At 47.9% G+C, this 288,358-nt stretch overlaps 2 protein-coding genes across 7 annotated transcripts; both read right to left on the minus strand.

Moving 5' to 3' along the window:
- Positions 1-2,920: 2,920 nt before the first annotated feature.
- TBC1D20 (TBC1 domain family member 20) lies at positions 2,921-46,472 on the minus strand. 5 transcript variants are annotated; one of them, XM_029613274.1, is made up of 8 exons: positions 46,271-46,470; positions 39,409-39,594; positions 30,652-30,732; positions 23,846-24,032; positions 23,621-23,722; positions 23,387-23,528; positions 12,036-12,220; positions 2,921-5,073 (listed from the first exon to the last, which is right to left on the minus strand). In XM_029613274.1, the coding sequence occupies exons 2-8, from the start codon at positions 39,506-39,508 to the stop codon at positions 4,821-4,823; spliced, it is 1,050 nt and encodes a 349-aa protein (XP_029469134.1). In that variant the 5' UTR covers positions 39,509-39,594; positions 46,271-46,470; the 3' UTR covers positions 2,921-4,820. The 5 variants fall into 5 exon arrangements, with proteins under 5 accessions (XP_029469134.1, XP_029469132.1, XP_029469135.1 ...); XM_029613272.1 differs by having other exon boundaries at positions 46,266-46,470; XM_029613275.1 differs by having other exon boundaries at positions 39,409-39,608; positions 46,266-46,470.
- A 56,572-nt stretch (positions 46,473-103,044) lies between these two features.
- On the minus strand, positions 103,045-230,554 carry CSNK2A1 (casein kinase 2 alpha 1). Of its 2 annotated transcripts, none has more exons than XM_029611051.1 (13): positions 185,610-185,631; positions 180,967-181,172; positions 179,853-179,964; positions 179,524-179,625; positions 158,558-158,608; positions 157,111-157,170; positions 150,220-150,303; positions 129,401-129,511; positions 129,223-129,324; positions 121,926-122,026; positions 121,342-121,490; positions 105,589-105,675; positions 103,045-105,279 (listed from the first exon to the last, which is right to left on the minus strand). In XM_029611051.1, the coding sequence occupies exons 2-13, from the start codon at positions 181,065-181,067 to the stop codon at positions 105,164-105,166; spliced, it is 1,176 nt and encodes a 391-aa protein (XP_029466911.1). In that variant the 5' UTR covers positions 181,068-181,172; positions 185,610-185,631; the 3' UTR covers positions 103,045-105,163. The 2 variants fall into 2 exon arrangements, with proteins under 2 accessions (XP_029466911.1, XP_029466910.1); XM_029611050.1 differs by lacking the exon at positions 185,610-185,631 and adding an exon at positions 230,422-230,554 and having other exon boundaries at positions 103,046-105,279.
- Positions 230,555-288,358: the final 57,804 nt, after the last annotated feature.

The raw sequence follows: 288,358 nt of genomic DNA on the forward strand, positions 1-288,358 counted from the left end.
ATTTTCCAACTTTTTTTACGTTAAACTGTAAACCGACATGATGTGTATTTTAATGTCAGTATAGAAAAGCTGTTAAATAAAGAACCACCCTTGTTTATTCTGATTCACATCATTTCAGCAATACCTGTTCCTGACAATTCAGAAGAGCCTTAATCTTAGTAGCTGCTGAATCACATCATCACTTACAGCTAATGCTTCTTCGCTGTTACAGCATGTATCACCTCCGGAATGAACTCTGACCAACTACTGAACTGACTCACATCCTTGACTCAACTGAACGATGTTTCTAGTATAATCCAACTGAAACATCCTGACCTCATAAGAATACCTACCTGCAATGCCTTTATGCTTTTGAAGTTCACCCTAGTGAAAGCTTCACCTTTCTCCCTGGCTGAAAGAAAACTGCAACCAATGATTCTGGTGCCTCATCAGACATAAGAAAAATATAAGAAATGCCATACTTGATCAGACCAAGCCCAGCATCCTGTTTCCAACAGTGGCCAATCCAAGTCACATGTACCTGGCAAGTACCCAAACATTAGATAAATCACAAGCTCCTATTGCTTATTAATTACCATAATAGCAGTTTATGGATTTAACGTCTAGGAACTTATCCAAACCTTTTTTAAACCCAGTTACACTAACTGGTGAGACCACATCCCCTCGCAATGAATCCCAGAGCTTAACTATGCGCTGAGTGAAAAAGAATTTTCTTCGATTTGTTTTAAATGAGCTACTTGCTAACTTCATGGAGTGCCCCCTGGTCCTTCTATCATATGAGAGAGTAAATAACCGATTTACATTAACTTGTTCAAGCCCTTTCTTGATTTTCTAGACTTCTATCTTATCCCTCTCAGTCGTCTCCTCTCCAAAGTGAACAGCCCTAATTTCTTTAGCCTTTCCCTCACAGGGCATCCGTTTCATGCCCCATATCATGCCTCATGTTCTTCCAGCCTACAGTTGGCACTGTGGGCTGCCTGAACTATCTATTCTATCCTCTCAGCTTAGTACTTCTTGCTTCCCTTGGCAGCCATCTTGTTTCCTGCACAAACTTGTATTTATATGAGAGGCACTCTCGGCAATCAACAGCCAGAACTTTGGTCCTACCTCTGTTCTCTGGCTCCTGCATTTGGAAGACTTCTTTGTCTCCTAACTCTACAGCCTGCACTCCTGCTTGGTCTCCTCTCTGGCTTCTGGTTTCCTGGTGCATTCTAGTTCTTGCTCAGTTCAAGGCCGTTCACCTCTCATGCCTCATCCACAGGGAAGGTAGCTGGCAGAGACATAGCTGGCTTCCCATATCATAAGCCTGGATTCACCTCTACGGATACTAAGTCGCTCACTTCTAGGACAACTCATTGACAATAACCATCACAATGTTCTATCAATACCAACCCTGAAACTTTAACAAGACAAACTTTGAGACATATTCCTGTGGACTTCTCCTAACATTAATCATCCCTTGGTTCCAAGAATCATAATCCACCTCCAAACTTCCTGGCTTTGCTGAATGCTACTTTATCCAACTATGATTGCCAAGCCCCTGCTGATCTTGTTCTTGAACTTGATTCATCTTAACCCAGTCATATGATTCATATGGATGGCCCAAAAATCACAGAAATCCTCAAGAAAACCCTACTGTTCCCAACTACTATGTTAACTCCATTTGATTGTAAGATAATTGCATATGTTGGATGATAATTGCAGATTTGTAAACTGTTATGATGGCTCTACCGAATAACAGTATATAAAACCCCTACAAATAAATATGGATGGCCCAAAAATCACAGAAATCCTCAAGAAAGAAATGGCAAGTTTACACCCCCAATTCAGACACTGGACAGAGAAAGAGCTTTAAAAGTATGTTATATTTCATAACCTTTGAGTACATTGCACCCAACTTCTTTGTCCATTGTCAATACTTCCATGATTTTTATTGCTTCTGCTTTCAGTTATCATCCAGTTATCCATCATCATTAAGTGAAAAGAAGACAATGCCATTCAATTCATCCAGCTGGTACAAACTTATGCATTACTTAATTCCCAACTTCAGAATCTACGAACTAAAAATCTCTCCTTCACAAGTAAAGTGAATGGCCAATGAAACTAGATAAGATTGGTAAAGACTCAACAAGAAGTTTCCTTACTTGCTGGGGTGGTTATGGATAACAAAACAAAGATTGAAGGAGCTCTCCTTTCAGGAAGAGTCTGATTGATTATGGGCTTATTGTAAGGTATTTAAGGGTATGTGTAAGTGTATAGTGACTGTGTGTGGTAGCATGGTATGCGTAAGAAAGTCTTAAGTTTGGATTTACTCAGCTAGAACATTATATTATTGCCTTTGCGTTTACTCCGACCAATCGTGACCCTCAGAAAATTTAAATTCTGGAAAAACTTTCCCCTCCCACAAACATTTACATTAACTTTATTCACTGTTGATTATACTATGGACAAAAGACAACTGGCCATTTGCTGCCCCTCTCCTATCTATGGGGCACCATTTTAAATTCAAAGCTTCAAAAGTGCAAATGATTTTTAATGTTAATATTTCCTGACCCAAGACCTGAAACTTAATCCCTATGGACCTTCTTATACTCATCATTTACATCAAAATTATTAGTCATCATAGTAAATATGACAAAGGCGGGAATGTTAAAATGCTTTGAAAACGTTTTCCTATGAAGCTATTATTGGACTGAATTTACACTGATTAGACTTGTAGAATTATTCAAGGTTGCTGATATGATAAAATATACTGAAATGCTAGAATGTAGTCCAAAAGTCAAAAAGTATGTCAAGTTCAGCCTTAAGTTTTGTTCCTGCCCTCTAGGCTTAATTCACAATAAATCACATGACTTACAAGATTCCCAGTTTCATTAATATACACAATAAAATTATATCATCCTATTAATAGGATATTGTGTTAATGTCACTCAATTATTTATTTATTTATATTTTATTACATTTTTCAGGAAAATGTTATGAAAACAAACTAGCTCATTGATATGTAAACTGGAGTTAATCTATTGTGTGAACAATCTTCTCTGAGACTGCGAGATTATCAGCAAGGCAATTCAGAAGCACTCTCCTGGAATATTCCATATTTTAAATACAGATCTTTCTTCAAGCTGCTGGTATTTAAGCATTTATTTTGGTTACACCATAACATTTTCACAGCCAATTGGTTCTCTGTCCTGTCACTGATAAACAGAGCACCCAAAGGAGCTAAAACAATGGGACTGCTACTGATCACCTCACTGGAAGAGCGGGAGTAGCAGCAGCACTTCCTTCCCCTCTTGCAGCCTACTGGTTGACAGTTCTGTCCTTGATCAATGCACCAGAGGAAGCAGGAATAGCAATAGCACCTTCTACCTCCTCCTGCAGCCTACTGGCAGTGACACTGTCACTCATCATTGAGCTAGAAAAGGCAGAAGTAGCAGTAGCGCTTCCTGCTCCGGCATGAACTGACTCACCGACACCTACTGCTCTAGTACACCAAGCAGTGGCTGGCATGAAGCCATATCCACAGTAGCACACTTGGTCTCTTGTACTTTTTTTTAAATTTTAAAACTATAATAAAAATACTAATAAGCAATAAAGAAAAATGTACATAATAGTAATTTGGCTTCTCATACTCTTTGCATTTCCAGGCCAGAAGGGCTTAAACATTCCCTTAGGAATGGAGGCTACTGCATGTGCCATTCCCCCAACTTTCATAAAGTAATGATGAGAGAAGGGAGCAGTCCCTATCCCACAACAACCAAGATCAGCGAGCACAATAAAACAGTTCCACCACCAACTTGTGATAGTGTGGCAAGTACCCCCCATCTCCACCAGCTACCCAGGGTAACGAGGAAATGCATATCTGACCACCACTAATGAAGCGACCAAGCAGATATTCTAAAAGTGCTCATTTATATCCAGAGACTTGATTAAGTGGAAGAACCAAGGTCCATCTAGTCTAGCCTTCTGATTGCCTAACATCTCCAGGTAGTAATCTCAGAGAATATGAAAAGACACCAACCATTTCCGACATCTGTGCTACCATGTGGCCAATATGTGTCTGCAACTACAGCTAATATACAGGGACCACATCATAGTATCTCCGTCTCTGTCACGACTGGGGCATACAAATCAAAGCATACCACTAGAGCAGAACTTAAGACCCTAATAAAGACCACATCAGGTAGTCATTTGGTGGACATTTACTTTACACAATTAAAGGTGTCTGTACAGGTCCTTATTTACATTTATATTAATATTCTACACAGAACAAGCCCGTCACTGTAGGTAGAAATTACACATTATGAGTTTTTACTTATATCTGGAAGGAGATGGTGGAAGAATGAAGTACATATAGAGTGGTGTTCCACGCTTCTGTCAACCCCTCAGCTCGGTCGATACTAGCTTTGGGCAGTCCTACCCATCACTTTATTACAGGATACTAATCTCCAAAAGAAAGAAAACTTGACATTTACATCCTCTCGGGCTCCAATTCCAGTGGCAGGGACGCTCACCCTGGAAGCAGGTTCCAGATGCTGGATAACAGCTGCAGCTGGCACAGCACTGAAGTCTTTTGACACAAAGGCTACAAAAAATTGTGGCCTCTCCTGATCAGTATCCTCACATGGCCCAAAGCAAACTCGCCAAATTCACGGGTCTGTTCTTGCAATCAAGATGGAAATGTTTCAGAGACGCACAGCTTCAAGCCATGAAGGAGGTGTGCACCGGTCACAGACGGAAGACCCAAATAACCAAGAACAGCAGCGGTCTCCCATGAGACTGGGATATTTAAAGTGAGAACACACATTCACTTCTCCCCATTAGGGAAAAATCTGCAACTCAAATTTGGGGGCCCAATCCAGAGCACTCTTGACGACAGCGAGTGCTGCGGCTCCCAGTGCCACGGTCAGCCCCATCACAGCCAGCTTCATCAAACGACTGCTCCGTGGTCTTGCCAGGATGGACTCTGAGTGGCCACGTCTCCCATCGTTTCTAAAACGCTGGCGCAGCACACTATCTGGCCGCTGCTGACAGGAGGCCAGCTCAAAGTCTTTAAATGTTGAGGCGGCAGTCCTTGGAAAAGAGAAAAAGAGAGACCACAGAACATGAGAAGAAACACAGACCTCCAGCAGCAGCACAATGATACTGCTCCCTTTATCAGCAAGCAGAGCTGCTTACCTGTAACAGCTGTTCTCCTAGGACTGCAGCAGGTAAGTCCTCACAGATGGAGCCCAGCACGGAAAACTATCTGTGCGTCCACACGGGGTCCCTTCCTCAGTCTCGCAACATAGAACTCACAAGCGAAAAAATAAAACGCAGGAGAACCCAACTCCGTGGGGCGGCGGGGGGGGTTTCCCAAGGACTAACATCCTGCTGTCCTGGGAGAACACCTGTTACAGGTAAGCAACTCTGCTTTCTCCTGGGACAAGCAGGATGGTAGCCCCCCCAGATGGGTGAATACCAAGCTCTAGGCTGTTCCTGGAAAAATATGACTTAACCTGCACCAAAAAAACAACAGGTGCCAATGGGCACCAAAACAACTGCGGTGTGGTTGGGAAGACCGGGGACCAGCCTGGTCCCAACCTAAGGGCCTCAGGTAGGAAGAGTTGGGTTTAAGCCTGGAAGAGGTTGCGAAGGACAGACTGGCCGAAGCTACTATCTTGCTGACTACCTTTGTCCTAGTAGTAGTGGGCTCCACATCACAGCCCTGCAGATTTAGGGGATGGGAACCACCTGTAAGTGAGCCACCAACACCACCATAGCCCTCACAGAGTGAGCTTTGACCCGGCCTCCCAGCTGAAGGAGACAGAATCTGCTAGCTAATTGGACAGAGTCTGTTTCCCACTGCAACACCCAATCTATTCTTATCGAAAGAGACGAAGAGCTGAATGGATTGCCTGTGGCCTGCGGTGCGTTCTAAATAGAAGGATAAATCCCCTCTTGCATAGAAACATAGAAATGGTGGCAGAAGACGACCAAACGGCCCAGCAAGCTTTCACACTTTTTTTTCTCTCTCATACTTATCTGTTATTCTTGGCCCTTATTAGTAACTTTTTGGTTCTATTTACCTTCCACCCCCGCCACTGATGTAGAGAGCAGTGCTAGAGCTACATCTAAGTGAAGTATCTAGCTTAACTGGTTAGGGGTAGTAACTGCTGCAATAAGCAAGCTACTCCCACGCTTATTTGTTTACCCAGCCTGTGCCATTCAGTCCTTGTTGGTTATCATCTGAATATAATTCCTCTTTTCCTCTTTCCCCCCTGCCGTTGAAGAGTGAGTTGCGCTGGATATGTATTCCCAGTGAAGTATCAGGCTTAATTGATTCAGGGTAGTAACTGCCGTAACAAGCAAGCTACACCCATAATTATTTGTTTACCCAGACTATGTAATTCAGTCCTAGTTGGTTGTTGCCTGAATATAAATCCTCTTTTCCTCTTTCCTCCTTGCCGTTGAAGCAGAGAGCTGTGCTGGATATGCATGTATAGAGCCTGCTCGCCCTGGTGTGAATAAGGCCTCGGAAAGAAGGTGGGCAGAACAATGGACTGATTTAAGGTGGAAATCGGTCACCACCTTGGACAGGAACTTGTGATGCGTACGGAGGACCACCCGGTCATGAAAGAATTTCGTGTAGGGCGGGTTTGTAACCAAGGCCTGAAGCTTACTAACACTGCAAGCTGAGGTGATCACTCGCAGGAGCACATAGGCTGAAAGGGAGGGCGCGTGAGCCGTGCCAACACAACAGGAGTACAGAGGGGGGGCTTCAATTGAAGCAGGCCCTGCATAAAGCAATCTACTATGGGCTGAACACAGACGGGCATGCCAGCAACACCTTGATGGTAAGCACCGTCGGCACTCAGATGGACCCTGACCGAGGTGGTCTTAAGCCCAACCTCAGAGAGGTGCCACAAATAGTCCAAGAACTTCGGATTGGGGCAGGTGAATGGATCTAAGCCATGTCCCTAGCACCAGACGGAAAACCTTCTTCACTTCAATCGGTAAGATTTCCTTGTGGAAGGCTTCCCGGAAGCAACCAGCACCTAAGTCACGTTTGTCAGACAGGTCCAGGGACTAGGCGTTCAACCTCCAGGTCATTAAGGTTAACGCCTGGAGGTTAGGATGGTGCAGCCTGCCCCGATCCTGTATTATCAGATCGGGCGTAGTTCCCAGACTGACAAATTCTCTGACAGAGGAGTGGGAACCAGACTTGCCTGGGCCACGAGGATTCTTGCTGGAGCTTCAAGACAGGTCTCATGATTAGCGGAAGAGAATACGCATACTAGAGACCTGTGCCTCAATGACAGACAAAGGCGTCCGTCGCTGGAAGTCTGTCTGTCCTGAACAGGAAACTGACATTGCGCACCTTGCAGTTGCACAGGGAGGCAAAGAGATCCACATCCAGAGTTCCCCACTGGTGGAAAATCCGGACTGCCACAGCCGGATCCAGGGACCACTCGTGCGGTTGAAACGCACAGCTCAGGCAGTCCGCTACCACATTCAGTGATCCGGCTGGATACATCGCTCGCAGGGACATTCCCTGCACCAGAGCCCAGGATCAAATCTGCACCGCCTTTTGACAGAGGAGGAACGACCCTATTCCTCCCTGCTTGTTGATGTACCACGTTTTGCCTTGTGGGAAAAGTGGTCTCGAAATGCCCCAACAGCGAAACAAATCGCCCGAAGCTCCAGGAAGTTTATCTGGCATAGAGATTCCTGTGCTGTCCACCATCCCTGCGTTGGAGTCCACATGGGCCCACCAGCCATGGGTGGAGACATCGGTGGTAAGGGCAGCCTGAAATGGGATCCCCTGTTCCAGATTGGAGAGGTTCTCCCATCAGGACAGGGAGACCTGCAGAGGTGGCGTGATGGAGACACGTGCCTTGAGGTCCTGGGATGCCTGCTACCATTGCGACTGTAATGTCCATTGCGCTCTGTGCATGCAAAGGTGGGCCAATGGAGTGGCATGGACAGAGGCAGCCATGTGGCCCAACAAATGAAGCAGCAGGCAAGCAGAAACCTGCCAACTGCCGTACACTGTGCTCGCAGGTGAGGACAGGGCAAGAGCCCGATCATGGGGCAGGAACGCTTTGCCTGACTCGTGTTCAGTCTGGCTCCTATAAAGTCCAGATGGCGGGAGATGGGCAGAGGTGCGACTTCAGGTAATTGATGACAAACCCCAGAGATTGCAGCCCTCACATGGTCAGATTCGGGATGCGCAGTGCTCCCTGCTGGGAGGCGCTTTTGATCAGCCAGTCGTCCAAGCAGGAGAACACATGTACCCCGTGATGTCCGAGGTGTGTCGCTATCGCAGCCACGCACTTGGTAAAGACATGAGGGGCTGAGGCCAAGCCAGCACTCAATGTTGGTAATGAGCCTGCCCCACCACAAAGCAAAGATACTGCCTGTGTTTTGGGAAGACTGCAATGTGGGCGCAGGCATCCTTGAGATCGAGGGAGCAGAGCAGCCAGAATCTTCTTCTGAGGAGCAGGATCAGGGTTCCCTCTAAGTGAATTTGTTCAAGGCTCTGCGATCGAGAATGGGGCGTAATCCCCCAGGTCTCTTTGGTATGAGGAAATACCTTGAGTTGAACCCTCGGCCCTGTTGGCGGAGAGGAACGGGTTCCACCGCTCCTGCCATTGGAAGAGCGGAGAGCTCCGTTCGAAGGATTTCCAGCAGAGCGGACGAACCCCACGATGAACGTGAGGGAAAATCTGCAGGGACGTCCCTGAAATTCAGCCGATACCCCTGACGAATGATTGCAAGAATCCACCGGTCTGACGTGATGGTGCGGCCAGTGGTGGGCGAAGTGAAGCAGCCTGCCTCCTACGCGGGGGCACGTTACCAGGGGTATGGCAGACTGACTCAAGCTCCTTCACCCCCAGTCAAAACCCCGTGGCGGGGGTCTGCTGCGGGGCTGGCGAGAACGACCCCTGGAACCAGCTCGGGGGGGTCAGAGTCCGGGAGCTGGGAGGGTAATACGTCCTTTGCCCATAGAAGGATTTTCTCGAGCTTTGTCGAGGCCTTCCTGATGGAGGATGGCGGATCGGAAGCGCTAGCCAATAGCTGTTGAGGGGTCTCATGATGATCTTTCAATTGGGCTACCGCATCCCTGACCTCGTCTCCAGTACAGGGCAGATCATCTAGCTTCTCCTGGAGCTCCGGACGAAGGTCCAAAGCCCAGAGCCAGGCCATCCTACGGGCACCAATGCCCTCTGCAGCCACCCTAGCTGCTGTCTCAAACACATCGTAGCTGCAGCTTACCTCGGGTTTTCCTGCCTCTGCCAGTTCATGCACCTGTTTCCACAGGTTTCGACTGTATTGGGTCATATACAACTGGCACTCCTGGGGGAATTCTGCGCAAAAAAAGGTAAGATTCTGCAAACTTTATATTGGTCAAAATAACACAATTTACATGACAGTCTAAGTAATTACATTTTAAATTATTACAGAAAAACGTTATTAAAGATGCAGAATTTTAAATGTTTTGAGCAGAATTTACCTAGAAATTCACTGTAAGAGTGTCCCTTCCACTTGCTCTCCCCAGGCCCCAACTTCTCCACCTGCCAGTATCTCTCCCCTCCACCTCTAGGCTCATCCCCTTCCACTCTCGCCAGTCCCAGAGTTTGACCCTGTTCTCAGTACTGCCCCTCACACAGGCTCCCTCTGTCCCTCCCTCTCTCACACACATGCTCCCTCTCTCTAGTGCACTTACACACACCCTCATACAAGCCTCCTCACTCTCTCACACACACACACACATCCCCCTCATACAGGGCCCTCTCTCTTGCATACACATCCACCCAAGCTCCCTTTCTCTTTCACACATACATCCTCACACAGGCTTCCTATGTCTCTCACCAACCCCTTCACACAGGCTCTGTCTCACACATACACAATCCCTTCACAATCTCCTCATAGGCTTCCTCTCTCCGAAACCCACACTCAAGCATCCCCCCACCCACCCTCTCTTACCTCCCATGCTCTCTCACCCTCCCCTTCCCCACACCCATTCTCTCTCATCGGGACCTTTATCTTCACCATGAGCGGATCACACGGGGCCTTCGTCTGCGCGTGCTCTGTTCGTGGCACGTCGGGGTCTCCTTTGCTATTTTCTGCGCAGAATTCCCCCAGGACTAAACTGGGAGGCGGCGATGCAGGCGATGAGCGAAGCACCTTCCTACCGAGGGCATCCAGCTCCCTGTGATCTTGGCCCAGTGGGACAGAGGCATGGGTGCGGGAGTGCTTGGCTTTTTTGAGAGCGGACTCTACCACCGATTGGTGAAGGAGGTGGCGCCTCCCAAATCCCAATGCCTGTTGAACGAAATAGATGGCGTCCGCCTTCTATTGACTGGAGGGACTGACACCGGATGTTCCCAAATCCTCAGGAGAAGTTCCTTGAAGATCTCATGGACTGGGACAGCCACCACCTCCTTTGGCGCATCAACAAACTGGAGAACTTCCAGCATCGTGTTGAGCATCCTCCTCTGTGAGAGTTGGAAGGGAATGACTTCGGCCATGGCCCGGAAGAATCCCGCAAAGGAGAGGTGCTCTGGCAGAGACCTGCGTCTCTCCTCTAGTGGTGAAGGTCCCGAGAGGATGTCACTACCATCTCCCAGGGGTCATAGGGGCCCTCCTCCTTGCTGAGGTCCCTAGGTGGCCTGCTTAGGAAGGCTCCATCAAAGCCGCCCAAGCTTGTGCACTGAGAACATCGGGGGGCCTCGGGGGCAGCAAAGACACCAATGGTAGGGAAGTTCCCAATGACCCAGACACAGGCTCGGGGAAGCATGGATGGGACCAAAGGACCCGAAGGGGCCGGTGGCTGCAGCATGTCTTCCTCCTTGAAGACACGATAACAGGAATCGCCCCAGAAGAGGGCACTGGTGGCCGCTGGGGAACAGAAGGTCTCTCGGGCACCGGTTGCGTCGGAAGGTCACCGAGGACGATGTCCAGACAATCTATCTCGGGTGCCAACAGCGAAGGCGCAGGCTCCGGCACTGGTATGGGGGACGGTGCCAGGGCAGTTCAATGCCCTGTAGGGCTCAGAGCACTGCACTCTGCACCCTGCGGTCCAACTCCTCCTGGAAGTCCGGGGAAGCCAGGACTGATGGAGAGGGACAAGGCGTCACCGGAGCCTCCTCGGAGCCCGGCACCGATATCTGCGGGGAACGCCCAGGACTCCCGGATTTATCAGAGGATGGGGCCTCCGTACCACAGGGTCGCTTTGGTGGCAGCACAGCAGCTGCCGAAGCTGCACCGGATCCAGAGCCGTGAGCTGACGGCGACCGGTGACTGTGCTTTTGGGATTTCCCTCGATTCTCAGCCCGGTCCTTGCCCAAATCTTGAGATTGTTGGCGATGGAGAGGGCCTTTCACCAGCTCCTCTTTCTCGGGACGATCCTGCCGGGGGCGTAGAGAGGGACGAGGTATTTAAGGGCTCCCCTCGGCCCCCGATGTCAGTGTGGAGTAGACTTTTTAGAACCAAAAAGCTTCTTCTCCAGCCGAGCAAGACGGCCTTTGGGGATCATCTGATCGCACAGCTGACACTCTCGGACCTCGTGCAATGCCCCCAGTTGTGCAGATCAGTAATCAACATGGTCCGCAGGCACTGGGGGCACCACCGAAAACCAGACACCATGAAAAATAACTGGCGAGCGGTCGATGGCTGGCGGCCACAGAGAAGTGACAAGGAGGTAAAAAGCGAAAACCTACCACGCCACCGAGGAGCACCGACCATAAAAGGGGGACCTGACGCTGAAAAAGCAGGAAAAATTCTGAGAAGAAAAACCGCAAGGCAACTAACACCGCGGAAAAAAAAGACTGAAGAGGGACCCCGCACGGACGCACGGACAGCGGCAGGCTGGGCAAGCTCAGCGTGCTGAGTCAAAGCTTTCCGGATGCCGTCAGCCTCATGTGAGGACGAGCATCCTGCTGTCCTAGGAGAACATATACGACATGCTGGTAAAGTCCTGAGCAGAGGGCGAATCCAGAAAGCAAGAGCAGCCTCCTCAGCACAAGAGAACACCACACTTCAAGACTTACCGGGCCATGTGCTGCTGTGCAGCCTCTCTGGCAAGTTCAGAGGGTGGGAACTGGACAAAGAGGTCCCCTGCTCTGCTGATCAGGGTCTCGTAGGGCAGGTCTTGTGGAATCTGGGAGAGGAGGTGGTGAACAGAAGCCATGTCGCACTCACAATCCAACACCTCTTGCTCTCGGTACAGGACGATCTGCAAAAAAACACCACATCAAGGACGCAGAATCAGTCTAAGCTCAGAGAGGTGCCCTCACGACGCTGGCAAATGAGCTGCGGGGAACTGCAAGGAACCAGGAAACGGAATTCCTAGGACCATTAATTAAACTCAGGAGACTGTGTTCAGATCCCACCACCTAATACGCGTGCAGGCACTCAGGCCAATACAGAACGGAGCGCTCGGCCAAGCACACCATTAGCCCCCTTATACAGTAAGGGGTAATAGCGCGAGGAAAATGAGTGTCCAACACCCCCCCCCCCCCCCCCCCGAAACTAATAGTGCCCGCAACATGCAAATGCATGCTAATGAGCCTATTAGTTATTCCCACGCCATGGCTTGGCTGCACATTTTACTCTCAGAAATTAGCGCCTGCCCAAAGGTCGGCGTTAATTTCTGCCAGCGCCGGGGAAGTGCAGAGAAAAGCAGTAAAAACTGTTTTTTGTACACCCTCCGACTTAATATCATGGCGATATTAAGTCTGAGGCTCCCAAAAACCCCCCAAAATTGCAAAAATAAATAAATAAATAAATCAGCCCACGGTTCGCAGGTTGGAAGACAGACGGACGCTCAATTTTGCCGGCGTCTGTTTTCCGAACCCATGGCTGTCAGCGGATTCGACCACAGACGCCGGTAAAATTAAGCATCGGCTGTGAGATCCGCTGACAGCCACCGCTTCTGCCAATAAGGAGGCGCTGGGGACGCGCTGGTGTCTCTAGCGCCTCTTTTTACCGCGGGCCCTCATTTGCATATTAAGTCGCGCGCTCAGGAGAGGGGCCTGGGCACGCGTCGGGGGACCCCGCGCATTTTACTGTATCGGCCCGACTGACAAGGAAGCAGAGTCGCATTTTCCCAGTGGGCAAAGACATCGGTCAGTGCAGGCGCGTCACGGGCAAAACAGGCAGCAAGCGACACAACTGCCGCTTAAAGAATAATTCCACCGAAGCATCAGAAAGGAGGAGTCCCCCAGAAACCTTTCAGAGAGGACTGGGGCTGCTGCACCCAAGCTTCAAACTTTGGGGCTAAAAGCAGCAGAGAGAGACCGGTGCATCTTATATTATTAAAATAACATATAACACCCAACCACTTAATTATATCCTAGAAAACCACTTTGCCAATCTTCCCTGCATACAAATATCACGTTCCAGAACTAAGACACCACAAAAACAAATCCCAATACATCAGGAAAAGCTTTCAGTATCAGACAATATCTGTTTGAAGAGGCAACGCTACCTTTGCTGGTTACAAGGACAACGTCCCAGCTCTACAATCCCCACCACTGCCTCACAGATGCTCTGTTTATCCCAGGCTTTCCTTCAATTCAGACCCCGCCTGGGCAGGCAGCTCCACACAGCCCCCCCCCCCCCCCCCGGAAAGAAATATTCCCTAAGATTACTCCTCAGCCTTCCCCCTTCCTCCCTCGTTCCAGAGCCTTCCCTCCTGTGCATGGAAACCTCTGAGATATTTGAATGTCTCTATCCTATCTCACCTTTCCTCTAGGGTGCACACATTCAGATCTTTCAGTCTATCCCCATCTGCTTCAGAACAAAGACCATGTTAGTAGCCCCCTCTGGAGCGACTCCATCCTGTTTCTATCCTTTTGAAGGTGAGGTCTCCAGAACTGGACTCAGTATCCCAAGTGAGCTCTCACCAGGGACCTGTACAGGGGCAATATCCTCTCTCTTATTCTGCAGACCTTTGCTCTCCCTATGTGGCCAAGCATCCTCCTGGCTTTTACCACTGCCTTATCTACTTGGTTAGTTACCTTGTGATCATCCCGCTCTTGTTCTGGGCATTTTATAGCATTAAATCTTAGGTACCAAACCCCGGTCCATTCCTCAAGCTTCGCTACATCCCCTCTTCATTTCTGCCTGGGTATCTACCCTGTTGCAGAGTTTTTTATCATTGGCAAAAAGACATCTTTCCCGATAATCCTTCTGCGACGTAGCTCACGAAAATGTTGAAACCTACCAGTCCCAGGTTCAATTCCCGAGGCAGACCACTAGTAACCCCCACTCCTCCAAGTAACGGCACTTACCACGCCCTCTCACTCACTCACGGATCCATACCAGGGGTGCTACGTTTATCTCTGTCTTCTGTGCAGAACCAGGTGAAAGGCCTGGCGTGTGAAACCCAGCGCCCTCCCTTCATCCCTGTTCTCTGGTCACCCAGGCAAGAGCTTGATCAGATTCCCCTCTGGTAAAGCCCTGCTGCAGCCTGGGCTTCCACATGTTGCCCTCTCCTCTGTTTTAGCGCTGATGCCACACGGAGCAGACTAAGCGGCTGCTTCCTTCCAGGTTATGAGCAGGAACCACATCCTCTCCTCTCCAGTCCTCCATTGAAAAGGTCCTCAGCGGAGCTGCCAGGACTCCTCCTGGGATGTGTCCCATCTCCTTATCTGCTTTACGTTTACTCAGCTCCTGACAGACGCACGGCTCTGAAATCGATGGAGGTTTCCCTCACTTCCCATCTTCCTTGTGTCTGCTTTATGTGCTCCTGCTCCAGGCCCCTCCACAGGGAAGACCCAACAGAAAGATTTGTTAGGCAGTTTGGCTTTTCCTCATCAGGGGTCACATCTTCCTCCCCTTCACCTCTGAGTCTCACATTGCCACTTCCCCATGTCCTCCTGGCACTAACAGAGATAAAGTCATGGTTTCTCCCTGTGTTTTACTGTTATTGCGAGTTTTCATTCCATTTGCTCTTTACTTTCCTACTTTCCCAGATTCTCCAGATACCGTCAGCTCTCTTCCTCTTCCTGGGGTCTCTTACTTACGAGTGCAAACCTTTTCACCTCACCTTTATTTACTGTTCCCCTTACAATATCTGCTTTTAGTTTTGCCCACTGCTTCCTCCCCTAGAGCCACAAACAGGCCATGTTGTCAGGATATCCATAATGAATATGCAAGAGAGAGATTTGCATGGACGGCCTTTAATGTATACAAACCTCTCTCATTACGGATATCCTGAACCGTCTGTGGCTCTTGAGGATCGAGTTCGCCACCCCTGCCCTTGATTCTGCCATCCTTGAGATACTCTTCCCCATTTTAACTCCTTCACCACTACTGAAGCACAAACTCGTTTACCCTTTCTTTTCAGGATCAGTCTCTCTGCGTCACCAGGGAGCAAGAGGAGGATGAGGGGTGGGGGAGGATACTCCGACTGCACGGAGGGATTCCTTCCAATCATCCAGAGGGCAGGTGATGCTTTTGTCATCTTATTTCATTTATTTATTGATTAGTTTTTATATACCGGCGTTCAATTTATAATATCACACCGGTTTACACTGTAACTGTGATCAAGAAGAAGGGTCTTCTCGTTTTACATTATAACTTCTGTAGATCTTACTTAACATTGTATTTTTAAACTTTATTAATTCTTGTTGGGAGATTAAACCTGAAACAGTGTCGCCAGTATGTCCTAAGTGGTGTCTTATAATTGTGGCTTTAACATTAATTCTTGCAAATGACATTAACTGGATCATTTGTAAGAATGCGGCTTGTTGTATTAAAAGTGAATATTGGATTGTAACTTGCATGTCCTGAGATCGTGTCTTTTCCTATGGTGGCATTGGAAGGGACATTAGGTGGCTGCTGTGAAGGCTTTTTGGAAAAGCCACGTTTTTAGTTTTGTTTTGAAGGTTTGCGTTGTTGTTTCCAGCCTTAGACGTGATGGTAAGTTATTCCAGAGAGAGGGTCCGGCTACGGAAAGAGCGCCTTCTCTTATTGAGGTCGGGTGGAATATTTTTGGAGATGGGATTGGGATGAGTCCTGTGTTGTTGGAGCGGAGGTTTCTTTGTGAGTTGCAGAAGCAGAGGGATGTGTTCATCCAGTTGAAGTGGTCGGTGTAGAGAGCTTTGTGGACGAGGGTGAGGACTGTGTAATGAATTCTGAATTGAATGGGTAGCCAGTGTAGCTTTTGAGGACTGGTGAGATGTGGTCCGATCTGCTGCTGCATTCTGGAGTAGCTGCAGCGGTCTGAGAGTGGGAGGCCAAGCAGGAGGGCGTTACAATAGTCCAATTTGGAGAATAAAAGTGTTTGGAAGTCATGGGTGTATAGAAGAGGTTTGATTCTCTTTAGGATTTGCAGTTTGGAGAATCCTTCTCGTAGTATTTGTTAATATGTTTTTTGTAGTTTGGGTCGTCGTCGAGGATAATGCCAAGGTCTTTAGCAGTGGAAACTGTTTCTTTGTTTCAAGAGCTGTGCAGTTTTGCGTGTTCAATGTGGCCTGATTGTATCTTATACAGACAAGCTGGCTCTTAAGATCTTTTCAGAACAATAAAAATGAAATGTACATAGCACTTCTGTGGGGAAACATTCAGGCTAAATACTGGACAAACCTTGCCCTCCCTCCAGTAGTTTCTCAACCTACCACCCTGATAAACTGTGGTTGAGAAGGAATTAGAGAAAAATCAAAGCTATTCGGTGCTTGTCATCTTTTGGTGACACAGTAATGGATAAATATTTATTAAATTACAGAAAATGTTGCCACTTTGCAAACTGAGAATTTGACTGGAAAAGGATCTGAGCTCTAGGGCCTGCAATACGAACTCAGATAACACCGACTCTAATATCCTGAAAGAACACAAGTAAACACCTTATAGACAGATGTTAGTAAAGCTGCATACGGTCAAACGAAAGAGGCTGAGAGCGAGGGGTAGTCTGGATAAATGTTAACAGTGCAAATTCAAAGCAGGAACCTGGGATCCAGGACTAAAAAAGGATGGCAATTTTATTAGATGATAAGGAATGGAGAAATTACTTACCTGATAATTTCATTTTCCTTACTATAGACAGATGGACTCAGGACCAATGGGTTATGCTCCCCTGCCAGCAGATGGAGATGGAGTCAGATTTCAAAGCTGACGTCACCCTAGATTCACCCCTGCAGTGACCTCAGCATTTCAGTATTCTCTTCAAAAGCCATTGTGGACATAGTATTGAAAAAACTTGATAAAAACTGGATAACCATAACTGTACTCAACCAATCATAAACACTGAACCCCAGTAAGATTATAGATGCCCTGATCTAGGGACTGGATGAAGGTTTACCCACAATCTCTTGGATTCGATATCCACTCCACGGGCGAATCCTTGGCACCGATCTTAGGCAGCTGTGGGCGAGGTGCTGACTCCTTCTGTCTACACTAAGGAAAACAAAATTATCAAGTAAATAATTTCCCCATTTCCTAGCGTGTAGCCAGATGGACTCAGGACCAATGGGATGTACAAAAGGTACTCCTCAACGGGGTGGGAGGCTGCCTGTGATCCGGTTAGCACCGCCCTCGGGCCTGAATGTCCAGGCGATAGAACTTGGAGAAGGTGTGTGAGGAGGACCATGTCGCCACTCAGCAGATGTCGACGGGAAACAGTAGTCCAGCCCTCGCCCAGGATACTGCCTGAGCCCTAGTGTAATGAGCTTTAACCTGAAAGGATAAAGGCTTTCCTGCCTCTACATAGTGTTAAGAGAGGGGCTTCCCCTTTATCTAATTACAGAATGAATACCAGCTTCAGACAATAATAAAGAAAGAGGTTTACTGATAAAGGTAATTAATAGAGGAAGGCGGACTGTTCCTCTATGGAGCAGAGAAAGATACAGAGAAGGCAATACAAAAGCAAAGGTGTATACAGTCTGTTCAGAATCTGCTCAGTGTTCTTAACGTGTGCTTCAGCTTATAAAGGGGTCTTGGATCTGCTATTATCAGTCATCTACATAATCCACACCCATTACCTTTAATAGCCAATCAATATATATGTTAACATGTGTACAGCAGCTTGCTCTTACTTATAGGCCACAGGCCTCTCCTTATCAGTTAGAATAACAAACTTACTTCCATCCTTCCAGGAAAGATGTCATCCGTGCTGGATGATTCTCTGGTAAGTTCAGTGATCATAGTGCTTCACAGTGCTATAACTACATATGTGCAGGATATATGCAGTGCACTATTCTACAATAGGCTCCCGTGACCACCTCCTTGATCCAGCGAGCTATGGTAGTCTGCGAAGCTGGCTCGCCCTGTCTCCTTCCGCCATGAAGAACAAACACCGGTTCTGAAACTTCCAGATACTGCACTAAAAGACTACTGACATTTAAATGGTGCAGGAGGCAGTATTCTTCCATGTCTTTGTGCCTATCCAGGGATGGCAACGAAATGGACTGATTCAAATGAAACTGAGACTACCTTGGGCAAGAAGGATGGAACGGTATGAAGCGCTCCTGGAGTCATCCAGAGGAACGGTTCCCGACACGCCAATGCCTGTATTTCAGAGATTCGACGAACCGAGCATATCGCCAGCAGGAACACCATTTTCAGGGTTAATAAGCATGAGGAAAGACTGCACAGCAGCCGAAGCGAGGGCCCTGCCAAAACCTCCAACACTAGATTAAGATTCCACAAGGTAACTGACCACCGTAGGGGTGGCCAGAGGTGTTTTACCCCTTTCAGAAAACAGGTCATGTCCAGATGCGCTGACAGGTAGGTTCCGTTCACCTCGTCCCTGAAACAGAAGAGAGCCGCTACCTGGACCTTCAAGGAGATAAGGGCCAACCCTTTATTCAAGCCGTCCTGTAAAGATTCCAGAACCAGTAGGATTTTGACCGACCAAGGGGCAACACCGTGTTCCTCACACCAGGCCTCAAAAACTCTCCAGACCCGCACATACACTAAGGACGTAGAGAACTTCCACGTGCAGAGCAAGGTGGTAATTACTGCCGCCGAATATCCATGCTTCATCAGGCTAGCCCTTTCAAGGGCCAAACCGTAAGACAGAATTGAGTCAGATCCATGTCCCTATGTGGTGGGAGGTACAGGGGGTCTCCACCAGGAGTCTCTGCATGTCTGCATACCACGGACACCTAGGCCAATCCGGAGCTACTAGTAGGACTAATCCCCTGTGGCGCTCAGTCCTGCAAATGACCCTGCCCAGGAGGGGCCACAGAGGGAACATATATAGTAAGTCCTCTTCTGGCCAGGTCTGAACTAGGGTGTTGATCCCTAGGGAACTCTAATCTCTTCTGCAACTGAAAAAAAATAAATAAATCGGGAAACCTTCGCATTGTGAGATGCAGCCAGCAGGTCGATTGACAGGAGGCCCCAGTGATCTACCAGAGGATGAAAGGCTTTGGCCGATAACGCCCATTCTCCTGGATCCAGACTGTCCCTGCTTAGAAAGTCTGCTCTGATGTTGTCTTTTCCTTTGATGTGGGAAGCCAAGATCATCTGAGATATAATTCCGCCCATTCCATTAGGAGATCTATCTCCAGTGTCACTTGCTGGTTCTTGGTTCCCCCCCTGGCAGTTGATGTAGGCTACCGCTATTGTGTTGTCCAACATTACGCAGACTGCCTGACCTTGGAGTACGTGGCTGAACTATAGACACAGCAATCTGAATGCCTGGGCTCCCAAGTGGTTTATATTCCAGAGCACCTCTTCCTTGGCCCCTGTTCCGTCAGTTCTCGACAGTGAGCTCCTGAACCCAGGAGGCTTGCATCTGTCGTGAGGACCAGCCAATTGGTGGGGACAGGCTTACACCCTTGCCCAGGTGAACTTCTTGTAGCCAACACTGGAGCTGAGAACATAAATCCATCGGTAGGTGGAGGCGAATCAAATAGTCTTGAGAGAGTCATGACAGCAGGGAGTATTTAAGTGCTCGCATGTGTCCCTCGCCCACGATACTACCTCCAGGGTTGACATCAAACAGACGCATTTGGGACATCAACTTCCTTATCCGCAAGGGCAGAAGACGACCTTGCCCTGCCCAGATCAACCAGTCATTCAAGTACGGGTGCACTAGGATTCCCTCTTTCCTCAGTGCTGCTGCTACGACCACCATAATCTTGGAAAATGTTCTGGGGGCGGTGGCCAGGCCGAAGGGCAACACCTGGAACTGATAATGGTGGCCCAGTATCGTAAAAAGTAGGAAACGCAGATGTTCTTCTCAGATTGGAATAATTGGGATAATAGAAGGACTAGGGGGCACTCCATGAAGTTAGCATGGGGCACATTTAAAAATAATCGGAGAAAGTTCTTTTTCACTCAACGCACAATAAAGCTCTGGAATTTGTTGCCAGAAGATGTGGTTAGTGCAGTTAGTAGCTGTGTTTAAAAAAGGATTGGATAAGTTCTTGGAGGAGAAGTCCATTACCTGCTATTAATTAAGTTGACTTAGATAATAACCACCGCTATTACTAGCAACGGTAACATGGAATAGATTTAGTTTTGGGTAATTGCCAGGTTCTTGTGGCCTGGATTGGCCACTGTTGGAAACAGGATGCTGGGCTTGATGGACCCTTGGTCTGACCCAGCATGGCAATTTCTTATGTTCTTATGAAGGCAGGCCTCAAAAAGGTCCAGAGAGATTAAGAACTCTCCCGGTTGTACGGCCATTATGACGGAGCACAGAGTATCCATGTGGAAATGAATTACTCGTAGGTGTCAGTTGACACTCTTGAGAAGACCAGGATGGGACGAAAGGAACCTTCCTTCTTGGGTACAATTAAATAGACTGAATAACGCCCCATATTTTCCTGGGGCCTGGATTGGCCACTGTTGGAAACAGGATGCTGGGTTTGATGGACCCTTGGTCTGACCCAGCATGGCAATTTTATCAAGGTAGACTCCACTGCCTGCTTCTTGTGCTGGGAATGGCAAGGAAACATCATGAATATGTCCTGAGGAGTGTTGCAAAACTCCAATGCATATCCTTCTCACATGACATCCAGTACCTATTTCTCAGACATGATCTCGACCCACTACTGGTAGAAGAGGGATAGTTGACCCTCTATCTTCTCGTTCCGTGACTGAGTCGGCATTCATTGGGGAGTTCGGACCGAACCTGAACCAGCCCCTCTCTTAGGCTGTTAACTCTGAAAGAACTGAGACCTCCCCAAAGCTCGAGGCCTCTGAAATGTCGAGTTTCTGAAGAGCTGAAAGCACTGGGAGCACCAGGAATGACCCCTCATAGGCGAGGGGTGCTGTAACTGCTCTCTTAGAGAAGGGCAACCAAAATGATAAAGGGGATGGAACAGCTCCCCTATGAGGAAAGACTAAAGAGGTTAGGACTGTTCCAGCTTGGAGAAGAGACGGCTGAGGGGGGATATGATAGAGATGTTTAAAATCATGAGAGGTCTTGAATGAGCAGATGTGAATTGGTTATTTACTCTATCGGATAATAGAAGGACTAGGGGGCATTCCATGAAGTTAGCAAGTAGCACATTTAAGACTAATTGGAGAAAATTCTTTTTCACTCAATGCACAATAAAGCTCTGGAATTTGTTGCCAGAGGATGTGGTTAGTGCAGTTAGTGTAGCTGGGTTCAAAAAAGGTTTGGATAAGTTCTTGCAAGAGAAGTCCATTAACAGCTATTAATAAAGTTGACTTAGGGAATGGCCTCTGCTATTACTGGCATCAGTAGCATGGGATCTTCTTGGTGTTTGGGTACTTGCCAGGTTCTTGTGGCCTGGTTTGGCCAGTAAGTGGGGTGAATCTCCAGTGCCTCGGCTATTGAAAGATAACATAAGAAATTGCCATGCTGGGTCAGACCAAGGGTCCATCAAGCCCAGCATCCTGTTTCCAACAGAGGCCAATCCAGGCTTACAAGTACCTGGCAAGTACCCAAAAACTAAGTATATCCCATGCTACTGATGCCAGTAATAGTAGTGGTTATTTTCTTAGTCATCTTTATTAATAGCAGGTAATTGACTTCTCTTCCAAGAACTTATCCAAACCTTTTTTGAACCCAGCTACACTAACTGCACTAACCACATCCTCTGGCAACAAATTCCAGAGCTTTATTGTGCGTTGAGTAAAAAAGAACTTTCTCCGATTAGTCTTAAATGTGCCCCATGCTAACTTCATGGAGTGCCCCCTAGTCCTTCTATTATCCGAAAGAGTAAATAACCGATTCACATCTGCTCATTCAAGACCTCATATGATCTTAAAGACCTGTCTCTTCTCCAAGCTGTCTCTTCTCCAAGCTGAACAGCCCTAACCTCTTCAGCCTTTCCTCATAGGGGAGCTGTTCCATCCCCTTTATCATTTTGGTTGCCCTTCTCTGTACCTTCTCCATCGCAACTATATCTTTTTTGAGATGCGGCGACCAGAACTGTACACAGTATTCAAGGTGCAGTCTCACCATGGAGACCGCTCTATGGTGGCCAATAGAAGACACTCAAAAATGCACGCAAGATGGCGCTGCCATGACCTACCACTCAGGATGCCTACTGAGCCTAAAGCGGGGCCTAGCCCCCCTCAGAAACCCACTTCCCCTTACCCCAAAGGGATCGGTAACTACGTCGGTATGGCATGCTGAGCAAGGAGACCATAGGAAGTCTTACCGAAACCCCTCCATCTCTGAATAGGAAGGAATCCTCTTTTTAATTACCTGTGCTCGGCGCTTACCAGCCGAGTACAGGGACGGTTTCCAGCTGCAGGGGGAGAGGGCTTTGGCTGTCACCACCATGCTTGGCTTCCTGCACCCGCTGCATTTCAGCTGCTTTAGTAGCAAAGTCCATGCCGGGAACCGGCTATCGGACAAAGGCACAACTGTGAGGGATCTCTGAAATCACCTCAGGAATTCTCAACTGGGGAGGGATCTTTAGGTATCACCGCAGGAGAGCGGGGCTCAATCTTTCTCCAATTTAAAAGTAGAATTTCTTCTTCCAAAAGGTACAGCGATCCCCATAGGGAAAGCACATCCACATCTGTTGGAGACGGAGAAACACTGAATGGCTGAGGTCACTGCAGGGGTGAATCTAGGGTGACGTCAGCTTTGAAACCTGACTCCATCTCCATCTGCTGACAGGGGAGCATAACCCATAGGTCCTGAGTCCATCTGGCTACACGCTAGGAAATATGAAACTGACTCCCTCCCTTTCTCCTTCCTGAAAAGGGAGTTTGTTAGACAGATGCTGTCTAATGCTGAAGCTTGTTCCTCAGGAGGTGGAAAAGTTTCATTGCATTTTAAAGAGACTTATCTGTTGCGTGGAAGATATGAAATATAGTATTTTATACAAATAAGATGGGTGGAGGGGTGACTGTCTCCTTAAGAATGCAGGGTAAATGAGTCACCGGTGTTTCCCACCCCTTGGAAGAGCTTCTCCAGCCCTGCACACTTCTCTGCTTCTCTGCTGAGCTATAACCAACTTACCACAGCTGCAAAATAAATGGGCATCAGAGGGTGGCAGGCCAAGAAAAAGTCGTACAATCGCACAACGTGCCGAAAGTCAGACAGCACGTGCCCAAACCAAGTGATCAGCCAGCTCAGCGCAAAGATGGTGCCAACTTCTGCTCTGTGGAACAGAAGAGATAATCAGTTACACAGCGTCTGCCAAACACCCCCTCCTCCCACTGCGCGGGAAAGGAAACGAGATGGGGGCCTTACCTGTGCAGAAAGTCGTGCAGCTCTGGGTTCACCTGCTCTATGAGGGGCATCAGATAGTTTAACACGTGCTTAGTGTTGTCCATGGTTGGGTCCATGAAGTCCCTGCAGACAGACAGACAGACAGAGGAGCACTGACTGCCACTTCCCAATACCGCAGGCAGCTTCCCAAACCCACACAGCAGTGCTCGGGCTCTGCCAGCCCCACAGCCCCGTTCCTTCACGCACCTGAGGTGATGAGTGGAGAGCTTTTCCACAAGCGCGGTCGCCAGTCTGTCTCCGATGACCAGGAGAAAGGTCACCACAATGTCATGGTAGCCCTGGTAGTAGTGCAGCTGGGGATTGCGCTGCAGCACCTGCAGGATGACGTCGATCAGCTGCTCCTGGAGCCCTTCCCTCTGCTCATCTGGCATTCCTGAGAAACAGGAAGAGAAGAGGAGACACAGAGCTTATGGGTCCCAGGCCCTACTCAAGCCACAGCTCTGCAGCTCTTATGCCGAGGGCTTGACCTGTGCTTAATGCGAGGCCCAGCCCACCTACCCTTAACCCTGTCAGTTACTCTGGTCTCCTGCCTTTGGCTCACCCTGTTCTTATCCTTCACAAATTGACGCAAATTGTGCTCAGGCATTCCAGTCTAGGGCATGAGAGCAGGGCAAGAATGAGAGGGGCCTTGCACGCTGTCAGAAAGCAATGTAACCCACAACTCACCTCATAACCAACAGCACAGGCAGCCCTGGCAGTACCCAGCTCACCTCATAACCAACAGCACAGGCAGCCCTGGCATCCTCTGGTTCCCCACAGACAGGCCTGGCAGTACCCATAGCTCACCTCATAACCAGCAGCACAGGCAGCCCTGGCAACCTCTGGTTCCCCACAGACAGGCCTGGCAGTACCCATAGCTCACCTCATAACCAGCAGCACAGGCAGCCCTGGCAGCACCCATAGCTCACCTCATAACCAGCAGCACAGGCAGACAGACAGACAGAAAGACAATCTAAGGATCATCACAGAACTATAAGGAACATGAGCAGTGCTAGCAATGTACTTTCTAGCTCACAGATCACCGTACAGTCAGCTTTATAATGGGTGTTATTAGTGACAGCCATTGCTCAGTTTGGCAAAAAAATTCATAATTTTTTAAACCAAAAAGTACAACACATTTTAATTACTTGCTTAAAACAAAGTGTGCTTTTAATATAGATTATCTTAAGACCAAAGACACAAAAATCTATCAAAATTTGAAATAAAATGTGTTCAGACCTTGGGTGCATGAAAAGCTTTGAGTGAAGTTGCTGGCTGTATTTAGAGGGTAAATGCAAGTTTGGGGGACTGCTAGTGAATTTCAGATGGGGAAACAGTCACTTCAGACACAGGGTGTGGCCTCTGCTCTCATTCAGAGAAGCCAAATAAAGTCTTTGCTTTGGTCTCTGCTGAAGAAGTTTTTGGGGAGAGACCCAGACAGGAATTGTTCTTTGATGGTGATGAGTCAGAGGAACTGAGGATAGATTAGAGCAAAATGACAGACTAAATAGCAAGAAATCACCAGGACCAGATGGTATTTAACCAAGAGTTCTGAAAGAACACAAGTGTGAAATTGCAGGCCTCTGGTTAATTTGTAACACAGCATTAAAATCTCCCATTCTGCCTGAAAAGACTGAAGGGTAGCCCATGTAACAATTGTAAAGAAAAGGGCTCCAGGGCTTGGTGATCCAGGAACCTACAGACCAGTAAGGCCGACGTTAATGGAAAAAAGCAGACATGGTTTTGAGAAAAGGAAGTTGGGTTTAGCAAGCTATTAAGATTCTGAGAAGGTGTAAATAAACATGTGGCTAAGGGTGAGCCAGGCGATGTAGTGTACTTGGATTTTCAGGAGCCATTTATAAAGTCCCACATGAGAGTCCTCAAGAAATTAAAAAGTCATGAGCTAGGAGGTGCTGGCCCTGTGGATTGGTAACTGGTTAAAAGACAGGAAACCGAGATTACAACTATATGGACAATATTCCCTGTACGTACCAGGATCAGTCCAGACCGCTGGGCTGTGTCTCCCTTCCAGCAGAGGGAGTCAGAGAAAAAACTGAAAAGGCCCCCCTCTTATCCTGGTGCGCCCTCCTGTGATCCCTCAGTATTTCTCTGACTCTCAGCAGAAGGGTTGACAGAACCTGCGGTCCTCATCTTTCAATTTCTTTAAATTTAGTTACAGAGTTCTAAGGCTCTGGATAATTTAGTTAACACCTTTGGCTACAGCAAGTTGGTTTTATAAAAAAAAGAAAAAGCTCAGTGTGGTTTCTATTTTCCCAGGCTTTTCGCTCAGCAGGTAGAGGTAAGGCGGGGGCTGGCAGCTCTAAAAGCCTTGTTCCCGGAGGGGGATTAACCGGTGGGCCGGTCCCTCCCCTCGGCGCCCCGAGACGAGTTTCCTCGGGTGCTGCAGCGTTCCCAGAGCTCCGGAAGGCCGCGAGTCGGCAGGGTATTTTAAGTTCTTCCTTTTCTTTCCTACCGCGCTGTTTGGAACCCCCCCCCCCCCCCCCCCGGGATGCCACGAGGGCTATAGTGCTCAGCATGTGGGGAGGTGGGGTTGTGCCTCTAGCGGGACGGTGTTTGCGTCCGCTGCCTCCCCAGAAGGGAGGGCTCGTCCGGGGGTGATTTTGGGCCCATTTTGCCTTGAGGCACGGAACGGCAATCCGATTTCTCCTCCCAGTCTGAATCCAGTTCAACTGCATGATCCAGGGCCCACCCCCTCGGGGAGCCCGGTCCTCCCCCCTCCTCCTCCTCCCCCTCACCTATCGGATCCCTTAAAGGGCAAGTCAGTTTTTTCTTCAAAGTTTATTTTACTTATGCATAGGGCTTTTTTGGAGGTGGAAGCTCATCAGCAGGATGAGCAGCCCCCTCCGGCGAAGATTGCGCGGCGGGACATGTCTCTGGATGCCCTTTCGGCCCCTGGGGGAGTTCCAGATCCTGCTCCCTTGGGATATTTTCTGGATCCTCTCCTCCAAATCCTAGATGGGGGTGTTGATGAGTCCACTCCAATAGAGGGGGACGACCCCCGGGATTCTCGGCTGTTTCGCCGGGAGGAGTTGGATCCCTTCACTCCCTATGTCCTGGAGGAACTGGAAGTGGAGGCACCAGTCCCCAGCTCGACCTGATGGCAACTCGGACAAATGCAAAGGTGCCCTGGTTTTTCAGTCGTCGGATAGACCACGGGTCGGAAGGAGTGGATGCTCTTGTTCTTCCGTGGCCTCGCGGTGTACTACTGTATGTGTTTCCGCCTTGGCCACTAGTGGGCAAGATCGTGCATCGGATAGAGAATCACGTGGGGTCTGTCATTCTGGTAGCCCCAAAGTGGTCTCGTTGGCGATCGACGATCCGGTGCGTCTCACCCACCTTCCGAATCTTCTTTGGCAAGGTCCAGTATTTTTAGATCGAGTGGATCGCTTTTGTCTAGCGGCCTCGCTTATGAGAGGAGGCAATTGAGGAAGAGGGGATATTCGGATTCGGTTATTTCTACCCTCTTGCAAGCACAGAAATCAACCACGTCGTAGGCCTATATTCGTGTTTGGAGAGTTTTCGACTCTTGGTGCCAAGGTTTGAACGTCCCCCCGCATCTGGCTACGGTGGCACACATCCTATCCTTCCTGCAGGAGGGACTGAAGAAAGGTCTAGCTTGCAGTTCTCTCAGGGTGCAGGTCGCAGCACTGGTTTGCCTGCCGGGCAAGATTGATGACACTTCGCTGGCAGCTCATCCAGATGTGTTCCATTTTTTGAAGGGGGCCAAGCATTTGCGCCCGCTGGTACAACAAATTTGTCCTGCCTGGAGCTTGAATTTAGTTCTTAAGGGCTTATGTGGTCTTCCTTTTGAGCCCCTCCGGCAGGCTACGTTGAAAGATTTGACAGTCAAGACTGGTTTTTTTGGTAGCCATTACCTCCGCACGGCGAATTTCAGAGCTTCAACCTTTGTCGTGTCGGGATCCGTATCTTCGTATTCTGGAGTTTCGCTGCGGACCGTTCCCTCCTTCTTGCCCAAGGTGGTATCGGCTTTTCATGTCAATCAGACGGTAGAGTTACCGGCCTTCCCGAATTTGGATCAGACTTCTGCGACGGATAAGGATCTGCATAAGTTGGATGTGCGCCGGGTTCTCCTTCGCTATCTAGAGGTGACCAATGCTTTTCGATTATCGGATCATTTGTTTGTCTTATTGACTGGTCCTAGACGGGGACACAAGGCATCCAAAGCTACGGTTGCTCGGTGGTTGAAGGAGGCCATTTCCTCCACTTATCTTTGCGCTGGGCGGGCCATACCAGAAGGCTTGAAAGTGCACTCTACCAGGTCTCAAGCGGCCTCTTGGGCGGAGAGCCAGTCGGTCTCGCCGCAGGAGATTTGTAGAGCAGCCACTTGGAAATCATTGCATACTTTTGTGAATCATTATCGTGTGGACGTCCGGGATCTGGAGGTCGACTGTTTTGGCAGCAGTGTTCTTCGTGCGGGACTCTCCAGATCCCACCCCAATTAGGGCAGCTCTGGTACATCCCAGGTGTCCTGGACTGATCCTGGTACGTACAGGGAAAGGAAAATTGGTTTTTACCTGCTAATTTTCGTTCCTGTAGTACCAAGGATCAGTCTAGACGCCCGCCCTTGGGTTTTTTGGAGAGTCCGTTTTTTCTGTATGTTTTCTTCCTTCTTCTTACCTCGGCAGAGTTCTTTACAGGCATGGGAAGGAATCTTCTTGATTGATATGCTATGCGGCAGTACAGTTTGTTTCTTTTACCATGCATATTGTTGTAGCCACTGGTTGTTATGTTTGGGGATTTGTTCTCCTTTATTGGTTATTCTGCTTTGATATCCTATATACTGAGGGATCGCAGGAGGGCACACCAGGTTAAGAGGGGGGCCTTTTCAGTTTTTTTCTCCGACTCTCTCTGCTGGAAGGGAGACACAACCCGGTGGTCTGGACTGATCTGTGGTACTACAGGAACGAAAATTAGCAGGTAAGGAATAATTTCCTATATTCCCTTTGCCAGAGGGACTGGTACTGGGGCCCATGTTCTACGTATTCACGAATGATCTGGAAAGGGAGCAATGTGACAAAATTTTCAGACACAAAATTGTTCAAATTAGTAAAACAGGAGAAGACTGAGGAACTGCAGAAGGATTTTGCAAGGATGGGCAGCTGGGCATCTAAATGGCAGATGAAATTTTATGTGGCAAGCACAAAATGATGTAGATAAGAAAATAATCCCAGCGCTGGGCTCCGTGTTAGAGGTCACCACACAGGAAAAGGGTCTGGAATCCTTGTGAATAATACAAGGATATATAATACTGGGAATATAATACTGCTGCATGGTGCGACTGCACCTCGAGTATTGTGAGCAGCTCTGGCCTCCACATCTGAGAAAGGAGACCAGAGAGGATGGGAAAGCTCCCCTATGGAGAAAGAACTCGCTAGCTTGGAAGAGACACAGAGGGGATGTGACAGAGAAACATTTATTTATTTAAAAATACTCTGTCTGAAAATCGCTCAGAGCAATGTATAACATTAAAATAATACAAAGGTAAAAACAATAATACAAATAAATATTAATCACATACAGAGACCTCTATACAGTATTAACCAACTACTCAATAACAGGCACAACAGAGAGCAAAAGATGGAGACCTAAGGCAAGTTTTCAGCACTCTTCTGAATTCTTCCTCCCTTAATTCACTGTCAGACAGCACTGGCAAGGGGGACGGTCCACGAAACCAACAGGCAACAGCACTGGCATGGGGGACGGTCCACGAAACCAACAGGCAACAGCACTGGCAAGGGGGACGGTCCACGAAACCAACAGCACTGGCATGGGGGACGGTCCACGAAACCAACAGGCAACAGCACTGGCATGGGGGACGGTCCACGAAACCAACAGGCAACAGCACTGGCATGGGGGACGGTCCACGAAACCAACAGGCAACAGCACTGGCATGGGGGACGGTCCACGAAACCAACAGGCAACAGCACTGGCATGGGGGACGGTCCACGAAACCAACAGGCAACAGCACTGGCATGGGGGACGGTCCACGAAACCAACAGGTAACAGACAGTGTCTTTATGTCATCTCAGGATTGAGCTATGAAACCTGTGGCCAGAAAATGAGTTTCAAAAAGGTTGGGATGAGTTTGGAAATAATTCTCAGCCAAATGAGCTTTGGTTTCTCCACCTCTAAATTCCCGGGGAGAGCAATGTCAAACAGAGTTTCATAAATGGGATTTGCCAGGTACTTCCAAGGTGGCCCAGACTGGCCACGGTCAGAAAGGATGCTGGGCACGACGGACTTTATCCTCACCCTATTTGGCCTAATTGAAGAGTGAGGCCACCTGACTGGTGTCACACACGTAGATTATGCCTTCTCTCTAATGGAAGGCCACATGACTCCATGCTGAGATTAACAGAAGTTTTAACTATACTGCAGCTCAAAGAAAAACAGCTTGCTCGGTAACTACCAATCCTAATGTCCACTTCAAACATAAACCACCCGGCTTTGGCTAATCCCTCCCCCCTGCCCCAAAACAAGAACTGGGCTGCCCAATGGCAGTGCTCTGCAGAGGAGCTGGGCTCCATCCCCTGGGCAGCTGGGGCTGCAGCTGCCTTGCTCAGTGGGGACATTTAGTGGCAGCCTCTGAGCACAATGCTGGTGTTAGATGCAAGGTTAGGGGAGAGGGAAACTGCCGGGCACCGAAACCCAAAAGGAGCAGAACGAGAGTGCCAGGCCAAGAAAAACGTGACCACAATTCCACGACTCATCCCAAGGTAGCTGAAGATAGAGTTAATTATCCAAGAAATGCTATTTACAATTTTCTAAAATATGGCACAATTACATCTGAAAGTATTCAATTTTAAGGGATAAATTAACCAACGAAAACCTGATGAAAGTCAACCTCATGCCTGAATGAGTTCTGAGAAAGGATCTGCAGGGCAGCCCGCCACACCCCCCCAACTCTCCATACCAGTCCCAGCAGCAGACAGAAGCTGCGACACATCCTTGCCCCTTGATCGCATTGTTACCTGGAGGGAAGCGGCGCAGTGAACGCTGGACGTCCAGGAGCACCTGGTGGTAATCCTGACTGTTCTCGCGCAGCTCCTCTCCTGCAAGAGAAGGAATGGTGATAGAATCTGACGAGGGCAGGGAAACACCCCGTGAGGACTCTGGAGAGATCCATGCTCAGACCACTGCCCCTAACTAACCCCTTCCTGCTAGGAGCTGTCCATCTGAGTGTGAGCAGCCAAAACATGGCTAGTTCCCAACAGATAGACAGCTACCGACTAGAGCAAGCCTCTGCAAACCGGCAGACACTTCACAGTGCAGGACAGAGCAGTCAGCTGCCAGCCAAGCAACGTTAAATCCATTTTTCCTTACCTCGCAATACGCACGCCCTAAAATACCCAAAGAGTAAGACAGAGCTCATATTTCATCCATGGTGTGACCGCACCTCGAGTGCTGTGTGCACTTCTGGTCGCCTCTTATTTATTTTAAATCATTGATTTTCCACCTTGCTAATCGGATTACAACGAAGTGTAAAATATCCTGAGAAGGCACTCTCAAAGCATAAGCATGTACACAACACATGCCAATTAGTCAAGCCACCATGAACTCTTCCTGAAACAGCAATGGTTTTGGTTGCTTATGTCATAATCCCCATACCCATTCCACGGCCCAGCCACATTTCCAACTTATATCTTCTATCAATCATGAGTCCATGATAACAGAATAGAAGGGAACCCCTTCAAATACCACGAGGACTAGGGAGCTCGCTATGGAACTAACTGGTTGTAGGTTTGAAACATTTTAAAGGAAAATCAATTCTTACCTGCAAATGTTCATTCCTGTAGTACCCCAGATCAGTCCAGACAAGTGGGTTTTGCCTCCCTACCAGCAGATGGAGGCAACTAACCCCCCCAACTAGGGTAAGCAGAGAAAAACCAGCTGGAGCCCCTTACCCCCAACGGAAATTAAATCCTTCAACATGTATACAAAACATCTAAAGAACAGCAGCGGCAAAGGTCGTTTGTACTCTAAGGGGCCTGCCTTCTGGACTGATCTGTGGTATTACAGAAATGAAAATTAGCAGCTGAGAACCAATTTTCCTTTGCTGTTAATAACCCAGATCAGACCAGACAAGTCAAATGTATCAAAGCTCCCTTATGTGGAGGGGCACTCAAAAGATTCACGCGTAACACACTTTCCCCAAACGTGGCCTCCTCAGGCACCCAAACATCCAATCGGTATTGTTTAGCAAAAGTGTGCAGGGAAGACCATGTCGCCGCCTGACAGATTTCCTGCAGTAATACCAGCCGACACTCCACCCAGGAGGCTGTCTGCACCCTAGTAGAATGCGCACACAACCCCTCTGGAACCGTTCAACCCTTACAGAGAAGCCGAAAAGATTGTTTCCTTCAACCAGCGAGCAATGATGGTTTTAGAAGCCTTATTTCCCTTCTTTGCTCCATTGAACAAGACAAACAGATGATCTGACTGCTGTAAAACTGTTAGTGACCTTAAGATAACGTAACAGCGTCAGGTGAAATTCCAATAAGTGGAGCTCCTTGGCATGCAACATATTTACCCTCAGGTGAGGGAAGGCCGGAAGTTCCACATTCTGGTTGAGATGGAAAGAAGACACGACCGGCAAAAAGGAAGGGACCGTACGCAATGAAACCCCATTGTCCGGAATCTGCAGAAAAGGATTCCTACATGACAAGGCTTGAAGCTCCAGAATCCATCTAACTGAACAGATCGGTATCAAGAAGATGGTCTTCAGGGTAAGATTATTCAAAGACGCCTGCCTTGACGGCTCAAAAATGGAACCACATAGAACCCAAAGTACCAGATTAAGGTTCCATGAAGGACACAATCGAAGGACTGGCAGACACAAATGTTTTGCTCCCTTAAGAAAATGAGCGCCATCCGGATGGGAAGCCAAGGGCATCCCCTGTAACTTGTCTCGAAGATACCCTATGTCTGCTACCTGTACTTGGAGCGAATTATAAGCCAATCCATTTGCCAAGCCCCTCTGCAAAAAGGCCAAGACCTGAGAAATGACCACTTGTAAAGGATCTAGGCCTTCCTCCACACACGACGACTCACTTTCCACACATGGATATACACCAAAGAGGGAGCTGGTCTCCGAGCCTGAAGCAAAGTGGCAATTACTGACTTCGAGCAATCTTTTAAGCACAATTGGCACCTTTCAAAAGCCAAGCCACAAGACTAAAGCGATTCGCCCGATCCAAAAAGATGGGACCTTGTCGCAGCAACCCCTGGAGATAAGCCAATCGGATAGGACTATCTATTGCTAGATGAACCAGGTTCGCAAACCACGAACGGTGCGGCCACTCTGGCACCACGAGAATCACCTGACTGGGATGCTGCTCTATGCAATGCAACACTCATCCTACTAGGGGCCATGGGGAAACATGTACAGAAGAAGCCTTGTTGGCCAAGGCTGGACTAGAGCATCGATCTCCTGGGACCCGACCTCCCTTCTGTGGCTGAAGAACCGTTTTGCCTTGACATTCCCTCATGACATCATGAGATCTAGGAGGGGAATTCTCCCCCTGGACCGGAGGAGGGCAAAAGCCTCTGCTGACAACACCCACTCCCCCAGGATCTAGCTGCTGTCTGCTTAGATAATCCACCTAGATATTGTCCACTCTGGCCACGTGAAATGCCACTAAGCCCGCTAGATGTCTTACCGGCCAGACAACTAGTTCCTGGGCTTCCTGAGCCACCTGACTACTCTTCATCCCACCATGATGATTGATATAGGCCACTGTCGTCGAATTGTCAAAGAACATGCGCACAGTCCGCCCTAGAATCTGTGGTAGAAAGGCCAACAAGGCCCTATGAACTGCCCTCGTTGCAAACGGTTGATTAACCAGGATACCTCAATAATTGACCACTGACCTTGGGCTGCCCTTCTTGACAAACAGCCCCCCAAACCCCTGAGGCTGGCATCAGTGGTAACTGCCACCCAATCCGGAATCTCCAGTTCTACGTCTCTCTCCAAATTGGGTCTGCACAGCCAACATGAAAGATTGGACCTGGAACCCTCTTGAAAGGTAAATTAAGCTAAAACTCCTCCAACAGAGGATTCTAACGGGACAAAAGTACACTCTGAAGCGGCCGCATATGAGCAAACGCCAGGGCACCAAATCTAGAGTAGAAGCCATAGAACCCTGGACCTGCAAATAATCCTAGACCCTGGGCACCAACAGACGCAGAAGCAGATAAGTTTAAAAAAAAAAAAAAAAAAAAAAAAAAGAGGGTTTCTTCTGATTCAGAGACATTGGAGGGGTTTCAGAAAGACTTCCTCTGCTTTCCTTGCACCGCACCGTACCGACGTCATTCCCGATCCATTGCTGTAAAGGGAACTGGGCACCAAGAGGGTTGAATGGACCCCCAGTGGGCTAGGCCCCTCTTCAGGCTTAGTCGGCACACCGTGTTGTAGGCCGCATCGGCGCCATCTTGCATGTGGTTTTGTGCGCCTTGCATTGCTCTCCATACAGTGTCAGCATGCGCAGTGCGTGCTGGCTCTGTGCACGTGCCATGCACACAAGTGTGCGTACAATGGCGCAGGTAGGTGTACGAACAACTTCGCGCGCAGGCTACGTACACAACTTCTTAGGCTTGGATTCCCAAGTGCATGGGCTGTGTGTGCGCCTTGCCGTGGCCACTTAGGTGCCCGAAATCTGTGCGAGCTGGCTGAATTCGCAACTGCTGCCTCTAATGACTCCGGCAGCAAAGAAACATAAGCGCCATTCTCTCTGTGCTGCTTGCCATATTAGGACTACTCAGTCTGACCTGGATTCTTACTTACGTCAGCACTGTGAGGAGGCCCAGGGACAGTTGACCTCCCCATACTTTACCAAGCCCGGTTCTTCCCATTCGGAGGATGGGTCAGCCACAACCTTTACCGGAAGCACCCTGGATCTGAATAATCCCGGGGCTGGGTCTTCTGTAGGAGAGGGAAATTCAGCAGCACCTACTCTAGTTCTTCCTGGGCTAGGCATGGACCCGGCTGCCTTCTCTTGGATGAAATTTTTTCCAAGCCTTCAAGGCCTTCGTACAGGCAGAGTCTGGTTTAATTGCCCCTGTCCAGACGGAACCACAGCCGGTAAGGCCTCCCTCTCCCAGCCGTATCGGCAGACCTCAAGACATGCCTTGCCTCACCAAGGGTATCCCTGGCAGGGACCCGGACAGCATGGATGAAGAAGGGGATCCAGATTCCTTGGAAGATGGAGAAATCCCTCCAGGTTTAGAACCATAATCGGACCATGTTTCTTTTTTCCATAGAGACGAATTGCCGGCCCTGGTTTCCCAGACCCTGAAGATGCTGGGAGTTCCTGGGGCAGTTTCCAAGACAGAACCTAAGACGAATCCCAGCATGGTGTTTCTACGGAAAGCCTCTTGCTATTTCCCGATACTGGAAGCCATCCAGGAATTGATTGACCTGGAATGGGATGCCTCTGAAGTAAGTTTTAAAGGTGGTCGAGCATTAGAAGCTCTATACCCACTGGATCCAGCAGCGAGAGAATGCCAGTGCTTCCTTAAAGTGGATGCGCTGGTCTGCGCTGTTTCGAAGCAAACTATCCCAGTGGAGGAAAGAGTGGCCTTAAAGGATGCGTAAGATTAGTGGATGGAGTCGAGCCTTTGATGCGATACCAATGACCTTACAGATTGCTTCCTGCTGTGCCCTGGTGGCTCGCTCATGCCTATTCCTTTCTAGAGAGGTGGATGACTCAGGGTATATTCCAGAGAAGCTATGGAGCCTGCCACTGCCTTTTTACCGGACGCGGGCTCTGACCTAGTCCATACTTCGGCCAGAGGGGTGGCCTCAGTGACAGTGGCCAGAAGACAGCTATGGCTGTGAAATTGGTCAGCAGACGCAGAACTCACAAAGATGCCCTTAAAGAATCACTCCTCTTCGGAAGCGAATTGGAAAGTCTGGCCAGTAAGTGGGGTGAATCTCCAGTGCCCTGGCTACCAGAAGGTAAGAGAAAGCAGTCACAGTGTGCTCACCCATGAGGGATCGATCCAAGGGTGCCCAATACTATCGATCCTACACAAACTCAGCATTTCAAAGGCCTCGGTCCTCTGGGAGGTCTCAGTCCTTTCGAAGCAGACAGCCCAAGAGAGGGGCAGGTTCGGATTCAGGTTCAGCCTGAACTCCCCAATGAAGTTTTGCCCACCCATCCACGGAATGAGGAGATAAAGGGTCGACTATCTCTCCTACCAGCAGCGGGTCGAGATCACGTTGGACAAATGGATAATAGATGTCATACAAGAAGGATATGCACTGAAGTTTCGCAGAACTCCTTGGGGCAAAAGAAGCAGGCAGTGCAGTCTACCTTGATAAGGCTCCTCAAATTGAGGGCTATAATTCTAGTACCTGTGCCCCAGGAAAATATGGGGCATTATTCCATCTATTTCATCGTACCTAAGAAGGATGGTTACTTTCGCCCCATCATGGACCTCAAGAGTGTCAACCGACACCTATGGGCGATTCATTTCCACATGGAAACGCTGCACTTCGTGATAATCGCCGTACATCTGGGAGAGTTCCTAACCTCCCTGGACCTCTCTGAGGCCTACCTTCATATTCTAATCCAGCAAAAACATCAGCGTTTCCTATGCTTTACAATATTGGGCCGCCGTCATCAGTTCCGGGCTCTGCCCATCGGCTTGGCCACTGCCCTCAAAACATTTTCCAAGATTGTGATCACAGTGATGACACTGAGGACAGAGGGAATCCTGGTGCACCCGTACTTGGACGGCTGGTTGATCCAGGTGAAGTCATTGGAAGAGAGTCTCCAGGTGACCAGCAGGGTGACGTCCCTGCTTCAGGAGCTTGGCTGGGTCATAAATAAGGATAAAAGCAGCCTTAAGCCCTCCCTGTCCATAGAATATCTGGGAGTCCGATTCGACACAAAGCAGGGCAAGGTGTTCCTCCTGTCTTCGTGGATAAGGAAGCATCAGTTGACGAACATGATATGCCCCAAGGTGTGGAGCTATCTATAGGTCCTCTGTTTGATGACATCAACTCTGTAGGTAGTACCATGGACGAGGACATCCATGCGGCCACTTCAATGCACTCTGCTGACATGCTGGAACCTACTGTCTCAAGACTATTCGATTTGCCTCCACCTACCGATAGAAGTATGTTCTCGGCTCCAGTGGTGGCTTTAAGAAGCTCACCTGGCAAAGAGTGTAAGCCTGTCCTTGCCAAACTGGCTGGTCCTCACGACAGACGCAAGCCTCCGGGGGTGGGAAGCTCACTGTCAGGAACGGACAGCCCAGGGACGTTGGACCAAGGAAGCAGCACTCAGGAACATAAACCGCCTGAAAGCCTGGGCGGTCAGATTGGCGTGTCTATAGTTTAGCCACTCACTCCAGGGTCAGGCGGTCCACGTGATGTTGGACAACACAACAGTAGTAGCCTACATCAACCGCCAGAAAGTGTCTCTGGAGTCAGATCTCCTTATGAAATGGGCGGAATTGAATCTACAGATGATCTTGGCCTCCCATATTGCAGGAAAAGACAACATCAGAGCACACTTTCTAAGCAGGGATAATCTGGATCCAGGAGAATGGGTATTATCGGCCAGAGACTTTCAGCTGCTGGTAGATTGCTGGGACCTCCCATCCATCGACCTGCTGGCCGCATCTCATAACACAAAGGTTTCCCCATTCTTCAGTCGCCCAAGAGATTAGCGGTTCCTGGGGATCGATGCCCTGGTTCAGAATGGCCAAAAGAGGACTTATTATAAAGCCTTCCCCCCATGGCCATTGCTGGGCAGGGTCATTCGCAGGATCAAGCACCACAGGGTATTACTCCTTTTAGTGGCTCTGGATTGGCCCAGGTGCCCGAGATGTGCAGACATGCGGTGACTTCAGATGGAGAACCCCCGTGTCTCCTACCACATAGTGCCCTGCTCCAGCAAGGCCCGGTCCTTCACCAGGATCCAACTCGATTTTGTCTTACGGTTTTTGGGCCTTGAGAAGGCTCGCCTCATGAAGCAGAGATATTCGGCGGCAGTAATTACCTTCCCTGCTCTGCGCGCAGAAGTTCTTGACGTCCTTAGTGTATGCGCAGGTCTGGAGTGTATGTTTATGGAAAAATACACTGAGAGCTAAAAATCTGACTAAAAGAAACAGGCAGTCTCAGCCATAAGGGAACAAAAAAATCCCTGGACAGTCTGCAGCTGCCTGGGCGGCTTCATGAGGGAGGGATCTGGACAACCAGATGTACAACCCCACAAAAGGGAACAACCCCCAGCCCGTCTGCCTCTACCGGACAGGGTAGGACCCACCAGGAATCCAAAGGAAAAAACAAAACCCCCGGGAGGAAGGCTCAAAAGAAAAGCATTAAAGACAAAAACCCTACAGAACTGCAGGTGGAGCCCCCTGTGCCATCTGCTAGAGACAGAGAAATAGTGAGGAACTGCAGGTGGCACTAGGCTTTAGGTAGCAGGGTCAGGCAAGTTTTTTTCTCTGTCTCCACCTGCTGGCAGGGATGCGTGAGCCCAGGCGTCTGGACTGATCCAGGTGCGTACAGGGAAAGAGAAAATACTGAGGAACTGCAGGTGGCACTAGGCTTTAGGAAGCAGGGTCAGGCAAGTTTTTCTCTCTGTCTCCACCTGCTGGCAGGAATGCATGAGCCCAGGCGTCTGGACTGATCCGGGTATGTACAGGGAAAGAGAAAATACTGAGGAACTGCAGGTGGCACTAGGCTTTAGGAAGCAGGGTCAGGCAAGTTTTTCTCTCTGTCTCCACCTGCTGGCAGGAATGCATGAGCCCAGGCATCTGGACTGATCCGGGTGCGTACAGGGAAAGAGAAAATACTGAGGAACTGCAGGTGGCACTAGGCTTTAGGTAGCAGGGTCAGGCAAGTTTTTTTCTCTGTCTCCACCTGCTGGCAGGGATGCGTGAGCCTAGGCATCTGGACTGATCCAGGTGCGTACAGGGAAAGAGAAAATACTGAGGAACTGCAGGTGGCACTACGCTTTAGGAAGCAGGGTCAGGCAAGTTTTTCTCTCTGTCTCCACCTGCTGGCAGGAATGCATGAGCCCAGGCATCTGGACTGATCCGGGTATGTACAGGGAAAGAGAAAATACTGAGGAACTGCAGGTGGCACTAGGCTTTAGGAAGCAGGGTCAGGCAAGTTTTTCTCTCTGTCTCCACCTGCTGGCAGGGATGCATGAGCCCAGGCGTCTGGACTGATCCGGGTGCGTACAGGGAAAGAGAAAATACTGAGGAACTGCAGGTGGCACTAGGCTTTAGGTAGCAGGGTCAGGCAAGTTTTTCTCTCTGTCTCCACCTGCTGGCAGGAATGCATGAGCCCAGGCGTCTGGACTGATCCGGGTATGTACAGGGAAAGAGAAAATACTGAGGAACTGCAGGTGGCACTAGGCTTTAGGTAGCAGGGTCAGGCAAGTTTTTTCTCTGTCTCCACCTGCTGGCAGGGATGTATGAGCCCAGGCATCTGGACTGATCCGGGTGCGTACAGGGTACGCCAGAAAGATGTAGGGATTGCTCCTGTAACGTCAGGGAAAGATCTCCCTGTTAGAGTCTGCCAGGTACCTCCAAGAAACCTGGATTGGCCACTGTTGGAAACAGGATGCTGGGCTTGATGGACCTTGGTCTGACCCAGCTTTGCACTTTTTCAGTTCTTAAGCATCCCTGACCCAGGAATTCCATTTATTTATTTATTTAACAGTTTTTAGATAGCGACACTGAAATACCCATCCTATCGGTTTACATACCTGGCTTGGGAGGCAGCTCATCTGTGCTCACATTCAGGAGCTTTGGCCACACCTTACAGCGAATCTCGTTGGTCAGCAGTCCCCCCTCACTAATTGCCATGCGTCGAAGTGCAGCCACATCTGGTGGATTACTGTGTAGAGCCTGGCAAATCTCAGAGACCTTCCTTCCCTTCTTGGACTCGAAATCTAGAAGATAAAAGCTAAAAAATTAGGAAAAAAAATCACTATCAAAAGCAAAACACGAACATCATAAATGACAGCAGACAAAAACCAAACTGGCCACGCCAGGCTGCTGTAAACTCTGCTCCATGCTGCGTATCCGCAGATCCTCTTGGAAGCACAATGCAGTCATTCACTCCCTGCAGGTTTAGCCCAGGGCGTCATTACCTTCCTGCATACAAAATTCACCCAAAGCAGTTTACAGTACATTAGGGTGGCAGTAGATGAGTAAAGATCATTAAGAAATTGCCACACTGGGTCAGACCAAGGGTCCATCAAGCCCAGCATCCTGTTTCCAACAGTGGCCAATCCAGGCCACAAGAACCTGGCAAGTACCCAAAAACTAAGTCTATTCCATGTAACCATTGCTAATGGCAGTGGTTATTCTCTAAGTGAACTTAATAGCAGGTAATGGACTTCTCCTCCAAGAACTTATCCAATCCTTTTTTAAACACAGCTACACTAACTGCACTAACCACATCCTCTGGCAACAAATTCCAGAGTTTAATTGTGCGTTGAGTAAAAAAGAACTTTCTCCGATTAGTTTTAAATGTGCCCCATGCTAACTTCATGGAGTGCCCCCTATTCCTCCTATTATTCAAAAGTGTAAAGACAAACAAACCCCAAACTTAGTACCACCGAGAGACACTAGGCTTTGCACCTCCACCATCTGCTGGAGACAGAAGAATACTGAATCATACTGGCAGACACCGGGTGGCACCTCAGGGGTATAGGACAGAGTCCGCAAAGTCTTCTTCTGTCTCCATCTGCTGGTGGGGAGGCAAAACCCAGCTGTCCTGGACTGATCCGGGTACGTACAGGGAATTTCCGTTCTATTCACCATTCCCTTCCTAATAATTCCCAACATTCTGTTTGCTTTTTTGACTGCTGCAGCACACTGAGCCGACGATTTCAATGTGTTATCCACTATGATGCCTAGATCTTTTTCCTGGGTGGTAGCTCCTAATATGGAACCTAACATCGTGTAACTACAGCAAGGGTTATTTTTCCCTATATGCATCACCTTGCACTTGTCCACATTAAATTTCATCTGCCATTTGGATGCCCAATCTTCCAGTCTTGCAAGGTCCTCCTGTAATGTATCACAATCCGCTTGTGATTTAACTACTCTGAATAATTTTGTATCATCCGCAAATTTGATAACCTCACTCGTCGTATTCCTTTCCAGATCATTTATAAATATATTGAAAAGCACCGGTCCAAGTACAGATCTCTGAGGCACTCCACTGTTTACCCTTTTCCACTGAGAATATTGACCATTTAGTCCTACTCTCTGTTTCCTGTCTTTTAACCAGTTTGTAATCCATGAAAGGACATCACCTCCTATCCCATGACTTTTTACTTTTCCTAGAAGCCTCTCATGAGGAACTTTGTTAAACACCTTCTTGAATATTGAGATATTGGGTGGTCCAGAGCTTTGTATACCACTGTTTGTTAGAATTTATTATTGTTTAAAAAAAAAGAAGATGGAGAAAGTGAAGGTGACGCTGTCAGAGACGTCTGATTCAGACGTGGTTACACCTTTGTATTGGAACCTGGCAAAGACTGAGTATTGAAATTATATTTTAGACATCATGGTACAATGTTTTTGTAACAGAGTCATGATTTTCCCAGATGTCTCTAAACAGACACAAAAAAAGCATAAACAGTTTTTACTGTTTAGCCCAGTGCTGGCGAAGCACAGTCCCCGAAGGCCACAAACAGGCCAGGCTTTCAGGATCTCCCCAGGGAACATGCATGCAGCGCCTCCACTGGACGGAAATCTCTCATGCATGTTCCCTGGGGAGATCCTGAACAGCTGGAGCTCGCCAGCACTGCCTGCTTTAGACCTGCACTCCTTCATTTGGGGACATTTTGTTTTGTAAAGTTTCCATGTAAATGTTGTATTCATAAGGGGTTTCCTATGCTTTTTTTTATCCTACGCAGGCCGGCCCCTCCTCAGTACCTTTTGTTGCTGATACCTGAATGGCCATCTTATATTTTGTCTCTGTGGGAAACAGAATTTTCCCTGGAGTTAGATTATTCTCTCTCTCATGAGGGGGAAAAGAAGGGGCTGTTTTGGAGGAGCGAGGAAGTCTGTGCTCTTTTCAGCGACTGAAAGCGCAGTGGGACAGAGCAGAAAGCAAGGTTTTGCACACCTGCACGCACATCATTACAGCTTACAGACTGTGCAGGGGGATGGCAATACCAGGGCATTTATTCATGCAGAGGAAACATTTTTTTGAGGCTATGCCCCGGTTTAATAAGATTGGGATATGGGTAAGGCATTTAAAAAAAAAGAGTTACCTGTGCCCCATTTTGCAAAGCTGGCCAATTACTGGAATGCTGATTTAGGAATAGATACGACAGAAGCGTTTGCAGCTGTCTACAGATATCTACTCCCAGCCAATTTAGGGGAAATTCAATTTAAAATACTACATTGTGTACATATCACCAGGACTAAAAGAGTGAAGATGCATTTTAAGCACATGGGCAAATCCCACAAATGCAATATCCTGAGTGGAGATCTATCCGGAGAGAGCATATGGTCACAGAGGCTATAAGATGGATTTGTGTGCTTTTAGAACAGATATTAGAATAATCTGTTCAGTGGGACGGTTAAATGTTGTATTTGCATTTATTTCAGAGGGATATGGTTTTGCCTAGTGTTGGAAAAAACTTCATGGCAGTTTCCCTTGTGTCACACTGGCGTGATGATGTAGTGCCTCAGGTTGCTGACTGCGCAGCGTTGAGGCAGCGACATGCTACTTTAGAAATGCTTAGAAAGCAGGAATTATATGGAGAAAAGACCAGTATTTCAAAGGAGATCCTTTTAACACTTTTTCCCATAGCTTAAAGTATCTGGAACGGATCCCCGTTGGTAGGCTCGGCCAGTGGCTCTCATCCTTTTTCCTATTGGGACACACCTAGCAGATAATGCTTACCGGCATGACACACTGAACACTTGACCATCATGGGGTCAAATGTAAACATATATTCTGCATCCATAAGAACCCACTCCCGCCTCCCCTCCCCTATCCCCAAACAATGGATGCAAAGCAGAACCAGGATATTTCAAATGCAACTCACTATATAAAAAAGATATTCTGATTCTGCTGCTATCTCAGTAACAGAAACACAAACTCCCTTACTACCAGGCGCACTGTAAAATACAAAACCTGAAAAACAAACCACTCAGCACATATGCAGCAAATCTTCGATATCATTGCAACACTAACAGCAATAGCCCTTCCTATGAAAAGACAGCAGTGCAGCACCAATGCATGCCCTACTGAGAGTGAGGAAACGCAACAAAGAAGATTGATACAAATCCCTACCTACTAATAAAATACCTCACACCTTAGTCACACCTACAGATCTGACCTTTGACAAATACAGAATAAAAGATCACAAATTACAAATGTGGAGACAAAAACTGGAATGGAAACCTCAAAAAGCCCCTCTGCATGCAGTGCAAAACTGGAGAGCTAGAAACAGAAATACATTTCCTCCTACACTAAGCAAAGTACAAAGCTAGAAGAAATGCACATTCCCCAAACTGATGTATTATGGCTCACTCCCCTTCCATGCCTTCACTTTTCCCAATCATTCACTCATACTCATAGCCCTGCCCAGCATTCCTTATCCCCCCACATCATAAGAACATAAGAACGTGCCATGCTGGGTCAGACCAAGGGTCTATCAAGCCCAGCATCCTGCTTCCAACAGAGGCCAATCCAGGCCATAAGAACCTGGCAAGTATCCAAGTAACATCTCATCCTCTTCCCTGTGCTCCCTCCTCTCCCCTGCCTGACTCTCCCTACCCCCTCCCTGCCTGCCCAACTACCCCGACCCCGCTTCCCACCCCTTTCCTGCTCAGCAGCCCCTACCCTCCCCCTCTCCAGTCTACCTTCATCTTCCCAGCATCCCCAACCTCCCTTCCCCCACCCTCCACAGGGTGAAGAGATCATTTTAGTTTATATTGCTAGATAATATTGTTTTCACTTTAACCTTATTTCCCATTTTATTATTGCTAAATAGTATTGATGTCTCTTTAACTTTATCAGTTCACAGTTTATCATAGTTTTCTGTAAAGCAATTTTTTTCTGATGTTCTTGTTTCATGGAAACCGATATGATGTTACCCTACGAATGTCAGTATAAAAAAACAAAACTCTAAATCAATCAGTCATCAGCAGGGGAAGATAAAGTTTGAGTCTCATCAGGCCCAGAACAGCAGGAGCTGGCAAGGTCTCACTCTGATCTCGGTGAAGGAGGAAACAGCCTCCCACTGGGCCAGAAAGAGGAGAGGAAAGTGAGAGAAGCCTCCCATCAGGCCCCAATGTAAGAGAAGTCAACCAACTCCCTCCTGGGCTAATAAGGAGGCCGCCACCTGCTGGCGGTGCGACATCTCCCAGGACTTGAGACGCCTGTTGAGAACCACTGCACTCAGCAATAAGACTCCTCACTTGCACTCATATTCGAGACCACATCTCTCCACTGGCTCCCTATCTCCTTCTGAATACAATATAAGCTGGCTATGATCATCACTCCTCGATCCATAACAAACTCCTCAACAATACAAATCCATGCCCCCGCTCAGATCATCTAACCAGATGCTCCCACCTACAAAACTAACACATCTCAAGGAAGCCAGAGACTGCTCCAATGGAACAGCCTACCAAAGACATCTCGGAGAAAGACCTTTCCTCTTCAAGAGTGCATTCCCTAACCAAGATTGCAAAGGGCTACCCTCAACTTGTCCTTCTGCAGGGGATGCTACCTGGTCTTCTTCTCCCCCTGACACAACTGATCTCCCTCCCTCCCCACCCAAGACTTTGCATTGCCTTTCTTCCCTCTCTATTTCTGTATGTGTTTCATATTTATTTTTATTTATTTAATATCTTTTATATACCGACGAACGTTGGGAACATCTCGTCGGTTCCTTCATATGTAGGAAGGGCAGGTAATAAATGCTTTTAAATAAATACACTGCAAAAATTGTGCGTTGGTATGAATGGTGTATGCATGTGGTACACATGTTTATAAAAGGGTGAACTATAATTGCTGTATAGTTAAAGTTTAAACATGGATATCTTCTGAACTGATTATGTTATTGTCAAGATGGTTGGTATGAATAATTTCCTTGTTCACTTAATAAAAATTAAATATATATAAAAAAATAAATTTATAAAAGATACTCTTGATTATATGTATTTTGAAAAATCATAAAGATTTTAACAAAAGACGTTTGTAACACCAGCTACAGTTGAGTGCTGATGAATATGAGCAGCCATAGAGTACCAGTAGGGAATTCCAAAATCTCCCACATATAGTAACAAGCAGTTCTGGTTGAACCCCTGAAGAAAAGGATCTTCCAAACATTTGGGTTATTGTGAAAAGATCATACTCATGATAAGCACATGCTGTCACAGATAAGTATGAGAAAAAAGAAAAAAAAAGTGCGAAACTTGCTGGGCAGACTGGATGGGCCGTTTGGTCTTCTTCTGCCGTCATTTCATTTCTATGTTTCAATAACTTCAAAGTTTCCTGTGGATTTTATTGTAAATTAAAAACATTAGCAAGAAGAGTACACTATTAAGGGATGATGATTATAACTAAGATACCACAGTAGTGATAAGCATCATTTTGAGGAATACAGATATCTATGTATGAAGGCCCATTATATATAGCAGACCTATTTTCTCTCTCTCTGTTGGTGCATTACTGTACATTAACTGCTGGGTAAATTTTTTTGTGTATGTTTAATTTTTCCAGTCTTTATGGATTTTGGTTGGAGCGATAGTATCATCATCATCACACTAGAGTGCTGAAAGTGTGTTACAAGAGGTCAAATATTACATAGTTAATAAAGGCAGAAAATTATCAAATTAGCCCTGTCTGCCCACTTTGTGATGATGCACACAGAAATTGCCACACTCAATCCAATGCTGGATGCTGAACTTTGAACCATTTTTCTACCTCTGCCCCCCGTATCTGTCCCAAGGATGCCCAGAATCCCAAAGTGCCAGTCATCACCCCCTCCACTCGTGGGGCATTTCAAGCCTTATCGTCTTCCTCTAAGAATCTTACAGGACCCTTGGTGTGACCCAGCATGGCAATTTCTTATGTACTTGCCAGGTTCTTATGGCCTGGATTGGCCACTGTTGGCAACAGGATGCTGGGCTTGATGGACCCTTGGTGTGACCCAGGAAGGCAACTTCTCATGTTCTTCTGTCCAAAATATCCCGCCTTCCCGTGCTGATTTAACTTTGGATGTTATGCGGATGCAGCCATAACGCCACTCTGCAAGTTACTGCGGGCTGTCATCGCCACCCCGGCCAGGTTTTGAAGGCCACTGCAGGTTGCAATCGCTGCTGTGTGTGAGTTACCCCCACGGTCAGACTTCCGCTAGCCTTTCGCGGTTTGCAAGGAGGGATTCTCTGCCTCTCTCTGCTCATCCTATAACTTGTTGCAATCCGTGCGGGAGGGCATCCATCGCTCCTTGCGTGAAACCGTATTTCCTGACTCTGTTCCCGCGGTTACCCCATCGGCGCTTCGGCAATCCTGACCCCCAGGCTCTACTGAGAAATGTTTACTTCTTGTGCATTATTAATTGCCCCACCGGTCCCTCTTCACCTTGCCTCCTGCTGCTGCTGCTGCTCGGGGACTTCCTCATGGACATGTTTCCGGGCGCAGGGCGACACATTCCGGGCGCAAGAGAGGGCGAGCGCCGCGGGCCCAGAGCCCGAACTGGCACCGACGCCACTCTCCTCCCCGCAGCCCTTCCGCCCCGCTGGCACCTGACGTCAGCACGTCGCACACGCAGCGGCCCCTGCGCTGCCTCCCTAAGACAGGAAGATCCTCAGGCTCGTGCGTCCCCACGTACGATTGCACCGGAAGTAGAAATGGAGGGCGCGCAAGGCGACGTGGGAGAATGGGCGGGGCGGGAAGTGCTGCGGCTGTTTGCGCTTTCTCCTGCGACTCTTTTCCCGGTGCCAGGGCTTGGAAGGTGGATGCGACCGTCTGAGGGCCGCCTCGCCTCCCTCCCGTCGTCATTTATTCGCAGCCGGAATAAGTGGATCGGGAAAGCGCGCGCCGCGTGTGCTTTCTTAAGGCTCCGAGCCAGGCCAGCGCTGCACAGGGCTTAGCTAAGACGGTCGTAATTATTACCCGAAACGCCGAAGGGGGCTGCAGTGTAACTCACATTTTCTGTACGCGGACGGTAAAAATAAAAGTGTGAGGATGCAATGACGGGACGGGAATGCCTCAGACGTTAAAAAGGGGGTAGCACGCACACATGTTATAATCACATTTGACTTAGGAAGAAAGATCATTAAAAACCGCAATAGTATTCAAAAAGCGAGGCCACAATCAAATGTGAAACCCAGAAAACATACAAGTGGGCAGCTGTGATCGATTACACTGCCTAGAACCTGCTGTCATGGAGCGGGGTAAAAGCGATTAACGGCAGATAAGAGTAAAATGGGCCATCCAGTCAACCGGCAATGGGCCATCCAGTCAACCGGCAATGGGCCATCCGGTCAACCGGCAATGGGCCATCCGGTCAACCGGCAATGGGCCATCCGGTCAACCGGTAATGGGTCAACCGGCAATGGGCCATCCGGTCAACCGGCAATGGGCCATCCGGTCAACCGGCAAGGTTTTGGTTTTATGTTAGGGCAGTAACTGCCGCTGCGTGCAGGCCCCCCTCCAACAGAAATATAAGCGTCAGGGGTACTAGAAGTTACCTGGTGTCTGTACTTCCAGTCCCTATCCCGCAGGGAGCCTTGGTGTTTGTTCCACGCCTGCTCTGGTCTGGGCTTCACCGCCCTTTCCGTGAGGAAATATTTCTTGATTTTGGTCCTGAGTCTTCGCCTTTAGAGTTCATATCATAGAAACGACCGTTATTTTCTTGACCATTATTGTTACTGCGTCCCCATTGGAAAAGATTTGATTTTTGTGCATCGCTAAGGTCTACATCATAGCCGTCTTTTCCAGCATCGTATCTGGCCATCCATACTGACTCCACATCACTTTGGCCGCCTTTCTCCGGACTGCATCTATCTTGTCTTTCCTATTCATAGCCCAGATCAGTCCAGACAAGTGGAGTTTTGCATCACTACCAGGAGATGGAGGCAGAGAACAAAACCTTTTCAGTAGAGGTGCAAACCTGCAGGCTGGAGTCGTCTCTTCCTTTTTTTTTTCCCATCTAATAAACAGAGGAAAGAGATTGAAAGAAGAAGAAGATAGCACAAAGGCTTTTGTGGAGGCTCCCTGAGGTGTTAGGTTCCTTCGTGGACCATTCCTCAAAGCAAACAGGGTTGGAGATGATTGTATTAATTTAAGCCTCAGCATCTGGAGGGGGGCTGAGAGCCAGGGGTCATGGTTCCCTCACCCTCTCTGAGTCCTCTCTCCCCCAGCCAGAAGCAGGAAAGTATTCATTTTTTGTTGCAAGGCTCTTTCAAGCTTTAAAAAAAAATATCAAGGTGCAAAGCAGGGCCACATTCATTTGTCAGAACTGGAATCAGGGGTGAGAGAGGGAGCACACGGCTCGGCTGGAGCACCAGGAGGGAGTTTCCAATGTCGGGGGGGACTGTTTTGGGTGCCGGCAGCAGTAGGGCTGAAAGCAAGGCTATTCTGGCGCCTCCTGCGGCACACAGGAAAATTTGCCAAGCTTGCAAAAGGAGTCAATCATGCCTCAATGCAGCTTTTGTACATTGCCTGTGACTCCGGAGGCGAGGGCACCACCTTGGAGAGCCCAGGCATCCTATCCGTTACCTGATCGAAAAGGCCCGTTCTGGAGGCCTCAAGTGGGGCCTGAGGAGGCAGCAACCATGTTGGCTACACGTGGGAGGAGGCAGGTAAAGGCAAGAGAGCCTTGGGATTCCCCTCTGGGGTTATCTCCAATGCCCCAGAGGGGCAGCAGAACCTCATAAGGACACTAGTGAGATTTGGATGATGAATTTTCCACAGATTTTGTTCTGCTCCACAAGGCCTATCTGGTGATATGGGGAGCAGGAAGTAAGCATTCCTCTGCTCAGAAGTCCCAAAGTACAGCAAAGAAACCTAGAGTATCAGCGCAGACAAGGTCAAGAGGTCTTCGTCACCTCCTAGGGCTTGGACATTCATTGGGTCAGGGCGAGGACACCTTGGAGGAGTCGGATGATATACAGGAACATCTGGAAGAGGTTTCTAGAGATGATCTTGGAGAAGATCCCGTAAACAGACATGGATAGATTACCGGATGCAGATAAGGAATTCATAGACCATGAGGAGGGTCCGGTCACTGAGGGAGACAACCCTAGGGTAGACAGATTATTCTGTAAAGAGGAACTGCATCCTCTTATTCCCCACATGCTCAACGAGCTGGAGATCATGGTCAGACAGGAGGACTCAGACAATGCAGGAGTGGACCCTGTCGTGGATGTGCTGCGGGGCCCACCAAAGATGTTGCCTCTGCCAAAGATGGTAAAGAAGTTGGTTGTCTGGGAGGGTGATGCTCCGGCGGTGGGCCTTAAGGGAGCCAGGGTCATGACTAAATTTCTAGTGCTGGACATCCTTCAATGCGGCTGATCCTGGCATGGGGTTGGTAGTCTTTTTGGACATTGCCGACACTACCACAACCACCTTTGGAAGCCTCAAGAGCTCCAAGGTCTCCTTCTGCAAAGAGAGGTGCGCTGCATCAGGCTACCATTGACTGCCTCTCGAAGGCTCAAGGTCAAGACCTCAAATATCCTTCTCAACTGGACCTCCAATTTCCAGTGCTGGACATCCTTCAATGCGGCCAATCCTGGCATGGGGTTGGTCATCTTTTTGGACATTGCTGACACTACCACAACCACCTTTGGAAGCCTCAAGAGCTTCAAGGTCTCTTTGTGCAAAGAGGGGCTGGTCAGAGTAAAGCTTCCCAAGGAGGTCAGGTTGGTCCTTGGAAGCCATCAGGGGCGAGACTTAGTCCAAGATGTGATCTTGGAGTAAGTGGACCAAGATTATGTCGAACCAATGGGTTTTAGAGTTGATAAGAGACAGCAACGCTTTAGGAGTTTCTCGCTCGATCAGAGAAGCCTATGTGGTGTCCCACTGCACTTCCTGCACCAAACAAGAGGTGCTTTGGAGGACGTTACAGTGGGCTCAACACCTGGATACGATGGTCCCAGTCCCCCCAAACGAGCAAGGATGAGGAAGGTGCTCTGTTTGTTTCGTGGTTCCCAAGACGGAGGGCACCTGTTGGTCCATTCTCGATTTGCAGAAGGGCAATGTGTGCTGTGGGTGCCATAGTTTTGTAGGGAGATGCTGCAGATTGTGATAGTAGTGGTCTGCAAAGGGGAGTTTCTGGCCTCGCTGAATCTAATGGAGGCCTTTCTGCATAACACGATTCATTCAGACCATCCAGCGTTTCTGCGGTTCATGGTGTTAGGGGAGCATTTTCAATTTCAAGCCCTGCCTTTTGGCCTGGTGACACTGCCACAGACTTTCACAAAGGTGGCAGTGACACTCAGGAGGGAAGGGTTCCTTGTTCACCTATACCTGGACGACTGGCTTATCAGAGCAAAGTCGGAGTTGCACTGTCTGTCTCGATTCAATGGTTCTTGGAGTTTTTATGGGCCCTGGGCTGGGTGGTGAACCTGGTGAAGAGCCACTTGGAGCCATTCCAATCACTGGAATATCTGGGGGTGCAGTTTGCACCCGAATAGGCAAGGATCAGAGAGGGTGATCAAGCTGCAGTCACCAGTGCAGCAGGTGCTCCGGCTTTCGGTTCCCAGGGTCTGGGATTAGTTGCAGGTGCTGGGTTCTATGGCTTCTACGCTGGAGTTAGTTCAATGGGCGTTTTCTCGCATGTGGCCTCCACAGAGGGCACTTTTGTCCCACTGGAATCCGCTGTTGAAGGAGTCTTCAGCTTCCTTTGCTACTTCAGAGGGATTTCAGGCCCAGTCTCTCATGGTGGCTGTGATGTCCCATTTTGGAGAGAGGGGTGGAAATGGAAATCCTGGTCTGGGCGGAAGCGACCACGGATGCCAGCCTCAAAGGTTGGGAGGGGGGGGGGGGGGCTGTGTGTCAAGGATGTACGGCCCATAGGTCAGTGGTCAGTGAAGGAAGCATCCTGGTCATTCAGTCATTTGGTAGCCTTTTTCCTGCAAATTCAGGGTCAGACAGTGTGTTTTCTTGAACAGTGCAATGACAGTGACATATATCAATCGCCAGGGCAGAACATAGTCGTCTGGTGGCTCAAGAGGTCTAGAGCTTTTTGTCTGGGCAGAGAATCATCTAGCAGGCCTGGTGACATCTCACATGGCCGAAGTGGACAACGTGTAGGTGGATTATCTCAGGCAACAGCAGCAGCTGGATCCAGGGGAATGGGAGTTGGCAGTAGTGGCCTTTGCTATTATTCAAACCAGGTGGCGCAGTCCCTAGCTGGATCTCATGGCATCACAGTGCATTGTCAAGGCAGAGAGGTTCTTCAGTTGCAGGAGAAAGGTTGGTTCCGAAGGGATCGATGTGCTGGTACAACCTTGGCCATCAAGGCTTCCACTATAGGTACTTCCCCCAATACTTCTCTTAAGTCGTGTGTTGCATTGAACAGAACAGGAGCTAGGACCGGTTATTCTCGTAGCGTCAGAATGGCTATGCCATCTGTGGGCTGTAGGTCTGGTCCCATCCCCTTGCCTCATCTGCAGAAGTTGCTGCATCAGAGCCCATCTTTTTTGGATCGGGCAAATTGCTTTTGTCTCATGGCTTGGCTTTTGAGAGGTGTTATTTGCATTTGAAAGGGTACTCAGAGCAGTCATGCCTACTTTGCTGCAGGCTAGGAGGCCAGCCACTTCTCTTGCTTATATCCGGTTGGGGAAAGTTTTTGAGTTGTCATGTATGGAGGAAGGGCCTTGCTGTAAGGAGATGGAGATAGGAGAGAAGCCATTTAGGAGGTAAATTAATGGGTTGAGACCCACTGATGTACACTAGGAAGTGTTGCGCAACCACTTTGTCTGGAAATTGAGGCTAGTTGACAGTGTCTTTGATGTCAATTATATGTGTTGAAGGGCAGAAGAAATGTGTAAGCGCTGGTAGGCGATTCCTCCAAACTCCACACCGTGGGATGCAGGGAGGAGTGAAGAGGAGGTAGCAGTGTTCTCTTGTCCTGGGAAGAAGCTGTGGGCTGGCGGCTCGAGGAAGTGGGTTATGGATTTATAGGTGCAGTGGGTAAACTATACCATGGTTGTCGTGGCCATAAGGGCGGGATCAGGTGCAGAGCCGCTCGGTCTTGAATGCATCTCTGGATTGTGCGAGAGATGAGTGGTATTGGAGGGGATGCATAGAGTAGTTTGTGTGACCCATCGATGAGAGAGGCGTCTGGAGCGAGTTGAATGGGCTCGGAGAAACAGAGCAAAAGTTCCAGACTAAAATGGTCTATGCTTCCCTTTCTTTTTTTTTTTTTGTAAAGTCGTCCAGTGATTCATTATCGTCAGTCGTTGGTGTGGCTTGGATTTACGAGCCGTTACATTGCCAACTGAACCACTACGGAGCAATGGAAAGGAGAATCTTTCATTGTACTTCAAGTCGATGCTAGGAAATGTTGGAGAAAACCACCAAGGAGTTTCATAGGACCTTTACGTTAAGGCCATCAACTGGGTTTTTACAGTAGGGCTACTGGTTCAGTAGGCACAGTAACAAAGCCTTTGAATACTCAGTATTCCACTGGCGTGGAATTAGAATCAGTCCGGTGTCTGATTAGGATGTGACCGAGGTACACTGCCCGCTTTGGTGGTAAAAACGCAGCCGAGGAGGTAACGGGCTCCAGTATGCGAGACTCCGTGTTTTGATTTGTTTTTTTTGGTAGGGGCGATTTTGCTACTGCCCATTTGTAAGACCTAGCAGTGAGTAGGCGCACGTTCTTCCTTTTGATGGCCTCACGTGTAGCTGCGACGTAATCCGTCGCGTGGGCGCCGTGGCTTGTTCATGGCTGCATCTGCGTTTTGTTGGGTTTTTTTTGGCAAGGCGGGGAACGCCTTGATTGCATCAGGCGGTTGGTGCGCAGAATAGTATGTATGCCCCAGCGCCTTTGTAGATGTTTTTGCGAATCTGCACCTGTGTAACCGGCACCCGCATCGATGCTGCGGCGCGTCCGGCACCTCACCAATGGCGCACCTAACGTCTGTACTGTTATTCGGCGCGCCCTGTGTCCGTGCTGAGATTCGGCGTGCCTGTGCTGAGATTCAGCTCATCCGGCATGCGTGGCCATGTTCCGGTTTGTGCAAAGGGGTGGCCGAAGTTTGCAGGTAGGCCACAGCGCATCGGTATCGCTGATTCAGCGATTTGATCCCCTGGCGCTGGATTTATTCCTTATTTTGATCATAGGGTACTGTTGACGGTCCAGCGCGCATTGATGGGCCAGGGCGCGCATCGGGCTTGGTGCGCTCATGCCCGCATCGATGGCTCGGCCTGCATCGATGGGTCGGTGCATCCGGCGCCTGCGCTGGCAGTTGGGGCATCCGGCACCTGCGTTGTTACAGATGCTCCTTCGGCGTTGCGGAGCACTTCCTGCTCGCTTTCCTCGGAGCTCCAGGGGCTCAACTCTGTGCTGGACCCCTTGAAATGGGAGGCTACTGATGAGATAGATAAAGAAAAAGGGCAATGGCCCAATGGGTCCCTGAAGACCTGTTTTGGCGCGCCTGCTATGCCAGTGAGTTGTCTGATCGTCTATTTTTGCCCCTCTCCCGGGCTCCACTCAGTACTGGCCTGGGAAAAAACCGAGAGGCCGAGGAGACTGAAGTGCAGACATTGGATCAGCTGGGAGGGGGTTCCCCGGCGCGTTTAAAACGGTCCCATGAGGGCAGGTCATCTGAAGTAAAGTTTTGTTTTGTTTTTTTTATTTTGTCCTTTCTTCAATTTTTGTTTCCTTTTTTTTTGATCTGTTATTTTATATATTTGAAGTAAAGTGTGAGGAGAGAAGAGAGCTCCGTGCACTCTGTTCCGCAGAGCTCTGAGGTGATCCTGTCAGGATACAGGAGGGAGGGAGTACCTGGCTAAAAGACTTTGCTAGACTTTGAGAGCTCCGTCACCTAGTGGCACGGAGGACGTACCCAAAAAGCATGGCTAATTCAGCTGCTTATGCAGATACATTAAATAACACCTAATAATTAAAACTAATAAGGATTAATAAATCCCCCCACTTTCCATACCTAGGAACTTTTGATTTCTAGATGTCCTGAGATTGTTGTGGATTAGCGGGAAGAGGAGGTTTTTGCACACAAACGTTCTCTCTAACACAATCTTGCTCATTCTCTCACTCTTACTCATACATACACATGCTCATTCACTCTCTCATACTCAGTTGTACACATACTCATTTACTCTCACATGCTGAGTCAATCACAAACTCATTTGCTCTGTCTTATATGCTCCATTATACACATGCTCATTCGCTCTCACATGCGCAATCATGCACACAGAGATGTGCTCATTCACGCTCGCATACACATGCTTATGTGCTGTCTCACACACACATACTCATTCGCTCACATGCGCAATCATGCACACAGACGTGCTCATTCACGCTCGCATACATATGCTTATGTGCTATCTCACACACACATGCTCATTCGCTCACATGCGCAATCATGCACACAGACGTGCTCATTCACGCTCGCATACACATGTTTATGTGCTGTCACACACACATACTCATTCGCTCACATGCGCAATCATGCACACAGACGTGCTCATTCACGCTTGCATACATATGCTTATGTGCTATCTCACACACACATGCTCATTCGCTCACATGCGCAATCATGCACACAGACGTGCTCATTCACGCTCGCATACACATGCTTATGTGCTGTCACACACACATACTCATTCGCTCACATGCGCAATCATGCACACAGACGTGCTCATTCACGCTCGCATACACATGCTTATGTGCTGTCTCACACACTTGCTCATTTGCTCTCACATGCGCAATCATGCAGAGACGTGCTCATTCACGCTCGCATACACATGCTTATGTGCTGCCTCTCTCACACACACATGCTCATTCACTCTCACATGCGCAGTCATGCACACAGAGACGTGCTCATTCACGTTCGCATACACATGCTTATGTGCTGTCTCACACACATGCTCATTCACTCACATGCGCAATCATGCACACAGACGTGCTCATTCACGCTCGCATACACATGCTTATGTGCTGTCTCACACACACATGCTCATTCACTCTCACATGCGCAATCATGCACACAGAGACATGCTCATTCACGCTCGCATACACATGCTTATGTGCTGTCACACACACATGCTCATTCGCTCACATGCGCAATCATGCACACAGACGTGCTCATTCACGCTCGCATACACATGCTTATGTGCTATCTCTCTCACACACACATGCTCATTCGCTCACATGCGCAATCATGCACACAGACGTGCTCATTCACGCTCGCATACACATGCTTATGTGCTATCTCTCTCACACACATGTGCAATCATGCACACAGACGTGCTCATTCACACTCGCATACATATGCTTATGTGCTATCTCACACACACATGCTCATTCGCTCACATGCGCAATCATGCACACAGACCTGCTCATTCACGCTCGCATACACATGCTTATGTGCTATCTCTCACACACACATGCTCATTCGCTCACATGCACAATCATGCACACAGACGTGCTCATTCACGCTCGCATACACATGCTTATGTGCTATCTCTCACACACATGCTCATTCACTCTCACATGCGCAGTCATGCACAGAGACGTGCTCATTCACGTTCGCATACACATGTTTATGTGCTGTCTCTCACACACACATGCTCATTCACTCTCACATGCGCAATCATGCACACAGACGTGCTTATTCACGCTCGCATACACATGCTTATGTGCTGTCTCTCACACACACATGCTCATTCACTCTCACATGCGCAATCATGCACACAGACGTGCTCATTCACGCTCGCATACACATGCTTATGTGCTGTCTCACACACACACATGCTCATTCGCTCACATGCACAATCATGCACACAGACGTGCTCATTCACGCTCGCATACACATGCTTATGTGCTATCTCTCTCACACACACATGCTCATTCGCTCACATGCGCAATCATGCACACAGACGTGCTCATTCACGTTCGCATACACATGCTTATGTGCTGTCTCTCTCACACACACATGCTCATTCGCTCTCACATGCGCAATCATGCACACAGACGTGCTCATTCACGCTCGCATACACATGCTTATGTGCTATCTCTCTCACACACATGCTCATTCGCTCTCACATGCGCAATCATGCACACAGACGTGCTCATTCACGCTCGCATACACATGCTTTTGTGCCATCTCTCTCACACACACATGCTCATTCGCTCTCACATGCGCAATCATGCACACAGATGTGCTCATTCACGCTCGCATACACATGCTTATATGCTGCCTCACACACACACATGCTCATTCACTCTCACATGCGCAATCATGCACACAGAGACGTGCTCATTCACGCTCGCATACACATGCTTATGTGCTGTCTCACACACACACATGCTCATTCGCTCACATGCACAATCATGCACACAGACGTGCTCATTCATGCTCGCATACACATGCTTATGTGCTATCTCTCTCACACACACATGCTCATTCGCTCACATGCGCAATCATGCACACAGACGTGCTCATTCACGTTCGCATACACATGCTTATGTGCTGTCTCTCTCACACACACATGCTCATTCGCTCTCACATGCGCAATCATGCACACAGACGTGCTCATTCACGCTCGCATACACATGCTTATGTGCTATCTCTCTCACACACATGCTCATTCGCTCTCACATGCGCAATCATGCACACAGACGTGCTCATTCACGCTCGCATACACATGCTTAAGTGCCATCTCTCTCACACACACATGCTCATTCGCTCTCACATGCGCAATCATGCACACAGATGTGCTCATTCACGCTCGCATACACATGCTTATATGCTGCCTCTCACACACACACATGCTCATTCACTCTCACATGCGCAATCATGCACACAGAGACGTGCTCATTCACGTTCGCATACACATGCTTATGTGCTGTCTCTCTCACACACACATGCTCCTCCTTACTCTCTGCAGGCTTCTTCATGCTCTTTCTAAATGCAGGGGAGGTGGAGGAGGCTGGCGCCTCTTCGCGGGCTGGCTTCTCCTGACTTCCAGGGGTGAGACGTGGATGCTGCTTTTTGTGGCTTCGTGGGCTGCGCTCATTCCGACTGCCAGGGTGGAGTGGGAAGCCGATGCTGCTCCACAGCATCGGCTTCCCACTCCACCCTGGCAGTCCACCCTGGCTCCACAAAAGCCGATGCTGCTCCACAGCATCGGCTCCACAAAAAAAAAAAAAAAAAAAAAATTTTTGTATGTGGTTTAATATTTATATGTATGTGTTTTAATTGTTTGTATGTCCATTTTTAGTTGCCCCTGAGGCAGCTCTGTGCAAGGGAGCGAAACTCGGCCAGAGTCGGGCGTTTTAATAAAGGGCTTGTTATCATCCGATTCCTATTGTCGTCACTGTTACACAGCTCACTGGATCGGCTACCGCTTTGTTTTTTGGGTCTGTACTTTCTGCAGGGGCAGGGTGGAAGGCCAATATTTGTTTTTTCGGCTCACGATCTCTCTAAATGCAGTGGAGGCAGCTGACGCTGCTTGGCCGGTGTGCTCCTCTGACTTCTGGGTGGAAGAGGCCAATACTGCTTCTTGCAGCTCAGTGGGCCACTTTGCTCCTGACTGTGCACGGGTGGGGAGCAGTGTTGGTGATTTTATATTTTTGTCCCCGTTTGGGGTGCTATCACTGCTGCTTTCTTCTTCCCCTCCCAGACTCCAGAAGCTGAAGCTGGTGCAGCAGCGTTTGTCCTTCTGGCAGCTGAGCTCTTGAGGTGCCAAGCCTCTATTGGTGGAGGGGAGGCTGGCGGATTGTCTTATCAAATTTTGAAAGTGATGGCGCCCCCTCGTGGATGGCACCTAAGGCCGAGGTCATACCGGCCCTAGGCTAGCTACAGCTCTGGTCTAATCCATTCCACTACTTTGGGACCCACTCCCAAGCTTCTCATTTTATTCACCAGCCTCCTATGTGGGACCGTATCAAAAGCTTTGCTGAAATCCGAGTAAATCACGGCAAGTGCTCGTCCCTAATCCAAGTCTCTAGTCACTCAATCCAAAAAATAGATTAATTTGACAGGCCCTTCCCTCTTGTAAAATGATGTGGTCACAGATCCTGTAGCCCTTTGTATTATAGATAAATATCTTTTCTTTTAGCAGTCTCTCAACTAATTTTCCCACCGCTGAGATAAAACTAATGGGTCTGTAGGTTTCCATGCTCCTCCCTGCTACAACGTATGTGACGTGGTAGCACCACTGCCTCCAGTCCTGTGGTACCATTCCAGGGCCCTCAGGGGACCCGCCAGCACTTCATGGAGCTCCCTTAGTATCCTGGGATCTAGTTCATCCAGCCCCATGGCTTCATTTACTGTTTTCCTAGTTGCACCCACTCTCTTCCGTAAACGGGGATGCATCTATCCCACTCTCTACTGTACTCCTGCTAGCCAACAACGGTGCTTCTCCAATGTCTGCCTTAGTGAAAACCAAACTGAAGAATTTAATATTTCTCCTATTGTCTCCTCTTTCTCCACATCTTACTGCTTGAACTCTTAGTTTCACCCACCTCTGGCCTTCCTCCTTTCTCTGATAGAGCTGAAAAATGTTTCATCACATGTTACCTCTATGGCAATCATTTTTCCTCTTGAGCGTTTGTAATCCGGATTTTTTTTCTTGTTTCCAGCAGCAGATATTCTTCCCTGTGTGCCTTGTTTTGAGTTCCTTTGTGAACGCTGACTTTTTTCCTTTATTTACTCAGCCATCACTTTGGAGAACTATTTCAGTTTTCCTTTTCTTTCCTTTTTTTTTTTAATATAAAGGTTTGTTGCCTTTGTACAGCTCCTTTTAATTTGGCCACTGTTTCACTTTACCCATCTGCTCCCAGTCTTCTAAGCTCCTCTTCGAGTTACCTTGCCATTTTCCCCAGAGTCTATGTTTTTTAAATCCACTCACAGCCTGGGCATTAGAGATACTATCTCCATGTGTGAGTACCAGATCCAGTAGTGTTCCAGCACCATTTGTCTGAGCAGAGCATTGATAATTTCTCTACTTCCTGCACATTTTGCAGCAGGGATGCTCCAATCCACAGTGGGGAGATTAAAATCTCCAGTGAGCAATAGTTCTCCCTCTATCTTTAAGCTGCCTTCAGCCAGATGTCGATCCAGTTCTTCTGTCTGATTTGGAGGCCTGTAGATTACATCAGTGTAAATGAAAGTGGCCTTTTTTTTAGCCATCTAGTGGTTAGAAAGCCAGGGTTCAAATCCCACTGCTGCTCCTTGGGCAAGTCACTTCATCCTTCACTGCCTCAGGTACAGACATAGGGGCTTAAACAGAAAGCTATGTTAGCCTGTTTATCACATGATAAATGACCTAACCTTGGGATAATGCGAGGCATTCTGCTGCCAGCACCACGTGTATTGTATTAAAACAAGCTAATTAGCATGCACATGCATACTGATCAGCTCATTAGTAGCCTAAACATTCCACATAATGTGGCTTGCTGCAGAAGTCACAAGCCGCATTATTTGATTTGAAGTTAGCTACAACTCAAGGCAGTCATCGCACTTTTTTTTGGGGGGGGGGGCCTTTATCACTGTGATGTTTCCTGCATGTATCTTACTGCCAGGTGAAATACCACAGGATTCACAAAGCAGCAGTGCCAAGTACCACAGCTTTGTGAATTCTCTCTGGCTTAGTAAACAAAGCCCTTAGATTGTAATCCCTCTGGGGACAGAAATACGAGTATTACTTACCTTGGACTAGTCATAAGGGGTGAGCTGAGTAAAATAAATGTTTCTGTATTTTAGGAGTGATTACAATGGTTACAAGTTTACACAAGGCATGGACATTTAAAAATATCATTTTGGAAGTCAAAATAAAATGCATTAAAAAAGGTCAAAAGGAGGGGAGATTGGCTCTGCATTCCATTTTCTGAATGCCTAAGGAGGAAAACTGGGAAGGGCATCCGTCCTGGCACCTTAGATATGCAACAGGATAAGAAAGGCCAACAGAGAGTTTGAAAAGAAGCTTGCCATAGAAGAAAAAACTAACAACTTTTTCAAAAGAAGAAGATGATGTAGTCAGTTAAGTCATTAAAGGACGAGGCCATAGCAGAAAAGCTACATTTTTTCTTATTTTATTTAAAGATTTTACATACCATTGTTCAATGTATAGATCCCAACGGTTTACAAATTGACATTCATAATTGTAACTCAACAGACAAACAATGATTGGTTACATAATGCAAAGGGGACATAAAATTAAGACAAAGTGGTAGTTTTTCATCTTAATCTGTGGGTTGTTTTTAGAATCTTACATTCTCTCATTTGGTTTATTCTTCATGATTCTGTTATCTCTTATCCTTCTTGTCTTTACAGCTCAATGTCTTCAAATGTTTTTAAGTTAGATCATATGCATTTTTCAATAGCCATGTTTTTAGTTAACATTTAAATCTCTATTTGGTAAAATATGTAGTGTCTCAGGCAGAGAATTCCAGATTGTTGGACCTGCTATGGTCTTACTTGCATTAGATGTGTGCTCTGTATTGTGGGGATAGTCAATAAGCCTTTATTTTGAGATCTTAGTGTTCGTTTAGGATTGTAAGGTTATAGTGTCACTCCTAACAAGCTGGTGTTATTGGAATAAATGATGTTTAATATTATCATTAATACTTTATAGTATTTTCTGGATTGTAGCGGTAACCAATGCAATGACATCAGCGAGGGTGTTGTGTGTTATTTCCTGGATCCTAATAGGAGCCATTTTGTAATAGTTGTAGTGGTTTTAAGTGACATGCTGGAAGACCTAGTAGTAGGGAGTTACAATAGTCTAGGTTTGAGAAGATTAGAATTTACAATATGGATCGGAAGTCCACAAAAATTAATAATAGTTTCACCTGATGTAGTATTTGCAACTTGGCATAACTTGTCTTCATTAATTTATTTGTGCATTTTCATTGTAAGATTCTCACCTAGCTGTATACCTAGGTCCCATACTTGATTTAAGGGATTCATTTGAAAATTACCTAGGTTTAAGGCAGGTGGTTTAACTATCATCGAGTTTCTACTCAGCCAAATGATTTCAGTGTTTTTAGGGTTTAATGAGTTTAAGTTGCGTTAGTTCTGGGTGTATTGCTTTCATATAGGTAGAAAGTATCGAAGCTGTGTTTTCATAGGATTTGGAGAGTGGTATGTAAAACTGTATGTCATCAGCATACAAGAAGAAGGTTATTCCTAGATTCATCCGTAATTTACCTAGTGAAAGCATGTAAATATTGAATAGTGTTGCTGAGGGGGCAGCCTTGAGGGACACCTGTATTGCACTGGGAAGTGTCAGATATATGGTTGCCAAGTTTGACATGGAATGCTCTGTTTATTTATTTATTTTATTTAGGTGTTTTATATACTATCATTCCAAAAGAAGATCACAATGGTTTATAATATCCGCATTCATATTCATAGTTAGATAGAAATGAAGAGAACCATCTTAGGATCCCGCTGTCAATCCCAATGTTACTCATCTGATGACATAAAAGATTATGGTCCACAGTGTCAAAGGTGGCTGTGAAGTCAATTAGCACAAGAGAGTAAGTTTGCCTGCATCAAGCCCTCATAAAACAGAGTCCATTAGTGAGATGAGTAATATATCTGTGAGTGATGTTTCCTAAATACAAACTAATTTAGGAAGGTAAGATTTTGATCTTCCAAGTGATTTACAAGCTGGGATAACACTGCTTTCTCAAGAACTTTTGCGAGAAAAGCCAGGTTGGATATTGGACATTTGTCCCAGTCATCCCTTCTACCAGACTTGTTTTTTATGAATGGCTTTATCACAGCTTGTTTTAATCTATTTGGAACTGTTATTTCCACGAGGGTCAAGTTAATTAATGTTGTGATTGTCTTGGTGATTATTCCGTGTACTTGTTTTAAGGAACTGGCTGGAATTGTGTCATTTGGATGAATGGCAAGATTAATTTTAGTAAAGATTTGACTAATTTCCAGTTTCGATACTTTGCTGAATGTGGACCAATTAACCAAGCTATTTGAGTCTTCAGGTGCTTTTGTTGTGGTACAGATAGAGAATTGTGTTTTCAACTTAATTGATTTTGTCTAAGAATGTGGTGGCATAATCATTGCAAGAGGTCTTTGTGAAGTTGTAGTTTCTTGAGACTGAAGATGTCGGGACTTTAATTACATTTTTAACAACCTCGAAGAGTTTAGAATGAAATATAATTCCGTGAATCTGTTTTGCATAGTACTCCTTTTTGGTTTTATTGGTTAGTGTACTGTATTTTGTGAGGAAAGATTTATATTTTCCTAGGGATTCAGCAGATGGGCATTTCCACCAATTTTCTCTATTTTTTTCAGGTTCTGTTTAGTGCTTCTTAATTCATCAATGTTTGCAGGTGTTACTTTCTTTGTTAATAGTTTTCGTCTGGACAGGAATAAGGTTTTCAGCTATGTCACTGACTATCGTATCCCAGGAATCAAATGCCAATGTTGAATTGGTTTGATTAATTTCAAGGAGCTTATTTTCTGTTGCTTCAGCAAGTACTTCCATCTCATTCTTTTTTTCCTGAAGGTAAAAGCTATTTCCGCCTTTATTAAATGGTGATCAGACCAGGGCAATATCGTGTGTGACGTACTGATTAAGCAATTGCTGGAATTAGCAAATATTAGGTCTAGAGCATGGCCCGCTTTATAAGTGGTTTTCAAGACAAATTGTGACCATCCCAGGGCTTCCATTGCTTCTAAAAACATTTCACAGTCTAAGGTTCTCAGTGTTTTGTGTACATGGAAGTTAAAGTCTTCTACAATTATTGTAGATTCTAGTGAAGGAAACATCTTAGTGAATAGTTCAATCAGCGGTGAGCAATCTTTTTGTAGTATGCCTGGGGACAGTAGACCAGACTTACGTTTATTTAAGGAGATTTTAGAATTGTACCCTCATATGGTGGGTTAATGTCTACCTTGTAAGGTACTAGCTTGAGTTCTTTTTTTACTATTTATTAATAATCCCCCACCTTTTCTTTTGGGTCTTGGAAAGTGATATATATCATAGTTTGATATTTGGTTTAATAGCACATTATCTTTGTCTTTTAGCCAGGATTCAGTTATGCAACAAATTGAGAGATTTAAGTCCTCTAGCAGATCATTAATTAGAGGGATTTTTCTTTGATAGAGATTGAGCATGCAATAGGAGCAGAGTAAACATAAAGCAGAAAGAGACTGAGGAAAATGCAGTTGCTTACCTGTAACAGGTGTTCTCCTGGGACAGCAGGATGTTAGTCCTCACATGTGGGTGACATCATCCAATAGAGCCCGGCCCGGAAAACTTTTGTCAAAGTTTCTAGAAGCTATGCCCAACCTGCTACTATCCACGCATGGTTCCCATTCAGTCTTATAATATAGAGGAAAAATATGAGCGGAAAAAAAAACCAGGAGGAGAACCCAACTCCATGGGGAGGCGGGCAGGATTCCTGAAGACTAACATCCTGCTGACCTAGGAGAACACTTGTTACAGGTAAGCAACTGTGCGTTCTCCTAAGTCAAGTAGGATTCTAGTCCTCACGTGTGGGTGAATACCAAGCTCCAGACTGACCCTGTGAACAGGAGACCAACAAGAACTGAACAAGGTGCCAACAGGCACAACACAACTGCGGCACTGTAGGTCAGCAGGGGACTGTCTGGTTCCCACAAAGGCACAAAGTGTTGGGTTCAGGCCTGGAACAGGTTGCACAGGACAGATTGACCAAAGTCACTGTCCTGATGCCCATCCTTATCCAAGCAATAATGAGCTGCAACCATGTGAAGAGAACTCTAGGTTGCAGCCCAGCAGATTTCGATGATGGGGACTGCACGTAAATGCGCTACTGACATTGCCATAGCTCGCACAGAGTGAGCCCTGTGCATAGCAGAAGGTGATGCAATCCGCCAGCCAGTTCGACAAAGTCTGTTTACCCATCGCCACTCCCAGTTTGTTGGAATCAAAGGACACGAAGAGCTCGGTAGACTATGGCCGACAATGCGATCCAGGTAGAAAGCCAAGGCCCTTTTACAGTCCAAGGTGTGAAGAGCCTGTTCCCCCGAGTGAGAATGAGGCCTCAGAAAGAAGGTCGGTAAAACGATGGACTGATTTAATATGAAAATCAGTTACAACCTTGGGCAGAAACTTCGGGTGCGTACGTAAGCACATGATCGTGAAAGAACTTAGTGTATGGTGCATATGTAACTAGAGCCTGAAGCTCACTGACCCTACAAGCCGAAGTAATCACCACCGGGAATATGACTTTCCAGGTGAGGAACTTCAGGTCGCAGAACTGTAACGGCTCAAAAGGAGGCCACATGAGCCGTGCCAGGATAAAGTTGAGGTCCCAGGACGCAACTGGAGGCCGAAGAGGGGGCTTCAGCTGGAGGATGCCCTGCATGAAACGGCCCACTAAGGGTTGGATCGAAACGGGTGTGCCAGCCACACCGCGATGATACACGCTAACAGCGCTGTGGTGCACCCTGACTGAGCTGGTCTGGAACCCAGACTCAGACAGATGCCACAGGTAGTCCAACAGCCAGGGAAGGGGGCTGGAGAAAGGATTTAAATCATGATCTGCACACCAGATGGAAAACCTTTTCCACTTCAAGCTGTAGGACGTCCTGATGGAGGGCTTTCGAGACGCCACCAGGACCTGGGAGACACAGTCCGAGAGCTCCAAGGCTGGAGGACTACACGCTCAACATCCAAGCTATGAGAGCCAGTGCTCGGAGGTTCGAATGGCGCAGAGTGCCCTGATTCTGCGAGATGAGATCAGGCGCTGTCCCCAACCAGATGGGTGCCCGCACAGACAGGTCCTGCAGAAGCAGGAACCAGACCTGTCGGGGCAAAGATGGTGCCACGAGTATCATGGTGCCCCTGTCCTGCTGAAGCTTCAGCAGAGTCCTCAAGAAGAGCGGCAGAGGGGGGTATGCATACATTTGGCCCTTCCCCCAGTGGAAGAAGGTATCGCAGGCTGGATGGCTGCCCCCGACACTAGGGAGCAGAACCTGCTCACTTTGTGGTTGTGTGAGGAAGTGAAGAGATCGACATCCAGTGTACCCCACTGGCGAAATAACTTGGCCGCTACCTCTGGGTTGAGGGACCACTCGTGGCTGGAAGGAACGGTTCAAGTGGTCTGCTTGCACATTGAAATGGCCTGGCAGGTAGGTCGCTCGCAGAGACATTCCCTGTGAAAGGGCCCAGGTCCACACTTGTACCGCCTCGTGGCAGAGGAACGAACCTGTGCTGCGCTGCTTGTTGATGTACCACATCGCAACTTGGTTGTCCGTCTGAATTAAGACTTCCCTGGACGTCAACTGGTCTCTGAACGCCCACAAAGCGTACCAAATTGCTTGAAGCTCCAGGAAGTTTATCTGAGAACTGGCTTCGGAGGCAGACCAGAGACCTTGCATGTGGAAACCGTTCACATGGGTTCACCAGTCTTGAAGGGAAGCATCGGTGGTGAAAATCACCCGAGGGCAGAGAAGGTTGGAAGGATCTTCACACCAGGATAGAGACACTCTTAGAAAGTCTGTAATAATGTCAAGAGTCTCAAAATCCTGGGAAGCCTGTCGCCACTGGGACCGTAGGATCCACTGGGCTCTCCTCAAGCAGAAGGGTCACATGGACGGATGCCACCATGAGGCGGAGCAGAAGGCAGGCTGGCACTCTCCGATTGTTGCAGATGAGGGTAACCAGTGAGGCAAGGGTGAACGCCCGGTCTTTGGGCAAAAAAGCTTTCGCCTGCACCGTGTCCAGCCTGGCGCCTATGAAGTCCAGCTGAGGAGATGGGCAGAGATGAGACTTGGGGAAATTTATAACAAACCCCACCCTTTGCAGCATCTGCATCGTCAGGGTGTTATGGTTATTGGTGTTTTGGGTGGATCCTTGGACACTGTGGCAGCTGACCACGCCCATGGGGGGCAGTCCCGTGAGGGACCACAGTGTCAGGCTAGACTCTGGACACACAAACACAGATTGAATCTTTATTTAAACAGTTTTGGAAACCACCAGAGGTGGCAGTAGTGAGTAGTAGATGTTGAGCCCTGCTGGGCAAGTATCCCACAGGACGCTGGAACAGCAGATCCTCTGCTTGGCTGTGCTGTAGTGGAAAGAGACAGAGTTATGAGTACACAGTGAGAAATATAGAGTCCCAGGTAGACTAGGTGAAGCTCTGAGATGGGGAGAGCAGGCCGTCGAGGAGAGAGTACCTGATCCCTTAGAGCAGGGAGACTCAGTAGCATTGTACTCACGTAGCAGTAACAGAGATCCCACTAGACACGAGGTCTGGCACTGGAACAGAGGGCAGGCCCTCGAGGAGCGAGTACCTGGTTCCAGGGAAGCAGAATTGTGGAATAGATGGTAGTTGTACTCGCAGATGGATACTGTTAGTGAAATCTTCCAAGTAGAAAATATTGTAGATGCAGGCAGCGACTCAGGGAACATGGGCCCTCGAGGAGCGAGTACTGGTTTCCTGATAGCACCTGAAAGAAGCAGAAGAGGCCCCCGAGGAGCGGGTACGCCGTTAGCAGTAAGATTTCCAGAGAATGCTGGAGTGGCAGAGTAGCTTTGGTATGGAGAGCGAATCCCATCCGTAGTAATCCGAGTTGTTGCTAACTCAATTAGCTAGTAAAAGAGGTAGGCTTAAATATCCAGGCAGCATGATGTCATCTCAGGGGGATGCCCCTGAGGTTCGCGCCGATGAGGAAATAAAGATGAGGGCGGCGCGTGCGCCCTATGGTACCTTGGAGGAGCATGGCGGGAAGCAGCACCAAAGCCAGTCCGGGGACGCTGGAGAGGTTGGCAGGCAGACAGACACCGCGGCAGCCAGTAGTCCGATGTGAGCGAGAGGAGCCCCAAGAAAAGTAAGGTAGGTGGGGCGAAGTCGTCGCTGACCGACGGTCGCAACACAGGGCTAGAGCATGCAAGGCTCCGGAGCGGCAGTCGCTCTTGACCAACCAGGTAGGGGAACACGTGCACTAAGCGACACCTGAGGTAGTGGCCACCACCACTAGGCATTTGGTAAAAACACAGGGGCCAATGCCAGCCCAAAGGGCAGCACTTTGTACTGGTAATGTGCTTTCCCCACCACGAAATGGAGGTACTTCCGGTGGCTGGAGATAATTGGAATATGTGTGTAAGTTTCTTTGAGATCGAGTCTCCTTCTCTGAGGAGTGGGATCAGCGTGTCCAGAGAGACCATCCTGAACTTTTCTCTTACGAGAAAGTTGTTCAACGCTCGTAGGTCGAGAATGGGAATTGCCATTCCTCTTCAGAATGAGGAAAATGCCTTGAATAGAACCCTCGACCCTGATGATGCCGAGGGACCAGTTCCACTGCACCCACTACAAGCAGAGCGGAGAGTTCTGTCTGAAGAATGACCACTTGGGTGGGCGAATCCCACGATGGACGTGGGAGAGAGGCCTCTGGGAGCCGGCTGAAATTTAGACAGTACTTCTGACCGATGATAGAGAGGACCCAGCAGTCCAATGTGATCTCTTCCCAGCGATGGGTGAATTTCATGAGCCTGCCTCTGACTGGGGGATCCGATGTCAGCGGGGATCCGATGCCAGCCTCTGACCGGCATTGGATCCTCTGACTGGCATCGGATCCCCATCGATGTCAGCGGGGATCCGATGCCAGCCTCTGACTGGGGGATCCGATGTCAGCGGCCCACTAAGGGTTGGATCGAAACGGGTGTGCCAGCCACACTGCGATGATACACGCTAACAGCGTGTATCATCACTCCCTTGCTCGCAATCAAAAGCCCAGGGCTTGCTGGGGTCTAGGCACTTACTGCTGGCAAGGATGGCCCCTGGAACCGGTGCATGGCGTGGGAGGTCGGAGGATAGTATTTCCTCTGCTGGTAAAAATGCTTCCGGGAACCTGGCCTAGAGGATTTTATGGCCAAGGCAGGCCTTCAGCGGTGCTAGCAGACAGCTGTTGAAAGGGTATCATGATGGTCCTTCAATTGTGTTACTGCATCCCAGACCTTGTCCCCAAAGAGGTTTTCACCTGTGCAGGGGAGATCAGATAGCCTATCTTGGACCTCCGGCCGGAGGTCAGAGGCCCTGAGCCAAGCTATTCTCCTGGTACCAATGCCCACCGCCACTATGTGGGCCGCTGTCTCAAATGTTATAGCTAGAACACACCTCATGCTTTCCTGCTTTGAGACCCAGCAGGGCAACGGCCATGAGGGCTGCCTGCTGTTGTTGAGGCAGGCCCTCGGCAAAGTCCTGGACCCATTTCCAGAGATTGCGGTTATATTGGGTCATATAAAGCTGGTAGGCAGTGATGTGAGCCACTAGCATGGTACCTTGGAAGACTTTTCTGTCCAGGGCATCGAGCTCCCTATGCTCACGCCCCAGAGGGGCAGAAGCATGGGTGCGGGAGCGCTGCGCCTTTTTCAAAGTGGACTCCATGACCACTGACTGGTGGGGGAGATGTCTCTTCTCAAACCACACGGCCTGCTGCACCAAGTAGGTGGCATCAGACTTTCTATTGATAGGGGAGATAGAAATGGGGTGTTCCCACATATGGAGGAGGTCCTTGAAAATATCGTGGATGGAGACTGCCACGATCTCCTTGGGAGCGTCAACAAATTGGAGTACTTCCAGCATCCTCCGTAAGCAGCTGAAAGGGAATGGCTTCAGCCATGGCCCGGACAACCCCACAAAGGACAAGTCCTCGGGGGGCGACCGGCATCACTTCTTCAGGGGAGAGGGCTCCGAGAGGGGGTCGTTTGAATAATCAGAGGATGACTGCGTGAAGTCATTATCCCAAGGGTCGTAAGGCCCTTCCTCCTCACTGGGACCAGCCTGTCGTGGGCGAGGTCAGTGAGGGGCATTGGCCCTAGGCTCTGAAGGCCTCAAGGGCACTGCGGGAATAGACTGGTCCCTTGGCAGCGAGGGGACTGGAAGCTGCGGGAGGGCAGAAGGGCCTGGGCAAGGGCTCGGGAAACTGTGGTCTGGGAAACACGGTACCAGTCATATCTTCCTCCTCAGATGACCCGAGAATCGGGATTGCTCCAGTGGAGGGCATCGGTGGCCGCTGGGGAACTGAAGGTCCCTCAGGCACCGCCTGCATTGGAAGGGCGCCCAGAAGGATGTCTGGATGCTCCAGCAGGGGTGCTAGCATCGAGGGCGGAGGCTCGGGCACCGGTATGGGGGCTGTTAGCACCAGCAACCCAGCGCTCTGTAGAGCCTTGATCACAGTGGACTGTATCCTGCGGTTCAACTCCTGAAAGTCTGAAGTGGCTAGGACTGAAGGATGGGGACGAGGCATCACCGCTTCTTCCTCAGATCTCCGAAGTGGCACTGTGCCCAGCACCGGAGTCAGTGGGGAATACAGAGGACTAGCAGGGGCATTGGAGGATGGAGCCTCCGATGGCTGGTGTTGCTTCGGAGGTGGCTCGGCTGCTGCCGCCACCTCGGGACCGGTGCCATGCGATGGCAACCAGTGGCAATTCTTGCGGGATCTTTTTCAGTGTTCGGCCTGGTCTTTCCTTGGCACCGAGGAAGCGGAAGATCCCGATGTCCGGGAGAGCGGTAAGACCATTGAGGATCTATCACCGTCCCCTCGATTCTTGGAGGTACTAGCGAGAGGAACAGCCAGGGGCAGGCATGTCAGAAGGTTCCCTGTGACCTCTCGGTGTCGATGGGACTGACGCAGGAATAGAAGGAGCAGACTTTGGGGCCCCGAAAAGTTTCTCCATCTTATTGAGGCATGCCCAACACCCTTTGGGGGTCATCTCATCACACAGACGGCACCCACGGATGTTGTGTGAGGCCCCAAGGCAGAGGATGCAAACCTCATGTGGATCCATGATGGAATGGTCCACGGGCACTGACTAAAACCAGTCGATGCCATTAAAAAAAGCTGGCATGCAGTCAATGAGCGGCAGTCACCAGGAGGCGAAAGTCGGGAATTGACCACAAAGTTGGGAAAAAAGGTAATGGAAAACCTACCAGACCGAGAAGGCACAGACAAGGGAAAATGGCAGGAACCTGAAACTTATTAGAGAAAACAAGAAAAATGTGGAGAGCTCCATGAGCGCACGGCAACTGCACCATGGAAAAGAACATAAGAAATTGCCGTGCTGGGTCAAACCAAGGGTCCATCAAGCCCAGCATCCTGTTTCCAACAGAGGCCAAACCAGGCCACAAGAACCTGGCAATTATCCAAACACCAAGAAGATCCCATGCTACTGATGCAATTAATAGCAGTGGCTATTCTCTAAGCTACAGAACTCTGCAGCCAGAATCCTTACCAATACGAATAAAAGAGATCACATCACCCCCATTCTCAAGCTCCTCCACTGGCTGCCTATAAAGCAAAGGATCCTATATAAAGTACTCATCGTAATTCATAAATCCATTCACAATATCTCTCCTCTTCAATTATGTAACCAACTACGCCCTCACTCCTCCTCTAGACCCATCAGAGGAGCATATAAAGGCACACTCTATGTACCTTCAACAAAATCCTCGCATCATAAACGTGCCATATCTACAGCAGGCCCCATTCAATGGAATGCGCTCCCACCAGACATTCGGCTTGAGTTCTGCCACTCTTCATTCAAAAAAAAACTTAAAACCTGGCTCTTTAGCCAAGCTTTTCCAGGACCATGATCATCATTTTTTCCCCTCCAACCAGCAAGAACATATCTTCTTCACAAACCCCCATTTTCCATACCACTACCTACTTCGGTATCTAATCTCTTGCTGCAGGACACTTGAGACTTTCTCACTTACCGGTATACGTTATAATTTTTATGCTCAATAAGACCTGTCAACTTAATTGTTTAAGTCTTTTTTTTTTTTTTTTTTTTCTCCTTTATCTTTTGGTCATCAATGTTACAACGTTATTGTTAAATTTTGAACTTATGTACACTGTTCCAAGTTTCATAACCTTGTTCTATGTAATGCCTTTTGGCAATTTTCATGTTCTGTTTCAATGTAAACCGATGTGATCTTTATTTCATATAGGAACACCGGTATATAAAAATCTAAAAATAAATAAAAATAAATAAGTAAACTTGATTAATAGCAGTTAATGGACTTCTCCAAGAACTTATCCAAACCTGTTTTGAACCCAGCTACCCTAACTGCACTAACCACATCCTCTGGCAACAAATTCCAGAGCTTTATTGTGCTTTGAGTGAAAAAGAATTTTCTCTGATTAGTCTTAAATGTGCTACTTGCTAACTTCATGGAATGCCCCCAGTCCTATTATTTGAAAGTGTAAATAACCAATTCACATCTACTCATTCAAGACCTCTCATGATCTTAAAGACCTCTATCATATCCCACCTCAGCTGTCTCTTCTCCAAGCTGAACAGCCCTAACCTCTTCAGTCTTCCTCATAGGGGAGCTGTTCCATGCCCCTTATCATTTTGGTTGCCCTTCTCTGTATCTTCTCCATCGCAACAATAGCTAACTCCATCACAACAATAGCTAACTCTAGGGAAGAAAGACAGTTATATGCTGTTTCAATTAGTTAGGGTTTTTAAATTTTTGTTTATGTTCTTCTATCACTTATTTGTAACATAGTAGTTAAAATTTGCCTTGATCTATTATAGTATAATTTAGTTGTTTATTTATTTATTTATTTAAACATTTTTATATACCGGCATTAGTTGTGTACATCATGCCAGTTTACAGCAAATGGGTTAAGCTAGGAAATTACATTTGTTATTCATTTGTTATATAGTTGTTATTGATCAATGTTAAATGTATTTTTTTTTTACTCTTTTTTACTTAATTTTTTTTTTATTTTATTTTAGTTTTTATCTTAAATTTTATTATTGTAAACTGCTTTGTTCAATCATGCATTGGTAAAACGGTATATAAATGTGTTAAATAAATAAATAAATAAACTATATCTTTTTTGAGATGCGGCAACCAGAATTGTACACAGAATTCAAGGTGCGGTCTCACCATGGAGCGATACAGAGGCATTATGACATTTTCCATTTTTATTAACCATTCCCTTCCTAATAATTCCTAACATTGTTTGCTTTTTTTGACTGCTGCAGCACACTGAGCTGACAATTTTAAAGTATTATCCACCATGATGCCTAGATCTTTTTCCTGGGTGGTAGCACCTAATATGGAACCTAACATCGTGTAATTACAGCAAGGGTTATTTTTCCCTATGTGCATCACCTTGCACTTGTCCACATTAAATTTCATCTGCCATTTGGATGCCCAATCTTCCAGTCTTGCGAGGTCCTCCTGTAATGTAGCACAATCTGCTTGTGATTTAACTACTCTGAATAATTTTGTATCATCCGCAAATTTGATAACCTCACTCGTCATATTCCTTTCCAGATCAGTTATATATTTATATATTGAAAAGCACCGGTCCAAGTACAGATCCCTGAGGCACTCCACTGTTTACCCTTTTCCACTGAGAAAATTGAACATTTAATCCTACTCTGTTTCATGTCTTTTAACCAGTTTGTAATCCACAAAAGGACATCGCCTCCTATCCCATGACTTTTTAGTTTTCTTAGAAGCCTCTCATGAGGGACTTTGTCAAAAGCCTTCTGAAAATCCAAATACACTACATCTACCGGTTCACCTTTATCCACATGTTTATTAACGCCTTCAAAAAAATGAAGATTTGTTAGGCAAGACTTCCCTTATTTATTTATTTAAGATGTTTATATACCGTTTTACCAATACAGGATTGACCAAAGCAGTTTACAATAATAATAAACTTAGAAATCAAAACAAAAATTCAAATTAAATAAAAATAAAATAATAAAACAAGTAAAACAAAGTTAGAGTAAAAATACAATCTGCATCTTGATCAATAAAACAAAACTTTTGGAGTAAATCAAAAGGTAGTAACATAGTTGACTAATATTTTACAAAAAAATAAAGGCAGAAAGAAAGATATAGCAACTAAACTAACAATTAAAATTAAAACCTCCTAGTGTTTGGGTATTGACTTTGACTGGCCTCTTGTATGGTTAAAATAACTGCTACTGAGAAAGCTCAGGCTTTCCAAACGCTTCCATGAAAAAGTATGTTTTTAATGCTTTCTTGAACTCATTTCTATTAGATATTTGTCTTAAGGGGTCCGGCGAAGCATTCCACAAAATGGGGCCAGCCAGTGAAAAAGCTCTTTGCCTTGTTATATTTAAAGCGGCCATTTTAACTGTGGGAACTTCTAATAAGTTACCCTTGGGTAAATCCATGTTGACTGTATACCATTAAACCATGTCTTTCTATATGCTCTACGATTTTGATCTTGAGAATAGTTTCCACTATTTTTCCTGGCACTGAAGTCAGACTCACTGGTCTATAGTTACCCGGATCGCTCCTGCAGCCCTTTTTAAATATTGGGGTTACATTGGCCACCCTCCAGTCTTCAGGTACAATGGATGATTTTAATGATAGGTTACAAATTTTAAATAATAGATCAGAAAATTCATTTTTGAGTTCCTTCAGTACCCTAGGATGCATACCATCAGGTCCAGGTGATTTGCTACTCTCTAGTTTGTCAATCTGGCCTACTACACCTTCCAGGTTCACAGTGATTTGGTTCAGTTCGTCTGACTCATCACCCCTGAAAACCATCTCTGGAACTGGTATCTCCCCAACATCCTCATTAGTAAACACGGAAGCAAAGAATTCATTTAGTCTTTCTGCAATGGCCTTATCTTCCCTAAAAGCCCCTTTAACCCCTCTGTCATCTAATGGTCCAACTGACTCCCTCATAGGTTTCTTGCTTCGGATATATTTTTTAAAGTTTTTCTTATGAGTTTTTGCCTCTATGGCCAACTTCATTTCAAATTCTCTCCTCACCTGTCTTATCAATGTTTTACACTTAACTTGGCAATGCTTGTTTTATCCTATTTTCTTCAGATGGATGCTTCTTCCAATTTTTGAAGGATTTTTTTTGGCTAAAATAGCCTCTTTTACCTCATCTTTTAACCATGACGGTAATCGTTTTGCCTTCCTTCCACCTTTCTTAATGTGTGGAATACATATGGACTGCACCTCTAGGATTGTATTTTTAAACAGTGTCCATGCCTGTTGAACACTTTTAACCTTTGCACCTGCACCTTTCAGTTTTTTTCTATTTTCCTCATTTTATCAAAGTTTCCCTTTTGAAAGTTTAGTGTTAGAGCTGTAGATTTACTTATTGTCCCCCTTCCAGTTATTAGTTTAAATTTGATCATGTTATGATCACTATTGCTAAGTGGCCCCACCACCGTTACCTCTCTCCCCAAATCCTGTGCTCCACTAAGAATTAAATCTAAAATTGCTCCCTCTCTCGTCGGTTCCTGAACCAATTGCTCCATGAAGCAGTCATTTATTACATCCAGGAACTTTATGTCTCTGGCAAGTCCTGATGATACATTTACCCAGTCAATATTGGATTTGGGACTTGGCTACTCTGTCCCTGAAGCTCTCATCATTGTACCTCTCTGTCTGCCTCAGCTCCTCCAAGTCTGCTACTCCACTGAAGGGGAAACTCGTGTGGACACGTGGACAGCAGCATGCTGGGCATGCTCAATCTGCTGGTCACAGCTTCTAGAAACTTTGACAAAGGTTTTGTGTGCTGGGCTCCATTGGATGTCACCCACATGTGAGGACTACCATTCTGCTTGTCCTAGGAGATTGGTTACTTATCTTGGGGAAGATCAGCTTTGTGTTTTGGTTTTTTTTTGTGCTTTCCTTCTAAGCTCTCCATCGATCCTGTCCAAGTATGGATTCAGTATTGCATGTTTGGGCCAGGAGACCAGTATTTAATTGTATAATCACCCTGGGCTTGCACATCATGCACACCTGCCTCACTGCCCAAGCACATTCGCTGTTGCTGCTGCCGTGTTCTGTTGTCAGTGAGCGGGTGGTGGTCCTCGCTGCCGGTGTCTCTCTCCTCAGCTTCCTTCCTCCTCTTGCTCTGGGAAGGGGGGGGGTTTGCACTCTTGCTGCCCCGCTGCTATTGCTGGAGTGATGGAAGGGGGGCAGGGTAGACCTGCCCTTGTCATTGCTTCAGTATTCATTGAGGAGGATGGTGGGATGATGGCTCACTCTCAAAGAACATTGCTGGTATGGGTTTTAGAGCAGGAAACCTCATATTACTGGCCACACAGCTTGGTTTTCCAATGACGATGTCGTTGGAGGGTTGAGGAATTTTTTTTCTTCCTCACATGTGTCAGCAACAGAAAAGCTGGTGGGGTTTTCTAGACTCCAGAAGCAGATGATGATGATGTGTGTGACAATAGAAAGGATAGCAGTGTTTGCCTGGCCCTGCCCATGAAAGAAAAGCCAGAAGACTGCAACACTGGAAATAGGATTAGCAGGTAACCCTGCCCTTGCTAGTGTAGGATTAAGACATGGCACAGTGTATGAGGGAAGGGAAGTACAAGGGAGCAAGAGTGAGCATGCATATCAGACCCCTCCCCCTCAGGGGTAGAGAGACAGGGCCCGTAGCACAGGGGCCCACCTCTAAGAAAGCTAGAACTATTGTTGTTATGCAGGGGAACCTTGTTTTCCCTTCATTTCAAATACATGACAGGGCCAGATATAATGCAGCAAAATGCAAGGTGGGGAATACCCTCACTCCTGGTGATTTTGAGAAAAGGTGACAGGGGATGTTTCAAAAGCTGGAGGACCCTTCCTTCAGCCGAGACTCCTGCCTGTAACTAAAAAGTCATGGGAGAGGAGGCAGCAATGTTAGACTGTGACTTGGTCACTGCTTAAGAAAGAAACAGCAGAAGTACAGTTTTTATTTGTGTGGTGAAAGGTACAGAGAGGAGTGGCACAAGGACCTGTACTAGAAGCTAAGATATGCAGTACCGAGTCAGTTCACAAGTACCTGGCTACCGTATTTTACGCTCCATAAGACGCACTTTTTTTCCCCCAAAAGTGGGGGGAAAATGTATGTGCGTCTTATGGAGCAAATATAAAAAAAACAAACAAAAATCTAACACCCCCCCCCCCCCCCTCCTGACTCCCCCAAGACCTGCCAAACGTCCCTGGTGGTCCAGCGGGGGTCCAGGAGCGGTCCGGGAACGATCTCCTGGGCGTGGGCCGTCGGCTGCCAGTAATCGATACCAATAGCAGCGGTCGGTCCCAGTGACATAGGGAGGGCATAGGGCCGTCGGCGCCATTTTGATTACTGGCAGCCGACGGCCCACGCCCAGGAGATCGTTCCCGGACCGCTCCTGGACCCCCGCTGGACCACCAGGGACGTTTGGCAGGTCTTGGGGGGGTCAGGAGGGTGGGGGTTGTTAATTTAAAGGGTTGGGATGGGGTTTTTTTTTTGGGGGGGGGAGGGGTTCCCAGAGAAAAAAAGTTTTCTGATCTGGGGAGTGGACCGAAATGGCCCTCCCCAGACCCGAAAACAAAATGGGGAGAAAAAAAAAAGCTATGCACTCCCCTAATTTGCTCCATAAGACGCCCAGACGCAGAGCCGGTTTAGCACAATTTTTTTTTTTTTTTAATTTTCCCCCTCTGAATCCTAGGTGCGTCTTATGGTCAGGTACGTCTTATGGAGCGAAAAATACGGGTAATTCCTCTCCCACGCATGCTTTCTGATAGCGTGGACGCTTAGAATTCCCTCTCAGCTAAACGCAGCAAGCAGGGGGCCGAATCCATGGCCCCCTCTGGCACTTTAGAAAGGTGGCCCCTGAGTATCAGTACAGTAGCCACTGTTGGCTCAGGTCTTCCAGCCAGCAACATGCAGCACTTGCTGCTTAGCCCTGGGCAATCATCATTGCAGTTACCAGAGTATCTACCTGAGCTTTGATTTAGCAAAGCAGCTGGAGCCCCAGCTGCGCCAGAGAAGCTAGGGAGAAAAAAAACAAGAGGAATGTGTTATACAATTGTAGATTCAAAAGGTTAGGGCCAGAGAGCAGCTCTAAAAAGGACAGACATCACTTTTCTGGGCAGCTATTCCTATTCTCCCCACGCTATTAGCAAGTATCCACCTACACAATGACAAATGTTCTCAGCTGTGGCCGACACTGGCTCGCACAAAAGGCCTTTCCTTCATCTGCATGGGTCCCAGCAGTGCTGGTCTAGGCCCTCTCTTCCTTCCATGCAACATCTGTGGAGGGCACAGCATGGACAAAAGGATTTAGGACCTCTGCGAGGACGCACCTGCACCAAGACTGCTGTCCAGGGGCAAGAACTGGAAAACTTAGCTGGATATTCCCCTCCTAGGCATTCTGGAAGAGAAAGCCCAACCCTGGGTTAGTCTGGGACCATTGCACAATGAGCTTCTGACAGCAGGCCACACTTTCCCTCTCTCTGAAAACAGAAGATAAAATGCCATTGCTTCTTATATTAAACATTCTGTACAGAAGCAGCACTAAGGCTTTTATTATAAAAAATACATTTACACCTCACACAATTTGTTTTCAGTACAGTCAGTCTAATGAGAAGAATTATGTTACAATTAGAGCCAAGATACCCCAAACAAATGTGAGAGAAAGGGCTTCTCTAAATAAGATTTATCTTCAATGAGAGTAATAAGAGTAGATCTAGCCAAGAACTCTTCCCACTGCTCAGGTTCATCACCATTGTGTTTGAGGAATTCTTCTATCAGCCTAATAAAAGGTGTCACAGCTTGTGGATAATGCGGTTTTCTGCAGCCCAGCTACTAGCACTCTCCATTCTGTGTCCACTGGATGTCCCCCTGCTGCACCTTCAGCTCACTAGCACCAAATCCCCTGCTGAGAACATCGAACACAGTAATATTTAAGCTTTGAGATGGCTTTATTAGGTATAAATCTGTATATTTCTAAGAGGCACCATTACATTCAAATGACGAACTCCAAATGCAATCATGCTATAACCACCACTAATAATCCTTTAGTTGTCAACACCGAGGCAGGAAACAGGAGAGGAACATGCAGAGATCCTTTTACTCCTATATGCGGGGAAATTACTTCTTACCTGACAATTTCCTTTCCTGGAAAACAGATCAGGTCAGACCAATAGGTTATACACGCCAGCCAGCAGATGGAGACAAATAAGAGGTTCGCTGTTGTCACGCCTTAGATAGCTCTCTACTGACACCAACCTGCCAGTATTCCTGAAATAAGCTAATTGTGGACAACTTTAATACAATCAACAATTGAACCATAGTAACAGTTCCTTTTTGTTTGTTTGTTTTTTAAACTCCAAATCAGTGGACTTATGAAGAGTTTCCAATAGGAAACAAGAAAACAGTCACCTGTAGCAAAGTATAGATATTCATCATGCTTCCCAACTGCCTGCAATGCATAGAGTGAAGAAATTAGCAGCATAGGGAGGGTCCTGAACTGATCTAACTGTATTTAAGGAAAATAAATCAACAGGTAAGAAGTAAATTTCACCTCTTCATCCATTCAGGCCAGTCCAGACCAATGGGATATAGCCAAGCTACTCCCTTATGGCGAGATGCTGCCCAAGCCCCTCACAAAACTGCCAAGGCAAAGGTCTCGCTATCCCTGACATCCAGTGTAGTGTTTAGACAAACTATGCAAAGGTACTGCAATATGGATCCCCAAGGGAGACACCAATAGCAACTCTGTCCATGAAGTAGCTTTCTCTCTCATGGAATGAGCCCAAACCTTCTTTAGCAATGGGATAAGAGTCCACAAACTCTAGTATTAATCTCTTAATTCAGCATGCTATTGTAGCCCTAGAAGCATGTCACTAGACAGATCTGGAAGTGCTAGTGACCTTGTGATTTCTGATAAGACATCTTCTCATGTCCATGGGACAAAAGTGTGTATTCTTCTATTTGCCTGCCAAACAAAGGCAAAATCTCAACTGGTTTAAATTAAATTCTGAAACTACTTTTGGTAGAAAGGAAGGAACTATATGCATTTGGACTCTGTCTTTTGTAATCAATAAGAAAGATTCTCTACAATAAGGTGCTTATAACTCATTCTCCAAGCTTAACAAATAGCAACTAGGAAGTCCATTTTTAAAGAAATACTCAAGAGCAGCAAACTGTGATCACACTAAGAAGATTAAAACTAAGTTCAGATTCCAAGGCAGAACCAGAATCCAGAGGGAAGGGGGTCTAATAAGTTTACCAACTATTTAAAAAAAAATAAAAAATCGAGACTTCTGGATGAGAAGAAATACACCCTCTATAGAGAAAGAACCTTTAGTGCATTCAGAGACAAGCCCTTAAAAAGGCCTTCCTGCAAAAAATCTAGAATCAATGGAACTGAAGCATTCCCAGAAGCAGACACGCTCAGAAAACTCTTCAAATGCACTCATAAGTCAAGGAAGTGGAGAATTTTCTAGCCTGTCTAGGGCTAAACTAGAAGACAAAATCAATTTGGTTCCTCATGAAACATCAGAGCATGGCATAGTAATTCCTTTTGAGATGATCTGTACTAAAAAGTCAACATCTGAGGCCTCCTGCCTCCTCCTTGATGTTGTACATACAGCCCTGCCATTGTGCTGTGACATTTTCCAGATTGCTTAACCCACTAAGAGGTGTGAATTCCAGAAGCCAAGTGAAGTACTCTGGCTTGCAATCAAATAACAGAACACTTGTCTTCTTGGGATTCCACTGTCTCTGAACCAGCAATCCCAGACAATGCACTCCTCTTCAGACCCTCACCCATTTGCAATCTAAACCCTTGCAGGCCTGCTTGACGAGGTCTGGTACCGGGAGCCCAGTGGAATAGAGTCCAGAGTGGGATTCCATCTGGCAAGCAAAGACCCCAAAAGAGGTCTCTTGCACACCTTAACCCGGGAAACCAGGATTAACGATCATGCTATTGAAATAAGGAGCTGAGATTAAGACCATGAAGGCATATGGCTGGCGGATAAGAACGCAAGGATTTGAGAAATAAGCATCAGAGCATTTTGTTCCATCATCTGAACACAGTCCACTATTGAGCGAAAATAGCTCACAGCTACACCAGAGTTTGAGAGGGTTATAGATCACCAAAGAGCTCTACTGATCAGATTTCACCCTTAGTTTTTCAGATAAGATGATCTTAATATCCTTTCCTTGCATAACGCTTCCATCTTGGTCACAATCACTTGTCAAAGGGTAGTCTGAGCTGCACAGCACCTGGCATTTTCAGGTGGTCTGTAAACATAATACAACAATGAAGGTACAATAAACATACAAATCCCAAAAATTGTGAACCAGAACCTTAACAATATGGAACAATATAGACGCTGCACCCTGAGCTTCTTCTGAGTCTTCATCCATTCTTGCTCCTCTCTAAACCAAAAATTGTTTCTTGAAAGGTTAGATCCATTAAATAGGCTTTAGATATGGAAACTGCCAAACAAATCCAGTGTTGGAAAGTCTTCAAATGACCACTAAGGAAGCTGTGCCCCAGGCTGCGGTCCCCCATCAAGTTAAACCAGGTATCTGTCAAAAATGCCACACCAAGAACCAACTGAGTGGAATCCTTCTCCACTTTCCCTTGAGCAGGTTGCACTAGATGCACTTATTTTGCTGCAAACTACTGTGCCACACCTACAACCTCAATGCTGGTTCCGTTTTAGCCGAGAACCATCCTTCTACCCTGATCTCCATCAGTGCAGGAAGAGGCATCTGTTGAACCAAACAAACCAACACCTCTAGCTTCAGGAAAAGAAGCCAAGGGGTACAACTGGTCTAGCGAGCAATCTTACTACTGAGTTCCAGGTAGCAAAAAGCATTGGCAGATTTCTAAAGCAGCCCAAAATGGGGCCTGCTGCAGAGGCTTCCTCTGAATCCTCAGTAATGTCACAGTGATTAAACAAGTAAGATGTTACATCTTACCTAAACAGACAAAACATGGCAGTAACATCCTCCTCCATGCCTGGAATTCCTGAGAATACAGGCAACAAAAAAATCTGAACCAAAGAGAATCTTATTTCCTTCTTCCTCCCTGGGCTTCTCTTTTTTTTTTTTTTTTAAACACTGTACCATTAGGAGATCAATAGTCGGCTCTGCCCGGCCAGAGACTTAAGCTTTGTAGAAGAGGCCACAAAATGTCCAGGCTGGATCTGGGAGCTGCACAGAATGCTGTCCCTATTTTACATCCTATCGATAGACAAAGGAATCATTCTCAGCCTGGATATATTGCAGGGGAAGAGCTCAGTAACTCAATCTAGTGGGAGCATTGAGAAAAGATCATCTTGCTGGTAGCTGAAGAGAATAGGTAAGTATTGCTTTGGGAAATCTTAGGATTTAAAGTTTGGGGAGATGTGAAATAGTGGCGTATATTTTTTAGTGTGTGTGTATGTTTGAAATAAATATGGGATTGTAAGCTTAGCCCCTGAAGGAGTATGTCAGGGGTTAACTCTAACTTCCCTTTTCCCGGGCCTGCACTGAAGGCAGCAGAATTGTGTAAACTCCAGCCTGCCACTAACTGAGACAGGAAGTCTGAAAAAAACACTTGCACTAGACATGCCCGCCCCAGGAATAGATCTCAAACTGTAGCAACCCGAAACTGCTCGTTGCTTACTTTCTCTTGCACTTAGTCAGCTAGTTCAACACATCTTAAACTGCTTCAATGTCCAGTCTTATAACTTTTCCCCTCCCGGCCTGCCAGCTTACACGTAGTCAGCATAAAGGCCAGGAAGGATGCTGTAACATCCTATGAATGATGTATGTATTTGCAAGGACCCAATGATGTTATGACAAATCTGCATGCATGCTATGCTATGGAATGATGGACAATAAAAGGAGCCCCGGGGAAGGAGGAGGAGAGGTGACCTTCCCGGGGACACGCTGCACCACGAATCCTGCCTGATGTGTCTTCATTACAACAATAAGCAAGCCAGAGGGAGTTAATACATAGAAACATAGAAATGACGGCAGAAGAAGACCGAATGGCCCATCCAGTCTGCCCAGCAAGCTTCACACACTTTTTTCTCTCATACTTATCTGTTTCTCTTAGCTCTTGGTTCTATTTCCCTTCCACCCCCACCATTAATGTAGAGAGCAGTGATGGAGCTGCATCCAAGTGAAATATCTAGCTTGATTACTGAAAGAACTAAAAAAATGAAATTTCAGACCTAACTTTATCATTAAAATCATCCATTGTACCTGAAGACTGGAGGGTGGACCAGTAAGTAACCCCAATATTTAAAAAGGGCTCCAGGGGCGATCCGGGAAACTACGGACTGGTTAGCCTGACTTCAGTGCCAGGAAAAATAGTGGAAATTATTCTAAAGATCAAAATCACAGAACATATAGAAAGACATGGTTTAATGGGACACAGTCAGAGAAATTTTGCCTCACAAATCTGCTACATTTTTATTGAAGGAGTTAATAAACATGTGAATAAAGGTGAACCGGTAGATGTAGTGTATAGGAAAATTAGTTTCCTACCTGATAATTTTCGTTCCTGTAGTACCAAGGATCAGTCCAGGACACCTGGATTGTGACTCCGCACCAGTAGATGGAGACAGAGCAAGATCTGTCGGACTTGGCTACATATAGCCACGTGCCTCACACAGCCCCTTAGTCTTACGTAATGTCAAAGTAGAATAAGCTAAATAACTAACCCCAACGGGGCCCGATTCAAAACCCCAACGGGAACAAGGCTCCTCAACCGGAGAAGCGAACCAAGGAAAACCAGAGAATATCTATTATATATCAGATTAGGTGAACAATCAAATAGCGAGCGGACTCTCCGTTACTTCAGAAACACGGGTGGGATCCTGGACTGATCCTTGGTACTACAGGAACGAAAATTATCAGGTAAGAAACTAATTTTCCTTTCCCTGTACGTACCAGGATCAGTCCAGGACACCTGGGATGTACCAGAGCCAAATTACCGAGGGTGGGAACCAGAGAGTCCCGCTCGGAGCACTCTCTCTCCAAAACCCCCAGAATCCATGGCCTGAACATCCAACCGATAATGCCTAGTGAAAGTGTGCAGCGACTTCCAGGTAGCTGCCCTGCAAATCTCTTGAGGCGAGACCTGCAAGGACTCTGCCCATGAAGTCGCGTGCGATCGGGTAGAGTGAGCCCTAAGACCCACGGGCACCGGCTTACCCCGTACCACATATGCCGAACCGATGGCCTCCTTGAGCCAACGTGCGATTGTAGTCCGGGAAGCTGCCCCACCTCTTCTCGGACCTGAAAATAGAACAAAGAGGTGATCGGAAATCCTGAAAGGATTAGTTGCTTCCAGGTAGCGAAGGAGGACCCTCCGCACATCAAGCTTCCGCAGTTCTCTGGATTTTGGATCCGACAAGTCGGTAACCGGGAAAGCAGGCAGATCAATTGATTGATTTAAATGAAACGCCGACACAACTTTTGGTAAGAAAGAAGGAACCGTCCGCAAAGAAACCAGACTCCGAGATTCTCAGGAACGGTTCCCTACAGGACAACGCCTGTAACTCCAATACTCGCCTGGCTGAGGCGATCGCGACGAGGAACACCGTCTTCAACGTGAGATCCTTGAGTGTCGACCGCTTGATGGGCTCAAAAGGCGACGAGCACAAGATGGAAAGTACCCAGTTGAGATTCCAAGACAGGCAAGGATGGCGCAAAGGAGGACGCAAATGCTTAGCCCCTCTAAGAAAATGCGCTATATCCGGGTGTAGTGCCAGAGACACCCCATGCACCTTGCCCCTCAGCATCCCAGTGCCGCCACCTGAACCAGTAACGTACTACACGAGAGACCCTTAACAAGGCCAGCCTGAAGAAACGCTAGGATATTGGAGACGGAAGCCGAGATAGGATCCAGGCTACGCTCTACACACCAGTCGTCAAAGACCGCCCAGACCCGGACATAAGCCAAGGACGTGGACTGCTTCCTGGCCCGCAGCAACGTGGAAACCAACGCATCCGAATACCCTTTTCTCTTCAGACGCTGCCTCTCAAAAGCCATGCTGCGAGACAAAAGTGATCCGCATCCTCCAAACAAACGGGGCCTTGACGGAGAAGCCCTGCAAACCCCTGAAGACGAAGGGGAGCATCCACCGAAAGTTGGATGAGATCCGCGAACCATGGGCGTCGCGGCCACTCCGGCGCCACTATGATCACAGTGGACGAGTGCAGCTCTATGCGCTGAAGCACCTTGCCTATCAGCGGCCACGGAGGGAACACATACAGCAACACATCCGGCGGCCAGGGCAGAACCAATGTGTCGACGCCCTTGGCTCCTCGTTCCCGCCTTCGGCGGTAAAACTGTGGGGCCTTCGTGTTCTGGAATGTGGCCATCAGGTCCATGTGGGGCGTCCCCCATCTTTCGCTGATGAAACGAAAGGCGTCCTCCGCCAGTTCCCATTTGCCGGGATCCAGGTGATGACGACTGAGGAAGTCCGCCTGAACATTGTCGACTCCGGCGATGTGAGACACCGCAATGCTGCTGAGATGTCACTCCGCCAGCTCATCAAGCGTTGCGCCTCCTCCGCCACCAGCGGACTTCTCGTCCCGCCCTGGTGATTGATGTAGGCCATGGTGGTAGCATTGTCCAACAACACTCGGACCGCCTGTCCCCGAATCAGCGGGAGAAAGGACTGCAGCGCCAGGCTTACCGCTCTGGTTTCCAGGTGATTGATGAACCATTGAGATTGAGCCAAGGACCACCGGCCCTGCACCGACCTGCCCAGGCAGACTGTTCCCCAGCCGGAGAGACTGGCATCCGTAGTGACCACCGTCCAGTCGGGCACTAACAGAGACACTCCACACGTTAAGTGATCCGCCTCTAGCCACCAGCGCAGACTGGCTTTCGCTTGAGCTGGGAGCAGCAGAGATAGATGGAACTCTTCAGACACTGGCTTCCAGCGGGAAAGCAATGCTGATTGCAACGGACGCAGATGGGCGAAGGCCCAGGGCACCAAAGCAAGTGTCGAGGCCATAGAACCCAAAACAGTCAGATAATCGCAAACCAGAGGAAGTCAAAGGGAAAATAACCGGCGTACCTGACTCTGAAGCTTGCACACCCGTTCCCTGGAAAGAAACACCTTGCCCTGCTTGGTGTCGAACCGGGCGCCCAGGTACTCCAAAGACTGGGTGGGAACCAGATGACTCTTGCTGAGATTGACCACCCAGCCCAGGGAGCGCAACAGATGGAGGACCCTGTCTATCGTTTGCCGACATCGACTCTCGGACTTGGCCCGAATCAGCCAATCGTCTAAGTAGGGGTGTACCAGAAACCTCTCCCATCGGAGCTGAGCCGCTACCACTACCATTATCTTCGTGAATGTGCGGGGAGCCGTGGCTAGACCGAAGGGAAGGGCCCTGAATTGGTAGTGCCTGCCCAGAATGCAAAACCTGAGGAATCGTTGATAAAACGGTTGAATGCAGATATGGAGGTACGCTTCCGTGAGGTCCAGGGACGCTAGGAACTCGCCCGGACGGACCGAGGCTATTACGGACCGAATCGTCTCCATTTTGAAATGGGGAATGCGAAGACATCTGTTTACCCCTTTTAGATCCAAGATTGGCCATGCTGTGCCGTCCTCCTTTGGTACAATGAAATAAATGGAGTAACGGCCCTCGCCTCGTTGGTCGTGAGGTACAGGAAGTACTGCCCCCAAGCTTACCAGGCGCCGCGGAGTACCCTCCACGGCTTCGCACTTCTGAGGATATTTGCAGGGGGACACCAGGAACTTGTCTGTAGGCGTCCTTGCAAAATCTAACGCGTAACCTCTTCTTATCACGCTGAGGACCCACTGATCCGATGTTATTTTGGCCCATTCCTCGTAGAACAATTCCAGCTGAGCCCCTACATTTGGGACAAGCGACTGGAGCTGATGCGAAGGATGGACCGGCAGCCTTTCATTGGGAGGGCTTGGACCCCGAGCCTCCCGGGCCCCCCCCTTGCCTCCCGAACCGTTTCCCTCGAAAGGACTGCGGCCAGGAAGAGGATCGGGAGGAACCCACACGGTAGGAGGGACCGGAGGACCTCTGGGGCCAAGATTTCCTGTTCCCCCGGAACCTAGACCTACTAGAAAAAGAAGATCGAGTCTGAAACCTATCTTCAGGTAGCTTAAAAGCCCTGTTTTCCCCGAGGGACAACATCAAATCATCTAACTCCTTGTCAAACAACAACTTGCCCTTGAACGGTAGCGCTCTGAGGTGAGCCTTGGACGACCCATCCGCCGCCCAGTTGCGGAGCCAAAGGAGACGCCGCGCTGAAACCGCCGAAACCATGGATCTAGCTGAAGTGCGAAGGAGGTCATGTAGGGCATCAGCGCTATAAGCTATCGCCGCCTCCAGACGGTCGGCTTGCGTGGCTTCTTCCTGTGATAGGTCAGCATTGGCCTGGAGAATCTGGGCCCAGCGCAGGCTCGCCCTCATGGCGAAGTTGCTACAGATGGCCGCTCGGACCCCTAAGGCCGAAACTTCGAAAATCTTCTTCAGCTGCAGCTCAAGCTTCCTGTCTTGTATGTCCCTGAGGGCCATGGCCCCTGTGACCGGAATTGTCGACCTCTTCGTCACCCACTGCCAGAGGATGCCCTGGAGCTCCAGGGCATCCTCTGGCAGTGGGTAAAGCTTATCCATGGCCATGCTGACCTTCAGACCCAGCTCTGGCGTATCCCACTCACGGAACAAGATATCGGACGTCGCAAAGTGGAACGGGAAAGCCATGGCTGGCCCGGTGAGACCCAGTAGCACCGGATCCATGTTTGCGTCAGGCCGAGATACCACCGGAGGTGCTTCCACCCCCAGCTCCTGGAGGATAGCCGGTATGAGAGGGGCCAGCTCATCCCTCCGAAATAGACGGACCACCTTAGGGTCATCGCCGTCGACGGCCTGCGCACCTTTGCCAGTACCGGGCTGAGAGGACCCCCCCCCCAGGGGCTCTTCAGCCAAATCTTCCTCGTCCTGCGACGAAGAATCCGAGTCAGTGTCCTGCAGCACACCTCTCAGGGGACGCTTTTCCCTAGGGGGCGCGAGGGTTCTTCTGGAAACTGCTCCGGATTTTCTCTTCCGGGATCCGGAGCCTCTTCCTGATCCCTTGGCACGAGATTTTCCCTTTCCGCGCGCTGAGGAAAAAGAGGAGTCTGACTCCGAAAAGTCACTTCCGCTGGCCTCCACCGGTGAGTCAGCCCCCCCCCCCAAGGGTGCCCGTTGCGGGGAAAGCGCGGGAGGCATGCCGCCATCTGCCGCGGCCTCCCGCGAAATTTCCCGGGCTGACCCTAAAATGGCCGCCACTCTCTCGCTGACAGGGAAGAGATCTGCAGGCCCATCTGCAGCCTTCCCTGCACACGGTGGCGATCGCGCCGACTGGGACCAGCCCTCCCGACCGGCCCCGGACGGTCCCTCACCGCCTGCCACACAAGCCGAGCAAACCCCGTCGCGCGAGAGACATGCGTGGCGGGACCGCGAGCGAAGAAACAAATTGAAATTAAACAATTAAACGATTAAAATAAAATAAACCCGCCATGCCGAAATAGGCCCCTCCCCCGCGAAGAGCCCGCGCAACAAAAATAAAGTAAACTTTTTTTTTTTTTTTTTGTACTGACTTGGTGCTGTCCTCGGTCCTGAGGCCTGTGCTCCTGCGGGGGTGAGTGAACCAGGCTCCCCGGTGTCACCCCCAATGCTGCTACTAGCAAGCCGGGTCCTCGACCCTAGCAGCGGCCTCTACCAGGGGGGAATGGTCCCCTCAGAACCTTCAGACCCCCCTGGGAGGCAGGACAGCCGGAGGATCTTCCTGCTGCTGTTTCCTAACAGCCAAAGCTTTCTTCCCTTTTTTTTTTTTTTTTTTTTAAACCTTTAAGAAAAAAACCAAAGAAAACTAAGCCTAACTACCTACCAGGCCTAGCCAGAGGCTGTGACTGTACCTGCACCATCTGATACTGGAGACAGAGTAAGACTGAGGGGCTGTGTGAGGCACGTGGCTATATGTAGCCAAGTCCGACAGATCTTGCTCTGTCTCCATCTACTGGTGCGGAGTCACAACCCAGGTGTCCTGGACTGATCCTGGTACGTACAGGGAATTGGATTTTCAGAAGGCGTTTGACAAAGTCCCTCATAAGAGGTTTCTAGGAAAAGTAAAAAGTCATGGGATAGGTGGCGATGTCCTTTCGTGGATTGCAAACTGGTTAAAAAAGACAGGAAACAGAGAGTAGGATTAAATGGACAATTTTCTCAGTGGAGGGGGGTGGGCAGTGGAGTGCCTCAGGGATCTGTACTGGCACCAGTGTTTTTCAATATATTGGAGAAATTACTTACCTGATAATTTCATTTTCCTTAGTGTAGACAGATGGACTCAGGACCAATGGGTATAGTGAACTCCTGATAGCAGTTGGGAGACGGAGTCAGATTTCAAGCTGATGTCAGCCTATATATACCTGTGCAGGAAGCTTAGCTCTTCAGTATTCTCAAAGCAAATGTATTTATTTATTTTATTTAAGAACTTTTCTATACCGATATTCGTGGGTACATTATATCTGTTTACAGATAACTTAATGTATTACAGAGAATAAGGGTAGGGGAAACAAGGGAACAATAGAGGAACCAAAGAATAAGGGAGGTGAGGAGGGGTAAAATGGAATAATAGAAGCTAATATGAACGAGGAAGCTAGAGGAAGGTAACACGGGAAAAAGGGTACTAAAATACATAGGGGAAGAGGATTCAGCTAAAAAGTGGCGTAACTAATAAATAACGGCTAGATGGTACAGGGGTAACAAGGCAAAGAAAATACTGGAAAACGGGGCAAAAATATACTGAGATACAAGGCATATGAAATACTGAAATATAAGACGTAAAATATACTGAAATACAGGGGGAATAAAGTACGGGTCTAAAAATGGATAATATAAAATAAGGTGAATCTAGTAAAAAAGGCAAAAGATAACCTGAAATACATGAAAATTTACAGGACTAAAACTGGATGATATAAGATGAATACAGTGAACTATATAAAATATGACAAATACAACTATATAAAATATGATGAATACAGTGAAATAATGGAGATGAGGATCAGAAATAAGGGGGGGGCCATGGGGGAGAGGAAGCAAGAAGAATAGAGGGAAGGAAGGGGGGGAAATAGACTCTATTCAGGGTATGCCTGAATTGTGGATAAATGTGTGTGGATAAATGTGTTTTTAAATAACTTGATTAACTTGGCTAACTTGATTACCTTGATTAACTAGGACTGGTTCAACTGATTTCCAAATTGGAGACTGCCAGTGCACTCAACCGAAAAACGTCAACACCCAGCAACTATGGGTGACTTGAACTAGGGGGTAATACCTGGCTTACCCATGCTTGTCTTGCTCTCGGGGATTGTCACCTGAGGTTTCCTGATTTTGGGGCAGCCATGGGCGGGATGCTGAGTCTATCTGTTTACATTAAGGAAAACGGAATTATCAGGTAAGTAATTTCTCCATTTCCTAGCATGTAGCAGATGGACTCAAGACCAATGGGATGTACAAGAGCTACTCCCGAACCGGGTGGGAGGCTGCCCGTGACCCACTTAGTACTGCCCTTACAAATGATGTGTTCTCCCGGGCCTGGACATCCAGGCAGTAGAACCTGGAGAAGGTATGTATGGAGGACCACATCACCGCCCGACAGATCTCAGCGGGTGACAGCATCTTGGTTTCTGCCTAGGACACTGCCTGGACTCTTGTAGAATGGGCCTTGACTTGTAGAGGCAGAGGCTTCCCTGCCTCTACGTATGCCGCCTTGATTACTACTTTGATCCAGCAGGCTATGGTTGCCCGCGAGGCCGCTTCCCCTTGTTTCTTCCCGCTGTGAAGGACAAACAGGTGGTCCGTCTTTCGTACGGATTCCGATCTTTCCAGGTATTGGACTAGGAGTCTGCCGATGTTTAGATGGCAAAGAGGGCGTGAGTCTTCAGAGTCCTTATGTTCGTCTGGAGATGGAGCGATATGGTTTGGTTTAGATGTAATTGAGAAACCACCTTTGGAAAAAAAGAGGGGACCGTGCGTAGTTGTACGGATCCTAGTGTGAACCTGAGGAATGGTTCTCAACAGGATAGGGCTTGAAGCTCAGAGATGCGACGGTCTGAACATATTGCCACTAGGAATGCAGTTTTCAAGGTCAGGAGCCATAATGACAGACCGCAAGTAGGTCTGAAGGAAGCTCCTGCTAGGAAGTCTAGTACTAGATTGAGATTCCATAGGGGTATCGGCCACTTTAATAGTGGTCGGATTTGTTTGACCCCTCTCAGGAAGCAGGAAACATCTGGATGGGTTGATAGACTGATGCCGTCCACTTTGGCTCTGAAGCAGGCCAGCGCGGCCACCTGAACCTCGAAGGAGTTGAGAGACAACTCCTTCAAGCTGTCCTGCAGAAATTCCAGGATCATGGGGATTTTGACCGTCCACAGAGGGGTCTCGTGGTGGTCATACTAGGCTTCGAATATTCTCCATATTCATATGTAAGTTAGAGACGTGGAGAACTTATGTGCTCGGAGCAAGGTGTCAATCACTGCCTTAGAGTATCTGCTCTTCTTCAGGCGAGTCCTCTCAATGGCCAGAACGTAAGAGAGAAACGAGTTGGGTCCTTGTGGAGGATTGGTTCTTGCCGGAGAAGGTCCCTGTGTGGAGGTAGGCACAGAGAGTTCCCTGCAAGAAGTCTTCGCATGTCTGTGTACCATGGCCTTCTTGGCCAATCCGGGGCCACTAGAAGTACTAGTCCCCTGTGGTGTTCTATCTTGCGGATTATCCCGCCCAGTAGTGGCCAGGGAGGAAAGGCATACAGGTCTTCCTGTGGCCAGGTCTGGACGAGGGCATAGATTCCCCGGGATTGCGGTTCTCATCTGCGGCTGAAGAACTTGGGAACCGCTGGGGAACCCCAGCCAAGATCCATGGCTATCAACTGGAAGGCTATGGTCGACAGCGTCCATTCCCCTGGGTCTAGACTCTCTCTGCTGAGGTAGTCTGCAGTGACATTGTCTTTTCCCACAATGTGGATGGCTGAGATTCCTTGCAGGTTTGCTTCTGCCCCCACCATTAGGGGGTCTATTTCCAGGGACACCTGTTGGCTTCTGGTTCCTCCCTGGCGGTTGATGTAGACAACTGTTGTGGCATTGTCCAACATGACTGACAGATTCGCCCCAGAGTCTGTTACTGAATTGTAGGAAGGCTAGTCTAACTGCTCGGGCTTCCAGTCAGTTTATGTTCCATTCCGACTCTTCCTTGTCCCATTGCCCCTGGGCCGTCAGTTCCTGGCAGTGGGTTCCCCACCCTCGCAGGCTCGCATCCGTGGTGAGCAAGACTCAGGTCGGTGGGGATAGTCTTACTCCCTTGCTCAGATGGTATTCCTGTAGCCACCATTGGAGTTGGGTCCAAACCTCTGCAAATAGCCGGAGGTGAATGGAGTAGTTCTGGGACATCGGGTTCCATCATGACAGTAGGGAACATAGTGGGCACATGTGGGCCCTTGCCCATGGGTCGACTTCTATGGTTGATGTCATGAGACCAAGAACTTTGAGGTAGTCCCATACCTTGGGTCGAGCGTAGTTCAACAGTTTTCGCAATTGATCCATCAGTTTCCTTCTCCTTGTAGGGGGAAGAACAACCCTGTCTTTGGTGTCGAACCGGACTCCCAGGTACTCTAGCGATTGGGAGGGCTGCAGGCAGCTCTTGGCTGTATTGACGACCCACCCGAGATTCTGCAATAGATTCTTGACTCTGGTGGTCGCCTGGTAACTTTCTTCTGGAGATTTTGCCCTGATCAGCCAATCATTCAGATACGGATGTACGAGGATTCCTTCTTTCCTCAACGTCGCCGCCACTACCACCATGATTTTCGTGAACGTCCGAGGAACAGCAGCTAGTCCAAAGGGTAGTGCCCGGAACTGGTAATGATGGTCCAGTATCGCAAAGCTTAGGAAGCGATAATGGTTGGATAGATTCAGTGAAGGCAGGAATTCTCCTGGTTGTACTGCCCTTATGACTGAGCATAAGGTTTCCATGCAGAAGTGCGGTACCCTCAGGTAGCGATTGACTGTCTTGAGGTCCAGGATCGGCTGGAACGTTCCCCTCCTTCTTGGGGATGATAGAATAGATGGAATAGTGACCAGTATTTTGTTGGTGCGTGGGCACCAAGATTATCGCCTTTAGGCTGAGTAGTTTTGTCAGTGTGGTTTTTACTGCCGTCCTCTTGGAGAGGGAATGGCACGGTGATCTCACAAACTTGTCTGGAGGGATGCTGTGGAAGTCCAGATAGTATCCCTCTTGAGGGTTGGTGCTGTGCCCAGGCGAATTGGTTCTCTGATTGAGAGATAAGAAATTGCCATACTGGGTCAGACCAAGGGTCCATCAAGCCAGCATCCTGTTTCTAACAGTGGCCAATCCAGGCCATAAGAACCTGGCAAGTACCCAAAAACTAAGTCTATTCCATGTTACTGTTGCTAGTAAGAGCAGTGGCTATTTTCTAAGTCAACTTAATTAATCGCAGGTAATGGACTTCTCCTCCAAGAACTTATCCAATCCTTTTTTTAAACACAGCTATACTAACTGCACTAACCACATCCTCTAGCAACAAATTCCAGAGTTTAATTGTGCGTTGAGTAAAAAAGAACTTTCTCCGATTAGTTTTAAATGTGCCACCTGCTAACTTCATGGAGTGCCCCCTAGTCTATTATCCGAAAGAGTAAATAACCGATTCATTTCTACCCATTCTAGACCTCTCATGATCTTAAAAACCTCGATCATATCCTCCCCTCAGCCGTCTCTTCTCCAAGCTGAAAAGTCCTAACCTCTTCAGTCTTTCCTCATAGGGGAGCTGTTCCATTCCCCTTATTTTGGTAGCCCTTCTCTGTACCTTCTCCATCGCAATTAGATCTTTTTTTAGATGCGACAACCAGTATTCAAGGTGCGGTCTCACCATGGAGCGATACAGAGGCATTATGACATTTTTCGTTTTATTCACCATTCCCTTTCTAATAATTCCCAACATTCTGTTTGCTTTTTTGACTGCCGCAGCACACTGAACAGATTTCAATGTGTTATCCACTATGATGCCTAGATCTCTTTCTTGGGTTGTAGCATCTAATATGGAACCTAACATTGTGTAACTATAGCATGGGTTATTTTTCCCTATATGCATCACCTTGCACTTATCCACATTAAATTTCATCTGTCATTTTGATGCCCAATTTTCCAGTCTCACAAGGTCTTCCTGCAATTTATCACAATCTGCTTGTGATTTAACTACTCTGAACAATTTTGTGTCATCTGCAAATTTGATTATCTCACTCGTCATATTTCTTTCCAGATCATTTATAAATATATTGAAAAGTAAGGGTCCCAATACAGATCCCTGAGGCACTCCACTGCCCACTCCCTTCCACTGAGAAAATTGTCCATTTAATCCTACTCTGTTTCCTGTTTTTTAGCCAGTTTGCAATCCACGAAAGGACATCGCCACCTATCCCATGACTTTTTACTTTTCCTAGAAACCTCTCATGAGGAACTTTGTCAAAACGCCTTTTGAAAATCCAAGTATACTACATCTACTGGTTCACCTTTATCCACATGTTTATTAACTCCTTCAAAAAAGTGAAGCAGATTTGTGAGGCAAGACTTGCCTTGGGAAAAGCCATGCTGACTTTGTTCCATTAAACCATGTCTTTCTATATGTTCTGTGATTTTGATGTTTAGAACACTTTCCACTGTTTTTCCTGGCACTGAAGTCAGGCTAACCGGTCTGTAGTTTCTCGGATCGCCCCTGGAGCCCTTTTTAAATATTGGGGTTACATTAGCTATCCTCCAGTCTTCAGGTAAAATGGATGATTTTAATGATAGGTTACAAATTTTTACTAATAGGTCTGAAATTTCATTTTTTAGTTCTTTCAGAACTCTGGGGTGTACACCATCCGGTCCAGGTGATTTACTACTCTTCAGTTTGTCAATCAGGTCTACCACATCTTCTAGGCTCACCATGATTTGATTCAGTCCATCTGAATCATTACCCATGAAAACCTTCTCCATTACGGGTACCTCCCCAACATCATCTTCAGTAAACACCGAAGCAAATAAATCATTTAATCTTTCCACGATGGCCTTATTTTCTCTAAGTGCCCCTTTAACCCCTTGATCATCTAACGGTCCAACTGACTCCCACACAGGCTTTCTGCTTCGAATATATTTTTTAAAGTTTTTACTGGGAGTTTTTGCCTCTACGGCCAACTTCTTTTCAAATTCTCTCTTAGCCTGTCTTATTAATGTCTTACATTTAACTTGCCAATGTTTATTCATTATTCTTCCCCTGGACCTCCAGGGGCAGAGGATCACAGCGCTTCAACCCATATAGAAACTCATATCAAGCGGCCCGCCTCGCAGGCCGGAGCCAGTCCTTTCGGAGCAAGCACAATAAAAGGGGAGCCAGCTCGGGCCCAGGCCCCAGCCGCACCCCACAATGAAAATCAGCCGACCCATCCAAAGGAAAAAGCCATAGGGGACAGACTGGACCTATTCTCCCAAAGATGGGTCACGATAACTTCGGACAAGTGGGTCCTATCCATCATTCGAGAGAGATATTACCTGGATTTCCACCACCTCCCTCCGGACAAGTTTGTGGAATCTCCCTGCCATGACCCTTCCAAGAGAATGGCAGTGGAAGCTACACTGACCAGATTACTAGCCTTAGAGGCTATAACACCGGTGCCTCCACAACAAATAAATACTGGCCATTATTCCATCTATTTTATCGTTCCCAAGAAAGAAGAAACGTTCAGACCTCAAGGCGGTCAACCGTCACCTGAAGATTCCTCGCTTCTGCATGGAAACCCTACGCTCAGTAATAAGGGCGATACAACCGGGAGAGTTTCTTACCTCCCTGGATCTGTTGGAAGCCTACCTTCACATTCCGATCCATTAAGAGCATCAGCATTTTCTACGCTTTTGGACCCTTGTTCTGACCCAGCATGGCAATTTCTTATGTTTTTATGCTCTGTAAAGGTCGCATGTGAGCAAAGACCCATGGAACCAAATCCAATGTGGATGCCATGGAACCCAGAACCTGCAAATAGTCCCAGACTTTGGGCACAGGCAGACGTAACAGGCGCATCACTTGCACCTGCAACTTCATTGCTCTACCTGAGGTCACGAAAACCCTGCCCTCTGAGTATCGAAAAGCGCCCCCAGATATTCCAGCAATTGGGTTGGCACCAAATGGCTCTGACAGGTTTATTAGTCAACCCAGTGACCGCAATCTGGCCATAACCCACTGCACTGAGCGATCGCACTCCACCTCTGTCTTCGCCCGGATAAGCCAGTCGTCCAGATATGGGTGAACCAGAATCCCTTCTCGCCTCAAGGCCACGGCACTACCCCATCACCTTTGTGAAGGTCCATGGTGCAGTGGCCAGCCTGAATGGAAGAGCTTGAACTGGAAATGCTGTCCCAACACTCAGATGGATTCAGTCGAATGGGAATATGCAGGTAGGCCTCCGTAACAATGCTAGGAACTCTCCTTTGCAGACCGCTGCTATCAATATGTGCAACGTTTCCATGTGAAAATGCGGAACCCACACGGCTACATTGATTCTCTGCAAATCCAGAAAGGATCGAAAGGTGCCCTCCTTTTTGGGAACCACGAAATAAATTAAGTACCTCCCACATCCTTGCTCCGACAGAGGCACCGGAACAATTGCGTCCAATTTTAGCAACCTCCACAGCATATCCTGTATTGCCTCCTGCTTGTTTCAAGATGAACAGTGGGACTCCAGGAAGGCCTCCCTGGAGGCGCAGCACCTCTTTCCTAAACAGACAGATAACTCTTGGGTAATCCCCCTCTGCCACCAGCATCTTGTCCGGATCAGGGTCATCCATGTCTGTATCTGGATCCACATCAGAGTCTACCTCGCTGGGATCAACCCCTGTAGGAGCACTTGCAGGATCTTCCTGAGGATTATCTGAGCTGTGTCCCAGGCCCAAATATCTAAGCAAATCTCCTGAACCTCTTGACAAAACCTCCCTAGATCTCTTGGAAGGACCTCAAAACTGTCGTTCCCTGGGATACCTCCCCTCCTACCCCCTTTTGAGCCAGAAAGGCCTTATATGCAGGAGGAGAACAAAATCTGGTGAAAACTTCTCCAGATTCTTGTCATTTTCATCGAGGTCACTCCCATCTGACTCTTCACCTGTACCAAGATCCTGTGCTGCTGACGGTCTCATGGGAGAAAGACCAAATTCCTGGGCAACTTGGAGCTCGCAGACTTCTGCCTGTGACTTCAAGTCCATGGCTGTTCCTTCCAGTCTCTCCAGGACCTCTGCTGTGTGTCCCGAAGTTCTGGTGGCCCTTCTGTCTGGGGCTGCATCTTTGGAGGCTCCCTCACCCCCTCCCCCCCCCCCCCCCCCCCCCGGCACAGCCAGAGCACAGGGACGCCATATTGAACTGCGCGGACCATAACATGCACACTTTACAAGCTGTCATGCGTGGTTTTGGTGTCATTAAACTACAGGAGAAAGCGGTGGCCTAGCAAAAGAAGAAACCTGCTCCGGCGCTTGCATGCAGGCCACACGCCTGCACAGTAGGATCAAAAATGTGCCTTAAAAAACCACCTGTCAGCCTTCCTCGATCCCCTGGAGAAACAGCGGCCAAGCAGGAGAAAAAACCCCTCAGGTGTTCATAGGTAGGCTGTGCACGTGGCCTGCCCCCAGAACTGTGCACCTGCAGCAGCCAGACTCATCGCATGGAGGAGAAAAACATGCCTGAGCCACCTGTCACCACCCCCCCCCCCCCAGCGGCCTCAGCAGCTTAAACTCTCCCTCCTTCCATTGCTGACAGCTCCCAACGAAGCGCAAACAGTCTCTGCTGCCAAGCCGCCCTGCCCGAAACTCCTGTTCCAAACACTAATTTTTTTCCCCCAAAAAACTTACTCAAGAAAAAGATTACTTCCCTTCCAGGAGGAAGGCAGCCTCAAGGAGGAAATGTCAGAGGGAACGAGTGAACCAGTCCCCCTGGCTGTCAGACCCTCCAGAAGTGGGCGAAAGCCAGACGGGGATAGCCAAACCCCCACTCGCCTGGCTCTACCTGAGGGATGGCCCTCAAAAGGTACCTAACACCTCAGGAAGCACTGCATTACATTTTTTTTTTTTAAACAGATTGCAGAATTGTACCTCTACCATCTACAGGAAAAAGAGAAATACTGAGGGACTGCAGGTGGCACTCTCGGATATGTAGCAAAGCCTCAAAGTTTTGTTCTCTGCCTCCATCTACTGGTAGGGATGCAAAACCCATTTGTCTGGACTGATCTGGGTATGAACAGGAACAACGAAGCTGTTGATCTCAGCCTCCACCTGCTAGTTGGCGTGGACTTGTCTGACTGGATGTCAAGGAAATTTGTGTTACACAAATTGATGAATTCATGCACAGATGTGTGTATATATATATATATATGTATATACACATACATACATTCACAAAGAATATTTCCCCTCTCAAACAATTCTTAAGGGCAGCCTGGAAAAGGGAGCAAAGTCTCTGGTGTCTAATCTAGACCCAAAAAGGCAAGCAGCCACCATGAAAACATTTTCCTGGCATGAAGAGAGTTTCTTGCTTTTCTTCAGACTTGTTATTAAATTTACACATGAATGGACTGCAAGGAATGTCTGATGAGCCAAGGATGGTATAAAGGAAAATTGGTTCTTACCTGCTAATTTTCGTTCCTGTAGTACCACGATCAGCCCAGATGCCTGGGCTCATACAACCCTGCTACATAAAGCCTAGTGCCACCTGCAGTTCCTCAATATAGATCTGTACCCAAGCAAAAATTGCAACTCTCAATCCAATGAATCAATAGAAAAAAAATAAAACCTGAAACTTCTTGTCAACATGGAAAACTATAAACAGGCTGCTATGAATCGGTATGCATAAGGCAAAACTACAGCTAAGCGAGCGACTCTCCACCTCCAGGAGAGTCAAGTCCTTCAGCGTCGCCCTCCGCAAAGGCTCGAACGGCACTGAACAAAGATCTTGTAGAACTAGATTCAAGTTCCAGGAAGGACACACTTTCCAAACTGGAGGCCTTAAATTCTTTGTTCCTCTGAGAAACCTTTTCACATCCAGATGAGCTGAAATAGCGGAATCACCAACTTTACCCCACAGACAGCCCAAGGCTGCCACTTGAACTCTAAGGGAAATCGGAGATAGACCTTTAGCAAAGCCTTCCTGCAGAAAAGACAAAATCTTGGGGATGGAGGACCGAAGGGTGTGAACACCATGAGCAATACACCAGGCCTCAAACACTCAGACTCTAATGTAAGCCAGATTAGTAGATTGCCTCCTGGCCTGCAACAAAGTGGTGACTACCGGATAACTACCGGATAACCTTTACTCTTTAACCTCTGCCTTTCAAAAGCCAAGCTGCTAGACAATAGTGATCGACCTGGTTGGACCCTGCCAAGGGCGGCCCTTGAGATGTCCCAAACGAATTGGACCATCCACTGCCATGTTGATGAGATCCGCAAACCACAGACACCGAGGCTACTCCAGCACAACCAGAATCACTTCCCCGTGATGTCTCTCAATGCGAGGCAACACCCTGCCCAACAGAGGCCAAGGAGGGAACACGTAAAGCAGAACCCCCTGCGGCCAAGGCAGAACCAGCGCATCGACACCTTCGGCCCCAGGCTGTCTCCTTCGACTGAAGAAGCGTACCGCTTTGGCATTCTGATGAGTCGCCATCAAATCTATGTGAGGAGACCCCCCAAGGTCTCTGGATGAGATGCATCACAGTCTCCAACTCCCACTCTCCTGGGTCTAGGTGAGTGCAACTGAGAAAATCCACTTGGACATTTTCGACACTGGCTATATGAGATGCCGCTATCCGCTCCAGATGCCCAATGCATCAAGAGCTGAGCCTCCTGATCTACTGCCCAACTCAAGGTACCGCCCTGCCAATTGATATATGTCACTGCCGGATTGTCCGACAGGATCCGGACCAAGCGACCTTTCACAACAAAAGAACATAAGAAAATGCCATACTGGGTCAGACCAAGGGTCCATCAAGCCCAGCATCCTGTTTCCAACAGTGGCCAATCCAGGCCATAAGAACCTAGCAAGCACCCAAAAACTAAGTCTATTCCATGTTACCATTGCTAATGGCAGTGGCTATTCTCTAAGTGAACTTAATAGCAGGTAATGGACTTCTCCTCCAAGAACTTATCCAATCCTTTTTTAAACACAGCTATACTAACTTCACTAACCACATCCTCTGGCAACAAATTCCAGAGTTTAATTGTGCGTTGAGTAAAAAAGAACTTTCTCCAATTAGTTTTAAATGTGCCCCATGCTAACTTCATGGAGTGCCCCCTAGTCTTTCTATTATCCGAAAGAGTAAATAACCGATTCACATCTACCCGTTCTAGACCTCTCATGATTTTAAACATCTCTATCATATCTCCCCCCCCCCCCCCAGCCGTCTCTTCTCCAAGCTGAAGAGTCCTAACCTCTTTAGTCTTTCCTCATAGGGGAGCTGTTCCATTCCCCTTATCATTTTGGTAGCCCTTCTCTGTACCTTCTCCATCACAATTATATCTTTGAGATGCGGCGACCAGAAATGTACACAGTATTCAAGGTGCGGTCTCACCATGGAGCGATACAGAGGCATTATGACATTTTCCGTTTTATTCACCATTCCCTTCCTAATAATTCCCAACATTTTGTTTGCTTTTTTGACTGCCACAGCACACTGAACCGACAATTTCAATGTGTTATCCACTATAATGCCTAGATTTCTTTCTTGGGTTGTAGCACCTAATATGGAACCCAACATTGTGTAATTATAGCATGGGTTATTTTTCCCTATATGCATCACCTTGCACTTATCCACATTAAATTTCATCTGCCATTTGGATGCCCAATTTTCCAGTCTCACAAGGTCCTCCTGCAATTCATCACAATCCTCTTGTGATTTAACTACTCTTAACAATTTTGTGTCATCTGCAAATTTGATTAACTCACTCGTCGTATTTCTTTCCAGATCATTTATAAATATATTGAAAAGTAAGGTTCCCAACACAGATCCCTGAGGCACTCCACTGTCCATTCCCTTCCACTGAGAAAACTGTCCATTTAATCCTACTCTGTTTCCTATCTTTTAGCCAGTTTGCAATCCACGAAAGGACATCGCCACCTATCCCATGACTTTTTATTTTTCCTAGAAACCTCTCATGGGAACTTTGTCAAACGCCTTCTGAAAATCCAAGTATACTACATCTACCGGTTCACCTTTATCCACATGTTTATTAACTCCTTCAAAAAAGTGAAGCAGATTTGTGAGGCAAGACTTGCCCTGGGTAAAGCCATGCTGACTTTGTTCCATTACACCATGTCTTTCAATATGTTCTGTGATTTTGATGTTTAGAACACTTTCCACTATTTTTCCTGGCACTGAAGTCAGGCTAACCGGTCTGTAGTTTCCCGGATCGCCCCTGGAGCCCTTTTTAAATATTGGGGTTACATTAGCTATCCTCCAGTCTTCAGGTACAATGGATGATTTTAATGACAGGTTACTAATAGGTCTGAAATTTCATTTTTTAGTTCCTTCAGAACTCTGGTGTGTATACCATCCGGTCCAGGTGATTTACTACTCTTCAGTTTGTCAATCAGGCCTACCACATCTTCTAGGTCACTGGCAGCAAGAGCTCCATCAACGCAAGCCGCACTGCCCTGGTCTTCAACCGGTTGATAGACCATGCAGACTCTTTTGTAGACCAAATTCCCTGGATGGAATGGCGCTGACAAACCGCCCCCCCAGTCAGAAAGGCTGGTGTCTGTCGTCACCACCACCCAATCTGGGACCTCGAGGTCCATTCCGCGGAGAATATTGACCGATTGAAGCCACCAAGATAGACACTCCCTGGCCTCCTTCTCCAGGGGCAGGGGCAGGTAAAACCCCTCTGAGCTCTGCTTCCAAATTGCCAAAAGCACCCTCTGCAATGGCCTCATTTGGAGAAAAGCCCAGGGAACCAACTCTAAAGTTGAAGTCATGGACCCTAAGACCTGCAAATAATCCCATACTCTGGGAATTCGTATTTGTAACAACTGAACTCTGTTCTGAAGAAATAGCAGCCTTTCTTCCGACAGAAACACTTTGCCTAACGGGGTGTCGAACCTCAGTCCCAGGTAGATTAGGGACTGTGTCAGGGTCAAATGACTCTTGACCACATTCACAACCCAGCCGAGAGAGTGGAGAACATCGCAAACTCTGCAAAGCGACTGTCGACATAGATCTGCCGACTTTGCTCTGATCAGCCAGTCGTCTAAGATAAGGATGCACCAGGAGACCTTCCTTCCGAAGTGCCGCCGCTACCACCACCATCACTTTGGTGAAAGTGCGTGGGGCCGTGGCCAGACCGAAAGGAAGTGCTCTGAACTGAAAATGTTGTCCCAGGATCATTAAGTGAAGAAAATGCTGGGACTCCGAATGAATTGGAATATGCAGATAGGTTTCCGTAAGATCCAGAGAAGCCAGGAACTCTCCCTTGCGCACCGCCATCACCGAATACAAAGTTTCCATCCAGAAGCAGGGAACTTTGAGGGCAGTATTTACTCTCTTCAAATTGAGGATGGGCCGAAATGTGCCCTCCTTCTTTGGAACCACAAAATAAATGGCGTAGCGTCCCTTTCGGAGCTCTGCTGCGGGCACTGGAATGACCGCCCCCAATTCCTGGAGGCGGCCTAAGGTCTCCTGTACCGCCTTTCGCTTGTATCCCAGACCGCAAGGTGAAATAAGAGATCTCGAATGGACCGAGCAAATTCTAACATGTAGCCATCTCTTATTATACTGAGAACCCAATGATCCTGCGTGATGTTGGCCCACTTGTAAAACTGCGTCAAGCGACCTCCTATTATAGGAACGACGGAGTGAACCGGCCTCGCTTCTTTGCGAGAACTTGCCACTGGCTGCAAATCCTCCAGCACCCCAAAACAGCCTACGGGCCCCCTGAAATAACTGCCCCCAAGTATGCCCCCTATGGGAAAACGACCTCTGAGGAGCAGAGGTAGCCCGCATCGGCCGAGATCTCCTGTTGGTATGGAGACACGAATGGATCTGAAAAAACCTCTTCGCCTTAGGTCTGTCCTCCGGTAACCGTAGCAATTTATTCTCCCCAAGCGACTGAATCAGATGCTCAAGGTCGTCCCCAAACAGACACCCCTTGAACAGCAAAGAGCCTAACTGCATCTTAGAGGAGACGTCTGCTGACCAATTACGCAACCACAACCACCATCTGGCCGAGACAGCCAAAGCCATAGCTCTGGAGGACGTATGCACCAAATCATAGAGGGCATCTGCCCCAAATGCAACAGACGCCTCTATACGCTCGACACTATCCACTTGCTCCCCCAACTTCGGGAGCAGATTCTGCAGCTGCTGCACCCAACAGAGACAAGCCCGCTGCATAAAGCTTGAGCAAATCGCTGCACACAAACCCAGAGCAGAGACCTCAAAGATCCGTTTGAGGTGAACCTCCAATTTGCGGTCTTGCATATTTTTCAATGCCACAGAACCCACCACGGGAATGGTGGTCTTCTTAGTCATTGCGGACACTACCGCATCGACCTTAGGAAGGACAAAACACTCCAAGGCCTCCTCTGGAAGGGGATAGAGTTTCCCCAAGGTCCTCCCCACCTTCAGTGAAGAATCAGGCATCCCCCACTCTGCATCCACTAACTTCTTAACCGCCTTATAGTACGGAAAGGAAGCCGGGGGACCTCTTACCCTGTCCAGGACTGGATCCTCTTCCTCCAAATCCGGGTCACTTTGGGGCATTTTAACGCCCAACACCTGAAAGGCTAAGGGCAGTAACACCTCCAATTCCTCCCTTTGGAATAGGCGGACCTCCTTAGTATCCTCGGACCTGAGACTAGGGACCCCTTGATCATCTCCCAGCAAAGTATCCCCAGACGCCAGCACCCCCTGACCTGCCGGTACCCCCGGGAGCATCACCGGAGTTCACCAAGGCCTCCTCTGACAGACTGCCCTGGTGCCAGTGACTGAAACCTCTGAGCAGAGGGCAATGATGGCCTGACCCCCAAAGTGGGTCCCGAGGCCGGTAACAAACTTCCCAGAGTCCGCTCAGCATTAAGGCCCATTCTGCATCCAGGCTGATTGCTGGCCAAAAAGGCCTCGTGCAGTAAAACAATTCTGGGGAAAAGCACTTTACAGCCCCAGCACCCTCAGAGCTAGCGGCAGCACCAGGCCCACTCATGATTTCCACCCCCCCCCCCTCGACCGACCCCAAAGTCAGAACGGGCCGGAGACAAAGGAAGCAGACCCTCCCCCACTCTCCCCAATGGCACGGGAACTGCTGCTGAAAAATCCAAGATGGCCACCGTTCCCATGCCCTCGGAGGAAGAATCAGTACCCCGGACAGTGCTGCAGCCGAAAACAGCCCCCGAATCGCCAGAATGCTGCTTCGCCGGTAGAGGAGCCCTCCCCGCCCTCCGAACACAAAGCACAAAGACCGGCCCTGTTTAGACGCGATCGTGCTGAGCCATAGGCCCAACACGCGGTACCTCGGGTCATGCTGAGGAAGGGAAATAAAAATACAGTCGAGAGGAAAAAAAACCCCCACAGGAAAAAGAAAGCCTCCCTCACCCCGGAGCTGATCTTACCGGGGGGAAGTCGCCGTCAGAGCTGTGCTGCCGTCTGCCAGAAAAACACAGCCTTTGATTTCTGTATTTTTTTAAACTTTATGGAAAAATACAGAGAGCTAAAAATCTGACTAAAAGAAACAGGTAGTCTCAGCCATAAGGGAACAAAAAAATCCCTGGACAGTCTGCAGCTGCCTGGGCGGCTTCATGAGGGAGGGATCTGGACAACCAGATGTACAACCCCACAAAAGGGAACAACCCCCAGCCCGTCTGCCTCTATCGGAGGGGGTGGGACCCACCAGGAATCCAAAGGAAAAAACAAAAACCCCCAGGAGGAAGGCTCAAAAGAAAAGCATTAAAGACAAAAACCCCACAGAACTGCAGGTGGAGCCCCCTGTGCCATCTGCTAGAGACAGAGAAATACTGAGGAACTGCAGGTGGCACTAGGCTTTAGGAAGCAGGGTCAGGCAAGTTTTTCTCTCTGTCTCCACCTGCTGGCAGGGATGCATGAGCCCAGGCATCTGGACTGATCCAGGTGCGTACAGGGAATCAGGGCTGCTTCTCTAGAGGCAGCCTCAGTAATAGTTGTATGTGAGGGTAAGCTTCCTGCAACTTCAAACCCTTCATCCATCATTACAGTAATCCAGGCTATGTGCTCAGCGTTCCCTGCATGAGGTGTATCTGAGGACATGCCCCATGCTCCCAAATGGTATACCTTCAGCAAGCCTTCTATACTCAGGGAGTGCCCACATAAGTGGTATACACAGAATTGAATGAAAAAACTAAGAGGAAGAAATGCAGTTACATGGACCCCTGAAGACAAAAAGGAGATAATGTACTGCTATTTTATGCCACAAACCCTCTATTTAAATGAAAAGGGTTCACCCAGAGAGCATCCCAGAAAGTGGAAGGAAGTTGAATAGTCTTGGAATGTACAAACCTTGTACATCATGGAGCCCAGGTACTTACAGTCGCCCCATGAGAACACTATATGCAAGCATCCTAGAGGAGAAAGGAAGGAATCAGCCAATGCCTCCAGGCTCAGCATGCTCAAACAGAAGGAAAGGGGGAGTCAGGACACCCCAAACCAGAAAGGGCCATATACAGGGAACTTGTGGCAAGGTTTTGATAAATAAAACAAAATGTTTATTTACAATACCGGATCTTTCACATGTGCAGGACAGAGTGTGGATATATACAGCACAGGTAGCACAACCGGAGCACCAATGCCAGGCGGGGCAGGCTACGGAGAAGGATGCCTGCATTCTCCTGCCATCACTGCCAGCTTACCGGAACCCCCACCTCATGGCACGTGAGGAAATCACTAGACAGGTCCTCCAACATCTGTATAAACACTATATATATATAACAATACCCTGCAACAAACTCATTTCAAGTCAAATCCTGCACAGGAGGCCGCCTGATCTAATGTCTGCTCTCAATGGCATTCACTATACAACACAGAGGCTGTGACGTCAGAACTCAGGGACGGGATGAGTGCTGGCTCTTCTCCTCAGTACACCAGCGCAGGTTCTTCCTTTCAGGGATTTACTGCTCTTTGCAAACACAAGTTCTCCGGCCAACTGAGGGCCCGTCGCTCTGGGGAGAGGAAGGGAAACCAACAGGAACATACAGATGTAGAGGGCGTCATTGAAGAACAAAGAATTTCCAATTAAAAAAAAGGGTCCAAAAAATGTTCCATTTGCAGGTAATTGTCAGAAATTTCTGCCAGTTAGGAAAACATACAGAAAAAAAGTTCAAGTTTAAAAAAAAATAAATCAGCCTATAATTTTTTTCTTTTATATAATGACAGAACTCTAAATTCACTCAGCCATGGCCTTGAACGAGTTCCTTCCTGTGCCCAGTGGAGCTGTAGTCAATAAGGACCATTACTGTGGTGCTCCTGCAGCAGCTGCCACCGGGGTCCCCAGGGCATTGGGGGCAGAGATGACAGGTGACCCCGCCAGAGGTCCAAGAGGTGATGGAGTTGGCACTGAAGAGATTCCTAAAAGAAACCAAATTAGACTCATAAATCATGACCCTTCGGCAAAGAAAGAGACCCAACCCGAACTGTGCCTCCCCCTCCCCCTCCCCTGATCTGCTTATATTGTGTTGGAGGTCGCTTTGGCGGTTGCTGAAGTATTTTTGTAGGTGGTCTGCGCTATGCTCATGGTTTGCATTTTTGTAACCTGCACTGGACAGACGTATGGATGTACCTGCAGCATACAAGATTCTTAAATTGCACTGCACCCCCCTCCCCTTTCACTACCGTCCCACTTTCCCTTCAGCACCCAGTCCTCTCTAGCCAACTGACCTGATATCATACTGGCACTGCTGACAGGGGTGCTACCACTGGGCATGTTGGAGGTGCCCATCCGAGACTGCTCCTTCACGATGGGGTCTGTGAAGATAAAAGGCAGCATGAGAATAAGCAAGCAGCCTGTTCTAAGGCCCCTTCTACAACCCCCAGCTCCTTTCTGCCGTGTGCATGAAGCTATTCTTCCTACCGACGAAAGCACCAGGCCCGTACTGCTCTGGAGTATGTAGGAAGTTAAAAAGCATTTACAAGAAAAACACTGCTGTCTCTGCCTCCCACATGCACCTCACAGCAAGAAGAGTCTGCTCCATTATACACATAAAGGCTTACAGCAAGAACATAAATGATGACAGCTTTGCAGTCAGGTAGTAAATTATCCACATGATCAGCAGCACTCTGGAGAAAACGGGTTACTTTATGAACTTACTGCTAAGGGAAACCTCCCTCACCCCTGCCCCAATCTGTAAAGCTAAGGCCCAGGTGCACATTCCAGCAAAGCAGATGTCTACATCTCCGAGCGTGAGGGGTGTGTACTTTCATAACATATATGCCACAAGGAACAGCTAGAGTGCTTTCCACTCCCTCTTCATCCAGCCAGACCAGTGCCGAGACGTGGGTTACATGGAGACCGAGACTAACAGGCTTCCCATACTGACCTGAGCTGGCGGGCGAGCATCCCATGCTGTGATCGGAGGCCTAGCTAGGCTGGCTGAAGAGCAATGTGCATGCACAGTTCCTGCGATGAAATGTGTGTACTCTCCCTCTCTCTCTCGACCAGCGGGCTTTCAGTTGTCTTTTCCTGCATTACAGCCATTAACTGTTCTAGACAGTTACCACCCCCTTCCCCCCATCCTCTGCTTAAGGGAGGCGCTGGAGTGATTTTTTATTTAAAAGCTCCTCCTGTGCTGGTTGTGCATTTTTGGCTCTCTGCATAAATTTTACCAAAAAAAAAAAAAAAAAGGAGGGATTTGGGAGCAATGATGGAAGGACCAGAGGGGTGGGCAAGAGCAGTGATAAGTTTGCATCTTTGTCCAGGTGAGGCAGAGCACAGGAGGGAGGGGAGGATTGTCATGTCAGGAACACTACATCAGTAGGGTCGATGGCGCCCACTGAGGACCAGCAGCCATTTTACAATCACAGCAGGTGGAGTCTAACCCGGGACCTCTGTCTTTGGGCCCCATACGCCAGGGAGCTGAGGCTTGGATGGAATGAGGATAAAAGTGGACAACCTCAAAAAGGCGGGTCTTTAGATGGAAGTGAAACAAGGCGAGAGAGGGAGCAGGACGCACCAGCTGAGGAGGTCCTTCCAAGCACTCGGTGCAGCCAGGTGGAAAGCAGGAAGGAGGTAAGAGAGAGGATATGTGCTTGGAAAGGAAGGGAAAGATTGTGTCCGTCTTTTAGAGGAAGAAACGGCACGTTTTAGCAGAGTTTTGGATATGTGTAGAGAAGGAGAGGCATTGAAGATACTCCTAGGTAATGAGAATGACTTATTCACAGAAATAGAGAAAGCAGGGAGAGGGGAGGGGCAATATAAGGAGCTCTGTCTTAGCCATGTTCTTTACTTCATTATCTGCTTTGCACATTTTGGGAAGAAGAAATGTTGGTAGTTTTGTTCTTACCCGACAGTAAGTTTTAATTAATATGTTTTAAAAAAACAAAAAGGGATTTGTAGTTCTGGTTATTCTACATACTCCCTATTGGAACATAAGAAGCTGCCATACTGGGTCAGACCAAGGGTCCATCAAGCCCAGCATCCTGTTTCCAACAGTGGCCAATCCAGGCCAAAAGAACCTGGCAAGTACCCAAAAACTAAGTCTATTCCATGTAACCATTGCTAATGGCAGTGGCTATTCTCTAAGTGAACTTAATAGCAGTTAATGGACTTCTCCTCCAAGAACTTATCCAATCCTTTTTTAAACACAGCTACACTAACTGCACTAACCACATCCTCTGGCAACAAATTCCAGAGTTTAATTGTGCGTTGAGTGGAAAAGAACTTTCTCCGATTAGTTTTAAATTTGCTACTTGCTAACTTCATGGAGTGCCCCCTAGTCTTTCTATTATCCAAAAGAGTAAATAACCGATTCACATCTACCCGTTCTAGACCTCTCATGATTTTAAACACCTCTATCATATCCCCCCTCAGTCGTCTCTTCTCCAAGCTGAAAAGTCCTAACCTCTTTAGTCTTTCCTCATAGGGGAGCTGTTCCATCCCCTTTATCATTTTGGTTGCCCTTCTCTGTACCTTCTCCATCACAACTATATCTTTTTTGAGATGCGGCGACTAGAATTTCACATAGAGTTGCTTACCTGTAACAGGTGTTCCACAAGGACAGCAGGATGTTAGTTCTCACACATGGGTGACATCATCAGATGGAGCCCAGCACGGAAAACTTTAGCAGACACACTGATCATGCCGCTAACCACGTGTCCACGTGGGGTCCCCTCTTCAGTCTTATAAGAGTTCACGGAAAGTAAATTAAAATGCAGGAGAATCCAACTCTGTGGGGTGGCGAGCAGGTTTCATGAGGACTGCTGCCTTGGAGAACACCTGTTAACAGGTAAGCAACTCTGCTTTCTCGAAGGACAAGCAGGATGGTAGTCCTCACACATGGGTGATTATATAGCTACAGGCTGTTCCCAACATAGGCAGCACAGAACAGGTGCCAACATGAACAACTAGAGCTGCTGGAACCGAGGGAGCAAGCCTGCACCTAAGGAAAGAGCCCAAGGGAGGAAGAGTTGGGTTATCATGGCTGAAAAAGATTATGGAAGACCAAATGACCAAAATGACTGTCACATCATCCATCCTTGTCCAGACAATAATGGGAGGTGAACATGTGGAGAGAACTCCAGGTCGCCGCCCTGCAAATCTTGTGAATGGGGACGGCACGCGAGTGAGCCACCAAAACAGACATGGCCTGAAGGGAATGAGCCTTGATGTGACTCAATTTGCAGGCCTGCTTGGGCGCAGCAAAAGGAAATACATCTGCTAGCCAATGGGATACGTTCTGCTTAGACACTGCAACTCCCAACCTGTTTTTGTCGAATGAGACAAAACACTGAGTGGACAGTGAGGTACCATCCATTCCAGGTAAAAAGGCCAGGGTCATTTTACAATCCAGGGTTCACCCTGCTGAGTGTGCGGCCTTGTAAAAAAGGAAAGCAACACAATGGACTGATTTAGATGGAAGTCCGTGACCACCTTCGGTGGGGTACAACACCAGAACCTGCAGCTCACTAACCCTGTACACTGAAGTAACCAACACCAAGAAGATGACCTTCCAGGACAGGTATTTCAGGTCGCAAGACCGCAGGGGCTCAAATGGAGCCTTCATGAGCTGGGACAGAACTACACTGAGGTCCCAGGAGACTGCTGGGGGCCGAGTAGGAGGCTTAAGTTGCAACAAGTCTCACACAAACCGTCCCACGAGCGGGTGGGTGGTAATGGAAGTACCATCCTTCCCCTGATGGTATGCTCCGATGACTCTAAGGTGAGCCCTCACCGAAGTTTGCAAGCCCAACTCGGAGAGGTGCAACAGGTAGTCCCAAAAGCTGTGGTGGGGAGCAAGAGAAGGGATCTAGACCAGTGATGGCCAACCTTTTGAGCTCAGTGTGTCAAAATTCATTAAAAAAACCCGAGCTTAACTCGGGTGGTGTGTCACTTCTAGAAAAATCCATAATTTTGTGATATTTGTAGCTCTAATTAATAACAAAGTTATAATTTTAATATATGTTCTGTATTTATTAATAAAGCAAAAGCAAATAATTCTTTACCTTACCTGCTTAGTGACTTTTTTGTTGCTGAATTTCATTGGCTAAATCTTCAATTGAAGGTTGGTATTTCGTACACTTCAAGTCCAAGCAAGCGTTACAAACTTCATCTGTCAGTTGGTTTCTTTTATTGGCTCCCATTCATTTTCACACCACTCCCTCCCCATCCCCCAGGCATGCACACATTCATTCTCACACACACAGACCCCCAGGCAGGCACCAATTTATTCTCTCACACACACACATACACCACACACAGGCAGGCACCTATTCTCACACATACAAACTCCAGGAAGACACCCATTCATTCTCACACACACAGACCCCCAGGCAGGCACCAATTCATTCTCTCACACACATACACCACACACAGGCAGGCACCTATTCTCACACATACAAACTCCAGGAAGACACTCATTCATTCTCACACACACAGACCCCCAGGCAGGCACCCATGCATTCACACACATACACCCCCAGGCAGAGTCCCATTCATTCACATGCACACACTAAAGGCAGACCCCCCTCTCTTTTGCCAGCAACCTCAGAGCCTCTCTCATTCCTCTGCTGCCACTGTCACTGATGCCGCATGACTATTGGGGAGGTGCCGATTGCTGCTACTGGCACTGAAGCCCATTCTGCTGCCTCCTCTGTGCAGGCCCCGTGGGCTTCCACTTCCTCCATGTTGATCTCGTACATTGTGAGATCCGCCATAGAGAAAGTGCTATTCTTGCACATTCCCAAAGATTACATGTGCCAATCAGTAAAAAGTAATTTTATTTTTTTTTTACCTTTGCTGGCTGATGTTAGTTTTCTAATTGGTTGGTCACAGGCTTTTTTTTTCCACCTTCCCTTTCTTATTTTTTTGCCAATTCCTTTTATATTATCTTTTTTTCTGTTTTTTTTCTCCATCTTCTTCCCTCAAACACACAGTCAGGTTCTCATTCTCACATGCATTTCTCTCTCACACACACACAGGCTCACTGTCACATGCTCTCTCTCATACAATCATTCATACACACAGGCTCTCACACAATCATTCATACACACAGGCTCTCACTGGCACATGCTCTCTCATACAATCATTCATACACACAGGCTCTCACTGGCACAGGCTCTCTCATATACAATCATTCATACACACAGGCTCTCACTGGCACATGCTCTCTCATACAATCATTCATACACACAGGCTCTCACTGGCACATGCTCTCTCTCATACAATCATTCATACACATAGGCTCTCACTGGCACATGCTCTCTCTCTCTCTCACAAACACACAGAGGCTCTCACATGCTGTCTCTGCAAACATTCAGGTCTTCAACTCCCACACACAGTCTCTCAGCTCATCTCAAACACGCACACATGCACACTCTACAGACCCTCAGCCTCTCTCTCACCTCTGGGCCTCCTCTTCGCGGGTCACCGCAGGATGGGCTCTGCAGCGGCCCTGATCTTCTCGGGCCGCGGCGGCCCTGCTACCGGGCCTCTTCCTCTTCTCGGGCCACTGCGACTTGGAATCTGCGGCGGCCCGTAAACGCAAATGCTGCTCCTCTTCTGCACGCGCTGATGCTTCACCTCCTTCCTGCCCGTGCGGCTCCAGCAACGTTTACTTCCGGGGACACACAGGCAGGAAGGAGGAGGAGCATCAGCGCGTTTAAATGCAATCTTTGTCTTAAGCCTCATCGCTGCGCCGCTTGAGCCTCCCTGCGCCCGGGGCATTGGTGGAGGGGTCCGGAGGGTAGGGGGATACTAAAAAAAACAAATTTTAAAGGGTCGGCGCAGCTGAAAAAGAAAAGGCTCGGCGCAGCCGATAAAAAAAAATAAATTCCCGATAGTCCTTGAAACGCTGTGCGTGTCAGCAAAAACGTCTCCTGCGCCTCTGCAAAACCCTGTTGTGGGATTTGGACTGGCAGCCAGGGGGTTTGAGCCAGCCAACCCTACCAATGGGGGGCTAACCTATGACATGCGTGTCATAGGTTAGCCATCACTGATCTAGACCATGCACAACACACCAAGCCGAAAACCTCTTCCACTTGAGATTGTAAGATCTTCTCGTGGAAGGTTTCCTGGACTCAAAGAGGACTCGAGACATGCCTTACGAAAGGCCCAGTGCCTTTATGGTCATCCGGTCAACATCAAGCCGTGAGGAACAAAGCTTGGAAGTTGGGATGGCGAAGCCTGCCCTAGTCCTGAGATATCAGGTCCAGAGCAGTCCACAGCCAGATCGGCGGGTGCGAGGCCGGCTGTCGTAGAAGAGGGAACAAGACCTGGCGAGGCCAAAAGGGTGCAACCAGAATCATGGTGCCTCGGTCCTGTTGGAGCTTTTGGCATGTTTTCAAGATTAGCGGAAGGGGAGGTTAAGCATACAGCAGACCGGTGCCCCAGTGACGTGAAAAGGCATCCGACACCGATCCCCTGTCTGCCCATCCTAGTGAGCAGAATCGATCCACCTTCTTGTTCTCTGGGGAAGCAAACAGTTCTATGTCTGGGGTCCCCCATAGGTGAAAGATGCGGTTCGCTACCACTCATGTGGTCAGAAGGCCAGACTCAAAGAGTCCACCAAGACGTTGTCCGTCCCAGGGAGATACACGGCCTGAAGGAAGATGCCGTTCGAGGGCCCATGACCAGATTTGGACTGCCTTTTGGCAGAGGAGGTACGACCCTGTCCCTCCCTGCTTGTTCAGAAACCACATCACCACCTGTCAAGTCTGAAACAGGACCACTTTGTTGTGTAGGTGCTCCCTGAACACCTTCAGGACCTAACAGATCGCCCCATAAGCTAGGAAATTTATCTGGGAATACCTGTCCTGCAGAGACAAAAGACCTTAAGTGTGGAGATCTGCAACCTGGGCCCCACAACCCGTGTGAGACGCATCTGTGGTGAGGACAATCTAGGGCTGCGAGCCCGAGAAGGGCATTCCTCACTCCAGACTGGATAGCGTTTCCCACCACACAAGGGACTGCCAGAGGGGAGTGGTGATCAGGACATGAGCCCAAAGATCCTGGGTGGCTTGACACCACTGGAATCGTAACGTCCACGCCACTCTACGCATGTGAAGCCGAGCAAATGGAGTGACATGCAACATATATGTCCTAGAACCTCAGAAAGTGGTGCTCCAAGACATGGGGGCACCTGGAGACTACTCGAGCAAGGGCAGCAAGGGTGTCTGCCCTGCCTAGAGGCAGAAAGGCCTTCTTTTGGACAATGTCCAGTCTGGCTCCGATGAACTCCAGTTGCAGTGATGGCTGGCAATGTGATTTTAGATAGTTGATCAGAAATCCTGATTTTCCAAGTCGCATATGGTGGACTGTAGGGAATGTAGCGCTCCCTGCCTGGAGTTGCTCTTGATAAGCCAATCGACAAGGTAAGGGAAGACATATACTCCTTGCTTCCAAAGATAGGCCCCCCCACTACCGCCAGGCATTTGGTGAAGATGCAGGGCCCAACGCAAGGCCAAAAGGCAATACGAGATACTGGTAGTGCTCTTTCTCTACCAAGAACCATAGATACCTTCGATCTGCCGGAGAAATGGGGATATGGGCGTATGCGTCTGATATCGAGGGAGCAGAACCAGTCCCCAGCTTTGGGGAGGGGGATCAAAGAGCCCAACACCACCATCTTGAACTCTTCTCTGACAAGAAACCAGTTTAATGCTCTCAGGTCCAGAATGGGGTGAAGGCCACCAGTTTTCTTGGGGGATCAGGAAATACCTGAAGTAGAACCTGTTTCCCCACCGTTGGCCTGACGGGACTGATTCGACCGCTCAAGCCATTAAGAGGGCAGAGAGCTCTACTCAGTATCTGCTGGTTCTCTACGCCTCTCCTCCAGGGGACAAGGGGGAAAACGAGGTGGAATTCATTGGAAATGCCATCTGTACCCCTGCCTCACGATAGATAGGTTACCTCGGACCGCTGGATCCTATGTCCGTTGTTCTGCGAATAGCTGTAGGCGGCCCCCCATTGGTAGGGTTGGCTGGCTCAAACCCCCTGGCTGCCAGTCCAAATCCCACAACAGGGTTTTGCAGAGGCGCAGGAGATGGACAGGGCGTACAAGGTTGCCATGCCCTCAGTCTTGATCTAGAGGCTGGCGGGTAGTACTTGCATGGCCGGTAAAAAGGCCATCTTGAATATTGCCTAGGAAGTTTTTTGCTGGAGGGCTGAGGGTCCTTCATGATAGTCTTTCAGCTGGGCAACCACCTCTTTAATCTTGTCCCCGAACATGTTCTCCCCTGTACAGGGCAGATCTGCCAGACGGTCCGGCACCTCGGGGCACAGGTCAGAAGTGCGTAACCAAGCCATGTGACAAGCCCCAATGCCTGCTGCGGCAACTCTCATACACGTCGTATGCAGAGTGGACTTTGTGTTTAATCACAGTCCAGGCCTCTGAACTATTTTCTGGAAGTCCTCCTGAAATTGTTGCAGGAGACATTCCTCCAACTTTTGGGCTTGTTTCCAGAGGTTTCTAGAGTACTGCCCCATATAGAGTTGATAGCAAGCAATCCTAGCTGTCAACACAGAGCCCTGGAACACCCGGTGTCCGAGAGCGTCCAGAGTTCTGTGTTCCTGGCCCGGAGTGGGTGGGGCGCAAGGCATGAGTCTGAAGTCTCTTTGCCCTTTTTAAGGTCAATTCCACTACCACTAACTGGTGAGGCAGCTGATGGTGCTCAAAGCCTGTGGAGGGCTGGATCAGATAGACTGCGTCTGTCTTCTGGTTCACGGGAGAAATGGAAATGGGGTGTTCCCAGTGTTGGACGACTAGCTCCTTAAAGATGTCATGTACTGGAACAGCCACCACTTCTTTAGGAGCATCAAGAAATTGCAGGATCTCCAACATCTTGTGACGAAAATCTTGTTCTATTAATAGCTAGAAAGGCATAGACTCCGCCTTGGCCTTAACAAAACCAGCAAAAGAAAGATCCTCTAGAGGGGATTTCCATCCCTCCTCCGGTGGAGAGGACTCTGAAGGCAAGTCCTCCAATTCTTCAGTGGAGGAAAAAGATGCCGCAGCTTCCCAGGGATCATAGGGGGCTTCTCCAGAGAAGCAGGGGGTGGAGCACCCATCTGTGCCCTGAGCCTCGAGACAGAGGGCCATGGGGGCAGCGGCAGAACTGAAGTCAGAGCAGAGGGCACCTATGGGATCCAGGGTCACATAGGCACCCACTAATCCATGGGTCTCAGGAGCACTGGGGACATCGATAGCACCAAGGGCATCAGTCCCGATGGGGCTGGAAGTACCAGAGGTTGCCGAGGTGCCGTGTGTGGCCGAGGCGCTGATGACCCGATGGACCTTCTTCATCTGAGGAGTTGCTCACCAGGATGGGGACCAGTGGCAAGAGCAGCGATGCTCCCTTCGACAGCGAAGGGTTTGGAGCATTGTAGCTGGCTGCATCGGTAAGACACTGAGCAGCAGGTCCAGCCATTTCAAGAGAGGCGCAAATACCAATGGAGCAGCAGAGGCGGTACCGGAGGAACCAAAGGCTCAATACCCTACAGGGCCCGGCCGACCGCCAACCGCAAGCACCTCTCTAACTCCTCCTCAAAAGCTGCCGAGGATAGAACAGTTTGAGGATGGGGAGGTAGCAGAATCGGATCAACCCTGGAGTCATGGGGAGAACCTGAACCTTCCACCGGTATCAGTGGGGACCATTGTGAGTCCTCGGTAGAACTGGAAGGTAGCACCTCCTCTGCCCGCGATCACTTTGGGGGAGGCACTGATGCAGTCAATGCCTTCCCAGGGTCTGATTTCAAAGAGGATGAGTGGTGTCTGTGTTCCCTCGACTTCTCTCGGTTCTCACCTCAGTCCTCCCCCAGGACCAACGGAGATGGGAAGGAACCGGACCTGGATCGAAAGGATGGAGGATTGGTAACGGAGGGGGGATCATTGTGGTGTAGAAGTCCCAGACGCTGACGATGGATCCGATTTCTTGGTGCCGAACTGCTTTTCCATTTTGTCTAAACGCGCCCAATTCCCTTATAGGTCATCTGGCACAAAGATCACAAACATGGACATCGTGCAATGCCCCAGGCAGAGGACAGACCTCGTGGGGGGTCTGTGATGGATAAGGTCCAGAGGCACTGGGGGCATTGGTGAAAGCCAGACGCCATATCGAAAAGAATGCGATGTGCGGTCAATGGCCAGCGGCCCTGGGAGGCGACACCATCGGTAACCAACCACGAAGTACCAGAAAACCTTACCAAAAGCAATGAGGAAAAAAAACCCCCAAACGCAGAGGGACCTCAAGGATCTTCACTTTCTGCTACGCTTTTTAATATTTATATGTTCCCACTATGCAAGCTTTTATCTGGTCTTAACCTTATTTATTTTATCTATGCTGACGATGTGCAGATTTTAATTCCTATTGAAAACTATTTCCACTTTAAAAATCTGGGATATTTATTTAGGCACGATTAAAAAAGTTTTATATGAAATGAATTTAACGCTTAATGACAAAAAAACTGGAATTTTATATATCTGCCCAAAATTAAGACCATTGAAAGAACTTGAAATTTTGGAAGCTACAAAAACACACTCTTTATGTTAGAGATCTGGGGATAACACTAGATTGTGAAGTAAGTCTTAAAAAATGGATTAATAACATAGTTAGAGAAGGATATTTTAAATTGAATATTTTAAAGCGAGTTAAACATCTTTTATACCCCAATGATTTTAGGACTGATTTACAAGCTCTGATTTTCACGAAATTAGACTATTGTAATACTCTTCTTCTGGGCCTTCCTGCTAGCACCACACAACTGTTAGCTCTTGCAGAACTCTGCCGCTAAGTTATTGACTAATACAAAGAAATTTGAGCACATCAATCCCGTGCTAAAGAGCTTCATTGGCTCCCTATTGGATATAGATCACAGCACAAAGCACTTGCATTAATACATAAATCTCTTTACAATGAGAAGGTTGTTTGGCTCAATGCAGCACTACATTTTCACGTACTAGCACGAGTAACCAGATCCGCTAATACTGGGTTACAACCGATCCAGACATTGAAATCTGCACATATGAACTCAGTTCGAGTGAGAGCATTATCCATTGCCAGACCCAATTTATGGAACACCTTACCACCGCACTAGAGGATGGAAACTAATCTCAAAGTTTTTAAGAAAGGATTCAAAGCATGGCTTTTTAACCAAGCTTTTAACAACATTGATTGACTCTGATTGTATTTATTTCTTTTATTGTATAGATTTACGATGTATTTTGAAATTTAGTTTTAGTCTTATTTTAGCTTTTAAATGAAATGGATATGTTTTAGATTTTATTTTTCTTGTTTTAAATGCAAATGTGTTAATTACCATTTGCCATATGATGTAAACCGACATCTGTTTTTACAGGAATGCCAATATATAAAAATCACTAAATAAAAATAAATAAAGAAATGTGGGAAGGAAGAAAAAACGATTTCTCACAGAAAAAGCACAAGCTCCACGGCTGCGAGACTTCAGCTTTGCAGAAAAAGACAGCCGGAGGGGCTGCCTTTGCCTGAAAGGACTGAGATCTCCCAAATGTCAGAGACCTCTGAGGAGCAAAAACACTAAGAGCTCTGAAATCGCCCCTTGGCTTGAGAAAAACCAGGGAGTCTACTTCTTATCCTCCGGCAACGGAGGAAATTTCAACTCTCCCCATCGATCCACCATCTTCTCTAACTCCTCCCCAACAACAAGCGCCCCTTAAAAGTAACTTTGTGAGGTTCGATTCTGAAATAGTATCAGCAGACCAGTTCCGAAGCCAGAGGAGCCTACAGGCTACAATCACCTACGCTACCCCTCGAGGCACCGTGCATGCTAAATCATAGCCAGCATCTGCCAGGAAGGCAGCTCCCGGCATGGGCCAGCTGCAAAGGACCCTCCAGGGTCAAGCGAATCAGATCCGTGAACCATGGGCGACGCGGCCACTCTGGAGCACTAGAACCACCCTGCCTGGATGGAGTTCTATGCGACGGAGAATCTGACCGATGAGAGGCCAGGGAGGGAAGGCATAGAGCAGAACCCCATTGGCCAGGGGCACACCAGAGCGTCGAGCCCCACAGAGCCTTGTTCTCTCCGACGGCTGAAGAAACTGTCTGTTTTCGTATTGTCCCGTGTTGCCATCAGGTCCAACTGTGGGACGCCCCACCTGGCGCAAATGAGGTTCCATGCTTCGGGAGACAGCTCCCACTCTCCCGGGTCGAGTTGTCTGCTGAGAAAATCTGCCTGCACGTTCTCCACTCCTGCAATATGAGATGCGGCAATTCCCTAGAGATGATGTTCCGCCCAGGCGAACAGGAGACACGCTTCGAGCGCTACAGCGGGACTTCTCGTCCCGCCCTGGTGGTTGATGTAAGCCATCATCGTCGCATTGTCTGAGAAAACGCGAACCATTCTGCCCTGAATCCAGAGAAGGAAAGCTTGCAGGGCCAGGCGGACAGCTCTCATCTCGAGCCGATTGATAGATCATGAGCCCTCCGTTGGAGACCAAAGACCTTGAGCAGATCTGTCGAACACTGCTCCCCAACCTGAAAGGCAGGCATCGGTGGAGACTATTAGCCAATTCGGCAGGTCCAAGTCCACCCCCCTTTCTAGATTGTTGCGCGAAAGCCACCATGACAGACTGAGCCTTGACTCGGGGAGCAGGGCCAACGGGAGGTGGAACTGTTCAGACACCGGGCTCCATCATGACAACAGAGCATGCTGCAACGGCCGCAAGTGAGCAAATGCCCACAGGACCAAGGCCAAGGTGGAAGCCATGGAGCCCAGTACTTGCAGATGATGCCATACAGTGGGACATTCCCTGAGCAGAAGCACCTGGATCTGGCTCTGCAACTTTGCCCGATCCGACGCCAGAAAGAAAAACGCCGTGTAAGGTATCAAACCGTGCATCCAAGTAAATCAGCTCCTGGGTGGGTTCCAGGTGACTCTTCTGCACATTGATGACCCACCCGAGGGACTGTAAGGTGAGCATTACCCTGCGAACTGATCTTTCGCAGTCCTCCTGTGACTTGGCGCAAATCAGCCAGTCGTCCAGGTATGGACAGACGAGAATCCCTTCCTTGCGAAGGAAGGCCGCTACCACCACCATGACTTTGGTGAATGTGCGGGGAGCCGTTGCGAGACCAAAGGGAAGGGCTCGAAACTGGAAGTGTTGCCCCAAAGCCTTGAAGCGTAGAAACCTCTGGTGACTCAGCCTGATGGAAATATGTAGATAAGCTTCCGTGAGATCCAGAGATGCTAGGAACTCCCCTGTTTGGACAGCTGCCATTACTGTTCGCAGGGTTTCCATGCGAAAACGAGGGATTCGAAGATAACTGTTCACCTTCTGGAGATCCAAGATGGGATGAAATGTGCCCTCCCTTCTTGGGAACCACAAAGTAAACAGAGTAATGTCCCCGGCCCTGTTCTACCTTCGGCATTGGGATAATAGCCCGGAGATCGATGATGCGCGCAGGGTCTCCCACACTGCGTCCCTGCCTGATGCGCGAGACCACGCGGGATTCCACAAACACCTCCCGCACAGGACGGGAGAACTCCAGAGCATATCCGTCTCTGATCACCTCCAAAACCCAGCGGTCTGAAGTGATCCTTGCCCATTCCGTGAAAAAGTTGGATAATCTGCCTCAAACAGCTTCATGATGGAATGGGGACTCGTGACTTCATTAGGAGGTCTTACTGCTTCCTGTCCTGAGGTGCCCGGAATCCCGACCGGGGCGACGACCACCTCGAAAGGACTGCTGGCAACCTGGAGTCTGCTTGGGCGTGGACGACGAGGAATATCTGCCGGATCGAAAACGGCATGCATCTCGAAAACGAGTCCTAGAAGGAAAAACCTTCCTGGTAGACCTATCTTCCGGCAACTTATTGCCCTTGGATTCTCCGAACAGTTCCACTAACTGATTCAGTTCCTCCCCGAACAGGAGTTTACCCTCGAATGGGAGGTTACACAGCTGAAATTTGGAGGACAAATCTGCTGACCAATTGCGCAGCCAAAGCAGGCGACGAGCCGCCACCACAGAAACCATGCTTTGCGCCGAGGTTCGCACCAGGTCGTAAAGCGCATCCGCCACATATGCGATGCCCGCCTCCAAGCGGGCGCCCTCCAGGGCGGCCATACCGCTGGCAGCTGCACTGGCATTAGAGTCTTGAATCGCACACAGACACGCCCTCTGCATAAGGCTAGCACAGATCGTGGCCAGAAGACTCAAAGCAGCCACTTCAAAAACCCACTTCAACTGGATCTCCAGTTTGCGGTCCTGCATGTCCTCAAAGCGGCAGCACCCGCCACTGGGAGTGGTCTTTTTTGTCACTGCAGAGACTGCCGCATCCACCTTCGAAACCTTTAGGAGATCCAAAACATCCGCCGAAAGAGGATACAGCTTGGCCATAGCTCTGCCCACTTTGAGACCAGCGTCCGGCGAGTCCCACTCGCGGGTCACTAACTTGCGGACCTTCTTAGGCAGTGGAAAAGCCAAGGAGGGCCCACGGATCCTGTCAAGCACCAGATTAACCCTTTCACTATCGGATTCTTTTTGTGAAACTTTAAGACCCAGGACGTCTAGGATCTGGGGAATAAGAGGTCGCAGTTCATCCCGCTTAAAAAGGCGAACAACGCTGGGATCGTCACCCTCCACGGTCGGTAAGTCATCCCCATTAGCATCATCCTGTTCAGGGTCCCCATCCTGAAGGTCCTCCTGGCAGGGATCGAAGGAGCAGCTTCGGGGAAGAGAAGTCAGGAGCCCCTGGCCTTCAGACCCCAAATGGTAACGGACAAAATCCAGGCAGGGGTATACAACCCCCCGTACGCCCGGCTTTGACTGAGGGATGGCCCACGAAGGTGCCTAACACCTCAGGAAGCAATCCTGACGAAAAAATCCGGAATTTAGAAAAAAATCTAATTAACTACACTGAAAAAATTAACTAAGACTGCAGGTGCTTCTCTTCCAGCTGCTGGAGTCAGAGAAATACTGAGGGACTGCAGGTGGCACTCTTGTATATATGGCAGTGCCCAAAGTTTTGCTCTCTGACTCCACCTGCTGGTAAGGAAACACAACCCACTTCTCTGGACTGATCCTGGTACGTACTGGGAACGACTATTAATCAAGTTTACTTAGGGAATAGCCACTGCTATTAATTGCATCAGTAGCATGGGATCTTCTTAGTATTTGGATAATTGCCAGGTTCTTGTGGCCTGGTTTTGGCCTCTGTTGGAAACAGGATGCTGGGCTTGATGGACCCTTGGTCTGACCCAGCATGGCAATTTCTTATGTTCTTAAGAACGGATGCATGTTCACCACCTCCTGGGGACGGAGCAAAACTGGCTGGCTAGGGTCCGAGCAGCGCTATATGAGGGTGACGTCAGCGAGTCTTTGTTCTACGTCTCCATCTGCTGTTTGGAGTGCACAACTCAATGGTGTGGACTGGCTTGCCTGGATGAAGAGGACTTGGTGAATATTCTTAGTTTGCTACAGAATATACTGATAGGCCAAGTTTGGCATGGGCACCTATAAGGTGTGACATCAGCAAGCCTGTTAGTGTCTGTTTCCATCTGCTGGTTGGGGAGCATAATCCATGTATCCGGATTGGTTTGGCTGGATTCAAAGAAAGGAAATTATCAGGTTAGAATAAGTTTCTCCTTTTTGATATGTAGGATTAATCAAAGGGCAATTAGGATGGAAACTCCTAGAGGAAAGACAGAACTGGAGCACTGCAGTATTATTTCAGAAGATTCATTATACTTGTGGCCCCCACCCCCTGCACACACTATTCCTTCAAATCACATTGAGAGCCTCTGAATTTCTTCTCTTCTGTAGATGTTCAGTGCTGCTGGCCTCCCTTCACAGGGGGAGATGTTCAGTGCCAGAGTGCCCCTCCCCTACCTCTATTTGGGGAAGGGAGGCAGGCAGCACTGCTCTCAGGTTTGACAGGTGGGAGAGAGATACTCAGCACTGCTGTCTTAGGGGAAGAGGAGGTAACTCAGTACTGCTCACAGAAGTAGGGATGCTCCATGGCCTCTCTTGCTGTCAGGCGTGTCTGATGATCGTATCGCAGTAGCTTGTCCAGGAAATCGAGTGCTTCGGGGCTCACCAGATGCTGGTTTTCACTGTGCACAAAGCGTTCCCATCGCTTACGGGAGTGCCTGTAGAGTTCCCAGAAAGAAACAGGTTACAAAGGATGTGGGCCTCCTCCCTTAACAGCACCCCCTCCTCGCCTGTACAGCCTTCCTGCTCCCACCCCCTCCTCCCCTAACTACACCCCCATGCACTGCCCTCTTTGGGAATGGGAGGGGCCTGTAGAGTCCGTTTCACCTACAATAGGGATGAGGAATTAGTCTTCAAGTACCACAAACCACACAGAAGTGCAGCTTGCAGGGTTTCTCTAAGAAATATTCATCTGCAGACATTTAATGTGCAGTTTGGCTGTCCTGTTCTTCATTCACTGAAATGCCACAGCTGCGCAGGTGGAAATGGGTCAGATCAAAAACTCAGCTTAGAAAATCTAAGCCAAGGTTATTCCTCCCCACCACGCAATGCTGGCAGGCTGCTGCTCCTGCTCTTCCAACTCTCACATTTACCGTCCCAAGATGTCATTGAAACGTGGATCCAGTTCGATGTTGTATTTATCAATGTAGTCATACAGGTCTTCTGTCCCCAGCACCTTTGCTATTCTCACCAGCTGGCACAAACAGAGAAAAGCAGAGAGTTACGAGCATGACCAGCACCGCAGATAGAAAATGGGAAACACACCACAGTGATTTATCACCTGGGAGAGCTGCCCACTCAAGAAAAACGCTTTCGGCAAGTAAATCAGAATTATTCTCTAACTAGGCCTCCAACTAAGGACTTCCACTGGCAGAGTGGGGCCTGCCATTCCCCGTCAGTCTATCACTCAGTGCTTCATCACGCGCATTACGTCCATTCCCCGTCAGTCTATCACTCAGCGCTTCATCACGCGCATTACGTCCATTCCCCGTCAGTCTATCACTCAGTGCTTCATCACGCGCATTACGTCCATTCCCCGTCAGTCTATCACTCAGTGCTTCATCACGCGCATTACGTCCATTCCCCGTCAGTCTATCACTCAGTGCTTCATCACGCGCATAAGAAAATTATTCCTTACCTGCTAATTTTCGTTCCTGTAGTACCATGGATCAGTCCAGACAGTGGGTTATGTCCCCAATCCAGCAGATGGAGTCAGTCAAAGCTTTGAGGGGGCGTCACCATGAGTGCTACTACCCCCTCTGCAGGAGTTCAGTATCGAGTATATCCAAGCCCGAGTAAACCAAGAACCCCCAAATTGGATCAAGTTTAAGGAACGGCAACAATCAGCCGTATGACCTAAGCAACCAAACCGTGCCCGCCCCACCAACGGGTGGGAGGACCAAAGGTCAGCGTGTCAACCCCAAAACGGAACTGTGACAAACAGTGAAAAACTGAGAAATCGTGAGAGACAGAAAATACTACCGTCCCGTAGAGGAAAAACCAGTCGAGCAGGAGAAGGACCCAAATGCGGTGGGCGTCTGGACTGATCCATGGTACTACAGGAACGAAAATTAGCAGGTAAGGAATAATTTTCTTTTCCCTGTACGTACCTGGATCAGTCCAGACAGTGGGATGTACCCAAGCGTCCCTAAACCGGGTGGGGTCCTGCGAGACCCGCTCGTAGAACCTGCTCACCAAAGTGTCCAAAGACCGAGGAAGCGAGGTGAAGAAGATAGTGTCTGGAGAACGTGTGTAACGACTTCCAGGTGGCCGCTCTACAGATTTCTTGAGAGGAGACCGAGCGGGTCTCCGCCCAAGAGCGTGTAGAATGCGCAACAATACCGGGCGGGGGAGTCCGCCCCACCCCAATGTAGGAAGCGGCAATGCCAGCCTTCAACCATCTGGCAATGGTCGTCTTCGAGGCCTGAGCTCCCTTCCGAGGGCCGGACCAGAGGACGAAGAGATGGTCAGAAGTCCGGAAATCATTCGTAGCCTCCAGATAGAGGCGCAGGGTGCGCTTGACGTCCAGAAGCCGGAGAGACCTTGGCTCCGAAGAGGAGAAGGAAGGAAGCTCCACCGTCTGATTCACATGGAACGCGGACACCACCTTCGGGAGAAAGGAGGGAACAGTGCGAATCGAAACCCCGGAATCCGAGAACCGGAGATAGGGTTCCCTGCACGACAGGGCCTGCAGCTCCGAGATGCGCCGAGTGGAGCAGATCGCCACCAGAAACACCGCCTTGAGAGTGAGATCCTTGATCGTCGCATTCCGCAGTGGTTCAAACGGAGGTCCCGACATGGCCCGTAGCACCAGGTTGAGACTCCAGGAGGGACAAGGATTCCGCACCGGCGGTCGCATGTGTTTGACACCCTTGAGAAAACGGAAAATATCCGGGTGTTGTAGCAGGGAACCCCCGTCCCGCAGGAGCGAGCCAAGGGCGGCCACCTGAACCCGGAGTGAGTTGTAGGCAAGCCCCTTGTCCACCCCTGCTTGCAGAAACTGAAGGATCTGAGGAACCGAAGCCTCAGAGGGACTCGTGTTCAGTCCGGCACACCACAGCTCGAACACCTTCCAGACTCGCACATAGGCTACCGACGTCGAAGTCTTTCGAGAACGCAGCAGCGTTGAGACTACCGCCTCCTGGTAGCCCCTGCGCCGGAGGCGGTGCCTCTCAAAAGCCAGGCCGCAAGACAGAAGAGTTCTGCCTGGTCGAAAAATACCGGGCCTTGGTGAAGGAGGCGGGGGAGATGTCCCAGACGGATGGGTCCGTCGATCACCAGTTGGAGCAGGTCCGCAAACCAAGGTCGTCTTGGCCACTCCGGAGCGACGAAGATCACCGGTCCCTGGTGGACCTCTACGCGGCGGAGTAGTCTTCCCACCAGTGGCCATGGCGGGAACGCGTAAAGAAGAAGGTTGGCCGGCCACGGGAGTACGAGAGCGTCCACGCCCTCCGCTCCTCGCTCTCTCCGGCGGCTGAAGAACCGGGGAGCCTTGGTGTTGCTTGCGGACGCCATGAGATCGAGGTGGGGGGATCCCCACCGCCGAACGAGCAGCTGCATCGCCTCGTCGGAGAGGGACCATTCCCCGGGGTCCAAGAGCTGACGGCTGAGGAAATCCGCCTGTACGTTGTCCACGCCCGCAATGTGCGAGGCCGCCAGGCGGGCCAGATGCCGCTCCGCCCACTGCATCAGCATCTCTGCTTCGAGCGCGACCTGCGGACTGCGGGTGCCGCCCTGTCGGTTGATATAGGCCACCGTCGTCGCATTGTCCGATAAGATCCTGACCTCCCGGTTCCGGAGGAGTGGCAGGAAGTGCTGGAGCGCTAATCTGACCGCTCTGGTCTCCAGTAGATTGATGGACCACTTCGATTCCTCCGCGGACCACGTCCCTTGCGTGGCGCTGCGGTCGCAGACCGCTCCCCATCCTACGAGACTGGCGTCGGTGGTTACCACGACCCAATTTGGCAGATCGAGAGACATGCCGCGGGCCAAATTTTCCGGATTCATCCACCAGGTCAGACTGTTCCTGGCAAACAGCGGCAGAGGAAGGAGCACCTGGTAGTCCTGCGAAAGCGGCTTCCAACGGGATAGAAGCGCTCTCTGTAGAGGCCTGAGGTGCGCAAATGCCCAAGGGACCATGTCGATGGTGGAACCCATCACCCCTAGGAGCTGCAGATAGTCCCAGGAGGTGGGAACCGATAACGCAGAAAACCGTTGTATGTGTTCCCGCAGGGCTTGCGCCTTGTCCTGACGTAGAAAAACCGCGCCCAGACGGGTGTCGAAAGTCGCCCCCAGGAAATCCAAGCGCTGCGAGGGTACCAGGGAGCTCTTGGAAAAGTTCACCACCCATCCTAGGGACTGCAGAAACTCTATGACTCTGGCCACAGCCTCCTGTCCATGCCGGAAAGACTTCGCTCGAATGAGCCAATCGTCCAGGTAAGGATGAACTAGAATCCCCTCCTTCCGCAAGGCAGCCGCTACCACCACCATGATCTTGGTGAAAGTGCGCGGAGCCGTTGCCAGCCCAAACGGGAGAGCCACAAACTGGAAATGTTGATCCAGGATCTTGAACCGTAGAAGACAGTGATGCTCCCGGCGAATGGGGATGTGGAGGTAGGCCTCCGTCAGGTCCAAGGAGGCCAGGAATTCCCCGCGATGCACCGCCGCGATCACGGACCGCAGCGTTTCCATGCGGAACCGAACCACCCGGAGTGATTTGTTGTCTTCCTTCAAGTCCAGAATGGGTCGGTAGGATCCGTCCTTCTTTGGCACCACGAAGTAGATGGAATAATGGCCCGAGCCCACCTCTCCGAAGGGCACGGGCGCAATGGCGCCAATCTCCCAAAGTCTGTCCAGGGTCAACTGTACCGCCTGTCGCTTGGTGTCCGAGCCGCAAGGGGAGAATATGAACCGTCCCTTTGGAGCGCGGACAAACTCCAATGCGTAACCTTGTCCGATGGTGTCCAAGACCCACTGATCCGAGGTGATCCGTGCCCACTCCTCGTAGAATAACGCCAGTCGCCCCCCGATCCTGGGGACAGCGGAGTGGGCGAGCTGAACATCATTGCGAGGACTTGGGAGAGGGTTGTCCAGCTGCGGGAGCGGGACGCGCGGGGCGGCGCCCGCGAAAGGAGCGAGACCAGGGCTGAGACCTGGGGGCAGAGGGCCTGGCTGCCGCCGGTCTGTAGTTCCGGTAGCGCCGTTGCGCCCTGGCTCTGGTCCGAGAGGACGAGAACGCCCTGGTGGAGCGATACCTGTCTTCCGGCAGGCGATGAACCGCGTTTTCCCCCAGCGACTTGATGATTTGATCCAAATCCTCCCCGAACAGGAACTTGCCCCTGAATGGCAGGGAGCCCAGACTCGACTTGGAGGACGTGTCCGCCGCCCAGTTGCGGAGCCATAGGAGGCGACGTGCCGCTACCACCGAGGCCATGGAGCGGGCGAGGACCCGAAACAGGTCATAGGAGGCGTCAGCCCCATACGCAACCGCAGCTTCCAGTCTATCCGCCTGGGCGGCCTCCCCGGCCGGTAGGACCTGAGAGGTGAGCAGTTGTTGGACCCAGAGAAGGCTGGCCCACTGTGCCAGCGAGTTACACATCACCGCCCGCAACCCTACTGCGGAGACCTCGAAGACCCGCTTGAGGAAGACTTCCAACTTGCGATCTTGCGCGTCTCTTAAGGCCGCTCCCCCCGTCACTGGGATGGTTGTCCTCTTCGTGACCGCTGTCACCGCGGAGTCCACTTTAGGTACCTTGATGAGATCGAGAAAATCTTCAGGCAGCGGGTAGAGTCTCTCCATGGTCCGGCTGCCCTTAAAGGAAGCTTCCGGGGCATCCCACTCCCCGGTGAGAAGCTGAAGGAAAGACTCATGAATGGGGAAAGCCCGAGCCCTCGGCCTCCGGGCTGCCAAGACCGAATCCCCCTTCTTTGAGGAAGTGACCACAGCGGGCGCTACGGGCGCGGGCGGCTCCGGCGGTGGATCGAGGTCCAACTCCTTAATAACTTGTGGAAGTAGGTCATCCAGCTCTTCCCGCTGGAACAGACGCAGCGTGTGCCGGGGAAGGCAGCGAGGGCCGCGGTATCTTGTTTGGAGGAGGTCCCGTGGGAGCCTCAAGGCTCTGCAGATATGCAGTGTGCAGCAAAAGGATAAACTCTGGGGAAAACCCCTGTCTACCCGAGGGGGGCTCCGAGGGGGGGGGCCCCGGGGAACCCTGCCCCTGTGGGCCCGTCTCCGGATCCGATTCCGGAAGTAAGTGTGGCGGAGAATCTCCAGCATCCCCGGCCCCAAGCGCTGTCTGTTCCCCCTCAGGGCGTGCAGAATGTAAGATGGCCGCCGTTCCCGCCAGGAATGGGGGAGGGGCCGGCCCCCGCCGCCCGGGCAAGCCTGTTAGACGAGGGAAATCGATGAGGGGCCGCGAGGTACCTTCCCCCCCGGGGAGACACCTCGCACAGATGCCCTCCCTCGAAATCCGCGAGCCCGGCTCGCCGCAAGCAGAGCAGCGCGCTGGCCGCGGCATCGGAGCTGTGAAGAAAACAGGCCCGGCAGGTAAAAAACCACCCGGCAGAGCCTCGGGGGGGGCCGAGAACGGGAGCGCCGCTGCGGGGGGGCCCGGACGGCCTGCACAGCCCGCCGAGGACGAAAACGGCACCGCGGGGGGGCCTTCCTGGCCGCGCGACCCGCCGACGACGACCTCCCTGCCTGCCTCCGCAGCCCACGAGGAGCCGCGAAAATGGCCGCAGGCAAGAGAGAGAACGCGGAGAGGCCGGTCCTACTGGCCTCCGCGAGACCCTCCGTCGAAGCAAACTGCAGGGAAAGAAGCAAAACAACACTGCACTTACCCCGCTCGCAACGATAGAAGAAGGAGAGAGCAGACAAACACAGAGGGAAGCCACGCCTCCCAATTAGAACCCTCTAATTCACTTTACACTTTTTTTTTTTTTTTTTAAACAAAAACTTGATCCAAAAGAAGTAGGCAGAGAGAAGAAAACCAGATAAAGAAGTACAAGAAGTGCCTAAGGTAATCGGGAGCAACCCGGATTCCCTACTCGCATCTGCTGGAGTCAGAAGATACTGAACTCCTGCAGAGGGGGTAGTAGCACTCATGGTGACGCCCCCTCAAAGCTTTGACTGACTCCATCTGCTGGATTGGGGACATAACCCACTGTCTGGACTGATCCAGGTACGTACAGGGAATACGTCCATTCCCCGTCAGTCTATCACTCAGTGCTTCATCACGCGCATTACATCCATTCCCCGTCAGTCTATCACTCAGTGCTTCATCACGCGCATTACATCCATTCCCCGTCAGTCTATCACTCAGTGCTTCATCACGCGCATTACATCCATTCCCCGTCAGTCTATCACTCAGCGCTTCATCACGTGCATTACATCCATTCCCCGTCAGTCTATCACTCAGCGCTTCATCACGCGCATTACGTCCATTCCCCGTCAGTCTATCACTCAGCGCTTCATCACGCGCATTACGTCCATTCCCCGTCAGTCTATCACTCAATGCTTCATCACGCGCATTACGTCCATTCCCCGTCAGTCTATCACTCAGTGCTTCATCACATGCATTACATCCATTCCCCGTCAGTCTATCACTCAGCGCTTCATCACGCGCATTACATCCATTCCCCGTCAGTCTATCACTCAGCGCTTCATCACGCGCATTACATCCATTCCCCGTCAGTCTATCACTCAGCGCTTCATCACGCGCATTACATCCATTCCCCGTCAGTCTATCACTCAGCGCTTCATCACGCGCATTACGTCCATTCCCCGTCAGTCTATCACTCAGCGCTTCATCACGCGCATTACGTCCATTCCCCGTCAGTCTATCACTCAGCGCTTCATCACGCGCATTACGTCCATTCCCCGTCAGTCTATCACTCAGTGCTTCATCACGCGCATTACGTCCATTCCCCGTCAGTCTATCACTCAGTGCTTCATCACGCGCATTACGTCCATTCCCCGTCAGTCTATCACTCAGTGCTTCATCACGCGCATTACGTCCATTCCCCGTCAGTCTATCACTCAGTGCTTCATCACGCGCACTACGTCCATTCCCCGTCAGTTTATCACTCAGTGCTTCATCACGCGCATTACATCCATTCCCCGTCAGTCTATCACTCAATGCTTCATCACGCGCATTACATCCATTCCTCGTCAGTCTATCACTCAGTGCTTCATCACGCGCATTACATCCATTCCCCGTCAGTCTATCACTCAGTGCTTCATCACGCACATCACGTCCATTCCCCGTCAGTCTATCACTCAGTGCTTCATCACGCGCATTACATATCCTCACAGACTATATTACATTCTCTGGTATGGAGGAAGAGCCCTGCCTCCCTCATGACTGCAGTTGTCCTCCTTCCCCCTCTCACCTGATCATAGTTGTCATGGCCATGGAAGAAGGGCTCCTTTCTAAAGATCATACTGGCCAGCATGCAGCCGAGACTCCACATATCCAGACTGTAATCGTACATCTAGAGGAGAGAGACAGGCTGTGAGAAGAGCACCCCTCCCGGCGCCACACCACACAAGCCACCGCCAACCTCTTACCTGATAATCTACAAGAAGTTCTGGTCCCTTGAAGTAGCGAGAGGCCACTCTAACATTATACTCCTGGCCAGGATGGTAGAACTCCGCCAGACCCCAGTCTATGAGCCGCAGCTGAAAGAGGAAAGAGGAGGTTTCAGAGCTCGGACACCTACAGACAGGTTAAAAGTTACCTCTCGCTCTCATCCTCTATCTGTGCCAGTGATGCTTGAATCCTGGCACTAAAGCCCAACCCATCCACAAGGGCTTGTAGTGCAGCCGTCAGACACCAAAACTAAAGCCACCCGGATCAAACAGGCAGGATTTTTCACAAAATATGAGAGATATACACACACCCATTTCTAAAAACTTTAATAATTAGTTTTAACAATAAATGAACACATACTTTTAACAGGACAGAGTACTATAACCAAGAAAAATGCTAAGTTACCCCTCAACAAAGCTTTCCACTGTCCTATAAACTGTGATGATCAAAAACCTTCACCATGCCCTGCCCACCACCACCATGCCAATCGGTGCATCCACTCCTCCATACTGTACCCTCCCACCTGCTGTTAAAACTAGGAGAACAGGAATTGAATTCCTGAGCGGTAGTGCCAGAAAACTCATGAACTAATTTTAAGAGAAGATGAAGTCTATTTTCAGCTTTATTCAGTTTATTTATTTAGAGTTTTTATATACCGATAATCGTTTGGAACATCTAATCGGTTTACAGAAAACGTAATGTAGCAACAGGCTTTACAAAAAACATCGAACATTGGATAATAATATAAATGCGAGAAGAAAAAGAGCAAGGGGAGGAATTAACTATGGGTAAAATTATAATCATAGGTAACTAAAGGAAAATCATAATTAACTAAAGGAAAGTCAAAGTCAAGATAATCTGTAGGATAAGTTCAAAATTAACAATTGGTTAAAGTCAAATCTACACGACAAATGTACAGAGGTAATAGGATAAAGTCAAATCTACATGACATAGGTACAGGTGTTACAGGCGAGGTTCACGGAATATTTACAATTGGAAGGTACGAGAGTAGGGGGGGAAGAGAAGGGAGGGCGCAGGAAGGTGGGAGGGCAGGGTGGGACAGGGGCTGAGGAGGTGGACGAGACGTAGAAGCTGTGGGTGGAAGAGGGAGGGTAGCAGGGGAAGGGTGGGAGGGGCTGAGAGGGGATAAGATAGTTGAGGCTGAAATAGTCTCTTAATTTCAGCTGAGGGACTTCAATTCATAATCGGTTGTGTCTTACATTTGCACCATTTCCTTTCCAACTGGCAGAGCTGACACTTAATCAATTTAAGACCAGAATGAAAACAACTTGGGTCACCACTAGTGCTGACAGAGTGGTAAAAAGGGGGAGAAATCTGGTCACAGGCTTGTTGCAAAGAGCTATGCCAAGAAGAGAAATCTTGAAAGTTAGGAGGGAAGGCTCTGTCCCAGATGTGCTCAAGCAAGCAATTGTTAAGCCCCTCCTAAAAAAACCAACACTAGACCCCAAAGACCCCGCCAACTTTCGCCCTATCTCGAACCTGCCCTTCCTCTCCAAAATTATGGAAAAGATTGTAAACATCCAACTTTCAGAATATCTGGAAAGTAATAATATTCTTCATCCAGCCCAATTCGGCTTCCGTAAACACCTCAACACGGAAACCCTCCTGCTCTCCCTCAGAGACCACTTGCTCATAGGCATGGACCAAGGCAGCTGCTACCTCCTCGCCCTCCTCGACATCTCAGCTGCCTTTGACACCATCAACCACAACCACCTCATCAACCGCTTAACCGAAATAGGTATCTCAGGCCTAGCCCTGCTATGGTTCAAATCCTATCTATCTAACAGAAAGTTCTCCGTCAAGATAGGAAACGCCAACTCCACACTCTACCCCTTGTCCCAAGGTGTCCCCCAAGGCTCCTCTCTCTCCTCTACCCTTTTCAATATCTATCTCACTCCTCTATGTCATCTCCTCACAGACCTCGGCCTCAAATTCTACCTCTATGCAGATGACATGCAAGTCATCATTCCCATTCACAACTCTCTCTCAGATGCCCTTGCTTTCTGGAACACATGTCTTGCTAACATAAATGACTTCCTCTCCAACATCCACCTTGCATTAAACTCCTCTAAAATGGAGCTGCTCCTCATCTCTCCTCACCTCCCTCCCAAACCCCTGATCTCCAACGACCCAGCTTTCAGCACCATAATGCCCCACACTACTGTAAGGGACCTTGGAGTGATCCTAGATCAACAACTCAATCTAAAAAAACAGATCAACACCATCTTCAAAGAAGGTTTCTTCAAGCTCAATATCCTGAAGAAACTCAGACCCCTCCTCCACTATCATGATTTCCGCACCGTCATCCAAGCTACTCTTTCATCAAAGCTCGACTACTGTAACGCCCTCCTCCTTGGTCTACCCTCCTCCACTACCAAACCCTTACAAATGTTCCAAAATGCCATCGCTAGGGTCATTACAAACTCACGGAAAGCTGATCACATCACTCCTATACTCAAAGAACTCCACTGGCTCCCCATCGCATCCCGAATTCTTTTTAAAATCCTAACCATAGTACACAAATCCATCCACTCATACAACTCTAACTGGCTAGATGAACCCTTTTGTCCCATACGCACTGAACGACCCACCCGCACTGTCAATAAAGGCACCCTCTCCATTCCCCCCTTAAAAAAAGCCCACCTCACCTCTACTAGGGATCGCGCCCTATCCATTGCAGGCCCTAAACAATGGAACGCCCTCCCCACCACACTCAGGCTGGAGCCATGTTACTCCAAGTTCAGAAAAAAACTTAAAACATGGCTCTTCCAACAAGCCTACCCTGATTAACCCCTCTACCCCCCTCTACCCTAACTAATTTCTCCACCCCCCTCCCCCACCCCACCAACCCCTGCCCTATTGAACCCTCTCTTATACTTTTCCTGTAAGTAACCCACTTAAATTTGTATATAGTCCTGTAAATAGCTCGTTACAGTTTTTAATGCTCTAATTTCTATTCCCCCTGCTCTTTGTATAATCCTCCTTGTTGTCCCCTCCCTGTTGATTGTAATTTCTGCCTTTAGTTACAATGTGAACCGGTATGATGTATGCATACTAATACCGGTATATAAAAGTTTCAAATAAATAAATAAATAAATAACAGAGCTGGCAGCCTAAATAAAAAAATGTCTTAGTGGCTGGAGAAGACTGAGGCAACGTGCGGAATCAGAACATGATCAGTCCAAATTAGAGGAGCTACATGGAAAGACGTTTCTTTTTTGTTTGAAGAGATATTGATAGAATCAGCGGAATAAATTAGATCAATGATATGACCACAAAAACAGATTCCTGAGGTCTCTGCGGTTAAGCAGCATGCAGATTAAGTCTCCTAATATTAACAGATGAGAGTCATTAACAGAATGAATTCATTCTGTAACAGGAGGAGGAGAATACATGAGATTTACAGCTTTATTAAAGTGAAAAGGCAGCTTTCAGTTACTGATGTAACAGGAAAAGGAAGCGGCTGACGGAAGATAACTGCCAAGCCGCCTCCTGTTCTTGTAAATCAGAAAGGTTTGCAGGAGAATGGGCGCGCCGTCCTTTATTTAAATGAGGGGTCGAGCTAAAAGGAGGCAGTAGGAAGGATTAGGCACCCCTAGTGCCTCATTGGTCCGGGACAGGTAGCGCTGTCAGCGGGTTCAGGAAGCAGACGCTCAATCTTACCAGCATCAGTTTTCTGAACCCGCTGACAGCGATCGGTTAGGGCAGGGGTCGGGAACCCATGGCTCGCGAGCTAGATATGGCTCTTTTGAGGGCTGCATCTGGCTCGCAGACAAGTGTCGCCACACTTTCCCGCTGACCCAGCTGCTCCCCGGTCCTCCTCCGCACGGGCTTAAAATGCTGTTAGCCCGGGCGGAACGCGGCAGGACAGCTGGAGTCAGTGGCACCGGCGTGCTCTCTTCTTCCCGCCCCCACCCCCGCGGCCCGGAAGAGGAAGTGGAGAGCATCAGGTGCGTGCGCGGCAAGAAGAGGCCACGCTAGTGTCCGACGAAAAGAAGACTGCAGCGCGGCTCGGAGGAAAATGAAGAGCTTCAACCGCGGCCGATGGGACTCCGCCTCCGCGAGGGCTGAAAATGAAGGAGGTTAGCGTTGGGAGGAGGCTGCTGCTGCCGCGAGTTCCCGGGGTGGGGGAGAGAGAGTGAATGAGCGAGCAAGCATGTGTGTTTGAGATCCTGTGTGTGTGAGTGAGAGATTGCATGTATGTGAATGATTGAGAGCCTGTATATGTGAAAGAGAGTATGTCTGTGATTGAGAGCCTGTATATGTGAAAGAGTATGTCTGTGAGTGAGAGCCTGTATATGTGAAAGAGAGTATGTCTGTGATTGAGAGCCTGTATATGTGAAAGAGAGTATGTCTGTGATTGAGAGCCTGTATATGTGAAAGAGAGTATGTCTGTGATTGAGAGCCTGTATATGTGAAAGAGAGTATGTCTGTGATTGAGAGCCTGTATATGTGAAAGAGAGTATGTGTGTGATTGAGAGCCTGTATATGTGAAAGAGAGTATGTCTGTGATTGAGAGCCTGTATATGTGAAAGAGAGTATGTCTGTGATTGAGAGCCTGTATATGTGAAAGAGAGTATGTCTGTGATTGAGAGCCTGTATATGTGAAAGAGAGTATGTCTGTGAGTGAGAGCCTGTATATGTGAAAGAGAGTATGTCTGTGATTGAGAGCCTGTATATGTGAAAGAGAGTATGTGTGTGATTGAGAGCCTGTATAGGTGAAAGAGAGTATGTGTGTGATTGAGAGCCTGTATAGGTGAAAGAGAGTATGTCTGTGATTGAGAACCTGTATATGTGAAAGAGAGTATGTCTGTGAGTGAGAGCCTGTATATGTGAAAGAGAGTATGTCTGTGATTGAGAGCCTGTATATGTGAAAGAGAGTATGTCTGTGATTGAGAGCCTGCCTGTGAGAGAGAGAGAGAGAGAGCATGAATGTAAGTTTACGATTGGGAACCTGTATGTGTAAGTTTGTGATTGAAAACCTGTTTGTGTGAAAGAGTATGTGTGTATGATTGAGATCCTTTGTGTGTGAGAGAAATCATGTGTATGTATGATTAAGAGCCTGTGTGTATAAGTAAGAGAGAGATCATGTGTGTCTGTGTGTGATTGAGAGCTGGTTTAGGTGAGGGAGCATGTGAGTATGTGATTGAGAGCCTGTGTGTAAATGAGAGAAAGAGAGGACATGTTTGTAAGCATGTGAATGAGAGTCTGTGTGTGAAAGAAAAAGACAGCATGTATGTATGTGATTGAAAGCCTGTGTGTGTGTAAGCGTGAAAAGATAGACAGCATGTGTGTAAATGTGTAATTAAGAGCCTATATAAGTGAGAGAGAAAAAACATGTGTATATGTGAGTGACTGAGAGCATGTGTGTATAGGTGTGTCATTGAGAGCCAGTGTGAGAGAGAGCGCTGGTATGTGACTGAGAGAGGAGAAAGTTCCAAGCAAACCACCCCTCCTCCTGCTAATTCAGAACAATCTCAGGACACCTGGATATCAAACGTTCCCAGGTATGCAGAGCAAAAACATTTTTGTATCCTTATTATTTTTCATTACTGGGTCTTTGTGTCTGCGATTTTGAAATATTTTGTTGGTATCTGGAAATGTTTTATATGAGTTTTTAATTATTGGATATTCCACTCATCAGCTGTTTCGAAATATGTTCTTTTTGTTAGTACAGTTTTACTGCTGATGATTTTATATTTCTTGATTTGTTTTATAAGGATGGGTGATGTTTCTTTTTTCCTTTGTTACACTGCATACAGAGACTCTGGCTTGTTGCAGTTTCCAATTCAGTTTTTGTCTGCATGCTTCTAGTCAAAATTGTAGAGCATATAGAAAGACATGATTTAATGGGACACAGTCAACATGGATTTACCCAAGGGAAGTCTTGCCTAACAAATCTGCTTCATTTTTTTGAAGGGGTTAATAAACATGTGGATAAAGGTGAACCGGTAGATGTAGTGTATTTGGATTTTCAGAAGGCGTTTGACAAAGTCCCTCATGAGAGGCTTCTACGAAAACTAAAAAGTCATGGGATAGGAGGCGATGTCTTTTCGTGGATTACAAACTGGTTAAAAGACAGGAAACAGAGAGTAGGATTAAATGGTCATTATTCTCAGTGGAAAAGGATAAACAGTGGAGTACCTCAGGGATCTGTATTGGGACCGGTGCTTTTCAATATATATATAAATGATCTGGAAAGGAATACGACGAGTGAGGTTATCAAATTTGCGGATGATACAAAATTATTCAGAGTAGTTAAATCACAGGCAGACTGTGATACATTACAGGAGGACCTTGCAAGACTGGAAGATTGGGCATCCAAATGGCAGATGAAATTTAATGTGGACAAGTGCAAGGTGATGCACATAGGGAAAAATAACCCTTGCTGTAGTTACACGATGTTAGGTTCCATGTTAGGAGCTACCACCCAGGAAAAAGATCTAGGCATCATAGTGGATAATACTTTAAAATCGTCGGCTCAGTGTGCTGCAGCAGTCAAAAAAGCAAATAGAATGTTAGGAATTATTAGGAAGGGAATGGTTAATAGAACGGAAAATGTCATAATGCCTCTGTATCACTCCATGGTGAGACCGCACCTTGAATACTGTGTACAGTTCTGGTCGCCGCATCTCAAAAAAGATATAGTTGCGATGGAGAAGGTACAGAGAAGGGCAACCAAAATGATAAAGGGGATGGAACAGCTCCCCTATGAGGAAAGGCTGAAGAGGTTAGGGCTGTTCAGCTTGGAGAAGAGACGGCTGAGGGGGGATATGATAGAGGTCTTTAAGATCATGAGAGGTCTTGAACGAGTAGATGTGACTCGGTTATTTACACTTTCGAATAATAGAAGGACTAGGGGGCATTCCATGAAGTTAGCAAGTAGCACATTTAAGACTAATCGGAGAAAATTCTTTTTCACTCAACGCACAATAAAGCTCTGGAATTTGTTGCCAGAGGATGTGGTTAGTGCAGTTAGTGTAGCTGGGTTCAAAAAAGGTTTGGATAAGTTCTTGGAGGAGAAGTCCATTAATGGCTATTAATCAATTATACTTAGGGAATAGCCACTGCTATTAATTGCATCAGTAGCATGGGTTCTTCTTAGTGTTTGGGTAATTGCCAGGTTCTTGTGGCCTGGTTTTTGGCCTCTGTTGGAAACAGGATGCTGGGCTTGATGGACCCTTGGTCTGTCCCAGCATGGCAATTTCTTATGTTCTTATGCGTTTTGGTCTCTTTATTCTATGTTAGGTGAGGGACAGCACGTGATTCAGGTGAGGTTTTCTGCTGGCGTGTAGTTTCTGTGTAGGACTCTATAGCAGCCTGACTTGGTCCGTTTTCCTAATAGGAGATGTATTGGTGTCTTAAGGCCTGGTGTAATATTTTCAGAGACTTATTGTACTTTGATCTTACATAAAATGCACACATTTACTTGTATTTAGTTTTAAACATATTGTATGGCTCTCATGGAATTACATTTTAAAATATGTGGCGTTTATGGCTCTCTCAGCCAAAAAGGTTCCTGACCCCTGGGTTAGGGCAACGGACGCCAGTAAAATTGAGCGTCCATTCTCCTAACCGGACCGGCCGGCATTTTTTTTTTTTTTATAAAATTTTGGTTCCTCCAACTTAATATCACTAGGATATTAAGTTGGAGGGTGTACAGAAAAGCAGTATTTTCTGCACACTTTTCTGGGTTGCTCATAAATTAACCCCTGTCCTTAGGCAGGCGTGAATTTATGAACATAAAAATGTGCAGATTGGACGCACATTTTACTTTTAGTATCCCGGGTGACTAACTAATAGCATTTGCATGCGATGCGTGCTATTAAGTTTCCAGGGGGTTCGGCCGTGTGCTTTCCAGGAGCTAAGCCCCTTAATAGACGCCCTTCGAAAACACACGTCCCAACCAGTGTTAAACCGTGCGCATGGCCGAACGCACTTTACAGAATTGGCCCCATGGGGTTTTTTTTATTAAAGAAATCTGTTGTAGACAGGCCATATTTATTTATTTATTTATTTAACATTTTTCTATACCGACCTTCATGGTTAAATACCATATCAGGACGGTTTACATCGAACAGGGGTAAAAAATAACTAGGTAAAGGAAGAAACAAAGTTACATTAAACGAGTACCGTGAACTTGGAAGCTTAGGTAGCTGGAAGAAAAAAGATAAAGTTAAGTTAAAAGGAGAAATAACAAATTCCGGACTAGAGATAGTTCGGATTAGAGTTAGTCTTGAAGCCAGGCCTCTGTGATAAACATAATATCAAGGGATTGAAAAGAGATTTAAGTCCATAAACAATGGAAACCTATTTCTGACAGAGAGCATTAAGTAGGGCACATTTCAAAGATAGAGGCAGATTAGTGGCTAAGGGAGAAGAATTATAAAAATGACCTTGTGTAGGGATCACAAGAAGAAATCTAGGTCATTGGCAACCAGGATTCAGCAAAGCTTTCGATATGGTCCCACATAGGAAGCTCCTGTATAAAACGAGAAGCTTGCGAATGGGTCGCAAATTGGAGTCAATGTGTAATGGGAAATGGAAATTACTCTGAAGACAGAACAATTTTAAGTTTGCCTTTTTGTGGATGGCTGCAGGTTTGGCAGCTGGGATTCAATGGAAACTGACAGGTAGGGTAACAATTTAATGTCCACAATTAATGCTGTTCAAAGGGAGCTTTATTACATTTTCATAGGAATGATTTTAGTATTTAACAAGTAGATTGGCAGTCCACTGGCACGGGCCACAATTCGAAAAACTGCAGCAGGAGGGACCAAAACTTGAATTGAAAAAAATTAATTTACCCAGTAGACAAAGAAGTAATAAGATGAAACACCAGATAATGAAAAAGTATTTAGTCAAAAAAACATAATATAAGCGGCGGTAATAATACTGAAAATAAGGCAGAGTTTCACCAAACATCAAAGGGTAATGACTTAATAAGCTAAACACTTTCAAGGAATTATCCTGAAAAGAAATTACAAAAGGTAAGTCAGGCAGTACAAAATATCAAGATGCCGCACAAATAACTGAGTGAGAAAAAAATGCCAACTTAACGAATCATTCAAGAGCAAGTGTGTAGAACAGCATAGGATTTAAATAGCGAAAGAGCGCCAAATGGAGATCATAGGACAGGATCGATCAATCATGTGAACGTGAAAGAATGTTACAGAAAAACATCACGGGGGGGAGAGAAACATAGAAGAGAAAGTGAAGGGGACGTTTTAAAAGCAGCATAAAATGGGGTAAGTAGAGATCACAAAAAAATTAAAAGGCAGGCCGGCCAATCCATCTCAGCATTGAGATCATGTGGCAAGAAAGATTTGAGAGTCTAAATCCAGCAGAGTTCCTGTTGAAGGAGAAAATTGGAAAAAATGCCCCTCTGTTTGAAAAAAACACTTTATCAATGACAAAAACAAACACAGGTCAGCTGGTAAATGTTGTACGAGGGAAGCGTTTCCCCCCGAGAATGACGTAAGCATGATAGATGTTTCAAAATTCGGGTAGGGTTCATGCAAGTAGTTTTGCAGGGGCAGCATATCACACTATTGATGCCTGTAGAGTGATAATCAGAGGAAAACCTTATGAAAAGAGGGGTGTGAAAAACAAGATATGCTCAGAGAAAAGGGAGAAGCTTTGCATTCACCACCGGGGAGTGCCCAGGGTATGATGGGGTAGCAGAAGCAGGTTTAAGATATGCAGAAGACATAAGCCTGGCATAGAGGTTGCGGCCCCAGCGGAAAGCAAACCAGAAATTCTTTAGAAAAATTGGAATACGTTGCAACAAAGACCAATGACGTCATAAGAAAAAGGAAGCACACATGTAAAGTGTCAGAGTCATCGGAAGAAACTTTCAAAAAAACGTAAGCCTTGATTGGTGTATAAAAGAAAATTGGTTCTTACCTAATTTTCATTCCTGAAGAACCACAGATCAGTTTATATACCCCTACCAGCAGATGGAGGCAGAGAAAGGAAAATCGGTTCTTACCTGCTAATTTTCATTCCTGTAATATCACAGATCAGTCCAGACCAGCGGGGTTATGCACTCCCACCAGCAGATGGAGGCAGAGAGCAAAGCTTCGAGGCATTGGTATCCCAAGAGTTCCACCTGCAGCTCATCAGTATTTATCAATACCCAAGCAAAGTATAATTGACAAAAAAAAACATCTAATTCCCGAAACAACGGCGAACAGGAAAAAACTCCCTCAAGGGTCTGAAACAAACGACCACAATACCTGAAATCAGGTTTGAACCACGGTCCATAACAAAAACCAAAATATTATAGAATCATTCTGATAGATTCCCTATGTACAGCAGCTGTTAGGGAAATCAGTCTTTCAGCAGTAGCACCCGGGCGGGATCCTGGACTGATCTGTGGTATTACAGGAACGAAAATTAGCAGGTAAGAACCAATTTTCCTTTCTCTGCCTCCATCTGCTGGTAGGGGTATATAAAATGATCTGTGGTTCTTCAGGAACAAAAATTAGCAGGTAAGAACCGATTTTCCTTTCCTGTACATACCCAGCTCAGTCCAGACCAGTGGGATGTACCAAAGCCACATTGCACCAGGCGGGAACCCGAAAGAGCCGCTCGCAAGACGCTCTCCCCAAAAAGCGCTTGGTCTGGATCCCTGAAATCCAGACGATAATGCCTCGTGAAGATATGCAGGGAAGACCAGACTGCGGCTCTACAAATCTCCTCAGGCGACAACTGACACTCCGCCCAAGAAGCTGCCTGCGCTCTCTTCGAGTGAGCTTTCAAACCAGTCGGGACAGGGCAACCCTTCCTGATGTAGGCCAAGCAATTTGTTTCTTTCAGCCAGCAACCCAAGGATGCCTTTTCACCCTTCTTCAGACCTCCAAGAAGCACAAAAGGGTGATCCAATTTTCAAAAGGAGTTCGTGACCTTCAAATAACGAAGGAGAACCTGGCGGACATCTAACAGATGAAGATCTCTTCCCATAGCGGGGTCACAAGCCCAATCAGGGAATCCGAGTAACTCCAAGGACTGATTAACATGAAAGGCAGACACCACTTTTGGCAAAAAGGAAGGGAAGTGCACAGGGACACCCTATCAGCTGAGATGCGAAGGAAGGAAAAGTAAAAAGTCATGGGATAGGTGGCGATGTCCTTTCGTGGATTGCAAACTGGCTAAAAGACAGGAAACAGAGAGTAGGATTAAATGGGCAATTTTCTCAGTGGAAGGGAGTGGACAGTGGAGTGCCTCAGGGATCTGTATTGGGACCCTTACTGTTCAATATATTTATAAATGATCTGGAAAGAAATACGACGAGTGAGATAATCAAATTTGCAGATGACACAAAATTGTGCAGAGTAGTTAAATCACAAGCAGATTGTGATAAATTGCAGGAAGACCTTGTGAGACTGGAAAATTGGGCATCCAAATGGCAGATGAAATTTAATGTGGAAAAGTGCAAGGTGATGCATATAGGGAAAAATAACCCATGCTATAATTACACGATGTTGGGTTCCATATTAGGTGCTACAACCCAAGAAAGAGATCTAGGTGTCATAGTGGATAACACATTGAAATCGTCGGTTCAGTGTGCTGCGGCAGTCAAAAAAGCAAACAGAATGTTGGGAATTATTAGAAAAGGAATGATGAATAAAACGGAAAATGTCATAATGCCTCTGTATCGCTCCATGGTGAGACCGCACCTTGAATACTGTGTACAATTCTGGTCGCCGCATCTCAAAAAAGATATAATTGCGATGGAGAAGGTACAGAGAAGGGCTACCAAAATGATAAGGGGAATGGAACAACTCCCCTATGAGGAAAGACTAAAGAGATTAGGACTTTTCAGCTTGGAGAAGAGACGACTGAGGGGGGATATGATAGAGGTGTTTAAAATCATGAGAGGTCTAGAACGGGTAGATGTGAATCGGTTATTTACTCTTTCAGATAGTAGAAGGACTAGGGGACACTCCATGAAGTTAGCATGGGGCACATTTAAAACTAATCGGAGAAAGTTCTTTTTTACTCAACGCACAATTAAACTCTGGAATTTGTTGCCAGAGAATGTGGTTCGTGCAGGTAGTATAGCTGTGTTTAAAAAAGGATTGGATAAGTTCTTGGAGGAGAAGTCCATTACCTGCTATTAGGTTCACTTAGAGAATAGCCACTGCCATTAGCAATGGTTACATGGAATAGACTTAGTTTTTGGGTACTTGCCAGGTTCTTATGGCCTGGATTGGCCACTGTTGGAAACAGGATGCTGGGCTTGATGGACCCTTGGTCTGACCCAGTATGGCATTTTCTTATGTTCTTATGTTCTTATGTTCTTAAGTGATCCCTACAGGAAAGCCTGCAATTCTGAAATATGCCTCACGGAACAGAGGCCACCAAGAACACAGTCTTCAAGGTGAGGTCCTTTAAGGAAGCGTGTCCCAGAGACTCAAAAGGGGGATCAAAAAGCGCCCTCAACACCAGATTGAGATTCCACTCCAGGCATAACTTACGAAGAAGAGGACAAAGGGGCTTCGCCCCTTTCAGGAAACGGACAACGTCCGAGTGGCTGGCTAGAGGCCTGCCACCTACCTGCCCTAGGAGACATCCCAGGGCCGAAACCTGAACATGCAGGGAACTATAAGCCAAACCTTTAGATAATACCTACTGCAATAACTTCAAACACCTTCCACACATGAGCGTATGCCATAGACGTCTAGGGCCGCCTGGACTGAAGCAGGGTGGAAATCACCTGTTCCAAATAACTTTTCATCCATAACTACCGCCTCTCAAACACCAGGCTGCGAGAGAGAAGTGATCCTCCCGATCTGAAAAAATGGGCCCTTGTCGCACTCCTGTACATAATGTAAATAACAACATACAATTCACTATATTAGAACCTCTTGCCAGTTGCGCTGTTTTTTTCTATGCTTTTCTATGAGTGCACCCTGCCCGTACCATGTTGTTCCCTTGTTAAATGTGCTTTCTAAGCATTTTGTTATAATGTAAACCGATGTGACGTACACACTAACACCGGTATAGAAAAGGTTTTAAATAAAATAAATAAGAAGTTCAGTAGATGTGCTAGGCGAAGTAGGCCGTCTGTCGCCAACTGTACCAGGTCCGCAAAACACGGCCGCCAACCACTCTGGTGCCACCAGAATTACCGAACCGGGATGGTCCTCTACGCGCCGGAGAATGCACCCGATCAGGGGCCATGGAGGAAAGGCATACAGGAGGATTCCAGTTAGCCACTTGCAGACTAGGGCGTCTACTCCTACCGCCCCGATTTCCTTCTTTTGGCTGAAGAACCGGTCCGTCTTGGCGTTGATACGGGTCGCCATGTGGTCCAGTTGGGGAACTCCCCATTGGGCACAAATGTGATTCCAACCCTCCCAGGATAGTTTGCACTCCCCGGGATCCAGCTGTTGACGAATGAGGAAGTCCACTTGCACGTTGTCCATGCCTGCCACGTGAGAGGCTGCGATGCCTTCCAGATTAAGTACAGCCCAAGCGAAGAGGAGGTGTGCTTCCTGTGACACAGCCGGACTCTTGATTCCTCCCTGGCGACTGAGATATGCCACCGTGGTGGCATTGTCCGAGAAGACTCGGACCATTCTCCCCTGCACCAGGGAATGGAATGCCAACAACACTTTGCAGACTGCTTTTGTCTCTAGGCGATTGATAGACCACGACCGTTTGGGTAAGGACCAGGTTCCCTGCGCCGCATGACTGAGGCACACTGCTCCCCAGCCTTGAAGGCTCGCATCCGTTGTCACAATCACCCAATCTGGGACATCGAGGGGCATTCCCTTCTGTAAGTTGTTTTCCAACAGCCACCATTGCAGGCTGGACCTGATTCGCTGTGACAAAGCCAGGGGCAACTGGCATCCTCTGGCAATGGTAATGGAAGCTGAAATTCCTCCAATGGCTGTCATCAGGATAACAGAGTTCCCTGTAGAGGCCGCATGTGAACAAAAGTCCATGGCACTAAATCCAGCTAGGATGCCATGGACACCAGGTAATCCCAAACCCTGGGCACCACCATGCTCTGTAACCGAATCACCTGACTCTGCAGCCTGAGGACTCTCTCCAAAGTCAGGAATACCTTCCCCAGTCGGGTATTGAAGCAAGCGCCCAGATACTCCAAGGACTGAGTCAGCTTCAGATGACTCTTTGCGAGGTTCGTCACTCAGCCCATTGCCCCCAGAAGCTGGAGCAGCCGCTGGACTGAGTGACCACACTCTACCTCCAACTTCGCTCAAATGAGCCAATCGTCCAGTTATGAGTGTACCAAGACACCCTCCTTCCTGGAGAGCCACTACCACTACTACCATCACCTTTGTTAATGTGCACGGCGCTGTCGCTAACCCAAAGGGAAGAGTTCGAAACTGGAAATGTTCTCCCAGAACCACAAATCTCAGAAACCATTGATGCTTGAGTCAAATAGGGATTTTGAAAGTAGGCCTCTGACAGATCCAGGGATGCTAAAAATTCCGCCTCTGCGCACTGCTGCAATCACTGTAAGCAGTGTCTCCATCCGAAACTGCGGCACCCGGAGGGCAGCATTCACCTTCTGCAGATCGAGAATGGGTCAAAAGGTCCCTTCCTTCTTTGGCACCACAAAGTACAATGAATACCTGCCCTGCCCCCTCTCCTGAGGGGGCACTGGAACAATGGCGCGTAGAAGTTGTAAGCAATGAAGCGTGTCCCGCATCGCCTCCCACCTGCTCCAGGAGACACAGCAGGAGACTACAAAAGCGTCCCTGAACAGCCGAAAAAATTCTACGGCATAACCGTCTCTTACCACCTCCAGAATCCATCAGTCCAAGGGTAAAGAAAAAAGGACTACAGAGTTTATGCACCAGCCATCTGCTGGAGACAGAGAAATACTGAGCTACTACAGGTGGCACCAGGGCTCTTCAAGCAGTGTCAGCGAGGCTTTTCTCTGTCTCCATCTGCTGGCAAGGATGAATAAACCCAGGAGTCTGGACTGATCCGGGTACGTACACAAGCCGTTACAGTAATCCAGGCTGGCAAAGATTAATAGTTGAAGGATATTCATAAGAACATAAGAAATTGCTATGCTGGGTCAGACCAAGGGTCCATCAAGCCCAGCATCCTGTTTCCAACAGAGGCCAAAACCAGGCCACAAGAACCTGGCAATTACCCAAACACTAAGAAGATCCCATGCTACTGATGCAATTAATAGCAGTGGCTATTCCCTAAGTAAAATTGATTAATAGCCATTAATGGACTTCTCCTCCAAGAACTTATCCAAACCTTTTTTGAACCCAGCTACACTAACTGCACTAACCACATCCTCTGGCAACAAATTCCAGAGCTTTATTGTGCGTTGAGTGAAAAAGAATTTTCTCCGATTAGTCTTAAATGTGCCCCATGCTAACTTCATGGAATGCCCCCTAGTCCTTCTATTATTTGAAAGAGTAAATAACCGAGTCACATCTACTCGTTCAAGACCTCTATCATATCCCCCCTCAGCCGTCATTCTGATCCAAAAAGAGTTTTAATTGCTTTAATATTGTTAGCTTGAGGTAACCTTCTTTAATTTTGGTTGTAATGTGTGCTTTGCAATTTAGTTCAGCGTTACTTATGAAGTCCAAATCACGTACCTGTTGTACGGGCTGAATTAATGTATGTTTATCTTCTAATATTAGAGGCAGTAAAGGTCCATTATTTGTTTTTCTTTCCAGCATTATAATTTCTGTTTTTGACATATTTATAATAAGTTTCATGAGAGTAATTTTTTTTAATGTAAGATAAGTACATAGCAGTTTTTTTTTATGTGACTTCAATGGAATCTGTGATTGGGATAAGGATTTGTACGTCATCAGCATAAATAAAATGGCATGCGGGCCCCGAAGGACAGAGCTACAGGGAACCAACCGCGAACGACTAAGGTCAGGTGGAACAGAGAGGGACCCAGCGCAGGAACAAAGCAAAAAATAGCTGAAAAATGGATTTGTTTTCCAGAAAAAGAGCACAAGCTCCAAAACCGAGAGACGACAGCTCGTGGAGGGGGAGGGGGGGGGGGGAAGGAGACTGAAGAGAGACCCCGTGTGAACGCGTGGATTAGGGCGTGCTGAGCATGCTCAGTGTGACAGTCGAAGTTTTCCGTGCTGGGCTCCATCTGATGATGTCACCCATGTGCAAGGACTAGCATCTTGATTGTCCTAGGAGAAAGTATTTAACAACTCTGTGCATAGTAAAGCTGTGAAATTTGTTGCTGGAAAATATGGTCAAGGCAACTAGCATATAAGGGTTTGGACAAATTTCTGAAGAAAATCCATAAACAATTATAAGCCAGGTGGACTCTAAGAAACCCACAGCTTATCCCCAAGAATGAGCAAAAATAAAGTGAATCTACTCTATGGGATCTGCTAGATACTTCTTAATGACCTGGATTTGCCACTGTCAGACCACCAATTAAGGTCAGTAATAGTTGTTGTTACTATGTAATTACTTTTCTTTTACCCCTGCCTGCGTTAGCACAGTTTTATGTAGAATCTTTCACATTCACTGTTCAGACTATTTAACAAGCTCTAGTTTAATAGTGCTGATTGCGCAACTGATTATTATAAGAACATAAGAAGCTGCCATGCTGGGTCAGACCAAGGGTCCATCAAGCCCAGCATCCTGTTTCCAACAGAGGCCAAAAACCAGGCCACAAGAACCTGGCAATTACCCAAACACTAAGAAGATCCCATGCTACTGATGCAATTAATAGCAGTGGCTATTCCCTAAGTAAACTTGATTAATAGCCATTAATGGACTTCTCCTCCAAGAACTTATCCAATCCTTTTTTAAACCCAGCTACACTAACTGCACGAACCACATCCTCTGGTAGCTATTCCATTCCCTTTTTCATTTTGGTCGCCCTTCTCTGTACCTTCTCCATCGCAATTATATCTTTTTTGAGATGCGGCGACCAGAATTGTACACAGTATTCAAGGTGCGGTCTCACCATGGTGCGATACAGAGACATTATGACATTTTCCGTTTTATTCACCATTCCTTTTCTAATAATTCCCAACATTCTGTTTGCTTTTTTGACTGCTGCAGCACACTGAACCGACAATTTCAATGTGTTATCCACTATGATGCCTAGATCTTTTTCCTGGGTGGTAGCTCCTAATATTGAACCTAACATCGTGTAACTACAGCAAGGGTTATTTTTCCCTATGTGCAACACCTTGCACTTGTCCACATTAAATTTCATCTGCCATTTGGATGCCCAATTTTCCAATCTCGTAAGGCCCTCCTGTAATGTATCACAATCCGCTTGTGATTTAACTACTCTGAATAATTTTGTATCTGCAAATTTGATAACCTCACTCGTCATATTCCTTTCCAGATCATTTATAAATATATTGAAAAGCACCGGTCCAAGTACAGATCCCTGAGGCACTCCACTGTTTACCCTTTTCCACTGAGAAAATTGACCATTTAATCCTACTCTGTTTCCTGTCTTTTAACCAGTTTGTAATCCACGAAAGGACATCGCCTCCTATCCCATGACTTTTTAGTTTTCTTAGAAGCCTCTTATGAGGAACTTTGTCAAACGCCTTCTGAAAATCCAAATACACTACATCTACCGGTTCACCTTTATCCACATGTTTATTAACCCCTTCAAAAAAATGAAGCAGATTTGTTAGGCAAGACTTCCCTTGGGTAAATCCATGTTGACTGTGTTCCATTAAACCATGTCTTTCTATATGCTCTACGATTTTGATCTTGAGAATAGTTTCCACTATTTTTCCCAGCACTGAAGTCAGGCTCACTGGTCTATAGTTACCCATATCCCCCGGTAAGTGAGATGCTCGGTCATCCCCGTGTTTTAATAGTGTGGTCTGGAGTTTCATGGAGCAATTGGTTCAGGGAGCAATTTTAGATCTAATTCTCAGTGGAGCACAGGACTTGGTGAGAGAGGTAACGGTGGTGGGGCCGCTTGGCAATAGTGATCATAATATGATCAAATCTGAATTAATGACTGGAAGGGGGACAGTAAGCAAATCCACGGCTCTCATGCTAAACCTTCAAAAGGGAAACTTTGATAAAATGAGAAAAATAGTTAGAAAAAACCAAAGGTACAGCTACAAAGGTAAAAAGTGTGCAAGAGGCGTGGTCATTGTTAAAAAATACCATTCTAGAAGCACAGTACAGATGTATTCCACACATTAAGAAAGGTGGAAAGAAGGCAAAACGATTACCGGCATGGTTAAAAGGGGAGGAGAAAGAGGCTGTTTTAGCCAAAAGATCTTCATTCAAAAATTGGAAGAAGGATCCAACAGAAGAAAATAGGATAAAGCATAAACGTTGGCAAGTTAAATGTAAAACATTGATAAGACAGGCTAAGAGAGAATTTGAAAAGAAGTTGGCTGTAGAGGCAAAAACTCACAGTAAAAACTTTAAAAAATATATCCGAAGCAGAAAGCCTGTGAGGGAGTCAGTTGGACCGTTAGATGATCGAGGGGTTAAAGGGGCACTTAGAGAAGATAAGGCCATCACAGAAAGATTAAATGATTTCTTTGCTTCGGTGTTTACTGAAGAGGATGATAGGGAGGTACCCGTACTGGAGAAGGTTTTCATGGGCAATGATTCAGATCAACTGAACCAAATCACGGTGAACCTAGAAGATGTGGTAGATCTGATTGACAAACTGAAGAGTAGTAAATCACCTGGACCAGATGGTATACACCCCAGAGTTCTGAAGGAACTAAAAAATGAAATTTCAGATCTATTTCAATTAATTTATAACCTATCATTAAAATCATACGATGTACCTGAAGATTGGAAGATGGCCAATGTAACCCCTATATTTAAAAAAGGATCCAGCGGTGAGCCTGACTTCAGTGCTGGGAAAAATTGTGGAAACGTTTATAAAGAATAAAATCAGAAAATATTTAGATAGACATGGTTTAATGGGACACAGCCAACATGGATTTACCCAAGGGAAGTCTTGCCTCACAAATCTCCTACATTTATTTGAAGGGGTTAATAAACATGTGGATAAAGGTGAACCGGTAGATGTAGTATACTTGGATTTTCAGAAGGCATTTGACAAATTCTCGCACGAGAGGCTTCTAAGAAAACTAAAAAGTCATGGGATAGGAGGCGATGTCCTTTCATGGATTACAAACTAGCTAAAAGACAGGAAACAGAATAGGATTAAATGGACAGTTTTCACAATGGATAAAGGTAAACAGTGGAGTGCCTCAGGGATCTGTTCTGGGACCAGTGCTTTTTAGTATTTATTTATTTGAAATCTTTTCTATACCGTCGTTAAGTAGTATACCATCACAACGGTTTACATAGAGGCACATATATACATTTATGAAAGATGTATAGGTTAATACTCTCTATAGGAGGTGCCATTTAAAGTCCGGTAACAATTTCATAATAAAGACTATTTGCAAAAAGTTAAAGATCTTGTCCTTTTTCTACGTTTCTCAGTTTCAATTGTATATATAACTTTTATAAAATGTGAGGTGATCACAACTGCGGTGACACAAAAATTATGCAGAGTAGTTAAATCTCAAGTGTACTGTGATGAATTGCAGGAGGACCTTGCAAGACTGGAAGATTGGGCTTCTAAATGGCAGATGAAATTTAACGTGGACAAGTGCAAGGTGATGCACATAGGGAAAAATAACCCATGCTATAGTTACACAATGTTACGTTCCATATTAGGTGCTACAACCCAAGAAAGAGATCTAGGCATCATAGTGGATAACACATTGAAATCGTCGGCTCAGTGTGCTGCGACAGTCAAAAAAGCAAACAGAATGTTGGGAATTATTAGGAAGGGAATGGTTAATAGAACGGAAAATGTCATAATGCCTCTGTATCGCTCCATGGTGAGACCGCACCTTGAATACTGTGTACAATTCTGGTCACCGCATCTCAAAATGGATATAATTGCGATGGAGAAGGTACAGAGAAGGGCAACCAAAATGATAAGGGGCATGGAACAGCTTCCCTATGAGGAAAGGCTAAAGAAGTTAGGGTTGTACAGTTTGGAGAGGAGACGGCTGAGGGGGGATATGATAGAGGTGTTTAAGATCATGAGAGGTCTTGAACAAGTTAATGTAAATCTGTTATTTACTCTCTCAGATAATAGAAGAACCAGGGGGCACTCCATGATGTTAGCAAATTGAAGAAAATTCCTTTTCACTCAACACATGGTTAAGCTCTTGAATTCATTGCCAGAGGATATGGTTACAGCAGTTAGTATAACTGGGTTTAAAAAAGGTTTGGATAAGTTCCTGGAGAAAAAATCCATGAAGTGCTATGATGGCAATTAATAAGCAACAATAGCTTGTAATTTGTCTAATGTTTGGGTACTTATGACTTTGATTGGCCACTGTTGGAAACAAGATACTGGACTTGGACCCTTAGTCTGACCCAGTAAGGCATATCTTATGTTCTTATGTTGCCACTTCTCTAGAAACTCTGAGGCCCCAGAATTCCCAGACAAATCCTCAGGAAATAGCTTGTAGGCAGGATATTTGTGCAAAGAGAAGCAGAACCCCAGTTGGTGAGTGGGTGGATAATAGGAAAGAGGCACATGCACAGGTGCAGTTGAGCTCTATACAGCGACCACAAGTTAAGTGCCTGGTGGTGTTAGGGGTAGCACAAAAATGTTATGTAACACTCAGTGATTAGTGTGTGTGCGCGGGGGGGTTGGATTGTCAGTGTCTCAGTGTGTAGGATTGCTAGCATCTGGTTATTTCTGAAAGGGAAGGGGTGGAATCGCTCACTTCTTTATGGCAGATACATTCCTTACCTTTCTGTGCTCGTGGTCTATCATGACATTGTGTGGCTTGACATCTCTGTGCATGATCCCCATGCTATGACAGTAATCTAGTGCCTGCAGAAAATCACAATATGAGGAGGGTTTGGTTAATACAATGGACTGCAATCACACACCTCCTACCCCATTCACAGCAGCACATCTTTCATACTAGTCACTCACCATGCATGAGCACAGCATGATTGTGGGAATGGAAATCATGGATCCAGAGAATCATGTTTTATCAAATTTTATGCAAACACCTAAGCAATTCATTTCTTTGTCATGTCTACATTTTTCCTCAGGATCTCTCCTGCTCCTTTATTCTCCATATTGAACCTGATCTTCTTACAATGACCTCACCCTGCCATAAAATTCTGCAGCAGTTGATAGTTAAGCAATCTTTTCTGTGGACAGCAGGATGAATTAGCCATGATCTGTGGGAGATGTCATTAGACAGCACTGAACAGATCTGACTCTCCAATCTAATAGAGCTTTGAGCTCTACTGAGCATGTGTGGGAGTTCCTGCGTGGGCACAGCCCCAGAGTCTCCTCAGTCTGTTTTTTCTCCATGCTTTGCACAGACGGCTATTGTCTCCTCGTGAAATGTTCATCTCCTTAGTCAATCTCTTACTCTACATAACCCATAACAGCACTTTTAAGTGCTCATAATAAAGCAGAAACAAAAAAGGGAAATCTGAGTAGGAGCCCCATCTCAAGTTTTTCTTCTCATGGCCTCGAAAAAGATAACAAGTGGCTTCAAATCATACTCCTGCGGCCAGATAAATGTCCATTACGGATGGGATTGACCGCTGCTACATCTGCTTACTTCTGGACCATGATGCCCAACTGCCAAGTGTGTGTGAGAATGTTACCGAGAGCCCAATGGTCAAGACAGCAAGCTTAAGAACTGAAATGCAGGATGCTTCTACTTCCAGAAGTCACCATTCTTCTTCCTCCTTTCATGAAAGTTTATTGCACCGATATGACCCGGATTGGACAGCCCAGGAGGAATAGACACTGCCAAGGCGCAGGTCAGTGGAGTATGTCACAAGGCCCACTAAAGCCAAGTACTTCCTCGGCTCATTTGACACATTCCGTGCTGGTGCTAAGAAATAAAAAATAGTCAACGCAGCATCAAAACATTTTTTGAAGCACTCTGCCCCTACAGCTTCTGAATAGCAAATCGTGTCGAAGTGATCAATACCTGGCATGCCATGGGCACATCCAGATCACAGATCATCGGAGAGATCGCGTGACTCATTGGTGCACTCGACGCACACTGCATCAGTGCACAGACCTCTGGAGAAATCCACACATGTGCCGAAGATCTCCTCACAAGCTTCAACGAAGCAAAAACCAACGAAGGCAATGCCAATGTATACTGCGTCAAAGCACACAATGCAGCATAAGACACAGAAAAAGACTGCAGTTCAAGCTCTAGAACTTCCAAGGCATACAATTCTTTCATTTCCGTTATTAAAATGTTATATCTCGCCTGTAAAGCATGGTATCCAGGCGATAGTACAAAATAAAACAGACAAAACATGAAACAGGTGCTCCAAATAGTTCTGATAATGAACTGGACCTCTCTCTCCATTATTACCTCATGTTATATGACATCCAGAAGATCCAAAAAAGATGATTATTACTTTCCAGTGCTATTAGTTCACCCTGAGGAGTAATACACACAGGAAATTCCGAAAGCAGCATTAGACACAAAAATACACAGCTCCTGCTATTTTCTTGGCTGAACCCAGGCTTCAGTTCCACCTCCTATAACCAAAGCTCTACCAGTATCAATTATTAATTCAGAGAACGTGTCTTCAGTTTCTGTGTGTGTGATTCTTCTCCTGCCATCATACGCAAACCCATTTTTCTGCTGACACCGGGAGAGACATCCCTTCAGGCAATGAAACAGATAACTGATATAGTACGAAATTTTTTTGCCTCCTTTCTACCTACCCAACCTGTTAGCCATCGTTCCCACCAGCCTTCCCAATTATTCCGATCTCACCTCAAAGGTTAATGTCAGGTGCCCCACCTTTTCCGAAATCTTCCTCATCAGAACAGAGAAGTCCGACTTAACAGCGAGCGACTTCCTCCACCATCAGGACCCTCAGTGGCTCAATGTCCTCCTCTGTCACCACACTCCTCCTGGGTCCAGCCATTGAGATTCATGGAGAAAATTGGAACAGTGCTTAGAAGAGAAGTGCCGAGTGGAGTTCTATTCGCCTGATCACCTTGCTGATCAGCGGCCAGGGAGGAAACATGTACAGTAAGATGTTTGTTGGCCATGGAAGAACCAGTGCATCGACCTCCTCGGTCCCTGTCTCTCTGCGCAGACTATAGAACCCTGGTGCCTTGGCATTCTGAAATGTGGCCATCAGATCCATGCATGGCGTGCCCCATCGCTCGCAGATGAGCTGGAAGGCCTCGTCGGCCAATTCCCACTCTCTGGGATCGAGATGGTGACGACTGAGGAAGTCCGCCTGTATGTTGTCCACTCCTGCGATGTGAGAAGCTGCAAGGCTGATGAGATAATGCTCTGCCCAGTGCATCAACTGTCGCACTTCCGTCGCCACCGGGCGACTCTTTGTTCCTCCTTGGCAATTGATGTAGGACACCATAGTTACGTTGTCTGACAAGACTCTGACAGACTTCCCCCGAAGGAGTGGGAGGAAAGCCTGCAATGCCAGAGCTACTGCCCTGGTCTCCAAGGGGTTGATTGACCACTGTCCCTGCACCGACTTTCCCAGACAAACCGCTCCCCAGCCGAAGAGACTGGCATCCGTGGTGACGACCATCCAGGCAGGCATCAACAGGGGAATTCCACACTCCAGATGATCCCAGATAAGCCACCAGTCGAGGCTGGCTCTTACGAAGCCCGTAAGTGGAAGGTGGAACTGTTCCGACACCGGATTCCAGCAGGACAGCAAGGCTGACTGTAAGGGACGCATATGAGCAAAGGCCCAGGGGACTAATTCCAGGGTGGACTTCATGGAACCCAAGACTCAAGTAATCTTTCACCCTGGGCAGTCACGTGGACAACAGGTCCTTCACCTGTCCCTGAAGCTTGACTATCCGCTCCGTGGTGAGGAAGACTCTCCCCTGCGCCATGTTGAACTGTGCTCCTAGGAACAGTTGACCACCCAACCGAGTGAACCCAAGAGCTGAAGCACCCGGGCTGATAGCTGTCTGGCACTGAGCCTTGGACTTTGCCCGAATTAGCCAATCGTCCAAGTAGGGATGCACTAACAAGCCCTCCCTCCGGAGCCGCGTTGCCGCCACCACCACCATCACCTTGGTGAATGTTCTGGGCGTGGTGGCGAGTCCGACCGGCAGGGCCCGGAACTGGTAATGACTGCCCAGAATGCAGAACCTGAGGAACCTTTGGTGTGACGACCGGATACAGATATGGAGGTATGCTTCCGTGAGATCCAGAGAAGCCAGGAACTCTCCTTGCCGTACGGAGGCGATGATGGACCGAAGGGTCTCCATCCGGAAACAAGGTACCCGAAGACATCTGTTGACTCTTTTCAGATCTAAGATTGGCTGGAAAAGAACCTTCCTTTTTGGGGACTATGAAGTAAATAGAGTAGCGGCCCTGGAACCGTTCTGCGGGTGGGACCGGTGTTATCGCCCCCAAGTCCAGGAGGCGCAAAAGTGTGCCGTGTACCGCCTCCCGCTTTCCTTGGTATGCGCACGGAGAGACCAGGAATTTGTCCCGAGGGCGCTGTACAAAATCTAAAGCGTAACCTTATCACCATGAGGACCCACTGGTCTGACGTCAGTTTGGTCCATTCTTCGAAAAAGAGCGATAGTCTGGCCCCCACGTTTGGTATGGGAGGGATCACAGGAACGGAGGAATGGACCCGGCAGGATCTCATTGCGAGGCCTTAGCACCCACAGCTAGTTGCAGGTTGCCCAGTCTGCCAAAGCGTCTGCCTCGAAAGGACTGAGGCCACGATTGCTACCTGTTTGAGCCCGGGCGGAAGTAGGAACCGGACGATCTCGCCGGATGGGGTCTCCTTGAACCCCGAAAACGAGATCGTGCTGTAAATGATCCTCTTGACCTGGGTCTGTCCTCTGGCAGCTTGTGAACCTTGTTCTCTCCCAGCAATTGGATCATGTCTTCCAACTCCTTGCCGAACAACAACTTTCCTTTGAAAGGTAGCGAACCAAGGTGTGCCTTGGACAAGACATCAGCCGCCCAACTGCAGAGCCAGAGGAGTCTTCGCGTGGAGACAGCGGACACCATGGATCTCGCTGACGTACGCAGCAAATCATAGAGAGCATCCATGCTATAGGCAATGACCGCCTCCAGCCTGTTCGCCTGAAGAGCCTCTCCCTCGGAGAGATAGGCACCGGCCTGGAGTTGTTGGGCCCAGCGAAGGCCCGCACACAGCGCAAAACTACTGCAGATTGCAGCCTGGACCCCCAGCACTGACACCTCGAACACCTTCTTGAGCTGTAGCTCCAACTTTCTGCTCTGCAAATCCTTGAGAGCTGTAGCTCCCGTAACTGGGATAGTAGACTTCTTAGTTACTGCTGACACCGCTGCAGCCACCTTCGGGACCCTCAGCAGCTCCAATGCATCCTCCGGTAGAGGATATAGCTTGTCCATTGCTTTACTGACCTTCAACCCCAGATCTGGGGTATCCCATTCACAAAAGAGGAGATCCGTTGCCGAGAAGTGAAAAGGAAAGGAGACTGACAGCCCCCTAAGTCCTAGCAACACAGGATCCGTAGCCCCCAGCTGGGACTCCGCCGGTGGGGCATCCACACCTAACTCGCTGAGGATGGCCGGAATAAGCGGATTCAGCTCATCTCGTTTAAAAAAAGACGGACCACCTTTGGATCGTCTCCTTCCATAGCCGGAATTCCTCGGCCCCCCTCCCATGGGGGATTATTATCCTCATCAAACCCCCCCCCCCCCCCCCGGGGGTTTGGGTGGTGGATCCGGTTCATCCTTGGACGTGGAGTCCGAATCTTTCCCCGGAGGCACAGACCGTAAGGGCCTCTTGCTCTTAGGCCGGTCCGCCCCCTCCCCAGAGTATGCACGCTTCCGCAGCTTCTTAAGAGAAGACTGAGGAGAATTTTTCCCGATTCTTCCCAGCCTCTCTCTCCTTAAAGGCCTTGTGCATCAGCAGTATAAACTCCGAGGAAAAAGAGGAATCAGACTCAGGGGAAGTATAATCAGCCCCCTCAAGGTCACTGTCAATTGCCGATGGAATAGGGGCCGCAGGCACTTCCCCCTCGGGAAGAATTCGCTGCAGAGATAAGGAGGGTGGTGAAAACCCCTCCCCCATCGCGCCCCGCGTGGCTGCCCGAAGGGAACTCAAGATGGCCTCCGTTCCCACGCTTAGCGGGAGCGGATCAGCTGGAACCGGGCCGGCTGCCTTGAGCTTCGCGGAGGACCAAGGGACCCTCTGGCGATCTCCCCAGGGCAAAACGGAGGGGCGTTCCCCTCCGGGTAAGCACGCCACACAAAGGCCGTCCCTGGAAAGGCACGCACGCCAAGCCGCAGGCACAGCAAGCCGAACCCCGAGGCATCTTTGCTGCGGCAGGGAAAAGGATAAACTAGAACAACAACAAAAAAAAGAGACATAGAAGACTGAATAAAAAGCGCGGCACAAAAAACGGCGAAATGGCGCAGTACGGCTGAGGTAAAGGGAAATAACGGAGAGACAGCGCAGCAAAAAGTAAAACAGACTTTTTTTTTTGTAAAACTTGCCCGATCGCTGTCCCGGGTTCTGTAACAGGGCCTGCTCCTGTAGGAGTGAGTGAACCGGGCTCCACGGTATCACCCAAGGGAGAGTCCTGGACCCTTCCAAGCAGCGGTCTCGACCAGGAGGGATGGTCCCCTCAGGACCTAGCAACCTCCTGGGAGAATAACAGAACCACCGTCCTTCCTCAGCTTCCAATGAAACTTTTTTTTTTAAATTAAATTAAAGGCACAGACTCATAAAAATGTACCAACTCTCAACCTGATAACTCCACTACCCTAAGTACTAATTGTCATCAGGTAATCAGCAGAGACCATGGGTTTTGCACCTCCGCCACCTGCTGGAGACAGAGTAAGGCTGAGGGACCATGGGTGGCATCTCGCTATATATGGCAGGGTTGTTTTGAAAAAAACTTGTGTCTCCACCTGCTGGAGGGGAGGCAAAACCCAGGTGTCTGGACTGATCCGGGTACGTACAGGGAATATCCTATTCTATTAGCTTTGAAGCACATTGAGAAAACCCTGGGGCAGCTCCCACACATGCTCAATAGAGTTCAAAGCTCTACTAACTTGGGGGCCGATGCAATAAATCGTCTCAGACGCACATTTATTTTTTTTAATGCGGAGTGAATGAGTAATAGGCTCATTCAGATGCATTTGCATGTGATGAGCGCTCTCTCATTCACTCTGCGTCAGATGCGCATTAAATAGGCGCTAATCCCCCTATTGCATTAGGGGGTGGATTAGCGCCTATTTAACCCACATCCGAGAGCGGGTTAAACAGTGCGTGTGTTTGAGCACATTGTATTGCATCGGCCCCTTGGAGAGAGAGATCCGTCCAGTGCCGCCTGGTGATGTCGCCCACAAGTTATAGCTAATTCATCCTATGGTACACAATTTACATCACAACAGCCACAAAGCATGCTAGCTTAGAGCCCGAAGGCTGAGCAGCACTGAAATAGCATTTCTGACACCATGATCTCAGAGTGTTCTGATTTACACAGACAGACTAGATTAGCAGGTCCTCATCCAATGCCTTTGCTAAGCCAAACAAGTACTGCCAAGACATCCCAGTTTCATGCAGTGCAGAAGAAGTCAAAGCAGGGCAATACATTCAAGATCTGTTAAATATCAAAGGCTGAGAGAACTGCACCCACCTTCAGAATCTCATACATGTAGAATCTAATATCGTAATCGGTCAAGGTCTGGTATAACTGCTGTTGAAACAAACAACAAAACAAAACACAGCACCAGTCAACAGTAATACTTAGCAGAGCTAGAGTGCAACACAATAAGGAAGTAAGAGGCCTAACCCCTCCTGCACTGCCCTTCCTTCCCTAGGGCAAAGGTGAGCAATTCTGGTCCTGGAGGGGCCACAAACCAGTTGGGATTTCAGGATATCCCTAATGAATATGCATGCAACTCTCTCTCATGCATATTCATTAGGGATATCCTGAAACCGCGACTGGTAGGACTGAAGTAGCACAGCGCTAGCCTAGGCTCTGCCTGCATCATCTTCCTCTTACACGTCAGGACTGCCCTTGGAGGGAAGAAAGCAATAGGAACACAAGCTAGCTCCAGTGCCTTATTTATGAGCCAACACGTCTTTCCACTGTTTCATGCCTTTTTTTCTTCCAGTTCATAAGAACACAAGAAGTTGCCATGCCGGGTCAGACCAAGGGCCCATCGAGCCCAGCATCCTGATTCCAACAGTGGCCAATCCAAGTCATATGTACCTGGCAAGTTCCCAAGCAATGAGAACCAGAGCGGAAACCAGTGTCAGGAGTTTCCCTTTGCAATCATCTGGGGGTATTTTATACCCATCTCCCTCTCTGTCAGGTTGCTTATGGCAGTATGAAGCAGTGGTCAAGGCTTCTTCACCCCCCAGTCATCTCCTAAACTTAGGGTAGGGCACTCATCGCAAAGGTTGCTGCATGCAGCTCCCATGGGACAGCGGGGAGAACCTAAGGATCAGTTACCAAACACAGCTCCAGTGCAGCAGTAAAGACAGCCCAAAGTCCAAACTATTTGAAGCCTGGAGCCCAAATTCTTCTGCAATGGAAGACAGCTCCTGTATCAAATGGTTTCATCCTGGTCCCCTAAAACCGGAATCAAATTTGGACTTTCAAAGTTCTGCATCGCTAAGAGCAGCGGGTTAATAGGATTCTGTTCCCTCACCAGCCATTTCTATCGAGAAAGCTGCCAGCAGTAAACACAAACTCTTCTAATTATCCAGGACAGAGAGGTGGGTCTGCATCCAGAAATCAGGGAAAACTCATTCTCTATCTCAGTTTACATCCTGCTCAAATTCCAATAAAATTGACCAAAGCAGATTACAGTAAAAGATTCATAATTCAATAAAAGTGACAAAGCATATACATAAAACACCAATACAAAGAAATCATATGCATAAGCCTGCCTCCTTTTACCCAGGTCTGATCGTTTTTCCAATACTACTCAACGCCAAGACTTGTTAGTCAGAGAGTTATTACATCCTAACAGAGACCACCAGCTGGGACCACAATCCTTACTGGGCAAGGCAAAGTTTCAAACCTTTAAATTGAAACAAAACTGCAATAGAAGTTAAATGACAGAAAGCCTTACCTTAAAATCTGTGTTGTTTACATGTTCAAAGACCAGAGCAGGTGTGCGGGACTAGGGAGGAAGCAGAAGAGATTTTCAGCCTCCCTGCATCACAGTGCCCACAGCACACTGACATCTAATGCTCTCTCTTTTAAGGAAGAACAGGTGCTAAACTAGATGAATAGGAACTAGGCCTAGGGCTAGCCAAGAAGCAGCAGGACATCCAGGGGCTGGAATATTAGGTTTCAGGGGAAGGAGTCACTGAAGGTCATTGAGAGAGAAGCAGAAACCGTCGTGGGCAAATGGAATAATTAGTTCTTACCTCAGTTTTCTGTCCAAACAAACGGGTCCCCCCCCCCCCCCCCTAGCATACCAGAAGATGGAAACAGAACACAAAAGCTTTACTTTATTTCATAGGGCACTGGGCCACCTGCAGACTGCCAGTAAAACTATAGCAAAGCTAACCAAATTCCCCCTTTCTTTCTTTCTTTTTGAGCTGGGGAATCCAAAATTCAACTTATAACCCCTCCATTGAGAGGGTATAACAGCAGCAAAACCCAACAATGCACAGAAGAGCAGATCTCAGACTGAAAAGGCTGGTAGAGCTCAAGCAAAGCAGATTAGCAGGTAAGAACCAATTTGTTATTCTTATCGTCCACCAGACCAGTCCAGACTGGATGGGATCCTGAAAGCCCCACTCACAAATTGCCTGCCCCAAATGCCACTCCGTCTGGGTTGGGAATATTTATTTAAATTCTTTTTTTAATATACCGATGCTCAAGACCGGGTCTTATCGTACCAGTTTACAATAAACTAGGGGGTAAACCAGTTAACACTGAAAGCGAAAGTTACATTACAACAGGGAAAGTGGAACTGGGCTGTTAGAAAAAAAGGGATAGGTTAACGATTTCTAACTGGAGAGCAGTGCAGGTAAGCAGCGAGCTATTGCTTACATGGTAAGAATTATATACAATTTTACATAGTGGAGTCGATTAGGCAAGTTATATAGGAGCACAGTTAGCAGAAAAGCAGTTCCTTTGTGCGGCGGAAAGGGGACGCAACCATGGGGTGTTGGTCCGTGTGGGTTACCACAAGGCTTCTTCAAGGATATGCTTGGGCGAACAGCCATGTTTTTAATTTTTTTCTGAATGCGAGATGACAATGTTCCTGGCGGAGGTCTGGTGGGAGAGAGTTCCAGTGATGCGGACCGGCCGTGGATAGCGCTCGTTTTTCAATGGCATTGTGTATAGCGGATTTGTTTGGAGGAACCTGTAGGGAGTCTCTGTATGCAGATCTGGTGGGTCTTGCTGAGGAGTGTGGTGAGTTGGAGCGAGGATTCCTGAAATAAGGTTTTGTGGATAATAGTAAGTGTCTTGAACAGAATTCTGTAGCGGATGGGTAGCCAGTGAAGTATTTTTAGAATCAGAGTGATGTGGTCCATATGGCGAGAGTTTGTGAGGATCCTGGCTGCAGCGTTTTGCAGCATCTGAAGAGGTTTGGTAGAAGAGGCCGGGAGACCAAGCAGCAGCGCATTACAACAATCGATCTTTATGGAATATGGAAGCTGTGCATTGTGGAAGCAGCGCATTACAACAATCGATCTTTATGGAATATGGAAGCTGTGCATAGTGGAAGCAGCGCATTACAACAATCGATCTTTATGGAATATGGAAGCTGTGCATAGTGGAAGCAGCGCATTACAACAATCGATCTTTATGGAATATGGAAGCTGTGCATAGTGGAAGCAGCGCATTACAATAATCGATCTTTATGGAATATGGAAGCTGTGCATTATGGAAGCAGCGCATTACAACAATCGATCTTTATGGAATATGGAAGCTGTGCATTATGGAAGCAGCGCATTACAATAATCGATCTTTATGGAATATGGAAGCTGTGCATTGTGGAAGCAGCGCATTACAACAATCGATCTTTATGGAATATGGAAGCTGTGCATAGTGGAAGCAGCGCATTACAATAATCGATCTTTATGGAATATGGAAGCTGTGCATTGTGGAAGCAGCGCATTACAATAATCGATCTTTATGGAATATGGAAGCTGTGCATAGTGGAAGCAGCGCATTACAATAATCGATCTTTATGGAATATGGAAGCTGTGCATTATGGAAGCAGCGCATTACAATAATCGATCTTTATGGAATATGGAAGCTGTGCATAATGGAAGCAGCGCATTACAATAATCGATCTTTATGGAATATGGAAGCTGTGCATTATGGAAGCAGCGCATTACAATAATCGATCTTTATGGAATATGGAAGCTGTGCATAGTGGAAGCAGCGCATTACAATAATCGATCTTTATGGAATATGGAAGCTGTGCATAGTGGAAGCAGCGCATTACAATAATCGATCTTTATGGAATATGGAAGCTGTGCATTGTGGAAGCAGCGCATTACAACAATCGATCTTTATGGAATATGGAAGCTGTGCATAGTGGAAGCAGCGCATTACAATAATCGATCTTTATGGAATATGGAAGCTGTGCATTGTGGAAGCAGCGCATTACAATAATCGATCTTTATGGAATATGGAAGCTGTGCATTATGGAAGCAGCGCATTACAATAATCGATCTTTATGGAATATGGAAGCTGTGCATTATGGAAGCAGCGCATTACAATAATCGATCTTTATGGAATATGGAAGCTGTGCATAGTGGAAGCAGCGCATTACAACAATCGATCTTTATGGAATATGGAAGCTGTGCATAGTGGAAGCAGCGCATTACAATAATCGATCTTTATGCAATATGGAAGCTGTGCATAGTGGAAGCAGCGCATTACAACAATCGATCTTTATGGAATATGGAAGCTGTGCATTATGGAAGCAGCGCATTACAATAATCGATCTTTATGGAATATGGAAGCTGTGCATTGTGGAAGCAGCGCATTACAATAATCGATCTTTATGGAATATGGAAGCTGTGCATTATGGAAGCAGCGCATTACAATAATCGATCTTTATGGAATATGGAAGCTGTGCATAGTGGAAGCAGCGCATTACAACAATCGATCTTTATGGAATATGGAAGCTGTGCATAGTGGAAGCAGCGCATTACAATAATCGATCTTTATGCAATATGGAAGCTGTGCATTGTGGAAGCAGCGCATTACAATAATCGATCTTTATGGAATATGGAAGCTGTGCATAATGGAAGCAGCGCATTACAATAATCGATCTTTATGGAATATGGAAGCTGTGCATTGTGGAAGCAGCGCATTACAACAATCGATCTTTATGGAATATGGAAGCTGTGCATAATGGAAGCAGCGCATTACAATAATCGATCTTTATGGAATATGGAAGCTGTGCATAGTGGAAGCAGCGCATTACAATAATCGATCTTTATGGAATATGGAAGCTGTGCATAGTGGAAGCAGCGCATTACAACAATCGATCTTTATGGAATATGGAAGCTGTGCATAGTGGAAGCAGCGCATTACAATAATCGATCTTTATGGAATATGGAAGCTGTGCATTATGGAAGCAGCGCATTACAATAATCGATCTTTATGGAATATGGAAGCTGTGCATTGTGGAAGCAGCGCATTACAACAATCGATCTTTATGGAATATGGAAGCTGTGCATAGTGGAAGCAGCGCATTACAACAATCGATCTTTATGGAATATGGAAGCTGTGCATAGTGGAAGCAGCGCATTACAACAATCGATCTTTATGGAATATGGAAGCTGTGCATAGTGGAAGCAGCGCATTACAACAATCGATCTTTATGGAATATGGAAGCTGTGCATAGTGGAAGCAGCGCATTACAATAATCGATCTTTATGGAATATGGAAGCTGTGCATTGTGGAAGCAGCGCATTACAACAATCGATCTTTATGGAATATGGAAGCTGTGCATAGTGGAAGCAGCGCATTACAATAATCGATCTTTATGCAATATGGAAGCTGTGCATAGTGGAAGCAGCGCATTACAACAATCGATCTTTATGGAATATGGAAGCTGTGCATAATGGAAGCAGCGCATTACAATAATCGATCTTTATGGAATATGGAAGCTGTGCATAATGGAAGCAGCGCATTACAATAATCGATCTTTATGGAATATGGAAGCTGTGCATAGTGGAAGCAGCGCATTACAACAATCGATCTTTATGGAATATGGAAGCTGTGCATAGTGGAAGCAGCGCATTACAACAATCGATCTTTATGGAATATGGAAGCTGTGCATTATGGAAGCAGCGCATTACAATAATCGATCTTTATGGAATATGGAAGCTGTGCATAGTGGAAGCAGCGCATTACAACAATCGATCTTTATGGAATATGGAAGCTGTGCATTGTGGAAGCAGCGCATTACAATAATCGATCTTTATGGAATATGGAAGCTGTGCATTGTGGAAGCAGCGCATTACAACAATCGATCTTTATGGAATATGGAAGCTGTGCATAGTGGAAGCAGCGCATTACAATAATCGATCTTTATGGAATATGGAAGCTGTGCATAGTGGAAGCAGCGCATTACAACAATCGATCTTTATGGAATATGGAAGCTGTGCATAGTGGAAGCAGCGCATTACAATAATCGATCTTTATGGAATATGGAAGCTGTGCATAGTGGAAGCAGCGCATTACAATAATCGATCTTTATGGAATATGGAAGCTGTGCATAGTGGAAGCAGCGCATTACAATAATCGATCTTTATGGAATATGGAAGCTGTGCATAGTGGAAGCAGCGCATTACAATAATCGATCTTTATGGAATATGGAAGCTGTGCATAGTGGAAGCAGCGCATTACAATAATCGATCTTTATGGAATATGGAAGCTGTGCATAGTGGAAGCAGCGCATTACAATAATCGATCTTTATGGAATATGGAAGCTGTGCATAGTGGAAGCAGCGCATTACAATAATCGATCTTTATGGAATATGGAAGCTGTGCATAGTGGAAGCAGCGCATTACAATAATCGATCTTTATGGAATATGGAAGCTGTGCATTGTGGAAGCAGCGCATTACAATAATCGATCTTTATGGAATATGGAAGCTGTGCATTATGGAAGCAGCGCATTACAATAATCGATCTTTATGGAATATGGAAGCTGTGCATTATGGAAGCAGCGCATTACAATAATCGATCTTTATGGAATATGGAAGCTGTGCATAATGGAAGCAGCGCATTACAATAATCGATCTTTATGGAATATGAAAGCTGTGCATAATGGAAGCAGCGCATTACAATAATCGATCTTTATGGAATATGGAAGCTGTGCATAGTGGAAGCAGCGCATTACAATAATCGATCTTTATGGAATATGGAAGCTGTGCATAGTGGAAGCAGCGCATTACAATAATCGATCTTTATGGAATATGGAAGCTGTGCATAGTGGAAGCAGCGCATTACAATAATCGATCTTTATGGAATATGGAAGCTGTGCATTATGGAAGCAGCGCATTACAATAATCGATCTTTATGGAATATGGAAGCTGTGCATTATGGAAGCAGCGCATTACAATAATCGATCTTTATGGAATATGGAAGCTGTGCATAATGGAAGCAGCGCATTACAATAATCGATCTTTATGGAATATGAAAGCTGTGCATAATGGAAGCAGCGCATTACAATAATCGATCTTTATGGAATATGAAAGCTGTGCATTATGGAAGCAGCGCATTACAATAATCGATCTTTATGGAATATGGAAGCTGTGGTGCATGTCACCACCTTACAAATCTCTAATGGCAAAACCACTTGGCACTCAGCCCAAGACATAGCTTGAGCTAGAGTAGAACGAACCCTCACACCCAAGGATACCTGTAGGCCCTTGCAAAACGTATGCAGACACATTGAATCACCGAGCAATAGATGCCTTAAAAAGTCTTCTGCCTTCTGTTCTGACCACCGAACACAAAAAGATTTTTATTTTTTAGTTGCATTTTTAGTAGATTATGTTTTATTGTTATTGTTAAATTTTTTTATCTTATTTAAATTTATTTACATTTTTATTGAACCCCTGCTTAGCTACATGATTTACAGGTGGTATATAACATTTTAATAAATAAATACTAAATAATGGTCCATTCTTTGAAATGCATTTGTAACCTTTAAATATCTCAGGAGAGTCCTAAGCACGCCCAAAAGGTGAAGCTCCTGAGCCTGCCCCAAGGAACCTGACTGTGGCTTCCAAAAAGCTGGCAAGTCAATAGACAGACTGACTCCAATCACAGAAAGAAAACAGTTGCATTGTAAACCGGTGATATGTATTTTATACAGGAACGTTGGTATAGAAAAGTTAAAAATAAATAAATCAATCAATCTTTGGCAAAAAGGATGGTATGGTATAAATAAAGACCCCACTTTCTAAAAAAAGTGCACAACACCTAAAACTCCGAACTTTGCCTTGCCATATACATAGCCACCAAAACACTGCTTTAAGAGAGATCTTTCAGAGATGCCTTGCAGCTCAAAAGGAAAGCTTGCACAAGGCCTTCAAGAACAAATTGATATTCCATGGTGGGACCAAATACCGCATAGGATGACAGCAATGCTATATTTCCTTCAAAAACCTGACCACATCCAGATGTGACGCTATGGACGCATGTGCACCTTACCCCATAGCAGTATAATGCTCACACACACCTTCACAACTTTCAAAATTAAACCTTTTTCAATCCCTCTGCAAAAAGGCAAGAATCCTATGAATCGAAGCACTGAGCGAACAACACTATCTGCTGACATCAGGAGTCTAAAACCTTCCAGTCTTGTGCATAAGCCAAGGAAGTGGAAGACTTCTTGGCCTGCAACGTCATGACTTCCTTCAAGTAACCCTTCACTCAACTTTCTCTGTTGAAGAGCCAAGCTGCAAGACAAAGCAATCTACCTGATCCAAGAAGATTGGACTCTGCCGCAGAAGACCAGGAGTAGGAATGAGTTGCAACACTCTACCTTGAAAATCACTAGATCCACAAACCATGGCTGTCTGGGCCACTCGAACCACCAGAATCATCTGATCTCGATGCCTTCTGATATGCCTCACTTTCTTGCCTATTAGAGGCCAGAGGGAAAACATGTACAGAAGGATCCCCGAGCAAGGTCTGGGTCAACACATCCAGACCTTCCAATCCCATCTCCCACCTGTGACTGAAAAATCTGGGCACTTTGGCTAGGCTAATCAGTCTCGTTACCTTCAAATCCATCTGATGAAGGAGAATGCTTCTTCTGCCAGCTCCCTTTCTCCAGGGTCCAGGCTGTCCCTGCTCAAAAAAGATGCCTGCATGTTCAGCAACATGAGAGGCCCAAAAGAGCCCATAGGTGGCACTTCACCCACTGAATCAATAGCTTCACTTCCAAAGAAAATGCCACACTCTTGGTTCCTCCCTGCCTGTTGACATTTTCTACCACCTTTGCGTTGTCTGACAGTATTCTTACTGTCTTGCCTCTAATCAGGGAGCTGAAGATTAAGGCTTTTTGGATTGCTTTTGTCTCCAATTGATTGATGGACCAGGCAGCTTCCATCCTTGTGCAACAACCTCATGCCGCTCATATCTGGCAAATGGCTCCCAGTCAGACACTGGCATCTGTGGTCACTAAAATCCAAATCAGAATTTCCAAGTCTACTGCGCTGGACAAAATGGCCCTTGAGAAACAGCACAAAAGTCTCGATCTGGCCTTTCTCAAAGGAGTAGCCGGATCCCATAATCCTACCAATGGGAGAGCAGAGCCCTCTGCAACGGTCTCATGAGCAGCCGCCCAAAGAACCAAACCCAGCATAGAGGCCATGGAACCCAGCAGCTGAAGAAAGTTCCATACCCCGGGCAAGTGCATCTTCAATAACTGCTGCACCATAACCTTGGAAAAACACGCCAGGAACTGTTGCTAGTCCAAATGGCATTGCCCAAAAATGAAAATGACACCCTAGCACTGCAAACTTTTCCAGATAGGAAAGGCAGGTAAGCTTTTGTAAGATCGAGGGATGCCAGAAATTCTCCTTGCTGAACTGCAACAATTACAGACCGGAGAGTCTCCATACTGAAATGAGGGACCCTACAGATCCATTCACTTTCTTTAGATCCAGAATGGACTGAAATGTGCCCTCCTTTTTTGGCACCAACAAGAAGTGGGAACAGCCACCTAAACCTCTCTCTCTCTCTGGAACTAGAACTACAGCAGCTAAGAGAAGATGACAATATAAAGTGGTACTTAAGGATTTTCTCCTTGCATGGGAAGTGCATGGTGAAATCATGAAGGTCCCAACCACTGGCCATGGAAAATCTAAGGCATAGTTCTCTCTTACAATGGAAAGAATCTATTGGTCTGACAATATCTTCGTCCACTTCTTGTAGAACCAGGGAAAGCAGTCCCTATATGCATCACAGGAGAGTGGACCACATGAGTCATTAAGCATCCCTGAGCTGGAGCCCGTACCCTCTCAAGAATACCTGCGGGCTTCTGAAAGGACTGAGATTGCAAGGGGTAGTGACACTGTGAAGAGGAAGGCTTTCCTGGCTGATAACGCCTGCTCCTGGAATTTCTGCCTACTAGGAAGGTCTTATGAGGACCCTTAGGCTTGTTCTCTGGTAACTTATGAGCTTTGGTCTCCCCCAAATGCATGACTATCTTCTCCAAGATCCTCTCTAAACAGAAATTAACCACCGAAAGGAACATTACTAAGTTGAGACTTGGACCATGCATTCGCTGCCCAATTATGCAACCAAAAGAGGTTCCTCACAGACACCGCCAACATCATATTCCTGGCTGCCATGTGTAACAAATACAAAGCTCCAGACATTCCACCTCCTCTGAGAGGGATTCTCCCAAGTCAACTAACAGAATCTGCCTGATCTAGCATCAAAATGCACACGCCATGAAACTACTGCACACAGATGTTTTAATGACTAGTGCAGAAACCTCAACAAACCTCTTAAGATGGATCCCCATTTTTCGGTCTTGAGCACAGCCTTCTACCAGAAAAGGGGTGGTCTTAATCACTGCAGAGACCAAGACATCAGCCTTAATTCCAAGGCCTCCTCCGGAAAAGGATACAATTTAGCCATGGCTCTTCCCACCTTCAGGCCAGCCTTCAGTATGTCCCACTCAACTAACACCAAGACCTTAACAGTGCGATAAAACAGAAGCATCCTAATGGGACATCTGAAACCTTTCATAATCAGATTGGGATACAACAATACCAGGCTTTAACTTGTTAAGGAAGGACAGAGAGGATAGAAAAGGGGGAGGTGTGGCTCTTTATGTCAGAAACAACATCCAAGCATCTGAGCTGCAAGGAAGTTGGGGCAAGGAAGAAGCTCTATGGGTCGACCTAAAAAAAGATGACGGAGCATCCATTTATATTGGAGTGGTTTACAGGCCTCCAAACCAAAAGGAAGAGCTGGACAGAGATCTGGTTGAAGACATCCATAAGATAGGTAAGAAGGGAGAAGTGGTGATCGTGGGTGACTTTAATATGCCAGATGTAGACTGGAAAATCCCATCTGCAGAAACTAAAAATAGTAGAGCGATAGTGGATGCCATGCAAGTATCTTTGTTCAAACAAATGGTGTTGGAACCCACGAGAGAAGGAGCTATACTCGACTTAGTGCTCACTAATGCAGATAATGTCTCAGATGTCCAGGTGGGCGCCCACCTCAGCAGCAGTGATCATCAAACGGTATGGTTTAATATCACTAAAAGAATAGGGAAAAGAACCACAAAAACCCGAGTTTTACAGTTCAAAAACACAGACTTTGAGGAAATGGGGAAGTACCTGGAGGAAGAACTTAAAGGATGGGAGAACGAGAGAGATGTGGATCAACAGTGGACCAATCTAAAAGGAGCAATCACCAAGGCAACTGCTCTATATGTTAGAAATGTAAAGAAAAGCAAAAGAAAATTGAAATCTATCTGGTTCTCAAAGGAGGTGGCTGACAAAATTAAAGCTAAAAGAACAGCATTCAAGAAATCTAAAGGATCCCAAAGGGAGGAGCACAAAGAAGAATATTTGTATCAACTGAGGGAGACAAAGAAATTAATCAAGTTGGCAAAAAGTCAAGCGGAAGAGAGGATTGCCAAGGAGATAAAAAATGGTGACAAAACATTTTTCAGATACATCAGCGAAAAGAGAAAGGTCCAAAGTGGTATAGTGAAATTGAAAGGTGGTAATGATCAATGTGTGGAGAGAGACGAAGAAATGGCAGAAATATTAAACGAATACTTCAGCTCTGTGTTCACTAAAGAAGACCCTGGAGAAGGACCATCTCTACACAACAAAAAACTGGAGGGAAGTGGAATAGATGAAAATCCTTTTACAGTAGAAAATGTGTGGGAAGAGCTAAAGAACCTGAAAGTGGACAAAGCCATGGGGCCAGATGGGATACATCCAAGGATATTGAGGGAGCTCAGAGATGTTCTGGCGGGTCTGCTGTGTGACCTGTTCAATAGATCCCTAGAAACGGGAGTGGTGCCGAGTGATTGGAGAAGAGCGGTGGTGGTCCCGCTTCACAAGAGTGGGAACAGGGAGGAGGCTGGCAACTACAGACCGGTTAGCCTCACTTCGGTGGTGGGAAAAGTAATGGAGTCACTGCTGAAAGAGAGAATAGTGAACTATCTACAGTCCGGAGAATTGATGGACCAGAGGCAACATGGATTCACCAGGGGAAGATCCTGTCAGACAAATGTGATTGACTTTTTTGACTGGGTAACCAAGGAATTGGATCGAGGAAGAGCGCTCGATATCATATACTTGGATTTCAGCAAAGCTTTTGATACGGTTCCGCACAGGAGACTGGTGAATAAAACAAGAAGCTTAGGAGTGAGTGCCGAGGTGGTGACCTGGATTGCAAATTGGTTGACGGACAGAAGACAATGTGTGATGGTAAATGGAACCTTCTCTGAAGAGAGAGCGGTTTTAAGTGGTGTACCGCAAGGATCGGTGTTGGGACCGGTCCTGTTCAATATCTTTGTGAGCGACATTGCGGACGGGATAGAAGGTAAGGTTTGTCTTTTTGCGGATGACACTAAGATCTGCAACAGAGTGGACACGCCGGAAGGAGTGGAGAGAATGAGACGGGATCTAAGGAAACTGGAAGAGTGGTCGAAGATATGGCAGCTGAGATTCAATGCCAAGAAGTGCAAAGTCATGCATGTGGGGAGTGGAAATCCGAATGAACTGTATTCGATGGGGGGGGAAAGGCTGATGTGCACGGAGCAGGAGAGGGACCTTGGGGTGATAGTGTCTAATGATATGAAGTCTGCGAAACAATGCGACAAGGCGATAGCAAAAGCCAGAAGAATGCTGGGCTGCATAGAGAGAGGAATATCGAGTAAGAAAAGGGAAGTGATTATTCCCTTGTACAGGTCCTTGGTGAGGCCTCACCTGGAGTACTGTGTTCAGTTCTGGAGACCGTATCTACAAAAAGACAAAGACAAGATGGAAGCGGTACAGAGAAGGGCGACCAGGAATGACGTACGAGGAGAGATTGAAGAATCTAAATATGTACACCCTGGAGGAAAGGAGGAGCAGAGGTGATATGTTACAGACTTTCAGATACTTGAAAGGTTTTAATGATCCAAAGACAACGACAAACCTTTTCCGTAGGAAAAAAATCAGCAGAACCAGGGGTCACGATTTGAAGCTCCAGGGAGGAAGATTCAGAACAAACGTCAGGAAGTATTTCTTCACGGAGAGGGTGGTGGATGCCTGGAATGCCCTTCCGGAGGAAGTGGTGAAGACCAGAACTGTGAAGGACTTCAAAGGGGCGTGGGATAAACACTGTGGATCCATAAATTCAAGAGGCCGCCAATGAAGAGTGGGGGACTCGCCAGAATGATGGCTACTGCCTGGAGACAATACCCTTATTCAATAAACATATACATGGTTACTGTGACTCCAACATCACTCTAAGCTTCAACAGCAAGAGGAAATATGGAAAAAAGGATTTGCACTCACAAAGAGGGGAGTAGCTGGCTTGTTACGGCGGTTACTACCCCAAACCAAATAAGCCTGATACTTCACTTTCAATGCATATCCAGCATGGCTCTCTGCTTCAACGGCAGGGCTGAAGAAAAACTGATACTTCACACATCCAGCAGAGCTCTCTGCTTCAACGGCAGAGGAGAAGAAAAAAGGGTTCACACTCACAAAGCGGGGAGTAGCTGGCTTGTTACGGCGGTTACTACCCCAAACCAAATGTGCCTGATACTTCACTTTCGATGCATATCCAGCATGGCTCTCTGCTTCAACGGCATGGGAGAAAGACTGATACATCACGCATTTCCAGCATAGCCCTCTGCTTCAACGGAAGGGGAAAAGAAAAACCACCAATAAGGGCTGTATAACATAGTCTGGGTAAAACAAATAAGCATGGGTGTAGCTTGCTTATTGCGGCGGTTACTACCCCTACTACCCCTAACTAATCAAGCTAGACATTTCACTTGGATGCAGCTCCATCACTGCTCGCTATATTAATGGTGGGGGTGGAAGGGAAATAGAACCAAGAGCTAAGAGAAACAGATAAGTATGAGAGAAAAAATGTGTGAGGCTTGCTGGGCAGACTGGATGGGCCGTTTGGTCTTCTTCTGCCGTCATTTCTATGTTTCTATGTTTCTCTGCCTATTCTGGTTCAGCATACTTCTCCTTAATACCCTGCTCCACCAGTGCCTGAGACAAGGTAGTTAATTCTTCATTCTTAAAAAGGAGCACCACCTTTGGGACAACTCTCTCCTAATAAAAGGTATTTTCCCCTTCTCCAGAGGCACTCTATTCTTCTCGCCATCCTCTGGAGACTCTACAGGAAGATCTTCCCACAACTCCTCCTCAGAGACCACCAAATCCAGATCCAACTGGTTTCCAATCTTCTTCTCTTGGGAAGATGTGAAGGAGCAGGAGCCTCTGAAGAAGTGCCCTTTCTGCCAGATCTCTCAGACATAGCCCCTTTTCTTCACTAAATATGCTTTGTGCAATAGAACAAACTTGGAGGGGAAAAAAGCATCTTCCTGGTCCACTTCATCATGTCCTGCCCACTTGAGGGCCCCCCCCACACACACCTAGACTGCTGTCCCCTTACTTTAGGAACAGGGGAGGGAATCTACTGCCTCCTCTCTTGAATCTCCTACACTGCAGAGGAAGGGGGAAAAATGGCCACTGGGCCTGTTTTCCAGTATTTCATTACAACCCACGTCAAAAGCCTGCAATTGTGGCTGCTTCATGGCTACTTATTTTGAATGTACTGTTGACAAGGAGAGAAATGAACAGCCCTTCTCCAGCTCCCACATAGGCCCGAAGGAAGGAGCTTAGTACAATGATCCCGATAGGCCTTAGAGCACTTCCCAGCCATGGGAGCAGCCATTTCTCAGACACCACGCAACCAAGAACCTCCCATTTCTCTGAGAAGGTCCTCCCTCCCCGCAGCCAAATCGCAGATCCTCCAGAGCCCACACCGTGGGACGGGTTGCTGCAATATTTCTTTTCCTGTCTGGCACAAAGGCCTCTATTTTTTTTTTTTTAAGAAATTTTAAAAATAAGCGGTGGGGAAGTGAGCACTTTGTGTTGTAGTGTAGTTGACGCAGTCTCATGGGTAAACCTACGAGGCCTATGCCGGCAGCTGAAGAATCACAGAACTTTCACATTGCGTGAATTCGCCAGCAGGTCGAGGAACAGGAGACCCCAGCAATCCAGAATCAGCGTAAATGCCTCGTCTGACAAACACCCACTTTTCCTATATGCGAGGCTGAGATCATCTGGAGATGCACTTCTGCCCATTCCATCAGTCGATCTATTTCCTGTGACACTAGCTGGCTCTTGGTACCTCCCTGCCGACTGATGAAAGCCACAGTCGTTGCATTGTCTGACATTATCCAGACCCATCGACCCTGCTGCCTATCACCGAACTGCAAACTTGCCAACTAAACCATCCTGGCTTCCTGCCTACTGATGTCCAAGGAGGCTCTCCAGGATTCCAGTACCCTTGTGCTGTCAATTCCTGACAGTGAGCTCCCCAACCAAGAAGACTTGCATCTGTTGTCAGTACTAGCCAATCCGTTGGTGTTGGGGAACTCCCTTCCTTAGATGGTCCTCCTGCAATCACCACTGCAGTTGGGAGGAGACCTCCATCGGCATGTGAAGCTGAATCGAATAATGCTGAGACCGTGGGTTCCACAGAGACAGCAGGGAGTGCTGAAGAGGATGTATATGCGCTCTCACCCACGGTAACACTTCCAGGGTCGCCGCCATTAAGCCATACAGAGGACCATACAGTCGGGCGCAGAGTGTTCAACAGACGGAGCTGTGCCAGCAACTGCTGAATTCAAGATTCTGGCAGGAAAACCTTGCCCTGCTTTGTGTTGAACCAAACCCAGAGATATTCCAATGACTGAGCAGGCTGAAGACTGCTCTTAGCCAGGTTCCCTATCCAGCCAAGCTCCTGCAACAAGGATATCACTTTGCGAGTCACCAGGCAGCTCTCTTCCAGTGACTCGGCTTGAATCAGCCAGTCGTCCCACCCTCTCTCAACTCTGCCACAACTACTACCATTACCTTGGAAAAGGTCCTGGAGCAGTGACCAAACCAAAGGGCAGCACCCAAAACTGAAAGTGGTGTCCCAGAACTACGAACTGCAGAACGCATTGATGTTCTAGTTGGATGAGAATGGAGAAATTACTTACCTGATAATTTTGTTTTCCTTAGTGTAGACAGATGCTCAGAACAATGGGTTATGCCCCCTACCAGCAGATGGAGACTGAGTCAGATTTCAAAGCTGACATCACCCTAGATTCACCCCTGCAGTGACCTCAGCCCTTCAGTATTCTCGTCAAAAGCCACTGTGGACATACTATTGAAAAAACTTGATTTAAAATATTTTTAAAAAACAGATAACCGTAACTGTACTCAACCAAATACTGAACCTCAGTAAGAATATAGATGCCCTGGATCTAGGGATTCGATGACGGCTTACCCGTAATCTCTTGGAATCAATATCCACTTCACAGGTGATTCCATGGCACCGATCTTGGGCAGCCGTGAGTGGTATGCTGAGTCCATCTGTCTACACTAAGGAAAACAAAATTATCAGGTACTGCCCTTGCAAAGGCTGAATCCTCTCGGGCCTGTACGTCCAGGCGATAGAGCCTGGAGAAGGTGTGCAAGGAGGACCACGTTGTCACTCGGCAGATATCGATGGGAGACAGCAGTCTAGCTTCCGCCCATGAGACTGCCTGAGCCTTAGTGGCATGAGCTTTAACCTGAGAAGGTAGTGGATTTCCTGCCTCCACATAGGCTCCCATGACCACCTCCTTAATCCAGTGAACTATGGTAGCCCACAAAGCTGGTTCGCCCTGCTTCCTTCCACCGTGAAGGGCAAACAGGCAGTCCATCTTTCGGACCGGTTCTGAAACTTCCAGATACCGCACCAAAAGTCTACTGAAAATCAAATGTCGGAGGCGGTGTTTTACCGTGTTCTTGTGCTTATCCAGGGTTGGCAACGAAATGGACTGATTCAAATAAAACTCAGAGACTACCTTGGGCAAGAAGGATGGAACGGTATGAAGCGCTCCTGAAGTCATTTGAAGGAATGGTTCCTAACACAACAATGCTGATAGTTCAGAAATGCGACGTGCCAAACATATAGCTACCAGGAACACTGTTTTCAAGATTAATAAACTCAAGGAAAGATTGTGCAGCAGCCTAAAAGAGGGCCCTGCCAAAAATTCTAATATTAGATTAAGATTCAACAAGAGAACCGGCCACCATAGGGATGGCCAGTGGTGCTTCACCCCCTTCAGAAAATGGGCCATGTCCGGATGAGCCCACAGGCGGGTTTCATTCATCTCACCCCTGAAACAGGAGAGAGCAGCTACCCAGACCTTCAAGGAGTTACGTGTCAAACCTTTATTCAAGCAGTCTTGCAAAAATTCCAGAATTAGTGGGATTTTGACCACCCAAGAGGGGACCCCGTATTCCTTGCACCAGGCCTCAAATACTCTCCAGACCCACACAAATGCTAGGGACGTAGAGAATTTCAGAGAGCGGAGCAAGTTGGTAATTACTGCCACAGAATATCCTCGCTTCATCAGTCGAGCCTTCTCAAGGGCCAGACCTTAAGACAAAATCGAGTCAGATCCTCATGAAGGACTGGTCCCCCCTGCGCAGTGGGAGGCACAGGGGAGAGAGTCTCCACCTGGAGCCTCCACATGTCCGCATTCCACAAACGCCTCGGTCAGTCTGGAGCTATTAGTGGTGCTCAATTCTGCAAATGATCCTGCCCAGCAGGGGCCACGGAGGGAAAGCGTATAGCAACACTTCTTCCAGCCAAGTCTGAACAAGAACATCAATCCCCAGGAATCACTGATCTCTTCTGCAACTGAAGAATTGGGGTACCTTCACATTGTGAGATGCAGACAGCAGGTCGATGGATGAGAGACCCCAGCGATCTATCAGCTGGAAGGCTTTGGCAGACAACGCCCACTCTCCTGGATCCAGACTCTTCCTGCTTAGAAAGTTTCCTGCGATGTGGGAGGCTGAGATCATCTGTAGATGTATTTCCACCCATTCCATAAGGAGATCTATCTCCTGTGACACTTGCTGGCTCTTGGTTCCCTGGCATTTGATGTAGGCTACCGTCATTGCATTGTCCGACATTACATGGACCGCTTGACCCTGGAGTCTTTGGCTGAACTGTAGACACGCCAATCTGACTGATCGGGCCTTCCAGGCGGTTGATGTTCCAGAGGGCCTCGTCTTCGGTCCAACGTCAGTTCCTGAAAGTGAGCTCCCCAGCTCTGGAGGCTCATGTCTGTTGTGAGGACCAGCCAGTTCGGAGAGGACAGGAAAACACCCCTGCTCAGATGAGCTTCCTGTATCCACTACTGGAGCCAAGAACATACTCCCATCGGTAAGTGGAGGCGAATTGAATAGACTTGAGACTGCGGATTCCAACGTGACAGCAGTGAGCGGTTGAAGTGGTCATGTGTGCCCTCGCCCACAGCACTACCTCCAGGGTTGATGCCATCAAACCGATGACCTGAAAATTGCTCCACACCGTCAGGCTTATCGTATTTGTCAACCGACACACTTGAGACATCAAACTTCGTTATCCGCGTAGACGGGAGGAAGACCTTGCCCTGCTTGGTGTTGAACCGGACTCCCAGATATTCCAAGGACTGGGAGGGTTTGAGACTGCTTTTGTTTATTTTTACAACCCAACCGAGTTCCTGAAGCAGGGAGGTCACCCTGCTGGTCAGCCAGAGACTCTCTTCCACAGACTTTGCTCGGATCAACCAGTCAACCAAGTACGGGTGCACCAGGATTCTCTATTTTCCCAATGCTGTCGCTATGACCACCATAATCTTGGAAAATGTTCTTCAGGTGGTGGGACAGCGCCCGAAATTGATAATGATGGCCCAGTACCACAAAGCATAGGAAATTATGTTCTTGCAGGATTGGAATGTGAAGGTAGGCCTCGGAAAGGTCCAGGGAGGTTAAGAACTCCCCCGGTTGTACAGCCATTATCACAGAGCACAGAGTTTCCATATGGAAATGAATAACTTGTATATGTCGGCTGACACTCGAGGTCCAGGATGGGGCAAAATGAACCATCCTTCTTGGATATGAAGAAATAGATGGAATACTGTATTTTCCTCAGGTACAGGTACTGGAATTATAGGTAGACTCTATTGCTTGCTTCTTGTGCTGGGAGTGGCAAGGAGACATCATGATCATTTCCCGAGGAGAGCTGCGAAATTCCAGTGCATATCCTTCTCATATGACCTCCAGTACCTATTTGTCTGAAGTGATCTTGACCCACCGCTGGTAGAAGAGGGACAGTCGAACCCCTATCTTCTCGTGCCAAGGGTGGGTCAGCAAAACTTCATTGGGGGGTTCGGGATGAATCCGAACATGTCCCTCTCTTGGGCTCTTGACTCAAAGTACTGAGACTTCCCAAAGGACCGAATTTCTGTAGGGGAAAAAACATTGGGAGCCCCAGGATCAACCCCTCATAGGCAAGGGGCGCTGTAATTGCTTTCTCTTATCTTCCCTGAGCCAGGGAACCGAAGATTCGCCCCATTTACTGGCCAGCTTTTCCAATTCACTTCTGAAAAAGTGATCCTTTAAAGGGCATCTTTGTAAAATTTGCCTTGGAGTTGCGTCTGCTGACCAGTTCCACAGCCATAGCTGTCTTTTGTCCACCACCACTGAAGCCATTCCTCTGGACGAAGTACGGACTAGATCCAAGCCTGTGTCAGCTAAAAAGGCAGCAGCAGTTTCCATAATTGCTCTGGAATTCATCCCAGAGTCATCCACCTCCCGAGAGAGGAGTAGGCACGAACGAGCTACCAGGGCACAACAAGAAGCAATCTGTAAGGTCATTGCTATTGTGTCACAGGCCTGTTTAAAGATGGACGCCATCTGCCTATCACGCACATCCTTCAAAGCCACTCCTCCCTCCACTGGGATAGTCGTTCGCTTCGAGACTGCGCAGACCAGCGCATCCACTTTAGGGAAACAGACGTTTTCTCGCCACCAAATCCAGTGGTTATAGAGCTTCTAATCTCATCCACCTTTCAACGCCTGGATGGCTTCCAACACTGGAAAATAACAAGAGGCTTTCTGTAGAGAAACCAGAATGAGATTCTTCTTTGGTTCCATCATAGAGTCCGCCCCAGGAACTCCCAGCATCTTCAGGGTCTGGGAAACCAGGGCCGGCAATTCATCTTTATGGAAAAAAAGTCACATGGTCCAATACAGTTCTAAACCTGGAGGGATTTCCCTATCTTCCAAGGAATCTGGATCCCCTTCTTCATCCATGCTGTCCGGGTCCCTGCCAGGGATACCCTTGGTGAGGCAAGGCATGTCTTTAGGTCTGCCAATAGGGCTGGGAGAGGGAGGCCTTACCAGCTGGGGTTCCATCCGGTTAAGAGCAAGTGAAGCAGACTGCGCCTGTACGAAGGCTTGAAGGCCTTGAAAAAATTCCACCCAAGAGAATTAGCCAGGTCCATGCCCAGCCCAGGAAGTTCTGGGGTAGGTGCCACTGGATTTCTCTCTCCCATGGAAGAGCCAGCCGGGGGATTACTCAGGTCTAGGGCACTTTCGGCTGACCCATCCTCTGACTGGGAGGAACCGGGCTTAGTGAAGTCTGGGGAGGCCAACTCTCCTTGGGCCTCCTCACAGTGCTGACATAAGTAAGAATCCAGGTCAGACTAAGTAGCCCTAATATGACAAGCAGTGCAGAGAGAAAGGAAAATTATGTTTCTTACCTGATAATTTTCGTTCCTGTAGTACCAAGGATCAGTCTGACTCCATCTGCTGGAGGGGGGACATAACCCAGCAGTCTGGACTGATCCTGGTACGTACAGGGAATGGCGTTTATGTTTCTTTGCTGCTGGAGCCATTAGGGACGTGTTCAGCCAATTCAACTTAAAAGTTTTGTGCACACAGATTTCAGGCACCTACGCAGGTCGCAGTGAAGCACAAGCACAGCCCATGCACCTGGCCTTACCTAAATTCTGCGCCGAGAGTAGTGCGTGTACGTATGCACGCCAACGTCATACGCAGAGCTGGTACATGCAGTGCGTACCGATGCTCTATGGTGAGCAATACAAGACGCACAAAAACGCGTGCAAGATGGCGCCGCTGCAGCCTACCACTTGGTGTGCGAACCAAACTTAAAGCGGGGCTTAGCCCACCGGGGGGACCGCTTAACCTGCTCGGAAGCCCACTTCCCCTTACCCTAATGGGATTGGGAACAACGTCTGTACAGCGCGCAGAGCAAGGAGACCGGAGGAAGTCTTACCAAAAACCCCCCATCTCTGAATCGGGAGGAAATCCTCTTCTCTCTTTTTTTTAAACTTACCTGGGCTCAGCGCTTACCGGCTGAGTACAGAGATGATCCCTGGCTGCAGGGGAGAGGGCGTTGGCCGTCACCGCTGTGTTCAGCTTCCTGCATCCGCAGCCTTTCAGCTGCTTCAGCAGCAAAGTCCACTCTGGGAACCGGCTACCGGACCAAGGCTCCCCCTCTGAGGGATCTTGGAAATCTCCTCAGGAATTCTCAACTGGGGGAGGGACCCGTAGGTATCACGGCAGGAGAGCGGGGCTGGATCTTTCTCCAATTTAAAAGTAGAATTTCTTCTTCTAAAGGGTACAGCGATCCCCATAGGGAAAGCACGACCACATCTGCTGGAGACGGAGAAACACTGAATGGCTGAGGTCACTGTAGGGGTGAATCTAGGGTGATGTCAGCTTTGAAACCTGACTCAGTCTCCATCTGCTGGCAGGGGAGCATAAACCCATTGGCCCTGAGCCCATTGGCTACATGCAAGGAAATGGGGAAAAAAGGGTATCAAGCGTGTTATTCATGTTTGTCTACCTTGTGGAGCTGTATTATCGTGTCGATTTTATTTCATACGTATTATTATACAACTGTTGGATGAGATATGTGTGTGACTTTTCAATTTAAAAAAAAGATGTATCTAATGAGTGCAGGCTGGTTGGTCTGCCACCCACCCCCAGCGCATGAAAGGACAGTGCCCCAAGTTTGAATTTTAGTAGTGTCCAAGGACCACTTTTCAAGTTTGAGGAAGAGAGAGGATGTATCTGAATGTGTTGCTAGGATCCGAGAAAGAACCTCCTTAGGCCAGGCACTGATGCTGTACCATGGCTTCCAGTCCAGGTAGGTTGCTAGAAGGAAACCAAGTGGGGCAACAAACACTCTTTAAAATTGGGAAAGTATATTTTTAAAACATATATTCATTTCAGTTTGAAATTTGTGATTTTAGACTTTTTGCAACTTTGGAACAGATGATTCCATACAAGAGCACAACACAGTAACTTTGAAATGTGATAAATTGTCTCTCCTCATGCGTCATCCCTTTTATTCTTGGCTATACTTATTGAATTCTAAGCTATCTCCCCTGTATTATTGACTACAGCCCACTACAACCTCTCTCCGCTCCATGGAAATGGAGAGCATCATCTGGATGTGCTAAGTGCCCTCAGCACTCTCCCAGGGGACTTACCACAGGATCTTTGACAATGTCTGCTAGGGTAATAATGTTAGGGCCACCTCTCAGGTTTTCCAGAATTTTAATCTCTCGCTTGATTTTCTTCTTTTTCACCGGCTACAAATAAAGTTAGAAAGAGGAAGTACTGATGACAATCTAGGATCATGAAAGTCATTCCTGCAGCGACCGAGAACGGGAAGGGATGCACTGGTCGCTCACTTCTCCATTGATACAGTTAGGATTTGAAAAAGCAAGACTGACGCGTGCAATGGGTGCTTATCACTGAAACATGGGAAGTTTCCCAAGATCAGGGGCTCCTCCTGACCCTGGAAGTCCTTGCTTACCTTTAGAATTTTAACTACTACTTTTTCATTATTTGTAATGTTGATTGCTTCAAAGACTTCACTATATTTGCCTCGTCCTAATTTCCGTACAAGTTGGTAATCATCCTGGTTCCTGAGAAAAAAAAGAGAGGGAAAGTGAAGTCAGAAGTTGGAAGAGTCGAATGTCAGACACCAGCCAGTCTAAGCTGTGAACCTCCTGATCCCAGTCTGTTCATTGTTCACCCACACTTCAATTGTAAGCTCTTTGGGGTAGGGATGCATACACTGATGATGCTCTAGAAACAAATATCAACACGGAAGCCGATCCAATGTAGCAGCATTGCAACCAGAACAAAATTAGATCGGTGTCAGGAAATACTTTAAATGTAAAAACCAGTGCTCGACTCGGGCAGAGTTTTGTCCATACAACATGGGCTGCTTCAGGGGCGATATATATAAGAGCAACGTGAAAAAGAAGATGACCATTCAAATAATGTTAATTCCTTCACAGTAACTAGTAGTGCAGCTACAGACATTAGCATAGGCACAATAGTTTTATATACTTCCGGTATGCTGACTTGTGCATTTGTGCTGTTCTGTACTGCAAATTTAAACAAGATTCCTGTGGTGGACAAATACAGTAGACTTCTTGTTTGCTGAGATATTAATCAGTTTACAGACTGCGCTGAGCTATTGTGCCTATGCTAATGTCTGTAGCTGCACTACTAGTTACTGTGAAGGAATTATTATTTGAATGGTCATCTTTTTTACGTTGCTCTTATATATATCGCCCCTGAAGCAGCCCACGTTGTATGGGCGAAACTCGGCCCGAGTCGGGGGTTTTTAGCTTTAATTAAAGTATTTCCTGACACTGATCTAATTTTGTTCTGGTTGCATTGCTCCTAGAAACAAATATTACACCTTAAAGAATGTCTCAGCAACGTGAGAAGGAAGTGCAGAAGAAGAGAAGGAGAAATTTAAGAATATGATAAAAGACAGAAATAAGACCAACTTTTTTTGTAATAAAAATAAAACAGCAGCCCAAGCTTGTCACTTATTTCTATTAACGAGAAGCCCATTCTTCCAGTGTAATCACACCATGGCAGAACTCCCAGGCACCCTGTACTGGTCTTACCCCCACTCTACAACATGTGACTCGTAGTCCCAGTATTCGCGAGGTCTGTGTGTGTTCACATCCGTGTAAACCCTGGCCCTGCTTGGCACGGGTGCTGACATGGCAGGGAGCTTGGCAGCCTGTGGCGAGATGGTGTCTGGAGATGCAGCTACTGCTGGGGTGAAACGTGATTTGGAAGGAGGCCACGGCAGATTCACCGAATGTCACTGAACAAACAGGAAAAAAGGTCATGAGTTGCATAGGGGGTTCAAACAAATCAGAATGATGCAGTACAGGAAATGGTGAGCTCAGCCAGCAATACAGGCAGACACAGTCCAGTCCAAGAGAAGAAACTAGAACTGTTTTCACACAGGCCACTCAGGACATGCAGTTTTCTGTGCAATGGAAAGGCCAGGGTAACTCCAGCAAAGCGTTCATTTCTATTTACCATTTCAGCTCAAAGACCCACAAAAATAGTCCTTGGACACAGCAGTATCTTACATTACAGCAATAAAGTACTCCCAGAATCTGCTTATATATGAAACATCTTCCTGATAAAGTGAGCTTAGGTCCCAATAGCACAATTAAGCCCATAGATTTTTCTAAAGCAATCTCACCTCCGTTCCTAGTTATTTCCCATGTATGGGATTACAATTTTCATTGTACCCTGCTTCAAGGTTTGTTTTTTCAAATGGTAAACGGGTATTCAAAAATAAAACACAGCTAGATCTCTCTCCATTTTTACAACAACAGCACTAGTTTTCAACATCTGCAGTCTCTAGCGACTATTTGCACCAGTGTTTTATAAATGGATTGAATTTCCAATATGTAGCAATCATAAAGCAAGCTAACAGCATTAAAGTGAGATCAAAGGAACCGGTGCTCCCTCCCATCTACCCAGAAGTCCTAAAAATGGGGTTATCCTTGAGGTGTGCCTATAATGTCTGACATCTCAGACTTATGTTTGATCTGAATTGTTCCACAACCTGACATGACCAGCAGATATGCAAAGATTTGCATAACACACACAACTACATCAAGAAGTCACGTCAGCCTCAGCAAATAAGGGAGAAAAACACGGAGACTGGTAAGTTTTAGGGAGCAGTCATCTGTGTCAAGGGAAGTACCCAAAGTCATGATTCCACTAGTGAATGAAGTAGCTGGGTATGTCGTCCCCCAACCTGGCTGAAACCATGTCCTGAAATACAGCCGATGTACTTCTACTGAGCAAATTTCTCTCATTCCAAGAGCACTTCCTATGTCTAACGCGCTGAAGGGCTCGCTTAAGTTGCAGGTAAATGTGATAAGAATCATATATGACAAACTCATTAAATATTTTTAAGCCTAAACAGAGTGCAAGTGCATAAGACTAGTACTCCACCATCCTCTGACTTCTAGCACAAAGGTGCAAGCAGAAATCCTTGGATTCTTGAAAACAGGAGACATCATCTCTCTCCAAGTACCCAAAAATGTGTATGATTGCGGCCATACCCCTGGGGTTGCTCCTGCTAATGGATCCTGACAGTTGTAAAGTAACAGATAAAATAGCAATGTAGCCAGCCCCACACCAAGGGCCAGGGAGACAGGCTATTGTCCAGCTCCTCTCACCTGAAAAAAGCAAAGGATGTGACTTCTGCTCTGGCACTGAGATGCATCAAGCAGAGGCCAAGAAGCATCCACATCAGTCCGACTCAGTATGCGATGCCAGGAGCAGGAAGGTTCTGGACAGCCCCCAAGGGTCCAGATGACAGCCACTGATCTTTCTCAAGGGAACCAGAAGATGTGACTTCTCCTCCTGCTTCCCATGGAGATATTCACCTATCCTCATCACCTATCCTCAGAAACCTACACTGGTTACCAGTTAACTTCAGAATCCTACACAAATCACTCACCTTAATCCACAAATCCATCCACAATCAACTTCAACTCGACCTCGAAATCCCCCTCAAACTCCATACCTCCAACAGACCAATTAGAGAATCCACAAAGGAACTCTGCAAGCTCCTCCAACTAAAACCACGCGCCTCACCTCGACCAAAGACCGAGCGTTCTCGACAGCAGGACCAACTATTTGGAATAACATCCCTTCAGACCTCAGGCTGGAACCATGCCTCCCAACATTTAGGAAAAAACTTAAGACATGGCTTTTCCGCCAAGCCTTCTCAGATCCCCCGGATACACACTAGGTGAGCTAATTCCCTTCATGAACGATGGAACCTTGTACCTCCAAGTTCATTAAGCGCTAGCCTGCTCACCTTATTGTATTATAGTTCTAGTCTCTGCCATCCTAGGCCTCTCTTTCCAGCTGATTAAGCCTCCAAGTTCACCCTCCTTGTTGAATGTAACTTTGCCGCCTCCGTTCATATGTTTATTTTTTTGTTTCAGTTTTACCCTGTTCGATGTAAACCGATCTGATATGGTCATTACCATGAAGGCCAGTATAGAAAAGTGTTAAATAAATAAATATTATCACTGGACTAAAAGATAGCAGATTGACGGTATAGAAACCCGCAAATAAATAAATAAATGTATCAGCAGCCTTACAGACTGAGGTCTAAGAGCACCCAGTGGAGGAGCCATGATGCCAGTTCCCAGAAAGGCATCAACAATTACCACCACAACAATGTTAATTGTTTATCGGGATGTATCCCCCAACAGAGAAATGTTGCCTCAACCTACCATTCTGGCTCAGAATCTGAGTATTCTTGGGTGTATGGTTTATTTGTAATCTATTTTGCCTGACTTTTTAGTTGTAAAAGCGGTATATAAACTCTTAAATAAATAAAAAAATTTAAATTTATAAACCATTCTTTCCCAATTAAAAATCACTCAAAGCGATGTACAAATTAATACAAAACACAGTACACATCTGGGGACTTCTCTCATCAGGAGAGATCAACATGTCTCCCCTCGAACCCTTGGCCTGCACAGGAAAGGAGTCAGAAGACCTCTTTGTTGACTTTGTAAAGAGAATGGCAGAAGCCATTCCGTTTGATTTGCAAGAGGAGGAAAAAAACAGGGCCTTCATGCTCAACATCCTCCAGTTCACAGATCCCTCCCAAGGATATCGTGGCACTGCCTATCCACAATATCCTTCAGGAGATCAGATGACAATACAGGAGAACCCCCTCTCTGCTCTCCAGTGAAAGAGATGGACACAATCTCTCTCATCCAAAAGGCTCCCAGATTTGAGAAATAGCAAATGCCTCATCAGTCTGTTTTGGTCCAATCCTCTCTCAAAAATCCTAAAATGTATCCTTTCCCTGGGGGCATTCCTCAATGCCCCCAGGGAAAGGATTCCCATATCGTTGATCTTACTGTTTTAATGGCACGTTATGTTCAGTGCCCACATCACTTACCAGCTCTTTATGAGCCACTACATGCAAAACATTCTGAAAGATGGTATGTCAGAGCATCTTCCGCAGAAGCAGCATAATGCTCTGTAGTCACACATGGACAAGAGGGATAGAGTATGGAAAACACATGGTCCAGTCGACTTTTAAGGTTTTCAAGATGGTAGAGTGTCTCTCTGCATGGGGTACTGGCACCCGCAGACTTGTATGACTAAAGACTTCAGACCTAAGACTTGATGTCCAGGACAGGATCTCCAACAGACTTTACAATGGGGCAAATTTCTTTGGCTCAAATGAAAGATTACAGCGTTACACTTCAGACCTGCCTTCCTCAAACAGAAAGTATTTGAATGGCATGCAGAAGAGATCTTTCAATCCACTCAGGAGAGCTACCCTATGTGTCTTCATCCCGTCCCCGTCCCCCCCCCTTGTCCTTATCAACCACTAGGATCTTACTCTCATCCCAGACAGCAGAGAACCTCAAAGCCACAGCCAGCATCCCAGCCAAAACCTTAGCCTACATCTCAGTAACCATGCTGGAGAACCTAACAGGAGAAGGCTGAGGTTTGAAGTAAACAATTGGCCCAGAATAAACTTGGACAGGTGGGTTTTCAGGATAGTCAAGAATGAAAATAGGTTACATCTATTGAAAAATCCACCAAATCACTCAGCATCAGGAATTGTTACAAAAGGAATTCTCTTCCCTTTTAGTGGCCACTGTGGTCAAATCCATCCACCAGGGGAAACAGGATGGGGATTTTATTCCAAGTACATCCTGATCCCAAAGAAAACAAGGGTTTCTTAGTCTCATCCTAGACCTGAGGGCTTTGAATAAATTCCTGATAAAGGAAAGGTTCAAGATAGTTTCTCCTGGCCATCTTAATCCCTTTTCTGGAAAAAGAGGACTGGCTATGCATGCACCCACAGAGATATTCCCAGGTCACAGGAAATCTCAGAGTTGTAGTAGGGAAATACCATCTCCAATATTACATGCTGCCCTTCAGCACTGGTGTCAACCCATGTGTTCACAAAACGTCTTGCAGTGCTGGCTGCACATCTTCACCCCTACCTGGATGACTGGCTGGTCAAGAGTACATCACAAGGAGGTGCTATAGATTCAATTAGCAACTTCAAACACCCAAATGAATTTGCTCGAGTTTGTCAAATTCCCTCAAGTCCCACTCGACCCCATGATCTCAACTGGAATTTATAGGAACTCTGCTAGAAACGATGCAGGTGCAGAGCAACCAGAGATATTGTCTGACTTCTTTTCTCTTGAAAAGACTGTTCTCTTCTTGGATAATTTCCTACCTGGTGAGACCTGAGCGCCATACACCCGACGTCGGAGGGAGGGACCAGAGGAGCGTTAAGACCAGGCACTCCTGCGGTTCACTGCTGCTGCCGGTGTGCGGCTTTGCTCGGAGCAGCTTGGAATTAATCCTTTGTTCATGTTTGATTGGAACAGATAATTCTTTCTCTGGAGCTGAGAAGAATCGGCATAGCGTTGAGGAACATCACAGTTGAAGGGAATTTGAATGTTGATTATGCCACCAAAAAGAAAAGGGAAAATAAGGGTTTTTCCTACAGAGCTCTTACCCGATTTAACTCAACTGGATATTGATCATTTCCTAACAACTGGAAAATGAGGCTGCTGGAGAATCCATTGGTGGATCCTGTGGAGAACGGGAGCCCACCCCGGAGGAGGCATCCTTAAGTCCCAATGTGCATTTATCACCCGTACAACGTGGCTCAGGAGAGGAAGTGGCCCAACAGTCTCCCCAGGAAGAAGAGGGAGTGTTTGGATCAATAGGAGCACTCTCTGAGATTGCATCTGGGGGGAAATACTCTGTTGAAGTGGTGAGATCGCCCACAAGTAGTTGTGAATCATCTGGAGGAGGAAATAAAGAGCAAGAACAAGAACAAAAGTCCCCAGAGCAGATAAGTCAATCACCACTTGTCATTATAAGACCTGAAACGGTTTCGCTTGAGACTATATGGGACGTGAGTATGGCCATCAACAGGCTTGAGAGAAAATAGATGTCTCCTAATTTTCATGTAAGGATGAATAATACACAACAAATGAATGACAGTGTAGTTAAAGTGAATGAAAATGAAAAAGCTATAAAAACCTGTCAGAAAATAAGTGTAGTAATAGCGAAAGATCAATTATATTGTTCAAAACATTTGGAAATACATGAAAATAGAATTAGACTTCTTAACATCAGAATATTAAATTTCCCTAAATTGGCAGGAGAAATTTCCTTTGTAACTTTGAAAAGGCTTACTAAAGAAGTCTTAATGTTTACTGATTCAGATTTCCCTTCAATACATGTTTTACATTAGAAAGGAAAGGTGTTAATCCTCAAACAATACTGGCCAATTTAACTAGTTTCCTTGAAAATTCCAGCACAGATGTTCGATAGGAATGCATTAATAGTTTTGTTTATAACGTTACAAGATGTCAATAAAGTTATGTGTAGATATTTCCAGAACTTTCCGATACAATTTTATGGTCAAACATTGAAAATGTATCCAGATCTAGCTACTGTAACTAGGACTAGAAGGAAAGAATTTCTAGCTACAAGACAAAAAGTTCAGTCTTTGGGTTACTCATTCTTTTTACAATACCCATGTAAATTTGAGATAAAGAGAGGTGAACAAATGTTTGTTTTTCTTCAAATAGAACAACTTCAGCAATTTTTGGAGGCACAAGTACCAGTCATGTCATCCCCAATGGTTTCAAATGATTAGGGTATGAAACAGGTAAACAGTTGTGAGCTATGTAAATGTCTATCTCTGACTTATTTTCAATTATGGTTTCTCCTTGGTAATTTCTAAGTCTCAGCAATGCTCGATATTTTCTTAAAAAATGTAATTGAATTACAATATTTCTTTTACAAATATTATGTTATATGAGAGAAGGAAGATAGTCGTGAAATGTTTAAGTAAGTAATGTAATATTTGATGAAACGAGATTTTCCTTAATTTTCTCAATATACTTAATGTTACTGTGGCATTTGTATTTGAAAAATATATAAATAAAGAATTAAAAAAAAGAAATGATACAGGTGAAATCCTTTCTTCCATAGGAGAAGATAGGAAAATTGGTTCTTACCAGCTATTTTTCGTTCCTGTAATACCACAAATCAGTCCAGACCAGCGGGGTTATGCACTTCCACCAGCAGATGGAGTCAGAGAGCAAAGCTTCAAGGCACTAGTATCCTAAGAGTGCCACCTGCAGCTCATCAGTATTTATCGATACCCAAGCAAAGTATAATTGACAAAAAAAAATCTAATTCCCAAAACAAGGGCAAACAGGAAAAAACTCCCTCAAGGGTCCGAAACAAACGGTCCCAATACCTGAAAATCAGGTTTGAACCATGGTTCATAACAAAAACCAAAACATTATAGAATCATTCTGAGAGATTCCCTATGTACAGCAGCTGTTAGGGAAATCAGTCTTTCGGAAGTAGCACCCAGGCGGGATCCGGGACTGATCTATGGTATTACAGGAACGAAAATTAGCAGGTAAGATCCAATTTTCCTTTCCTGTACATACCCAGATCAATCCAAACCAGTGGGATGTACCAAAGCCACATTGCACCGGGCGGGAACCCAAAAGATCCACTCGCAAAACGCTCTCCCCAAAAAGCGCTTGATCTGGATCCCTGACATCCAGACGATAATGCCTTGTGAAGGTATGCTGGGAAGACCAGACTGCGGCTCTACAAATCTCCTCAGGCGACAACTGACACTCCGCCCAAGAAGCCACTTGCGCTCTCATCGAGTGAGCTTTCAAATCAGTAGGAACGGGGGCAACCCTTCCCAATGTAGGCAAGCAAATTGTTTCCTTCAGCCAGCAAGCCAAGGATTCCTTTTCACCCTTCATCGGATCTCCAAAGAGTACAAAAAGGTGATCTGATTTTTTAAAAGAGTTAGTGACCTTCAAATAACGAAGGAGAACCTGGCGGACATCTAACAGATGAAGATCTCTTCCCATAGCGGGGTCACGAGCCCAATCAGGGAATCCGGGTAACTCCACGGACTGATTAACATGAAAGGCAGAAACCACTTTGGCAAAAAGGAAGGGACCGTGCACAGGGACACCCTATCAGCCAAGATGCAAAGGAAGGGATCCCTACAGGAAAGAGCCTGCAATTCTGAAATATGCCTCGCGGAACATATGGCCACCAAGAACATTCTTCAAGGTGAGGTACTTTAAGGAAGCGTGTCCCAGAGACTCAAAAGGGGGATCATGAAGTGCCCTCAACACCAGATTGAGATTCGACTCCGGGCATAACTTACGAAGGACGTAAGTTATGCCCGGTTATGCTTCGCCCCTTTCAGGAAACGGACAACGTCCGAGTGGCTGGCTAGAGGCCTGCCACCTACCCATCCTAGGAGACATCCCAGGGCCGAAACCTGAACAAACAGGGAACTATAAGCCAAACCTTTAGATAATCCCTGCTGCAAAAATCCCAAGACCTGAGGAATGGTCACCAACAATGGCACTACACTCTGCTGGTCCCACCAGACTTCAAACACCTTCCACACTCGAGCGCATGACATAGAGGTCGAGGGCGACCTGGACTGAAGCAGGGTGGAAATCACCTGTTCCGAATAACCTTTCATCCGTAACCGCCACCTCTCAAAAACTAGGCTGTGAGAGAGAAGTGATCCTCCCAATCCGAAAAAAAATGGGCCCTTGTCGCAGGAGGTTCAGCAGATGAGCTAGGCGTAGCGGGCCGTCTGTCGCCAACCTTACCTGGTCCGCAAACCACAGCTGCCACGGCCACTCTGGTGCCGCCAGAATTACCGAACTGGGATGGTCCTCTATGCGCCGGAGAATGCTCCCAATCAGGGGCCATGGAGAAAAGGCATACAGGAGGATTCTGGTTGGCCACTTGCAGACTAGGGCATCTACACCTACCGCCCGATTTCCTTCTTTCGGCTGTAGAACCAGTCTGTCTTGGCGTTGACACGGGTCACCATGAGGTCCAGTTGGGGAACTCCCCATCAGAAACAAATGTGATTCCAACCCTCCTGGGACAGTTCCCACTCCCCGGGATCCAGCTGTTGACGACTGAGGAAGTCCACCTGCACGTTGTCCACGCCTGCCACGTTAGAGGCTGCGATGCCTTCCAGATGAAGCTCAGCCCAAGCGAAGAGGTGTGCTGCCTGTGCCACAGCCGGACTCCTGAACCCCTCAAAAACTACCATTACTCATCTTTCTTCTATATCCAATTCCACCATAGGCCCTCCTTCCCACTTAAATTTTAAGGGCATTTCTATTCCTATTAGTACTTCCACTATCAGCTTAGGTATTACAATTAATTCAGATCTTTCTATGGTCGATCACATTGCAAATATTACAAAAAAATCCTTCTATAAATTACACCTATTGAAAAGAATCCGACCCTTTCTTTTTCTTAAAGATTATCGAACTGTCCTGCAGTCTTTGATTTTCTCGGGTATGGATTATTGTAATGCCCTACTTTTAGGTTTATCGGACTCTGCTTTATATCCTTTGCAATAAATTCAAAACTCTGCTGCTCAGCTGCTTGTTGGTACCTCACGTCGAAGCCATATTACTCCTGTTTTATCTTCTCTCCATTGGTTGCCAATCAAATTCCAAATTCAGTTTAAAGTACTATCTATTACTCACTCGCTCATCTATAATACTTCATCTACCTGGCTATGTACTAATCTTCGCATATATAAACCCCCGAGACAACTCAGATCCCTCTCCAAAAACCTTTTAGATGTACCTACAGTCAAACTGGCTAAATACGAAATAACTAGAAAAAGGGCTTTTTCTGTAGCCGGCCCTGTTTTATGGAATTCTCTTCCAGACTCTCTCCGCCTCATTTCCTCAAAACAATTTAAAAAATCATTAAAAACTTATCTATTTCAGAAAGCTTACAGTTTACTCTCCAACTTGCAAAATTAACATTCATTCACATCTCCTTCACACATTATTTTATTTTAATAGTTTCAGTCATAAGATATAATATCATAGATTCAATCTATTTACTGTCTAATGATGCAGGGCATAAATGTTTAGTGAATTATTTATTTAATGATAATTTTAATTTGTTTTTATTTTGTTTTATTATGTATGTTCGGTTGGATACCGCTTTTTATTTCCATTTTTCAGTTATTATGTATGTTTGGTTGTAAACCGTTTTGATTAATTCTCTGAATTGTAAAGGCGGTATATAAACATTTTTAAATAAATAAATAAGCCACTGTGGTGACGTTGTCAGAGAAGACTCGAACCATTCTCCCCTACACCAGGGACTGGAATGCCAACAACGCTTTGCGGACTGCCCTTGTCTCTAGGCGATTGATAGACAACGACCGTTTGGGTAAGGATCAGGTTCCCTGCGCTGCATGACCGAAGCACACTGCTCCCCAGCCTTTAAGGCTCGCATCCGTTGTCATGATCACCCAATCCAGGACTTCGAGGGGCATCCCCTCCTGTAATTTGTCTTCCGACAGCCACCATTGCAGGCTGGACCTGATTCGCTGCGACAAAGGCAGGGGCAACTGGTATTGCTCCAACACTGGGTCCCACCGCAACAGTAGATCTCTCTCTCTGCAACAGTCTCAGGTGAGCGAAGGCCCAATGCACCAATTCCAACGTCGAAGCCATAAACCCCAGAACTTGTAGATAATCCCACACTCTGGGGATTGGAAGCTGTAACAAGAGATGCATTTAAGAACATAAGAACATGCCCTACTGGGTCAGACCAAGGGTCCATCAAGCCCAGCATCCTGTTTCCAACAGTGGCCAATCCAGGCCATAAGAACCTGGCAAGTACCCAAAAACTAAGTCTATTCCATGTTACCGTTGCTAGTAATAGCAGTGGCTATTTTCTAAGTCAACTTAATTAATAGCAGGTAATGGACTTCTCCTCCAAGAACTTATCCAATCCTTTTTTAAAACACAGCTATACTAACTGCAATAACCACATCCTCTGGCAACAAATTCCAGAGTTTAATTGTGCGTTGAGTAAAAAAGAACTTTATCCGATTAGTTTTAAATGTGCCACATGCTAACTTCATGGAGTGCCCCCTAGTCTTTCTATTATCCGAAACAGTAAATAACTGGTTCACATCTACTCGTTCTAGACCTCTCATGATTTTAAACACCTCTATCATATCCCCCCTCAGCCGTCTCTTCTCCAAGCTGAAAAGTCCTAACCTCTTTAGTCTTTCCTCATAGGGGATGTGTTCCATTCCCTTTATCATTTTGGTAGCCCTTCTCTGTACCTTCTCCATCGCAATTATATCTTTTTTGAGATGCGGCAACCAGAACTGTACACAGTATTCAAGGTACGGTCTCACCATGGAGCGATACAGAGGCATTATGACATTTTCCGTTTTATTCACCATTCCCTTTCTAATAATTCACAACATTCTGTTTGCTTTTTTGACTGCCGCAGCACAATGAACCGACGAATTCAATGTGTTATCCACTATGACGCCTAGATCTCTTTCTTGGGTTGTAGCACCTAATATGGAACCTAACATTGTGTAACTATAGCATGGGTTATTTTTCCCTATATGCATCACCTTGCACTTATCCACATTAAATTTCATCTGCCATTTGGATGCCCAATTTTCCAGTCTCACAAGGTCTTCCTGCAATTTATCACAATCTGCTTTTGATTTCACTACTCTGAACAATTTTGTATCTGCAAATTTGATTACCTCACTCGTCGTATTTCTTTCCAGATCATTTATAAATATATTGAAAAGTAAGGGTCCCAATACAGATCCCTGAGGCACTCCACTGCCCACTCCCTTCCACTGAGAAAATTGTCCATTTAATCCTACTCTGTTTCCTGTCTTTTAGCCAGTTTGCAATCCACGAAAGGACATCGCCACCTATCCCATGACTTTTTACTTTTCCTAGAAGCCTCTCATGAGGAACTTTGTCAAATGCCTTCTGAAAATCCAAGTATACTACATCTACCGGTTCACCTTTATTAACTCCTTCAAAAAAGTGAAGCACATTTGTGAGGCAAGACTTGCCTTGGGTAAAGCCATGCTGACTTTGTTCCATTAAACCATGTCTTTCTATATGTGCTGTGATTTTGATGTTTAGAACACTTTCCACTATTTTTCCTGGCACTAAAGTCAGGCTAACTGGTCTGTAGTTTCCCGGATTGCCCCTGGAGCTCTTTTTAAATATTGCGGTTACATTAGCTATCCTCCAGTCTTCAGGTACAATGGATGATTTTAATTGTTGCTGCAATTTGTACATCCTGTAGTTCGTGAGAAACACCCTGCCCTGGAGGGTGTCAAAACGAGTTCCCAAATACTCCAGACACTGTGACGAAGTCAGATGACTTTTCGCTTCGTTGATTACCCAGCCTAGGGACTGGAGACAATGGATCACACGAAGAGCCGTCTGCTCGCCTTCCTCTTCCAACTTGACTCGAATCAGCCAATCGTCGAGGAAAGGATGAGCCATTATCCCTTCCTTCTGGAGTGTCGCTGCACCACAACCATCACCTTGGTAAAGGTGGGCGAGGCAGTCGCCAGTCCGAATGGCAGTGCCCTGGAATTGAAAATGCTGACCCAGGATCTTGAATCGTAGGAATCTCTGGTGAGCGCTGCGAATCGGGATGTGTAGATAAGCCTCGGTGAGATCCAAGGAGGCGAGGAACTCTCCCACGAAATAAATGGAGTACCGTGCCCTCCCCCGTTCCTCGGACGGCATGGGGACGCTGGCCTTCAGGGCCAGCAATCTTTGTAGAGTGTCTTCTACCGCTGCTTGCTTTTTGCGGGAAACATCACGATTCCACAAAGGCTGGCATGAGAGGCCGAGAAAATTCTAAGGTGTAACCTTCTTTTACCACCTCCATTACCCAGGGATCGGAGGAGATCCTGGCCACGCCTCGTAAAATTGAGACAACCTGCCCCTGATCATCCCATCCGAGGAATGGGCGGGCCTGATTTCATTGGGCAGGCTTCCCGGTTCTGGTTCCCTGACCGAAACCACCTCTGGCAGGATGACTGGAGCCGCAAAAGGACTGCCTGGAACCAGAGGGTGGAACACTCCTCTCCTACCTGCTTTTTTGGAAATCCTGAAAATAGGGTTTCCTGTAGGGCTTTCTATCTTCTGGAAGTTTTTTGCCCTTGGAATCCCCCAGAGATTTCATCAGCTGATCCAAATCCTCTCCAAACAGCAACTTCCCTTGAAAAGGCAGACTGCACAGTAGCGACTTGGAGGAAGCATCCGCAGCCCAATTGCAGAGTCATAGGAGTCGCCGAGCCGCCACCGAGAAGACTATAGTCCGGGCCACTGAACACACTAAGTCATATAAGGCATCTGTCACATATGCTACCGCCGCCTCCAGACGAGCCGTCTGAGAAGCTGACAGTCCCAGAAGACGATGGGTCCTGCGGTTTTTAAATCCAACATAAACATGCTCTTTGCATCATGATGGCAAACACCGCCACCTGAGGTCCTAAGGAGACCTCGAACACCCGCTTCAGATGCAGCTTCAGGTTGCGGTCCTGCACATCTGAGAGCAGCCGCTCCCACCACTGTAATGGTCATCTTCTTGGTCACCGCTGATACAGCCGCATCCACCTTAGGTATCCTGAGGCGTTCTAAATGTTCCTCCATTAGCGGGTAGAGGTTTTGCATCGCCCAGCCAACCTTAAGCCCTGCCTCCAGGGATTCCCGTTCCCGGTTGATGAGCTTTTGAATCTTCTTCGGGATGGAAAAAGCACTAGGTGGACCCTGGAAATCGTCCAGGATTGGGTTCACTCCCTCACTGTCAGAATTTTCCAGCGAGGGTCTCACCCCCAATTCCTCAAGCACCTGGGGAATAAGGGGACACAATTCTTCCCTCTTAAACAGCTGGACAATGCAGGGGTTGACCCTCTCCGCACTAGGTTCTACCGGATCCTGATCGTCGTCACCCGTATCTACATCTGGAGGGACCTCATCCTGATCTGCAGCGGTGTCCCTCGGGGGCGGAGTGGAGTCGTTCCCCTGCTGGTCGACTGCACCCGCTAGATCCACACGAGCCAAAGTTGCCTGGGACGGACAACCTTCAGTTCGCAGATGGGGACGCTCGGGAACTCCCACGCTCCCCTCCTGGGCTCTGCACTTCGCGAGCTTCCAAGCCAGAAATGCTTCATGCATGAGCAGCACAAATTCTGGTGAGAATCCCTCCCAGTCCCGTCTCGTCACTGCTAGAATCAGTGTCCATGTCTCTCGATTCCTCCGGTCTCGGAGTCCGCGCAGTGGGGGAGGGTCCTCCTGGGAGACCTTTTCCACAGGAGGCGCAGTGGGGGTTGGGTTCTGTTAGACCCAGCTGCCGAGCCTGACCTGCGTGCAGACTTTTTAGGTTTGGTCCTCTTGTCTGTGGCCCCTTCCCCACCCAGTGCACAGTGACAGGGGGTCTAAATAAGCTGACCATACCCCACAAGCCTTACAGGCTTCCACCAGAGGAGTTTCTGCCATGTTCCTCCTGCAAAAAGGGGCATATCTCCCCCCCCCCACCGGAGGAAATCAGGTGCTGCCACCCAGCCCTAGTGACCGACACACCCCCCCCCCCCCCCCAAAACCCTGCGAAAATCAGCCCCAGGAATGCTGGGGAGCCGCATGGAAGGTTGAAAAAGAAAACACAAAATGGCCATCGTGGTAAAAATAGCTCCGGAGTCAGCAGTAAAAATGAGGCAGGAAGCCTAAAAACGTCCTCGGAGGTTCTTACCAGGGCTGAAACACTCTCCCCTCCTCTTCAGGGGTCTGCCTGGCTCTGCACCACCGGGCAGACTGATTTACCCCGGGAGCCGCAGCAAACAGGTAACTTGGAGCTGGTTTTTTTTCTTTTTTTTTTTACACAAAAACTTCAACTTCTAATAACAGAAAAAAATAAAGTCTAGGCTAAGAATAATAGAAAAAAAAATCCCCAAAGGGGCTACTTCCCTGTACCGCAGACACTAAGGGGGAGCCTTCGGGTCGTTGAGGGAGCCAGTCCCCTGGCTATCAGGGGACCCAGAACCACACGGGCTAGCAGCGCCAGGGGTAACCACTCCCCCCGTTCACTCTGCTGTACCTAAGGGATGGCCCAGACACTGAACCTAGCACCTCAGGGAACAAGAAAAATCCATCTCACACAGAGCTGCAGGTATACACGAGCACCATCTGCTGGAGTCAGAAATACTGATGAGCTGCAGGTGGCACACTTGGTACATAGCAGTGCCTCGAAGCTTTGCTCTGACTCCATCTGCTGGTGGGAGTGCATAACCCTACTGGTCTGGACTGATCTGGGTATGTACAGGAACACTTTTATATGTCCACAGAAGAAGAGGTAAGGAGTATGTCAGCAGACATCAGCATAGGACATGTTAAGAAAGTTGGGCCTCATGGCATCAATAGCATACATCACTCCCCTGGCACGTCTTCATATGAAATGAGACCAATGAAAAAGCACCTCCCACTAGGAGACTCAAAGGAACTAACTTCAGGACTCACTTTAAGGGACACACAATAATGAAATGCCTTCCAGGATCCTCAGTTGGCAGAAATGCAAACCAAATAGGGAATGCAATTAGAGGAAAAAAAAAGTAAAAACTATAAAATCAATCTTATCCTCCATCTGGGAATAGCAACCAAGCAATACAGAGAGCTTTTCAGATTCTGGGAAAGCAGCTTGGACATATAGCAAAGACCTCTGCCTTTTCAAAAAATGTTACCTGCTCATGAAAAAAGAAAGGAAAGACGAAGTTAAATAGACCATGTCAATACATGGCTCAATAACTGGTGTAAAGGAGCCATTTATGAAATAGTAAAATGCTATACGGTAAAAAGGGCCTACATCTATCTGTAGCAGGAAAAAGGATTTTAATTAGGAAATTCAGATATGCCATCAGACATTTAAACTAAATGACAGGAGTAGCAGAAGGAAGCCAATGAAATCAGAATATTGCTCCTGACAAAAAAAAGTTTAAAAAGTGGGAGGAGAAATTAAAATAAAGCTGAAATTTAAATTTACCAGTTAATTTCATTTCCTTGAGTCCTGACAGACCAGTCCAGACAAATGGGATACTCTCACTACTCACTGTAGATGAAAGAAGAGAACTTCTTCCTTCTTTTTCTGATGTTAGTCTATATATTCTGGGATAGCAGGTAGCTTGCCTTCCCTGCATTACTCTACTGAATTTACTAGCTTAGAACATAACATAAGAAATTGCCATGCTGGGTCAGACCAAGGGTCCATCAAGTCCAGCATCCTGTTTCCAACAGTGGCCAATCCAGGCCATAAAAACCTGGCAAGTACCCAAAAACTAAGTCTATTCCAGGTTACTGTTGCTAGTAATAGCAGTGGCTATTTTCTAAGTCAACTTGATTAATAGCCGTTAATGGACTTCTCCTCCATGAACTTATCCAAACCTTTTTTTGAACCCAGATACGCTAACTGCACTAACCACATCCTCTTGCAACACATGAACGGAAGAAAAGAGAGAAGGAGAAGGGGGATAAGATTGGAAGGGTAATGGTTTGATATGCAGCAGTAGGGTAAAAGTTGCCTTGGAGGGCCAGGATTGGGACTGATAACCTGGCTGAGAATAGGAGAAGGAGAATACATAGAAGAGAGGTAGGGGTGTGACGACAGCAACAAAGATGAGATGCTGTCAGGGAGAATGGAGATGCCTGGATGAGAGTAAAAAACTTTCAAGTTCAAGCACAATGGCCAGTGCATATGACAGTATGGCAGGTGAGATAAAGAATATAGGGAATGGGGAAGCTGGACTTGGTGACAGTAGTGGCTTGCAGCAGGGAATAAAAGTGGGGAGGATTAGCATTCAGAAGAGATTAGGAAATAGAAGCCTGTAACCTCCTTAATCTTTTAGGTACCAATGTTCCACAAGTGAAACATTTTTTCATATACTTTTAATTACTTGCAAATTTTTTATACCATATTTATACCATATTTGGGTCTTAGTTAACTAAGATATGTAAAAAGGGGCATCAGGAAATAATTCCTTCAATGAGCAGGATCTAAAAGGTTAAGGAACACAGCGGGGTGGCAGCAGCTCAGGCCAGAGGTGGGTTAAGGTGACTTATGGAGACTATCTCCAAGGCAGCTGGGTGAAATATGCAGATGGATGTAACCTCCTCAGTACCTGGTCAGCTACTCAGGAGCTCAGGCCCAGAGTGGGTTGTACTGATTTCCAGAGTCATTAGACAAATAGATCAAGAAGGTATGAAGCAACTATTTCCAATTAAGTACAATGTTAGAATAACCCAAGGAAACAGTAATCCAATAAAATACAAAAATCTTTTCTTATAAACTTCTACACAATCTGAACATCAATTTATAAATAAAGTTACAATTCTGCAGCCAATCCCTATAAATGTGCCCTTCACCTTTTCTTATTGGATTTCCAGAGTCGACAACCAAAGCAGATGGGCTACAACCTTCTCAAGGTAATGGAATTCAAGAGGGCATAGGATAAATACAGAGGATCCCTAATGACTAGAGGATGGAAATAAAGAGAAAGGGTAACCTATTGCTAACTTTAATGGGGATAACCTGCATGGAGTGGTGGGTGCTACCCAAGCAACCTGCTTGACGGATTATTTGGGTCTTTATCTGTCCTTTACTGTGTTACTATGTAAGATCACAATGGACTCAAGCCAACTCGGGACTCCCTGACCAAATCTGGTCAAAGGAATATCCTTCCAAATTCCTCCATTGTAAACTGACTTAACCATGGATGCATCTATCCTGAGCTGTGGGGCTCATTTAGAGGAAATTCACAATCAGGGCTTATGGTCTGCTCAGGAAAGACTTCATCAGATAAACTTCCTAGTACCAAGGATGATATCTAAGGCTATCTGAGATTAGTTAGCCAATGGAGTGTCCTCATTTATACAGCGATGTTCCACAACAAGCAGGAAAGTGCCCAGATGTGGAATAGGGCCATTTCTCATAGAATGGTCCCGAGGGCCATGTACCTGGTAGGTGAGGGGAATGTCCTGGCAGACACCCTTGAGTCGCATCCTAGAACCTTATAAATGATCCCTGGACAAGAGTAGCAAATCAGATATTCTATGAGAGGGGGAACACCCATAGCAGATCCATTTGCATCTCCTCTGAACACAAAGGTCCCAAACTTCTGCTCCACAATAGGGATGCAAAGCAAACCAGCCTTGGATGCCTTCTCCCTAAATTGGAGACCAGACCTTTTGTATGCTTACCATCCAACTTCTCTGGTAGCAAAATCCCTGCTAAAACTCAGAAGAGATGGGGGAATAGGGGTTGTACCATGATTCTCATAGCACCCTACTGACCAAAACAGGTTTGGTTTCCACTCCTATCGGAGGTGTCAATCAAGAATTCAATGACATCAATTTCCCATCACTGATCACTCAGAATCAGAGAATGCCGCGACATCCCAATTTCAGGTCCCTAGCCCTCACAGCCTGGATGTTGAGAGGATAGCACTGTATTCCCTTAATATAGCAGAGGATGTGTCTTGCATTCTTCAGGCTTCTAGGAAGGATTCCACTAAGTCTTCTACTTTAAAAAGAACAAAAAGGCATAATGTAATATATATACTACATTCTCAAACAAAAGATATTGCTCTTTTTCTATCAACTGGTAATTCCTAAATACAATTCTAATCAATAAAATATGAAATAAAACCAAAAAGGTCATGGGACCTGAATGTGTTATGACTGAGCAGAAAAAAGCTCTCTCAGCCATTAGATTCCTGTGAGGTCAAAAACCTGACCTGGAAGGTCACTTCATTAGAATCCGTGAGCTCCAAAGCCCTAGTGACTTATCCACCTTTTACTAAGTTTTTTTTCAACAGGGCGGTTCTGCCTCAGGTAGTGTAAGACTTCCGCCTTAACCAGTCAGTCAATCATCCTAACATTTTTCCCCAGGCCACATATCTGAAAAAGCAAACAAGGGATGCACAGTTTGGATTGCAAAAAAGCCTCTGCCTTCTATCTGGAGTTGACCGAGGTCCTTAAAGTCTATCCAGCTTTTTGTTTCATTTGACCCCAAACATGAACTTTTGTTTCCAAGTGCACCCTTTTCAACTGGCTAGCATACTACAACTCGTGGAAAATATTATAAGGAATAAAATCGCAGAACATATAGAAAGACATGATTTAATGGGACACAGTCGGCATGGATTTATCCAAGGGAAGTCTTGCCTCACAAATCTGCTTCAATTTTTTGAAGGGGCTAATAAAAATGTGGATAATGGTGAACCAGTAGATGTAGTGTATTTGGATTTTCAGAAGACGTTCCACAAAATCTCACATGAGAGGCTTCTAAGAAAACAAAAAATTCAAGGAATAGGAGGAGATGTCCTTTTGAGGGGGGATATGATAGAGGTCTTTAAAATCATGAGAGGTCCTGAACGAGTAGATGTGACTCGGTTATTTACACTTTCGGATAATAGAAGGAACCAGTGGGCACTCCATGAAGTGAGCAAGTAGCACATTTAAGACTAATCGGAGAAAATTCTTTTTCACTCAATGCACAATTAAGCTCTGGAATTTGTTGCCAGAGGATGTGGTTAGTGCAGTTAGTGTAGCTGGGTTCAAAAAGGTTTGGATAAGTTCTTGGAGAAGTCCATTAACGGCTATTAATAAAGTTGACTTAGGGAATGGCCTCTGCTATTACTGGCATCAGTAGCATGGGATCTTCTTGGTGTTTGGATAATTGCCAGGTTCTTGTGGCCTGGTTTGGTCTCTGTTGGAAACAGGATGCTGGGCTTGATGGACCCTTGGTCTGACCCAGCATGGCAATTTCTTATGTTCTTAAAAGGCAGGAAACAGTAGGATTAAATGGTCAATTTTCCCAGTGGAAAAGGGTAAACAGTGGAGTGCCTCAGGGATCTGTTCTGGGACCAGTGTTTTTTTAATATATTTATAAATGGTCTGGAAAGGTGATCAAATTTGAAGATGATACAAAACTGAGGGTAGTTAAACTACATGCGTATTGTGAAATTGCAGGACGACCTTGAGAGACTGGAAGATTGGGTATCCATATGGCAGATGAAATATAATGTGGACAAGTGCAAGGCGATGCATATAGGGAAATATAGCCCTTGCTGTAGTAGTTACACAATATTAAGTTCCACATAGGAATTACCAGCCAGGAAAGAGATCTAAGCATCATAGTGGATAATACATTGAAATCAGTCGGTGCAGTGTGCTGTGGCGATCAAAAAAGCAAACAATGTTAGGAATTATTAGGAATGGAATGGTGAATAAAATGGAAAATGTCATAATGCCTCTGTATTGCTCCATGATGAGTCCGCACCTTGAATACTGTGCGCAATTCTTGTTGCCACATCTCAAAAAAGATATAGTTGCAGTGGAGAAAGTACAGAGAAGGGCTACCAAAATGATAAAGGGGATGGAACAGCTCCCCTATGAGGAAAGGTTAAAGAAGTTAGGACTTTTCAGCTTGGAGAAGAGAAGGCTGAGGGAGGATATGACAGAGGTCTACAAAGTCATGAAAGGACTTGAACAGATAAATGAGAATCAGTTATTTACTCTTTTGGGTAATACAAGGATTGGGGGCACTCCATGAAATTACAAGCAGCACATTTTAAAAAAATGGAGAAAATTATTTTTCACTCAATGCACAATTAAGCTCTGGAATTCATTGCCAGAGAATGTGATTAAGGCAGTTAGTTTAGTTGGATTTAAAAAAAAAGGTTTGAATAAGTTCCTCGAGGAGAAGTCCATGAACTGCTATTAATCAACAACCACTGCTGGTTGCCGGCATTAGTAGCATGGGATCTATTTAATGTTAGGGTAATTGTATCCTGGATTTGCCTCTGTTGGAAACAGGATGCTGGGCTTGAGGGACCCTTGGACTGACCCAGTATGGCTATCTTATGTTATGCCCAGGCAGACCTGAATCTGGTAGGACATGTTAAGGCTTAGAGAGATAAGAGCTATGGCAGCATCAGCAGCCCACCCTAGATTGGCTTCCATGGAGATTTGCAAATCTGCAATATGAAGTTCAGTTTGCACGTTCCCAGCAGATTTGGCCATTAAGGTATCCACTGTTGCCCTGTGAGGTCTATTTGAGGTTCAGAACCCAACTGCATCACCGATAGGGCCCACTATTTTTCCTGACCTCGTACCCCCCCCCCCCATAAAAAAAGGAAAAGGCCTGCTACCATCCAAAATCTATTTAGGAAGGTAGCTAGCCTTTTCCCATATTACTATTACAGGTAAGCTGTTTAATATATATATATAAGGCCCCTTTGTGTAGGCTACTAGCTGGCCTAGGATTAGTACATTACATTTTTGCCAATGATGCTCAGATCCTCTTACCAATAAAAAAACTCTGGGAAATTTATTCCAATTCCATAAAGCAACTACTCACACACACGTCATTTCTGTTAAATGATACTAAAACCGAGATTCTTTATATTTGTAACAAGATGACGGAAAGAATTTCTTTAGATATTAGTTCAAATCCACCCCCTCCCAATATTAAGTGAGAAGTTAGGGATCTTGGTGCTATACTAGATAGCGAACTCAATTTAAAGGCTTTTATAAAAACCACAATAAAGGAGGGTTTTTATAAATTGCAAATTCTGAAGAAATTAAAACCTTTGTTACATAGTAACTATTTTCGAACAGTCCTCCAAGCCCTTTTACTATCTAAGTTGGACTATTGCAACGCTCTCCTACTGGGACTTCCATTGTCATCTATTCGCCCCCTACAACTCTTGCAGACTGCTGCCGCACGCTTGCTGACAAATTCTAAGAAATTCGATCACATCACTCCCATCTTAATGGACCTCCATTGGCTACCTATTTACTTCCGTATTCATACAAATGCCTGACTCTTATTCATAAAACCATCTACGGCAACAACACAGAATGGTTAAACGCATCTCTTCATATCCATACACCCTCCCGTAACCTACCATCCTTAGGCAAGGCTTTACTCGCAATGCCTTTACCTAAATCTGTAATTAGGTAAAGAGCTCTCTCTCTAGTGGGACCAAACCTCTGGAACTCGCTACCAGTAAATATTCGATTAGAGGCTAGTATACAACCATTTAAGAAACAACTAAAAACAGGGCTGTTTGAACAGGCTTTTAACACGGCAGAATAACATCCTTTTAGTGACTCCCCCTGAAATTTAGTTAGATAAAGAAGGTTTTGATTTTATAATTTTAAATATCTTAATGAGGTTATCAATAGATTAGGTAATTTTGATCAGTATTGTATTTTATTATTTTGTAATATGGCAGTATAGAAAGAGTATGAGATTTTAGTGATTTTACAGAGTTTTATTTGATGTTTTAATTTTAAGGTTTTTTGTCTCCAAGTCTGCAATGTAAACAGACATGAAGTTCACCTAATATGCTCGGTATATAAAAATGCCTACTGGCAACATTTTTCTAGTTTTCCACCCTCTGTCGGGGAGGTGGTGATCTCCAAGGCCAGCAGGGTGGAAGTCCTCACAAAACTCTCCCACCCCCCTTGGAGCTGCTCTTCACATTATATAGAGATATGAAAGATTTAAGGTGGCTGGGCGCCACACAGGCCATGCAGCATATGCTCAATCGAGCATCCTCAAAAGCTTCCACACTGGGCTCTCTCAGATGATGTCACCCCACCATACATTACAGGTAAGCAACTTTCGCTTTACATGATAGAGTGTTACTCCTCCCCCTTTTCTGCCTATCATGTCATCTCTGACAGATTCCCATCTCTCCTTGTCTGTGCATATTAATCTGGTTTGCACTGGCTATTTTAAACTTCGGATGCTGAGGCATCTAAAACAGTTATTGGATGCTGCAGATTTTTGTCTTGTACTGCAATATTCGCTGTCAAGCATGGATTACTGTAACTCTGTTTTTGGGACTTCCTAAATCTTCACTGCAGGCTCTGCAGCTGCTCCAAAATTTAGTCACTAGGCTACTTACTAATGATGGAAAATGTGATCATATTACTCCAAATCTGGTACTGCTGCACTGGCTTCCTGTCCAAGCATGGATTGAGTATAAAGTTTTGACCTTAATGCACAACTGATCAGCAATACCAATACTCCCTGCTTAAGTGCAGCTTTGAGAGTATATATTCCATCTACAGTTGTGTTCATAAACTTACAGACCCCTGGTAGAATCTGTAAGATGTGCAGCATTAAGAAAACATGAGTGCTCAGACAAAACATCTGTTATTTTCAATGTGTTTCAAATTAAACTATTTTATGCATCGCATAAGGCACTTTTTCTGGGTGGTATCTCCTTTTTTGAAATTGACAATTTTTATTGAAAAGTATACAACAGTGTGAACAGTTACAAGTATGTATTACAAAGAAAGAGATGGCAATTCCCATTAATGTCAGACTTAAGCTATCTTATACAAGCGTTTCATGTAGGCTAATGACGTACCTCCTTCATCACCTTACTAGCCAACAGGCTAAATATCAAGCTATCTATTCAGACTATCCATATAGTTTAGCATCCCAACTCTGCAGCCGATCAATACAAGTTTACTCATTGTACACGGACCTTAAATTAATTCCAGTATGTACCTAGATCTTCAGCCAAACCAGACTTGGCTCAAAAAACATGTCAATCATTTTCTTTAATATCATTTTTTCATTATTCCCCATTATTTGATCCAAGTTCTATGTAATCGCATTCTTACATGCTTGATACCGTTCTAATGTAAACCGAGATGATATTTTTACATGAATCCCGGTATATAAAAATGTTAAATAAATAAATACTGGAATATTAATGGTAATAAAACGAGTTTGTTAACTAATATACTTGTCTAGAAGATGTCTTTATTACCAATGCACTCATTACATGCAAACACCGACTGTTCCCAAACATTGCATGATATATTAGCCCCTAACCCTCCCACCCCCAACTTAACTGCGCATCTGTATACGCCGGTGTTAAAGTGTTCCTACAATAGTATCGCTGTTCTTAAAGTGTAATAGGTTCTCCCACTGGTGTTGGAGTGGGATCTTGCCACTGAATAAATGGCTGCCACAATTTCTCAAATTTTTGCACCCATTTATGGCGTATTGCGGTGAGCCGGCTTAGATGATAAACTTTCTGCAGTCTTTGAATCACTGTTTGTAGTGTTGGAGGCTGCGGGTCTTCCAAGAATAAGCTATTGCTCCCTTTGCCGCTATCAATACCTGATGACTAAGAAAAGTAAGTGGGGTTCCTGTATCCACAGGCGGAATTCGCAAAAGGACCAAAGCCGGATAAGAAAATTACTTCTTACCTGCTAATTTTCGTTCCTGTAGTACTATGGATCAGTCCAGACGGTGGGTTATGTCCCCCGTCCAGCAGATGGAGTCAGAGCAAACTTCGGAGGGTGCTGACATATAAGCCGGAGCACCCCTCCTGTATCCTCAGTATCGAGAATATCAAAGCCAAGGAAGAATACTGGACAGACCAAGGCAGATGGATCAAGCAAAACCCTGAACAATCAACAGTAAACCGTGAAGAACTATGCAACGTGCAATAAGAACTGTCCAAACATAGACAAACACAAACACACAGGTAGAAATCCCCGAAGGGAGAATAACCATGAGAATAGTAAGACAGGAGAGACGAACGAGCAGGTTCCCTCCTAGATCTCAAGAAACGTCCAGGGAGGGCGTCTGGACTGATCCATAGTACTACAGGAACGAAAATTAGCAGGTAAGAAGTAATTTTCTTTTCCCTGTACGTACTAGGATCAGTCCAGACGGTGGGATGTACCAAAGCTTCCCTAAACCGGGTGGGTCCCCGGGAAGCCTGCTCGAAGGACCCTGTCCCCAAAGGAACCAGACTCAGATACCTGTACATGAAGCCGGTAATGTCTGGAGAACGTGTGAAGAGACTTCCAGGTCGCCGCTCGACAGATTTCCTGAGCAGAGACGAGCTGGGACTCCGCACAGGAGGCGGCCTGGGCTCGGAGAGAATGAGCCTTGAGACCCGTCGGGGGATCCTTCCCGAAACCGATGTACGCCGAAGTCACCGCCTCCTTGAGCCAGCGCGCAATCGTAGTCTTGGACGCCTGACGACCCTTTCTAGGCCCCGACCAGAGCACGAAAAGGTGGTCGGAGACCCGGAACTCATTAGTCACCTCCAAATAACGCAGAAGGGTGCGCTTCACGTCCAGTCGTCGAAGAGACATGGGAGCATCAGCCGGGAAGGCTGGCAGTTCCACCACCTGGTTCACGTGGAAAGAGGAAACCACCTTTGGCAGGAACGAAGGAACAGTCCGGATGTGAACCCCCGAGTCCGTGAACCGGAGGAAGGGTTCCCGGCACGAGAGAGCTTGCAGCTCGGAGATGCGCCGCGCCGAAGCGATGGCGACCAGGAAGACTGCCTTCAGTGTGATGTCCTTGAGAGCAGCCTGCCGCTGTGGTTCAAAGGGGGGCCCCCCTAGGGCCCGCAAGACCAGGTTGAGATTCCACGAAGGACAGAGAGGACGCACCGGCGGGCGTAGGTGCTTGACTCCCCGGAGGAACCGCAAGATGTCCGGATGAGACGACAGATCAGGCCTTCCTGAGGCACGAGCCAGCGAAGCGAGAGCGGAAACCTGCACCCTCAGGGAATTGTAGGAGAGGCCCCTCTCCAGCCCCTCCTGCAGGAACGCCAGCACCTGATGACGGGATACCGCAGTCGCGAGAGCACCCCGCGCCGAGCACCAAACCTCAAAAACCTTCCATACCCGCACATAAGCGACCGATGTGGAGGTCTTCCGCGCCTGGAGGAGCGTATCTACCACGGGACCGGCGTAGCCCTTGCGCAAGAGGCCCCTCCTCTCATAAGCCACACCGCAAGACAGAAGTGTTCCGCCTGCTCCGAAAATACCGGGCCCTGGCGGAGCAGACGTGGTAGGTGCGAGAGACGAAGGGGCTCGCCCCCCGCCAGGCGAAGGAGGTCCGCGAACCATGGGCGCCGCGGCCACTCCGGGGCCACTAAGATGACTCGACCGATGTGTTTCTCTATCCTCCTTAGCACCTTGCCCACGAGGGGCCAGGGGGGAAAAACGTAGAGCAACAGCTGAGGGGGCCATGGAAGGGCCAGGGCGTCGACGCCCTCCGCGCCGCGCTCCCGCCGACGGCTGAAGAACCGAGGGGCTTTTGCGTTGACCGCTGACGCCATGAGATCCAACGCGGGCGTCCCCCAGCGTCTGACGATGAGAGCCATCGCCTCGTCAGAGAGGGACCACTCTCCCGGATCCAACACCTGACGACTCAGATAATCCGCCTGGATGTTGTCCACCCCGGCGATGTGGGAGGCTTCCAGCCGTTCCAGGAAACGTTCCGCCCAAGCCATCAGACGAGCCGCTTCCAGCGCCACCAGTCTGCTCCTGGTGCCCCCTTGCCGGTTGATGTAAGCCACCGTAGTCGCATTGTCCGATAGAATTCGGACCGCCCGTCCTCTGATCATGGGCAGAAACTGCACGAGAGCCAACCAGACCGCCCGGGTCTCCAGGCGGTTGATTGGCCAGGCCGTCTGTTCTTTCGTCCACAGACCTTGCGCCGAGCTCCGGAGACACACTGCCCCCCAGCCGGACAGACTGGCATCGGTGGTGACTACAATCCAGTCCGGTGTCTCCAGGGGGCATCCTTGGGATAGGTTCCTGGGATCCAGCCACCATCGCAAGCTGGCCCTGGCGGTCGGAGGGAGAGGAAGGATCGCCTGATAATCTTGGGAGACCGGCTTCCATCTCGAGAGAAGGGACATTTGCAGGGGCCTCAAGTGTGCAAAAGCCCAGGGGACTAGGCTGATTGCGAACGCCATAGAGCCGAGGACCTGCAGGTAGTCCCGCGCTGTGTGAACCGGGAGAGCAGAAAACCTGATGATTAGCTCCCGCAGGGCCTGCGCCTTGTCCGGCCGCAGGAAGACCTTGCCCTGTACCGTGTCGAAGCGCGCCCCCAGGAAGTCCAACTGTTGAGACGGAAGAAGACTGCTCTTGCTGAAGTTCACCACCCAGCCGAGGGACTGTAGGAAGGACACCACTCTTTCGACTGCCGCCCGCCCCTGTGGCAAGGACTTCGCTCTGATGAGCCAGTCGTCCAAATAAGGGTGCACTAGAATGCCTTCCCTCCGCAGCGCTGCTGCCACCACTACCATAACCTTGGTAAAGGTCCTGGGCGCGGTTGCCAGACCGAAGGGCAGCGCCTGGAACTGAAAGTGTTGACCCAAGATCTTGAAACGAAGGTACCTCCAATGGTCCGGGCGGATCGGGATATGAAGATATGCTTCCGTGAGATCGAGGGAGGCTAGGAACTCCCCCTGATGAACCGCCGCGATGACGGAGCGGAGCGTCTCCATACGAAACCTGGAGATCCGAAGCATCTTGTTGACCTCCTTGAGGTCCAGAATAGGGCGAAAGGAACCGTCCTTTTTGGGAACCACGAAGTAAATTGAATAATGTCCCGAGCCCACCTCTCCTGAGGGGACGGGCGCAATGGCTCCCAAAACCAGGAGGCGGTCCAGCGTCTGCTGTATCCCCAGCCGCTTGATGCTGGACCCGCAGGGAGAAAAGATGAACCTGTCCCTGGGAAACTGGACAAATTCCAATGCGTAACCGTGCCTTAGGATGTCGAGGACCCAGCGGTCCGTGGTGATGTTGGCCCACTCCTCGTAAAACAGGGCGATGCGACCCCAAATCCGGGGTAGCGAGGAGAGGGCCGGCCTGGCATCATTGTGCTGACTTGCCGGGGGCTCCCTGAGCCGAGGAGTCCCTGGAGGGTCTGCGGCCCCGAAAGGGCCGAGTCCACGACTGCGACCGGGTTGACGGTGTCCTCGGACCTTGCTGTCTGGAACCCCTGTAGCGCCTCTGAGGGCGGTACCTGTTCCTAGGAGTCCCCGTGGACGGACGAAAGGACCGGTGACGGTCCTCTGGAAGCTTGTGGACCGAGTTTTCTCCCAGGGTCTTGATAATCTGATCTAAGTCTTCCCCAAAGAGGAACCTGCCCTTGAAGGGCAGGGCACCCAGGCTAGACTTGGAGGAAGCATCCGCAGCCCAGTTCCGAAGCCACAGGAGGCACCTGGCGGACACCGCCGACGCCATGGTCCTCGCCAGGACCCGCAGCAAGTCGTGTAACGTGTCTGCTCCGTAAGCGATCACCGCCTCCAGCCGGTCAGCTTGAGCCGCCTCGTCCGGTGGCAACTGCTGGGAAGTGAGGAGCTGTTGGACCCATCTAAGACCGGCTCTCTGGGTAAGGGAACCGCATATGGCCGCTCGGACCCCCAGTGCAGAGACCTCGTAGATCTTCTTGAGGGCGACCTCCAACTTCCTGTCCTGAATATCCCGTAGGGCAGTACCTCCCGTGACCGGAATCGTAGTTCTTTTCGTGACGGCGGAAACCGCTGAGTCAACCTTGGGGACCTTCAGAAGATCCAGAAAATCGCTCGGGAGAGGATAGAGCTTATCCATGGCCCTGCTAACCCGAAGGGACGCCTCCGAGTTATCCCACTCCCTCACGAGGAGATGTAGAAAGGAATCATGGATCGGAAATGTCCTCACCAGGGGACGGAGACCCGCTAAGACAGGGTCTCCCTTGGATGTAGCGGAGGCCACGGAAGGCGCTGGAGGCCCCGGGGGCTCGACTGGGGGGGTCAAGGTCCAATTCTTGAAGCACGTGGGGAATGAGGTCCGTCAATTCCTCCTTGCGGAAGATCCGCAGAACCCGTGGGTCGTCGCATTCCAGGTGTGCCGCTGAGATTGTCTCGTCGTCCGCTTGCGACGCCGGGTCGCCCCCCGGACCCGGCAGGGGTGCGGGCGTGCTCAGGGGGGCCCTGGGGCTGCCTCCCCCGGCCCCCAATCCCGCAACCGACACACCTGCCATCCTTGGAGCTTTAGCAGGAGGGGGCGCGGGAACCGAGCCCCCCTGCGGATTCAGGCTCTGCAGGTACGCTTGGTGCATGAGCACCACGAAATCCGCCGAGAAACCGGATGGCCCAGCTGATGGGATGGGAAGGGGGTCCTTGGAGAGTCCGGAGGTGGAGGGAAGAGGCCCCGGATCCAGGCTCGGGGGCGCCAGGGGTAAAAATTCCTCCGTGGTTTCTTCTGCGTCAGAACCCATGCTACTTTCCAGTTCCAAGATGGCCGCCGCTCCCGCCAAAGACGGGGGCGGGCCCAACCCCCGAGGCCCGCGGCGCTCGGCACGCGGGGGAGAAGTGGTTGAGGGAGCGGTGCTAGTCTCCCCCCCAGGGAGGCACCTGCCGCAGAGACCGTCCCTCGATGCGGCTTGTCCCGGACCGCCACACGCTGAACAACGGACGCGCTGCATCACGAGCGTCCGGGGGGGGGGAGGAGAAAGCCAAGGCCCACGAGGCGGCAACGCCGGAGATCTCGCCGCGGGAGGAGTGGGCCGTCCGCGCCCGAGCTCAGCTCAAAACAGCCCAGCAGCCCCGGGGACGGCAGGGGAATGAGACGTCCATGCCGCCTGCGGTCCCGGGGAATGTGACGTCGCGGGACCGCGGGGAGAGGGTGAAAGACCGCAACTGTAGTGAGGGGAGAGGCTGGCCCCACCAGCATCCACCTCCGGAGAACGCCAAAGTCAAGCTGCAAAGAAAAAATACAAGCTCTCCCCCCAAAACACTTACCCTGTACCCCTCCGGGATAGTAAGCTAGACGGGGGGGGAAGGAAAGAAGAGGCAGTCCAAATGGCAAGCCTTAAAACGTGGCGCCAGCAGAGCCGGCTCACCACCCGAAGAACAAAACTTTTTTTTTTTTTTTTTTTTTTATCTAAAGTGTCTTAATAGCTTGATCCACCAGAAAAGATAGAATAATCAGAAAAAAAGTGACAAGTCACTCAGTAGAGGGAACAATGAGTTCCCCTCCTCACATCTGCTGGAGTCAGAGAGATACTGAGGATACAGGAGGGGTGCTCCGGCTTATATGTCAGCACCCTCCGAAGTTTGCTCTGACTCCATCTGCTGGACGGGGGACATAACCCACCGTCTGGACTGATCCTAGTACGTACAGGGAACTAAAGTTATCCCCGTGCCCTCTATATCAGAAATCATATTTAATATTGCCTCCCAGAATTTGGTCACTTTAGGGCATTCCCACCACATATGGAAAAAAGTTCATCTATACCACAGGACCTCCAACATTTCCGACTCATGGAAACAGAGAACTTAGCAAGCCTCGTTGGGTGTAGATACCAGCGATATAACAGTTTATATCCCAGTTCAATCATACTCGCCGATATAGAGCCTTGCCGAATATTATAGCAGCAAATATCCCATTCTTTATCTTCTATGGTTCGTCTAAGATCTTTTTCCCAGGCTCGCACATAAGCCGGAGGGATGGGTGGATCTAAAAATAACATTATATATTTTTGAAATCCCTTTCGTCACGAAACGTGCCTTCTCACAGAACCCCTCGACCAACGTTTTCCCTTTAAGTCAGATTTCACATCTGACTGTACAACTGAGGCAATATATGCCTCAGTTGTAGATAAAAATAAGCTTCTTTCTTATTCATATTAAATTCGTGCTCCACAACCTCAAATGTTTTAACTTGAGACCCATCCCAAACCTGACCCATTCGTGTGCATCCCTGCCTTTTCCACCTATTCTCCCGAGGCACAGAGCACCCTGGGCTGAAACTAAGATTACTAAAAATGGGTGTACTATAATAATAATTCCTCGAACCCACCAAGGTGTCTTTCCATTTGTCTCATTCTCAGAGTCAAAGCTACCATTGAGGGCACAGGCTTCGATGTTATTCTGCTATTTTTTGCGAGCCATACCAAAGGTGCCAATGAGCCCACCTCCAGCAGTGCTGCCTCCAAACCCACCCAACGTGTGTCTTGTCCGCTCAGGTTCCAACTAATAACCGCCCAATATTGGGCTCCCAGATAATATCTTTTAAGGCAACGGACTCCAAAACCCCCTCTCCTTTTAGGATAAAGCAATACTGTTCTACTCACACGAGGTGGACGTTTATTCCATATATAATGAAACAACTTACTTTGCCACTGGAAGAGCCTGTCATCAGCAATGGGGATAGGCAAAGTCTGAAATAAATAAGCCTGGGAAGGACGTTCATTTTTACAACAGTGATCCGTCCCAGCCACGACAACGGTAGTCTTCCCCAAGTCTGTAGATCCTCCTGAATCAGCCCCCATGCCTTCTCATAGTTGAGCTTAAATAATTCGTCTAGCGAATCCCCCAACATCACACCTAAATATTTCACCCCTGTCTTAGCAATTTTAAAGGGAAATTTACTGCAAATTTCAGCCATGTGTTCCTGTGGCAGGGTGATATTAAAAAACTCAGATTTTTCCGCATTTAGTTGGTATCTGGAAACACTGCCGAACTGAGCCAGTTCCACCATAAGGGCTGGTAGAGAGTCTATGGGGATCGCCACCATAAACAGAACGTCATCTGCGAACATTGAAAGTTTGTACTCCTCTCCTCCTAACTCAATACCCTGAATCCCCACCATGGACCGTAGTTTTATCACCAACAGTTCTAGATATAAAGTGAACAACAATGGGGATAAGGGGCACTCCTGCCTGGTGCCTCTGCAGATCGGAAAAGGAGAATATCCTCCATTAACCTTAATGCAGGCACTTGGGTTGGAATATAATTTTCGAATCCATTTTATAAAGTTCTCCCCTACCCCAAACCACTGAAAACAAATAGTCCCAATGTACTAAATCAAATGCTTTCTCAGCACCAATTGTAAGAAGCCCTAGGGGAATCTGAGATTCTCTAGCCCACCAAATCAGATCAATTACACGTCTAACATTATCTGTGGCTAGCCTACTAGGAATAAAGCCCGTTTGATTAGGGTGTATCAACATCCCAGCAAGTCAACACAGCCGCTTTGCTAATATTTTAGCCAGAATTTTTAGGTCAAGATTCAAGAGAGAGATGTGTCTGTATGACCCGCATAGGGTAGCATCTCTCCCTGGCTTAAGCAGAACAGTTATTCCTGCCTTATTAGCTTCTGAGGCTATATTGCCCTCAGCCAACAGATCATTAAACACATCTGCTAATGGCTGGGCTACTACTGTAACGAATTGTTTATAGAAACTGGCTGTGAAGCATCCAGTCCCGGTGACTTGCCCAACTTCAATCCGCGAATCGCTTCAGTTACTTCTTCTCCTGTTATACTAGTGTTCAAGCTCTCCATACTGCGAGTGTCCACCGTAGGAAAACTTACCCTCTCCAAATATGCGTCTATATGGGATTGGGTGATATCTTGCCTAGCTTGATATAGCTCCTTATAAAATTGGGAAAAACGAGCTCTAATAAGGTCATTAACCATAACAATTTGCCCCTATCTTTGATTTTCAGAATCTGATTTTGCATGATCCTAACTTTAAGGGGTCACTCTAGCAGCCGGCTAGCCTTGTTGTCTCCCTCAAAATGTCTTGCTTTATCCAATTGAAAATTAATATTCTTTGCATCCAACTCGTGCAACTCCCTGCACAGCCCATCTAACTGTCTTCCCAAGCCCAGGTTAAGGGTGTGTATATGTCTGGGCTCCAATTTTCCAATTCTATATAGTAGATTTTCCCATCTCTTCTCAGATCTTTTTTTACAAAAGAGGATTATGCTATTAAATTACCTCTAGCCACAGTTTTAAAACATTCCCGAATCATTTTCCACTCAGTATAAGCCCATCTCGGTCCATAACTTCAGACAAAATTGAGCGTCATCTAAAAGGCTTTCATTCAATCTCCATGTCCCTTTTGAGCCTATACTAGACTCTAGCCTAAGTTTAGCCCAAACTGTGGTGTGGTCAGACCATGTAATGGGCTCTATATCAGTATTTTGGATTCTGTTGACTAACCCTTATCCACCAGAATAAAACCAATCCGGGAATATATCTGGTGAGCCTTGGAATAAAAGATATAATTCCTTTCAGTGGGGTGTAGCAACCTCCAAATATCGATAAGGCCCCAGTCTGTCATTAAGGCCTGCCCTATTGGACTTAAGATGCCAAGCCTCCCCTCTCACTATGGTCCAAAAAGGGATATCTAGTTAAATTAAAATCCCCCCCGATAAGAGAACCTTCAGCCCAATGTTGCAATATATTGGAAAAAGATTCCAGGAAGGCCCCTTGCCCTGTGTTAGGGCAATATACATTCCCCAGGGTATATAGCTGATTTCCAAGCCGGAATTTCACAATGAGGTATCTCCCATTAGCATCTCTAATAGTTGAAATTACATCCACCACCAAATGTTTGGCAAACAAAATTCCCACCCTGCAGTATTTATTTAATTTAGTAGCAGAAGCAAAGAATTGGCATGGAAAATGTTGGGACATCATGAGACGTTCATGGTGTTTCCTAACGTGTTTCTTGGCATAGTAGAACATCTGCATGTAAACGAAGCGCATCTGCTATCAATTTTATCTGCTTAATATGTGTATTTAATCCTTTCACATTCCATGAAACTATGTTTAAACTAGCCATTTATCCAAATTTAACAAGCAATGGTCAGGATTCCACCACCTGACACCCCCCCCTCCAAATATATGCCTCCCAAAAACCCCTCGATCGTTCAGAAGACAAATATTTTTCAGCCCAACCTACCCCTGCCCCCCCATACTCAACTCCAACTTGAGGAATGACCACTCCAATCGCCCCCAAGTGCCCGCCCCCCAATCCAATAGGTTACACATCAACAGTAACTTTTAGCCAATGTGACCCCATTTTAACACTTGAAAATATACATGACTCCAGGTGGTGATCAAAATAAATTAGTGAGGGGAGGCATCCAAATCCAAAAATATCTGTACTCTTATCCTCCCCACACTCCAGCTGATCTCCTTTTTCAACTTCCACTCCTAACTCTTCCCCTCCAGCTGATCTCTCTTACATCTGCCAAATAAAAATACAAATCGTTAGCTCCCTAGCCTATACTTTCATCCTCTCCAGTCCTTTTTGCATCTCTCAGCTGATCCTCTCTCACGCCAAACATCGAGTCGATACTGACGAGCAAAAGTATGAAGAGATTTCCAAGTAGCTGCTCTGCCGATCTCGTGGGGAAAAAGACAAACCCTTGGAGAGGCCATGGGAAACTGGGGCCCTGCGCGCCGGGATTCCCGAGTCCGCACACATAGTCTCAAACACTCTCCAAACCCAGATGTAAGCAAGAGGTAGAAGTCTTACGCACACACAACAGAGTGGCAATAACTCCTCCCTAAACCTTTCCTCCTTAGTCTCCGCTGCTCAAAAGCCAGGCCGCTAGACAAACGCGATCTGCCTGATCGAAAAATACTGGACCTTGCTGTAGAAGGTTTGGGAGGTGACAGAGTTGGAGAGGACCCTCCGTCGTGAGGTTTACTAGATCCGTCTTCAGAGCCATTTTGGCGCCACGAGAATGACCGGCCCCTTGTGGAGTTCTAGTCTTCTGAGTACCTTCCCCACCAGAGGCCAGGGTGGGAACACTTAGAGGAGTATGTCGCGAGGTCAGGGTAGCACAAGAGTGTCCACCCCTTCCAAGCTGTGCTCTCTTCTGTGACTGAAGAATATGGGAGCCTTCACATTCCTTAGAGTGGCCATTAGGTCTAAGTGGGGAGTGTCCCAAGTGTGAACGAGAAGAGCCATCACCTCTTCAGACAACTCCCACTCTCCGGGATCTAGGTGTTGACGACTTAAAAAGTCGGCTTGTACATTCTCCTTCCCCTGCAATGTGGGACGCTGCCAAACGAACCAGATACCGTTCCACCCAGGAGAACAACTTGCTTGCTTCCAGGGCTACCAGACTCCTGGTTCCCCCTTGGCGATTGATGTAAGCTACTGTGGTGGTATTGTCTGAGAGAACCCGAACCGCTTTGTGACGGATCAAAGGCAGAAACGTCTTCAGCGCCAGGCGAACTGCTCGGGCTTCCAAGCAATTGATGTGCCATTGAGATTGAGCTGGTGACCATTGTCCTTGTATAGACTGAGTCTGGCAAACCGCTCCCCAGCCGGAGAGGCTGGCGTCCTTCGTAACAATGATCCACTGAGGGGTTTCCAGATGCACCCCCTTGACCAGGTGGTCGAGCGCCAGCCACCACTGAAGGCTGGAGATGGTAAATTCCGAGAGCGGTAAAGGCGTCTGAAACTCCTCCAAGACCAGCTTCCAGCGGGACAGTAAAGCTTTTTGTAAAGGACGCATATGTGCGAAGGCCCATGGAATCAAATCTATAGTTGAAGCCATAGAGCCCAGGACCTGCAGGTAGTCCCAGGCTGTGGGCAAGGAAAGAGATAAGAGATGTCGAACTTGAGCCATGAGATTGAGCGCCCGGCCCTTGGGAAGGAAGACTTGTCCTGTGCGTGTATCCAAGCATGCTCCTAAGAATTCCAGAACTTGAGCAGGCTTGAGGCTGCTCTTGGAGAAATTGACTATCCAACAGAGGGAGCTGATGAGCGACAAAACTTTGTTGACTGCCACTGTGCAGAGATTCTCTGATTTCACCCGACTGAGCCAGTCATCCAGGTAAGGATGGACTAGTACCCTCCTCGGAGGGAGGCCGCCACCACCACCATTATCTTGGTAAATGTGTGGGGGGCGGTGGCTAGGCCAAATGGAAGCGCCCAAAACTGGTAATGATGCCCCAGGATGTTGAAGCGTAGGCACTTCTAATGTTCCAGGCAGATCAGGATATGGAGACAAGCCTCCGTCAAATCCAGTGAAGCTAGGAATTCACCGGTGCAAACTGCCACTATGACCGACCGCAGGATTTCCATCCGAAAATGGGGAACCTTGAGCGCTTTGTTGACTTGAGGTCCAGAATTGGTCGGAAGGAGCCGTCCTTTTTGGGAACCACGAAGTAAATGGAACACTGACCTAACCCTTGCTCTGCAGGGGGGGACGGGGACGGGGACAGGGACAATGGCTCCTAGCTGCTGCAGCTTGTTGAGGAAAGGAGGCTCAACCCACTGTCTGGACTGATCCAGGTACGTACAGGGAACGCAATATTGTGTTTACACTTTTAATAGCCTAATTTGTAAACATTTCATAGTCTGTTTCACCATCTTGGTCTGGTAGATAATACATTCCCTGCTGCTATTCTCTTTCTGTCAATGGAATTTCAATCCATAGACATCCCAGAATGTCGTTTGTGCACAGCAATGCTTTAAATTCACTAGCTGCACAACAAAAAACCCTCAGTTCAGACGTGGCTGCTTTACAAGGAAAAAAAACAGAAGACCTTAAGAACCTCTCCCGGAGGTGCAACTTGTGAATTCGGGGGGCATTGGACTTGCCTGACTATTCCAACGCACAGGAGGTGGCTTAAAAAAAGGAAAATTAGGTTCTTACAGGATAATTTTCGTTCCTGTAGTACCAAGGATCAGTCCAGACTGCTGGGTTATGCCTCCCCTCCAGCAGATAGAGTCAGAGAGAAAACTGAAAGCACCCCCTAGATATACTGGTGTGCCACCTGCCATCCTTCAGTATAATTGATATCAAAGCAGAAGAAATGGATCATCCTTCTGCCAAAAATAGCCAAAAATTAACTATGGCCACTGGCTAGATCAAGTAGTAAAACTCTGCAAAAGTAAGCATTAACATCGCTCAAACACTACTGAGCCAACCAAGCAAACAAAGCCAAAAGGCAACGAAATGAATAATCACTTACCGTATCAAGTTATCGATACCTGAAAGAGTGGAAAAGATACTGTTACGAGTGGACTCTCCTGAAACACCATTACTGGGCGGGCGTCTGGACTGATCCTTGGTACTACAGGAACGAAAATTATCAGGTAAGAACCTAATTTTCCTTTCCCTGTACATACCAGGATCAGTCCAGACTGCTGGGATGTACCCGAGCTGACAAATGGGGTGGGACCCCGAGAGTCCCGCTCGAAGTACGCTGCTTCCAAAGGAAGTAGGTGACGGCCCTCGAACATCAACCCGATAATGTCGAGCGAAAGTATGCAACGACTTCCAAGTGGCCGCCCTGCAAATCTCTTGGCTCAAAACCAGGTGACTTTCTGCCCACGAAGTCGCTTGAGAACGGAGAGAATGGGCCTTGAGCCCCTCAGGAACAGCCTTACCGCCACCAATGGACGTGGCAGCGATCGAGCCCTTCAACCAACGGGCAATAGTTACTTTGGACGCCTGAAGCCCCTTCCTGGGGCCATGCCACAAGACAAACAGATGATCAGACCGTCGAAAATCATTGGTAACTTCTAAATATCGCATGAGCACTCGACGAACATCCAAACGTCTCAAATCTGACCCTTGAGAAGACTGTAGTTCTGTCGCCGAGAAGGAAGGCAATTCCACCGTCTGATTTACATGAAAGACCGATACCACCTTAGGTAAGAAAGAAGGTACCGTACGCAACGACACACCTGAGTCCGAAATACGCAAGAACGGTTCTCTACATGAAAGAGCTTGCAACTCAGAGACCCTAGAGCGGACGCAATCGCCACGAGAAACACCATCTTTAGTCGCCTGAGAGGCTCGAAGGGGGCCGCATTGAGGCCTTTGAGAACCAAGTTCAAATTCCAAGACGGGCAAGGAGGCCGCAGCGGAGGACGCAAGTTCCGAACACCACGTAAAAAGCGTGCTACGTCTGGGTGACAAGCGAGAGAGGACCCTTCAACCTTTCCTCTCAAACACCCCAGAGCTGCTACCTGAACCCTCAGAGAACTGTAAGCCAAACCCTTCTTCAAGCCGTCCTGCAAAAACGTAAGGATTTGAGCTACAGAAGCCCGGCGTGGCACAATCTTCGAGACACCGCACCAGGAGTCAAACACCTTCCACACTCTAGCATAAGTAAGCGTAGTAGAGGGCCTCCATGCCCGAAGCAGTGTGGAAATGACAGGCTCAGAATAACCCTTTTTCCTTAATTGTCTCCTTTCATAAGCCAAGCCGCCAGACAAAAGCAATCCGCCAGATCTAAAAATACCGGCCCTTGCCGAAGGAGGTTCGGAAGATGACTGAGACACAAAGGCCCGTCCGTCGCAAGATGAACCAGATCCGCGAACCATGGTCTTCTTGGCCACTCCGGAGCCACGAAAATCACCCAACCACGATGCGATTCTATGCGTCTTAACACCGTGCCGATCAGAGGCCATGGAGGAAATACATAGAGGAGGACGTGACGAGGCCATGGAAGCACAAGTGCATCCACTCCTTCCAACCTGTGCTCTCGCCTTCGGCTGAAGAAACGCGCCGCCTTTGCATTGTGCCGAGTCGCCATCAGGTCTAGGTGCGGAATCCCCCATCGTAGGGTGATGAGACTCATTGCCTCGGCCGAGAGCTCCCACTCTCCGGGGTCCAAGTGTTGTCGACTGAGATAATCCGCCTGAACATTGTCTACGCCTGCAATATGGGTGGCCGCGATGCGGGACAGATAACGCTCCGCCCAGGTCATCAACAACGCTGCTTCGGTCGCCACCGGTCGACTTCTTGTACCGCCCTGGCGATTTATATATGCTACCGTGGTTGCGTTGTCCGAGAGGACTTGAACCGCCCGACCGCGTACCAGGGGCAGAAGGTGGCGCAAGGCTAGATGTACCGCTCTGGTCTCCAGACGGTTGATGGACCAAGAGGCCTGGCGAGGGGACCACGTTCCCTGTACCGCTCTTGACTGACAGACCGCTCCCCAGCCCGTTAGACTGGCATCCGTCGTCACTACCACCCACTGAGGAGGATCGAGATCTACCCCCTGCAAGAGGTGGTCCGGGATCAACCACCAAGCTAGACTGGACCGAGCCGGTTCCATCAGCGGCAACTGGGCACCGTAATCCCCGGTTTTCTGGTCCCAGCGAGAAAGAAGAGCGATTTGCAAAGGACGCATATGCGCAAAAGCCCACGGCACCATTTCCAGAGTAGAAACCATATGTCCAATGACCTGCAAATAATCCCATGCCGTAGGTAAGGGGAGATCCAGTAGGTTCTGTACCTGAAGCATCAGGTTCTCCAGTCTCTGCTGAGTCAGGTATACCTTGCCCACCAAGGTATCGAAACGTGCTCCCAAAAATTCCAAACACTTACTCGGAACCAGCTGGCTCTTTGCAAAGTTGACTACCCAACCTAGCGACTGCAGTTGCTGAACCACCACCTGGACTGCTCACTTGCACGAGTCCTCCGACTTCGCCCGGATAAGCCAATCGTCGAGGTAGGGATGCACCAATACTCCCTGACGGCGCAGGAAGGCTGCGACTACGACGAGTACCACTCTCGAAGGTGTGGCTAACCCGAACGGGAGGGCGCAAAACTGAAAGTATTCCCCGAGCACCATGAACCTCAGGTACCTCTGGTGGCACTCCCTGATCCCAATGTGAAGATACGCCTCGGCCAGATCCAAAGAAGCCAAAAATTCTCCCCTGTGGACGGCCGCAATAACAGATCGAAGAGTTTCCATGCGAAAACGGGGAACACACAAGGCCCTGTTTACTCTCTTCAAATCCAAAATTGGCTGGAACGTACCTTCCTTCTTTGGAACCAGGAAGTAAATGGAATACCGACCTGTTCTGGTCTCGTCCGGCGGAACGGGCACCACTGCCCCCAGGGATCGTAACCGGGCCACGGTTTGGGCTATTACCAGTTGCTTTTCCGGAGGACCGCAAGGAGATATCATAAAAAGATCCCGGAGGGGCCGAGCAAAATCCAACTCGTAACCGTGACGCACCACGTCGAGGACCCATTGGTCTGAAGTGATCTTGACCCATTCCTCCCAAAACTGGGATAACCGGCCTCCGATGCGTGGGAAGGAGGAATGGGCCCGCGCGCCTTCATTGCGCAGGTTTGCCTGTGGTCAAACCCTGCGAGGAACCCATTCGTTGTGGTCGTCTGCCTCGAAAGGAAGGAGTCCAAAACTGAGACCTGGGGCCCTTCCGCCTTTGGGGAAAAGATCCACCCCTTCCCGTGCGAAACCGGTTTTGCCCTCGAAATCGGGACCGCGTGTTTCCGAAAGACCGCAATTGTCGGGGCTTGTCCTCCGGCAACTTATACACCTTATTGTCTCCCAAGTCTTTGATGAGTTGATCCAACTCCTCACCAAACAACAACTTCCCCTTAAAGGGAAAAGAAGCTAGTCGCGACTTAGAAGAGGCATCTGCCGACCAACGACGGAGCCACAATAGTCGTCTGGCCGCAACAGCCGAGGACATAGTGCAGGCCGAGGTCCTTAGCAAATCATACAGGGCATCCGCTGTATAAGCAACCGCCGCTTCCACACAATTGGCCTGCTCCGCCTCTTCCAGCGGGAGTTCTTGGGTGGTTAGTAATTGTTGCACCCAGCGCAGTGTGGCCCTCTGGACCATACTGCTACAAGCCGCAGCCCGGACTCCTAAAGCCGCTATCTCAAAAATGCGCTTTAATAGGACCTCTAACTTTCAGTCCTGGAGATCCTTCAAGGCTACCCCTCCCGTGACGGGAATGGTAGTATGCTTAACCACCGCAGTGACTGCAGAGTCCACCGAAGGGACCTTAAAAATCTCTAACGAATCCGAGGGCAGAGGATATAATTTATTCATTGCCCTGCTAACGCGCAGGGATGCCTCTGGAACCTCCCATTCCTTAGATACAATCTGTAATACCTTCGAGTGCAAGGGAAAGGTTTGCGGGGGGGCTCTCAGACCCGCCATAGCTATGTCCCCAGTGGAAGTATCCGTGTCCTGCTGCGGCGCTGGGATCTCCAGCTCCTTCAAAACATGAAGAATCAAATAGTTCAGCTCGTCCCTGCCAAACAGGCGTAAAACCAGGGGGTCGTCCCCTTCGAGAGACCCCTGAGCGTCGGAGATGTCGGCCCCTGCCCCATCCGGTGAGCCCTGGGTGAGATCCGGGAACCCCGGATCGTCGGCACCCCCAAGGGAACAAGCTCCTGATTTGCCCGGAGCTTCAGCCTTTTCCTGGTCTCCCAATTTGTCCTGCACCGAGGACACCTTAGGCACTTTTAGAGGGGGGGGGGGGTTCATCTGGCTCCCAGCCTGCTTCTGCCTCCAAAAAAGCCTGGTGCATCAACAGCAAAAACTTGGAGGAGAAAGGCACCTTCCTTTTAATTGATCCCCCCACGGGACGCACCGGAGGGGGGAGGAGGGCTCTTGGGGCACCAAATTCGGAGCCACTATGAGGACTCAAAGCCAGCGGTGAAAGCGGAGGAAAATCCTCCTCCTCAGAGGCAGAATCAACATGCTGCCTCGTAGACAAGATGGCCGCCGGCTCCCCCTCACTGGGAGGCGGGGCCGATGATCGCTGCGCCGACAGCCTCCCCAGCCGCGCCGAGGAGGACGGATCCGCGCCGCTGCGGGCTGCGCTCGGCCCCCGGGAGGGTCCCTCGCCCCCGGGAATGCAGCGGGAGCAGAGACCCTCCCGGGAGAGTCGCGCCCCCGCCCTACCGCAGGCCATGCAGGCCGAAGAACGCGGCATCGAGGAGGCAGAAGAAAAGCGCGCCAAAAATAGGAGCCCTGAGCAAGCGCCTCTAACGCCGGGTGAAAACCTCCACCCCCTCCGGAGTCCCGGGTCAGGCTAATTACCAGCGCGGCAGGCTAGGGCTGGAAATGGATCACTGCCTGCTACCAACAGGGCTTATGTGTCCTGCATCCACTTTTTATTCACTCTCTTTTTTTTTTTTTTTTTCAAGTAAAGCCCTCTTCAGATCAAAGTCTGGAATCACTGTGCTTCTGGGGGGGGGAGTGTGACCGGCCCACCGGTAAACTTTTCCCCAAGACCAAAAGGGACACTAATCCGGGTAAAACAATGAGAGCCAAGCTCTCAGTGCCTGCCTGTACGCTGCGCTAGCAAAACCAACAAACAACTGCTACAAAAATATCAACTTTTTTTTTTACACTACGCAAGGAAGAGAATAAAACCAGTTGATCTAGCCAGCACAGTTATAAAAATCATAAAGAACACCTGAAAGATTGTTTTAATCAGAACAGACAGGACCGCAGGTTATGCCTCTCAATCTGCTGGAGTCAGAGGAAATACTGAAGGATGGCAGGTGGCACACCAGGATATCTAGGGGGTGCTTTCAGTTTTCTCTCTGACTCCATCTGCTGGAGGGGAGGCATAACCCAGCAGTCTGGACTGATCCTGGTACGTACAGGGAATTTGCAGATTTATTCTGCTGGGAGGTTGAGAGTCCGGGGACACCATGGATAGGGCTTTACTGGATATTAGAATTGAGCGTGCTCACCAAGCTTTAGGCCCCAGATCCGAATCTCGACTGAGAGACACTGTTCTCTGTCTGCATAGTTTCTCATAAAAATCCCATATCCTGGAATAAGCTATGAAACAGAATAACTGGTTATGGGAAGGACATACCCTGAACATCAAGATTTGGCTCCTTCAACTTTGCGCAAATGATACGAGCTTCGGGAGGCAACATCACTTTTACGAACAGATATTCGTTCCCGGTGGACCTTTCCATTTGATTTGCAGTTCACCATCCGAGGAGTTACTATTCGAGTCAAATCTTTAAGCAAAGCAGCAGAGGCGTTCAATAATGCTGGTCTTCAGGCAAATTTTCCTGTTCGTAAAATGACTGCTAATTCACGTTGGCATAGAGTGGGCAAGGGAGGCCGCCTTCACCATCATTCTGAAGACTTGAAAACTGCACTATCCGATCAAGGATGACTGTTTCACCACTTTCATCAAGTCGGATTGTGGAATCGTTTGGTGGTGGCTAAAGACCCTGCCATTGAGAGATATCTGAGTAACTTATGAAACTTATGATAATCATAACACCTTGCACTTAACTTATCTTTTTGAATTCTATTTGCACTTCTTATACTATGGTGGGGACTCTCATACTCTGTTTTCAAGTTGATGCTACATGGTTTGTGGAGGGAGGGGCAGGGACAGGAGTATTTCTTCTTGGCTGGCGGTTAGCACCCTCCTGGTTATGGAGATCACTTTGGAGGTTGGGTGGTCTGTTTTGATGGGTTAGGTTTGGGACTGGGGGATTCTCTTTGATAATATTTCATGGCATTAGCTGTACGAAGTCTGTTCTATTCAATATTAAATTAGGACTAGAGGCTCATTTCAGAGAGAATGGTTAGACTATAGGGGCTATGTCAATGACAGAACAAATACTCTTGCTTAATGTAAAAGGGCTTAACCATTACCGCAAACGTGATCTCTTAGAACAAGAGCTATTAACTAATAAGGTGACAATAGCGATGATTCAAGAAACCCATCTACGAAATAGATATGAACACCTGTTACCTCTTCGCCAATATCCGCATAAATACCTAGCGGCTAGCACTAAAGGTACAAAGTACGCAGGGGTGGGAATTTTAATTTCCAGACACTTAACACACAAGGTATTATCAAAGATTACAGATCCTCAGGGCCACTATATTCTTTTAAAAGTACGTTTAGGGCAGGACATCATTACTTTAGTTACTATATATGCTCCCAATACAGACCAAGGATCTTCTTTTCGCTCACTGGATAATATTCTAGTAAAACATGTTGAGGGGTTCCTAATCATAGAAGGAGATTTTAATTTAATTAGGAAACAGACACCGGATAGCTCTACTCATTTTACCTCTACCCCTCTCCGTGCAAGGAACTCTCTATCCTCTCTTCTATCCCAATGTAACTTAGTAGATATATAGAGGCAAAGAAATCCCAATTCACAAAGTTATATTTACTATTCAGCTTCTCATAATTTATATTCCCGTACTGATTATTTTCTTGTGGATTTATCCTTTCAGAATAGGGTGGTAGCAACGGGGATAGAACTCATCTCATGGGCAGACCACGCCCCAGTATGGATTGATATTCAATTACCAGAGGGATACCCCAGCCAGCGATTTTGGCGCCTGAATCAAAACCTTCTAAAAGATTCTGCATTCACTAAATACCTAAGTGAGTGCTTAATAGAGTATTTCCATTGCCACACCACCTCGACATCTCCCCAAAGCACAATTTGGGAATGCTCCAAAGAAGTGGCGAGGGTTGTACTTATCTCTCAAGCGGCCTATTGTAACAGAGAAAAAGAGAAGCGCCGATGCAATCTCTTAGTGGAAATTGCTCAATCACAACAACCATAACCTCACAATCATCAACAACTCTATGACGCCTTACAGCAGTCAGGACTGAACTTCAGGCCTTAGATGAGGCTATTGCTTTTTCTTTGGATGTAACAAAACAAGATTACAAAGGGGGTAACAAAGCTGGATGCCTTCTAGCGAGGCATTTGAGAGCAGTTTTATCAGAATAGCATCACTAAAATTAAAAATTCTCGAGGAGAGATTACTACTACACCTGAAGGCATTCGGCAATATTTCACTGACTTTTACTCCTCACTCTATAGTGCTAATGAAAACATCCAGGATGCTGAGATGGAATCTTATTTAGATTCATTACCTTTGCCCTCATTTACACCTGAACGACAACTTCTCGTTGATAGTCCCATTCGAGAACTGGAGGTATTGGATGCTATTAAATCATTGAAGCCCAGAAAATTTCCAGGACTAGATAGATTTTCTGGTGTCTATTATAAAAAATGACACCATATTTTAGAAGCCCCTCTAACCGCCATGTTTAATTCTCTTAGAGAGAATGGCTCATTAGATTCGCACGCCGTGGTTGGAATAACGATAATTGCAAAGCCAGGCAGGGATCCCTCCATCTGCGGGTCATACCGCCCAGTATCCTTCATTAATTTAGACCTTAAAATTGCTAGCTAGGGTTTTAGCTGAGCGTCTGAATTCCATTCTGTCTACACTAGCCAACAACGATCAAGTGGGCTTTATCCCCTCCCGTATTGTAGGAGAGAACATTTGCAACGTTTCAATCTCCCAGACTGGGTTAAACAGATTTCCTCAGTGTTGCTGTCCATTGATGCTGAAAAGGCCTTTGATTTAGGGCATTGGCCTTTCTTATTCAAATTTTTACAGAAAATGTGATTTGGGGAGTATTTTCGTCAGTGGATGGCAAAGCTCTATGATTCTCCTAAAGCACGGGTGAAAGTTAATGGGGGTTATGGGGCCAGCTTTAACATTTGACTGGGCACTAGGCAAGGGTGCCCGTTGTCACATTTGCTGTTTGCTCTCTTTTTGGAACCCTTTGCTATGAGGGTTCGCTTATGAGCACAGATCATGGAAGTTCGGCTCAAGAGTTTACACTTTAAATCATCATTGTCTGCAGACGATATTCTATTTACCCTTACTGAACCCAATAAGTCACTTGAAGGACTGGTGGCCAAGCTGGATAAATTTCATAAGGTATCCAGCTTTAAAGTAAATGATAAATCAGAGCTTTTGAACATTAACCTATCAGTTGAAGTCCGTTCCATAAAACGGAGGTATCCTTTTCACTGGGCTAAGTAGTCTATAAAATACTTGGGAATGCAAATTGGGCCACATATCAAGGACCTCTTTACTTTAAACTACATTCCTCTCTGGATTTAAATAGATGGAAAAGAGAGCACTTTTCCTGGCTAGGACAAGTGGCCATTATTAAAATGAACACACTTCCTTGTCTTCTTTACTTCTTTTCCATAATTCCAATATTTATCTTGGCTGCAATATTAAAGCAGTGGCAGATGAGGATTTATGGCTTCATATGGAGGAAACGACCACCGAGAGTATGTTGCTCAGTACTATTTCTCCCAGAGAGCGGGGGTAGATTGGGGACCCCTAACCTCCTATGGTATTATGTGGCGGCCCAGCTCCAGGCCCTAGTGGATGTATACAAAAAAGTTGAGATGAAGCAGTAGGTAAAGTTAGAGCAAACCTTGGTGGGCGTGATGCCTATTCAGGCGCTTCCTTGGCAACAGACACACCTGGCACCCACTCTTTTTTCCCCAACCGCTCTTCGCAATATAGTGCAAATATGGGGCCAGTGGAAATCTTCTTTGGTGGGTACTGCTAATTATTTTTACCTCACGTTATTTCAAACTCCGCCTTCCCTGCAGGTATGGTATCCCAGTTTTTTTTCAGGGTGGATCAATCAAGGCATCACTAATATTGGACATCTCCTTTGGAATGGCACACTTTATAGATTGGATGAACTAATGGGAAAATATACGTTAAGCCCCGAGATCTTTCTTGCCTATGCCCAAGTTCGCCATTTCCTAGCTTCGCTCCTGAGAGCAGGTACCCTGCGTTTATTATCTAAATTGTTTTTCAAAAACTTCTGCAAGCAATCAAATAAACTGTGAGGCATTACGTCCAAAATTTATGGCATTCTCAATACCTGCTCAACTAAATTATCACCATATTCTTGAGTGGAATCAGGATTTGGGAGTAGCATTAAGTGATGCTGATTGGGATATAGTGTTTGCCAGAACAGCAAAATGTTCTATCTCAGCTGACCTACAAGAACATTGCCATAAGATCCTATACCGCTGGCACCTGACTCCAGTGAGATTCCACAAAATTTTTCCCTCTATACAAGATAAATGTTGGAGAAACTGTGGCCAACTGGGTACATATTTTCATATTTGGTAGCAATGACCCATGGTATCTTTCGGGGAGCAAATTACTCTCTGGATACCCAAGTTATAGAGGAGGGGAGTAATGGATCCTAGATACATTCTGATGAACAAGCCAGTAGAAGGGGCTTACTAAATATGCTCAACACTTTTGCTTATAGATCTATATAGCCGCCCGATGCGAATTAGCTAAGACATGGAAACGGTCTATTACCCCATCGCTTCCGATGGTAATCCATTGCTTGTATAATCATTACCATTTAGCTTATCTCACAGCATTGAAACAGGAATGACTGTCTTCCTTTTAGGTGATATGGAAATAATTTATAGCATGGCTGGAAGATCAGAATCAAATGGTTGAATAGGGAGGTGTATATCTCTCTCTACTCCTTGCTTTGTAGTAATCTCCTCCTGCTTGTGAATAGGCGGATATATTATTTTACATATAGCTTGATGAGCCTGAGCAGAATGGATAGCTCTTCAAGTCTGATTCTTTAGTTGGATAAGCCCATAGACTGGGTCTTTATATATTGCTTTATAAACTGATTAATCTGTATTTGTACTTGTCCGTGTTAACTATGCAGCATTCGCCAACTATCAAAGACAGATGGGGGGAGGGTCACAATTAAACTCATAAGTTTTTGGCCATATTTGTAGGTTTTGGAATCTGTGTATTGTGGAATATTTGTCATTCCTTCTAATGGTCAATAAGAACTTTCAATTTAAAAAAAAAAGGCATTTGGTGTGATTAATAAGATTCCTCAATTTTCCAATTCATTCCCTCAATCCCTAAGAAGCCCTTGGCCATTCCATCATTCCCCATGTAATGGAACATTATTCACATATGGGTCCTAGGAAAGTCATCCCCATCACAGCCATTAGAAGAGACTAAAGTGAATCCTGCACATTCAATGGTAAAGGACAGGCTCCCTCTCTTTGCCTACATCTACATCCTCTACTCCTGCATCACCTAAGTCAATCTAAGGAGGTAGGCAACAGCCTAGGAAGGTTTTCAGAGAGGCAATCATTCCTAGAGTGAAATCGGCAGCAGCTGTTGCCAAGGACGAGACAAGTGGCGTGTTTTGTTAGTCAATCTGTGTGGTATGGCACATGGTAGGTACTTACTGTATATACTAATGTATAAGTCGAGGGTATTTTTGGACCCCAAAAATCAAGATTTATCTGTCACCCATGGATAAGTCACGGGTAAAACCTAGGCGGCTTATGAAATGGTGAAATCATATTAAGAAACAGACATAAATAAAAGCGATTTTCTTAAGTTATTTTTTAAAAGCAGAATAAAGTGTCTCATAAGAAACATTTAACAACTTAAGAAAATGTCCCTGCTGTATGAATCCTTGCCTCCTTCTCTCATGGCTGTCACTGCTGTCTGAATCTGTCCCTCCCTCATGACTGCCTCTCCTATCTGAATCCTTCCCTCTCTCCTCCATGGTGCCTCTCCTGTTTGAATCCTTCCTCCCCTGTGGCTGACCCTCCTGTTTGAATCCTTCTCCACTCCTGATTCCTTAACTCACCCGCTGTCTGGACAATCATGGCACTTGCATTTGCTCAGGAATGTCCTTCCTTCCCCCCCCCCCAATTGTCTCTCAATGTAGTGGTAGGACATCTTCTCCCCCACAACTCCTCTAGATCCATCACTGCTGCTGAGGACAACGACAAACTTGTGATCGTTCAGACACATCCTCCCTCCTCCCCGACGGGGTCCCAGTGGCTCACTTTCAACCACTTGGTTCTAAGTGAACCAATCAGACCCTGGCTTGGGAGGGGGGAGGATGTGCCTGTGCAACTGCACGTGCCGTTGTACTGGCACTATGTAGACTGACCCATGGATAAGATGACCGCGATTTTCAGGACTGTTTCTGAGGGTAACATTTTTCGACTTATCCACAAATATATACTGTAGGTTTGATTGTTTAGCATGCTTCAATTAAGATGTTGGCCGTCTTCGTAAGCAACTGAAAATGGGTACTTCGTATATTTCAGGTGATCTCTGCTTTTCATAGATGTGCTTTTCACAGAGAGGTTGAACAATACAAGTCCTACGTGTTGTGCTGTTACCATTAGGACAGACTCCTGGCTGGAAAATATCAGGGACTTAGGGCCATAAGCACAGACACTGAAATGCAACACTAGAGACACCCTTATTTCCTGTGTTTTCATTCAGAAATAAAAAATAAATGTGCAAGTCATACCAGTTGCAAACAAAATTATAGCAATATAACTTTTTCAAAAATAAGTGCTGCATTTTGCAACTTTTTCTAGAGACTGTTTACAATTCTATTTGAATAAAATCTTAAAGTAAAAGGATCAATTACATTTAATTTATAGTCCACCATTTTGAAATTCATAGCAGGGTACAATAAAACAGACAAAAATGAAAACATAAAACCTGAAAATAAGATAAAATCGGCAAGCAATTACACCCCAAATCACGCAGCCAATAGATACAACTCATTACAACCTGGACATTAGCTATGCCAGTGTTTTCCAACCCTCTCCTGGCAGCTAGTGAATATGCATGAGATAGGTTTGTATACCCTGGGTCCCCAATCTATGTAAACCTCTCTCATGCACATTCATTGTGGCAATCCTGAAAACTAAACTGATTAGGTGTGCCTCCAGGAGAGGGCTGGGAAACAGTGAGCTATGCTACACAAGGTTGGAACAAATTGGCTCCCAGTTTTTCTATGGGAGAAAAAAAATGTTCCTCCCATAAAAAAAAATGAGGGATGCGCAGGCAAAGGGAATGCTGGCCAGACTTACTCTTGGCTGTGAGCTGAAATAAATATATTTGGGGCAGAGGCTCAATTATAGGTGGGCGAATCACCATTTGTCCAAAAGAGTAGAGGCAGAGACTGTTAATGGGCAATACAGGTGAACTCTTCATGTTATTTTTACAAGCCCTTTGAAATAACTTTTTAAGAATTTGAAAACACACAGAAAAGCAGCTGAATATATCCTTTTACTATGATAAAGAGAAAAAAAACCTCAGTATTTGGTCACTATTCAACTCCTGGAGGCCAAACGGCTGGAGATTACTCGACAGGCCTGGCATTTTCCAAGAATCAATATACCTAGACCTTCAGTTTATAACTAACTTCTTTCTGTACAGTAAATAAGTCAGTTATAAATGCTGGTGTGAAAGTTCACACTACAACTTTTTTTTTTAATAGGATTGCTGCTAAACCAAGCCATCATGGATCTGCAAGGCAACCAAGCTGAAATGGGCTGAATGCCCCCTGTTCCCCTCTATATATCTGTAAAGAGCAGGAAATGCTAAGACTTCGAGGGACTGCACAAAGCCCCGGTTCTGAAAGATCAGGTCAGGGTCAGATGCAGTTCCTTCTCATTGAAACAAACTGCACTCCCATGAGTTTTTCCTGCCCCCAGGAGAAGACCCACATCATCCCTGGTCCTCCAGCCCAACTCACAAGTCACTTTATATTGTCTTACGTGTAGAAACCTGCGGTCCTGAGCGCGAGTCCCCCCCGCCTCCCGCAGCCTCGCCCTGACAAGCGCCCCTCCCCCAACCCCGGGTGCCACCCACTCACTGACCCCCCGCCCAGTGCCCAAGCCTCTCAAACCAACTCCCAGAGCTCGGGGTACGGCCTGTCAGGAGGACGCGCGCACCGGCAGCCAGGCCAATACCGTAAAGAAGAAGCCGGACCCGAGGGAGGGGCGGGAAGCCCTCCCCCCGCGGGGCACGTCGGCCGCTAGGCCCGCCCCGCCCCAGCCCCCTACCTGCCGCCCGGAGCGCTCGCCGCTCTCCCTCCCGCCAGGCTCACACAGACAATATGGCGGAGACACACCGCTCGGCCGCCAGCCGCCAGCCGCAGGGACCAGAGCGAGGCCGGCCGGAAGCGGAAGTGAGGCGGCCTCCGGCTCCGCCCAGCCCGCTGCGGCTCCCTGGGGGGGCGGGGCTCTGTGGCGCCCCGCCCCTTCCGCTCTGGCGCGTGCCCAGCCCGCACGGGGCTCCTAGGAGGTTCGAGCAAGCTCGGCGGATGTAGGAGCCGGTGTCGGTACCGGCGGAGTCCTGGGAACCGTAGTCCTCTGCTGCTGGAGTGCGTGTAACGGAGGCCAGTAATGACCTCCTGTCCATGGGCTCGGGGCTTAGTGACCCAGGCCCTCGTGGCTTCCCCGGTTCTCACCCCCCCCCCCCTCTTTTGTGCTGGGGCTCGCGCTCTCTCTCTCAGCCGCAGGTTTTCTTGGGCCTTGGGCGGCAGCAGCAGCAGCAGGCGGCGCACGGGATCCACGTGGAGTTTCTTGATGCGGGGACTGAGTGCAGTATCTGTCGGGAGAGTAAGTGTGTGCTGGAGGCCTCTCGCTCCCCTCTATCCAGCACAGGCCGGCTCTGGGTCCCATAAAGTCCATCTAATCCCTGTTACTCGCTCCCAGGGATAGCCACGGCTTTCTCCAGACTGCCTAACTAGTAATGCGCTATGGACTTTTCCTCTAGGACCTTGTCCAAATCTCCTTTAAACCCTGCTATGCACATTGCCTTCATCACACCCTCTTGCAACGGATCCCACAGCCTGACTGTATGCTGAGTGATAAAGCACTTTCTATGATTTGTTTTCTATCTGCTGCTTGTTAGTTTCATGCAGTGTCCCCTTGTTTTAGTATTATTTGAAAGGGTAATAACCATCCTTTATTTACCTGTTCCACTCCATCCCCCACACACCTTTTTTTCTTAAAGCATGTCGTCCTCATTTTTTATTCTAAATTCTTCCTTTTATTTTTAAACAACAAAGAACTAAAGTTAAGTAGTACTATATCTTATAGCTGAGTAAGAGGACATGACTTACAACACCCAGTAAATAATACAATAATATTTATTGTGAAATTATGTTACAGTATTTTAATGGCACCTGTTTAAGAGTTAGAATTCCAGACACTTTATACAACATATAGTTTTTGTGCCCTATTGTGAACTGTTGTGATGACACCTGCTTAACAACGGTATAGAAAAGATTTTAAATAAATAAAATAAATTTTATAAACTTCTGTCTAAGCCGTCTCTTTTCCAAGCGGAATAGCCCTCGCCTGCGTAGCCTCTCATCACTGGAGAGATGTTCCTTCCCCTTTATCATTTTGTCACCTCCTCTGCACCTTTTCTAGTTCTGCTCTGTCTTTCTTGAGATGGGACGACCAGAATTGCACACAATACTCAAGATGCCATTGTGTCATAGCACAATACAGAAGCAATGAGATTTTTTCATTCTCCATTCCTTTTCAAATCATTCCTAACATTCTGTTTGCACCACACACGGAGCTGATGATTTCAATGTACTGATGACATAGACTCCACAAAGTCCTTTATCTGGGTAGTAACTCCCAATACAGAACCCAGCATAGTTTTCCTGGAGCTGGGATTATTTTCCCTATGTGCATCACTTTGCACTTTTCTACACTTTCATCTGCCTTTTAGTTGTCCAGTCTCCCAGGGACCTTCTGCAGTTCCTCTCAATCTACTGCTGTTTTAACAAATTTGAATAATTTTTGTGTCATCTGCACATTTTGATTACCTTACTTATTCCCTTTTCCAGAAGAGCTGGTACTGATCCATGTGGTACTCCACTAATGATTGTTCTCCATTTGAAGAAAAGACCATTTACTTCTATCCTCTTTCCAGCCCTTTAACCAGTTACCAAATGTGATGCCAAGCGGTCAGGACAAGCCAGAAAACACACTACAGGCTGGACTCTGGTAATAATCTTTATTGTGGAGCACTTCAACCAAAAACAATCATATTTTACAGTTCGTATTTTTGAGGCTTCTGTCTCCCTCCCTGTGCCTCCTTCATCCCTCTGGCCCTGGTCTCTTGTCCCCACTTGCAGGGCTCCACCCTATCCCAGAATCCTTTGCGAGCTTGAGAGTTAAGGAGGACTGATACAGATAGCTGCACCTGGTCCTTTAAGGTATTCTGAGGGAGTTCCTTATATGCTCCCTCGTGCCAGTCCAAAATAGAACCCTGCCTCCTACCCCATGAGTTTGTGTTTTCCTGAGGAGTCTCCTACGAGGAGCTCTGTCAAATGCCTTCCGAAAGGCCAGATACACGATTTCAACCAGCTGACCTTTATCTACATGTTTATTGACATCTTCAAAAAATTGTAAAGACTAGTAAGACAAGACTTTGCTTTGCAAAAATCATTCTCTTCCTCATTATCATGTATTGTCCACCCCACCCCTGTCTTTCCCCCTTTCTGTTGCTCAGCATCCTCTTCTCTCTCCAAACCCTCTCTCTCCTTTTCTTGCCCCTGAGTACTACCAACTCCCCCCCCCCCCCCCCCCACAGCAGGTTAAGTCCCCAGACTGGACCAGGTTAAAAAACAAAATCTCCCTAGCCTGGTCCAGCCTAAGGATTAACTTGCTGGGTCTGTCTCCCCCAGCTCTCTTACAGGTGTATCCAGTAAGGAGCGGTAGGAAGAGCTGCGTTAGTGCCCGGCGCACCCGCGGTTGCCGCACGCACAGTGCAGCTCACCTACCGCTCGATACTGTATGTAAATAGCTTGCAAATGCAAGCCGCGTCTAAGAAGCGTCCGTGAAGCGTTAGGCCCGCGCAACCCATTTTACTGTATAGAGCGCCTATACAGTATCCTGGGTGCGCGGGCCTAACGCTTCACAGCCGCGCTGGTATCTGTCATTTCAAATGTCATTTGAAATGACAGATACCAGGAAGTCGGGATTGCCAGTCCCCTCTCCCCTCCTCCCGAAGCAGGGCGCGAAAAGCAGCCTTGCTCCGGGAGGAGGGGAGAAGGGACTGGCAGTACGAAGCGGCGAAGTGACTTACTTTTGCACCCCCCTCCGGACATCGGACGAACTCTCCTGCCTCCAGCTGCTCGCGAAGATGGACGCCTGCACGGCCGCTGAAGACATGGCGTCACGTCGTTTGGCGTCACGGCATGTGACGTCACGTCTTCAGCGGCCGTGCAGGCGTCCATCTTCGTGAGCAGCTGGAGGCAGGAGAGGTCGTCCGATGTCCGGAGGGGGGTGCAAAAAGTAAGTCGCTTAGCCGCTTCGTCGCTTTACACTGCCAGTCCCTTCTTCCCTCCTCCCGGAGCAAGGCTGATTTTCGCGCCCTGCTTCGGGAGGAGGGGAGGGGGAACTGGCACGGGGGAAGCCACGATGTCCGGAGGGGGGCTGTAAAAGTAAGTCGCCGAGCGTAGGATTGCCCGTCCTCTCCCCTCTCTTGCAACTTTTTTTTCGCTTTTTTTTTTGCTTCGGGAGGAGGGGAGAGGACTGGGGCTGCCCCGGAGACCAGCATCCATGAACGCGGCCAGGGCAGGTGAGCGGGAGCTGGGGGAAAGCTTGCCGCCTACCCTTACCCCTGCCTCTAACGCAGGGGTAAGGGTAGGCGGTAAGTTAGCAGGTTAAACGCGCGGCAAAACGGCAGGGAAAGATAGCGATAGTCGGGGCACGTTACTGGATGCTAGGGAATAGCTAATTCGATCGTTTACATCTAATATACATACCGCGGGCGGAAGGGGTTGCCCGGGGATTTTAGGACGCGGTAAGGGTAGGTTAAAGGGGGTTGTGGATCACAGGAAGGGCTAACGTGGCCGGAAAGTGAGTAGAATGCGGGTTAGGAGCGGGGTAAATGCGGCTGCACTTTACTGGATAGACCTGTTAGATTTTGCAGCAGCTACTTTCCACCATGGTGTGCAGCTAGTTACAGGCTGCATCACCACCATAACCCCAGACCACAAGTTTCCCTGTGCAGCTTCCCTGTAGCATTTCAGCTTACCTTCAGGGCTGAAATAGGAGGAGAAAAGTCGGCAGCCATAGCTCTGTTTTTGGCCTGCAGCCACTTCTGCAACTTGCAGCTGCTAAGCATGAGGAGGCTTCTCTGCCTCCAGTTGGCTACAGAATCGCGCTAGTTGAAAAATCGCGTCTGTTCCGCTCTCTGCACCAACCCTCTGGCAACCTCCTTGCTTGTGTGCCTGACATCATCATGGAAGGTCCAATATTGCACTTTTCAGCATGTCAAGGACACCTCAAGCCTTCCATGATGACTCTTGACCCTTGGGCAGGCAGTCAGCATTGGTGGGCCAGGCCGCATATAATACAGTTTTGACAGAGCTAGGCAGACCAGAAGAAAGAGGTTGATGTGCTTCTCCTTTTGGGCTCCTGTGCTCACAGAGCCTTTTTTGCCCACCCTTTGTGATGGCGTGTCTAGATACAACGTTTAAAGGGAAGTTAGTTTTTACAGGACAAGATTAATCATGTGGTTACATAGAGCTTATACACAGGCCCATACAGTAAAGTGCGTGGGAGAGTCAGTGCTCCGAGGCGAGCGCCCGCTCTCCCAACGCGCGCCCAGGCCCCTCTCCTGAGCACACGATTTACTATTTAAATTAGGGCCCGCGCTAATAAGGAGGCGCTAGGGACACTAGCGCGGCCCTAGCTCCTCCTTATTGGCGGAAGCAGTGGCTGTCAGCAGGTCTCACAGCCGATGCTTAATTTTACCGGCGTCAGTTGTCGAACCCACTGACAGCCATGGGTTCGAAAAACGGATGCCGGCAAAATTGAGCGCCCGTCTTCCAACCCACGGGCCCATTTATTTATTTTTTTTAAAGATTGTTATTTTTTTTATTTTTGGGGCCTCTGACTATGCTATTAAGTCGGAGGGTGTCCAGAAAAGCAGTTTTTTCTGCTTTTCTGGACACTTGCCCAGTGCTGTCTGAAATGAACTCCTGCCTTTGGCAGAAGTTAATTTCTGAAAGCAAAATGTGCGGTTTGGCCGCACATTTTGCTTTCTGTATTGCGGGTGAATACTTAATAGGCTCATCAACGTGCATTTGCATGCTGCGGGTGCTATTAGTTTCGAGGGGGTTGGCCGCGCATTTTTCATGTGCTATTGCCCCTTACTGTATAAGGGGCCTGACAGTGAGCAGAAGGAGCTTAAGTAAGGTTGCTACCTCACCCAGATGCATCCTAACAGGCTGATCCAGTTCTGGTTTTGCCTCAATGCATCTATGGACTTGTAGTTCCAATGTGTTTAGAAAAGACATACAACTCCCAGAGAAATTAATGCTCCATTGCACCTATTATTTGTAGATTAGATTTTTTTTGTTATATTCCGTTTTTCAGCGCTTCAAAGCGGATTACATTCAGATACTGTAGGTATTTCCTTATCCCCAGAGAGCTTACAGTCTCAGTTTGTATTTGAAGCTTTGTAGCTCCAAAAGAGAAATGTCATTGGTCGAATACCACAGGGACCTTTGCTGTGTTATATATTCATAAATGATCTGGAAAAGAGAGCAAGAAGTGAGATAATCACATTTGCAGATAACAGAATTATATAAAGTTGTTAAAACAGCAGAGGATAGTGAGGAACTGCAGAAGGACCTTGTGAGACGAGGAGACTGGGCAGCTGAATAGCAGATGAAATTTAATGAGGAAAAGTGCAAAGTGATGCAGACAGAGAAAAATAATCTCATCTACAGGTGCGCGATGCTGGGTTCTGTAGTGGGAGTCACCACCCAGGAAAAGGAAAAGGACTTTAGACTTTGTGGACAGTATGCTGAAATCCTTGGCTCAGTGGGCAGAGGTGGTCAAATAAACAAATAGCATGTAAGAATGGAGTATAAAATGTAAAATATCATATTGCCTCTAAATCAAGCCATGGTGCAACCGCACCTTGAGTATTGTACAGTTCTGGATGTCCCATCTCAAGAAAGAGAAAGCGGAACTAGAACAGGAGCAGAGAAGGGCGACCAGAATGATAAAGGGGAAGGAACATCTCTCCTGTGATGAGAGGCTACGCAGGCTGGGGCTTTTCAGCTTGGAAAAGAGACGGCTTCAGTGTCACATGTCTTGTCTTTCCTTCAGGATGGCCTGGTCAAGGGCGAGTTCACATGGCAGCTTTGGCTTGATTAAGGGGAAAGCTGGATAGTTACTGCTTGTTCTCTCATCCTGATGTGATCAGGTTTATTCGAAGAGTCAAGAATTTACATCCACCGGTGAGGAGAGTTTGTCCTCCTTGGAACCTCAATCTGGTCCTTCGGGGTTTGGGTGAGGCTCCATTTGAACCTATACGCAGAGCGACTCTTAAAGATTTGACTCTAAAGGTTGTTTTCTTAGTAGCCATTTGGTCTGCGAGGAGAATTTTGGAATTACAAGCTCTGTAATCTCGAGATCCTTATCTTAAAATATTGGATGTGGGTGTATTTGCGAGCGGTGCCATCCTTTCTCTCAAAAGTGGTGTCCACCTTCCATGTTAATCAGTCTATTCAGTTACTGGCCTTTCCGGATTTGGCAGCTTCTGAGTCTAATGCTCGTGAGCTTAGGCTAATGGGTGCCTGTACAGCGTTACTTCGCTATCTTAAAGTCACAAATGGTTTTAGACGGTCTGACCATCTTTTTGTTTTGCGGAGTGGTCCGAAGAAGGGGTCTCAAGCTTCCAAAACTACCATTGCCTGATGGCTTAAGGAGGCTATTGGCTCCGCTTACATTCTCAAGGGTAAGCCAGTTCCGGAAGGCTTGAGGGCCCATTCCACTCGATCTCAGGCGACCTCTTGGGCAGAGGCTCACTTTGTGTCGCCACAAGAGATTTGTAGAATGGCAACTTGGAAGTCTCTGCATACTTTTGCAAGACATTATCGGCTAGATGTGACAGATTGGGAGTCTAGGTCTTTGGGCAAAAGCGTGTTACAAGTGGGACTCTCCAGGTCCCACCCTGTTAAGGAAGCTTTGGTACATCCCAGTGGTCTGGACTGAACCTCGTACGTACAGGGAAAGGAAAATTTGGTTCTTACCTGATAATTTTCGTTCCTGTAGTACCACAGATCAGCCCAGAACCCACCCAAGTATTGAGGAGGGTGGAGAGTCATCTGCTCAACTGTTGTAAATTACAGACATCAGACGTTTTGAATCAAGTTTGTATTGAAATGTTTATTTACGGTGTTTTTTGCATTTAGCTTGGCTACAGATCAATACTGAGGAACTGCAGGTGGTATCAGGGTATATAAAGCAGTGTCAGTTTTACTTTCTCTGTCTCCACCTGCTGGCACGGATGAATAAACCCAGGAGTCTGGACTGATCCGTGATACTACAGGAATGAAAATTATCAGGTAAGAACCACATTTTCCTCTATCCCTGGGAGTAGCAAGAAATAGATGTACGTTTTGGGTCCCAGACTGTTCACTCTCTGAGACGGGATGCTGGGCTCGATAGTCCTTGGTTTGCTCCAGTCTGGCATTTCTCGTTCTGTTTTGTAATCCTCGTTTAGTGGAAAAGGTTTGCGTAGTGAAGAGCTTCTCAGATGACATTTGGCATGGACAAATGTGCAAAGGCAACTTTCCTTTGAAGGAAAGTTAGGAAAAGCGAACCATCTCTGACTGAAAATTGTAATATAAAAGAGCCTAAGCAGGGAGGTGGACAGAAATATTTAGAAGTAGATGAAGATGCAGGAGTCCACAAATAAGTGCGAAAAAAGACTAACACAGGATGCAAAAACTCTGGACATTGTGGTAAAGGAGAAAAGCCAAGAACAGCATTGCCAGCACCATGTATGGACAGACAGAAGATCCTGAAGTAACAAGTAAAGCAATTTGAGACCAAGAAAATATGTCAGAAAGATACAGAAATAGTCCCAATTACGGTGGCACCACTAGCTTCCTTAAAAAGAGCTTGGAAGCAGACCTTGAGATGTGGCCTGCACGAGTTCTAAAAGGAAGCTTTCTCGGGCGCACTGTCTCCAGCATTCCCCTCGTGGTGTGTGCAAAAGATTACCCCGCAGAAATTCCTCTGAAAGGAAAGCACTGTCCATCCCAGAGTTCGATTTACCTCCCCAACGCCTGTTTCAGGAGCTGCATCTGGAAAGATACGACTGCTGTACTGCTTTGCAGATGAAAGGAGCAACACTGCTTATTTAGATTTCTTTGGTTTAAATTTAATTGTAATTCTTTAATTCCATAATGGAAAAATAAGGATAAGAAATGCACACAAGCTCCTCATTCAAAAGAGAATGAGAAGTAGTAGACCTGCGTTCATAGCCCTCTGCTGCACAGTCCAAGCCTGCACATGCACTGCTCCTGCTTTCGGTAGTCAGGGTTTTTCCCGGCAATATTCAGTTTCACGCTGCCGCAAGACTTCTTTCGGCACTTTACTTCCAGCTCGTTTCTGTCTTCTTAGGATGCATTGATTCTGTAACTGCCACCACCATTCACCCGAGAGATGTAAACACCTTCAGCCCATATCTTCCTGTTTATTTATTTAGCCAGTTTTTAATCTGCAGGTCTGAAAATCTTGCTGCTTGGGCTCTTATTTCTATGGAAAAAACAAGAGCCCACTGCCAGTGTGCTGTGCTCAGAGCCTCTCCCCATGTTTCCAGCCCTAAGCCTCCCCCTCACCTTCAAAACATTGGCATCACCCTGCCCATGTCACTGCTACAGAGCTCTCCCCCCTCCCTTTCTGCTATTGTCTTCCTGTTCATAGCCCACCCCACCATCATCTGCATCTCCCAGTTACATCTGCTGTTCTCTTGTTTCATTCCACTTTCTCTGAGCACCTTGCAAAGTGAAGAAAGAAGTAGATCCCTCCTGGCAGCCCAGAGACAGAACAACAGTAGCTATAGCAAGAGGGCATAGGTGCCAACAAAAGGTGCCTCCTTGCCAGCAGCAAAATTATAGGGAGGGTTGAGTAAATTGGCTGCCCATCCCTCTCCTAGGCATGAGTGGCTCCCCTTCCTAGAGCTGTACAAGCTTGGTGGTTCGTGCCATTGGATGTGTCATTGCCTGATGTCAAATGCAGGATGCAGCAGATTGGTACTTGCTTCCCTGAAAATGAAGCAAGAGCAGGAGGACTCAACCCAGAGGGGAGTGTTCCCTTTCTCAGCAAGGAAAGGAGCTCTCCACACAAAATAGAAGTGATTGTGCATTTGTTAGCGTCAGTGTGGGGAGAGTTGTGGCTCTCTGCTTCTCTGGATACCAACATGCGCATCCTGCCCATCTCTTCCCCTCCCCCCAAGAAGAAGAAGGACTGCAGGTCCTGACCTCACAACAGTGGCCCTGCTATGGCTCCTTTTTTTTACCTCTCATCCCCTCTGTGGGGTAATTTTGAAGCATCTTCCACATATAAAACTGTTGTAAGAGCATAAGTGACTGAATTTCCAAGATATGGGGCAGATTGATGGACCAGAGGCAGCATGATTGACTTTTTTGATTGGGTGACTAAGGAATTGGATTGAGGAAGAGCATCAAATGTCATCTACTTGGATTTTAGCAAAGCTTTTGATACGGTCCCGCACAGGAGTCTTGTGAATAAAACGAGAAGCTTGGGTGTGAGTGCCAAGGTAGTTGCCTGGATAGCAAACTGGTTGAAGGACAGAAATCAATGCGTGATGGTAAATGGAACTTACTCTGAAGAGAGAGCGGTGATGAGTGGAGTGCCGCAAGGGTCGGTGTTGGGGACTGGTCCTGTTCAATATCTTTGTGAGCGACATTGCGGATGGGATAGAAGGTAAGGTTTGTCTATTTGCAGATGATACTAAGATCTGCAAAAGAGCGGACACACCGGAAGGAGTGGAGAGAATGAGATGGGATCTAAGGAAGCTGGAAGAGTGGTCGAAGATATGGCAGCTGAGATTCAATGCCAAGAAGTGCAAAGTCATGCATATGGGGAGTGGAAATCTGAAAGAAATGTATTCGATGGGGGGTGAAGGGCTGATGTCATGATTTGATTTGATACCTTAATTTTAAGCTTTCTATGCTGACTCTCTTGATAGGCGGTACCTCCCCCCTTGCCGTCCTCCTACTTTCCTCTTCTTTCTCCTCCCCCCCCCCCTTTTGAGCCTCCTACCTAGCAGTCTTCTCATTAATGCTTTCATCTATTACCCCCCTTTTTTGCTCCCCCCCCCCCACCACCTTGTTCAATTGTTTTCATGTTAAACCATTGGCGAGCTACTGTTCAATTTTAAGATAAAGCCTTAAGCATGTACCTTCAGCCCCAGGCAATTTTTTCTGTTAATTATTAATTGTTATTAATTGTAATTATTATTATTAATTGTTATTTTGAGACTCACTGTTTAATCGTTATATGTAAAGTTTTGGAGACTCACTGTTTACTGTTTTATGTAAAAAGTCTTGGTCGGGCATGTAAGCCCCAGGCGATTTGCCGTTCTATGTAAACTGGATTGATTTGTATCTCATACAGGAATTTCGGTATATAAAATAAATAAATAAATAAAATGTGCACAGAGCAGGAGAGAGATCTTGGGGTGATAATGTTTAACAATCTGAAGTCGGCGAAACAGTGTGACAAGGCAATACTAAAGCCAGAAGAATGCTGGGCTGCATAGAGAGAGGAATATCGAGTAAGAAAAGGGAAGTGATTATCCCCTTGTACAGGTCCTTGGTGAGGCCTCACCTGGAGTACTGTGCTCAGTTCTGGAGACCGTATTTCCGAAGGGAGAGACAGGATGGAGGCGGTCCAGAGAAGAGTGACCAATAAGGTGGATGGTCTTCATTGAATGACTTATGAGGAGAGATTGAAGAATCTAAATATGTACACCCTGGAGGAAAGGAGGAGCAGTGTTGTGAATCTGTTGAGAATCTGCTAGGGAGTTAACAATCTGATGTAAATCTGTAAGAAAGCTGGGCGTAGATGGGAGGAGCAGTCTAAATGAATGGCTCCTAAGAAGGAGGAGTCAGATATCTTGTAGTGTCTCAGATTCTGTATATCCCGCTATGCTGGGAGTTAACAATCTGTTAGGGTTCTCAGTGAGGAGTTAGCAATCTGTTATGAATCTGCGATAGTAGTGGTGAATCCCTGGGCCGGTGGCAGATGACCACCGGCTAGGCTTGAGTATGGAGACAGACACACATTAGTTCTTTTATTAGACAGGTTTTTGGAAACCACCAGAGGTGGCAGTAGTGAGCTGATATGCCCGGCAGGACTGTAGTCCCTCAGGCACTGGAACCGCGATCCAGGATGGCTGAGCTGTTGAGAAACTGTAGAAAGTGAGTAGGCAGTGTAGACAAGGTTCATGAACAGAACTAGATGATAAAACTCACATAAGGTCTCAAGGAAGCTCAGTAGCTGGAAAGGTTTAGGCCCTCGAGGAGCGAGTACCTAGTTCCAGGGAAAGCTCTGAGAGAGCGATGGTAACTCACAATTGTTTGTAGCAGTGATACCTTCCAGGCAGTAGAGAATCTTCAGAGTGTCCAGGAACATGGGCCCTCGAGCAGCGAGTACCGGTTACTATCTGTAATCTGAAAGTAAAGAAAAAGAGCGAGGCCCCCGAGGAGCGGGTACCTCTGGTAAGTCCGAGGAGGCAGAGTAGCTTGGAGGAAACGTAGCCGAATCCGTATCCGAATCCTCTCCTTGCTAACTCAGTTAGATAGTGAATTAGAGACCTGTAAATATTGGAAACGGATGACATCATCTCAGGGGGACGCCCCTGAGGTTCGCGCCCTGGATGGTACTTCAATCAGAGCGCGCGCGCCTTAGGTCATCAGGCAACATGCCAGATCTGCAACGTCGAGCCGGTCCGGGGACGCCAGAGGGAGATGGCATGGAGACGCCGCGGCAGCCAGCCATCCATCAGGCTACAGTGGTAAAGAGGGCGGAGTGAGGGCGTCGAGCAGCGACGGACGCAACAAGCAGGGTTGATATGATACAGACGTTCAAATACTTGAAAGGTTTTAATGATCCAAAGTCAACAACAAACCTTTTCCGTTGGAAAAAAATCAGCAGAACCAGGGGTCATGATTTAAAAACTCCAGGGAGGAAGACTCAGAACCAATGTCAGGAAGCATTTCTTCACAGAGAGGGTGGTGGATGCCTGGAACGCCCTTCCGGAGGAAGTGGTGAAGACCAAAACTGTGAAAGATTTCAAAGGGGTGTGGGATAAACACTGGATCCATAAAGCCTGGAGGATGAGAATGAAGAGAAGAGGTATGGGGGTGGCTTCTGGGAATGACGGCTACTATCTAGTGATTAATACCCTTATTCAATAAATGTTCACACGGTTAATGTGACTCCAACAATGCTGTATGCTTCAACGGCAAGAGAAAATGTGGAAAAGAGGATTTGCATTCCGGCAACAACCAACAAGGTAGCACAGTCTGGGTAAACAAATAAGCGTTGGAGTAGCTTGCTTGTTGTGGCGGTTACTACCCCAAACCAGTTAAGCCTGCTACTTCACTTCAGTGCATATCCAGCGCAGCTCACTGCTTCAATGGCAGGGGGGGATGAAAAAATAGGATTTACATCCAGCCAACATCTAACAAGGCATTGATCTGAGCAGTATGAGCATACAAACATCAGGATAACTTGCTCAATACGACGGTTACTACCCTCAAACATTAAGCCTTATACTTCACTTTGATACAGCTCCAACAGTGCTCTCTGCATCAATGGTGGGGGTGGAAGGAAATTGGAATAAAAAAGTTACCAATAAGGGCCCTGACCTCAGCGGTCGGAGTAATCGATAAGTATGGAAAAACAAGTGTGAGAGCTTGCTGGGCAGACTGGATGAGCCGTCGGTTCCTTTCATTCAGAATCATGGGAAGGAGGCTTTCCATCAAAATGAGCCAATGAGTCTTTTAAACACTGGCACAGAGCCATCTTAAGCTGGCTTATTTAACCTCAGTGAGCCAGAAACCACGGCTGTCTTGGGTTTCTGGCTTTTCCATGCTTCCCATTTATTTTGCCCCAATCTACTGAACATTTAATAGCTAAGCTTTGGAGAAAGGCTGGAGTGACTCTGAGCACCTTGTCTACCTAATTTACAATCTTATAAGCATTGTGGAGGACTGGCTTTCATCTCCGAGTTTCTTTAGAAGTGGAATTGATGCAAGTGACTTGCCCCTCCACTTAGATTTAGTATATTTCTTCAGCCCTTGCTGAAAACATGGGGATAGCTGTGCCATTATTCCCCCTTTTTGCTGCTTTCTCAGTTTATGGAGTTTCACGCTGCTGTTCTTCCATCTCAGTTTTTCCAAGAATCGCATGGATTATCTGGTGCAGATTTTGTGGGGGTTTTTGTACCTACGGCTTAGACCCAGTCTCCAGATAGACCCAATTGAATAACAGGCCTTGGCCTTCTGGCTTGGAGGTTTTTGATGTGCTAGACCCAGTGCTTCTGTCGTTATCCGCTTTACATAAATCCTTGATTCAGTACGATACCCAGTTTGATTTTCACCCTTTACTGGTTCAATGGCTGCAATATTTGAACTTGATACTTTCCACTAAACATTTTTCTAGATGTTTCACAAATGTTACTTCATTATCTACGAATGTTCAACTACATGAAACTCGATATAAAGTTTTCAAGCGTTTCTGTATTTTAAATGATTTAGGTTAACTGGTTCTTTTTGTTTCTTTTAGCTGCTTTCTCTTTCTCATAATATGCAATGTGGAATTGCATCCCTGTTTCATGTGCTGTTTGGGAAGGGGTGGGATGGGATTTTCTACATAAGAACGTAAGAACATGTCGCACTGGATCAGACCAAGGGTCCATCAAGCCCAGCATCCTGTTTCCAACAGAGGCCAAACCAGGCCACAAGAACCTGGCAATTACCCAAACACTAAGAAGATCCCATGCTACTGATGCAATTAATAGCAGTGGCTATTCCTTAAGTAAACTTGATTAATAGCAGTAATGGACTTCTCCTCCAAGAACTTATCCAAACCTTTTTTGTACCCAGCTACACTGCACTAACCACATTCTCTGGCAACAAATTCCAGAGCTTAATTGTGCATTGAGTGAAAAAGAACTTTCTCCGATTAGTCTTAAATGTGCTACTTGCTAACTTCATGGAGTGCCCCCTAGTCCTTCTATTATTCGAAAGCGTAAATAACCATAGAAACATAGAAATGATGGCAGAAGAAGACCAAACTGCCCATCCAGTCTGCCCAGCAAGTTTCACACTTTTTTTTTCATACTTATCTGTTTCTCTTGGCTCTTAGTAACCTTTTGGTTCTATTACCCTTCCACCCCCACCATTAATGTAGAGAGCAGTGTTGGAGCTGCATCTAAATGAAATATCTAGCTTAATTAGTTAGGGGTAGTAACCGCCGCAATAAGCAAGCTATACCCATGCTTATTTGTTTACCCAGACTATGTAATTCAATCCTTGTTGGTTGTCTGTATATAGATCCACTTTTCTTCATTCCCCCTGCCATTGAAGCAGAGAGCTATGCTGGATATGCATGAAGTGTCAGACTTTCTCACTGCCGTTGAAGCAGAGAGCTATGCTGGATATGCGTGAAGTGTCAGACTTCCTCCCCTGCCATTGAAGCAGAGAGCTATGCTGGATATGCTTGAAGACTTCCTCCCCTGCCGTTGAAGCAGAGAGCTATGCTGGATATGCTTGAAGACTTCCTCCCCTGCCGTTGAAGCAGAGAGCTATGCTGGATATGCTTGAAGACTTCCTCCCCTGCCGTTGAAGCAGAGAGCTATGCTGGATATGCTTGAAGAATTCCTCCCCTGCCGTTGAAGCAGAGAGCTATGCTGGATATGCTTGAAGACTTCCTCTCCTGCCGTTGAAGCAGAGAGCTATGCTGGATATGCTTGAAGACTTCCTCCCCTGCCGTTGAAGCAGAAAGCTATGCTGGATATGCTTGAAGACTTCCTCCCCTGCCGTTGAAGCAGAAAGCTATGCTGGATATGCTTGAAGACTTCCTCCCCTGCCGTTGAAGCAGAGAGCTATGCTGGATATGCTTGAAGACTTCCTCCCCTGCCGTTGAAGCAGAGAGCTATGCTGGATATGCTTGAAGTGTCAGACTTTCTCCCCTGCTGTTGAAGCAGAGAGCTATGCTGGATATGCTTGAAGTATCAGACTTTCTCCCCTGCCATTGAAGCAGAGAGCTATGCTGGATATGCATTGAAAGTGAAGTATCAGGCTTATTTGATTTGGGGTGTAACTGCCATAAAAAGCAAGCTACTCCCTGCTTTTTTGTGAATGCAAATCTTTTTTTTTTTCTTTTCCCCATATTCATTTACGTCCTGTAGACTTTATGGATCCACAGTGTTTATCCCACATGCCTTTGAAGTCTTCACACTTCTGGTCTTCACCACTTCCTCCGGAAGGGCATTCCAGGCATCCACCACCCTCTCCGTGAAGAAATACTTCCTGACATTGGTTCTGAGTCTTCCTCCCTGGAGCTTCAAATCGTGACCCCTGGATCTGCTGTTTTTTTTCCGATGGAAAAGGTTTGTCGTTGTCTTTGGATCATTAAAACCTTTCAAGTATCTGAAAGTCTGTATCATATCACCTCTGCTCCTCCTTTCCTCCAGGGTGTACATATTTAGATTCTTCAATCTCTCCTCGTACGTCATCCGATGAAGATCCTCCACCTTCCTGGTCGCCCTTCTCTGTACCGCTTCCATCTTGTCTTTGTCTTTTTGTAGATACGGTCTCCAGAACTGAACACAGTATTCCAGGTGAGGCCTCACCAAGGACCTGTACAAGGGGATAATCACTTCCCTTTTCTTACTCGATATTCCTCTTTCTATGCAGCCCAGCATTCTTCTGGCTTTTGCTATCGCCTTGTCACATTGTTTCGCCGACTTCAGATCATTAGACACTATCACCCCAAGGTCTCTCTCCTGCTCCATGCACATCAGCCCTTCTCCCCCTATCGAATACAGTTCATTCGGATTTCCACTCCCCATATGCATGACCGATTCACATGTACCCGTTCAAGACCTCTCATGATCTTAAAGACCTCTCTCATATCCCCCCTCAGCCGTCTCTTCTCCAAGCTGAAAAGTCCTAACCTCTTTAGTCTTTCCTCATAGGGGAGTTGTTCCATTCCCCTTATCATTTTGGTCGCCCTTCTCTGTACCTTCTCCATCGCAATTATATCTTTTTTGAGATGCGGCGACCAGAATTGTACACAGTATTCAAGGTGCGGTCTCACCATGGAGCGATACAGAGGCATTATGACAATGCATTCTATGCTTTATCGCACTTTGACATGCTGTGATCAGAGTCATAAAACACTGTCATTTTTGCTGTATTTGTTGATAAATAATTTCTACCTATTTCTGGGGAGGGGATTGGTTAATGGGTAGGCATTAGCTACTGATGCCTATGTTTAAACTGTTCTGTTTATTTTGGTGCTGGAAAGGGTCCAGCAGTTATCTTGCATTTTTGTATTGTCTTATTGATGATGATAAAGATTTGAACATAAAAATAGCCCTAGCAGGTATGTGCATTGCCAAATCAAGCCATCCTGCCACAGAAAGTGCACAGTAGCAGAATCCCTCCCCTCAGTCACACATGCAGGACACAGACCCTTCTTTGCTTTTCTGTCCACTCCATCCACTGCAGACAGGAGGGGAGGGGCTGATTCATTTTTGCTCTGCTGCAGGCTCACGCCCTCTGCTCCTGTTTTCTGCAGAGGGAAGGGGCTCGGGAATTCATACCTCTGTGCTCATGGGTAAAAGCAGCCTTGTCTGCCTCTTCCTTTTGCAGGTTACCTGTCAAACAGCGTTCCCAATGTAAGTGTATTCATGGCCTGGCACCTTCTTACCTTTCTTCCCTTGTGCCTGCCACTTAATGAGAGTCTGGGACTGGGAAGTTATGTTCCCTGTACATACCCGGATCAGTCCAGACAGTGGGTTGAGCCTCCTGTCCAGCAGATGGAGACAGAGAAAAACTGATATCAGGACACAGCCTACCCTGCAGCCCTTCAGTATTTCTCTGTCTCCAGCAGATGCAGGCAGATGAACCTGTGGTTCCCTTCCTCCTCTCAATTTCTTTCTCCCTGTAATAATAAGTATTACCTTATTTCTATTAAAAAAAAAAAATTCAAAACTCCTGCTTCAGGGAGAGAGCTCTGTCTCCCCGCTCTTATGGGATCCTAGGGGGGCTTGCCCCTTGTTATACAGCCTAGGACCCCTTGTCTGCTGGGGTGATACTGGTGGTCCAGTCACTCCCCCTCCTTGCCGGTGCTGCCTTACAGTATTTAACTGGGAAGCTCCATTCCCCTGCCATCACTAAAGCTTAAAAAAAAGAAAAGTAAATAATCGGAAGGCAAGAGATAAGCGAAATCAGCACTTTCAGTGCAGGGAAAGCAGCACAGCAGGGTCCGTTCGTCTGCTTCTGCTCGGGCCGCCCAGCTCAGCTGACTCTCCCGCGGCGTTTCTGACCTGACTTCATGCCGCGTTCCAGCTGCTGTCTAGCCTGCGGGGAGCCTGCGAATCGGCTCTCCCGCGACGGGCTCTGCTCTGAATGTTTGCCCGGAGGGGAGGGTCCCTCCGTAGCGGCGGCAAAATCGACAGCCCGGGCTCGCCCTCCCAAACGCGTGGCTAGGCCGTCCTCCTCACAGAAAACCGTGGGAACGGTGGCCATTTTGGGGGCTGTTTTTTCTTTAGACTCCGGTCTGCAGGGCTCAGGAGAGCCGGATTTAACCATTTCTCCACCGGATTTAAGCCCAGTTAGAGCCCCGGAGGGGGGCTTTGATCCTTCTCCCTCTCCCCTTCCCCCCTCCTTTCCCGGGAAATCCAGGCCTCGTTTTTCCACAGAATTTGTGCTTTTAATGCACAAATCATATCTAGCTGGTTTGCAGGAACAGGATGACCATTCGCCAGCCAACCCCCCCCACCCCCCCCCCCCCCCCCCCCCCCCCCCCCCCCCCCCGGCAAAAATCCCTCTGGTGCCTGCTCCGCAGCCCCCTCCCGTACCAGATGTGCAGGGCTCGGTCAGGGTGGTGCCGGGACCCAGGCCCCCTGGACCTTCCCTAACCGGCTATGATCCCGATCTGGACTCCGACCTGCTCCTGGGTCCTCCGCTCAAGGGTGACGACCCGCGTGTCCTCCGCTTATTCCAAAGGGAGGAGCTGGACCCGCTCATTCCCTTTATTCTGGACGAGCTGGGTACTGAAGTGCCACCTGAGGATTGTGCTAAGCCGGCTATGTCAACTACCCTGGACCCAGTCTTGGCGGGACTTAGGGCTCCTCCATGTATGTTCCTGTTTCACCCGATGCACAGGCAGCTGCTCCTCCGGGAATGGGAGTCTCCTGAGGCGGGGCTCCGCGTGGGTAGGGCGATGGACAAGCTCTATCCCCTTCCTGGTCAATGCCTAGAGATGCTTAAAGTTCCCAAGGTGGGCGCTTCCGTCTTCGCGGTCACCAAGCACACCACCATCCCAATGGTGGGAGCAACGGCACTGAAAGATATTCAAGACTGCAAACTCGAGCTTTATCTCAAACACATCTTTGAAGTCTTGGCCTTAGGGGTCCGGGCGACAATCTGCAGCAGTCTCATGCAGCAGGCAAGCCTTAGGTGGGTTCAACAATTGCTCAGCATCCAGGATCTCCCCATCTGCAGAGGCGGAGCAGGCAGAATGGCTGGAGGCAGCAGTGGCGTATGGGGCTGATACCCTATACGATTTACTCAGAGTGCAAGCCAGGGCTATGGTTTCAGCTGTGTCGGCCAGGCGTCTCCTCTGGTTGTGCAACTGGTCTGGCCACAGTTGGGCACTCTTCCCTTCAAGGGCAAGTTGCTTTTTGGTGAGGACCTTGAACAGCTTATCAAGTCCTTGGGAGAGAGCAAGATTCATAAGCTGCTGGAGGACCGCCTGAAACATTCTAAGTCCTTTCCTTCATGTTCTCGTTTTAGAGGCCAGCATCGGTTTACTAGCAGAGAGCGGGGATCCTTACCAAGGGGTACCTCCTCCAGATCCCAGTCCTGGTCTCATTCCTTTCGTGGCAGATGTCTCTTCTGGGAGGGAAACCTGCAACACTCAGCCGCTAAATCCTCCTCCCAATAAAATATGGCCGACCCATTCCTCCGTCCCGGCTTAGGTGGACGTCTGTTCCTGTTTCTCGAGGAATGGGTCAAAATCACGTCGGACCAGTGGGTCCTCGAAGTGATAGAGAAAGGTTACACTTTAGAATTTGCTCGAGATCTCCCAGACCTCCATCTAATTTCTCCCTGCGGAAAGCGGAAGCGTCCAGCGGTCTGCCAGACTCTTGTCAGGTTACAGGAGCTCGGAGCTATATTCCCTGTCCCGCTGGGGGAATAAGGATCCGGCCAGTATTCCATCTGCTTCGTCGTGCCCAAAAAGGACGGGGCCTTCCATCCAATCTTAGACCTCAAGAGAGTCAACCAGGCCCTCAAGGTTCCCCATTTTCGAATGGAGACCCTGAGGGTGTTGATAGCAGCGGTTCGCTCAGATGAATATCTGACCTCGCTCGACTTGACAGAGGCTTACCTGCACATACCGATCCGCCAAGACCATCAAAAATATCTCCGGTTCAACATTTTGGGGCAAAACTTCCAGTTTCGGGCGCTCCCGTTCAGTCTCGCCACCGTCCCGTGCAATTTTACCAAGGTCATGGTGGTGGTGGCGGCCGCTCTCCGCCGGGACGGAGTCCTAGCCCATCCTTTCCTGGGCAATTGGCTCATCCGGGTCAAATCAGAGTCCCTCTGCAGGATGGCGGTCGGCGGGTCCTGGCTCTCCTAACCTCCCTTGGGTGGATAGTCAATTTTTCCAAGAGCAATCTACAGCCCTCCCAGGTTCTGGAATTCCTGGGAGCATGCTTTGACATCCGGGTCGGCAAGGTGTTTCTGCCCGACACTCGAGCGCTCAAACTTATGGATCAAGTGCGCAATTTTCTATCTCTGTTGCTACGCACGGCTTGGGACTACCTTCAGGTCCTGGGGTCCATGGCCTCCACCATTGACCTGGTTCCTTGGGCTTTTGCACATATGCATCCTTTACAGAAAGCTTTGCTGTCCCGCTGGAAGCCGGTGTCGGAACAGTTTCGGACGCCCCTCCCGCTCTCCGGCCCTACCATCGCCAACATGCAGTGGTGGCTTTCGCTTGCTCACCTCCTGAAGGGGATGCCTCTACAGACTCCTCAGTGGATCATTGTTACGACGGACGCCAGCCTCTCAGGTTAGGGAGCGGTGTGTCAAACTCAGTCTACACAGGAATCCTGGCCCCCAGTCCAGTCCAGCTGGCACATCAATTGCCTGGAGGCCCGAGCAGTCCGTCTGGCACTCAAGGTCTTTCTCCCTATGCTCTGTCGCAAGGCGGTGTGGGTACTCTCAGACAATGCCACCACGGTAGCCTATATCAATCAGCAGGGGGGCACCAGAAGTTGCCTGGTGGCTCTGGAGGCCAGCAAGCTATTTGCCTGGGCGGAGCATCACCTGGAGTGCCTGGCAGCTTCCCACATTGCGGGGAAGGAGAATGTTCAAGCCGACTTCCTCAGTCGTCAGCATCTAGACCCAGGAGAGTGGGAGCTGTCCGACGGAGCGATGGATCTGATCATCCACAGGTGGGATTCCCCCCACCTAGACCTGATGGCTACTCTGAGCAATGCCAAATCCCCCAGATTCTTCATCCGCAGGAAGGAGCATTGCTCGGAAGGAGTGGACACCCTGATTCTTCCCTGGCCTCATGACGTTCTCCTTTACATGTTTTCCTCGTGGCCTCTGGTGGGAAAGGTACTCAGAAGAATAGAGTTTCATCCGGGACCTATAATTCTCGTGGCTCCCGAGTGGCCCCGCAAGCCATGGTACGCGGATCTGGTGAACCTCGCGACGGACGGCCCTCTCCAGCTAGGCCATCTTCCTCGCCTTCTTCGTCAGGGTCCCGTATTTTTCGATCAGGCAGATCGCTTTTGTCTAGCGGCCTGGTGTTTGAATGGCGGTGACTAAGAAAGAAGGGGTACAAAGAGGAAGTTATATCTACTCTGTTGCGGATCCGTAAGCCTTCTACCTCTCTCGCCTACGTCCGGGTTTGGAGAGTCTTCGAGAATTCGTGTGCTGAGTCCGGACTGCTGGCATGCAAGGCTCCGGTATCCCAGGTCCTCTCCTTTCTACAGAATGGTCTTTTCAAGGGTTTGTCTTTCAACTCCTTACAGGTTCAGGTTTCAGCTCTCGGGTCCCTCTTAGGCAGTATCGATGGTTACGCAGTGGCGGCTCATCCGGATGTCATTCGATTCCTCAAGGGGGCCAAACATTTAAATCCACCTTTCCGGGCTACTTGCCCCTCGTGGAGCTTTTACTTGGTGCTTCGAGTTCTTTGCGAGGCACCCTTTGAACCCCTCAGGCGGGCCACGCTTAAGGATCTAACCCTTAAAACAGTTTTCCTTGTTTCTATTTGCTCCGCCAGGAGGGTGTGTGAGCTCCAAGCGTTGTCTTGTAGGGAGCCCTTTCTCCGTTTTTCTGATTCAGGGGTCTCCCTTAAGACGGTACCGACGTTCTTCTGAAGGTGGTGTCGTCTTTTCACGTAAATCAGTCGGTGGAGTTCCCTGCCTTTTCTCCTGAGGACATTGCTAACATGCCTGGTGGTGACCTGCGGCGCCTTGATGTAAAAAGAGTACTCCTGCACTATTTACAGGTTACAAATGAGTTTCGATTCTCTGATCAGCTCTTTGTCTTATGGAGTGGTCCGAATAGGGGAAACCAGGCTTCTAAGGCTACAATTACTCGCTGGCTCAAGGAGGCGATTGCATCGGCGTATATCTGTCAGGGCCGGATGGTTCCAGAGGGCTTAAAGGCCCACTCTTTGCGTTCACAGGCTACTTCTTGGGCAGAGAGTCAGTCGGTCTCTCAGCAGGAAATTTGCAGGGCGGCTAATTGGAAGTCTCTGCACACTTTTGCACATCATTATCGCCTCAATGTGCAGGCGCCAGTCTTTGGTTCCTTCAGCAGGCAGGTGTTTCGAGTGGGACTGTTTCGGTCCCACCCTATTTAAGGGAAGCATTGGTACATCCCACTGTCTGGACTGATCCGGGTACGTTCAGGGAAAGGAAAATTGGTTCTTACCTGCTAGTACCACGGATCAGTCCAGACTCCCGCCCGTGTACTGTTGCTACGTCCGCTCGAAGTTTTTTCCTCTTGTTTTCTTCACAGCATTTTGGATCTATCTGCCCCCCATCAGAACTTTAAGGCACCGGAAGCATCTACTAGATGGATATCTTTATGTAAGAGCGGTTGTTTACAGAGTTTTGAATTGTTCAATTTACCAGTTACTTGATTGCTTGATCTTATTTGGGTTATCTTTATACTTATCTGCTTTGATACAGTTTATGCTGAAGGGCTGCAGGATAGGCTCTGTCCTGATATAGGATAACCTTTCAGTTTTTCTCTGTCTCCATCTGCTGGACACAAGGCTCAACCCACGGTCTGGACTGATCCGTGGTACTACAGGAACGAAAATTAGCAGGTAAGAACCAATTTTCCTATGCCTCGTGTCAAACAAGTCCCCTCCCAGTTCTGTGCCTTCTTTCTCATTGTTGCTGGTTGCGGGTATTCCCCTAGCAGGAGCAGTACAAGGCTCTATTCAGAGCAGGGCAGGGTCTGCCTGCCTGGCTGGCCACCTCGCCCTTGGATCAGTGTCCAGGCAGAGGTCAGGGCAGGCAGAGAACAGCAAAGCAAGGGCAGAAGTTATTCCAGGTCAGCAACAGAAGATCAGTGCAAGGGAGGCGAGGCAAGGCAAAGTAGGACAGGGACGGTCAGGATGGGTAGAGTAGGAGCTTGGAAAGATAAGACAGGAACAGGGAAAAACAAGGACTAAACTGGAACAGGGATGCAAGGCAGGTACAAGCAGACCTGGACAAGACAAAGGCAAGACAGCGAACTCAGAGACAGGATAAGACAAAGCCACTGGGAGACCTAGCGTGGACCCAGGAGGGCCACAGGGCACCAGACAAACAAACAGGCAAGGAACACAGAAAGAAAGGAAACGAGCCAAGAAGGCCTGACAAGGCAGAGATATAGATGGATCACAGCTAAACAACAAGCTAGTGGAGGAAAACAGAAAAAGGCTCCCCTGAAATCCTCAATACATCAGCACTTTGAATCTTGCATACAGAATTAAGGCTTACATTTATCAAAATGCTATCAATATAACAGAAATGACGCCCACGATCGTGTGATTAGGCTGCTTTCCAGTGCACTGCGTTGCTTTGGCAATTTTCGCACCATGCATCATTTTACGCGGTACGCATTGATTTATGTGTAGTGCATTATTTTTTGGGTTTATATATACCGGCTTCCTGCAGCTGCCTCTTGAGGGTGTGTCAGGCGTTTGGAGGGAGGAGAGGGAAGTGAGATGGTGGTAGTTGGTTGGAGGTATTTAGCGAGTTCTAAGTGAGGTGTCCTGTGACTTGTTTTTCATCTGTTTCCCTTTCCTTTTGTCTATTGACTTGGATCTGTGTGTGTGAAAGTTTTTGTTAGTTTGTCCTATTTGTCTGTCTGTCTTTGTGTTTGGGTGAGACCTGGTGGTGAGTGGAAAGGTTGGAGTATGAGAGGCATGGGAAGAGAGGAGAGGACAGACGTCAAGAGAGAAGGGGGAGGGAGGACGAAGGCAGGAGTGCTAGGTGGAGGAGTAGAGATAGGCAGGAGGGAAGGGATAGGAGGATGTGAGGAGGGGAAGGGGATAGGCAGATGAGTATGGAGGGAAGAGGACGGCAAGCTAGGGATAGAGAGGGCAGAGGGGGAATTTGTGGGGGAGGAAGGGAGGGGAGATTGAAGAAAGGGAGGACAGCTCTCTAGAAGCGGAAGTGGCACCCTGTTCTGGCAGCAGGGCGCACTCGCATGTAGGTTTTGAAGTTCAGCGTGGAGGACAACAAAATGATTATCGCAGAGGTCCTCAAACATTACGCCATGCTCTTTGGGAATTGTGTGGCCAGATCTTACATACCATTGCCCAGGCTATCTCCAGGCGCAGTGGTGTGAAGCAGAGTGGGGAGCAGGTGGCCCACAGATACCGTAAAATAAAGGCCCAATCGAAAACCAGGGTGTCCAACAGCATCAAGTATATGCAGCAGACTAGAGGAGGAGCCCCTTGTCCAATAGTGCTGAGCAGTGGAGGAGTGACTCGTCCAATAGCTGGAACCGGATGTGTTTGAGGGAAATTGCTGAGTGGCTGGACACCATGTGAGCCGGAGACGGTATGTTTGTCTCACCTGTAAATGGTAAGGCTGTTACAATTGTCCACATCATTTGGCATAAGATGCTCGCATTGTTTGAGATGCAAAGAGCGCATCTCATGCCAAACGGTACACACATATCTGAAACCTCTGTCGAGCACACCATGTCACCAGCACGAGGCAGCAGGCACTCAGCAAGAGTAGCCCACAAGCCCTTCATGCCACTTCTGGAGGCCGAAACATCAGCTGGTGCCACGACCAGCACAGTATCAGCACCAGCACCAACAGCCACCTTAATGCATGAGCAGCTGGACTGGCTGGAAAGGAGCCATTATGGGCAGAACTAGTGCGCCTGAGGAGGACTGTCAATAATCAAATCCTGCATGGTCAGACGGCAGCACACACAAGCTCTGACAATGGTGGTGACATCATTTAACAACATGACCAGTGTGGTGACTCAGATATTACAACATATGCCTGTGCCTTCCCCAGCATCCCAGGACTCTACACCCTACAGCAGTCTCTGGCCCAAGGGGTAGGCCTCCAAAAACATGCCACCCCCAAGTGGCAAGCCACACTGCGGCAAAGGGCCATGAAGGAACAGACCTGCTGACATTGAATGCCAAGTAACAAGACTTGTCCAAAGAAGCCTGGCTGGACCTCTGTACAGAGTTCCTCTGCCAGCCAGATGGAAGAAGAGCTCTGTGCCTGCCCTGCCCACAGAATTCCTCTGCTAGCTTGCTGAAGGGGATGGCCTGCTGGGTGCCACTGTTGTCTTGCTGTCTAGTTCTGAAGCCTTACTTGATGCTCTGCCTCCTTGATGCGATCTCCAGTCATGGTCTAGCTGCTGGCTCGTCTCATCTCCTGCTCCTGATGCTGGTGTCTGTCTCATCTCACCTCATCCTGCTGCTGCCTCCATGCTGAGCTGTCTTCTGGGACCCTGTCTCCATGCTGGCGTCTCATCTCACCTCATCCTGCTGCTGCCTCCATGCTGGTGTCTCACCTCATCCTGCTGCTGCCTCCATGCTGAGCTGTCTTCTGGGACCCTGTCTCCATGCTGGTGTCTCATCTCACCTCATCCTGCTGCTGCCTCCATGCTGAGCTGTCTTCTGGGACCCTGTCTCCATGCTGGTGTCTCATCTCACCTCATCCTGCTGCTGCCTCCATGCTGAGCTGTCTTCTGGGACCCTGTCTCCATGCTGGCGTCTCATCTCACCTCATCCTGCTGCCGCCTCCATGCTGAGCTGTCTTCTGGGACCCTGTCTCCATGCTGGCGTCTCATCTCACCTCATCCTGCTGCCGCCTCCATGCTGAGCTGTCTTCTGGGACCCTGTCTCCATGCTGGCGTCTCATCTCACCTCATCCTGCTGCCGCCTCCATGCTGAGCTGTCTTCTGGGACCCTGTCTCCATGCTGGCGTCTCATCTCACCTCATCCTGCTGCCGCCTCCATGCTGAGCTGTCTTCTGGGACGCTGTCTCCATGCTGGCGTCTCATCTCACCTCATCCTGCTGCCGCCTCCATGCTGAGCTGTCTTCTGGGACCCTGTCTCCATGCTGGCGTCTCATCTCACCTCATCCTGCTGCCGCCTCCATGCTGAGCTGTCTTCTGGGACCCTGTCTCCATGCTGGCGTCTCATCTCACCTCATCCTGCTGCTGCCTCCATGCTGGTGTCTCATCTCACCTCATCCTGCTGCCGCCTCCATGCTGAGCTGTCTTCTGGGACCCTGTCTCCATGCTGGCGTCTCATCTCACCTCATCCTGCTGCCGCCTCCATGCTGAGCTGTCTTCTGGGACCCTGTCTCCATGCTGGCGTCTCATCTCACCTCATCCTGCTGCTGCCTCCATGCTGAGCTGTCTTCTGGGACCCTGTCTCCATGCTGGCGTCTCATCTCACCTCATCCTGCTGCTGCCTCCATGCTGAGCTGTCTTCTGGGACCCTGTCTCCATGCTGGCGTCTCATCTCACCTCATCCTGCTGCTGCCTCCATGCTGAGCTGTCTTCTGGGACCCTGTCTCCATGCTGGCGTCTCATCTCACCTCATCCTGCTGCTGCCTCCATGCTGAGCTGTCTTCTGGGACCCTGTCTCCATGCTGGCGTCTCATCTCACCTCATCCTGCTGCTGCCTCCATGCTGAGCTGTCTTCTGGGACCCTGTCTCCATGCTGGCGTCTCATCTCACCTCATCCTGCTGCCGCCTCCATGTTGAGCTGTCTTCTGGGACCCTGTCTCCATGCTGGCGTCTCATCTCTCCATGCTGCCCTGTCTTCTCCTGTCCTCTGCCTCCCTGCCGTGCTCTTTGATCCTGGTCCTCCTGCCTTCTTGTTGAACTCTGCTGCTTTGGCGCTTAGGCTGTCGCCTTGAGGACGCTCTTTCAACATGGACTGTGTGGGGCTTCTTGTCAACATCACATAGTTTGCCGCTATCAGCTCTAGTATTAAAACTGTACTTGATGTGCCACTTCCACTTTCTATGTTTTATTTTTGCTGTAATCATGATTGTGCAACAGGATAAGATGTTAAGACTGTATATTTAATGTTGCCATTCGGAGTAATCTATGGACAGGTCTACACTCAAAGTGCTGTTCATTTCAGTTACAACGTCATGTGCAATTTGATATCTTGTAACAGCAGGCCTTATAGCTGTCTGCTCTTGGGATTCTCTAACCTACCCAACTCCCTCCCTCCTCCTCAGTTGTCACACAGCTGCTGAAACAGTGTTAGAGCAGCCTGCAAATAGACAGAGGTGCTTAATGCACAGGTTGGGGCGGTAGTGGATAAATGCTGCGGTGAATGTTTGCAGCTAAACCTGTCCCCTAAAATCAACAGCAGAATCCTGACACCACTTCTGTGTATGCACATAAAACATATTGAACTACATGTGCCAGAATCTTTGGAGGCTTAACCTGTCACTTTAGACATATGGCAGAGTAAGCCTCAAATGATGTGGCCTGGTGTGGCAGCCTCTGTCGATTGTGCAGGATATGTTCTGCAGAGAGGGAGGGTAAGTAGGCCTCTATCTCAAAAAAGGTAACCTCTAACAGGAATGCTGGCAGGCCTCAGGCCCCACACACTCCAAATAACAGGACTATTAGGTCCACTCCAGGTACTAGATGGAAGAGCCTTTGGGGGGGGGGGGCGGGGGAGGTGTACACTACAGGCAGGTATCTGCTCATCCAGAAATGTGACACCATATCTGAGGTCTGATGCTGGCAAGTCCCCGTCCCCCAATGCAGGGAATAAACTGTGTGAGCCCTAGGTGGAAGCTTATTTGGCTATGTATCATACCATTTTCTCCCCATCTGATACAATCATAACTGTGAAGCATCCCTTAGAAAGAGTGGAAGCACAGGATAATTTGGGAACCGACATAGAAAAGGACAGATTTTGGAATCTTACATGACGGAAACTCTTAACTGGGGGAAGTTGCAGCAGTGTGCACCATACTGAGAGTGAGTAACTCTCAGGGGATGTTTCCAAATGATCTTATTCTGCAACTGAGGGCCCTGTCCTCGCAAGATCTTATATGCTAGGCCCAAAACTTTAAACTTGCATCTCAGCTTGACCGACAACCAAAGCAGTTTCACAAATAGTGGAGAGGCTGATTCTCGCCTGGACCCGTGTAGTGAGAGGTACACCTAACGTGTGGCATCAGTCAACGCACAATTAAGCTCTGGAATTCATTGCCAGGTGATGTGGTTAAGGCAGATGGTGTAGCTGGGTATTAAAAAGGTTTGGACAGATCTGGAAGAGAAGTCCATAAACTGTTATTAATCAAGCTGATATAGGGAATAGCTACTGCTTATTACTGGCATTAGTAGCATGAGATTTATTTACTGTTTGGGTAATTGCCAGGTTCTTGTAACTTGGATTGGCCACTGTTCGAAACAGGATACTGGGCTTGATGGACCCTCGTTCTGACCCAGTATGGCAACTTCTTATGTTCTTAATCAATGTCAAGACAAGCAGTGGACAAGGAGGGCCACCAAGAGGCCCAGACAGGAACTAGAGAACAAACTGGGACAAGACAGGTTCAGACAAGACGGCCCAAGCAGCCTCACTGGGAACAAGGCAAGGAGGCCGCTAAAGCCACACAAAAATGAGAACAAGTGCAAAGAGCTGAGGTGACTCAATGATCAGGCACCAAGCAAAGTGTGAGAGAGGTTCTTATAGGGCTGCATCATGGAGCCTTCAAGGTGGCAGCTAGAGCGGCTCCAAGCTTGACCCAGTGAGGGCCACTGCTGTGGGGGGAGGGAGGGGCCTCATATTGTAAAATCTGGAAAGTCATTACTAAATTTTATTAAATCAATAAATAGCCCTCTTTGAATGCAGCAGATTCCTGTTAGGAGGGCATTTGCCACCTTCCGCATCTCTTTGGAATAACTATTTATTTATTTATGTAGTCACTTTTATATACCGACATTCATGTTAACTTCATGTCGGTTTACAATACAATTATAAAAGACAAAAATCATTAGAAAATGCAGTTTATGGTTAATTAAAAGAACTAAAATCATTATCAAATTAAATTCTTAAAAAACAGTTACTCTAAAAACAAGAAAAATCAAAATTTGCTAAGAAATTGCCCTTGGAGTTAAGTAAAAAAAACAATAAAGTAGATAAGTTAATATCAATTAATAAAATAGATTACAAATAATAAAACAGAAACTCAATAAAATAAACTTGGCAAGTGGGAGAGTAAAACAGGGGATTAACCTGACTGCATAACTGCCTGTTCAAACAACCATGTCTTCAGTTTTGTTTTTTTGAATGAATGTATATTTGACTCTAACCGGATATCTAGTGGAAGTGAATTCCAAATTTTGGGTCCTGCCAATGACAGAACCCTTCAACCATTCAGTCTTTTCTCCGTATATGGTTTTGTGTATTAAAATCAAGCATTTAAACTGGATTCTAAAATGAATTGTCAGCCAATGAAGGTCTTTCAAAACGGGGGTGATGTAATCATATTTTCTAGTGTTAGTCAAAAGACTGCCGCCGCGTTTTGCAAAAGTTGCAGAGGACGAATCGAGGAAGCGGGAAGGCCCAGTAGCAGGGCGTTACAGTAGCCAAGTTTGGACAATAAAAGAGCTTTCAAGACTGTACGGAAATCGTTGCTATGTAGCAAGGGCTTTAGTTTTTTTAATATCTGTAATTTATTAAAAAACTGTCTTTAACTATAGCTTTTATTGAAGACTTCAAATTGAGTTCACTGTCCAATATGCAACCTAGGTCTCCTAACTTCCTGAAGAATGGTGTAGTTGAGGGGGACAATCTAATATCTGTTATTATCTTTTCAGTGACTTTATTGCAAATCAATAGAATTTCAGTTTTGGAATAATTTAAGGAAAGGGACATCTGGGTGAGTAACTGTTATATAGATTTGAAATAAATGTCCCAAAGTTTCAAGGTGGTCTCTAAGGAACCTTCAATAGGAAGAAGAATTTGGACGTCGTCTGCTTATATGAAGTGAACTAATCCTAAACCATCCCTTTTTCTTCAGTTTTGCCAGCCTCATTTCCTGATTCCTTTTATACAATGCGATTTCTTTGTACATTGACCAAGCTCTGACCACATCTCTGCTGGAAGCAACTTCAGGGCACCATCCATGTGTACTCCAGATGCTCAACACAGATTCAAAAAAGTTGTCTGGAGAAGCTCCATTCTCAGGGGAAGTGAAGCCAAGAACAGGAAATAGCAGAATAGCAGTGGCAGGAAGCAGAGAAGGGGAAACTGGAGGATTCTTCATTTGAATGGTGCAGGCTTGCCAGAGCTGTACTTCTAGCATAAATCACACATTAGCCACTAGATGGCACTTGAGATTCTCAGCACGACGTGAGCAAGTCCTATGTGCAGCCAGGCCAATCTTCTCATGACCCCGTCCTTATGGGGGCAGTTCTGAGAGCGTGCGGAGCTTGCAAGCTAATTTTCAAGTAAAACTCCCCACTGAATTTCCCTTTAGAAATCAGTGCTGGCAACAAACATGGATCTTGAGTCCATGCATACATTTCCACCTGCTACCCTGGCTCTGACCATTCTCCATTGAGCCCAGTATCCTGTCCCTGACAGCAGCCAGTTTAGGTCACAAGTACTCAGCAGATTCCAAAAAGTGAATCTATTTCTTGTTACTCACTCCCAAGGATAGCCATGGTTTTCCTTAGTCTCCCTGGCTAAAATGTGTTATGGACTTATTCTCCAGGAACTTGTCCAAACCTCTTGTAAACCCCGCTATGCTCGTCGCCTTGACTACGTTTTCTGGCAACAGATCCCACAGCTTGAGAGTGCACCGAGTGATAAAGCACTTTCTATGTTCCCTATACGTACAAGGACCAGTCCAGAGAAGTGGGTTGTGTATCCCTACCAGCAGGTGGAGTCAGAGAACAATTAGAACTTTGTGCACTGCCATATATACAAGTGTACCATCTGCAGTCCCTCAGTATTTCTCTGACTCCAGCAGCTGGAAGACAGGCACCTGCAGTCTTAGTTAATTTTTCAGTTTAGTTAGATTTTTTTCTCCGGGTTTTTTTCTTCAGGATTGCTTCCTGAGGTGTTAGGCACCTTCGAGGGCCATCCCTCAGCGTCCGGGGGGTTGGTTACCTCCGTCTGGGTTTCGTCCGTCACCACTGGGAGTGTGAAGACCAGGGGCTTCTGGTTACTCACCTCCGTGGCTGCTCCTTCGACCCTCTCTGTTCTACAGGATTCAGTAAAGTTTAAAAAAAAAAAGGTAAAACTGAGTGAGACGTCCTCTGTGGTTTCGAGCTGAGGTAAGGAGTGGGGTCGGGACAGCCAGCCTTGCAGGCACTCCGGGGTGTTTGGCAGCGCTTCGGCCCCCTTTCCCTCTACTCCCGGGGCTCCGGGTTGCTCTGAAGGGACGGGGGTAAGTGTTTTCTTCGCTGGCCAGTTTTTGGCGCGGCTCACCGCGCTCGGCAGCACAACCCATTGCAACGGTCCTGTCGGCTTTTTTTTCTCCCGCTTCAGTTTCGGCGCACATTTTTTTTCTTCAGCTCCAGTGGGGGAGGTTATCACGGCCTTGCTCCTTCCCGATATCAGACCACCAGCAGCGCGACATTTTTTTCTATTTTTTCCGTTCCTCCCCTCAGCTCCTGGGCCGCGTGGCTGCGCGGGTTTTTTCAAGGGGCCCTTGCTTTCTCTCCGCGCTCTGTCAGGCGTGTGGGCGCGAAGGCAGAATTTAGGTTTTTTCCCTCCCTTATCCTTCTTACGGATGGAGAGTTCGTCGGGCCCTGAGCCCTTCCCCCGGGACCGGGGGTCTTCATGCCAAGGCTCAAGGGAGGAGGGATCCCCTCCAGTCTTAGCCCTTGTGGCAGAGGACAGCGCTGGGGGACTGGGTGAACCGGCTCCTTAGGATCCCATTCCAGCAGATGGAGACCCAGAAGGGTTTTCGCCAGAGTTTGTCTTGTTAATGCACCAGGCTTTCCTGGCCAGAAAGCAGGCGGGCTTCAGGAGGCAAATTCAGTCAGTGGGTCTTTCCGAGCCGCTGTTCAAGAAGGGTTGACTCAAGGAACAGCAAGCCCGCGGGGGAAGTGATAGTCCCCAGGGGCCGCAGCCCCTCCACCACCCTCCACCACCCTCCAGAGTTCCGGATCCGGGTTCGGCTCAGGTTCCGGATTTGGTTAAGAACATAAGAACATGGCATGGCCTGCACCATTACCTCTTCTTTCCTTTTGGCCTCCCTTCTCCATCGCCTTCTGTCCCTTCCTTCTCCTTTCCCCTCTTCTCACTCCCCATATCCCTAACCCTCACAGGAAGAACAACAAAGGCTCAGTAGGCCTGAAAAGAAGTTGGCCACTGAGGCAAAAACTCACAGTAAAAACTTTTTTAAATATATCCAATGCAGAAAGCCTGTGAGGGAGTCAGTTGGACCATTAGATGATCGAGGGGTTAAAGGGGCACTTAGAGAAGATAAGGCCATTGCGGAAAGATTAAATGATTTATTTTCTTCTGTGTTTACTGAAGAGGATGTTGGGGAGGTACCCGCACTGGAGAAGGTTTTCATGGGTAATGATTCAGATGGACTGAACGAAATCACGGTGAACCTAGAAGATGTGGTAGACCTGATTGATAAACTGAAGAGTAGTAAATCACCTGGACCGGATGGTATACACCCCAGAGTTCTGAAGGAACTAAAAAATGAAATTTCAGACCTATTAGTAAAAATTTGTAACCTATCATTAAAATCATCCATTGTACCTGAAGACTGGAGGACAGCTAATGTAACCCCAATATTTAAAAAGGGCTCCAGGGGCGATCCGGGAAACTACAGACCGGTTAGCCTGACTTCAGTGCCAGGAAAAATAGTGGAAAGTGTTCTAAACATCAAAATCACAGAACATATAGAAAGACATGGTTTAATGGAACAAAGTCAGCATGGCTTTACCCAAGGCAAGTCTTGCCTCACAAATCTGCTTCACTTTTTTGAAGGAGTTAATAAACATGTGGATAAAGGTGAACCGGTAGATGTAGTGTACTTGAATTTTCAGAAGGCATTTGACAACGTTCCTCATGAGAGGCTTCTAGGAAAAGTAAAAAGTCATGGGATAGGTGGTGATGTCCTTTTGTGGATTACAAACTGGCTAAAAGACAGGAAACAGAGAGTAGGATTAAATGGGCAATTTCCTCAGTGGAAGGGAGTGGACAGTGGAGTGCCTCAGGGTTCTGTGCTTGTACCGGTGCTTTTCAATATATTTATAAATGATCTGGAAAGAAATACGACGAGTGAGGTAATCAAATTTGCAGATGATACAAAATTGTTCAGAGTAGTTAAATCACAAGCAGATTGTGATAAATTACAGGAAGACCTTGTGAGGCTGGAAAATTGGGCATCTAAATGGCAGATGAAATTTAATGTGGATAAGTGCAAGGTGATGCATATAGGGAAAAATAACCCATGCTATAGTTACACAATGTTAGGTTCCATATTAGGTGCTACAACCCAAGAAAGAGATCTAGGTGTCATAGTGCATAACACATTGAAATCATCGGTTCAGTGTGCTGCGGCAGTCAAAAAAGCAAACAGAATGTTGGGAATTATTAGAAAGGGAATGGTGAATAAAATGGAAAATGTCATAATGCTTCTGTATCGCTCCACGGTGAGACCGCACCTTGAATATTGTGTACAATTCTGGCCGCCGCATCTCAAAAAAGATATAATTGCGATGGAGAAGGTACAGAGAAGGGCTACCAAAATGATAAAGGGGATGGAACAGCTCCCCTATGAGGAAAGACTAAAGAGGTTAGGGCTATTCAGCTTGGAGAAGAGACGACTGAGGGGGGATATGATAGAGGTGTTTAAAATCATGAGAGGTCTTGAACGGGTAGATGTGAATCTGTTATTTACTCTTTCGGATAGTAGAAAGACTAGGGGGCACTCCATGAAGTTAGCATGGGGCACATTTAAAACTAATCGGAGAAAGTTCTTTTTCACTCAACGCACAATTAAACTCTGGAATTTGTTGCCAGAGGAAGTGGTTAGTGCAGTTAGTGTAGCTGTGTTTAAAAAAGGATTGGATAAGTTCTTGGAGGAGAAGTCCATTACCTGCTATTAAGTTCACTTAGAGAATAGCCACTGCCATTAGCAATGGTAACATGGAATAGACTTAGTTTTTGGGTACTTGCCAGGTTCTTATGGCCTGGATTGGCCACTGTTGGAAACAGGATGCTGGGCTTGATGGACCCTTGGTCTGACCCAGTATGGCATGTTCTTATGTTCTTAAAGCTTCCAAGTTTAATTTCCCTGTTAAATGTAACTTTGTTTCTTCATGTTCAACCTATTGTTTTTTGGTTACTGTTCTTGGTTCAGTTCCCCAATTTGATGTAAACCGATCTGATATGAAAGTCATGAAAGTCGGTATAGAAAAGTGTTAAATAAAATAAATAAAGAAAAGCCAGGAAGATTACTCTGTGGCACAGAATAAACTTTATGAGAGATGTTGTACAGGAAGTCCTTGGCGTTCCTGAGCACCGTCTCGTAAGTCGAAAACGATTGTCCCATAACAACAGTGTTATACAGGATTAGGGTCCTTTGTTTTCTGTTTTAATTTGATGTTTCCTAGCAAGTTATGAATGCTTATTATAACAAGAACAAAACTGGGAGAAAGTCAATAGAAACAGGAGTCTGTTTTTGCCACAGATTTTCTCCCATTTTGGTTCATTATAATAAACGCTGATAAATTCCAGAGGAAAATAAAATAAAAACTAAAAAGGAAGGTCCCGTCTGTATGTATATATATATGTGTGTGTATGAAAATGTATATAATATATGTGTGGGATTGGTTCCAGTAGCAAGGCCCAATACCCTGTTTTTACCCAGATAACCCAGAATTGACTCGAGTAATGTTTGAATACTGTGGGAAGCAGACACATTTTTCATCGCGTGACGAGTAAAGCGCTACAGGATGTTGCAGCGGCACCGGTTCTGTTCTGCTGCCGTGGCCTCGCCAGCCCCATGCTCATCCTCTTAGGAGATGCTCGGACACAAGTGCTGGGAGTTGGATAACGGGTGGCAGTTTGGAAACGCTGGGACTCTCAAACGCCTTAGGTCAGGAAGTTCCTGTGTTAAGAGAGCTGCATTTCTATCATTTTTGATGGTTTATAAACGAGTACAGAATAAGGGATCACAAATCAGAAAAGACACTTGCAGACGAAAACCGAATGAGAAGCCCCAAGAAGCAAGACTGAGCGGCTGTAGCAGAGGAGAAATGCAAAGCCAGATGCATTTCCTTTTGTACAAAAATAGAGACGCACACTTCCCAGAGCTGAGGGAGAGAGAAAGCCAAGGCTTCCCACAAAAGAATGAGCAGGAAAACCTGCGTCTGATCCTGGGGGAAAGAGGAGAAGCAGCAGTGAGAGCAGCAGCAGAATCCGCCTTGAATTCTACTGTCCTACTTATTTGATTATTTTTAACTTCTCTGTTTTCTATTCTTTTTTTTAACGGCTTTAGTAGGAAGCTTTCTGCCCACAGATACGTTTTTACCTCGTTTAGAAGATTAGCAGCTTTTCTGCTGTTTGTGCAGGCGGCTGAGGGCGCCGTGTACCTGCTTGCACTCTCAGCAGGGCCAGTTCTCAGCCAGGCCAAGGCTTTTAAACTGCCCTCGTTGAGGATTTTTCACAGCGCCACATACGTGAGCCTGTGTTCAAATGTCTTCTGAAACCTGCCCGTACCCTCAGCGTGGGTGAAAGTGCCAGCCCCATTTCAGAAGACGGGGAGAAGGGGAGGGAATGTGTGTGCGCGGTGATTTCCTCCTGCAAGGCAGGTCCTCATACTGCATCCATCAGTGGATTTCCAAAAAGAAACTCTGAGCATTGCCCCCATAAGGAGGAATCTTCACCTGCCTGGCCTGTGCACCAAGCCTGGGCACTTCTGCTTTGAAATTGGCAGAGGGTAGAAAGTACCTTCCCTTCTCCTGGGAAGCTGTGGCTAAAAGTCGCAGGATGCAGAACAAAGGGACTGTCAGCTGCACTGAGGCAAGGCTGATCTTGTTTACAATTTGAAAATTGTCGTTGGGTGGGGGGGGCAATCTTTAAAATCTGTGTGGGAAGGTGCAGTCCCCGTGGACTTTCCACCATTTCTCAAAGGACAAGTAGGCTAAGCACTCACAGGGCTCAGGGCAAACGTTTGTTCCCATGTGGGGCAATGTGAGCACATCACTACTTTCTACAGGCTCATGCAAGTGCGGCCAGAGCTGGCATGGACTGGCATGAGCCTGAGCTGGCATGGACTGGCATGGACTGGCATGAGCCTGAGCTGGCATGTGGACTGGCATGAGCCTGGACTGGCATGTGGACTGGCATGAGCCTGAGCTGGCATGGACTGGCATGAGCCTGAGCTGGCATGTGGACTGGCATGAGCCTGGACTGGCATGTGGACTGGCATGAGCCTGAGCTGGCATGGACTGGCATGAGCCTGAGCTGGCATGGACTGGCATGGACTGGCATGAGCCTGAGCTGGCATGGACTGGCATGAGCCTGAGCTGGCATGTGGACTGGCATGTGGACTGGCATGAGCCTGAGCTGGCATGGACTGGCATGAGCCTGAGCTGGCATGGACTGGCATGTGGACTGGCATGAGCCTGAGCTGGCGTGGACTGGCATGTGGACTGGCATGTGGACTGGCATGAGCCTGAGCTGGCATGGACTGGCATGTGGACTGGCATGAGCCTGAGCTGGCAATGGACTGGCATGAGCCTGAGCTGGCATGGACTGGCATGAGCCTGAGCTGGCATGAGCCTGAGCTGGCATGGACTGGCATGAGCCTGAGCTGGCAGTGGACTGGCATGTGGACTGGCATGTGGACTGGCATGTGGACTGGCATGAGCCTGAGCTGGCATGGGACTGACACGAGTGCGGTGCTACGGGCTTTGTGCTGTGATCACGGCCTTTACAAGTACATCAGGAACCCTAAGTGAATGTTCAACCTCGCATCTCCCTCCCTCTGAAGTATTTATTTATTATTTAAAGTTTTTTATCTACCGACATTCGTAGATACATAGAACAAGGATAACGGGAGAAACAAGTTACATTGAACAAGGGCATTTGTAACAAGGAATTAAGAGGATTTCAATAGCTAACAATAAACGCAGTGGGCCGAACATATGAAAAATATTTCAGAAACTGATAAGAGCGCAAAGGGCTGAATAAATGAGGATATGTTATTACAAGAACAGTTTTACAAACCGTTATTACAAGAACAATGATAACAGGATGAAATTATAAAGAGAGAGGGCATATGTAGCAAGGCAATTAAGGCATGAACGCAGAGGGCTGAACATGTGAAACCTGTTATTAAAAGAATAAGTTATCTAGAACAGGGCAAACGGGAAACGGGAAGCATGTAGCAGGGGAATGGGTGACTAGAATTTAAGGAGTCGGAGGTGTTTCCATTTCTAAATTAAGCACAAAGTACTGAACATGTGGGCACTTGGTATGGGGGGACAAGGGGGAGTGTAGACCAAAGGGATATGTATGAGGAGCGAGGGGGGGGGGGGGGAATGGTCTAGTAGGTGGGGTAGGCAAGAAATAGGTTGCTAAGGGTAGGCTTGTTTGAAGAGCCAGGTTTTGAGTTTTTTCTTAAATTTCTGTATGAATTGTTCTTTGGGCCTGCTCTGAGATTTTGATAATTAAATTTAACAATCATTATGATGCAACCATCACCTCTTCCAGAGCTATACTGGAAAAACAAATACCTTTAAATATTAAACTTTGGTTTGTGCGTATATATGTATGTATGTACGCCTGTTGCCTTCTTTGGGAGGGACTTGGCTGTTAATTACAAAAAGTATGTATTCAGAACCACATAAAAGATATATTCTAGAAAGCATGCACAGTGATAGCCATTCTAGATGAGACTGATAGCTAATTAATTAAAATAATAGTAATTGCACTGGCTCTTGAGCAGCAACCAAGATGGCTGCTTGATCCCACTGCTCTTCATGATCCCGCATAAATCTGCCTTTTTGCTCGCATTCAGTTTTGGTCAAGAGGATCCATAAAGTCAAGAGGCCGCCAATGAAGAGTGGGTGACTCACCAGAATGACAGCTACTGCCTGGAGACAATACCCTTATTCAATAAACATACACATGGTTACTGTGACTCCAACATCGCTCTAAGCTTCAACAGCAAGAGGAAATGTGGAAAAAAGGATTTGCACTCACAAAGAGGGGAGTAGCTGGCTTGTTACGGCGGTTACTACCCCAAACCAAATAAGCCTGATACTTCACCTTCAATGCATATACAGCATAGTTCTCTGCTTCAACGACAGGGGAGAAGAAAAAAGGGTTTGCACTCACAAAGCGGGGAGTAGCTGGCTTGTTACGGCGGTTACTACCCCAACCAAATGTGTCTGATACTTCACTTTCGATGCATATCCAGCATGGCTCTCTGCTTCAACGGCATGGGAGAAGACTGATACATCACGCATTTCCAGCATAGCTCCCTGCTTCAACAGCAGGGGAGAAGAAAACCAACCAATAAGGACTGTATAACATAGTCTGGGTAAAACAAATAAGCATGGGTGTAGCTTGCTTATTGCGGCGGTTACTACCCCTACTACCCCTAACTAATCAAGCTAGATATTTCAATGGTGGGGGAGGAAGGTAAATAGAACCAAGAGCTAAGAGAAACAGATAAGTATGAGAGAAAAAATGTGTGAAGCTTGCTGGGCAGACTGGATGGGCCGTTTGGTCTTCTTCTGCCGTCATTTCTATGTTTCTATGGTGTGTCATCTGATTTTTGTTGCACTCTGTGCTTCGACATGTTTGGGACTAAGTCAGGCAAGATCGATGCTGCTTTTGTGGCAGCAGCCGGCTCGAAGTGCCCTAAGCTGGACCCACCATCCCCAGAAAAGTCAGCTGCTGACAAAAACATGGCATCAGCAGAGTTAGTTTTGGCTGAACTTCGCCAGCTAAAAATCATACTTCAGAGCAACATTGATTCCACTGCGGCTATTCGCCCTGACGTTTCCTCTTTGACTCAACAATTCACCTCCTGTGCCACGTGTTTGGAGGATGTCGAGTCCCAGACTGTGTTGCTTTTGATGGCAACTGCCGCTCTCCCGCAGCTAACTACATTGGTGGAACGTTTCCACAATGAGCTAGAAGACATGGCCAACCGAAATTGTCGCAACAATGTGCAACTCCTTGGAGTCCCCGAAGGTCTGGAGGGTTCAGATATGCAGCAGTTTTTGACCACATTGATTCCTACCTGTCTGCAGCTACAATTTGACTTACCCTTCGAAATTGAGTGGGTTCATCGCACTCCGTCCAGATCTCTTCAAAACTTGAGGTACCCGAGGCCTATCATTTTTAAGCTTCTTCATTACCCGCAGACTCTGGAGATTCTCTCGGCTGCCCAGGATAAATCGCCAGTAATGTATCAGGGCCACACCTTGCTCTTTGTACCTGATTTCGCTAAGACAACAGCAGCTAAGAGAAAAGCATTCTTGAGGTTTCATTCTCGTTTACAGGCCCTGGGAGCCTGGTACGGCCTTATGTACCCTGCACGGATGCGAATTACATGCCACAATCAAATGAAAACCTTTGGGAACCCTGCGGATGTGGAGGCCTTCTTTTCATCGCTGGAATCTTCCTTTGGGATGGTGACCTGATCTATTTTTTTTCCTCATTGGACCATTACTTTTTTATTCTTCTTTGGGTTTATTGTTGTGATTGTTTTTTGCTAAGCAGCAACCCATCACTTTTTTATCCTTTCTGTTGGAGCTTGCGTAGGTCTCGAGCTTGGGATGCTCAAGGCTTCAGCAATTCTGTTGTGCTGACAATGGGATGGAGGGCAACTGGGAGCTCTCCAGCGTGGGACGAGGAGCGTGTGTGCCTTTGCGGTGTGAACAGTCCAAGTCTGGGAGTCAGGAGCCTCGAATCCTCCACCGACCTGCCCGTCCATGAAGCCACCAAGGCAATGATGGTCTCCGAGTGGTCCTCCGACTACTCCAAGCCCTTTCAGACCTGCCACAGGGTGCAGCAGAGGCGGTAGGCCGGACAGAGGTCACAGTGGGAGAAGGCCGAAGGCACTGGAGCTTGGACTGAAGACTCCGACGTGGCTTGAGATGATGATAGGAAACAGAGAGGGATGAGCAAGACCTTCAGGCGCCCTACACAACACGTGGGGCTGGTCATGGAGCGCAGGGTCCCCTACGCGCCCTACACAGCCGGTGGCTGGTCGCAGACCACGAGGGGAGTGGGACAGGCTCAAGAAGTCTCATAGCGCAGGATTGCAGTAACCCCTCGGATCCTCCGGAGTTAGGACTTGGAAGACAAAGATAAAACTTGGAACTTGGAAGCTCAGATTAAAAGCAAGGAATCTCCGGCGGCATGGGTCCTGCAGGAGCTGGAGCATTAGGACCAGATACATAAGGCTGGGGATCACACGGAACTTTCAGGAACATCATGGAACATCATTGGAACATCACAGAACATCAGGAAAATCGTTGGGACATCAGAACAGAGACCAGGAAGATACACGAAGATCCATGGATAAGATCAGAAATGCCTGGGTAGGAGCTGGAGACGAGGAGTCCATGGGAGAACTTAGCCCCTTGCCGAAGCAAGGACTGACTGACTGAAGAGCCCTTTATAGGGCTAGAAGAAGGCAACTCCCTGGGAGGAGTTCAGGAGGAGCCAGAGGGACTGCTCCCTACTGGCCCTTTAAGTACAGAGAGGAGACGTGGCCGCGCCTCCTAGGCAGAGGTGGCAGGACCCTGGACAGCGGCCATGCTGCCGCTGAGATGAGGAGGAGCAGGGTGGGGCCGATGAGCAGGCCCAGCATTGTCAGCGGCTCTCAAGCCACGAGAGGCAGATGGAGGAGCGGCTCTAGCCGCGAAGGAGGGTCCGGGGATGTGGCCTCCTGGCCGCGAAGAAACGGGAGATGTCAGCGACCTAGCTGCAAAGGTAGGAGCGGCGATGGTGCGGCCTTCATGCCACGGGAGCAAGGTTTTCAGGGCGGCCTCTGGGCCGTGAGGAAGCAGCGTCGGCCCGGGCTGAAGAGGTAAGCACCTCCCGTGGCTCTGGCCGCTGGAGGAGCGCAACACTTTCATTCATTATGTGAAGTCTTATTTTATCTTTATATTGGTAATGGTACTACAGATTTTTTTTTATGCAGAGTGTTCTTGATAATCCTCCAATTTTTTTTTTTTTGTGGAGTACGCACTCTAGTTTTGTTCATATACATCTAATGGGCTTTTTTTTTTTAAATTTTAATTTTTTCCTGCAATGCGGCTAGACCTTGTTTAGCTTCTGGTCCTGCCTGAAGGCTCCTTTTTATCAAAAATGCTGTGCTTTTTCTCTCTCTCATATATGTCTTCACATTATGACTTCAGTTACTACCCTACAAATCATTTCTCTTAATGTTAATGGTCTTTCGCACCCTATTAAATGCAAGAAACTTCTATCTTACTTGCATTCTCTATATGCTGATGTTGTCCTGCTTCAGGAAACTCACCTCTCTTCTTTAGAATTTCTCAAATTAAAACAGGCATGGGTTGGGGAAGATTTTTTTTAGTCCTGCAAAAGCCTGGGAGGGAGTCTCAGCTGGTTTCCAATTACCATCCTGTTTCCCTTCTAAACATGGACTATAAGCGTTTTACCAAAATCTTGCTTCTAGATTGGCTGTGGCGATGGGAGATCTTATCCACCCCGACCAAGCTGGTTTTATTAAAAATTGTCTCATCTCCAATAATGCTTGGATGTTTTTTGATATCCAAGCTTGGCTAAATCCTTCTCCCCTCCAATTACAGCCCTTTCCTTGGATGCTGAGAAAGCATTTGACAGAGTCTAGTGGCCTTACCTATTGGAGATGTTACCATGGTTTGGCTTTGGTCCTTCCTTTTTATCTTGGATACAAATGCTATAACACCACCCTTCAGCATTCTTGTATCCCAATAGTCGCAGGTCCCCCCGTTTTAAGCTGCATAGAGGTACTAGACAGGGCTGTCCCCTTTCTCTTTTCTTTTTAATTTGGCTCTGGAACATTTGCTATTAGCTATTTGTTCTAACCCGGCTATAGAAGGTATTCTCTGGGATCTGGAACTTATAAGCTTTTGGCTTATGCAGATGATGTTTTATTATATATTGTTAACCCTGCTACTTCTCTCCCTCCTTTATTTTCTCTTATTTCTACTTATGCTTCGTTTTCTGGATATCGTATCAACTGGCATAAAACTGAGCTTCTGGCGTGAAATCTCAGCCTTCCCATTTCATTTTTCTGATAATGGCCTATGGTATTTGGGTATTACTTACTTTCAGGATCTTTCATTGTGAATCCTCTCTCCTAAGAGAGAGATGTTAAGAGGTGCCATCCTCCAGTGGTCTCCTCTACATTTAACTTGGTGGGGCCGCCTTGATGCTATCAGGATGGTACTGGCTCCATGCCTCAATTTTGTTTTCTCCATGGTCCCAATTTTTTTTTCCCAGGGATTTTTATATTCAGGTGGATCGATTACTCACCTGCTTTCTTTGGCATCACAAATCCCCTCAGATTGCTCTTTCTAAATTGAAGGCTGATAAAAGCCGTGGGGGAGTTAATTTTCCAGACTTCTATAGATACCATCAGGCTTTTATTTTACAACAAGGATATCATTGGGTTTTCTCTACATTGTCTCTACTTGATTCTCCTCATTGGCTTTCTGTTGAGAGGTTATTATTGGGATGTCCCTCACTCGTACTCTACAAGCTCATCCCATTCTTTTCTCCACGCATAGGGCTTTCAAGGAATATAATCGCCTTATGTCCTTTTCTTCTCTGCCATGGGGTTTTTCACAACTGGCCCCTATATGGTTTTACCGCATATCCTTATTGGCAGTGCCCTTCTCACCTGGTCAGGTTAGAAGGGTCGAGGGATTTGGTTTCTTTCATGGCTGATTCGGGATGACTTCCTTGTATCTTTTTCTGAACTTAGGCAACTCTATTCTCTCCCCTCAGCTCAGTTTCACGCCTGATTACAATTTCAGGCCTATTTATCGCCCTCTTTGTTATCTTGCTTTCTTCTAACTGAATTCCCCACTCTATTTTTAATGTACCGAGAGTTTGGTTCCTTGGGACACTCAGACTCTCGGTTTTATAAAGCTCTCAAGAACTCTCTTTTTTCTTCTCCTCTAGGCTTACAAACTTTCTGGGGCTCTGAATGCAATTGTTCTGATGATGTCGTGGACTTGGGGGTATTTTTGGCATTCCTCACTGCATATTTCACTGTCTTCCAGCTTAACTCAATCCTCCTTTTTTTATATGTCATCAAGCGGTTTGGACCCTTTGGAAACTTTTCCGTGCAGGCCTTGTGTCAACTCATGGATGTTGGTAGTGCTCTTTAGCTAAAGCTACTATTTCGCATATGTTATCCTTTTGGCAGCATATGTGGGGAATTTTTTCCTGGATTCTAAGTCTGGATTCCCAGATATCCTACCGTATAGTTATACTCCATGGTGCGGATTTGCCTTTTTCCCTTTCCTCTTGCCATCGTAAACTCCTTGACTTTTTTCTTACCGACCCAATTCATCTTATTTTATCTTTCTGGAAGTTCAGTGAATTACTCAATGAGCACTGTTGGTGGAACTCAATTTGCTTATAATGCAAGTATGAGAAGGTGGTCGCTATTAAAAGCCGTCATTTGGTCTCTTGGGCTAGGATGTGGAAACCATTGATTGATTATCTTAATTCTTTGGATGTCCCCATTTAAAGCACAGCTATGTTACTATATTCTCATTTGAGTGCTTATACATTTCTGACTTAGACCGTTCTTTCTGTATTTTGTCATTATGTTGTTTTTCTGTAAAGTCTTCCTTATTGTCAATGTCTTTTATATTTTGTTGTATGTTCATCTAAGATATTTTTCACTAAACAGATCTGAACTGAAAAAAAAAGTAATAGCACCCTGTACCAATAAGTTATCAAGAAATAAACACATACCTGAGACGACTAAACAAGCTTACTTCACAGTGACATATGCGAGGCAGAATTAGAATGTCAAGGTAAAAACTCTCAAAAATGGCACGAAAAAGTCATGTGGTTAGAACAACCCAATCAGGAGAGCTCTCTCGACAGGCGAAACAAGGTCGTGCCAGGGGACTATAGTGTTTGATGTTTGGACATGATACAGTGATAATATCATCGGAAATTCATATACTGAAATGTCAAAAAAAGGAGAATTTGAAGTCTTTGATCATTACTGTGCACCTGGAACTTAAATCGATTAGTTTGGATTTAAAACAATGCCTCGCACTCTTGCTATGACAGTTTGGCTATCCATGTGAGGTTTTGATAGCCATGTGCGATGGTTCTATAAGTACGTAGCATGCACCATTTGCAAATAGTGTGTGCTGTTTGCTATTTTACAAAATGATAACCTGTTAATTTTCACTTTTTTTTTGTATTACATGCGCAGCTCGCAGGAGGCCCTGCGAGCCACTTCACTTACCCCCAATAATCGCTGAACACTGCCCGTGGCAGGGAAGCCGCTTCAAACTGCCAAGGCCACCCTGCAGAGCTCGCACCCCAGCGCAGCATCTAAGTGCCATCCAGTTCCTGCTCCTCCTGGCCCTCCAGTTACGGTGCGCATGCCTATACTCAGGCCCGTGGCAGGAATAGCCCTGTGGCCCCCTTGGATGACGTCACGCTCCTGGGCCTTTATAAACTGCTGGGGCTGCAGTTTTTTGCCTCAGCAATGGGCCTCCTGCTTTCAAGCACTGTGTGTTCCTCCAGCGTTCCTGAGTGACCTGCATTCCTCGCCTCGTCCAGCCTCGCCTCGTCCAGCCTCGCCTCGTCCAGCCTCGCCCTGCCTGTCTCAGGCAGTGTCTCCTGAGTATCTCCATCCAGCCTTGCCCTGCCTGTCTCAGGCAGTGTCTCCTGAGTATCTCCATCCAGCCTTGCCCTGCCTGTCTCAGGCAGTGTCTCCTGAGTATCTCCATCCAGCCTTGCCCTGCCTGTCTCAGGCAGTGTCTCCTGAGTATCTCCATCCAGCCTTGCCCTGCCTGTCTCAAGCAGTGTCTCCTGAGTATCTCCATCCAGCCTTGCCCTGCCTGTCTCAGGCAGTGTCTCCTGAGTATCTCCATCCAGCCTTGCCCTGCCTGTCTCAGGCAGTGTCTGCTGAGTATCTCCATCCAGCCTTGCCCTGCCTGTCTCAGCAGTGTCTCCTGAGTATCTCCATCCAGCCTTGCCCTGCCTGTCTCAAGCAGTGTCTCCTGAGTATCTCCATCCAGCCTTGCCCTGCCTGTCTCAGGCAGTGTCTGCTGAGTATCTCCATCCAGCCTTGCCCTGCCTGTCTCAGGCAGTGTCTCCTGAGTATCTCCATCCAGCCTTGCCCTGCCTGTCTCAGGCAGTGTCTCCTGAGTATCTCCATCCAGCCTTGCCCTGCCTGTCTCAGGCAGTGTCTGCTGAGTATCTCCATCCAGCCTTGCCCTGCCTGTCTCAGGCAGTGTCTCCTGAGTATCTCCATCCAGCCTTGCCCTGCCTGTCTCAAGCAGTGTCTCCTGAGTATCTCCATCCAGCCTTGCCCTGCCTGTCTCAGGCAGTGTCTGCTGAGTATCTCCATCCAGCCTTGCCCTGCCTGTCTCAAGCAGTGTCTCCTGAGTATCTCCATCCAGCCTTGCCCTGCCTGTCTCAGGCAGTGTCTGCTGAGTATCTCCATCCAGCCTTGCCCTGCCTGTCTCAGGCAGTGTCTGCTGAGTATCTCCATCCAGCCTTGCCCTGCCTGTCTCAAGCAGTGTCTCCTGAGTATCTCCATCCAGCCTTGCCCTGCCTGTCTCAAGCAGTGTCTCCTGAGTATCTCCATCCAGCCTTGCCCTGCCTGTCTCAGGCAGTGTCTGCTGAGTATCTCCATCCAGCCTTGCCCTGCCTGTCTCAGGCAGTGTCTGCTGAGTATCTCCATCCAGCCTTGCCCTGCCTGTCTCAAGCAGTGTCTGCTGAGTATCTCCATCCAGCCTTGCCCTGCCTGTCTCAAGCAGTGTCTCCTGAGTATCTCCATCCAGCCTTGCCCTGCCTGTCTCAGGCAGTGTCTGCTGAGTATCTCCATCCAGCCTTGCCCTGCCTGTCTCAGGCAGTGTCTGCTGAGTATCTCCATCCAGCCTTGCCCTGCCTGTCTCAAGCAGTGTCTGCTGAGTATCTCCATCCAGCCTTGCCCTGCCTGTCTCAAGCAGTGTCTGCTGAGTATCTCCATCCAGCCTTGCCCTGCCTGTCTCAAGCAGTGTCTCCTGAGTATCTCCATCCAGCCTTGCCCTGCCTGTCTCGGGCAGTGTCTCCTGAGTATCTCCATCCAGCCTTGCCCTGCCTGTCTCAAGCAGTGTCTCCTGAGTATCTCCATCCAGCCTTGCCCTGCCTGTCTCAAGCAGTGTCTGCTGAGTATCTCCATCCAGCCTTGCCCTGCCTGTCTCAAGCAGTGTCTCCTGAGTATCTCCATCCAGCCTTGCCCTGCCTGTCTCAGGCAGTGTCTCCTGAGTATCTCCATCCAGCCTTGCCCTGCCTGTCTCAAGCAGTGTCTGCTGAGTATCTCCATCCAGCCTTGCCCTGCCTGTCTCAAGCAGTGTCTGCTGAGTATCTCCATCCAGCCTTGCCCTGCCTGTCTCAAGCAGTGTCTGCTGAGTATCTCCATCAAGCCTTGCCCTGCCTGTCTCAACCAGTGTCTGCTGAGTATCTCCATCCAGCCTTGCCCTGCCTGTCTCAAGCAGTGTCTGCTGAGTATCTCCATCCAGCCTTGCCCTGCCTGTCTCAAGCAGTGTCTGCTGAGTATCTCCATCCAGCCTTGCCCTGCCTGTCTCAAGCAGTGTCTCCTGAGTATCTCCATCCAGCCTTGCCCTGCCTGTCTCAAGCAGTGTCTCCTGAGTATCTCCATCCAGCCTTGCCCTGCCTGTCTCAGGCAGTGTCTGCTGAGTATCTCCATCCAGCCTTGCCCTGCCTGTCTCAAGCAGTGTCTCCTGAGTATCTCCATCCAGCCTTGCCCTGCCTGTCTCAGGCAGTGTCTGCTGAGTATCTCCATCCAGCCTTGCCCTGCCTGTCTCAAGCAGTGTCTCCTGAGTATCTCCATCCAGCCCTTGCCCTGCCTGTCTCAGGCAGTGTCTCCTGAGTATCTCCATCCAGCCTTGCCCTGCCTGTCTCAGGCAGTGTCTGCTGAGTATCTCCATCCAGCCTTGCCCTGCCTGTCTCAAGCAGTGTCTCCTGAGTATCTCCATCCAGCCTTGCCCTGCCTGTCTCAAGCAGTGTCTCCTGAGTATCTCCATCCAGCCTTGCCCTGCCTGTCTCAAGCAGTGTCTCCTGAGTATCTCCATCCAGCCTTGCCCTGCCTGTCTCAGGCAGTGTCTGCTGAGTATCTCCATCCAGCCTTGCCCTGCCTGTCTCAAGCAGTGTCTCCTGAGTATCTCCATCCAGCCTTGCCCTGCCTGTCTCAGGCAGTGTCTGCTGAGTATCTCCATCCAGCCTTGCCCTGCCTGTCTCAGGCAGTATCTCCTGAGTATCTCCATCCAGCCTTGCCCTGCCTGTCTCAGGCAGTGTCTCCTGAGTATCTCCATCCAGCCTTGCCCTGCCTGTCTCTAGCAGTGTCTCCTGAGTATCTCCATCCAGCCTTGCCCTGCCTGTCTCAGGCAGTGTCTGCTGAGTATCTCCATCCAGCCTTGCCCTGCCTGTCTCAAGCAGTATCTCCTGAGTATCTCCATCCAGCCTTGCCCTGCCTGTCTCAGGCAGTGTCTGCTGAGTATCTCCATCCAGCCTTGCCCTGCCTGTCTCAAGCAGTGTCTCCTGAGTATCTCCATCCAGCCTTGCCCTGCCTGTCTCAGGCAGTGTCCTGCTGAGTATCTCCATCCAGCCTTGCCCTGCCTGTCTCAGGCAGTGTCTGCTGAGTATCTCCATCCAGCCTTGCCCTGCCTGTCTCAAGCAGTGTCTGCTGAGTATCTCCATCCAGCCTTGCCCTGCCTGTCTCAAGCAGTGTCTCCTGAGTATCTCCATCCAGCCTTGCCTGCCTGTCTCAGGCAGTGTCTCCTGAGTATCTCCATCCAGCCTTGGCCTGCCTGTCTCAAGCAGTGTCTGCTGAGTATCTCCATCCAGCCTTGCCCTGCCTGTCTCAAGCAGTGTCTGCTGAGTATCTCCATCCAGCCTTGCCCTGCCTGTCTCAAGCAGTGTCTCCTGAGTATCTCCATCCAGCCTTGCCCTGCCTGTCTCAAGCAGTGTCTGCTGAGTATCTCCATCCAGCCTTGCCCTGCCTGTCTCAAGCAGTGTCTGCTGAGTATCTCCATCCAGCCTTGCCCTGCCTGTCTCAAGCAGTGTCTCCTGAGTATCTCCATCCAGCCTTGCCCTGCCTGTCTCAAGCAGTGTCTGCTGAGTATCTCCATCCAGCCTTGCCCTGCCTGTCTCAGGCAGTGTCTCCTGAGTATCTCCATCCAGCCTTGCCCTGCCTGTCTCAAGCAGTGTCTGCTGAGTATCTCCATCCAGCCTTGCCCTGCCTGTCTCAAGCAGTGTCTCCTGAGTATCTCCATCCAGCCTTGCCCTGCCTGTCTCAAGCAGTGTCTCCTGAGTATCTCCATCCAGCCTTGCCCTGCCTGTCTCAAGCAGTGTCTGCTGAGTATCTCCATCCAGCCTTGCCCTGCCTGTCTCAAGCAGTGTCTCCTGAGTATCTCCATCCAGCCTTGCCCTGCCTGTCTCAAGCAGTGTCTGCTGAGTATCTCCATCCAGCCTTGCCCTGCCTGTCTCAGGCAGTGTCTGCTGAGTATCTCCATCCAGCCTTGCCCTGCCTGTCTCAGGCAGTGTCTGCTGAGTATCTCCATCCAGCCTTGCCCTGCCTGTCTCAAGCAGTGTCTCCTGAGTATCTCCATCCAGCCTTGCCCTGCCTGTCTCAAGCAGTGTCTGCTGAGTATCTCCATCCAGCCTTGCCCTGCCTGTCTCAGGCAGTGTCTGCTGAGTATCTCCATCCAGCCTTGCCCTGCCTGTCTCAAGCAGTGTCTGCTGAGTATCTCTCCATCCAGCCTTGCCCTCCCTGTCTCAAGCAGTGTCTCCTGAGTATCTCCATCCAGCCTTGCCCTGCCTGTCTCAAGCAGTGTCTGCTGAGTATCTGCATCCAGCCTTGCCCTGCCTGTCTCAGGCAGTGTCCTGCTGAGTATCTCCATCCAGCCTTGCCCTGCCTGTCTCAAGCAGTGTCTGCTGAGTATCTCCATCCAGCCTTGCCCTGCCTGTCTCAAGCAGTGTCTCCTGAGTATCTCCATCCAGCCCTTGCCCCTGCCTGTCCTCAAGCAGTGTCTGCTGAGTATCTCCATCCAGCCTTGCCCTGCCTGTCTCAGGCAGTGTCTGCTGAGTATCTCCATCCAGGCCTTGCCCTGCCTGTCTCAAGCAGTGTCTCCTGAGTATCTCCATCCAGCCTTGCCCTGCCTGTCTCAAGCAGTGTCTGCTGAGTATCTCCATCCAGCCTTGCCCTGCCTGTCTCAAGCAGTGTCTCCTGAGTATCTCCATCCAGCCTTGCCCTGCCTGTCTCAAGCAGTGTCTGCTGAGTATCTCCATCCAGCCTTGCCCTGCCTGTCTCAAGCAGTGTCTGCTGAGTATCTCCATCCAGCCTTGCCCTGCCTGTCTCAAGCAGTGTCTCCTGAGTATCTCTCCATCCAGCCTTGCCCTGCCTGTCTCAAGCAGTGTCTGCTGAGTATCTCCATCCAGCCTTGCCCTGCCTGTCTCAGGCAGTGTCTGCTGAGTATCTCCATCCAGCCTTGCCCTGCCTGTCTCAAGCAGTTGTCTGCTGAGTATCTCCATCCAGCCTTGCCCTGCCTGTCTCAAGCAGTGTCTCCTGAGTATCTCCTCCACCAGCCTTGCCCCTGCCTGTCTCAAGCAGTGTCTGCTGAGTATCTCCATCCAGCCTTGCCCTGCCTGTCTCAAGCAGTGTCTGCTGAGTATCTCCATCCAGCCTTGCCCTGCCTGTCTCAGCAGTGTCTCCTGAGTATCTCCATCCAGCCTTGCCCTGCCTGTCTCAAGCAGTGTCTGCTGAGTATCCTCCATCCAGCCTTGCCCTGCTGTCTCAGGCAGTGTCTGCTGAGTATCTCTCCATCCAGCCTTGCCCTGCCTGTCTCAAGCAGTGTCTGCTGAGTATCTCCATCCAGCCTTGCCCTGCCTGTCTCAGGCAGTGTCTGCTGAGTATCTCCATCCAGCCTTGCCCTGCCTGTCTCAAGCAGTGTCTGCTGAGTATCCTCCATCCAGCCTTGCCCTGCCTGTCTCAAGCAGTGTCTCCTGAGTATCTCCATCCAGCCTTGCCCTGCCTGTCTCAGGCAGTGTCTGTTGAGTATCGTCCATCCAGCCTTGCCCTGCCTGTCTCAGGCAGTGTCTGCTGAGTATCCTCCATCTAAGCCTTGCCCTGCCTGTCTCAAGCAGTGTCTGCTGAGTATCTCCATCCAGCCTTGCCCTGCCTGTCTCAAGCAGTGTCTGCTGAGTATCTCCATCCAGCCCTTGCCCTGCCTGTCTCAAGCAGTGTCTGCTGAGTATCTCCATCCAGCTTGCCCTGCCTGTCTCAAGCAGTGTCTCCTGAGTATCTCCATCCAGCCTTGCCCTGCCTGTCTCAGGCAGTGTCCTGCTGAGTATCTCCATCCAGCCTTGCCCTGCCTGTCTCAGGCATTGGTCTCCTGAGTATCTCTCATCCAGCCTTGCCCTGCCCTGTCTCAGGCAGTGTCTGTTGAGTATCTCCATCCAGCCTTGCCCTGCCTGTCTCAGGCAGTGTCTGCTGAGTATCTCCATCCAGCCTTGCCCTGCCTGTCTCAGGCAGTGTCTCCTGAGTATCTCCATCCAGCCTTGCCCTGCCTGTCTGAAGCAGTGTCTGCTGAGTATCTCCATCCAGGCTTGCCCTGCCTGTCTGAAGCAGTGTCTGCTGAGTATCTCCATCCAGCCTTGCCCTGCCTGTCTCAAGCAGTGTCTCCTGAGTATCTCCTCATCCAGCCTTGCCCTGCCTGTCTCAAGCAGTGTCCTAGCTGAGTATCTCCATCCAGCCTTGCCCTGCCTGTCTCAAGCAGTGTCTCCTGAGTATCTCCATCCAGCCTTGCCCTGCCTGTCTCAAGGCAGTGTCTCCTGAGTATCTCCATCCAGCCTTGCCCTGCCTGTCTCAGGCAGTGTCTGCTGAGTATCTCCATCCAGCCTTGCCCTGCCTGTCTCAGGCAGTGTCTGCTGAGTATCTCCATCCAGCCTTGCCCTGCCTGTCTCAAGCAGTGGTCTGCTGAGTATCTCCATCCAGCCTTGCCCTGCCTGTCTCAAAGCAGTGTCTCCTGAGTATCTCCATCCAGCCTTGCCCTGCCTGTCTCAAGCAGTGTCTCCTGAGTATCTCCATCCAGCCTTGCCCTGCCTGTCTCAGGCAGTGTCTGCTGAGTATCTCCATCCAGCCTTGCCCTGCCTGTCTCAGGCAGTGTCTGCTGAGTATCTCCATCCAGCCTTGCCCTGCCTGTCTCAGCAGTGTCTGCTGAGTATCTCCATCCAGCCTTGCCCTGCCTGTCTCAAGCAGTGTCTCTGAGTATCTTCCATCCAGGCCTTGGCCTGCCTGTCGTCAAGCAGTGTCTGCTGAGTATCTCCATCCAGCCTTGCCCTGCCTGTCTCAGGCAGTGTCTGCTGAGTATCTCCATCCAGCCTTGCCCTGCCTGTCTCAAGCAGTGTCTCCTGAGTATCTCCATCCAGCCTTGCCCTGCCTGTCTCAGCAGTGTCTCCTGAGTATCTCCATCCAGCCTTGCCTGCCTGTCTCAGGCAGTGTCTGCTGAGTATCTCCATCCAGCCTTGCCCTGCCTGTCTCAAGCAGTGTCTGCTGAGTATCTCCATCCAGCCTTGCCCTGCCTGTCTCAGGCAGTGTCTCCTGAGTATCTCCATCCAGCCTTGCCCTGCCTGTCTCAAGCAGTGTCTCCTGAGTATCTCCATCCAGCCTTGCCCTGCCTGTCTCAGCAGTGTCTGCTGAGTATCTCCATCCAGCCTTGCCCTGCCCTGTCTCAGCAGTGTCTCCTGAGTATCTCCATCCAGCCTTGGCCTGCCGGTGTCAAGCAGTGTCTGCTGAGTAATCTCCATCCAGCCCGTGCCATGCCTGCCTGTGCTCAGGCAGTGGCTCCTTCAGCCTCAGTATACTCATCCTCCCGCATTGCCCTGCCAATGTCCTCAAGCATGGTCTCCTGAGTATCTCCATACAGCCTTGCCCTGCCTGTCTCAAGCAGTGTCCTCCTGAGTATCTCCATCCAGCCTTGGCCTGCCTGTGTCAAGCAGTGTCTGCTGATAGCTCCATCCACCGCCTTGCCCTGCCTGTCCAGCAAGCAGTGTCTGCTGAGTACTCTCCATCCAGCCTTGCCCTGCCTGTCTCAAGACAGTGTCTTGCTGAGTATCTCCATCCACCTTGCCCTGCCTGTCTCAGGCAGTGTCTCCTGAGTATCCTCCATCCGCACTTGCCCTGCCTGTCTCAGGCAGTGTCCCTGCTGAGTATCTCCATCCAGCCTTGCCCTGCCTGTCTCAGGCAGTGTCTGCTGAGTATCTCCATCCAGCCTTGCCCTGCCTGTCTCAAGCAGTGTCTCCTGAGTATCTCCATCCAGCCTTGCCCTGCCTGTCTCAGGCAGTGTCTGCTGAGTATCTCCATCCAGCCTTGCCCTGCCTGTCTCAAGCAGTGTCTGCTGAGTATCTCCATCCAGCCTTGCCCTGCCTGTCTCAAGCAGTGTCTGCTGAGTATCTCCATCCAGCCTTGCCCTGCCTGTCTCAAGCAGTGTCTGCTGAGTATCTCCATCCAGCCTTGCCCTGCCTGTCTCAGGCAGTGTCTGCTGAGTATCTCCATCCAGCCTTGCCCTGCCTGTCTCAGGCAGTGTCTGCTGAGTATCTCCCATCCAGCCTTGCCCTGCCTGTCTCAAGCAGTGTCTGCCTGAGTATCTCCATCCAGCCTTGCCCTGCCTGTCTCAAGCAGTGTCTGCTGAGTATCTCCATCCAGCCTTGCCCTGCCTGTCTCAAGCAGTGTCTGCTGAGTATCTGCATCCAGCCTTGCCCTGCCTGTCTCAAGCAGTGTCTGCTGAGTATCTCCATCCAGCCTTGCCCTGCCTGTCTCAAGCAGTGTCTGCTGAGTATCTCCATCCAGCCTTGCCCTGCCTGTCTCAAGCAGTGTCTGCTGAGTATCTCCATCCAGCCTTGCCCTGCCTGTCTCAGCAGTGTCTGCTGAGTATCTCCATCCAGCCTTGCCCTGCCTGTCTCAAGCAGTGTCTGCTGAGTATCTCCATCCAGCCTTGCCCTGCCTGTCTCAAGCAGTGTCTGCTGAGTATCTCCATCCAGCCTTGCCCTGCCTGTCTCAAGCAGTGTCTGCTGAGTATCTCCATCCAGCCTTGCCCTGCCTGTCTCAGGCAGTGTCTGCTGAGTATCTCCATCCAGCCTTGCCCTGCCTGTCTCAGGCAGTGTCTGCTGAGTATCTCCATCCAGCCTTGCCCTGCCTGTCTCAAGCAGTGTCTGCTGAGTATCTCCATCCAGCCTTGCCCTGCCTGTCTCAAGCAGTGTCTGCTGAGTATCTCCATCCAGCCTTGCCCTGCCTGTCTCAAGCAGTGGTCTGCTGAGTATCTCCATCCAGCCTTGCCCTGCCTGTCTCAAGCAGTGTCTGCTGAGTATCTCCATCCAGCCTTGCCCTGCCTGTCTCAGCAGTGTCTGCTGAGTATCTCCATCCAGCCTTGCCCTGCCTGTCTCAAGCAGTGTCTGCTGAGTATCTCCATCCAGCCTTGCCCTGCCTGTCTCAGGCAGTGTCCTGCTGATATCTCCATCCAGCCTTGCCCTGCCTGTCTCAGGCAGTGTCTGCTGAGTATCTCCATCCAGCCTTGCCCTGCCTGTCTCAGGCAGTGTCTGCTGATTATCTCCATCCAGCCTTTGCCCTGCCTGTCTCAGCAGTGTCCTGCTGAGTATCTCCATCCAGCCTTGCCCTGCCTGTCTCAAGCAGTGTCTGCTGAGTATCTTCCATCCAGCCTTTGCCCTGCCTGTCTCAGGCAGTGTCTGCTGAGTATCTCCCATCCAGCCTTGCCCTGCCTGTCTCAAGCAGTGTCTGCTGAGTATCTCCATCCAGCCTTGCCCTGCCTGTCTCAAGCAGTGTCTGCTGAGTATCTCCATCCAGCCTTGCCCTGCCTGTCTCAAGCAGTGTCTGCTGAGTATCTGCCATCCAGCCTTGCCCTGCCTGTCTCAAGCAGTGTCTGCTGAGTATCTCCATCCAGCCTTGCCCTGCCTGTCTCAAGCAGTGTCTGCTGAGTATCTCCATCCAGCCTTGCCCTGCCTGTCTCAAGCAGTGTCTGCTGAGTATCTCCATCCCGCCTTGCCCTGCCTGTCTCAAGCAGTGTCTGCTGAGTATCTCCATCCAGCCTTGCCCTGCCTGTCTCAAGCAGTGTCTGCTGAGTATCTCCATCCAGCCTTGCCCTGCCTGTCTCAAGGCAGTGTCTCTGAGTATCTCCATCCAGCCTTGCCCTGCCTGTCTCAAGGCAGTGTCTGCTGAGTATCTCCATCCAGCCTTGCCCTGCCTGTCTCAGGCAGTGTCTGCTGAGTATCTCCATCCAGCCTTGCCCTGCCTGTCTCAGGCAGTGTCTGCTGAGTATCTCCATCCAGCCTTGCCCTGCCTGTCTCAGGCAGTGTCTCCTGAGTATCTCCATCCAGCCTTGCCCTGCCTGTCTCAAGCAGTGTCTGCTGAGTATCTCCATCCAGCCTTGCCCTGCCTGTCTCAAGCAGTGTCTCCTGAGTATCTCCATCCAGCCTTGCCCTGCCTGTCTCAAGCAGTGTCTGCTGAGTATCTCCATCCAGCCTTGCCCTGCCTGTCTCAAGCAGTGTCTGCTGAGTATCTCCATCCAGCCTTGCCCTGCCTGTCTCAAGCAGTGTCTGCTGAGTATCTCCATCCAGCCTTGCCCTGCCTGTCTCAAGCAGTGTCTGCTGAGTATCTCCATCCAGCCTTGCCCTGCCTGTCTCAAGCAGTGTCTGCTGAGTATCTGCATCCAGCCTTGCCCTGCCTGTCTCAAGCAGTGTCTGCTGAGTATCTCCATCCAGCCTTGCCCTGCCTGTCTCAAGCAGTGTCTGCTGAGTATCTCCATCCAGCCTTGCCCTGCCTGTCTCAAGCAGTGTCTGCCTGAGTATCTCCATCCAGCCTTGCCCTGCCTGTCTCAAGCAGTGTCTGCTGAGTATCTCCATCCAGCCTTGCCCTGCCTGTCTCAAGCAGTGTCTGCTGAGTATCTCCATCCAGCCTTGCCCGGCCTGTCTCAAGCAGTGTCTGCTGAGTATCTCCATCCAGCCTTGCCCTGCCTGTCTCAAGCAGTGTCTGCTGAGTATCTACCGATCACAGCCTTGCCCTTGCCTGTGCTCAAGCAGTGTCTGCTGAGTATCTCCATCCAGCCTTGCCCTGCTCTGTCCTTCAAGGCAGTGTCCTGCTGAGTATCTCCATCTCCAGCCCTTGCCCTGCCTGTCTCAGGCAGTGTCTCCTAGTATCTCCATCCAGCCTTGCCCTGCCTGTCTCCAGGCAGTGTCTGCTGAGTATCTCCATCCAGCCTTGCCCTGCCTGTCTCAAGCAGTGTCTGCTGAGTATCTCCATCCAGCCTTGCCCTGCCTGTCTCAAGCAGTGTCCTGAGTATCTCCATCCAGCCTTGCCCTGCCTGTCTCAAGCAGTGTCTCTGAGTATCTCCATCCAGCCTTGCCCTGCCTGTCTCAGCAGTGTCTCCTGAGTTCTCTCATCCAGCCTTGCCCTGCCTGTCTCAAGCAGTGTCTCTGAGTATCTCCATCCAGCCTTGCCCTGCCTGTCTCAAGCAGTGTCTGCTGATATCTCCATCCAGCCTTGCCCTGCCTGTCTCAAGAGTGTCTCCTGAGTATCTCCATCCACCTTGCCCTGCCTGTCTCAAGCAGTGTCTCTGAGTATCTCCATCCAGCCTTGCCCTGCCTGTCTCAAGCAGTGTCTCTGAGTATCTCCATCCAGCCTTGGCCTACTGACCTTCTCTGCTTGGTCCTGACCACGTTTGCCTGCCACCTGCCTGGACCCTGGGCCTGTTTCCGTATCTCCAGCTTGCGACCTGTCCTGACCCGGGCATGCCTGTGGACCCCTCCTCTCTCTTCTGCCCTGCTGGCAGCCAGAACCCAAGGGCACGACCTGCAGGGGGGGGGGCAGCTGGTATAGGCGAAACCGCAGTCTCTCCTGCCACAGGACGCATTCGCCAGCTGAGGCTGCATCAACTATAGCGCAGCATAAAGGACTCATTTCTACATCAGTCTTTACATTTTGGGGGCACTAGGCATTCATTTTGAGTAAAATGAACCAAATTGAAAATGGGCTCTTTTGATTCACATTTTCCATTCATTTTAAACTAATGCACATTCCTAAGTTAGTGTTTGAATGTTCCTTCTGTGAATGTTTGAGACAGACATAAAGAATCGAGATACATGTATTTAGCAATTAAATAAAATTCATGCTGCATTGGTTGACTTGACCGGGTTCAGCTGACCTAGGATTTCCCTTATTGCTCTTCATAGAAAAGAAATTCAGATTCTGTTGTCATCGCAATATCAGCAACACAAACCTCTTTCATTATCAGGTACTATGTGAAGTAACACAAAACGCTACAAAAAGTCACTCAGAACCTAAATAGCATCCCCGCCACACCAAACAGCACCAACCCCACCCATGACCAGCAGCCCGCCAACTGTTTGCACCCAGAACACGCTGGAGGCGTCCATGCCAGCAGAATACGTCCCCTTATGGGTGCCTCCTATTAATGATGGCATTAGCTATTACTCCCAATGCAGAGAGGTGCTTAAGCTTAATCCGCGCTTTCATAATGTTCTAAATGTAACTCTTGCTCAGAGATGGAAGAACGTTTTCTGGCCAATGTTAATCTATTGGGCTGAACCTGGCGTTTATGGTACTTGATGTATGCATTAATGGTGTTTTCAGCACACAAATTGTGTTTTATACACAGAAAACAACATGGTTTACTTACATAAATAGTATTTTTATGCATGCCTAGCCTTTGTGCATGCATTATCCGGTTCTTTTTTAACTCCCGATGCATTAGTGTACTATTATTTATTTAGTTAAAAAATTTGTAACCCACTGATCCACAGTTCTCAGCGAGTAACAATACAACACGCATAATACAATTAGCATAGCACGAATTAACTGAACAGCAATCAACCGAAGCCACAGTTGGTCCTCCCAGAATCCCTACAGCGTTCTGCGTCGGGCATTAAGGCGCTGTGTGTGAACGTGCAGTGCACATTCTGTACTGTGGCCCCTGTGAGGCACTGAAGGGACAAAGTCACAGGTTCCCTGGCTGCTTCTCCAGGGGGAACACAGACCCTCACAAAATAGAGAATATGTGACTACAAATTAGAAACACAAAACCTGAATTCTTTCCTCTGCTGTTCTAGCCAGACTCACCCCCATCCCTTCTGTTCCCTACAACCGTCTGACTCTTTTATCTGTTCTGCCCATCCTTACCACCTATTCAGCTTCATAATCCCTACCACTTCCTCAGTGTTTATCTCATGCCTTCCTGAGTTTCTACCACCTCTACCGGAAGGCTGTTCTATGCATCCACCTCCCTCTCTGTAAAGAAATATTTCCCAAGATTACTCCTGAGCCTTCCCCCTTTCACCCTCATCTCATGACCCCTTGTTCTAGAGCCTCCTTTCCATCATGGAAACCTCTGAGATATTTGAATGTCTCTATCCTATCTCACCTTTCCTCTAGGGTGCACACATTCAGATCTTTAAGTCTATCCCCATGTGCTTCAGAACAAAGACCATGTTAGTAGCCCCCTCTGGAGCGACTCCATCCTGTTTCTATCCTTTTGAAGGTGGGGTCTCCAGAACTGGACTCAGTATCCAAGTGAGCTCTCACCAGGGACCTACACAGGGGCAGTAGAGTCATGGGGCAGAGCCCTGTATAAGTCCCTGGTAACAGAGCCTGGGACAGCTGCCCTTTTTGCCCCTAGGAAAAAGTGGCCCTGACGAGGGGGAAAGGCCCCTGTAGAGCCTTGCACCTGCCTGTTCTGGGCATATTTTTTCAATGACATGTGCACACAGCTTTGAAAATGCAGCCTTCACGTTGTTCATCCACTTTTCGAGGGGTTCCTGGCCTTGGAGGATTGCTCTTCCTGTAGGGATGGGCTTTAGGTTTTGCCCCTTCCTTTTGATTTAGTTCATACTCCTTTTTCAATGCGTACTAAATCAAAACAAAACAAAAAGGGTTTGACTGCACAGCCCTATTACTTTGGCAGCAAATGTGCAACTTGTCTTGCCAATAAAGTTTCCTGATCATTAGCCCGAGCACCTTCAAAAAAAGCTCATGCTGTTTCCCCTATAGGTAATGTCACCGGAAAGGTCTATGCAGAGACTGAAACGGTGCTTCTGGTGTCCTTCCCCACCG

The sequence above is a fragment of the Rhinatrema bivittatum genome, chromosome 8 (assembly GCF_901001135.1).
Source record: "Rhinatrema bivittatum chromosome 8, aRhiBiv1.1, whole genome shotgun sequence".
Taxonomy (NCBI): Eukaryota; Metazoa; Chordata; class Amphibia; order Gymnophiona; family Rhinatrematidae; genus Rhinatrema; species Rhinatrema bivittatum.

Excerpts from the sequence above, each read along its gene's own strand:
- TBC1D20 (XM_029613272.1), bottom strand. The coding sequence starts at position 46,335 with ATGTGTCGCCCTGCGCCCGGAAACATGTCCATGAGGAAGTCCCCGAGC. Across the intron at positions 39,595-46,265 it reads CAGCAGCAGCAGGAGGCAAG|ATTTCGAGTCCAAGAAGGGA; the intron begins GTGAAGAGGGAC and ends TTTATCTTCTAG. Across the intron at positions 24,033-30,651 it reads ACTGCGCCGCTTCCCTCCAG|GAATGCCAGATGAGCAGAGG; the intron begins GTAACAATGCGA and ends CCTGTTTCTCAG.
- CSNK2A1 (XM_029611051.1), bottom strand. The coding sequence starts at position 181,067 with ATGTCAGCACCCGTGCCAAGCAGGGCCAGGGTTTACACGGATGTGAAC. Across the intron at positions 179,965-180,966 it reads TCACATGTTGTAGAGTGGGG|GAACCAGGATGATTACCAAC; the intron begins GTAAGACCAGTA and ends TTTTTTTCTCAG. Across the intron at positions 105,676-121,341 it reads CATGGAGCATCCCTACTTCT|ACCCCATCGTGAAGGAGCAG; the intron begins GTGAGCAGTACT and ends TTATCTTCACAG.